Source organism: Panthera tigris, chromosome B1 (genome assembly GCF_018350195.1).
Source record: "Panthera tigris isolate Pti1 chromosome B1, P.tigris_Pti1_mat1.1, whole genome shotgun sequence".
NCBI lineage: Eukaryota > Metazoa > Chordata > Mammalia > Carnivora > Felidae > Panthera > Panthera tigris.
Genome location: NC_056663.1, coordinates 70,479,474 through 70,767,831, shown reverse-complemented (window position 1 = coordinate 70,767,831; position 288,358 = coordinate 70,479,474). Strand labels below are relative to the sequence as shown.

General features: G+C 37.9%; 1 protein-coding gene and 1 pseudogene across 3 annotated transcripts; one reads left to right on the top strand and one right to left on the bottom strand.

Moving 5' to 3' along the window:
* Positions 1-71,438: 71,438 nt before the first annotated feature.
* PDGFC (platelet derived growth factor C) lies at positions 71,439-276,585 on the bottom strand. Of its 3 annotated transcripts, XM_007084205.3 has the most exons (7): positions 275,916-276,585; positions 162,466-162,661; positions 127,219-127,399; positions 86,109-86,316; positions 81,052-81,080; positions 80,863-80,966; positions 74,147-74,259 (listed from the first exon to the last, which is right to left on the bottom strand). In XM_007084205.3, exons 1-7 carry the CDS (start codon positions 276,031-276,033, stop codon positions 74,247-74,249), a joined length of 849 nt encoding a protein of 282 aa, XP_007084267.1. In that variant the 5' UTR covers positions 276,034-276,585; the 3' UTR covers positions 74,147-74,246. The 3 variants fall into 3 exon arrangements, with proteins under 3 accessions (XP_007084266.1, XP_007084267.1, XP_015393904.1); XM_007084204.3 differs by having other exon boundaries at positions 71,439-74,259; positions 80,863-81,080; positions 275,916-276,566; XM_015538418.2 differs by lacking the exon at positions 74,147-74,259 and adding an exon at positions 77,848-77,926 and having other exon boundaries at positions 80,863-81,080; positions 275,916-276,581.
* On the top strand, positions 234,196-249,761 carry LOC122237753 (annotated as a pseudogene).
* Positions 276,586-288,358: the final 11,773 nt, after the last annotated feature.

Here is a 288,358-nt window from a genome sequence, read left to right as displayed (position 1 = left end):
TACATTTAAAGCATGCATATATATATGTACATGTTTTCTTTTTACATAAAAGTATGATAAAATGACCAGAAGACATTCAAACATAAATATGTTTTATATATTTTTACTTTTTTAAATTTTTTTGGTGTTTACTTATTTTTGAGAGAGAGAGACAGAGAGCAAGCAGGGGAGGGACAGAGAGAGAGGGAGACAGAATCCGAAGCAGGCTCCAGGCTTTAAGCTGTCAGCACAGAGCCTGACGTGGGGCTCGAACTTACAAGCCGTGAGATCATGACCTGAGCCAGCTAAGCCACTCATGTGTCCCTGTTTTATATATTTTAAAACTAGTTGATGGTTCATATCAAGTTGCTATAGTTTTTAAATTCCATAAGCCACAACTCAAAAAATGAGGTACAGTTTTAATTTAGTTATGATCATTTACCATACGTTGGAGGGTTGTTGTTTTTTTGTTTCAGTATTTATGTTTATGATGAGACCTTTAAAATGGTCAGTTAAATGTGAAGCTATCCATAGTTTCACAACGTTCCATTAGGGGTCAGTGAATAAAAGTTTGAAGTAGAATGCTCTGGTCTGAATCACAGACACCAGAAGAGATTCGATTGGGACCGATTCTAAAACCTCACATCGATCACTACAAACAAGGAGGAATAATAGTTGGGGTTTTTTTTGGTGTTGTTTTTTTTTTGTTTGTTTGTTTTGTTGTTACTGTTGTTTCATTTTGGTTTTTTTGTTTGTTTTTTTCAGTTCAGTGCCAATGTCTGGTTTCTGTCAACTCACCACACGAGATTTATGATTTTGAATGATTAATCAGCAGTGACCATGATTTGTTTTTAGAGAATTTCTCTTTGAAATGTACCTTGATCTTGATATATTACTGCAGGTTGATCTATACAGGAAAAACTGTCACCAAAAGCTGCAAGCACTTTGAGGGACGCTTTATGTGATTATTAGATTTCAAAGCCATGAAAGCTGGTGCCAATCTTCCAAATAAGAGCTCTAAACACAATTGTTTGTGAACACCTTCTTCTTCCTATAATCTTTCCTCTCTCCCACTTTCTCCAATACTGTGTAAAATATACATTGATTTTCTCTGAGTTGGAAGTTTTAGCAATCTGAAAGTCATGTATTTGAAACAACTCACCTAACTACAATGTGAAACATTGGGCTTACACAAGTGCTGAGCACCCAGGCATAGGAAAAATCAGACAGTCTGTAAAAGTCACATTGAGTCTTCAATAAATTTTTCCATAACATTTGACTATTTCTAGAGCACAGTAAGAAACATAATACTTTCCTTTATGTAGCACTGACATTTATTACTTTGTACAAATTGAGTGTTTGAAACCCAGAAAACCGCTGCAGATACAGTAGAAAAAGTCAATTGCTTTTCTGATCACTTTAATAAAAGCTGTAGAAATTCTTTATATTTAACATCTGTACAACTAAAAAGAAGTGTGTGTGTGTGTGTGTGTGTGTGTGTGTGTGTAAATGGGACCTCCAGCTGCTCTTAGATTGAAGGAATCTCCATGGCATCAGCAGACAGGAATGATATTTCATTCACCCTTTGGCCATGGTAAAGAAGTCAACAAGATCCACATGGTTGTTCTGGGTGTTAAAGTGTGTCTGCTTTGTAATCGTTGTCTGAGACCCAAGCCCTTGCTTTATAGTGCTTAAATAATTGATTTCACCCAGCCTTCAGCCAGAGTTAGAAAACCCCAAATATTTTCCCATTAATCCTTAGAGTAGGGCACTGCTTATGGTGCTCAGTAGTTTCAAATTCATGGATTCATGGGAAATCGTGGAGTTTACAAAGAAATTCATTTCGGCTGGGAACAAAAATAAAAGCCCCGTATGGATGATTTCTTAATGTGTTGAACCAGAGCTAGAGGTTGATGTGGCAAAAGAAGATTATTAAATTTGTGAAAGATGCGGGTTTATGTTGATGTGTTGCTGAGTGGATTATACTACATAGAAGTCATTGTTATTTTTTTAAATAAGTAAATTTACAAAAAAAAAAAAAAGTAGGGGCCTAGTAAAAACACAGGAAATCATCCACATGTTCTAAAACATTAGGACTGGCCTTTAAGGTCAATAACTCTCTGATGAAGAATTCACAGGTGAAAGACATTCTGAATATTTGCCCACCAAAAGAAGCAAATTTAATGGGACTATATTCCTATGCAGAAAGCATTCAGGATGTTCTGTTGACTGTTCTAACCAAGGAAATTCAAGTTTTATTCACCGTTGGAATGAAAGGTAGATGCATGTTTATTCACAACAGAAAAGGTACTCTCATTTTTGGTATTTGATTATGCGACATTCTGAAAGAATGTGAAGCAGATTACAAACTAAAGCACCGTATGAGATAAATCACTTAAGGAGAAAGATCACAAAGTTTCTTGAAGAAGTTGGAATAACCGCTCTAAGACAACTGAGTCGAGTAGATTACCATACTGAGGCAGTAAATTTGGCTATAAGACTTTCGACTGCAAACCAAAGGATGGGAACCACACTGGGTTGCATTGTTTTCAGGTTTTACCATTAGAAAGTATAGAAATTCATCTAATGTCACTATTTCCACTAGAATGACAATTGTGTGTATATATTGTAGCCAGCCAGGTGGATGTTGTGTACGTGTAGATATGTGGAGTAAGTGTGAACGTGGTGATAGATGTCAAGAGCAACAAATTCTACACAATACGGAATGGACAATACTGCAGTGCCATTCATTGGGAAACTGTATTTTAATGCTTACAACAACGGTTAGCACATCAACATAACATTACGTAGAACAAAGAATTCGCTTCATTTTTTAAAAGAAATTCTCATGCTGCTGAATTTAATAGAAAGTGGGTAGGGAAGAAGTGGCTCGCTTTTCTAAAATTAGCTTGGAGGGGCGCCTGGGGGGCTCAGTCGGTTGAGCTACTGACTTCTTCTCAGGTCCGTGAGTTCGAGCCCCATGTCGGGCTCTGTGCTGACAGCTCAGAGCCTGGAGCCCGCTTCAGATTCTGTGTCTCCTTTGCTCTCTGCCCGCCCCCCCCTTCTCAAACATAAATAAACATCAAAAGAAAATTTAACAAAATAAAATAAAATTATCTGGGAAATTTTGGCAAGTGTGTTTTAATTTTAGTGTTTCTTCTTAAGATCATTCCACAAATAGGAGGAAAGCTGCCATGTCAGATTTTGAAAAAATGTATTTGTTTTTTAATTCCATGGCAATTAACATACAATGTGGTATTGGTTTCGGGTGTACCAATAAGTTCTACTCCTTCTTTTAATTTTTTTAATTATTATTATTTTTTTTTTATTTTAGAGAGAGAGTGCATGAGTAGGGGAGAGGGGCAGAGGAAGAGGATCTTAAGCAGGCTCCACACTCAGCATGGAGCCCCATGCAAGGCTCAATCTCATGACCCTGGAATCACGATCTGAGTCAAAATCAAGAGTAAGACACTCAAATGACTGAGCCACTCAGACACCACCACAGTAAGTGTGCTCTTAATCCCCATCCCCTATTTTACCTACACACACACACACACACACACACACACCCTCAATTCCTCTCGGGTAACCACCAGTTCTCTAGAGTTAAGAGTCTGGTTTTTTTGGTTTGTCCTCTTTCTTTTTGTTCATCAAAGAAGATACTATTAACGGTATAATCTCTGGTCATAGATCTAATCTAATAAATCTTATCCATAAAACTGTCTGAAGTGATAAGTGTTAGTATGTACATTTTCAGGTTTACATATTTGTAAAGAAACGATTAGAAAGATCATCCCATATCCTACTAGAGTGCTTCTTCACCAACCCCAGGGGAGCTCTTGATGGATAGAGGTGATCCGATTACCCTTTGTAGACATGGCTGAACAGAGACCTGGTGAAAGAGTTATCCTCATATGGACTCCAAATGATAAATCTTTATGTCACTTTATGGTGTAAATTATATTATTGGTTCACTGCCTTGCCTTTTTATAATTTTTTCCTTAAGTTAGCAAGAAAAAGATCACTATCTGTTTTTAAGTTAATGGAATTCTTGCAAGGGAAGAATTATGTAATGGAAGATAAGAAATATGTGTTTATTTTTAGCAATACTTGGAGAGAAAAGACAGAAGTCAGTTACTTTATTAAAAAAAAAACAGTCTCCATGTGCAAAGAAACATACATTTTAAGCAGATGTAACAGCAGGTCCATTGATTTTTCTGGAGGGATGATTGATTCTACGAACGAAGCCCTTTTAGAGGTAAAGCCTCTATAGCAGGATTCAAGGGCACAGGTAGTGTCTCTGAAAGACCTTCCCATTTATATCTTTCTCTGACTCCTGGAAGCCACCACAGCTGCGTAGTAATGGCTTCAACGACACAATCCTTTAAAGGAAATGAGGGCACTCGAGATTCCCTGAGACCAAAATAAAAAAGGAAAATCTAGCAAGCAATACTACACCTTTAAGCTTAACACAAAACACATAACAAAACAACAAAAACCTTCATCATTGTTTTTTAAATCAGAATTTCTACTTTTTGAAAAAGTACAGGTTCCATTTTGCCTCAGATGATTGACAGAACTGCAGACATGGAATCATTCATTCAAACAATATTTTTTGGGCACTTCCTTGCAGTGTGCCAGGCACCACTGAGGGCATTTGGAAAATAGCATGGGGCCAAACAAACTCTCCTCGTGGAGCTTATGGTCTAGGAATGAGATCAACAATAAACAGGTAGGTATAATACACATTATGCTCGATTATGATGAGGGCCAACAGAAAGGATAAAGTAGGAAAGGCAGATGAGAGGAATTGGGGGTTATGTGAAGGTTGCAATTTTCCTTGGGGCGGGGGGTCATCGAGGAAGGTGCCCCTGAGAAGGCAGCTGTGGAATAAGGTGGCAACCTGCTGGCTTATTCCAAGACCATCATGGAGGCCAAGGTAGAAGTCAGTGGTGATAGAAAGATTCATATTCTTTTACTTTTTAGAGACATTAAAATTTATTTAAAGAGTAGAGGAAACTAAATTTTATTTTTACGCAATTGTTGATGAGGTGGCAACATTTTTATGGTAGGAAATAATATGTCTCTGAAAGCAACCCTTTCATCTGGAAAACTGGAACACAGGTAGCTGTTATCTCACATATTGTTCTCTCCTAACACCTCAATAGTTTTCTCAGAAGAACAGAAAGGAAATTGGTACATTTCAATACTTAGAGCGATTTTTGCTTTATTTTAAGAAACTGCAAAAGCCAATGTAAAAAATATATGTGTGTGTGTGTGTGTGTGTGTGTGTGTATTCAATTGATTCAATCTGTAAATATGGCGATAAATTTGACTCTTATTGCTAGGAATAAATGTGCTGCAGCCCAGTCTTGGCAGTTTGAACTCATTTAATGGCAGAATGTCGAGAAACTTTTCACAGTAAAGAATACAATCCAAAGATCCCTTCTTCATAAATGCACAAGCTGTTCCATCCCTAGGATGTTGGCCATCAGTATATTGTAACAAAGAAACATTTCCTTCTTTTCCTCACTCCTCCATCCTTCCCAACCTGTAAAGAACAGCCCAGTCCCTAAACGTATTCCTTATAAATACATGGGTTATTTTCTTTTCTCAAAGAGCAATACTCAGAAGCCACAAGAATAACAGAAAATAAGTAAATTTAACAATAAGCAAAAAGCATTAAACCACATGGTAAAAGGAGACAGAAATAAGCATAAAATGCATATGGAAAGAGAAGCTAGCTCATTATTATGGGTGAAATGATCCCAACTAGACACTTTCTCATGATGAATTCAGAGTTCTGAGCCATAAAAACTCACAAACAGTAAGTGTTGCAAAATGTAAAATTATGGTATCAAAAGAGTCTTCCAATTTTTATTGAAATCTCATTTACACATATAGGGTCTATACCTTCCCTTTTTTATAAAGCTTATTTTCTTTCCCTTTTGATGAGTAGCATGTATTTGTGGTGGCTTACTCTTGGGGAAGCCATCAATGTATAGGAATCTCTGTTCTAAACCAAGATTATTTTGCCAGATGTTAAGCAGCTCTGACAACATTTTTTTAAAATTCAGCTATGAACGTATCATTTTGCACCTAATTTAACAGGGCCCTAAGGAATCAGAATCTCCTATCTCCAAATATAAACACATTTTAATTGCAGTTCTTAGAGATACTTCAGGATCCATGCTGGGTACCTGCAACCCAATGCTTTCAACTCAAGCTTGCTATTTCCACAATTTTTCATGAAAGAAAATCTGGATTGTTAAAATTACACTACAGTGTTTCATTATTCCACACCATATCCAATAAGGAGACAGTCCAAACTTCAAATAAACGCTGCTCTGAGCAACCAAATCATAAACACATTTTCATTATTTTGCTGTTAGGTAACTCAAATATGCTAATATTGAATTCTTTTTAAAACTTTCCAAGTGTATTATTTTTCTAAACTACTTTTTAAGTGGTTCTGAAATACTTTCTCTGAGCTGAGACTAGCATTTAAGGATTTACCTCAGCGCAAAAAAAAAAAAAAAAAAAAAATTGTTTTGTTATTATGTTGAATGTGGTTTATAACTAATTTTGGTTCCTTTGGAGATTTGTATACCAAAAAAAATGGTAAATTGAAAGAAAATTGGCTCTATTTTGACTGTATTTTAGATGGCCTGAATGATATTCTTAGTCCAAAATCATCTATGCCCTTCTCATCAGTGCTTTCTTTTACTGCATATGATTTCCAATCTAAGTTTTGAGATACTGTTTGGGTCTGGGATTTTGCCTTTCTTATAAGCTAGTCCATCAGTCTATCCGTGTTTCATGGACTCTGGCAGAAGACACAGATCTCCCAGGTCAGAGGCAAGGAAACAGCAGAGCAGGTAGCATGAGCATCAAGTTTGCATTGATTCCTCCTATCCCCGGGTGGGACGCAGAGGGCCAGTCTTATGCTTGGTGGGTTTGCATCACAGCTGATAAACACAGCTTGGGAAATCCAAGCACGAAGTAAGTCTGCTCTTTGTCTTTAAAGGACAAACATACCACCCTAAGAAATGGCCCAGGGAAAGAGTGGTCAGGGCCTTGCACTCTTGGCAAACTCAAGCAGGTAGTGTGCACAAGGACGCTCCATATGCATGAAGGATTGACTCTAGCAGGTGATATTTGAGTGAAGTTTGATTCAAAAAATCCTGATTGAGGGGCGCCCAGCCAGGGCTCAGTCGGTTAAGCATCAGACTCCTGATTTCGGCCCAGGTTATTTCTCAAGGTTCGTGAGTTCGAGCCCCTCATCAGGTTCTGTGCTGACAACACAGAATCTGTTTGAGATTCTCTCTTCCTCTCTTTCTGTCCCACCCACCCCCACTCGTGCTCTCTCTAAATAAATGAACTTAAAACCAAACCAAAACAAAAATCCTGATTGAGATCGATTTCTATTCATCTCAAGAAAATCTATTGATATTCTTTCTGTCTCTTGCTCACACACACACACCCCTTACACTGACTTCAAGTCAACTGAAACCAAAATCTTGAATAATAACCCACATACACTGCCTATTCCCAAGTCAGCTAAAAGTAAAGGTGACTCTTTGGGCTTGTTCAGTTCTTTGCTTATAAACAAAATGTTGCAAGGACTAAGTATTTTTGCAATGCTGTCCTTTAGGACTGAACTGAGGTCCCCTCACTTTCCACAGGATACCAAACTGCAAACAGCTACAAATTTCCATCATTATGAATATAAACCATATTTAAAATGACGAAAGCTGCTAAAAGCTGAAACAAAATACTGCTTATTCTCTTTCTACTATTCTGGAAATGCCTTTGCAAATTAAAAAATAAAGTCCTGCAATACTTTACCTCAGGTAAAAGTTTTCACACTTATCAGATTATCAAATGCACGTATTTTTCCGTAAAATTTGGGCTGAAATATTGTTTAGGTCTTGACCCTATATTTCAGCTGGGGCTGTCTAATTCCTGGGTTGTACTTAAAAATTTGTTTTTAATGCTTATTTATTTTTGAAAGAAAGAGACACAGAGTGTGAGCGGGGGAGGGGCAGAGAGAGAGGGAGATCCAGAATCCGAAGCAGGCTCCAGGCTGTGAGCTGTCAGCATAGAGCCTGATGCAGGGCTTGAGCTCATGAACCATGAGATTGTGACCTAGGCCGAAGTCAGACGCTTAACCAAATGAGCCACCCAGGCGCCCCTTGGTTTGGACTTTAAAGAGTAACAAAGAAAAGAGAATGGCAGCTAGTGGAATAACACCGAAGCAAGAAACAACATTCTGTTTCAAAAGATGCCTTATGTTCAGTCTCTTCACCCATTTTTTTGTTTTACAAATATCTCTTTGCAGGACAGCTTGCCTTTTAAGTGAATTAGAAAGATGGGATTTATAAAGTGGATCAGAAATAATAAAATTATATGTAAAGTGGTTAATTTTTTTACTTTAATACATGCATAAATGTCTACTCTAGGCTTTAGAGACTGGATAATATATTTAACCAGGCATAACTGTAGCCAAGCATTTCCAGAAGTTGCAGCTGTAATAATTGTAGAAAAGGTCTGGAAAAGAGCCCAGACAAAGGTACCCCTTTAACATAAATCATCCAAAAGTGTTCTTCTAATCTTAAGAGGGAATAGATAGTTTCATTAAAGGGAGAAACAAAATCAGGGTAAAAGATACTATTATCCATAACTTTACCCTAACCAACACTTCATGCAGTATAATTTTAATTTCATTAGACCAAGAAACCGCAGCAGTAACACCATCTTTTAAAGTAGTATTGCTATTTCTTTTATTTTGCTTACTGAGAATTACTGTCTATGTATCCAGCAAGCACGAATCTGTGTCTTCAGTCTAGATAAAGAAGAAGAGACTGAAGTTAGGTCTCTACTTGCAGGAGTTCCCATTGTGGTGCGGAAATGAACTCATACACCGGTCATGACATCGCATGGGGTAAGACGCCTGTAAAGTGCACTTGGCAACCACTATGAGCAACGGGCTCTGAGGATTTGAACTCCGCACCAGTTCTAAAGCAAACACCTTTGGATGACACACTCACAGGGTCAGAGTATTCCACTCCAATTAAATTGGGGTAGTCTACATTTTTCCTTAAACTCCACACTTGCGTACCAAAAAGTCTCAGCTTTTTTTAGAAGCATATCATAACTCAACATGACTCCAAAAAAAAAAAAAAAAAAAAAAAAAAGTCAAGTTCCTTAAAGTCCCAAGAGTTTGGGCACCACTTTGATGCTTTGATGTGTGATTCCTAAAAAGATATAGTAAGAGTGATAAATGCTTATAATATAAGCTACAGTTTGTTCAATGTGTATCCTGTGTGGGTACTGTGCCAGCCCTTTTGTTGTTTTCTCCTCACTTATGCCTTAAAACACTGCTATATGACAAGACTCTTGAGATTCATATTTATAAATAATACCTAGGCTAAAAAGACATGAGGCAACGCCCCCAAATCCACATCAGTCCTGGGGGCAGCAGGATTCACACCTAGGCTTGCTTGTCTCTTAGCTGTGAGATTTGTTCACACAGTTAACTAAATGGGTATCTTTTTCTAAATGTGCCAAATGTTCTTCTTATGCATGCTTTCTTTATCAAATTTTATAATTCATAGTCTCTAGAAAAAAAGATGTTCTCCTGTGATCTTAAATAAAAGTGGCAAAAAGTTGTCCTCAATAAGAATATTCTTTCCCTCTGCATTAGTTTGCTAGGGATACCTTAACAAAGCATGGTGGTTTAAATAACAGAAACTTATTGTCTCACTATTCTGGGAGCCAGAAGTCCCAGACTGGAGTGTTGGAAGGGGCGGGGGTTCCTCCTAGGGGAGAGGGGAGGTAGGGGAAAATCTGGTCTGTGCCTTTTCGAGAGCTTCTGGCAATTTTAGGATGTTCCTTAACTTGTAGATCTCTGCCTTCATCTCCACAAAGCATTCTCTCTGTATACGTGTCTGTGTCCCAATTTCCTCTTTTATAAGGACACAGTCATATTTGATTGGGGGGCCCATCGTACTCCAACGTGACCTCATCTTCACTAAATACATCGTGACGACTCCATTTCCAAATGTCGTCCTATCCTGAGGTACCAGGGGTTGGTCCTTCAACATATGAATTTGGAGAGGATGCAGTTCAACGCATAACACTATCCAAAGTGAAGTAGGTGCTCCCAAAAAGGAAGGCTAATGGAAACAGTTCAGCCCAAAATGTCACACCACACTGCCCACTACCCGCGACGAAACTTTCTTCTGTTTAAATCCCGCAAACCATGGATCACGGACTCAAAAACATACAGGCGGATAACGACAGGCAGGGAGCTGTGGGCATGCAAGTGGATAGACGCGGATTGTGTGAGTTTCGTGGACGGCAGTGAAGCCGGAAACTGCATGCCCCACCCCCACAGGGAGCTGCTTCGCAGCGCTCACGAATTGGTGCCCTAACGAGAATTCTTGGAGACTTTTTGAGAATTTATATTTGCATGTGTAATCGCCCACATTAAACGTAGGCTCATGCTAAACACCTACTGCACACACATATACACACGCGTGCGCGGCCCACACTGCGTGAGCCACATACACCTTGGCAAATTCTAGTTCATGGTTCAATTCCAGGTCCCACGTGCACATTTCTGTGTCAAGCTTCCCCTCAGGCTGCCGTACGCTGTATGGAGATGTTCCTGGGATCCCTTCTCTCCGCACATTCTTTCTGGGCAATCTTAGGCCTCTATATCGGTTCTAAAAAATTATTATTTTTTTAAATGTTTGTTCATTTTTGAGAGAGAGTGCATTAGCAGGGGAGGGGCAGAGGAAGAAGGAGACGGAGGATCCCAAGCAGGCTCTGCACTCACTGGCACTCACTGACAGCAGTGAGCCCGATGGGGGCTCAAACTCATGAACCCTGAGATCACGACCTGAGCCAAAGTTGGATGCTCAACCAACTGAGCCACCCAGGCACCTCCTGAAAACTTAACTTTTAAATCTTCCTCCTTCTCTCTGGCTTTCGGCCTGTGCTTCAGTCTTACGTTTCCAACCACCAGCCAGTTGGAATTTCAAACCCCAAATGAACGAATTATCTTCCACCCCCTCAGTACTCCCGATGTCCAGTAAGGGCACCATCACTCCCCACATCACTTTCCACACCATGGAAAACTATGGGAACTCTTTGACTTAAGTCTTGTAACTTCTGTGTCTAACAATTGATAGAATTGTTCCAGAGCCCTTATCAAGGGTTGGGAAGGGAAATAATGCTCCCTCAGACAATCCTTCCTGTGACTGTGAATGTAAATTCATCTTACCCTCTAGAGCAGCTAGCAACCTGGAGAGAAAATTAAAAGGCCAACCAATCTTCACTGAGTGTTTCTGCAGTGTGCACGCACAATTGCAGTTGGCAATCTGGTGAAATTCTGGAAACCCACAATGTGTTCTGTAATGTACACGAAACTGGTGATTTAAGTGTTTAATCTAAACTTTAAAGTCTTTAATATTTCCAGAGAAGTCAGCCCGGCTAAATAGCACACACATGCACAAAAATACCAATGAACTAATAAACAAAACTGATGCTCGCTCATAGAGAAATGGAAAATGCTTTGAAAAAAAAAAAAAATCCTAACATTGATTTTGCCTTCTCCAGCAGAAATGGGCTGCTATGTGGATCTCTTCGTGCCTGCACTGTCTTTGAATGGAAAATTGGTTTCTTCCCGATCCCACTAACTATTGAGTAAATACTCAGAGACTATTGTTTGAATAGGAACCAAACTGTTCACATTTCAGAGCACTGACAATTCTCCCTTTAACGGTCTGTACCATTTCCCCATTCCTGCCAGCATCACATTGTCATTTGTCCTGAGTTGAAATACTTACAGTACCTTTTAAGCTGTCAGTGTGAGCATTTGGGTGGTCCTGAGGTAGCTTTTTTAGATAGAAATGATATGAAGAAATGATTTTAATTTATGATTATAATATATATATATAGTATGATTATAAAATGATTTTTAATTTTAATTAATATTATTAATATTTATTTAATGTAACAAAAATCACAAAGTCAAGAGTGAAGTTCCCCTGGAAATTTTAAATTCTGCTTGTAGATATTATTACATTTTATAAGGATTTTTAACCATTAAACAATTAAGTGCTCTAAGTCATTTCAGTACGTGTATACGAAGTTAACATATTCCATTTCCTTACAAATACTTCAGTTGTCTGTCATAATAAATAAAATCTTTCCACACACTTGAAATGTCTTGTAAATCTAATAAATGCATTGATAAATGAGACAATTCTTAAGCTCTTTTAAATGCTTCTATTAGTTGTAAACTTCTAACTTGAAATCACAAATACAAATTCGTTTTTCAAGTACATATTTTAAAACTGGTTATAAGAGGGGAGAATGATGGCTCAGTCAGTTGAACATCAGACTTGATTTTGGCTCGGGTCATGATCTCACCGTGCGTAGGATCGAGCCCCGCGTCAGGCGTAGGGGTCTCTCAGCTGGAGCATGCTTGGGTTTCTCTCTCCCTCCCTCTCTGCCCCTGCCCTGCTCCCACGCACCATCTCTCTCTTTCTCTGTCTCTGAAAAGAAATAGATAAACATTGAAAAAAAACCTGGTTATAAGATACCTAAGTATTTTGGTACTTATAATATTCAAAATATGCAGATTTTTGCTAAACAACATTCAGATAAATTTGAATGCGGCTTTGTTATGTCTCTAATTCCAAATCTCTCCTGGGTCGACTATTAAGGAAAAAAAAAAGTATCTTTGTACATTGAGGTTGCCTCCCCCAGTGGCACGGCGGTAACCTGCTCATCGTTCAGAAATTGTAGCAGCGTGAAAGATCTGTGCTTCAGACACCAAAGATATTCCATCCCTACGGCAGACCCATGCTGTTTGCAAAACTAACTCATTAGCTCTTCTTGTAGCTTTTTTTTTTTTTCCTGATACAGAAGAAAAACATTTCATTATTTTCTAATGGCCGATTTGGTCAAAAATTATATTGGAAATAAGGAATTGTTTTTGTTCAGAGATTTGGAAGGCTTTGAAGGGTTTCAAATACAGAAGTGGCTCACCTGGCTGTGGCCCCCAGAAGAGAGGTGGAAACAGGCCAGGTGTGTGTGTGTGTGAGGAAGAATGACTCTCCACATCCCAAGAAAAAGCTCACATCTAGTCAGTGGGCCCTAAGGAAATACTAAAGGTAAAATATATGTAAAAGAGAACCGTTATTTTCACCGCATTCGTTAAAAGTGCATCCAGGCCAGTATGTATGGGAAAGTATTGTAGTTTCTTCAATTAACAGTTTTAAAGTCCTGAGACACATTTATGTCAGAAAGCAAAGGTTAAAATGCCATTTCTTCACAGTCCCATTTGTGTAAAACTCTGAACACAGAGAGTAGAAATGTTAAGTATCTGTCGAGTTGTATAGAAGGGCCTAAGTTTGCTTTGAGAGCATATAAAATAGTAAAAAGATATTCAAAAACATTGGTGATTTCAAAGAAATTGTGAGTGGCTAGACTAAGGTTTTATGTAGCTTCAGACTTGTTGTTTTTGTTTTTTAAGATAACTTCATAATTTATAGAGATACTATGTTTACCATATTTTCAACTTAAAAAAGGCTACAAACAATAATGACAGTTCACAGAGGCAAATTACTTTTAAATTTATATTAAGTAGGTATTTTTCTCAAAAAAAGATATAATTAGGGAAAAATAAACACACCATCCTCTTAATTCTCAGAGGTTTTGAAATGTTTGCTCCAAGAATCAATGAAAACCCCGTATTTGGGGCACCTGGGTGTCTCAGTCGGCTAAGTATCTGACTCTTGGTTTCAGCTCAGGTCATGATCTCATGGTTTGTGAGTTCCAGCCCCACTCGGGGCTCCATGCTGACAGTGTGGAGCCTGCTGACGATTCTCTCTCTCTCTCCTTCTCTTTCTGCCCCTTCCCCACTTGTGTTCTCTCTCTCTCTCCCTCTAAATAAATAAATAAATAAATAAACTTTAAAAAATTTTAAAAAAAGAAAACCCCACATATTAGGTCTTTTGAAGCTAACTTAATAATGCAGTGGAAAATACAGGATAGTAATGATTTGCTGGGCCAGATTAAAAAAAAAAAGAAAACATATACTCTGTAGCTCTGGAATGAGAGAATGGTTTTGACTTTATCACATTAGATAAATCCAGTCACCTGTGCAATAATTTGTTGTAGAAGCAAGTAAATATAATTATTGCTTCTTTTGCTATTTAAGTATATCAGAATTCTTCAATCACAAGATAACATGTCAGATTTTATTATATTTAATTTACACAATTTTAAATCTTTTTAGCTTCTCTCAGGAAGCATATACTTGAAGCCCCTCATCAAGTTATTAAAAAAAAGTGAATTTTGCTTTACTGGCTCAGTCAGCGAGTCAGCAGACTCTGGATTTAGGCTCAGGTCATGATCTCAGGGTTCATGGGGCTGAGCCCCATGACACGTTCCACCCTGTCCGCAAGGATCCTGCTTGGGATTCTCTCTCTCCCTCTCTCTCTGCCCCTCCTCTGCTCATGAAAACACCCTCTCTCTCTTTCTAAATAAATTTCAAAAAAAAAGTAATCTCCTTCTAAATCTTTTTTTTTAAATAAGAATGATAAGAATTGTATTAGTAATACCCATAGGAATAAAAATGCCCACTGCTAGTTGTTTCTAACTTCAGAAAAAATGTATAGTCAAAGAAACATATCAAACATGACTGTAGTACACAGTTTGTTCTAAAATAGGCATATACATTCAAATTCAATGACATTTGACTATGGCAGTTCTTCAAATACTAATTATAATAGCCACATAGTTATATTTATATGCCACTTCAAACTTCTGTATATTATTTAAAGATGTTTATAACATTGTTAAAAAATGAAATTAACCTACACTGTCAAACTTTAAATCAGTCATCGTCAAATTTGCCCATTGTTTTCAGAGAAACTTCTAAACTCCGTTGCAGTATAAATGCTGTACAGCTGTCCTAACGGGACTGTCTTGGAACCAGGCAATAGGAAGCAAATTGTTTTACAGGCTGCTGATTATTTTCTGGGTTCACAGTTTTAAAATTGAGATGGAGCCAGAAGTTAAGTGGCCAGAGTTATTTGTTAGAGTTTAATTATTATTTATCTCATTGAAAATAACAGAGCTGTCCAATATTAAAGGAGACTAAGAATTAATAGAGTGGCTAAGTGTTTGTAAAGTAGGAAAGTACAATATACATGGGTTTATCCTGGTATGGGGAGCACTGATGTCTTAACTCCCATCAAAATTTCAGCCTAAAAGGCCTGGGAGCATGCAAAACTTCAGAAATGTGCCCCTCTAGCTTTTCAGACAGCAGTTTTTGAGATACATACACACATGCACACACACACACACACGCACACACACACACATGCACATATTCATTACATGCTCATTATACAAGTAAATCAAATGTAAATGCAAAGACAAGAAAATATACAATTTGAGGTTTGAAAGTCTATATAGATAAGATTTCCACTAGATATGGAGCATTAATACAAGAATGGATACAGTAGATTAAATGCGCCAAACATACACATACACATACAGACACATATACACATACACATACACATACACATACACATACACATACACATACACAGAGATGAAGTATCTCTCCCAAAAGGGAGTCACCACGGTTGTGATTGATCTACTCAGGCATAATTTCAGGAGAAAGTGGTAAGTAGAGCAGCACAGCTCCAAGCCAACAGCAGCTTGAACCCTGCATCATGTTTATGAACACCTGCAACTTATATCATATGCACTTTCATTTGAAACATTCTGCTAAATCTGTAAAATTATTATAGTATGGTCTCATGCTCTGTCACACCGTGACTACCTTTGATCTGGGTCCATGGGGAGCATTTATTCATGTGGGCAGCAGCGACAGCTGTAAATACAATGCTAATACTATCAGGGTATTGAATTTCCCTTTATTTTGCAGCTGAAATCAGGGTTTATCTGCGCTACATTTCCCATCTATCATACTTCTAAATTTCTTAAGTTTCCAGGTAATCTACCAAAGGTAGTTGCTTAAAACAAATGTGAGCATCAGGCTCCAGTAGAACAACAATACAAACAGTTTCCTTGTTTCTCCCTGGTAGAGAGAATTGACTGTTGCTAGTAAGTCTCACCCTTCATATTTTTGGACTTTTTGTCTTTGCCCCAGTAGCTGTAGTTCATAGTTGTTTACTGTTCACAATTAATGATGCATGAAGTGGAAGAAAAGGTGAACTCTGCCCCAAGCACTCTATGTCCATCCCCACTTGACAAAACAGAGATGAAAAGACAGGACAATAAAAGACAGAGTGAATGATCCACGGACTAGAGTAAGGAGATACTCCGTGAGACTCGTGTCTTCTGGTTTGGTAGTATACTTTCTCGTCAATTCCTTTTTGCACTCTGCATGCTATCCCTCCTTCATGGTCTTCCATCTTCAAAGTCAAACTAGATCAATTTTATCTTTTACCTTTCTGCTGCTACCCCTTCTGTTCAGACTCTCAGGGCCTCAAAACTAGAGTGGCATCTAACCAGACAGCTTGCCTTCATTCTTTCCTTCCTCCAGTCCACATGCCATGTTCTAAAGAAGGATTCTTGTGCCATTCCACTGTTCAAATATTTTCATTTAATGGTACCATTGCCCTCAACCACAGATCAAACATCTTTAAACTGAGTTCATGACCGTCCTGTGGGAAAGCAAGGAAATATTTTTTGAAGCCCTGATTTGATTTATGTCCAATAATCCCTTAAGGAGACTGTACCTCTTTCCCTCTTCCATCTTGTCTTGTTCCGCAAAGTGTGGCTCATGAACCAGTAGCAACGGCATCACCTGAGAGCTTCTTAGACAAGAAGAATCTTGGGCCCTGCCCTAGACAGCTGAATCAGGACCTCCATTTTTAACAAGATCCATCTATGCACCGGACAGCTTGAGAAACAAACTTTAGGGGAAAGATTGTATTAGGAAAAAGATCTCTAATTCTCTCACTAATATTGGACCATGGCTCTGCTGGCTTCTTGACCACTTTGTAGGCACTTGGCCTCAATGTCTGCACTCCGTAAGTCAGTCCTCTTCATTGAAGGACTGATTATCCACAGAGTGAGTCTCACCAAATTCAGTTTTCGTCTGTATTCCTGGCCAGAAACTACCAATTTGACATCTTGCATGCAATAGGTAAGGGCGAAAAGTATATATATGAGGCACTTCATGAGAATATTAGGGTTTTTTCAACAAAAGTAAATGAAACCTATTTTAGACAGAGAGAAAATGTGAGAAGACCACTGTGAATAAATAATGTTTGAGCAAACAAATGGTCCTCACTGCAACAGAGAAAAGGTCAAGTGGGTCATTGTCAACTAGTATTATTAATCTTCCAAGGCAACCTTTTGCCCTGTCTTCCATGTGACTCTATTACCATTATTTCAGCTTTTACCTTTTTTCCTTGACAAAAGTGCCTTGAGGAAGGGGCTCATTTCATATTTTCTTTATCCGTGTTCTGAGGATTTCCTAAAGTGACAAGCCAATACAGAGCATCCCATATTTCCTAGAATTGATATAGGTCAACCTGCTTGTGAATAGCAATGAAACTAACATCACACCCCATACCCTCTATTCCCTGACACAAACACCATCAGTTTTCCAATCCCACATCCCTCCCGTTCTGACTGAAATTCCCTTTCTGAATTTTAATTTAAATCCTTCCCATTGTTGGGCACCCGGGTGGCTCAGTCAGTTAAGTGTCCAACTTCAGCTCAGGTCATGATGTCGCAGTTTATGAGTTCAAGCCCTGCATCAGGCATTGTGCTGACAGCTCAGAGCCTGGAGCCTGTCTCCCTCTCTCTCTCTCTCTCTCTGCCCCTTCCCCACTCATGCTCTGTCTCTCTCTGTCTCTCAAAAATAAATAAACGTTAAAAAAATAATCTCCTATGTTTTGTTCCCCTCCCTCTTTTTATATTATTTTTGCTTCCCTTCCCTTACGTTCAACTGTTTTGTATATTAAATCCCACATATGAGTAAAATCATATGATATTTGTCTTTCTCTGACTAATTTCACTTAGCTTATAATACACTCTAGTTCCATCCACGTTGTTGCAAATGGCAAGATTTCATTATTTTTGATTGCCAAGTGATAGTCCATTATACCTAAATACCACATCTTCTTTATCCATTCATCTGTTGATGGACATTGGGCTCTTTCCATACTTTGGCTATTTCGATAGTGCTGCTGTAAACATTGGGGTGCATGTGCCCCTTCGAAACAGCACACTTGTATCTTTTGGATAAATACCTAGGAGAGCAATTGCTGGGTCATAGGGTAGTTCTATTTTTAATTTTTTGAGGAACCTCCACACTGTTTTCCAGAGTAGCTGCACCAGTTTTCATTCCCACCAGCAGTGCAAAAGGGTTCCTCTTTCTCCACATCCTTGCCAATATCTGGCGTTAGCTGAGTTGTTAATTTTAGTCATTCTGACTGGTGTGAGGTGGTATCTCATTGTGGTTCCAGAGCTGATTTTCAGACAGTTTTAGACATTGTAATTTGTCAGGTGTCCTTTGTGGTACGAATTATATTAATAGACTTTATAGACTTTTCTTAAGTTTCCTATTAAAAAAGATCTTTCAAGAAAAAAGCAGAAATCAACCACATCAATAAAATCTCTAAAAGGGGCATTCAGTGTATTGTTTCTACAAGTACCACGAAAATTATGCACACGTATTTAAAAACCATATATGTCAAGGCATATAGAAAGACCTCAGGCTGTTTCAGATTCTGTGTCTCCCTCTCTCTCTGCCCCTCCCCTGCTCATGCTCTGTCTCTCTCTGTCTCAAAAATAAATAAACATTTTTTTAAAAATTTAAAAAAAAAAGAAAGACCTCAGGTCCTATTATGAGAGAAAGCAAATGAAATCAAGATAGATATACACTCATTAGAAGACTTATATAGAGTAGAAAATGCAAAATGAATTGTAAGACAATTATATTCCTTCATTTCTCTGGCTATAGATAATTTATGTTGAATCACAAAGAAAGGGAAAATGACTGTCTTCTATTCTCTCACTCAAACCTAAATCTGTTTAATGTTTACACTTCCACTGATATGACTATGTATTTAACAATATTAAATTGATTTTTTATATTTCAAAAATTTTTACCTACTAAATTTTCTGAATGATACTACATCAAGAAAGGAAATGTTGTCCTTATTAACTTTTTCAAATTATCAATTTTTAACTTGCCACCAGGCTAGTAAAAATGACTGCTCATCTTCCAAGGAAAAATGGGAATCCCATTATAGACAACCTACAGAAAATATCCTAAAAGTAGTGCTTAAATCCTGTACTGAAAACCAAAGTGGAATATACAAGGTATTCTCATCTATTATAAAATTAGAGACATTCTGAATAGGATTTCATTATAGATGTCAGAGTTTTGTGGGAGTAAAACTGAAGCTAAACTTTATTTTCAGGTCATACTCTTCTTAGGTAAGATGCTCCATTCCTGCATACTAAGAGAAGAACACCCAGGCAAAGGTAGAAATAAACTTTTAGCTCAAAGAATGGCCTCCACTCCTGCAACAAATGAAGAAAAAAATGACAAATTTAAATGTTCATTTTTGTATAAACCTCAGTCTTTCATTTTTTTCCAAACAATCCATTATATAAAATTTAAAGAACAGGAAGCAAAATATATCTCAATTTTCTCAGTTCCGGGAAGGTGATGAGTTTCAGATATGAGAAATACAGAAATAAATAACCTGAAAAGTTAAGCCTCCAGAAGTAAACCATAATTGATTTCCACCTCCTCAACCCCCTTTCCCCCAGCAAACCTAGCTCTTGATTTTTCTTTTTGTTGCTGCTGGGAAAGGTATGTCCTTTGTCTTTTCAAAACTATATAACTTAGATATGAAGTTTAGTAAGACTTCCTCAGGATCACCCTTTATTCTTCAAATGAGGAAATTTTGAAATAAGGATGTGGAGTGATTTTGTTTAGATTACTCACCTCAACAGTAAAGAATGGGAACTAAATGTTTAAATTTATTCTAAAAATTCCCCGGAAGGAAGAAATTCTTGAAGTCAGAATGCCAGTATGAATAGCAGGATGTATTTCTTGATTACCTGATTCAAAGTTGACCTACATAATAAGAGACAACCATCTATGAATGTGCTGAGTCACAAAATTAGCTGTTACCGGAATTTTTGCTATTGCAAAAATCTCTTACACAGACATATTTGGGAAAACCCAAATATTATACTAAATTATTCATAAGGACATTTCATTCTGACCAAAGTGAACAATATTATCATATAGGTAATCTCAGAACCTTAGCTTCATCACCAAAATAAATGTTTTTAAACAAGTAGATAAATAGATAGATAATAGATAGATAATAGATTACAGTATTGGCATTACCAAAAATGGACATTAGATTCCTCCATATACAATTTGTGTATAAACTATTAACAGCTAATTTGTGTCATTTACCTTTCTTTTTATTTCAATTGGGTCCAAACTTGGTGTAACTTAGGATGACCCAGAGTTTTGGAGGAAAATTCATATGCCGAAAACTTATGTCACCCTACTGAATCAGAATCTCCAGAATATAAGTAATTCTCCAAGCTCTCTAAGATATTCTGAAACTATCTAATGTTTGGGAACCACAGTAATTGTGCTAACTGTTGACTAAGATGTTGTACCATGTTAGAGGTGTGTGTGTGTGTGTGTGTGTGTGTGTAGAAGATATGGGCAACAAATGTATGTTTTAATTTTAATTTGTTTTAGTTTTAATTGTGTTTTTTTTTAGAAAATAAACAAAGTTTCTCTTCAATTTGTTTAGTAACACTGATATATAGTATCTTGAAAATTGAATGTCAAACATCTTGGTGTTTTAGGACATAGAAAATGTTGGTCAATGTAAAAGAATACCTTTTATTTCAATTTGAGTCAGGCATACTCAGAATTTAAGACTTCCTGTTCACCGTTAAATTAAAAAAAAAAAAAAAAAAGAACAGTAAGACATTAAGTCGATTTAGTCAGACAAAACAGGAACTGTCGATGTTATGTGAGTAGCACAGAGGATATGGCCTCACACACTCGTTCAAGATCCCCATGCAAAAGCACGTTTATAGCACATAATTATCATTGCAGCACGGTATTACTTTGTGACATATATGATATTACCAGAAAGAATTTACTAAAATCCTGCATCAGAAATTAAATCATGGATAGGCACTTGATAATAATATTTTCTTTTTGTGTGTGGGGCTGTTAAAAGAATATATGGGTTATGCCATGCATTTTAGAGAAGTTGAATTTACATGAATCTGGGTGAAAAATTTTTAATATTTGGGTGAAATAAGAGAACATATATCTAAAAACCAGAAAATTCAAGATTTAGTTTTATATAAAGTAAGCTGATAATAGAACATGATTTTAATGCTAAATAATGTATATGCCAACCTCTAAGAGCAGAAGAAATTTAGAAAGTAGAGAAAATAATCTTTGAAATTGCCAATACAGCATCAATTTTTTTTAAGTCGCAATAATTCACGTTAGCATGGTACACAGATATACCTTATTCAAATTATCCAGAAACTTGTTAAAGAATAGATCGGGGAGTATTATCTTTCCACTATTCAAAATATGTGGCTCTTAATTTAATGCTGAACACATTCCTGAAGTTACTTGGGTTTATAAATGACCTGAATGTTCTCTCCATCTGTCTTAGATTGGGTGCCGTGGAAACAGACTATGAGATGGCGGGAGGCATGCAGAAATTTTACTAGAGAAAGCTCTGAGACATACCTCTCAAAAAAAAAGTGAGGAAGGCAGAATTAAGAGAGGGGAAAGCTGAGTACACAGCAGTTTTAAATGAGACCTCTGACAATTCTACTAGGAGCTGTGGAGCTGTAATGGTCTTTCTGAATTGTCCCAAATACAAGAAAGAGGGTCAGGCTTTGTAGGTCCACATCAGCCAGTCAGCAAGTCATTGGTAGTGTGCCCCCCTCCTTCCCCTGAAGGAAATGTGACCAGAAATGAGGCAGTTCTTTGGAGCTAGGGAAGTTCATAGGGAGAGACTCAGTTGTGAGAAACCAGCTTCTGATACCTGTAAGTACATTAGCCCTAATAATGAGTCTGAATATGTTATACTTCAATAAAGCTGAAAATAATAATAATTAGTAATAATAATAATAATGGGTCTGAGTAAAGCACTACTGTATTCCCTACAATCAATCTTGTACTACTCAAACCTAATTGTTTCTTAGAGTATGTTTGTTCCACTAGGGAAGAGCTTCCTGAGCCCCATAGAAGAAAAGGTCAGTAAAACAAAGTATAGCCCTGATGCTGCAGTTGATTTCAAGGTCATGACTGTTACTCATCAGCCCTCTATTCCAGCACACATTCTGAATTTCCCACATTGCTGGGCTGACATTTCAGGTTGTTTTGCCTGGAGGGGTGACTCAGATCCTCATTCCCAGTGAATCTTAGCCCCTACTTAGGCCATGGTTATTCTATCATCCATTTACCATCAAAGTGAACACGAAACAACAAAAGATGCCCCAATGGATTGCCTGACGCCAAACAATCTCCTGTGCCCCATTGTATTACAGTGGCCCTATTTTCTCCTGATAATCAAGTTCAATTACCAATGCCAATAAAATAATCCATTTCTTTGCCTGCTGGTCTCTTAGTATGAAAAGCCTGAATTGATCAGGCGACATATTTTGCTTAAAGGTCAATGAGAATCTTACTGTGTCCCCTGGTAAAAGTGTTCTCCTTTTGAGAACTAGGACCCCTAGACCCACAGGGTCTCAGGAATATGGGAAGTACAAAATGGGTCACTAAAGTAACGCCATCATGCATGTTTCCACTTTTGTTTCCTGGGTCCATATGTTCTAGTTCTGGGGGCTCAGCATCATATAAATGTCCATCCTCTCAAGGTGTTATCTCAGACCTGGTGAACAGGTGCATTTTTAACAGACCATTCTATTTCTCTTTCAGGCCAGTAGTTTATAGGTGGTGGAGTATGTGATAAGTTCACATGCCCACTGCTGTGCTTCTCTTGATCCAAAATAGGTTCCTTAGTATAACGCAGTGCTGTTTGGGATCTTGTATTTATGGATAAAAGAATGCACAAGCTCTCTAATAATGGCCTTGGCTCTGTGTGCAAAAGAGGCAAACTTATACCCAGAACCAGTGCCAGTTCCAATCAAGATTGGAATTATTGTCCTCTCAAGGTGAAAGCATCCAATACAGTCGTTTTTCTCCAAGTGGTTGGTTGGTCTTCGACAGTATATAGGGACTCAGTATCAGTCTCTGTTGGTGGAAAGTTAAACACTCAGCAGTGGCAATAGTTAGATCAGACTTGGTGAGTTGGAGTCCATGCTATCAGGCCCATTTACAGGCTCCATCTTGCACCTCCGTGACTGCTCTCCATACAGTCAATCATTATGCCAGCCCTTGGGTACTTAGTGACACAGCCTAACTGAGATCTACTGGCCAAGTCATTCTGTCTCCTTGTTTGTTTAATGTCTTTTCAGTGATGGATGTTTTCCAGTGGGTGTTTACATCTGATACCAGCACAAGCACCAGGACAAGAACATCTTACTGCACAGCAATGTCTATAGATCCTTTCCCATGCCTTTTCCCAAGATCCCTTCAGCCGGAACTTCCAATCTTTCTCTTTTTGGGTGCCTGCTCAATCAGCACCAATACCCAGGAGCCCCTGTATATTCTTACTTTGTTTCATTTTTCTATTCACACAAACTAGATGAGTGAGTGCACCACCCAGAACTCTGCTCTGTGGGATTTCCCTTCGCCACTTTTTTTCAGGACTGTCCTGAAAAGAGCAGCAGTTCATCTTCAGCTGTTCACTAATATACTAGGCAAACTCATTAATGAACCAAGCTAGCCTTTTCCTTCTCTATCAGATGGTCATAAGGGACCTCAACACCCACATGAAGCCAGGGGTAAGTGGTAGATCCTAAAAGGTAAGAAGGCTTGCACCACTTGCTTGTATAGCTTACTTGTGCCATCCGGTCCTATTTGTGCCTGGAACTTGTGGAATCACTTCCATTATACAGGATTACTGCTCTGCTTGCCTGGTCATATGACTTGGTGGGTCAGCAGAATCTTACTCAAGAAGGACATCTCTGACCGCATTATACCAGTCACTTGATGTTCCATGGTCAGGTCTCTGACATTCCAGTTGCTACTTTCTGAATGTTATATAGTTTGCTGCTGCTGCCTGGATATGCTGCAGACCTCTTTCCTGCTTAGGGCCCCACTCAAAGCTGGCAGCCTTTTACAGAACCAGTATATGAGTTAGAAGAATATTTCTAATGTACAATATGCTGTCTCCAGATCTCGGGAAAAATATTCGACCAAGAATTGCATTTCTTTCTTAGCGTGGGAGGTGAGATATGCTAGGATTTGCCCTTTACTTTAGAAGGGATGTCCTAGAATTCTCCAGGCCATTAGCCCCCCTAAACACTTCATTGACCCGGTAGGTCCCTGAATCTTCACAGAGTTTGCCTCCTTCCCTAGGAATATGTGTGCCTTAACACAACACACATCCTTTGTGCTCATCTGGTCCTTTTAACGTGATGTTCAGGCTCTTTTCGACTATATTATGGCACACAGTAGAAGATTTTAATGCGGACCTGGTGCAACACAGTAAATGTATAATATTATCTGTTCCAAGTAAATGAAAACAACTTCTGATCCTCTCTTCCCATATGGATTCGAAGGAAGGTATTCGTCAGCTCAATGACAACATATCGTATTATCAGAATTTTTGTTAATCTGTACTAGCAAAAATACCACATCCAGCATAACAGCTGCAATTAAGGCTACTAATTGATTAACTTTATGGCATTTCACTGTCATCCATCATGATCCATCATATTTCTGTAAAGACCAAGTTGGTTCATTTAATGGGAATATAATAGAGACCACCCTGTGTTCCGTGAGTGTGGCGGTAATCTCTGCCATTCATTCCCAAGATGCGGTATTGATTTACTCTCTTGAAAAGAAAGAGACAGTTTCACAGACTTCTAGTTAGCCTTCCCCAGTACAATAGCTGATACCCCAAAGATCAAGAACCATTTGAGGGTTTTGTCATCTATCAAGTATGTGCATTCCAATGCCTACAGGGTAGGTTTGTGGGCACCAGGGTCCCACTATAAGCAGGACCCGGAGCAGGATTCCACTTCTTCCCTGGCCATCACATCTCCCCATGCTAACAGGGCACTTTGGGTTCCTGGACAACAACATTAATTTAGACTCTGTCCAATAATCTTCTAAAAATCTGGATAATTTCCTCTCCCTCATGCACACTTACAAGAGTTAATGTTTATAATTCACTTTAGGAAAAAAAAAACTGGGGAATTGCCACTGAATACACTTGCTGCACTGTTGCAGCGTCTTTCCTCATAGGAAGGTGGCTCCTCCTTCAGTTAATGGGTTCCAACTCTGAAAACTGGCTTAGGTACAGAATTGGAGTAAGGAATCATGACTTTTTATTAGAGTAGCCACCTTCAGTCTCCTGCTTATCCATCTTTAATTTTCCTGGTTGTATAAATTAAATAGTACCCTTATCGACTGCTCTTCAACTCTTGCCTCTAGGAATACCTTCTCTATACCTCTCTGAAAGCTGAGCTTTCTTGGCCACCACTCTAAACTTGCCACTGATTGTAATAATTGTGCACACCTTGCACTACCACCTGGACTTTATTAGTTTGGAATCCTATTATCAGCACTGTTGGAAAGAAGCCCAGCTCTGTGACAGCACATCATACTATCAGCCTGGGTCTAGATAAGGACAGACATTACTGAACTTCTCAATGATGCTGATGTCATTCTGTGGAAGATTTGTGTGTGTGTATATATATATATTATATTATATATATATATAAAGTATATATAATATATATAATATATATATATATATATATATATATATATATAATTGTGGGAACTAAGAGGCAGAGCAATTGAGAATACACAACCACATTGTCTTCCAACTTTAATTATTTGAAATTCATGTATGTTTTTCATTGCTGCAACAGTATCGAATTTTATGGAGAATGATCTCCTTCCACTGAACTTTTTTTTAAGTTTGCAGATGCACTGGAGAGTTAGTAAAATCTGACAGAATCTTCATTAAGAAACAAATGAGATTTTATGTCCAGAGCTGAGGTATTCCTGAAATGAATACACATATGCAAAGAACAATAATTATATCAAGTACCATAGATTGTGGGTGAAATAAAATGTGGCATTTTTCTTGGGCACGGCAATTAGGGCATCATGGAAATTAGAAACTGATGAGGTCATTTAGTTTTGTTTTGTTTTGTTTTTTTTACCATGGAAACTACCAGATTATTCCAGGTGGGCTTTAATCCCTAGTGTTTTCCCAAATTTCAAGTACACACCATCAGCACTTTAGTGGATTGTATGATAAAGGCCACAGAACTCTGAAGTTTCATCATGGAATGCAGTGGCCTGAAATTAATCAGTAGCAACAAGCTACATAGCTGCCATTACAGATTTTCTTGATGTTAATTCTACAATTACTCAGGTAGAAGTACAGGTAGAAAAGTCATTAGAAGCGTCTTTGATATTTTCTTTTAGAATCATGTTTGCTTATTTTTCACTCAGGGTTTTAAGAATATTAAAAATATTAGACTAGGTGGATAATCTAATAAACTTCATCTTACACATGAAAAAACTGTGGCCCCGAGGTCTGTCTTAAATCATATTGAGTCTCCTGCAAACGGTTCATAATTCAAGTTTTGTTTCTTGAAAAGATGTAGAATTGACATTTTGACTAGTAAGAAAGCAAATGACTTGATTATACTATATCATGTTTTCAATTTGTCAGACTTGCCAAGGAACTATGTCACATTATCTTAAATTTTCAGAATTTCATTCAATTTCAGCTTAAAGAGGACTTACTCTTAAGTACAGAGTTAGGAAATGGTGCCTTATTTCCTGGATATTATTATCATTATTATTTTTTACCTAATAGTTCACTGACAAAAACATAAAATCAAATGTTAAAGGATAAAATATTACAGTCTATGCCACTAAATATACAACTTCAATTACATTTAAGTCTTCTATTTCCTAATAACTGTGAATAACTTTAAACTTGCAAAGAAAAAAAAGCAAAACAATTATTTTGGTTTTAGAAAAAGTAATGTGTAATATTAGTCTATGTTCCAAAATTTTCTTTTAAAACAATACTGCATGTCAATTTACCTCAAAATTTACTTCTCTGGATTATTTCTGAATGTATAATCCTTGATTTGGCTTTTAAAGTTTCTCAAGAGTATAAAAAACTGCTAAACTAATTTCATGCACTCTTTGCTTTAGATTTGGAATCATTCTGTAACTTACATGACAAAAATTCACAAAAATACTTTCAAAAGTATTCTGAACCTCTATCAAATGAAAGAACAGAAACTAAACCTCCATTTATCATCTCCAAGGGTCTTAAATCACATTGATTTTTTTATTACATAGTTTGACCTCAATTTAGATTCAAATTTTGATCAGTATTATTTTGAGAACTCAGTAACTACAGAATCTAAGGATGAGAAATAAAACTATTGTGTTGTTCTATAAATAAACACCTACATAAGTAATCTATAAATCAATCACAGTCAATGAAAGGGTGTATGTGTGTATATGTTTGTTATACACACACACATATATACACATATGTATATTAAATGAACACATGTCCACTAAGACATGAATTATCTATTCTTTTTCAGTTATTATCTCCTAAATGGACACATACACTTTTTGAGGAAAGTATACAACCAGTTTGAATTTCATTGTTTGTAACTCTAGTTTACAAGAATTCTAAATTTAATTTCTGTAATTCAATTTAATACCGTCTAAATCCCAATTCTCTCTAATGCACAAAACCTCATTTAATCATCCTTCAGGTGAACTCAGTGAAATTAGAAATTGCCCCCTAACTCCAGGTTAAAAGTCAGTTAACTCTGATTTTAAATCTGGAGAGTGCTCCATATCAAACTGCATCTGTGGACTATCATTCCTTCTGTCTGGTCTTTGAACATCAGTTCCTGTACCTTCCCTGAGGGAGGTCTGCCTATGGCATGGCTTTCTCATAACTTGTAGAACCCTCCCGATCCTCTCATGCCCGTCTAGTTACGGGAAAAACTGCTGAATTACTCTTCCGTCATCCCAAGGACCCCAGAGTCTCACAGACCTCTCCTGGGTCTCCTCTGCCTTAGACCATCCCGGCTGCCATTTCTCCAGCCAACTGGGAACAGCTCTGGTAGGGGCTTCCTTGGGAGGCTTGTAAATCCCCAGGCTGTAGGCTAGGACTGAGACCTGGATCCTCTCTGTTCTTGGATCCCCCAAAATCTATCTGGAGGATATTGCTCCTTTCCCCTACCAACCTGGCAGAGCTGACCAGTATAGCTTCATTTTTTCTGAGACCACACCAATATCTAACCCTGCAGTGATTAGTTTCCTCTTTTTTTCCCTTCCTCTCTCAGATGGTGAAATGCTATCTCCTTTTGGGAGGAAATCTACATTTTATAGAATCATGAATTCTTCCCCAAATTGTGGCTTATTGGTAAACTATATGCTCTGATTCTTTCAGGCTTTTAATTTTTTAGAACACACACACAAAAACGTTATTTTCTCAAAAGACATTCTCTTTCTAGGATATCAAAAACTGCCTTGGTAAATTTAATTCTGAGGCTAGACTGCCAGACATCAAATTCCAGCTCTGTTACTCACTAGTTTACAGTTATTTAAATACTCTGGTACTCAGTTTCTTCATATGTGTAGGTGTGTGTGTGTGTGTGTGTGTGTGTGTGTGTGTATGTAATATACATACACATATGTAGTATATAATATATACGTATATCGAGTAATATATATACCACTTAATTTATAGAAATGTGATGAGGATTAGATAAAGTAAAACACTTGGAGCACAGTAGGTACATAAAAGCATTAGCTATTATAATTATCAATGTTATTATTAGGCAAAAGTTGGTTAAATATTATTAGACTGAGAAAATTGTAGGAAAGTAAAAGCTGGCTCAGTACCTAGTAGTTTCATCCTGGCCTATTTTTTGTTGTTGTTGTTTGTTTGTTTAGTAAGAATATTTTGTGAAGAAGAAAGTTTGGTTTTTCTTAAAAATAATTAATTAATTTTACGAGATTTACTGATGTGATGTATGTCACTAATTTGGTGAAAGACAAATATTAATTCAATTTCTTTAATCTTAAAACCATTCTATTGTCAGCTAATCTCCTACCTGGCTATGAGAAGATATTTTAGAATCCATGGGAAAACAGAACCTATATTTTGTAATGCTATCTAAATTAAACCTGGTAAAATATTTAATTTTTTGACAAATATTTCCTGAGAGTCTTACTACATAGAGAGATGCTATGCTGCATACCAAGATTAAGATATAGAACACTTTTTCTCTTATTTTCTAAGAGGTAACAACATAGTGAGGTGGACAGATATGCATACTAATTATTCTTTAGGATAAAAAGCATTTTAATTAGGTCCCAAGTTGTTATGGAGGGCAGAAGGTGCATTTAATATTGATATGGGCAAAATCCACCCCCCTCAAAAAAAAAAAAAAAAAAAAAGAAAAACCTCATGGAGAATGTGACATTTGAGCAGAAAGTCAAGAGAAAGATATATGCAAAAGAATGCTGGTAATTTTTTTTAACAACTAGCTATCTGAAAAAATATATATGTATATATAGATATATATGAATAATTTTATTATAAAAATTAATGATATAAACATATATAGTACACAATTGACAAATAATAAAATATACTATACCCTTTATTGTAATTTCCATGTGGATAGAGCCTCACAGAATCCATTCATTGATTTTTTCCTAAATTCTTAAGTCTATAAGTAACTTACGTTTGCAATTAATAAATGAATATAATTTCAAATGTCCTATGCTAGAACTTCAATAGTTTGTCAATGATGTGAACAACTTGGCAGAATTGATAATAGTTTTTGAATACCAAAAATATATTTCTTCAATTTTTGTGCTATCCACTATGTAAAAACCATACATCTTCGAGTTTAATCACATGATTGGCACTTTCCTCATGATTTTTTAACTTTAAAGACAATCAACAAAACGATAAATCGAACCCTGATTTTTAGTGCCTGCTGATTTCCATGGTAGAACACTCTCACCATGTCTGAATTTCAGCTCCCGAGCTACACCATGTGTGTGAAAACAAATTTGGGAAGAAATTTGCGGTGGCACAACATTATCCTGTATACACGAGTAGCATATATACATAGAAAAATAGAAAAATGTAGTAGCATAAATAGGAACTTAAAAATTTTTAGGGTTGCTTGCCTTTGTTTCTTATACAAGCTCTTTCCTTGCAAGTTTACAGAATTTGATTTTTTTTAGATAGCCGTGGTAGCAGCTGTCTCATAAAACTCCTGAAAATGTATCACTCGATTCACCACACCCCTCCAATTCCACGACAACTCCAGCTCCCTCGTGGATATTTTGCTTATAACATATCTACATGCCTGGATCATTACCCTAATTTATAGATGAGGAAAGGGAAGATCAGAAAAGTTAAGTAACTTGTCTGAGGTCACTCAAAAACTACGTGGTGGAGCTAAGGTTTAACCCAGAGCAATATAATTTCCAAGGATTTCTGAGGTCTAGGGATTCATGGAGCACTGAACTGGGGGAGAAAAAAAGGATATGCATACTGTTTTATAAGTGTTTGTTGACCGTGTGTGTGTGTGGAGGGGCTGGTGGGTGTGGGTGACAGCACGTGGTCTGAGATTTGCATTCGTTGAAGTCTGGATGTGGGAGGTAGGGGGAGTATTAGACCCTCTCTCGCTGCAAAGTTTCCCCAGGCTACTGTGTCTACCAAAAAGAACACAGGAAGTGATTTAAACTGGTTCTCAACACAGATCTTTGGAATTTTGATCAGCAGGGAAAGAATGGAAATTTCTCAGTGAGGAAGTCAATCATGCGAGTTCAGAGGTACGTGAAGTGAACAATGAACAAGCTGGCATGACTCAGGAGAGGCTATACAGTCAACGGGAGAGAAGAGCAGGTGATGAGAGATGAGACCAGCAAAATGTTCAAGGCTATTCCTCTCAGGCCATGCCAACTGGAAATCCTGACTTGCAGTTAATTCATTTATTTTCAGTTTGTAAAAAAAAGTATTCACTCCCTTTTTTGGTGGACGGGGAATTCATAGGTATGTCTCCAAAAGAATTATTTTTTCCTCGGATTCTGACCACTGGAAGGTTACCCTAGTCTTTCTTTTTTTTTTTTTTTTTTAATTTTTTTTTAACGTTTATTTATTTTTGAGACAGAGAGACAGAGCATGAACAGGGGAGGGGCAGAGAGAGAGGGAGACACAGAATCTGAAATGGGCTCCAGGCTCTGAGCTGTCAGCACAGAGCCCGACGTGGGGCTCGAACTCACGGACCGTGAGATCGTGACCTGAGCCGAAGTCGGACGCTTAACCGATCAAGCCACCCAGGCGCCCCTAGTCTTTCTTTTCTAATTCACTTGACTGTCACAGTTACTTCCCAAAGGATGTCCCTGTCAGAGCTCTGCCATCAACCATTTCAAGCAGCTGCTTTTCTGTCTGTCCCACTGAATTTTTTAGATGTCAGAGGGACTGCTCCCTAAACCTTAAACGTGGTGTATCTTAACGGATCCCTTTGTCCAGCACTAGTTTGTGCAATACTCAGATGACCAATCCCTTCTTTCTACCCAAGGGTCAAAAAACATGTTACCACAGAGCAGTTTTAACCTTTCATCCTTCATTCAGATTTTTTTTTAATTTTAACTTTCATCAGCAAATTTATTCTTAAATGAATCAGAGTTCCTTTTTGCAGACCTGGCTGAAGAAAGAATGTGGGTAGATTGTGACTGACTTGGAACACTAAAGAGTTTAGACTTGATCCAGTGAGACCACAGAAGTCCCTCCAGGGAAGTGACATTACCAAAGCTGTATTTTAGAGAGATAATTATGATAACAGCATTCTGAGAGTATCGGAGAGATAAGAAATTAGAGACAGAGGCAGGGTCAGGGGCTATTTCAACAGTTCAGAATTAAAATGATAAGGGCCTGAACAAATAGAATAACAATGAATATGGGGGGGGTAGGAATAGGCAAATATTTCAGGTTCATTTTGAAGTAGACAATCAAGGGCTCTGTGATTGATTGGAAGTGAAATGCAGAGCAGAAGTTCGTGAGTGGGGAAGGGAGGGTCAGGGAAATGAGCTGGCATGCATCATATTGAGAGAGGAGGGTGAGCGGTACATGTATACAGAAATGGTTAGCAATATATTGAAAATGTGGGTCTAGTTAAAAACAGAGAGAAGTTGAAATGCATGGGAAGAAATTGAATTTTTTTTTCAGCGAAATAGCATAGTCTTCTTCAGTTGAGAGTAAATTGTTGGTGTTTACATAAGACTAGTCCATCTTCAATATATATTGTACAGATGAACATAAGGGAAGGGAAGCAAAAATAATATAAAAACAAGGAGGGGGACAAAACATAAAAGACTCTGGGACATAGAGAACAAAAAGAGGGTTGCTGGAGGGGTTGTATGAGGGTGATGGGCCAAATGGGTAAGGGGTATTAAGGAATCTACTCCTGAAATCATTGTTGCACTAGATGCTAACTAACTTGGATATAAATTAAAAAATAAATATATCAGTAAACCTAAAATAAAATATGTAGTGAACTAAGTGAAACACTTTTAGTTTCCAAAGGTGTAATCTAATATTGAGAAGAAATTAATCTGATCATATCAGGGCCATTTATAGAATAGGGAGTCTACTAACAATATTTAGGATCAGACTTTTTTGGATGTCATTAATTTTTAGGTATTAGAACCTTGAACAAAACTAGCCTACTATGATTATATCTTTAATTATTCTTAATTTAATCATTCTATTTCCTGGCTCAAAAAATTTTAACTGGCTCCATCACACATAGAAAAAAAGTCCAAAACTCTTCAGCACTTGATACAAGACCTTTCACAATCCAGCTTCCATCACCCACCTGATTTCTTTTCCCACAAATTCCCATTAAGGGATGCCAAGTTAACATGTACACATCCTCTCCACACAGGATTAGCCCATTAACTCGGGTATAGGTTCCTCACGGTCCAACTGAATGGTTTTGTTAGATTCAGATATAGGACATATTGGGTGAAAAAGAAATTGAGAGACTGAGGGAGAGGAGAAAGATGCATCTTAGTAAATGAGGAAAAGAAAGACAGATCATATTGCCAAGCCATAAAACAGCAAGAGGGAATTAAGTATCAGAACTTAAAAAGGGAAAAGAAAATATGGAGTTCTAACAACTAAAGACAAGCCACCACTGCTGTCATTCTCCCTTGAGGTGACATTATTTCTAGCTATCTCACCCCTTCTTGTGGACAGTGTGAGTATTTAAAAATAGAACGTTAACAGTTCTTCTTCTGAGAGAATACTTTTAGTTTGGTAAATAATTTTGAAATAAATTCATTTTATTTTTGTGAAGTTTTTGAGAGTTTACATATTAATTGGGAGAGGTAAAAAAGTTAGTGACCATAAAAAAGATTGATAAAATAGTCAGCTGTATATATATATATATATATATATATGTGTGTGTGTGTGTGTATGTGTATATATATATATATACAGTATATATATACATATATATGAATGTATATATATACATATATATGTATGTATATATATGAATGTATATGTATATATGTATATGTATGTGTGTATATATGTATGTGTATATATGTATATATATGTATATATGTATATATGTGTATATATATATGTATGTATATATATACACATTTTTATATATTATATATGTATATATATTTTTCTGCAAATGTTGTTTTCTAACCAACTATTTTGAAAGTTAATTTTTCAGTGTGGTGAAAGTCACCAGTACATTTGGCACCATTAATTAAACTCTCTACCTGTGGACTACAATTTCTTTTTGGATACGCTAACTTCACCGAAGGAGAAGAATGCTATTACCAGAAATGGAAGAATAATCTCTAAGTTAACAACAGAATACAAAATTCCTAATATTTATATTAATTGTTAATGAGGTGGGTTTACTTTTGTAATAGTCAGGAAAAATAAAAAAACAAACTCTTAGCTGCATCTAAATCAAAAGCATTAAGGTGGACTCCAATAAAAATGCCATCTCACTTAATTTTCCTCCCACGATTGGACTCATTTGTAAAAATAAGGAAACAGAGGTTCCAGGATGTTATTGTCCAAGACTGAACACCAAGTGAGTGGTGAAACCTAAGTGTGGACACTGTCAAATCTAACTCTAAAGTCCATGTTGCTTTTCTATATAACTTTGCTTCCAGAAACTGTTTTGAAAAAAGAAGGCTAGAGGAAGGTGGGTTGAGAATACAACTAATACAATAAATCTGTCTAAGAGGGAGAATTTATGATAATCTCAATAATTATTATAATTTAAGCAATTTTCACTTTTTTAACCATTGATACTTTTTTAACACAAACTTTACTACATTCATTTTTCTAAGATGATGACAGCACTTGGAATCCTTGAGGGTACACATTTTTTAATGGCACTAATTCTTTATTGTGGATACCAGGACGCTCCAGGCAGCCCCTCTACCCCAAGTGTGAAGGACCCTTCCTCCACTTCTGGTAGTAAAGCCAGTTTCTGGTCTATAGCTATCAGCTGTCTCCAGAAATTGCCTCATGATGAGGGAGGCTATGCCTACTTTCTGGGGGCAGCCTACATCCAATGACTGTTCAGTGCAGGATAATATCAGCCTGGCACCTACAGTGTCCCAATGTAGGACTACTCCTGTCAACGTCATGTCCTGTTCCCTGGCCGCAGTTCTTGAGTTGGCCAGGAAAGAATTCAAAGACAACCTGTTAAGCAAGCAAGGGTTTAATAGAAGTTTAAGCAAAATACACCCTCCAGATGGAGGAGCAAGCAGGTCCAGTGGTGGCAGCTGCACCAGAGGTCAAGGTTGTCTTTTCTTTTTATGTTTGAATAGGTTATGGGTCTTGGTTAGGGCAGTTTCTGACCAAGGTTGCAGCCAATCATCTGAAGAGTCCTTCTACAGGATGGTTGGTTCTATATGGTCTATATGGTCAGAACTGTCATGGCAGCCTTTCTCTGTTGGAGGGGTGGGACCACAGGGTAAATGTATTATAATGAAGCTATAGGTTACTGTAGGGCAATGGTCTACAGGGAAGAAGACCTGTGTATCCCCTGGAGTCCGTCCCAGCTGTTGGGAACCTGGCCTCTGCCCTTTTACCAATTGGAAAGCACTGGTTCTATCTTACATCTAGCTAACTGCCTAGTCTATCACTCTGAGGGGCCATCCCAGCTGCAGAGCTTCTCACAGAGTAGGACGACCCATTCCTTAATACTGTCTTACAGCCCATCTTCTCCCTTGGGCAGGCCATGCTTCCTTTCCTTCCCACATAGGTGTTGAACCTGAAAAACACTCCCTAATAAACTGCCCACTAATCTCCATCTCCTAATTTGCACTTCAGGGAACCAGACCTGCAATATTCTTCCAGTCCCAGAATATCTAGTAAATGGAGAAATTTGTGGATAATATTTTCCTGGCTGGAAAATTTAGTGTCATTTTCAAAAACATTCACACACACACAAAAAAGGAAGTAGTTTAATGAGAAAATCAGGCTTATTTATTTTTAATTATGTAATCAATAGAGAGCCATATATTTGGCAAGCTTAAGAAACTGCTGATCAGAGAGATAATTTAGTTTATAAGAGCCAAAATGAAAAATGAACACAGAAGTATCTTAATTATTATAGCTAACATTTCTTTCAGAAAAGAATAAACTAGGTTGATTTTTTTTTTATTTTTGGAAACAAAATCTTCATATTAACAAATTCTTTAAAAACCAGATTGCAAAAGAAAGAGGAAGATGCCAAATGAGGTGGGTTTTTTTTTTTTTTTTTTTATCTACACTTGGATTTCTGTGCTTCAGGGAGAAGCAGCATATGAAATATTGCCATCAAAATGCCAGTCTTGCCTTTGATGGTAATTGATCTGTTATCACTGAGGAATAAGATGTGTTCCATGTTTCAGTTTAAACCTGTCGCATTTGCAGGATCACAGAAGCAGTCATGACTGGTGAGTCTAGCTATGGATATGAACCAGGTGTGAGCTCATTCATCAAGTACACCATCATTACCTGGTTCTTGGTAGTGACTGTGCCAAATTCTCTGTGTTTTCACTTGTCTTAATTGCAAAACTCTGCCCTAAGATGCAGAGAAGTAAATGAATTTGTTTTTATATGATATAATAATTCACAGAATTTTCCACTTTCTAAATTGAACTCCCATGGAAGAATGCATATATATGCAATTTAGTTTTTAAATTCTGATTGAATATTCAGCCGAATATTTATTGTTTTCATTGAGATTTCTGGATACTAGGCTTCAATTCCCATGCTGTAAGTAGGGCCAAAAATAAACTTTAAGTTATTTGGGTCCAAGGAGAGCACAACTTGCACTTAAGTTCCAAACCCAATCCAAAACCTTTATTTTACATATCAAAAAAACTTCTTGAACTCACAAAGTATAACATGAATGTTCTCCAGTATTTACCATCTTACCACAAATAGGTACATGGTTATAAAATAATATATATGCGTATACCAATGAATGAATACTATAAAAAGAGCTTAGGAGCACCTGGGTGACTCATTTGGTTAAGTGTCCAACTCTTAATTTTGACTCAGGTCATGATCTCATGGTTCACGGGATCGAGATTGAGCCCCTCATCAGTCTCTATGCGGACAGCACAAAACCCGCTTGGGATTATCTCTCTCTGCTGTTCCCCAGTTCTCGTGCTTTAATAAATAAATAAATAAATAAATAAATAAACAAATAAGATATTTATAATTTTTTTATGTTTATTTATTTTTGAGAGAGAGAAACAGAGACAGAGAGAGACAGAGCATGAGTGATGGAGGGGCAGAGAGAGAGGAAGACACAGAATCCAAAGTGGGCTCCAGGGTCTGAGCTGTCAGCACAGAGCCTGACGCAGGGCTCCAAGTCGAGAACGGTGAGATCAGTACCTGAGCCAAAGTCAGACACTTAACTGACTGAGCCACCCAGGTGCCCCAATAAATAAAAATATTTAAAATGAAAAGAGCTTAAGCTCCCAACATATATACCAATTTGGCCAATATTTCTTTCTCACAAATAATCTTTGGTGTTGATTTTTACTAATTCAAAACCATAAGAGCACCAATCAAATGTATAAATCATTCTCTGATTTATCTTACTTTTTTAAAAAATATAATCTTCTGGAGAATTCTATCACCACAACATAGGTGCATTCACAAGGCAGGGTTTGAGAACACGCTCATCCGGAAATGCAAACTGAGAAAAGAAGTGACCGGTGCTCTGTTCAGTGGCCCAGTATTCCGGGAGTTTAATCCTATGTTGTAATGAAATCCGACCCGACAAGTGCTCTGTGACTTTAAGGGAATTTATAAATGATTTAAAGCTAAACATATTATTAAATATGTCTTTAGGTGAAACTAACTGGAATATTTTTCAAAAATCCTATTACAAATGTGGTACAGAGCAGGACCAGTTTATACAAACACAGGCATAAAAATGTTCATTTATAGGATGTTACTTGAGGAGCAGAAAAGCTCCTTTTCTTTTCCATCTTCTCCTCCAGGGCTTGAAGGCCTTTATTAGAATGCAAATGTTCTCTGGGTGGATTAACTTTCTGAGTAGAGCCCTGAGGGCAAAAGAAAACAAGTTGGCTGAAATAGCTAAATTATCTGTATACTATTTCAAGCAAAAAGTTTCATGAGCCCATCTCCACCTCAAAATGAACATCTGAAATAACAATATTATCATTTAGTAGGTTGCAATGTGCCAGATATTATGCTAATTATTTTATTTTTTTTATGAAAAAAAAATTTTTAATGTTTATTTATTTTTGACAGAGAAAGAGAGACAGAGCAAGAGCGGGAGAGGGGCAGAGAGAGAGGAAGACACAGAATCTGAAGCAGGCTCCAGGCTCGGAGCTGTCAGCACAGAGCACAACGCGGGGCTCAAACTCACAGACTGTGAGATCATGACCTGAGCCAAAGTCATATGCTCAACCAACTGAGCCACCCAGATGCCCCTATGCTAATGTTTTATATAACTTATCTTACTTATTCCTTACAGAACCCAACCAGATAGGTATTACTAGGTATCTCCAGCTTTGGGAAGCTCTGAAATTTAGAAAGAGAGGTCTTTTCCTAAAGTTGCAGAACTGGAAAGAAAGTGAACTCAAGTCCCAAATCTGTGACAGTTGACCATTACACAAACTGCTTCTCAAGATGTCTTCACACCCATCTTCTCTTCATTCTCTCCTATGTCGGAGGACAAGTTTATATGTGTCTTTTCCAATGGCCGTCTCTGCTCCCAATCCTATCCATTTACCTACCCCAGGATGTTGATCCTACATCTCTCGGTTTTCTCCTCTCTCATTAGCGTCTATCCCTTCGTTCAATTATTCCCATTAAACAACTCCCTTTTCTCTGCTTTATCTGCCCCCCCCCTTCACTTGACCAACACATTTACTGACCTTCACTGTCTCTTACAATCATCTTCTTTCTCTAAGTCTTTCCTTTGACAATATCTTGAATAAGTATTATACAAAGGCAACCTCCATTTTTTTTCATCAAACATTTTAAACAACGTATAAGTTGGTTTCCAACCATAACAACAAATGATGCTTAGAGTACTTGTTGACTCTTCCTGATCCCTGGCCCTTCCATCCCTCTATTCCTTCCATCTTTCCTGCCTGCATACAATTGAGAACCCAGATCTTTGCTTCCTTTCATAATTACAATTCCATTTTATTTCTAATGTGATAAATAGGCTTGATGAGTTCAAAACTTATTTTGCCATCTTAATCTTTGAATGGTGCATCTTCCACTTTCCCCATACATAGAATAACTTTTGCAGAATGTAACCTCCTAAAATAACACTTGGATCACATATATGCTTTTCATCAGAGTTTGTTAAGCTTTCTTCTGATCTCAAAAATAATGTAGAAACTCCTCCACCAAATTTCCAAAGCTTTCAAAGTATGAAATCTGACTCCAAGTCACTTTTCCCTTCCTTCCACCCCTCTATAGAACATCTCTTCTTACAGTGTTCATTCCTTCTGGTTTTCCATTATCCATTCCATAGTACCTTTCACTCTTCATGGCCCAGTGTTGGGACCTATAGTGCTTTATGCTTTATCACTTCTTCAGCGTTGCTTGCACTGCTTGTGTTGCTTTCCATTTATGCTATCACTCTAACCTCCCAATCAATTCAGTTTCCTCTGAATTTTCTATTTCATCCAGCAGGTGTTCCAGCATTTGGCTATTACAATTCATTTGACATTACAATTTTTTTCATTTATTATCATTTTCAAGAGTGTATATTTTGCCTCTTGAACCAGACTCAGCATTTTCTTTCAAGGCAGTGTAGGAAGTGTGGGTCATTTTCTGTATGTCTCTGTCCCTACCCCACATTGTACATAATAACACAATGCTTTGCCTGTTATAGGACATTGCTGTGCATTTGTTGAATAAGCGGTAGGTAATATGTAGTTAGGACTTAATACTAATTCACTAAAGAATCGGCAACCATATTTTAATGGAATCCTGTAACAAGTAAAATACATTTCTTATTAAAATGCTTTTTGAAAACAAGTCATTGGATTTTCTCCCACTTTTATTACTCCAACCAAATATGGTGTATTTCTTTCTTTTTCCATGTGCATTTTATCAGGAGATCTTCTGGGAGCTTAGTGTCTGGTAAACAGTTTACTGTAACATTAATAAAAGGAAACAGATTCAGTTTGCTAGAAAATTAAAAATCTAACTTACCTCGAAGATGACTCTACTCTGGTAGTAAAAATAAAGTGCAAATGTATAAGTTTCTTTCATAAAAGCTTACATGAATGTTAGAAACAAGGTTCTGAAAATGAATCATGAAGTCAGTTTCTCCCAAGACAAGTTAATACTATTACAAGTCGTTCCATTTGTTCCTTCTATAATTCTCATGACCCTCGTTGTCCAAGTGCTAACATCACGCTCATTATATCTGCGCCAACTTACTTTTGGCTTAGTTTTTGTAAAACTACATCTTGCACTCCCCATTTGTAAGGCTAATTTAGATGGAATTAGGGTAGTAAGCACAACTGATTATAACCAAAGAAAATTAAGAAGAAGTCTATGCACTCAAAGACTTGCAATAGACCTGTGAGCTGGATTTATTCTCAAATTGAATTAAACTGACCAACGGGTAGAATTCTGAAAGTAGCCCCATATCAAAAATTAGGAATTGTTTTCTAGATCATCATCTCATGGTTAGCTGGAATGAAGCTAGACTCTTTGTAAATCACTCTTAGGAGAATGTTAGAGAACTTAAAATAGTCAAACACTGCCTCAAATAAAATGCGTTGAGTGAGATCACAATTTTCTTTTTCAGTGAAATGCATTAAAATTAAGTATCACAGGGCAGTAAGACCCTTGGTTCTTTGACTGAATGATCTAAGTTGATTCTCCAAATTATAAGAAATATATTAGATAATTATTCAAACTCAAATAGTAATTGGCATAAAATAAGAAGAAATATTAATCATGGGCCATCTGGGTGGCTCAGTCAGTTAAGCGTCCAACTTTGGCTCAGGTCATGATCTCACGGTTTGTGGATTTGAGCCCGGTGTGGGTCTCTGTGCTGACAGCTCAGAGACTGGAGCCTGCTTGGGATTCTGTGTCTCCTTCTCTCTGTGTTTCTCCTCTGCTCACACTCTGTATCTCTTTCCTTCAAAAATAAATAAACATTAAAAGAATTTTAAAGAAGAAATAGTAATCGTAATTAAATTAAGATGTTACTAGTGTTATTAAAATTTTTTTCTGGCCTTCTGCTTCTGGAAAGATGGAGTACAGGTATTTCTCTATTCTTCTCAGTAAGTACAGGTAATAACACTTGGTATTGTTTATAAAACAAGCATAAGAATGCTCTGAAAGGCGGAAAGAAGAAGGCAGAATAGATAGAGACCTCGGGATCTGAAAAATGACACAGTGGTGCATGCCCTGGGTTTTCTTTGTGTCTAGTATACCACTGGGTAGATGAGATACTGGAGAAACAGACAACATGGAAATGCCAATAGGGTCAGACAAAGAAAGCCCGGAGAAGGTCCAAGAAAAGCCTGCTCTCCCACCAAAGGAATAGGAACGGAGCATCCTAGAAAGACAGAGAACTTTCAGAACATAGCCACTCTGCTCCAACCAAACACCACAGAAGAAATTGTGGTCCCCCACTCCTCTCAACAAAGCCTGAGTGAAGTCTTAGATTTCCACCTCACCACGCTATAACAAGACAACCTTCCCCTTGCGTGATGTAAGAGAAGGTTAAGTAGGAAGCCTGGATTTCCACCCCACCCAGTAGTAATAAAGCACATACTTCTTCATCCTCGCTAGGGTAGTATACAGGAGGCCTAGTGGAAAGTCAGGCCTTACAGCACAACTCAGCAGTAACAGAACCACCCCCCACATTGTTAGGAGAGACCATGTAAAGAGCAATATTGAAGCACTCTCTCCCTCCTAGCCAGAGTGTTATAAATGGAGGCCTACTAGGAAGCCTGAACTCCACCTCCACCAGGCAGTAGGAAGAAGCCCTTGCTTCCTTTGTCAATGGAGGCCAGATGGAGAAGCTAGACTCCCACTCTCATCTGACAGTAATGAAGCAGTGCTCGACTTCCTTTGACGAAGAGGTAACAAGAGAGCTCTGCCAAAATACATGATTTAGATAAGATCCAGAGTTTCATACCATTATACCAAAACTGTCCATATTAAAAAAAAAAAAAAAAAACACACACACACAAAAAAACTCCTCATACCAAGGAAGGTCTCAACTGAATGAGAAAAGACGATCAGCAGACACTAACACCCAGACAGAACAGATGTTGGAGTTATCAGACAAGGATTTCTAGGAGCCATCATAAAAAAATACTTCCGCAAGCAATTATGAACATGCTTAAAATGAATTGTAAAAATAGTGTATTTGAACAAAGAAATAGAAGGCATAAGGAAGAACCAAATTGAAATTTTAGAATTAAAAATGCAAAACCTGAAATAAAACCCTCGCTAGAAGATTGGAAATTACCCAATCTGAGCAAGAGATCAAGTCAATTGAAAACAAACAAACAAACAGGGACATAGGATTATATAATAAAAAGTTTAATTTTTAGGGGCTCCTGGGTGGCTCAGTCAGTTAAGCGTCCAACTCTTGATTTCAACTCAGGTCATGATCTCATGATTGGTGAGATGGAACCCCTCATTCAAGTTCTGCACTGACAGCATGGAATCTGCTGGGGACTCTCTCCCTCTCCCTCTGCCTTTCTCTCTCTCTCTCTCTCTCTCTCTCTCTCCCAAAACAAGCAAACAATCAAACAAAGTCTTATCATCTGAGTCCCAGAAGCAGAGGAGAAAGAGCGTGGAGCTAAATGTTACTCGAATACAAAATGGCTGAAAAATTTCCAATTTGGCAAAAGACATAAGCCCATAGATTCAAGAAACTGAGCAAACGCTAAACAAATAAATTCAAAGAAATCCATACCAAGACACATCATAGTCAAGCTTCTGAAAAGTTAAGAACAAAGACAGAGGTCTTAAAGGTAGTCAGAAATGATCCGTTATATACAAGGCAAAAACAACTGAGTGATAGCAGATTTCTAATGTGAGTGCATGGAAACCAGAAAAAAAGTGGCCCAGTATTTTTCAAGAGCTGAAAGAAAAGAGCTTCATGCATAATTCTATATTCAGCAAAAATATCCTTCAGAAATGAAGGAAGTCTCCTTCCTCAGATTAAGGAAAACTGAAGACTAAAACCATTCCTAACACACTTACCCAAAAATAATACCTAGAGAAAATTCTTTAACCAGAAATAAAATGATAGAAGGAACCTTGGGGGCACCTGAGTGTCTTGGTCGGTTAGGTTAAGGTCTGACTCCTGATTTTGGCTCAGGTCATGATTGCATGTTTGGGAGATGAGGCCCTGTGTCAGGCTCCCTGCTGACAGCATAGAGCCTGCTTGGGATTCTTTCTTTCCCTCTCTCTCTCTCTCTGCCCCTCCCCCACTCTCTCTCTTTCTTTCTCTCTCTCAGAACAAATAAATAACCTGAAAACAAAATCTTCAAAAAAGAAGGATTCTGGGAACAGCAGGGAAGAAAGAACAATAGAAAAAGTGAAAATACGAGTAACTATCATAAGTTGTCCTTCTTTTGAGTTTTCTAAGTTATATTTGATGGCTGAAACAAAAATTATAACACTAAAGTGGTTCTCAATGCACATAGAAAGAATACTTAAGACAATTTATTATAAGAGGGAGTAGTAAAGGGATATAAAGACAGGTAAGTTTCTACATTTCACCTGCACTGGTAAAATCTTGATACGAATAGACACTGATAAGTTGAAGAAAAAAACCCTACAGCAACCACTGAAAAAGCTATACAAAGAAATGTACTCCAACACACTATGAACCTCCAGGCCGCCTGGGTGGCTCAGTTGCTTAAGCGTCCAACTTCTGCTCCAGTCATGATCTCGCAGTTCATGAGTTCGAGCCCCGTGTCGGGCTCTGGGCTGACAGCTCGGAGCCTGGAGCCTGCTTCTGATTCTGTGTCTCCCCCTCTCTTGGCCCTTCCCTTCCTCGCACTCTGTCTCTCTCTTTCTCAAAAAGAAATAGACATAAATAAATGTTGAAAACATCACTATAAATCTCCAAATGTCAAAATTATAGAGATGGAGAACAGAATGCTGTTGCCAACAGTTAGAGAGATGACGGAGAGGGGATGCTAGCATTACCGTAAACGGGTAGCACAAGGACGATCTTGAGGTCATGGTCATGGAAATAAATAAATAAATAAATAAATAAATAAATAACTACAGCAAGCTGTCAAGGCCAAAGAAACAAAGGAACAAAAATTTGTGGCAAATGTCTAGGCCTCAAGGCAACATATACATGTCAAATTTCATAAACACAGTTTGCATGTTAATAACACTGGCAAATGTACTACAAAGCAGTAATTTTGCATTCTATAAGAACTTCATTAATTAGACTCTTCCTGGGTTAAAAGCTTTTTTGAATGTTTATTTATTAATTAATTAATTTATTTATTTTTGAGAGAGTGAGAGAACAAGAGCGCCAGGGAAGGACAGAGAGAGGGAGAGAGAGAATCCCAAGCAGGCCCCGCCCTGTCAGCGTGGAGCCCGACACTCGGCCTGAACTCTTGAACAGTGAGATGCTGACCTGAGCCGAAATCAAGAGTCAGACACTTAACTGACTGAGCCACCCAGGTGCCCCTTGCAAATAGCTTTTTGATCCCTGTTCCTCAGAAATATCATCAATCTCTGTACCTTGTATTGGTCAAGATTGGCCAGGTTATGTGGCTTTAATAAGCAATTCCAAAATCTCACGGGCTCAAAGGGACAAATACTTCTTTTTTTTTTTTTTAATTTTTTTTTTTATGTTTATTTTTGAGACAGAGAGAGACAGAGCATGAACAGGGGAGGGTCAGAGAGAGGGAGACACAGAATCTGAAACAGGCTCCAGGCTCTGAGCGGTCAGCACAGAGCCTGACGCGGGGCTTGAACTCACGGACCGCGAGATCATGACCTGAGCCGAAGTCGGCGCTCAACCGACAGAGCCACCCAGGCGCCCCCAAATACTTCTTTTTCATTTGTGTTGCAGTATATCATGGGTTGGCCGGAAACTCTTTTACATCATCCCTCTGATGCATCTTGCTGATGAAATATGCTGATGGAGAAGCAATAATCTTTACTGATACCTGTCATTGTGACCGATGGAAAGACAGGAAAAAAGTCTCAAGATAGTTCTGGCTCCAGGCACAGCTTTGTCTTAATTCAGTTTGTAAGCAATACCGCCAATGTCCATCACTAAGCTTCATTTCCTCCCTGTGTTGCCCTCATCCTCCATTTGGCTATATGCGAATAACTGTTGCCAGAGAAATAGAATCAGCAGGGTCCGTTTTTGGATCTGTGATTGATATCACTTCCAACCAAACTTGAAAACTTAGGCAGGAAAAGGAATGTTCCTGAAAATAAGTTCAAGTTACTCTTACCATAAAGAAGGGAGGATTGGTTCTGGAGAGTAAATAACAGATTTCCTCTACAACAAAATCTATGGTGAAATACCACATTATATATACATTTCTTTCAGTAGACTATGAGGCCTTTTATATCCTGGGCAATAAGTTATTTGTTTATGCGATTCCTGGCACAGACCATGCAGTCCGGTATATAGTAGGTGACCAATAAGTCTTTATTGAAGGGCTGACTGACTTAAGGAAGGAAGAAGGGAAGAAAGGAAGGAAGGAAGGAAGGAAGGAAGGAAGGAAGGAAGAAGGAAGGAAGGAAAGAAGGAAGGAGAGAGGGAAAGAAGGAAGGAAGGAAGGAAGGAAGGAAGGAAGGAAGGAAAGAAGGAAGGAAGGAAGGAAGGAAGAAAGAAAGGAAGAAAGGAAGGAAAGGAGGGAGGGGAAAGAGAAGGATTAAAGAAAGGGAGAAAATAACAATGATTCATGTTTGAAATACATAACATTTTATTTTTACTTTTCCATCTTTTTCATTTTTCTGTTTCATTTTATAAGACAAAAGAAACATTAAAATATTCATAGAAAACAGAAAATGTAACAAGAAATACATTCTGTTGAAAATATTCATTTAAAATTAATCCAGTAAGACATCTAACAATTTGGAAGTTACACAATATATTTAAGACAGCTGTTTATCTGGATACTATTCATCTGAAAAACATGTGGCAAAAATAAATAAGTAAACTAAAGCATGCTGACAGAGGGGATCCTTCAAATAGCTTGCCCTTGGATTTTGCATACAACACTTTCTCTAATATCACAAATTCAATTAAATTAAAATAAGTATCATAGGTAATAACTCAAATATAGTTTTGTTGTTGCTGCTGTTGTTCATTGGTAACACCTACTACAGACTAGCTGCAGAGAGAAAAGGTGTCAAGGAGAACAAAGAGATCATAGAACATGAATCTCTGGCCCTTGCAGGGCATTAGTGACCAACCTGATACCCTCTCCTTCCATTCTTTCTTTTTCTTTTTCTTTTTTTTTTTTAACACTAGTCAGAAAGGATTCTGTGGTTTGCAAGTAAGAACCTCAACTGACACGCAGGCTCTGTTGAGCTCTCAGAATACAGGGAGGCCCGGCCAAGTGGATGTGGAGAACGTTGGCCATGCACATGGAAGTGTTTCATATATTTGCTTCTCTCTTTTTTTCCTTCTCCCCAGGAAGGTGAATCAAGAAGGCAAGCGCATTGAAACTACTTTCCAGACATCGTGTAAGGGAATCCCCTGTGTTTATAATCATTTAAACCTCAGCTACCACATTTGAGACAGCACCCAAACTCAGGCACTATGACTGAGTATTGTTTTTGTAGCCGTGATATGTTAACGCTGGTGCCATAGAACAAAATATTTATACAGTGAGTCTCGTTCATGGCTTTTTGTGCCGGGAGGAATGCTGCCCTCACTTCTTTAAGTGCCACCTTAAAATGGTGGTAAGGGAATTATAAAATAGTTTCCACAAACACTTTGCTTTACATTTTCACAGAGGTAAATATATGCGTTAGTATGTTTTGAAGGAACAAGCATCAAAAACACTATTTTACATTAGAGATCCTTTTCTTTTTGGGTCAGTACAATATACTTTGACTTACACGGGTTTAACTCAAGTGTGTTTGTATAGTATGATGAGGGTATAAGCTGACTTTGCGCATCTTGCATGACTCTTACTTCCATCCCCTAAATTTATGGATCTCCGCTTTAAGGCTGTTGTATACATGTAATGACTTCTAAAATAGAATATACAAATAACTTGTAATTCATAAACGATTTTCTCAGTTTCCATCAGACCTATCACTAACATTATTGTCCACAGTTTCGTTCTTTCCCCACTCCAAGAGATCTCACTTAAACTGACCTTCTAAGAGATCGGTCCTGTTCACATCTCGTCCGCAGACCTTGCAACACACAAGCAATTGAGTGCTGAGTGTGTAGCGGGCCATGGCTCCAGCACGCTCAGGTTGGGCTACGGAAGGGGTATCTGATCTGAATCTGTGTTGGTGGACGCTTTAGTGTAGCACCCAGATGCACACCCCGAGGACTGAGGATGCTGGGGTTATTGCTGACTGGCTGTTTGCACAGTGTCTCCCGGCAATTGTCATTACCTGAAGGGAGAGACTCCAAGAGTACAGCCCCTCTCCGTATGCACTGTGTAATATGGGGCAGTAAAGGCTCAGGACCCTGGTTCCAGCTCAGGTCAGCAGGGAAGGGCATCCCAACTTCAGAGCTCCTGGAGGGCATGGCTGAGGCTTTTATTGTGACTGCACCACAGCCTTGCTTTTCCCTCTGTCCTGTTCTGCTTCTATCTGTCCCTCAGAGCGTTGATCCTGAGAATACATGTCAATAGGCCATGTTTGTATAAATCTCTGTCTCAGAGTTTGCTTCCTGGGAATCTGATCTGCAGCATCTAATGAATCCTTAGATGGGATGGCTTTTACATAGAGTCTAACCTCAATCAGGATTTTTGTTTGAATTTTTTGAATTTTGCTTAATTCGAAACTTGAAACAAAGCAAGAAATAGGAACTGATGATGGGTGATGGAACAGAGTTCATGAAATAGAGGCATGGTAACAGCTGCGTCAAACTGTGTTTGAGAAAAATAATCTGAAGAAGTCATTTGAGAAAATCGAATAATGGAGTAGATCCACCAAGAAAGGCAGTGATGGGAGAGGTCATATATCCCCTGGGAGATGGAAAATCTCTTTTCCACATTACGTCCTTGTGATTCCAGGCTGATATTAAATATCTTTCCAACAAATATTTATGAAATTATATAACTAGACAACTTTTCACTTGAGCTAGCTTGAATCTGTTTTTTTTTTTTTGCAAACAATATAGCTCTGAATAAAATGCCTTCCATAACATAAATATATAGAGTTTAAAATTTTTATAAAGCTCTAGGCAAAGAAAATATTACATGTTCTTTGTGAATCAGAAGTAAACCCCGAATCCTTGCAAGTAATTTATGAAGGACAGTCTCTCAGGAGAAAGCAGTCTAGGGTAGAGGGAAGCAGAATGGGGAAGAGGAAAAAGCCAAGCCAAGTGCAATTTAGATGAAGTCCCAGATTTAGCCTGATCTCAGAGGGAGTGGTGGAAAGGGAATGACACCATAGAGGCTATTCTGCCTCAGAGTAGAGTGGCTGGGCTTTGTGACCTTTATCCCAGTCAGCTCAGGTATGGAAAGACTTCATGTGGTTTCTGGTTTTCCATATGTGTGAGGCATTTCAGTGGCCAAGAGCAAACCTCTAAATATGGCAAGTGCTAACCTTCAGCAGTGAAATGGAGACTGGAGAATGGGTGCACAAAACTGGGAGAAGGGACCTGAGGCATTCTGGGTGGGACATCAAGAGTGGAATTATTTCCCTATTGAAACAAAATACCATATAAGATTCTCAAAACTGGGATAACCACTGTTGGTTTAAAAAAAAAATATGTCTACAATTCTTGATATTCCTTCTTTCAAGAAACAAAGCTTAATTCCTCTCAACTGAGTATGCGCTAGAATTGGTGACTCTGTTCTGACAAGCACAGTAAGGCAGAAGTGATGGTTTGTGACTGGGAGACTAGGTCATAAAAGGCAAGCACGACTTCCTGCATATTCTCTCTCTCTCTCTCTCTCTCTCTCTCTCTCTCTCTCTCAGATTATTTGTTCTGCTGAGGAAGCCAGCTGTCATGTCATGATCAAGAGAGGCCCACGTGGTGAGGAACTGAGGGCTTCTGCCAGCAACCATGGGAATGAGCTTGGAAATGAATCTTCCAGACCCACTTACTTCAGATGATGTGGTCCTAGCCTATATCCTGACTGAAATCTTGTGAGGAGAGCCTAAACCAGACTACCCAGCTGAGCTCCTCCTGGATTCCTGACCCCAGAAACTTATTGAAATAACAAATATCCATTGTTTTAAGATGCCAAGTGTTAGAGATAATTTGCCATTCCGGAATAAATAATGAATAGAACCACTCAGTCTCCTGTTGGTAGACCTGTTTTTTGTTTGCTTTTGTTTGTTTCTGTTTTTGTTTTTTGGGGTTTTTGTTTGTTTGTTTTGGTGGCAAGGCAATTGCGAGGTCATTTATTTTCAAACAGAACACAGCAGAACTGCAAGAATAGGATGTCACCTCAAAAATGCAAATAATTCTCATTTTCCTTGTAACTAACAGTCAGGAAATAACTCTTCCTCTGCCTAAAAAACCTAGAACAGGTAACATTAGAACTTAAATACTTTCTGGAAGAGGATAGAAAAAGCACAAGGCAGGAACACCTGGGTAGCTATGTCGGTTAAGCATCTGACTTCGGCTCAGGTCACGATCTCACTGTTCGTGGGTTCGAGCCCCGTGTCAGACTCTGTGCTGACAGCTCAGAGCCTGGAGCCTGCTTCAGATTCTGTGTCTTCCTCTCTCTCTGCCCTTGCTCTGCTTGTGTTCTCTCTCTCTCTCTGTCTCAAAGAAAATAATAATAACAAAATGAAAAAGCACAAGGCAACAGATTTATCTCACAAGCATGTGAAAATGAGAAGGAACAAGTCAGATTAAAGACTCCGAGGTATTGGCCTGTACAGGGAGGAGACAGCTGAACAAGAAGTGAGAATGTCTGTCAGGTAGAGTCCTGCTTTGAAAGTCAGGAATAACAGCCTGATAAGTTTCTCTGTTCCTCGGTGGCCTCATGTACCACGTGAGAAAAGATACATTGACTGGGTGGTCGTCAGGATGAGACGGGCCAGTGGTTCTCATGGGAGGCAGAGGGCATTTGGCAAATGTGTGGGGGCAGCTTTTGTTGTCAACATGATGAGTAGAGCGCTGCTGACATTTAGTGGGAAGAGCCGAAGGTGAGAGTTGTCTTGTGGTGTGAAGGACAGTGCAGTCCCGGGGCGTGCCAAACTGCTCAAATTCCACAACATTTCCAATACCCTGCCACTCGTCTTAGAGGGAAAGCCAGCTTGGAATTATCTGGCCTTGAGCATTTTATGTACAATTGCAAAGTTCTTTTTAGGTGATTTGAGAAACAGCAATTTTTGTAGGAAAACAGCTGTCAACAAAATTCTGTAGGTTGTACATCTAATGATACGTAGTATGTATGTGTGTGTGTGTATGTGTGTGTGGTATACATCTATACTATAATCTTCCAAGGGTTGTTTAGTATTTGGCAAGTCGTTCCCTTGGGAACACTGCTCCAGATGTGGCCGATAAACTACCTTCTCTACATTTGCAGCTGCCACAATCATAATGATTCTAACCACAGGTACAGATACTGGACTGCTTTGTTATATTTTTTTGTGGTTCAGATTCTAAACACTTACATGTTGTTACATTGTATTTTTTTATTATCCATTTCTCTTATTTCTATTTTGCATATTAGGACTTTATAACAATTTTTCTAAAACCTATTCTTTTAGCCACATTGTATTATCTCTGTGCTTTATTTCAGGAGTGTAAAGAGAATGTTATAAGTTATTTATATTCAAAGAGAAACACTGGATCTGCTCTAATTGAGACACACTAATTGTGGCAAAAGGATTTGAAAAACAAGAAAGAGCTATACAAAGAAGCTATTCTAGGTCTATAAACCCTTATCTTCAGCTCCTAAATCCAAAAATATCTGAAACCCAGAAGAATTTTTAAATTCATTTGACTGTAAAACCTGACTTGAACTTAGCTTAATAGGTAGAAACACATAACCTGAACTCACATATCCTTTATCGTATTTATTCATTTATTTATGTATTCATTTATTTACTTATACCTTTTGCTACTGAGCTCTTAACGTGCTTTTTTTCTGGGGGGCTTCCCGAGATGCTAATGGGGTTAGTATGCAATATCCAGAATATGTCCCACCATTTTGCCTTCCTAAAATCTAAAATATTCTGAATTCAAAACATACTTGGCTCATAGTATTTCCAAAAAGAGATTGCAGACTTGCACTACTATGGGCTGCTAAGCTTCTGCCAGTGGAGCCCTAGACTTGAGAGAGAAGAACAAAACTGGAGGCATCACAATCCCAGACTTCAGGTTATATTACAAAGCTGTAGTAATCAAAACAGTATGGTGCCGGCACAAAAACAGACACATAGATCGACAGAACAGAATACAGTCCAGAAATAAACCCATGTGATTTATGGTCAATTAATCTTTGGCAAAGGAGACAAGAATATACAATGAGGAAAGGACAGTCTCTTCAATAAACAGTGTTGGGAAAACTGGACAGCTACATGTAAAAAAATAAAACTGGGCCACTTTTTTTTTTGATTTAACTTTATTTTTTATTTTTTAAAATTTACATCCAAATTAGTTAGTATATAGTGAAGCAATGATTTCAGTAGATTCCTTAATGTCCCTTACCCATTTAGCCCATCCCCCCTCCCACATCCCCTCCAGCAACCCTCAGTTTGTTCTCCATATTTATGAGTCTCTTCTGTTTTGTCCCCCTCCCGGTTTTTATATTATTTTTGTTTTCCTTCCCTTATGTTCATCTGTTTTGTCTCTTAAAGTCCTCATATGAGTGAAGTCATATGATTTTTGTCTTTCTCTGACTGACTAATTTCACTTACCATAATACCCTCCATTTCCATCCACGTAGCTGCAGATGGGTAAAGGAGGCAAGAATATACAATGAGGAAAGGACAGTCTCCTCAATAAACAGTGTTGGGAAAACTGGACAACTAAATGTAAAAAAATAAAACTGGGCCACTTTCTTATACCATACACAAAAATTAACTCAAAGTTGATTAAAGTCCTAAATGTAAGACCTAACTCCATAAAATTCCTAGATGAAAGCTTAAGTAGTAAATTCTCTGACATCAGCCATAGAAACATTTTTCTAGATATGTCTTCTTTAGCAAGGTAAAGAAAAGCAAAATTAAACTTTTGGGAATACATCAAAATAAAAACGTTTTGCACAGCAAAATAAACTATCAATAAATCAAAAAGGTAACCTACTGAATGGGAAACAATATTTGCAAATGGCATATCCAATAAAGGGTTAGTATCCAAAATATATAAAGAACTTACACAACTCAACACCAAAAACCCCAAATCCAATTAAAAATTGGCAGATGACATTTTTCCAAGGAAGATATTCAGAGGCCCCACAGACACATGAAAAGATGCCCACCTGTCATTGGGGAAATGCAAATCAAAGCCACAATGAGATATCACCTGATACCTTCAAATGGCTAAAAGAAAAAAAACACAATAAGCATTGGCAAGGATGTGGAGACAAAGGAAATCTTGTACACTGTTGGAAGGAATGCAAATTGGTAAAAAAAAAAAAAAAACAAAAAAAAACTGCAAATATTGTAAAAAAAAAAACAGTATGGAGATTCCTTAAAAAAATTAAAAATAGAAATACCATGTAATCCAGTAATTCTACTACTGGGTATTTAGTCAAAGAAAATGAAAACACTAATGTGAAAAGATATACGTACCTCTATGTTTATTGCAATATTATTTACAGTAGCCAACATATGTCTATTGACAGATGAATGGATAAAGAAGATGTGGTGTGTGTGTGTGTGTGTGTATTACTCATCCAAAAAAAGAATGAAATCTTGCCATTTGCAACAACATGGATGAATCTTGAGGGTATAATGCTAAGTGAAATGAATCACTCAGAGACAGACAAATACCAAATGATTCCACTCATTTGTGGAATTTAATAAATAAAACAAAGGGAAAAAAAAAAGGAAAAAAGAGACAAAAAAACAACCAAAAAACCCAGACTCTTGAATACAGAGAACAAACTGGTTGCCAGAGGATAGGTGGGTGGGGGGATGAATGAAATAGATAGAAGGGATTAAGAGTAGACTTATGCTGACAAGCACTGAGAAATGTATAGAATTGTTGGGGGGAAAAAGAAAAAAACAAAAACAAAACAAAACAAAACACCTAAACCTCCAAGTATGATTTCAGGGTTTTTTGTTTTGTTTCAGTATTCACCAGCTGTTGTTTCAGGCCCTGGGGATCACACTAGGGGAATAAGACCTAGTAATTCTTTTTAAGAAACTTTTCATTTAATAGGGGACACATCATGAAAACAATTGATTGCCATGAAATGTGCTAAAGGGAAAATGGGGTCATTTAAATCATGTACTGTTGCATCATAGAAGAGTGAAAGGTCAGGTAAGTTAAAACACATAATTTCATCTAGAAATATTTCAACTGCTTTTTTTTCTGTCTGAACCCTTCTTATTTTTGGAAATAAGCCTTTGTGACATTCTATTTTATGTATGCTAGTTAAAGAAATTCTCTGTTCCGGGAGACATCTATATTTCAGTATCAGAAAAGTAGTAACATATAATGTTAAAAGCAGTGATTTTTCACATGGGTTCTGAGAATAGAAGGAGTCTCACAGGAAGCCAAGCATTGTGTACCTAGTAATGTTACTAATCTCTGTGTTTTGTAGCCCCTCACATTTCTCTCTTGCCCTCTGTGAGCCCACAGGCAGACCCCCTCTACTCATTCAGTAGTCTTAAAACTATTCTCCACATCTCTAGAAGGCTCACCTCCCTGTACAGTCTTCTCTCTCAACAAATACGCTCACGCCTATATCTCATAAGCCATCGGGCCTCATTTCTCCCTTCAAAGCATCCCCTTGGCTTTCTCTCTGATATGACCACAGGGCTCCATGGCCACTTGGAACATGATGGTACCCCAAGATTGGATACAATCCTCTAAAAAAATCCTGAAGCGATGGCTCAGTTATGTCAAGCTCCCACCACCCTATCAACCACGGAGAGCTGCAGAGAGAGGCAGATAGCTCATCACTTGTGATCAGAAGAAATCGCTTCCAAGAATGTGAAGAGAAGAGGCGTCAGCATTATTTATATCAGGACCCAAGAGCTCCATGAAGCTTGCACTTCACAGTGAGGAGAGCAAGTGGTCAAGTGAACAGCCACGAGAAACTACAATTTTAAGGATAATTACAAAGTCAGGTAGCAAAACAAATATAGAAATTTGAATGCAACTAATAATAAAAATACAAATAGCTCATGTTTACTGTGTGCATACATTATTCAAGGCACTAGACCAAGTAGCTTCTGTGGACTTTCTCATTTAATTCTTTTTTTTTTTATTATTGTTTTTTAGAAAGGGAGAGGAGGAGGAGGAGGAGGAGGAGAGAGAGAATCTCAAGCAGACTCCACACTCAGTGAAGAGCCTGACATGGGACTTGATCCCGTGACCCTGAGATCATGACCTGAGCCAAAATGAAGAGTCGGATGCTCAACCGACTGAGCCGCCCAGGGACCCCTCATTTAACTCTTAAAATACTTGAAAAGAGGGGCGGCTCAATAGGTTGGGCATATAACTTTGGCCAAGGTCATGATCTCATGGTTTTTGTGAGTTCGAGACCCATATGGGGCTCTGTGCTGACAGCTCAGAGCCTGGAGCCTGCTTCAGATTTCGTGTCTCTCCTCCTCTCTCTGCCCCTCCTCAGCTAATGCTCTGTGTCTCTGTCTCTCTCAAAAATAAATAAACATTAAAAATGTTTTTTTAAATCATTGAAAAGGTAGTATTGTTTCTATCCCTTTCCTTTTATGAGTTGAGGACTCCCAGACTTCTAGAGGTTAATTGCCTTCTCCAAGGTAACATGACTGATAACTGGTATGGCTGGGATTTGAACCGTGTTCTCTTTGACCTTAGAGCCCTACTTCTAAACCACCATATACTTTATTGCCTTTCACAATGGCTCTAACTACTGTTACCAGAAATATCTTCTAGGGGTGCAGAAATTACCAAAAGAAACATATTCTCCGAAATGCAGCAATGAAATAGTAGTAAAATATAGGCAGATGCTAGAAATCAGTTTTATGGAAATCACTAGCCATCAGAAAGAAGTGAGGTAGGGAACTCAATTCATTCATAAAAGTGCATTAAGGAGGTAGCTTAATATATGAAATGCAGATTTCAGAGTTGAAAACTATTTAACAGAGGCTCTTTCTGGCTTCCAAACTTTTGTCAAGGGAAATGAAGCAATCTTACTTCTCATTTAAGTACAAAGGAGTAAAGGAAATTCTCTTAGAAATACAATATTACTAATTTAACTCCCTATGGTAATGTACAATATTGAACTACTAAAATGGAAAAAAAAAGAAGCATCAATTTTTTCCTAATTAGAAAGTGTCCCTCCTTATACTATAGCACTGAGAAACAGTAATAAAAGAAGCTAATGGGCCCAAAACTTTTAAAAATCACTTTTTTAGGTTTGAGAATCACAATGTGCTTGCAGGTTTTATTTAAGCCAGGATGTAGACATATTACAGAAAGAAAGTTATTAAAGTGGGGACACAACATGAAAAAATGGCAGATAGGTAAATCTTATATGCAAAGCATATATTTCTTTAAAATTTTTTTAATGTTTGTTTATTCTTGACAGAGAGAGACAGAGCATGAGTGGAGGAGGGGCAGAGACACAGGGAAACACAGCATCCGAAGCAGGTTCCAGGCTCTGAGTTGTCAGCACAGAGCCTGACGTGGGGCTCGAACTCGTGAACCGTGAGATCATGACCTGAGCAGAAGTCGGACGCTTAACTGACTGAGCCACCCAGGCACCCCAAACTGTTCTTGTTTTTTTTTTTTTAATGTTAATTCATTGTTTTGAGAGAGAGAGAGACAGAGAGACAGAGTGCGAGTTAGGGAGGGGCAGAGAGAGAGAGGGAGACACAGAATCCGAAGCAGGCTCCAGGCTCTGAGCTGTCAGCACAGAGCCTGACGTGGGGCTCGAACTCGTGAACCATGAGATCATGACCTGAGCTAAAGTCGGTGGCTTAACTCACTGAGCCACCCAGGTGCCAGTATGCAAAGCATATCTTAAACACTGAATTTAATCTGTATGTTTGATACAAGGCAACATTGAGTTACTTGAAATAAAACCCAGATTCTACAGGGTTTGTCAAGGAAACATTAAACATGAATGTTTTAGAGCATAAATTTACTTACTTTGAGTATCTAAAATTTTATCCTGTTAACAGCATTTTTGAAATATAGTTGATACACCAAAAACTGCACATATTTAATGTATACAGTAATTTGATGGGTTTGACTATATGCATACACCCTGTGAAATAATCACCACAATTAAATAAACATATCCATCATCTCCAGAAGTTTCCTCCTGCCTATCTCCTTTAAAAAAAAAAAAGTGAGTATTTTAGAGCATTGAATTTATTTACTTTGGCATATACAATTAAAAGAATTGTTTTTACGTTTATTTATTTTTGAAAGACAGAGAGACAGCATGAGCAGGGGAGGGGCAGAGAGAGAGGGAGACACAGAATTCGAAGCAGGCTCCAGGCTCCAAGCTGTCAGCACAGAGCCTGACGCGGGGCTCAAACCCACGAACCGTGAGATCATGACCCAAGCCAAAGTCGGACGCCCAAACCACTGAGCCACCCAGGCGCCCCTAAACTCTCATAATATTCTTGTTTTATGTTAGTATTTTCATTTATTAACTCAATTATTTACTCAACGAGTCGACAACAAATACCGAGTACCCATTAAGTGTCAGACATAGCTCCAAAATTTATTCAGCACTTTCAGAAAATAATAATCTATATGGAATCCCTTTTTTCTAAACTTCACATTATGCCCATTTTGATACGGTGCATGTGCATGCTGTGTGTATGCGTGACACCGTGTGTGTATGTGGACCTGTGTGCACTTGTGTGTGTGTGTGTATGTGTGTGTGCAGGCACACGGGCTCAGATTCTATGAATGGAATGTTAGCACATCCACAAGGTCATAAAGCAGATTTTATTCCTCACTGCTGCTTGTACAAAATGCTGAGATTATCTCGGCATTAAAGAAACAAATACCTGAATGCAAAATCGCCAAGATTTTTTAAGGGAAGTTTTCACAGCCGGCACCTGTTTCTCATTGTGGTTTAAACAATCATTTTTCTCATTCCCTTTGAGGTTTTACAGTTCTCTGTTAAGCTGTGATAGCCCTTTTAAGTTTACATTGTGGGTTTTTAGTATTACTGCCTAGATTAGGTCTACCCATTGCTACAAACGCTGCAAATACACAATCAATTCCCTACTTGACATATAAGGAGAAAAAATCTGCAATAAGCTTTAGGGAAAATTCACGTAGTTTTGCTCCTGTATTAATGACAAGCATGTAACTAAAACTACACAACAAAGGTGATCCATATTGTCAGATACTTTAATTAACTTAATTATTAAAATTATAATGGAAATTATCAAGCTAAACAGACAAAAAAAACAAAAACCAAAACCAAAGCCCTGTAGTTTAATGGTCTCTATACTTAAACTGAAGTAATTTCTAAGAGATGAAAAAGAGAAAATCATTTAACTGAAGTAGCAATCTGCATACAAGAAACATGTGGATTTTCCGCTTAATTAAAAATATATTTAAAAAATTAAGTTCCAATGTTAATGGACTATTTGAACAATAAAGATTCTCAAAAGAGATCAAAGTATTTTATTACCTCCTGATACTGTCCTGATACTATGCATGATTCAAGCTGTAGACAGAAGGTTTCTGCCCGCTAGGAATATAGCAGGGGCTATGGAATGACTCAGTAAAACAAAAGACCCCTTCCGCTACAAAACCAACATGCATTATTTGTATCATTATTACTGATAAATAACACACATATGTTTCATTGTAATTTATTCATAATGGATTTAGAACAATAGCCAACCACCATCATATTTATCATAGGGATTGATTTATCTGGATATCCAAGATGTGTACTTAATAACAAAAAGAAACACATTTTTTATAGAAGGAGAAGATACAAATAAATAATGGTATATCCACACACCATAATATTACAAAATCATTCAATTAAATTATAAAACTTTATGCCATGGGGTAAGCGTTCATTATACAATATTAATAGCAAAAGGCTGGGGGAAAGGATTGACATTATGAAACCAAATTTATAAGAGATAATGGCAAACAATTAAGCCCAAAGTTAACATTAGGGAAAATATTTTATTAATAGAAATCTAGTCAACACTCTTCCGAAACTTCAGTAGTAGGCTTTATTAAAAGCTTATTCTTGCTGCTGTCACATATGCTTCATATGTTAAAAACTGAATATATCGCACGTACATCTTGTGTTTGAATGGCCTGAAGAATGTGTGTGCACTTTTTGAAACGAATATGAAACCAAATCCCAAGTGGAAGACATCACATCAGGGACATGGTTTATTAACATGTTAGAAACCTATTAGGTCATGTTCCAACCAATTATGCTTTTCCTATCTGATTCTATTCTAAACCTGGACTATGTTGTCGGAGCCACATGGTTTTTTTGTGAAGCGCATGGTGAGATTTACTTTCATAGGGAGGAGAGAGCCTCTGCCTCTGAATGCATGAAAATTAGGAGTTCGCAATGTTGGAGGTGAGTCCAAAATTGACCAGAGGTTAATGTGCTTAAGCTTTTGTTGCACTGTCTGTCATCTCTCCCATAATATCACCAAAGAGGGTTCTGTTTCCTTTCTTAGTAATTATCACTGACATATATCTGGCAACTTAATCCAGGAGACTCTTCCTGTGGTTCTGTAAGTCAAATTCACCTTGCACTGAAGCATCCCTTGAACTTTACATTTTACATATGGTGAGGCTACTACCCTGATTCCCAAGGGCTTTGATTTGTAGGGACTGTTTTCATTGGAACTAAAATACAAGTTAACAACTACAGTGCTGGTAAAAGAGACGATCTCTAAGTAAATCATCCCATCCCACTCTGTGGACTTTTGTCACAGATAAGTCTCTACATACTTTAGCACCAGATTCAGGCTTATTCCTATCTCTACTCTCCAGAAATGTAGAGAGTAGAGAACCATTACTACCTTGTTTGCCTTCTAGCTCTGTCTGTGATGGCTCATAAACTTTTTGCATCAAGTCCTTCGACAGAGTTAGAAAAATGACAATACATGTGTTTACAAAATGTCCACATACAAATCATGAAGTCCATAGGTAATTCCAAGTGTGTCCACGGACCTCAGTGTAACAGCTCTTGCTCTAAGTGCTAAAATATGAAAGCAGATTTCAGTGGTAAATTTTAGAGGAGGGTCACATTTACATTGAGAGCTATGCTGATTTTCTGAGAAAATTCCATAACTGAATCCTGTTTCCCATTAATTTACATAGCAATTGCAGAGTTGCATATCTAAGTCATTTATTTTTATGGAAAGATACAACAGAGTGATCCCCATGCACAAGGATCCCTGACAGTTACTTTTTGATTCCACATTATCAATACACAATAAATTCTGAACTTTAAAAGCTTGCTGAGATATAAGATGGGGAAATTTATCTTAATGGAAAAATTCCCCATGGATTTTAACTTATTTTTAAGAGAAAGAGAGAGAGAGAGAACAGGGGGAAAGGGACAGAGAGAGAGAGAGAGAGAGAGGGAGAATCTTAAGCAGGCTGCACGCTCAACATAGAGCCTGCCATAGGGCTTGACCCCACAACCTTGGGATCATGACATGAGCCAAAACCAAGAAAGGGTTGGATGCCCAACTGACTGAGCCACACAGGAACCTCTCTCCATAAGTTTAACCAAAATTGAGTTTGTTTATCTTCATTATGATAGTTCCAAGGAAATCTATCTCAAAATACTCGTAGATATTTACCTTTTACAGGTACAGGAAGGGGTTTCTGGTAGGTGATTTGGCCACACTGTTGAATAGCTTGCAACTTGAAACAACAGAAAATTAACAGACTACTTTGAAAAGTGTAAGTATTCCTTAGGAAGAACCTCAGAGGAGCAAATGCCCGAGGACATAGGTAAGAGTAGTCTTTCTGACTGAAATATCTGCACATAAATACAGAGTATGGTCAATAAACAAAATGAAGATTGAAACAGTAATAGGTTGAGAAACACAATTTTATGACTATGCCAAATATGAGTACAATGACACGGATAAGGTGATCACAGAGATTGCAGGATATATTCCATTTAAAGAAGAAAAAAAAAAGGAGGGGGAGGGAATATTTGGGTAAAGAAAGGAAGATTTTAAAATGTTGATGGATGATGCATATAGATGGCTGTGTCATCCAAGGGGTTTGGGAATTTATTTTTCCTTATGTGGATTATGAAATCAGTACTGAGGTGAAATGTAATATTTCAGGAGGATCTCAATTTAACAAACATACCATCTATTCTATGGTAGGCTCAGAACTAGCTGCAAACGTTAGACATCAGGTTAGACCAGGGCTTCCTGACAGTTGTCCACGATCTGCTAAGGGGAGACTAAGTCAAATCTAAATGATTGTGTTTATAAGGCACAAGTGATTACTTAACACCTACAGTGTACCAGCCACCTTGATTAATACTTTACTGACATAATCTAAGTTTTAGTAGTGGTACTCTGATCTCTGAATTACATTTGAGCAAAGTGGGAAATCAAGATGATTAATAAATGGCCAAAGATCATGTAGTTAGGACCAGAACCGACTTGACTTTAAAGCCCTTGCAGAACAACACAAGGGAACTGTTGTGTTCCGTTTGTATAATCTACAAAGCAAACACTTAATAGAAACATCATGAATCTGTGAAGGCATTTCAGGAGAAGTGACATTTGAACAAGGTCTAGAAGGACGAATAAGTTTTTGCAATAAAAGAAAATGAGAAAGGCATTTAAGTCAGAATAAATGACCTTTATGAAGGTACTAAGCTGAGGCAATGCATGGCGGAAGAAACAGCTGATAGAATAGTTTTAGTAGAGGTCAGGACTGGAATCATTGTAAAGTTGTATTAACTTTATGGTCATATTAATGCGACATAGGAGATTTTTGAGGGAGAAGGAATCTGTTTTAGATGCATTGTTACAGAAAAATTAGGAGCGCCTGGGTGGGTGGCTGAGTCAGTTAAGTGTCTGACTCTTGATTTCAGCTCAGTCATGATCTTCCCATCGTGAGTTCGAGCCCCCGTATTGGGCTCTGTGCTGAGGGTGGAATCTGCTTAAGATTCTCTATTTCCCTCTCTTTCTGTCTCTCCCAAAAGCATGCATGTGCGTACTCTTTCTCAAAATAAATACACATTAAAATTAATAAAATAAAAAGTGATTTGTGTGTTTGGCTGGAGGGGGGAGCTGGAAAAGGGGCAAAGTTAGTGCAGAGAGAGTAATAATGGGTAAGAGGAAAAACATTTTGTTAAGCAATTGATGATAAAGCTTGATAGACAATGGTGGCCTAAGCTGAAGCAGTGAGAGTGGGTACAGAAAGATTGATTCATCAACAAAGTTGATGGTGCTGGGTGGTTGATAGATGTAACAGTGTGGTTGGAGAGGGAAGGGTTTAGAATGTTTCACAAGTTAATAACTTGGTAGATACTGTTAACTAACTAACAGAAACAAAAGAAGAAAAGAAATTGGGAGAAGAGACAGTTAAGGTGGATTCCATTTAAGTGGTACCTGTAGAACATTCAGGTGGATGGTTCAGTTGAACTGAACTGGACTTCAGAAGAACAAGGCCAGAGGCATGGAATGAAAAATAAGCAGCCGATGGATGGCAGTTGAAATCATGAAAGGGCAGGGGGTGAGTCTGGAAAAAGCATATATAGAACCAAGAGTAGACAGAAATCAGCACAAAAGATACTGAAACGCAATGCTCAGATCATGGATCAGCATGCAGGTGTCCTGGGAAACAAGAAAAGGAAGAGTTTTAAGAGAGAGGGTGGCTAGGGGCATCGCCCATATTTACTGGCAACCATCAGTATAACATACATTCCTTTTTCAGAAGTCAGTTGCATCAGCTCGGGGTTTCAGAGTTCTGACTTGCTTGTGGTTTGCAGTTGACAATGAGCTCAATGTACACCAGTACTTAGATGATTCTACCATGTCAGTGCTTCCCCAAATTTAATGTGGACATAAATCATTATGAGGCTTGTTAGCATACAAATTCTAAGTCAGTAGGTCTGTCGTAGGGCTCCGATTTCTGCATATCTAACAAGTTCCAGGCGATGCTGATCCTAGAAGTACAGGAACTGCACTTTTCTTACAAGGTGCTAGACCAGCTAATGCAAACACAGGCTGCTTTGACGAGAGCACCACATCCAGATCAGTCTGCGATATGTGATGCAGTTTCAGGACAAGCAGTTGAACACAATGATCACACCATGACATACGAAGTTTAGTCAACGGGCTGGTAAGTTTTACCTGCAGAAGGTAACACGTAGGGGAAATCTGTGGGTTGTTTTCCAATATTTGAGGGAGATCATTTTAAACGTTTCACAGATCAGAACCTGGACTGATGAATGGAAGTTACAGGAAGGCAGATTTTTTGTTTGAACTGGTCATCAGAATCCTCACCCAATGGGTAGTGTCTTCCCTCTCTGTGAATGTGTTCATGCAAAGTTTTAAATGGACATGCTGGGAAAAATCTCAAAGATCATCTAGTTTAAACTACTCACTGATTTAACGGATGAAGAAAAGAGGTTGAGGTTTCTATTAACACACAGGTTAGGCTGTAAAGCCAGTTATTGCCTTGAAGACTTGACAGCCTCAAAGTCCATTTTTTTTTATTCTAATTATCTTTTACACTCATAAACTGGATCAATTCCATACAAATGTTAATTCTAGAAGCCAATTTTATAGTCAGTTGGTTAAGCAACCAAAAAGGAAATTTAGTGGATTTTTATTCTTTTTGGTGGGCAGTTCTGAGACATACCAGGAATTTGCATCTATAACATCAGGACACTATCCAGGTACCTAACCAGGGGTTACATGAGGTTAAAAAGCCGCAAATCATCTCATTGGCCAAACGGAAACTTGAGAGATCTTAGAAGAGTAATTTGGATATGGACTTCTGCATTTCTTTATTTAAACTTCACTGACAAATTATTAGATATGAGGTGGTAGGCTGGTTATTGGGGCCATTGATGAATTTATTTCCATGGGATGAGTATGGGACTGATGGTTGCCTATGAAGCTTGAGGGGGAGATGGTCTGGGCTGAAAGGTTCAAGCCATTCCTTGTTAAAGTATTTAAGCATCTCTGGACCAGAAGCTGATAAGCTATAACTGCAGGGGTGATGAGTTGGCATATTAGCGACTTTATGCATCCGTTATCATACTTGTTGGAAGCAGCAATAATATGGGGGTGGAAGGTAGAGGGTTTCATGACCTGCTTTGCTTCCAGGATTTTGCTGGGAACTTATGGTTTAGGTTTTTTGAATAGATATTGGGAAACACTTTTGATATAGTCGAAAGGAAGTTTGCTTTTAAGAAAGAACATAGGCTTTATTTGTTCATAGGTTAATTTTAAAAGCAGATTCGTATGCATGCCAAATAGTTTGCCTTTTCCATGAATGGAAACCAAACACGAACCTCATGATTTTCTTCAAATGTTTTTACATGCCTGTGTGTGATGTAGATTATTCAGTCATGTCACATTCTCACTTCCTGACTCCATCTCCAGCTGCAAAAATTAAGATGAAAAACTGTAAACACACACACACACACACACACACACACACACTTTCCACGAAAATAATCATTGCAAAGTATGTAAGTATCTTTGGATAAAAAATAGTTTAAAAACAGGGGCACCTGGATGGCTCGGTTGGTTAAGCATCTGACTTCGGCTCAGGTCATGATCTCACAGTTCATGAGTTCAAGCCCCGCATCAAGCTTTGTGTTGACAGCTCAAAGCCTGGGGCTTGCTTCAGATTCTGTGTCTACCTCTCTCTCTTTCTCCCCCACTTGCTCTCTCTCTCTCTCTCTCAAAAATGAATAAAGATTAAAAAAATTTTTTAAAAAGTTTAAAAACAAATCACTATGATTTATTACCATGCCAGTGAAGACTGCAATAAGACTTAGGTCTTGTTAACACTTTGTATGCCTTTATTTCAACAACAAAGATACGATGTATTGTCAAAACAGATAAGCCCTATGAAATACAGTAAGATTTTGAGCAAATCATTCACACTATGCTACTAAAATGTATGACGGTGATCAAAATTCCTTTATTAAATTATTATGTTTTCCGGAAAACCTCTAAAGATATTACACATAGAATTGGTCATTTGAAGCCTTTTCATTTTATACTTTTTTTTGTTTGTTTAAGGTCAGGTTCTTCTCACGTTGGAAAAGCACAGCAGCCCCTCAGACACTAGCATATTGATAAACTAAGCTGGAGGGAGCACACTCAGCTTCCTTCCTGATACTTCTGTCCAAATGCTGGCAAATCCAGTTTTCGGATCACAGCTTTTAGACTGAAAACAAAGCAAATCAACCTCTAGCCAATGAATTATTCATGTAATCCCTACTCTTCTTGTCACAGATTTCTTTCCTGATAGATATGACCCCGTAGCTGCTGGTCTATGAATACTTATTTGAAATTAAAATGTCTGGAAATTTGGAAGACAATCGCTACCGTAGGTACTATCTTTAAAAAATTAGCGTCAATGGATTAAGAGATATTAATTTTATTCCCTGTACACGTTAAATATGGAACAATAGGAATGCATCTTATTTTCCAGATTTGAAAGGATTGCTTCTCAACATTTGTCTATTGCTTATTATTACTAAATATATAGACATTTTAGCTCTGTCAGAAGCTAAGTTATTTTGTACAAAAGATATTTTATATATATTTTTGGTTGTCTATCAGTAAGTCCAGCGGAAAGTTTCTCGAAGAGCTGTATTAAAAATGATAAAATGTTTTTTTTTTTGTAAGCTCTCCTTTGATTAAACAGAAACCTCAAATAGTGTTTAGTGAGCTGTCACGTATTTGACTTACATCAGAGGTGTCAATTAAGGGCTTAATCCTAAACTCTTTGAAAAGAACTTGAATTCTGTACTTCTTAGTAAAATATTTGCTTACTAGATGGAGTTAAGACCATTGTAAAATTTATAAAAACTTGATTTTTTTTTTCTAAACAGGAGGTTAAAAAGTACTTGTACAAATTGTTTTAAAGTCAGCTTAGAGAATTATTTTACTTTCCCCCTTGAATTTTGTGGAGGACCTTATCTCACAGCAAAAGAGAATACGGTGAAATCTCTGTTTTCTCTACAAACGGGGAGAGTATCAGCAGCCCACCTAGTACTGAGCAGTGTTAATAACCTGTTAAATGAAATCTGTAACAAGGTATAAATACAAATACAAAAGCTTTTATGGGCCATATAATTTTAAGTTTACAAGTCAAAAAACTGGAAATAGCCTATTTCAGTAGCAAAGAACAAAAGTTTAAGCAAAAATTAAATTATTGCTAAAATCGTAACAATTTTCCACATAGAAATATTACGTAATATCGGGACAGTACCAGTGAAGGAGAGTTGGATTGCGGAAACACAAGTCCAACAAAGAATTCATTTGCTAACAGCATCCAGAGAGAGACATGCTTCCTGCTATAAACTTCAGAGGAGGATAGTTTAAGAACAAAAGGGTAGCTTTATGATGAGGCTTAGGCTAATTTCCATTCCAACGTCTCTTTCTGAACTACGGATCCAAGCATCCTCAGGAATCCAGCTAACTTTGAAGAGAAGCAGTCAGAGGAGGTAGTGTTATCTTTTCTCCGCTGTGAGTAGAAGGGCAAGGGAAAGTCATTTCTGAGGAGCTTCGGACGAAACATGGAAATTGAAAAGTAGAGACTGATGCCCTCAGATGAAAGGATAGCCTGAAGGTCTTCACACTGAGTTATGAGTAAGATCTGAAACCTATTTGATCTGGCCCCTTTTCTCACTCCAAGAAGAATGGATGCATGCCTCTGCCACAGTGCATCTCAGCAAATGACACTTTGAGAGCGAACTGAGCAGAATTCTTTCATCAAAGGTTGCACATTCCAAGTGCTCTCAACCTCCTTCCTCCAAAAGAAACAAAACTAAATAGAATATAATAGTTCATCTGCAAACTGTCATCCCACTGGCAAACAAGGGTTAGAAAAGTAAAAATGGAATCAAGAAATCACTCTTCCCACATCAGGGTAAACAGTAGTCTGGACACAAACTATGCCTTGTGTAAATGATCAGAAAACAGCGTAAAGACACAGAAATGATGCAAATAATCTTACGTTTAAAAAATAGAGGGAAGAGGGAAGGAAGGAGAGGAGGAGAGAAGATGAGGGAGGAAGGAGACGAAAGAGGGAGGGAGGGAAAGAGGGGAAAAAGAGGAGGGAGAGAAAGAGAGAGCAAAGTTTGGAAAGAGCAATAAACTAAAAAAACAGATGAAAATTCCCCAAAGTTCTTCATGACATAAAGGAGTTTATTAAAATATAAATATAAAACATTATTATGAAATGCTTTTAATGCTTCTATATTAAGTAAATATTTATTAAGAAACATAAAGTAAATAATATAATTTAAAAAATGAGCATGAAGAGGTGGGATAAATTGTCAGTTTATTTCTCCTTGTTTCTTAACAGTATATTAGCAGGTAATGATTGAAATAAAAGCAGGTGCTTAGCAAGTATTCCCGTGCTTTTAGTGTTTTCGGTAACATTTTTTTTTTTCACAACTTTAGTGGGACTGTATGGAAACATTTTGTGTCGATGGCACATTTTCCAAAGTGTATTTTTGTTGTTGTTCCGTTTCAAGGTCTTTGGTCCATAGTTTCAAATGAAGGTATACATGATCGTTTTACTAAAACATAGGTTGTACTATACGACCTCATTTAAATGAAATAATATGTATCTATTAGTCAACCGTTGTCACATAATGTTGCATGCCAAACACCCGCAAAATCACCGGCTTACAACAAGAATCATTTGTGAGTCCCCCAGGCACTTGTGCCTGGACTGACACGTGTCAGTCCAGGCACTGCCTGGACCCAGCAGGACTTGACTCCATGGCACTGATTGGGTCTAAGTCTGCACCAGGTGTCTTTTTGGACTAGTGAGCTCTCTGGGGCGTATTCTTGAGGATGGCAGGAGTCAAAGAGAGCAAACCCAGATGTGCAAGCACGTATGAAGCCTCAGCTTGTGTCACAGGCACTTTTATTCTATGGCTTAGAGCAAGACATATGGCGAAGACTAAATTCAAATGGGAAAGGATACTCCAACCACCGTTAAGCCAAGGCAAAGGCATAAATGTTGAATACTATAAGAGATGGAATTGAGACCAATAATTCCGTGTACTACACCACCTATTCGTTTATCTACATACCTATATGCATACAGAGAGCAGATAGAAATGATTTGCAGAAGGGTGATCGAAGTGTAGATGACCTGTTTTTTGTTTTGTTTTGTTTTGCTTTGTTTTTTTACTTATTCCTTGTTCGTTCTTTTTCCTGGGGGTGGGTATGTCTTAAGTATTGCAGTGCATACATATATCCATGATTTTTTTAAAAAACAGCTTTATTATATGTAATTCCAATGCCAAAATGTCCACCGTTTGAAGCGTATAATTCAATGGTTTTCAGACATTCACACAACTATCACCACTATCTAATTTCAGAATATTTTTATTACTACAAATAGCAATCCTATGCTCATTTGCAGTCACTGCCCATTTTTCCTTTTCCTCCAGCCCCTGACAAATATGCATATACTATCCTTCTCTAAGGACTGTCTATCCTGAACATTTCATGTAAATGGAATTGTAAAAATGTGGCCTTTTGTGAATGGCTTCTTTTACTTGGCATAATGTTATCAGGGTTCATCCATGTTCCACAGTTATCAGCACTTCATTCCCTTCTATTGCCTAATAATAATATTCAATTGTATGCATATACCACGTTTGTCCATTTATTCGTTGGTGGTTTCTATGTTTTGACTATTATGAAAAATATTTTGTGTATTTTTGTGTGTAGGATTTTCAGTTGAGTATATGCCTACGGGTAGAATTACCGATTCGTACGTTAATCCTATGTTTAACCCTTTAAAGAACTGCATAAGTGTTTTCTTGCATGGCCACATTTTGCTGTCTCCCCCCAACCCCCCAGCAATATTTTATTTTATTTTATTTTATTTTTAATTTTTTTAATGTTTATTTATTTTTGAGAGAGAGACAGTGCCAGTGAGGGAGGGCCAGAGAGAGAAGAGATACAGAATCTGAAGCAGGGTCCAGGCTCTGAGCTGTGAGCACAGAGCTCAACAGGGGCCTCGAACCCACAAACCATGAGATCGTGACCGGAGCCAGAGTCCGATGCTTAACCGACTGAGCCACCCAGGCGCCCCCCCCCCCCGCCCCCCGCCCCGGCCGCAAGAATTTATAAAGGTGTCCATTTCTGCACATCCTCATCAACACTAATTATTGTCCATCTTTTTGATTCTAAGACATCCTGGTAGCTGTAAAGTGGTTTCTCGTTGTGGTTTTGATTTGCATTTCTCTAATGACTAATGATGTTGGTCATGTTTTTGTGTCCTTATTGGCCGTTTGTATGGTTTTTTTTTGTTGTTGTTGTTGTTTTTTAGAAATGTGTATTCAAGTCCTTTGGTCATTTTTCTTTTTTTTTTTTTTAATTTTTTTTAATGTTTATTTATTGTTGAGAGAGAGAGAGAGAGAGCAGGGGAGGGGCAGAGGGAGACAGAACCTGAAGCAGACTCCAGGCTCAGAGCTGTCAGCCCAGAGCCCGACACAGGACTCGAACTCACAAACCATGAGATCATGACCTCAGCCAAAGTCAGATGCTTAACTGACTGAGTCACCCAGGCGCCCCTATCCTTTGCTCATTTTTCAATAGAGTTAGGTATCTTTTTATTGTTGAGCTTTAAGATTTCTTTACACATTCTAGATATAAGACCCTAATCAGGCAGATATATGAATTGCAAATATTCTTTCATTATGTAAGTTATCTTTTATTTTTATTGTGTCTTTTGAGGTGCAAAAGTTTTAATTTTGATGATGCTCACTTTTTCTTTTGTTGCTTGTGCTTTTGCTGTCATCTCTGAGAAACGACTGCTTAATCGAAGGTCCTCAAAGTTTTTTCCTGCAGAATCTAAGTTCCATAGTTATGTCTCTTACATTTAGACCTTTGATTCAGTTTGAGTTAACTTTTTGTATACGGTGTGAGGTAAAGGTCCAAATTCATTATTTTGCATGTGGATATCCAGTTGTCCTAGCACATATGTTGAAAAGGATACTCACTCACCATCGAATTATCTTGACATCCTTGTCAAAATCAATTGGCCATAAATGTGAAGGTCTATTTCTGGACTCTCAATTCCATTCCATTGTTCTGTAGGTCTAAACTTATTAAATTTACCACAGTATTGTGATAGCTTTGCAGTAAATTTTGAAATCAGGAAGTATGGGTCCTCCAACTATGTGGCTATTTTTCAAGATTTTTTCACTATTTTGGGTGCCTTGCATTTCTAAGTGCATTTTAGGATCAGATTTCCAATTTCTGTAAAAAAAAAAAAAACCTGGTTGGGATCCCATATGTAATTAAAAAGCGATAGTTATTAATCTTAAAATAAACTTCCACCAGAATACTAAATCTCTTCCTTAAACTTTACATAGATTTATACTGAATAAGAATGGCTTGGCAGTTATGAAATTGGATTTGGTGTAGGTGGCTGGGCAAATGCTTTCTGAGGTAGAGTACTAAAGTATGTAATTAACATTTTGACAAACAAAAGAGGAAGTTATTAAAATAGGTTAGTGTAGGAACAGTGCTTTAAGAAGAGAACCCAGCATGTGCGAGCATATGTAGGAATATTGGTGCTTACGAGAACTGAGTATTCACTGCAATTGTACATTGGGATTGACGATGCAAAATGAGTCAAGAGGTAAATGATGTAGAGATTATGAATCATCAATTGCTGATGTCCATGTTTCACATCTAAAGACTTTTAAACTCTGACTCACAAAAGTTAATCATACTATAGAATGTCTCCAAAACATGAATACATAAATGAATTATTAAATGCCCCTAAGTTGAATAGAAGTGATATCTGAAATACGGTTAGTAGAAAAACCATTAACTGGAAAACCAAACATGTAGTTTCAAAGCACTGCTAAAGAAGAAAATCATTATATCACTTAAACTAACAAGGAACATTTTCATCTGCAAGCTGTAATCGTGGTGGCAGGTGCCCCAATATAACCAGTAGACTGGATTGCTTACAAATAAAAAATACCCAGCACCCATCTATTAACTCTTTCACTTTACAGATTAAGGTGCTGATGTTCAGAGATATTTAGGGTCTCCAGGGGGCCTGATGTCAGTCATTGCTACGTTAAAAAAAATCACTTATTCATTTGTTTGTTAGACTAGGAGTCTGAGACATCAAAACGAGGGCGAGTAATTATAAATTGACAATATCTGTAATTGCAATATTCCTGGGAGCATGGGAGAAATGGCTTAATTCAAGTGGGAGTTAAGGAAGAAGAGTTTTGCTGAAGAGTGGCATTTGAGCTGAGACTTGAGAGGAAGCCACTGAGGTAAGTAAGCAAAGGAACAATGCTTCCGAGAACAGCGTGTGCCAGCACAGGGATGTGCACAAGTATCGCTATTCTCATGAAACTGTTAGGTATTCGTTGACGAGAGCTGTACGTTAGGCTTGATGGTGAAAAATGAACAATGAGACAATAATAAATTCTGAGTGTCATGCAAAGAATTAAAATTTAATCCTTCGGAGTTCAATTGTAAATTTTCCACCCCAGGGACATAATCAGATTTGTTGGAAGGACTCCTCCCCGTTAGTTGTGCGAAGGGTGGATCAGAGGGGAGTGAGACCAGGGACCAGAAAAGTGGGGAAAGGAGAGTGGGCAGCATAATGAGGGCGAGCCATGTGGCTCTAAGTCAAAGCTGCAGCTGCAGACATGGAGAGGTAGACACCAACACAAGAGAGATTTTGAAAAGGTAAAAAGCCAACGGGACTTGTTGACTGACTACATATGAAGCATGAAGGAAAAACAGGATGCCAGGCAAGTGGTCGATTATATTTTCAACTTTCTACTCCTTCTTATGCATGTAAAGGATTGTGATTATTTATAACTTTTAAATGTATTTATAATATATAGTTAAAATACATTAAAAACTCAGCATCTTTTTTTGGAGGTAAGCGCTTTGCATTATATTAAATATATGATGTTGAGGGAGACTTGTATCTTCTGCCTTTCCTTGAGTCTAGTCACAAGCTTAAGTAAATGCACCTTGAGAGAGGGATGCGCTGAGAATAGCGAAATGAAGCCAGGGTGTTTTCACAGTGTAAATTCTCATTACTCTCTCATTTGTTCCTTCCCACAGTGCGTACACTTATTGCTGGATAAGAAAGGGAATGAAATACAGAAATGAAAAATATAGACATGAAAGCCCGCCTTGTGCCAGTTAGGGATTGCTCTTTTATTTTAATAAAATCACAAGGTAGCAAAACAGTTCCTCTCAAGGGGCAAAGCACTAATCCAATATATCACATGTAAAACACTTGTGGTCAATACAGACAAGATTTTTCTGGAAATCCGAAAAATTATGGTCACAGGTGCCATGGGTGGGTTATTTTTTGTTTGTTTGTTTGTTTTTGGTCCAATGCACAAAAAGGTCTATGAGTGAGTAAGCATAAAGCAGTTGGCTTTTCCCACTCACTGGCGACAGCATGTGGGACTACCTTCATAGAGTCATTTCTTCTGGCTTTCACCATTTTGTAAGTAAACAAAAAAGAAACATTCAAAAATAAGAGGGAAAGAAGGCGTTCCATTCAACGGTGGGAAGCGCTGGATCACACACAGTTACACAGGTCATTTACTGTCAGATTCTGTTGAGTCTCTGCTATGCTAATGCCGGTTTGCAAATTGCCAAGAGGGAGACACGGGGCACTGCATTTTCCGTGAAGCACAGTGAACTACGTCTAGCAGGCCTCCGCAGGGCTGGGACCAAACCACGAGGAGGTAAGTCAATAAGGCAGCATTTGTATGGTCCTGTATTTGTTCTCCAAGTGGTCGGGCGCAGGGTAGGACCGCTGGATGGAAAAGTACCAAGAAAGGGTACTGCCCAGGCCTACAGGAGCAGTCTGAAGACAGCATGGCCCTGGGCCCTACCTGGCCTTCTGGGGCGGGTGGAAAGGCAAAGACACAAGCCCTGAATAGAAATCTGCACCTGAAGGTAGGGACCCACACCTGGAAGTGTGCTATACAAGGTATGTTTAGTCTGTATGCCAAATCAATTTATGCTCCCCCCCCCCCCTCCCGCCCTGCCGGCCAACTTAATAGCTGCCATTGAAAATGAAGACAGTGGAAAGTTACAAGATTTTTTTCTTTTTCAGTTTTACACTGCCATATGATCGATCACTAACCATTTCACAAATCACATACAACTTTCAAGTCAGGTGCAATTTAATATACCAGAAATCAGTATCAAGACCAGGGAGAAAAAGAAATGAGCTCCAAAATATTGGCGACAAGAGACAGGGAATCCTTAACACTTTTCTACCTGTCTTTTTTGAATTGACACAGGCTTTTGCATAACGGAAACCACGGTAACACAAAACTTGATCTTCACTGTCCTGGCGCCAAGACAAATCTTGCGTGCGTGCGCACACACACACACACACACACACACACACACACACCGTTTATCTCCAAAATAGCCACATTTTTTTTTTATTTGGTGATCCAATACGTTTTTAATTCAAATAGTCACCACATAACCTAGGCACAATATTAAGCATTGTACAAGCAAAGTAATTTACTGATTTTCATTTCAATTGCCAAAGAGTACAATAAGTGAATTGGTTACGGGATATACTTCTGTACATAAAAATATCCATGTATTTATACAAGGGTATGGAACAGAGTTTAAAGATAATAAAACCAGAACATCACAATAAATAGGATGTGTTCCTATAGGACAGCAGAGTGCGCTTTGTCAGTAAGCTGTCCAGTCTTTCTTCAAGGTGCTTTATATTCTTCTGAGCTAGGCTCACATTAACCAAAAGAAGGGTTAGGGGTTAGTAGTTGATTCTGAATCTGAATGCCTAACTTTCATAGGTTGCTTTTTATTTGCATTTCCAATAATAGGGGTAGAAGATATGATAATTTATTTTCCAAAAGTCTTTGCAACTTATCAAATTCTATTGATTTCCCACTTCAATATTTTAAAACGCAGATCAATCTAAGCTCTAGCACCGTATGACCATGAGATACATGTATTTCTGTCAGAGCAACAATATTTTATATCATCTTTGTTCCTCTGGCTATAACAATTCTGTTTAGAAAAATTTTACCAAGCTAAAAAATAGTTGATCTAGGTTGTCATAAAAAAGAATATTAAATACCTTTGGTAAAAATAGATATATTTAACAAGATTAGAAAAGCAAACAGTTATAGTGTCAAAAGGAGAATATAAAAATGTACACGATAAAACAAATAAACCAACTTGTAGATAAAGTGAAGATAAGGCCACTCTTCAGGTTTGTCTCTTCCAGAGTTCTCTTCTTTTAAATGGTGGAAATTTTAGTAAGAAATATGGAAAATCCAGTCTTTCCTGTCAGCATGACACAAGTTTGATTTATCGTAACACCCTTCCTTTTTAAAAACCAAGGTTGTAGGACATAGAACACTCTGGTTTATATATGTGAATGTTAAGGAAACAATTCCAGATTTCTGTGATTTTAGGCCCAGAACATGGAGCTTTAGAGTTAAGCAAGGCAACAGAATCAGGTGCTCATCGCACAGTTTTTTCCCCGTACTGACATTAGCCTAAGCCACATGGAGACAGCTGAAATACGGAACACAGCTAGCTGAGTAAGCACAAGGCAACTCTGTCACTAGCTAGTGATGCACAACATTCATTTTTTTTCCAGGACCAAAGACCTTTTCTCCTGTTATTCGGGCCTCTCCTCTCAAAAGAGCCGTTGCACAACTTCTAATTCCGTGTGGTGTCTCCTCTTTTAGAATACACTGTAAATCCTGAAGATGAAAGGTCCCTGAAGCAAACAACTGAGATTACGGATGGAGATAATGCGCAAATTGTCTAACAGATCAGCCACTGAGCTGTACTGCTCTGGGAGAGGCTGTGCATGCTGATGCGGTTATCCTCCTGTGTGCCCTCTGCACACACAGTCACACTCCTCGTGGTGCTCCAGGGCCACGTCCGTGAGAGATTTATGCAATCCCCTGACACCACTCTTTGGTCTCAACTGAAGGACCTGAAAGGGAACAATGTAAGCCATCTTTAAAATCAACCAATGTCTGTAACGTTTGATTTCATGGACAAGTAAAATTTCAGAAAAGAATCTCGGGGCCCAACAAAGACTTACAAATTTTTATTTTTTTTTCTGATGAAGGCATCGTGAACACCTACCCCCACCCTTCAAAGAAATCACAAACGATCATCATCTTTTCGTGAAAGAAAGGAGGTTTTAATAGCAGCCACTTGGAAGGATGCCGCCTCCGAATACGGAACGGTCCTGATATTGAAAGACCTACTGTGAACTCCGTTTCACTCCTCGGACAATATTACAGAGAATTTCACCTTGATTAAGTAGTTTGAAACCACTACTGCCCAGCCGTCTTTCTGTTTGTTGGTTTCTTTCACTCATTCATTTTTTTCACACATTTAACAAAAATTTATACTTGAAGCAATACAAGTACTGCGATCCTGTGAAAGGAAACACGATCACTCTACAGCTGAGTCTGCTCAATTATGCCACTCATTAATTTTCTTGGCTACGCTTCAAGTCCTCTATAAACTTGATGAGATGGATTAGATGTACTTCATAGACATCAGCCTCCGTCACAGCTAACTTTCCGCAGCTGGACCCACTGTGCAGTAAACGGAGGCTTGGTGATAATAACAATGATGCCTCTATTAAATGAACTTAATGTGCAGTTTGGCCTTTTAATAAAAATATGGCAAAACAGACACTGATACTCAAGATATTTCCTTTTAACACTGTGACAGGAAGGCACAGCTATGTGTTCTGTAAAAGATTATCTGAAGTATTTGATAAGAACTACCTACTCGGTGTGTATTTTCATTTCTTATAATAGAAACAATAAAGTTTCAAGGAATTGTGTTTGTTTGGATTATGAACAAAGACCAGAGGACATAATAATACGAAGTTGTCTAGTTTCTCTGTTCTCTGGGTAGGACAGTGGTAACTTCATAGAGCAACTTCTAAAAGATACTCTTCCGGGAAATGTACGTTAATCCAAAGAGGCACAAGTCGAGTCTTATGACCGTTTTATTTGAAGATTTAAAAGAGAAAAGTAGAGAATGTATACCTCATTTGGAGTATGTGGTCATATCAAAGGTTAATCAGCTAACATTTTTTGAATGCTTACTGGGTGCCAGGCACTGTAATAATGTTTTTACATACTTTAACTCACAAGAATTCTATGAAGTAATTTACAATTGCTACCCTTATTTTACACATGAGTGACCAGAAGCGTTAGAGAGAACAGGGACATAACCAGTATTTGTACTTTGGCCAAAGATGAATTATTAAAGTCAGACTGATAGATAATAATTTTATAAAGACTTAGAATATATTGTTAGTCATACATTCTGCTGATTTAATAACGTTCTTCCTAGAGAGCTAAACAGCAAAGTCTTGTAATAACTATGAGAAATAGGGAACTTTTAAAGCAGATTTTTCTATTAAATTCACAATTCCAAGATAAAAATTACTAAGGATATATGATTTTAACATGAAGCTTAACCCAATGACTGTCAAATATTATATGTGTCAATACTGAGTTACTGTTTTTGTACTTAAAGTGGCATCAAAACTGTTAAGATACTGGTGCTGTAACTTACCCAACTTTTGTTAAAAATTCCTTCTGGAATGAGGTTGAGTGGGTAGATAAACTGCAATATTGGCATAGCCAATGTCTTTAATTCCTAACTCCACTTGTATACATTTTCCCAGTTAGCAGGGGGAAAAAATTACTATAAAAGGTAAGAGTTAGAGAAGCTACCATATACAGCCGTAACAGGCAGCCATGCCAGGCTACAATCTTACAATCGTTCTTTCCTCCAGGAGTGCTTATGTCGAGGTGCAGTAACCGAATAATAGCACCTCCGCACCCCCATCTTCATCTACTGATATTTGTGGAGATTTACAAATAGCAGAAGAATCTTATAATGTTGTAGTGATGCAAAGTCTTAGATAAGAAATTAAAAATACATGGGAGGGGACTTAATTAGTGCTCTCCTTCATTTCTTTATGAAGTTTTGACTTTGGAGGAGAACGATAGGTTGGAAAATGACCAACAGGTCCCAGATAATATTAAAGAAGACAGCAAGACAGAGGCATGTCTCAAACAATTTTGAGAGAGAGGTTCAAACTAAAATTACAAACCAACGGAAAAAAAAATCCAGGGAAAAACTAAAATCCGAGAATATGGAAGAGATTAGATCAGGTACAAAAAGAACCATCAGGAAATAGATGATCATGTACCACTGCCCACACTGTGCAAACAAAGTGCTGTTAAATTTTGGCTGCCATGGAACAATGGGGGGTGGTATTCACTACAAAAAAAAGGCAGTTGAATTATATACTTTTTATCCAGAACAGATCTATGCAAGAAAAGCAAGACCATACCAAATAAATAAATAAATAAATAAATAAATAAATAAATAAAATATCCCAAAGATCTTTTTGCCTGGAAAAGAATACTCTACCTATCTTGGGGCAAAATTCATTAAATTTTTATTGACCGTTTGCCATAAGCAAAGAATAAGGTGAAGCAGAGAGGGTGGGGAATAAAGATGAGTGGGAGAATAGCTAATATATATTCAGGGCTTGAAATATGCCAGACCCGGTTCTAAGTGTTGTGTCAGCTCCTTTAATCCTCACAGTAAGGTATGAGCGTTAGATATTCACTTCACACATGAGGAACCTGAGGTGCAAGAGAGTAGAAGCAATTTGCCCCAAGTCACACAGCTAACAAATGTCAGCTTCAAGCTTTGGCTTCACAGATGGTTTTCTTCAGTACTGCAATGTAATGTTATCTTTGTTCTTTTTGGTTCTCAATTCGGTAAAAACAAATAAAAATAAACAATAATTCTGAATGACATAGCAAAAAAATAATCTCTAATAAACATGTCTTTAAAGTTCTACACATGCACAGAAGATGGGCTAGTTACGCTAGGACCGGCAGGAAACTCGGATGTATTTTGAGGAGGACGTAACATCTGAGCTCATATATATGTAAAGTTCCTGTCTTGTTTTCTGAAAAATCCTTTTGTGAGATAGAAAAATCTTTAAGGGAATTTTGAGGGGGGCAAAACTGGCTTCCAATAAATAGTATCTGGTACTTGATGTAAAAAGTAGTAAGAATCTTTTTAATAAGAGGATTATGCTGTAATATTGGGGCGCCTGGGTGGCTCAGTCCATCGGGTGTCAGACTTTGGCTCAGGTCACCATCTCATGGTTCACGAGTTCGAGCCCCGCATTGGGCTCTGTGCTGACAGCTCGGAGCCTGGAGCCTGCTTCAGATTCTGTGTATCCCTCTCTCTGCCTCTCCCCTGCTTGCACTCCGCCTCTCTCTCTCTCTCTCAAAAATAAATAAACATTAAAACAATTAAAAATTACGCGATGTAACAATACTATCATCTTATGTATTACAAGCCTTTTAATTTTCTAAACTTATTTTTGAAACAATGGTTGAAAAAAAAAAACACCAAAAGTGGTAAAGGAACCCAAATGGGGAATAATTGTTATATTTGTAGTAACACAAGGAACATAATTCAGCTTATTAGTTAAGGAAACTAGTATAACAGAGGTGGAAGAGAGAAGAATTAGGGTATCTAAGCTCTGTCTTTGCTTCTGTCTTCTCCATGAGGTGGAATAGTCTTCAAACTGAAAACTGGAACAATAGGAATAAGAAAGGAATCATCAAAAGGAATTAAGGCCCAAGATGGGCTTCACTGCAAATGAATTAAGTCTTTGGATCCAGATTAATGGTATTCAATGATTTAATGATTTTTAGCACTATTTGAAATTCTGTTTAAAAATAATTTCACTTCTCTAGGAGTAGTACTAAGCTCAGAACTTACTTCCAGAATATATGACTGAGAAAAATTTAGGTCTCAGAAATGATCAATTACACCAAACAAATAACCCCCCCTTTTTTTTTAATAAGGTGTTTTGTTAACAAAAACACTATCACAGAAAAAAATCAACGATTCCCACAAAGCAATATAAAAAATTAAGACATGATGGTTACTGAAGATACTTGTGAGACATGTGAAGTAGGCAACCATACAGTTATATACGTCCACACGTGCATTAGAGATGCTTTGTGGGAAGCTTGTAAGAGGTGGTCATGGAATTAGATAAACATCCATAGCTGTATATGTGTACACACAGATAATGCACATATAACCACCCCACCCAAAGACTAAAGAATAATGGAGTGATGTCATTCTGGAAGGCCAGTAAGTTTACAAGTATTTCCCATAGTCCCTTCTCACACAAGAGTTTGATCTGAGATTATAAAATAGATACCTCATACTCTGTGGCAAAAAAATTTTTTTAATGTTTATTTATTTTTGAGAGAAAGAGAGAGAGCGCGGGTGGGGGAGGTGCAAAGAGAGAGGTGGGCAGGGGATCTGAAGCGAGCTCTGCACTGTAAGCAGAGAGCCCAGTGTGGGGACTGAACTCACAAACTCGAGATCAAGACCTGAGCTGAAGTCAGAAGCTTAACCAACTGAGCCACCCAGGTGACGCCTGGGGCAACTTATCTTAATAACCCTAAAACCGATGTGATTTGAAAAGAAATTATATAAGTATAGGATGGAGGAGGATATGCCTGACCCAAGGACTGATTTAACGAAAGAAAGCATGATGTGGACCCAGCATCCGATAAACTTGTTTAAAAAAGGCTAATACGACTGGTCAGGGTTGTATAGCTCTTAGAATGGTGGCTATAAACCCAAAAGTTGTTGGCTAAATCAGGTCTGCAAATATACCGTATTTAATAAGGACTGGCTTTAGAAAGCCCCAAACTGAATGATTTTAGGTGAGAAAAGATCACTCTGGCTTAATTCCTATTCTCATCACATCCTTTCATGGTCACCGATCAATTCTGATGCCTGCCTTGCTTGTAAGGCGGTTTATTTAATCTGTTTAGAACGACTGTATTTAGTGTTTTTTCCTGGACTCCCAGATTCCCAGTTCACAGAGGAGCAATAAGGCCGACCTCTGGGCACAGCCTGGCTGGAGCTCTCTGCGCCACCAAGCTCATGATTAGCTCCTGAGACTAGAGTGGAGACGATTCCCAGCCCAAGAATCTTGAGAAGCATGGGATGTAGAAACGAAAGTAGCACTTGACTAATGGTGGTAAAGAGTCCATTTTTATCACAGACTGCCAGTTTGGGACATTACTTTCCACAGACTGCAATCTAGTAATTGTCATGGAATAACACAGCTGGGAAAAACCCGACAGGTTATTCTATTTTACATTTATTTTACAGGGGTAAGCGCCCTGCTGATGGTCACAAGTTAACGGTAGGTCTAGGATGAAAACAGTGTTCCTTGTCTATTGGAATCCAATGCTTTTGTCCCCCTTTATCAGCTGCCAACACAATACTGGTGAAGGGTAGGACAGCCATGTCATATAAAGTGCAGTTTATGACACTGGGTATATTTAGATGACTAACAGATAAATAATTTTATTAATGTCCTTATGCACATGAAAAATTATTTCATTTAGTTAGTAGGTATTTATTTTGTATTGTTCTTTTATTTAGTGTAAAAAATGAAAAGTAATGAGATGCAATGATACAGAAATGAAGTCAGAGGGCAGATTTTGACTTGATATAATTTAAATGTTTTAAAAGATTAAAGCTGACTCATCAAGAGTGTTTTGCTTCCTGATATAGGAATGCTACACAACGCTCCTGGAGAAAGGCTGGGTATAACTGGGGATATTCTAGCAATAACAACAATTTGGAGTGTGTAAGTTCTAAGGTTCCCAAAGGTCTGAAAAACAATCATTACTAACATTTAATATTTATATTTTCCTTAATTCCACAGAATAAAAAGATGAAAGGAATCCATAAAGGGTTTAACATGCTTTTCGGGGCAACATGAATAATAGGAAGATTGGTAAAATTACGAATATATCTACTTGGGATTTATGTGCCCACGTTGCCTCAAATGGAAAAAGAAATATCAAAGATCTCCTTTCTCCAACATAGACAATAATTTATTTAAGTCTGTCTTTAAAATATTTTCCCTTAGGGGCGTCGGGGGCTCAGTCAGTTAAGGGTCCGACTTCGGCTCAGGTCATGATCTCGCGGTTCGTGAGTTCCAGCCCCGCGTCGGGCTCTGTGCTGACAGCTCAGAGCCTGGAGCCTGTTTCAGATTCTATGTCTCCCTCTCGCTGCCACTCTCTGGCTCCCACTGTCTCTCAAAAACAAATGAACATTAAAAAACAAAAAAAAAATATTAAAATATTTTCCCTTTGTATTTGGAAAAGTTTAAAGTTGAAAAGTTTCACCCATTTTCTCTGCTGCAGAACACATTTTCGTTTTTGTAGGACAGATGAAACCCTCACTGACCGCCCATGTTGTATTATCAGAGGACAAGCTTTCTACAGCTTTAACACCTGGACGTTTGAGTTAAAGGTCCTAATTTTAAAAAATGAAAACATGAACTAGTTTGTGAACCTTATTTCTTCCCCACCCCGCCCCCCCCACGGATGCTGTGTCTCCTTTCCGAATAACAATCCATTGCAGATACACAGTTTTGTTATCTTCTGAGATGTGGAGGAACCCGAAAAGAAAATGACACACCTACCTCATGGTATTTTTTAGTGACTTTACTCGGGACGCACTGACACTCATTGCAGTTGTGGAGACAGCAGGCACAGTTTCCACCACAGCGTTTAACCAGGAGACAACCTGGCCAGAAAATGGTATCGGTTCTCTTTAGTTCTTCCCTTATGGACACCGAGAAGTTACGAGGTGTGCAGCTGTATAGTCTTACCTCCTCTTTTAGAAGGTTCAGATCCACCACTACATGGCATAAAAGGAAGCAAAGAAAAATACATGTTCATGCCTTGAGCCTGAATTCATCTCATCAGACTCTTTTCACAGAGAAACCGATCTTGTTTCACAAACAATACGGCCAACAATATCCCTTCTTATTTTAACTAGGTTTTAGGGCTATTGCAGCTCGCCAGTGGGACTTTCATTTTATAGTAAACAAAGCTTCATTATGACTGACTGACCAATAAAGAGATACCATTGTGCAATATTAAGACCGGAGCCAACAAAACAGTGGAGAGCTATAAATAGGAAACTTTATAGAGAAAAAGAGGGCTACACCTTTTAACCCTCGTAAAACAGTAAACAAGGAGAGCACTGGAGGAAATAATAGAATGTAAAATGATGAATGCTTTGATTAAAAAACAAATGGAATTTTTAAAAGGATTAGAAGCTCATGCAATTAATGAAGAACAACTTACAGAAACTTGCAGACAGAACTTTACATAACTTTTTTTGGCAATAAGACCCAGAAAATGTAAAAAAGGCATGAAGAGAATGAAGTTTTGAGGACAACGGAGTAGGCCATGAGTGAAAAAAAAAATGATACATTTTAAAAGGGCCGAGGTTGCTGAAAACCTCTGCTTCCGATGCATGGAGTAATTCATAAAGTCTGAAATTCAGCTTAAGGAGACTCCTTCAGAATTCTATTCTTCTCCTTCTAAAGGAGGGAAGAAGTGTCTAATTTGTAACAATTGTCTCTATTCTTTTGGTAAGTTGGTTAACTATACAGTGTTTTATCCTTCAAAAGAATACCTACTTGTGAAGACCAAACAAAATATTCTTTCATCAGATTGTTGGAGTAAATTCTGAAAGCATCATTGTTTTTAACTAGAAAATGACACTTGCCTCAGTTAAATGATATCAAAATAGCATGTCATACTTAATATGAATTTATATATAACATGAATAGTACTTAACTGTTAGCATAAGCAACTTTATAATTTTAATGTCTGCCTTATGACTTTGCCTTTTTCCCTCCCTAGAAACAGTCAAATAATAGCAGTTCCAGTAAAATTGAAGAGTTTTGGATAACACACAATTCATCAGAAATTTTTCTTCAAAAATAAAGATTTTATTAAAATTTGGAATATTACCTAAATACAATAAATCTAGTTAAATACCTTTTACTAATAAGGGAAACATTATAAAGAAGAATTGAAAAAAAAAGAAATACATTTTCTGGTTAAAGATGACTTGAAGTAATAATAATCACTATGTACTCCAGTTTTAAAGAATTAAATGCCAAAAAAAGTTGAAAAAAAATATTGGGGGTGCCTGGGTGGCTCAGTTGGTTAAGTGTCCGACTTCAGCTCAGGCCATGATCTCATGGTTCATGGGTTCAAGCCCTGCATCAGGCTCTGTGCTAAACGCTTGCTCAGAGCCAAGAGCCTGCTTCAGATTCTGTCTCCTTTGCTCTCTGCCCCTCCCCTGCTTGCACTCTGTCTCATTCTGTCTTTCAAAAACGAATAAATGTAAAAAAAAAAAAAAAAAAAAAATTAAGTGCCAGTATTTTAAAATAATTTTCAAATGACAAGGTGATTAAGAATCAAGTGCTTGTTTTCTTCTTGCCCGTTTTACAATTCTATATTGACTTGTACACATGATAAAATTTTCCTAAAATGTCAAAGGAAGCCAATGGAAGTATTTTCAATAAACATGTTGTAAATCATGCATATGCAATTGTAAATTATAAGCACATGTAAACTATACGGTTGATTAAAACCTTGGTCAAGTATAAGGAAACGTCAAGGAAATACCAATTCAAAAGGTTCATTTCAACATCCTATTTAGCTAAACAATTATTTTTTCCAACTCAATAGAAAACCGTTGTTTTGAGTATTTAAAGATTTCCCTTTCAACTGAAAATTGATCATGTGAAGGAAAGCTTTTAAATATTTAAGAGGAAATGAGTTCATTCTTTTGAGTATCATAAAAGACCAACTTATCTCTAATAAAAGTAATGAGATAATTGAGTTAAATCATGTCACACATTTCACCCGATTTCATTTCACTGAACTAACAGTATTTGTACATACTGCTCTTTCATTGTGAAAGCTGTATATGAGTTTATCTGAATCTTTTCTCTAGAAGTTAGTATCTGGGCAAGAAGGGTTTAGAAAGTCTAAAACATGCACAAACATACAAAAGCCGGTTGCCAACACTTTGAACGCTGATTTAAGATTTATACCTCTTTAGGATGTGAATGAAGCTCTTAGCCTTCAAAGGCTATTCATCTACCTCAGTGTTAAACACACTATTTCATGCAACTAGAAAATGAGACTGTATATGTTCACTTTAAAATGTTTACTTAACCACAATAAAAGGTTAGATAGATTTCCCAAGTGAACTGAGTTATGATACCTGCTGCAATGTGAAAATTTAAACACCCTTGCAACTTGGCTTCCACTCATTTATCATGTTTGACACAAAAGTCAAAGCCCTTTTTAAGTAAGCCTGACTTAGAAAATAAGGTATTTTCTTTTTCCACAGTAGCAATGTATGAATGAAAACCTTAAGCCAGAGGAAGAAAAGGGGAAAAAAATGAAAAACATTAACGCAGTCCACACCGGGCTAAAAAATACAATTAAGGATTTTCAATGTGGCATATCTTATTTGAAATTTAAGCTTCCCACTTGTAAGGCTTCAAGCTCATCTAAGCTTCATTAAAATAAGTCATGTGACTATAATTTAATGTCATGAATTCTCCATAAATTCTCCAAACATTGTGAAGAGCTTCTATGCCAAAAAAAAAAAAAAGAACAAAAAAGAGAAAGATCATGTCCAACACATACCTTTTTTTTTTTTTTTTTTTAATAACTTAGCTATAGTATTATGGAAGTTTCCCTCTGCAAAATATTTGAAAAATCAAAATCGGTGTTCGGGTTCTTTATATCCTTTTCATAACTACTCCCTAAGACAATACATGCATTAGTTTGTCTTTCTAAAGAATGAAGATTTTGAGCATAGCGCCAATTAAAGTTGTTTTTCCTAGTGCAAATTTTCTTGTTCAGATTCACCCATATTGCAAGTTTTACTAAAAAGGTAATACCCACTGAAAACAAATCATGGTTACACTTCACTTTGTTCCTTGTTCATTCTTTTAAGATATTCAGCCCAAGGATATTCTATTACTGTAATGCAATCTGAGGGTGGTCTTTCTAAGATGAATGTGGTAATACTGTGATATGTTTATTCTGTGGAAAATCAATTTTGATGTCTAATTAGAAGCTTTTAAACATTTTACTCCTTGTTCCTTTGTAGAAAGACCCTTGGGAGGGGAGTTGGTTTTGTCTATATAGATGTTATCCCACACCTGCATTTTAGTTTACGTAGAGTTCCAAAAATATACACTGCTTTTCTCACACTTACTGTATGCTTAAAAAGTTAATAGTTTTGGCAAACTGCAAAGGACATCAATTTGGAAAGTGCTAAATGAATATTTGAAAGAGCTGGTTCAGTGCTGGATGCTTTTAAATACATGCTAGCCTCTGGCCAAATCTTCACTGAAGCACCAGGTGGAGAGGTGCAGGCTTAAAGGCATGGCTAGAGGGGAGATTTTTAGGCTGGAATCCTGAGATCAGCTGTCAAAAACAAGATCTGAGCTTAGAACCTGGTTTACTCCCTTTGCCTTCTTCCAGATCAACATGATAATCTACTTCAAATTTAACAAAGGCTCTATTCACAAGTGTTTCAGCCAGCCTTGCAGATCTTCATTTTCCTGTTCCTAAGTGGGAGGGAAGGGAAGTGTTCGTAAGTTATTCATCAAGTTATTCATCAAGATCCAATCTTATAAATATGTAACAGCTTTCAGCATCTGGACAGGATTCCGCTGCCCATGTACTTTAACACCAATTTCAAATATTGCTGAAAGGAAACCACGTCTGTTGGCATAGCAAAATATCATGGTTGGGCAAGTCTGAACATGACCTGCTGAGATTAAAGCTCTTGATCCAGAAGGGCTGCAACTCTTAGCAGGAAAGGGCAGGAATCGGGTTTCTTTCTGACAAGATTTAGAAGAACAAGTCTGGTGCAATCTGCCCTTGTGAATTGCTCAAACCAACTAAACCTTGTTCCTTCTATATAAATTCTCCAAACTGTCATTCCATTCTCTAGAGTGATCCTGGATAGATTTCAATGTTTCTTTTTGAGAACCTGAAAGAGATTTTTTTTTTTTTTGAGTGCATTATAATTCGCCAGTTATTTCTGTTGTGTGTTCATTTGTGTCTGATATGGATACTTTCCAATCCCGACGTCACTAGGAAAATGAACTAACCTTAGAGAAGACTCAATTAACATTATTCCCAATTTCTTGACCATGTGGAATTAAGTTTAATCATCAGCACTTTCACTCTTGAAGGGAGATAGGCTCATACGGTCAAGTGATCATTTCAGAGGCAGACTTTCAGAGTGAAAAATTACCATGGTGGGAATTTCTTTAGGTCATTCTTTTCTTGCTCTGATTCTATCTTGGAAACTACTAGTCCCGTTTTATGCTGAGCCACTGTTATTTTCGGTATTATTTATGGAAGTTTTCAGGCTTAGGAGATGGAAATTAATATAATGCTGACCCATGAGGAGAAGGTAGATAACGATTTTGGTTTTTCTCCCTTTTCTAGGCCCAAACCTGGTTTAGCAGCTAAGGCAGTCTTTCTTGAGTCTCTAAATCAATATACCTTCCAAATTAGATTTGAATAAGCAAAAATTCTCATGAGATATAAAAGAGGACTTCATCAAAATGATATTTTTGAATTAAAAAAATGACACAATTATTCAGCAAAACGGTCCTTTTTAATTTTCCAAACCCACTGAATTACAATGACTTCTCTTTGTATGCACTCTCATTTACTATGCAAATATGCTCAAATGTTACAAAAATGGGTTAAATATATCACTGAAGAATTTTAAACTCTACTCATTAGAAGCTATGGTAGAAGAATCTGAAACATTAGCTGTTGAGAAAATCAAATGAGGTTCGAATCTGAAGACAGAACTTACCTCTGGATTTTCTTCCAAAAACAAAAGCTTTGCCAAGAAGTTGCCAAGTTGGCCTGTATAGATCTTCCAAGTCCAATTGCCATCTATCTGGTTCAAGATACCGAATAAGATCTTCCAAGGTACTAAAGGCGGTGACTGCGTTATTAAGCAGATCCAGAGGCAAAGCTGAAGGGGGTAACACTGAAGGGCTCACGGCCTCTGTGAATTGCTGAAAGCAAAATGAATCTTACGTTAACTGTTTTAAAAATGACAATGTATTTCTTTTGGACTCATGCACGAGGTTAGGCAAACTAAGGCTGAAAATGCAAGGGAGAGGAAACTATATTCAACATAGACGAGAACTGCTTTGCAAAGACTTCATGTAGATGAATTCCAATAAATTTTCTGTGCAGTCAATGAGAAGGACATTAACTTTCATCATCACAAACCATGGCGGATGTGGATATCCGTTGCTTAAATACGAAGAAAATGTCTTCATGGCTCAATTAGGGGCTTAAAATGGAAACTATAATACAGTTTACCAGATTTGTCTTTTGCTTTTCACTTTTCATTTTCCTCAAACTGGAAAAATCACCAGGGAGTTATGCAAATGAGTGTCAGATCAATTACAAACATAATATAAAATAATTAAGCCATGAAGAATTAAGAATTAGAACAAACACAGGCGAAAAGCCTTTCACACTGGAGAAGGACTTGTTAGCCAAAGTAGCCCACAAACAAGCCATAAAAAAAAAAAAAAAAACTTTGATAAATTTGCCCATACTTTTTTTTTTTTTTTTTTTAAATAAACAGGATTAAAAGACAGACACTGGGAGAACACCCTGATAAATGACATAACTGTCACAGGATTGGTGTCCAGAATATATAAAAAAACTCCAACAACTTGATAGAGAATGGGTAAATTCCAGACAAGAAGTCTGAATGGCCAATAGACATATAAAAACATGCTAAAATTCATTAGTTATCAGAGAAGTGCAAAACAACACGAGGTACTATTTCACATACAAAAAAAAGGAGATACTGCAGGCATTGAAAGGAAAGGATGGCCAAGGATGTGGGTAAATTGGAACTTCTCTGTTCCGCTTGCAGAAGTGAATGTAAATTAGGACATCTACTGCTGCTGATTTAATGGATGTACACAGGATATTAAAGATTTATATGATGTATGTCCCTGTAATTCACTTTTGTATAAAAAAAAGGGTTTATGTCCTCTTATTTGTACACATGGAAATATATGCAAAAAAATCCATCACAGTGCTGTTTGAAATAGAGAAACTTCAAAGTAATCTGAATGGCCATGGATAGAGCAATGGATTAAAATACATCATTTTTAACGGTAAACAAAAATGAGGCCACGATCTCAATAAAAGTTCAATAACAAACTTGCCCCTCCAACCACAAATTTTTAGAGTGGACTAAAGTTAGGCAGTGGTCGGTCAGAACTGAAATCGAACCAGGCAAAATAAATACGTGAACAAATGCTTAACTTAGTTATTATTCTTATTTTTAAGTTTATTTTGAGAGAGACAGAAAGAGAGCGTGGGGTGAAGGGCAGAGAGAGACAGAGAGAGAATCCCAAGTAGGCTCTGCACTGTCAGCACAGAGCTCGACGTGGGGTGCTCGAACTCATCAATCGCGAGATCATGACTGGAGCCGAAACCAAGAGTTGGACGTCTAACCAACTGAGCCGCCCAGGAGCCCCAATTATTTTTACTTACTTATTTACTTATTTATTTAAGTAATCTCTAAACCCGACATAGGACTCGAACTCACAATCCCAAGATCAAGAGTTGCACGTTCTTCCAACTGGTCCAGCCAGGCACCCTTGTTTTTATTTATTATTATTATTTTTTTTTTCAGAGGAGGAGAGATGAAGAGTATGGAATAAAACATTTGTGTTGGTTGCTGTTCATTACAGTAGTATTTACAATAACAGAAAATTGATAATAAATCTAAATTTATAGTATTGCAAATGTTAATTGCACTGCACTCAAACTGAAATAGTGTACCTTCATTAAACATTAAGTCCTCTAAGCATTTTTATTAACAAAAGAAATGCCTACTATGTAGTAAATGACAAAAAAAAACACCCAGCCTATATAAATATACCTTGATTTAATATACATTACTGTATATAATATACATGTCTATATTTTTAACATTTTTATAATAAATATGGATTCCTTTTAGAGATCCAGTAAAAATAACATTTGTTGTAATAATTAAAAAAAAAAACTATCATGTAAGTTCTTCCTTTTCATCTTTATTACTTGGATCCTGGGCTAGATACTGGAAACAATCTATTCTATTCAGCAGACTCTAATGTTGTCTCCTTGCCTTCAGTCTTTCTTTATTCCCTTTATTCTGTGCTGCATAACCTCGGGTTAATCTACCTAAAATAAGTTATCACTGATCATGTGATGAATCTGGACAAATGCCTAGAGTGATTTCTCATCTGGAGGATAAAATCCAAATTCCTCACCCTGCATTCAGGATCCTCACAATCTGACCTTGGCTCACCTTTCCCATTTAATCCTCTACTCATCAAAGACATGCACATTTTGTTCCAATCAATCCAGTCTCTTCACTAACTACTGCACATGTCATATTCATCGCAGACCTTGTACCTCCACCCATGCTAAATACTGCTCTCCGTCCCCCATATGCAAAGCTCTCTCCTGTGATCCGCATAATAAATCTTTACCATTTATAATGGCCTTTCTTGAAACATGATTCACCCATGAAAACTTCCTTAATAACAGGGCCATTGTTGGCCATATATCTCAATTGTGTCAATTTGAAAAAGATCCTCTCTCTGCGCTATTCTGTGGGCACACGGCTTGAAAAGCAGAAGCTGTTTTATAAATTAGAAAAAGGACAAAAGAAGAGAAAAGAAGAGGAGAAAGAAAGAAAGAAAGAAAGAAAGAAAGAGAAAGAAAGAGGAAGGGGAGGGGAGGGAAGGGGAGAAAAGAAAAGAAAAGAAAAGAAAAGAAAAGAAAAGAAAAGAAAAGAAAAGAAAAGAGAAAAGGACCACTGTTCTCTGCGGCAGGCATATCCCCAGATGAGGCTCATAAGCTTCATGGGTGCAGATCCTTCTCTGCCCACAGGAAGAGAGGCATTTTTATAGAGCATAATCATCAGAAATGAATGTGGCAGTCTTGGGTCAACACTGATTTCATTCTTATTTTAAAGATCTAATTTCAATAATGTCAAGAGTCTGGCTAAAGTATTAGCACGAAGATGTTTTCAATTATTCGGTCCAACTTTTGAGAGTAGAAACCAAATGTAATACATTTCTGTTTACCTCTAGTATTTTTTAGTTGTCCAAGAAGTGCAAAACTGCTCTGATAGAGAATATTATAATTGATAACTATATTATGGATATAAATAAACAATTGTATGATAAAAGCTTTCATTGTTGATATAACCAATTTGGTTAATATTGATTACGTTTGTAATGTGAAAAGGTTAATGCAAATGTTTTGCAAATTTTTAAAATATAAGCCAAATGTATGTTTATATAAAGTGAAATTAAGGGCCAGTAATACTCAAAGAATAACTGAGTTATTACTCATGATTATGACGATATGAAACAAATCAAATATGTCATGATCTGCACACAGAGAGTAAATGTAGAAAGCTAATACAAAAATATATTATTCAATAAGATGTCAGAGTGCAGATGTACATTTTAGGTATGATATAAAATTGTTATTTAAGCCATTTTCAATTAGATCATAATCCAAGAATGGCTTATTTTGCTTCCGTGTTTGAGGATCTCTGCATAGAACATTCCTTTTGAAGCAACGAAAAGTTCCAACTGAAATCAATACTGCTGAAATAAGCGCAAAGTATTTATATAAAAAAAAGCAAAACAAAAGAAACCTGTACTATTGGACAAACAAAATATGCACACCTTGGGTTCCATGAAATATCAGCATATCAAATCTCCTGAAATGACAAAAGCTGGAAGAAAACAAGTTGGCATACATTACTGCATCCATATATCGGATGGTGTTATAAACCTCCAAGTTTCTAAATATTTAAATTAAAATAAGAGAAATGTTTATTTATTTATTTATTTATTTATTTATTTATTTAATTTATTTTTTGAGAGAGAGATGGAGTGAGTGGGGAAGGGGCAGAGAGAGAGGGAGACAAAGAATCTGAAGCAGGCTCCAGGCTCTGAGCTGTCAGCACAGAGCCCGACGCGGGGCTCAAACCCACGAGCCATGATATCATGACCTGAGCTGAAGTCGGATGCTCATCCGACTGAGCCACCTAGGTGCCCCTAAGATAAATTTTTAAAAAAGGTAAGGATACACACATAGCAGTTTCCACCCCAACACAGGAGGGAATAATCACCTTGCTTCTCCTGGGTTCAAAGAATCAGTCTTTGGACAGAACAGAGGAAGCACTGCTTTTATTTAAGGGCTTTCTCATGACTCTTAACCACACCCGCTGGTTCCAGAACAACCCAGTCGTTCACTTCTGTAGTTCTGCTTTTCTAAGTGGTCTAAAGGGATTCTCAGAGAAAAGGGAGAGCAATGGAAAACAGAAGTTAGAGGGGAAAAAAATGCCCCCTGATCCTTTACATTTTAATTTTTCCTCTAATTAAAAACTATTCTTTTCAGTCTAAGCCATAGCCTTTCCTCCAACATTTAGTGTCTAAAGAATTCTAACAATATCTTCTATTTAAAAATACTAATGTTGGGCTACGTGCCTTAGATTGAATTGGATTTGCACATCCTTCATTCACTCTCTTCTGTTCACCATGAAAATAGATACTTACTACTAAGTTATGGGTCATCCTAAGAATATTTAGTGGATGATAATGGTCAGTAATGGAAAGCACAGTTTCTTGGTGTGCTATAACGTTAGCTAAATCCACACCCTTCCTTTAGTAAGCCAGAAAAAAAAGGTGTGTGTGTGTGGGGGGGGGGTAGTTTCTGCCACTCCGTGCAAGGTAGCAGTGACAACCAGGTGACTCTCTAGTCCCAGCCTAGATGTTCAGGTAAATTACTTGGAGGGGTAGATGGTGAAAGAGCAGAAAGAGATCTGAAATCTCTATGCAGTGAAGGGTCCTGTGGAACAGTGCGTTTCTAAAATGTCAGTGCCATGTACTAAGAAGTAAGAAGGATCCTAAACAAAATGAGGTCTTTTAGATTTCTTGGTGAAAGTTACTCTGAATGACAGCATGATATGAGAGAAGAGCCCTGATCAAGAGTCAGTGAGTCTAGGCTCTAATCCTGAAGCTACTCCCATTTAGGGAAGAGAGTTTGGGCAAATATTATAACCCCTCTGAGCCTCAGTTTCTTCCTCTGTGAAGTGCTAGCTACTAAACTCAGTCACCTCTAAGTTTCTTTCCGGGTTTTAAATTTAAGAATTTTATGTAATTATCAGGTACAAGAGGGCTCATTTTCTTCACATCCTCGCCAATCCCCTGATCTCTTGTGTCCCTGATGATAGCCGTTCTGACAGTGTGAGGGGGCATTTCACTGTGGCTTTGATTTGCATTTCTCTGATGTTAGTGATGTTAAGCATCTTTTCATGTACTGTTAGCCATTTGGATGTCTGCTTTGGAAAACAAAACAAAACAAAACAAAACAAAACAAAACAAAACATAACAAAACATGTCTGTTCAGATTCTCTGCCCACTTTTTAAATCAGGTTTTGTTTTGGCTATTGAGTTGTATGAGTTGCTGATATATTTTGGATATTAGCCCCTTATCTGATATGTGGTTTGCAAATTTTCTGTCCCATTCCACAGGTTGCCTTTTTATTTGGTTGACTGTTTCTTTGATATGCAGGAGCTTCCAGTTTGATATAGTCCTACTTATTGATTTTTGCTCTTGTTACTTGTGCTTTTGGTATTATTACCAAAAAATTCTTGGGCAGTGTTGGTGGGGATGTAAATTTGTTCAGACACTATGAAAAACAATATGGTGGTTCTGTACAAAACTAAAAAGAGAACTACCATACCATGTAGCAATCCCATTTGTGGATATATATCCAAAGACAGGAAAACAGGATATTGAAAAGATGTTTACCCTATGTTTACTGTAGCATTATTCACAATAGCCAACATATGGAAACAACCTAAGTATCCATCAAGGAATGAACGGATAAAGAAAGTATGATGTATATCGACAATGGAATATTATTCAGCCACGAGAAAGAAGAAAATCGTGACATTTGTGACAACATGGATGGAGCCTGAGGGCATTATACTATGTGACATAAGTCAGACAGAGAGAGACAAATACTGTATGATTTCACTTATACGTAGAATCTAAAAAAGCTGAACTTGTAGAAACAGAGAATATAATGGTGGTTACCAGGAGCTTGGGGGTGGGTGAGGTAGGGAGATGTTGATACAAACTAGCAGTTAAAAATTAATAAATACTAGAGATCTAATACACAGCATTATGATGATAGTTAACAGTATTGTAATATATGGTAAGAGATCTTAAATATTCTCACCACAAAAAAGAAGTCATTATGTGATGTGACTATGGCAGTAATCTTACTGCAGTATAGAAATGTATCAAAGTTACATACTGTGCAACTTAAATTTACACTATGTAACATGTCAATTACATCTCACTTTAAAAACGGAAGAGGAAAAAAGAAAAAAAAAGAGTTCAATAAAGCTTCAGGAAAATTTTGGAAAGCTTCAGAACAAAACATATTCCTTAGTAAGTCTGTGATGGGGTGGAACTCTATTTTTTTTTTTCCTTTAAATTCTTCCTGTTGCTTTAGATTATCAGTGAATTTTGGGAGACACTGACCTATCACTGCTACAACTAACATAATTTTACATTGTTTTTTGTTTGTTTGTTTCTTTGTTTTTACTATCCTGAGAGTGCACACAAGTTTACCTTGCCTTTTAAAGCAAATGTCCCTCGAAAGGCAAACATATCTAGCTTATGAATGGAAAGGCAAACATATCTAGCTCTAAGAATCAGAAGGAAACAGATTCATGTTCAGAGAATTGATATCAGTATGTTTTCAAATACATATAGGTACATGTTGGGTTATGAGATGAATTGTGTCCCCCCAAAATACCTATGTTAAAGTTGTCCTCTTTAGTACCTCAGAATGAGACTGTATTCAGAGACATGGCCTCTAAAGAGGTAATCCGGTTAAAATGAGGTCATTTGGGAGGGCCCTAATCCAATATGACTGGTCCTTCTAAGAAGAGGAAATGTGCTTATAGACATGCACAAAAGACACAGGGAGAACATGGCCATCTACAAGTCAAAGAGAAAGGCCTCAGAAGAAACCAATCCTGTTGATACCCTGATCTGGAACTTCTAGCCTCCAGAACGGTGAGAATATAAACTTCTGTTGTTTGAACCACCCAATCTGTGGTACTTTGTAAGAGCAGTCCTCGCGAGCTAAAGCATGATGTCATCGACTTCTTAGTATCCATCACAGCAGCAAACAAAGGTTCATTTTATACTATACCCATTAAATCACTTAACATTTATTCAAAAGCTCATGAGGTGGGCGCTGTAAACAAAACAAACCAAAATACTTGCCCTGGTGAAGTTTAACTTTTATAAGCTGAGTATTCCCTATTATAGGAAAGATTTTCCCTTTCCTATTATAAGTGTAATTTTTTCTTGCCAAAACAAAGCCAAACTGAGAATCTGCTATTGTGAATCACATAAATAACCCAACTCACATCAAACAAATCCTGGTGGGTGTGGAACATAAAAAGTGAACTAATGGGGCGCCTGGGTGGTTCAGCTAGCTGGTTAAGCGTCATGACTTCGGCTCAGGTCATGATCTCATGGTTCGTGAGTTTGAGCCCCATGTCGGGCTCTGTGCTGACTGCTCAGAGCCTGGAGCCTGCTTTGGATTCTGTGTCCCTCTCTCTCTGCCCCTCCCCCACTCATATTCTGTCTCTGTCTCTCAAAAATAAACATTAAAAAAAATGTTTAAAGTGAACTTAACATGAAAAAAATAACTGACAAATGGATATATTTCTACTTTTATTATTGAAAAATAACAGGCAGCCCTGGGTTCACATCCAGTTATGGCCATCTGAGAATCAGTGTTACGAGCTCAACACAGAAAGTTTGGCTACAAGAATGAGTCCTCTGATCGACTTCTCCATTGTTAACTTTGGAGAAATCAACATTTTTAGTGTTTTTGTATTTTACTACAGCTACTTTAAATATTTTATGCATTTATTATCATCTTTTCCTTTTTTAGAAAAAGAAAAGCCGACTTCCTGTTTGGAACAGTACTATCTGAATTGCTTATAATTTCACAATAAATAGTTACGTATCTCTAAAAAACCCATAGCCTGTCTTTTTATTAGGATTTTTGTGGCGAGTGCAATTTTAAAAATATAACATTTACAACGAACCTTCCCTGGACAAATACACACATACAAATGTTTACTCTGAGTAGCATAGCAACTACCACAAAACTTTTGGTGCCTACCAAGATTTAAGTTGCAGCTTTCTTAGCCCTTTGCATTCAGTACCTTTCAAACTGATAAGGAGCCTTTCACTTCATTCATACCTAACAGAAGGGTTAGGAAAGCCGATTAGGTTTTATTCTTGTTGCAGTCATTAAATACGAATAACAAAATAAAAATCCAGGTGTTCTAAAAGAAGGAAAAAAAAAGTTCAGTCTTGTTACATCCCTTCGTAAAGGTGACTTCAATATCATTTACAGAATGTCAAGCTGGTATAATGTATATAGGTCTGACTTTTCGAGAGTTTAGGAAGCAGACAGGGCACACAGACAAAAATGCCTGCCAGGAACAACTGACGGGAGGTTCTGTAAAGACACAAGAATGCCCTGGAACAATTCATTTAAACACGCTTCTTTGTCCTGCCCCTTGTTCTTATCTGAATTCATCCAAAAAGTTATCTTGGTTGTGTTTTTAAGTTATTCTTAAGCCAGCACAGAAAAGCAAATGCTTGCATTCCTACTCAAGAACAGATTTTTTTTTTTTTAACATTTTATTTATTTTTGAGACAGGGAGAGACAGAGCATGAACACGGGAGGGTCAGAGAGAGGGAGACACAGAATCTGAAACAGGCTCCAGGCTCCGAGCTGTCAGCATAGAGCCTGACGCGGGGCTCGAACTCACGGACCTCGAGATCATGACCTGAGCCGAAGTCGGCAGCTCAACCAACTGAGCCACCCAGGCGCCCCAAGAACAGATGTTTTAATACTGTGTGGGTAATGCAGATTATAGATTTAAGTGAGAAATCCTAGGGAAGGTGGCCGGTTGTATTCACGTCAAGTCTTAATATGAGAAGTTCTGACTGAAAGAGCATGGTAATTGAGAAAAATTTGACATATCTATGCAACCAATCGTAGTGACAGGCCAGTATGAAAAGCGAGAAATGTTTATCACCCAGAACTTTTTTAAAAGCAGTGATTTCAAGGCTCAAACCTGACCCTGACCTTTAAACGCTGAGAGCTTTGTGGTTTCGGGCAAACCCTGAGCAGCAGCAGGACTCTGCCTGGGCCCAAATATGGAAAAAGAGATGACTAGCGGTGCTGAAAATGTTGTCTTTAAAAAAGTAATGTTGATGTTCATAAGCACAGCTTCTTACTCAATCAGTGGATGAAATAATTGCTACCGGCTCCGTTTTCCTATCAGCATGAAACTAGAGAATGACCACAATCTGACTACATTGACAAATTCCGGCATGGTTATCCTCAAATCCTCCTCACCTAAAGTGTTTGCGGTCTGCAGGCACCTCAATTAAATAATTTCACCCTGATGCTAATGCCTTAGGTTGGAAGGTCTCACAGAAGCCAACCCTCTGCCAGGGAGCAGGCTGACTGCGGGCTGGGGAATCAGCATTAACACACAGTTTTTCACTTCCTAGGTAAAACTGTGGATTAGAAGTAATAATCTATACTGAAAACTAGAATCCCATGAGACAACTAAATAACATACTCCCAAGCACATTTTCCACAATGGCATCTGTGGGAAGCCAAAATTAAGGGTGTTTTTTTTTTTTCTACTAAGAGTTTAAAAATTATTCCCCTGAATCGAAAAATGTGACAGGCCATAAAAAGCTGAAACAACATGTAGCAGCTGCAAGTGTTTAACAACAAAACATCACAGGACTTTCTTTCCTAATCTTATTATACTGAGTGTTTGTAAATTTGCTTTGTTACAGTACTCGAGAAATGATCGATAGTAAGAAACTTCAACTGAAAGAGAATGTAAACTAAGAACTGTTAGAAGAAAAACACATCCTCACTGAAACACGTGCAATACTGTTCACCTTGAACCAAAATCCCTAAGACTCTCTTATAGAAATGTCTCTTCTAGTTCAACATCTATCCTAATTCAATCTATTCAATTCAACAGCCAATAAGGGAAATTTTTGGGATGCTTTGTAAAGATCTGGCTGAGAAATGATGCCTTATATTGGCAGATATTTTCGACTATATGTTCAATAAATTTAATAGTCAGATAAGACCCTCAACCTCATTTGAGTTTTGTATGGGAGGAAGACCTTCCTTGGGTAAGAAACAATGGTACAGTTATGTATTTTTAAATTGCTTGACAGTGTAAGAGTGGGAGCATGTAGCTGAAACTGGAGACAGTGACAAAAAAAAACCCTCAGGACATGGTTGTGAGGAGTAAAATGAGACTATCTAATGGAAGTAGTTCACATGTATATAAAGTAGAAAGGTCACCACCAATGACTTCCTCCTGCCCCCACACCAGCTTGAATCCAATGGTCCATTTTCTCAGTCTTTGTCCTAACTTACAAGCAGCTTTCTAAGTCTTCTTCCTATCCCAAGAGATCTCCTTAGCTCTGTCTACTGGTTCCTCTTGATCACTTTGCCTTTGTGTGCTGGAGTGTTCCAAGGTTTATTGCTTGGACCTCTTCTATTTTCTGTCTACATTCTTTCCTCTGGTGATCTCACACAGTTTCAAAGCATTGCACGTGATTTACATGCTGACCAGCATCAAATCCCTATGTCTAACCTGCACCTTTTTGCTATCACAGCAATGGCAACTCCATCATCTGGACTCATCCTCTGCACCTCTCCTTTGCTTACATTCCACATCCCACATCAAATTATCTTGCTTCTATCTTCAGATTATGTGTAGAATCTGACCACTTTTCATCACCTCCACGGCTACCATTTTATAATCCAGGCTACCATCTGCAATAATCTGACTGGCCTCCCTGTTTTTGCCTTTGCCTTTGTCGAATGAATGAAATAACAGAGCTTTACACTTTCAACCACAAATGGTAGACATATTTTTATTGTTTTAATTTTTCTAGAAATATGTAACTGTTTTTAAACATCATATTTTAAAAATCATGGCTTTTATTTTAAACATTCTATTGATTACTCACAGTAAAACCTGATGGAAGAAGTTGGTACAGATTTTACACACGTCTTTTCACCCATTATGCCTTCTGAAAGTGGCTGTTCATCCTGCCCTGGGATACATTCTATCTGCTCAGAAGGCACTCAGTAATTGTTCCACAGCCTGCAGATGATATAAATTATGTCCTCTTCAGAGTAGGACAGCCATGCCCACCAGCCAAGAAAACTGGGTGTTTCTGTAAATTACATGGTGAACATCTTAGTTATGTGTGTGTCTGTAGCGATAACTGTTCAAAGCACAGAAAAGTATCACTTCCCTTAGAAAACTGTTTTAAAGATTAAGTAAAATAGTATAATTTAAAATTTTAATAAAAATGGAGCCTTATATATATTAGGCATTATCATGCAGTTTTTATCGTGCATTGCATTAATCATATTATATCAACTTTAGTCAAGATAAAAAAAATATTTTAAGAAATTTAGTTCATGATTTATGTTGGTTTGTGCCGTATGGAATGACATTACCTATTTAGTCAATGTTCACTGATATCCCCACCCAACATTCTTATAACACAGACACGGCAAATCAGAACTTGTTCTGCCCCAGAGGGGAAATCTTTGTTCAAACTCCTTTCTCTGTTAAAGCAGATTTATATTCAGTAGTTCTTCTCAGGGGACAAACAGGAATTTCACAACAGCAAGGTAAGTGAATGCATGTCTAGGTATGTTTATGGCCATGAACAACTCTATGCTGAGGAACTTTAAAAATATATATAATAATGTCCTTAGCTCACATCTCTAATTTCAGTTTCTGGAATCTTTATTTCTTGTCTATAAAGTCTTTCTATGAAATTAAACAAATAAAACCCCGCCAAAAATGTAGGATTTCACTAGTCAGACCCCCTGTGTAACTGTTATCTTAACTACAGTGTGTGGGATTGTACTGAAACAAACTCCTTTAAAGTAACTATTCAGCAAAAAGTGAATTTCATTTCAATGATGGAGGAAAATATGGATGACAACTATGTTATCAAGTGCTAGGTCACTTCCTTCTACATTTTAAGTCACTCTGTGATATTCCTATTTTGCCATAAAGTCTTCAATGCTCATCTCCAAATCCGAACACTTCCGAAAAAGAAATGTATACGCTTATTTTATGTTCTTTCCTTATGTCCTTTCACACTGGTCACTACACTAAAATGAAGCTGTGTCACATGGTCAGAATTCTGGGCAGGTCAAGAGAAATCACCCACGGCCAAAGAGAGAGTAGAATATTCTTGTGAAAAGTTGCTGCCGCCTTTAGCCCCAAACACACCTGAGTAGTCTTTTCCTCCTGTTGCTAGAAGCAAGGTATGATTTTGAAATTGGAGGCAGATGAAAGTGAAGTCATCTCACAAAGTGTGATATGACTATTATGTGCCGGTACTGAGATGATGAAGATAAATCGCCATTGTGCTGTTCTCATCTTCAGGTGGGTACACAGGTATCCCCTGGGTAAGGACTACAACAGGGGTTAAAAACTAAGTGCTGTGAGAGCACTTCATTCCACCCGGAAGAATTAAGGGGAGCCTACAAGAAGAGGTTAAAATTCATGTTGGGATCAGAGAAGAAGAAAGCACTCACACAGATTAGAAGGCAGCACTTCTGATATTTACAAAGAACCAGAGCTGGGAGAAAGGACAGCGCTGGGGTCAAAGGCAGAGAAAGAGTGTGGCTGAAGCACGGCCACAGTGGGGTGGGCAGGGGGCAGGGGAGCAGGAGGGCAGGTGCGGGTAGGGGAGGATGCCGGCGGTGGAGAGCGGGGTTTGACTGATTAGGAAGCCTGTGTGTGCGCCAAGCTATGGAATTTGCATCTAATCCGCAAGGGGCAGGAGAATCCAAAGAGACTGAGAGAGGTGGGATATCATCAAGTTCTACTTGTCTTCTGTGTGAGGAGCTGAGGAAAGAGGTGGGAGGACTCTGGTAGCAGTCATAAAGAAGGCTTTGAACCTTTGCGTGTGCTGTTACCCTTTGTCAAGAATTACCTTTCTCCCTTCTTCATTTGGCTAAAGGTGACTGATCAGTAAAGAGTCAACTCCTCCAGGAGGGTTTCACTAACCATGCTTTTGCATCTCCAGATCACTACCGCCATGCTGGTTGCCCTTTACTTATCCTCTGCAACATCTCTACCAGTACACCGAAATGAAATTATTGTACCTCTCTCCCCCACTTGCCCATAAAGTATTTCAGAGCAGAGGTGAAGTCTTATGTCCCTCGGATAACTTTGATCCCTAGGAGCTTTTAAAATCTGACAGACAAAATAGGAATGAAGTATTTTTTTTTAAAGTATGCTTTATAATCTGATGACCACCGTTGAGGAAAAGAAATGAAGGGAAGGGTGTCAAAGTCTGTCACCATGGTAGAATCAACAGGAATTGGCAGCTGATGGAACAGGGAATAAAGAAAAGAAGAGCCCAGCAAGATATTAAATATTTCTAGAGACAATGAGCTGAGTGACAAAATAGGTAAGGATGAAAGAAGGAAAGGGCTCAGGTTGGGTCATTTTAAGCAGAGGAGTTACGGAGTATTGGCATGGAAATGTCCAATGGACAACTGCAGACATTTCCATGGCATTAAAGACCGAGGATTGGATAGGGATAGAGAGTAACAATCATTAACATATATAAGGTTAGTTCGAGCCACTGAAAACCAGAACAAATGTAATGAGTCGAGAAGATAATAATCAAAGAGAGGAAATTGGGATTTCCAATATGCAGATGCTAGGCTAAGGCACAGGAGCCAGCACAGGTGCCTGAAATAGATCAGCCAAAAGGGCTAGAAGAGAGCTGGGGTGCCCTGGATGCATTAGCAATTCTGTAGCCAAAGGAGAGGAGAATTCTGACAGGTGGAGATGGACGGCAACATCAGAGTGATGGAAAGATCAAGAAGGAAGAGGGATACAAATAAGCCACTGTAGTTCTTAAACAGGTGGTCTATACCCTTAGAAGTTTCAGCAAAGTGAGTAGAAAAGAAAAAGAGCCATTAAGAAAAAGGAGCAGGGGCACCTGGGTGGCTCTGTCAGTTGAGCGGACAACTTCGGCTCAGGTCATGATCTCACGGTTCCTGAGTTTGAGCCCCACGTCTGGCTCTGTGCTGATGGCTCAGAGCCTGGGGCCTGCTTCAGACTCTGCATCTCCCTCTCTCTCTACCGCTTGCCTACTCACACTCTGCCTCTCTGTCTCTCTGTCTCTGGCTCTTTCTCAAAAATAAATAAACATCAATTTTTTTTAAAGAAAAAGGAGGATAAATGGAGACAGTGAGTAGAAGTTACTTCATTAAGCTTGACAGTGAGAAAAAAAGGAGACAGGTTAATGGGTTTATGGGAAGGATGATTACAAAAAGGCTTACTATACATAATAGGGGGAGGTATCTCTGTATATTTGCAATCAGTAAAGAAGAGGCCTAATGAAGAAAACAAAAGGAGTTTGAAGTCTGGGGAGAGTTAGGTCCACTGCAGGTAAGGACAGGGCAAGAACACCTGCCTCATAAACTGTGTGGAAGATTAAGAGGTCACAGTGTTTCTGAGGGACAATATTTTCCACAAGCCTTAAAAATGCTCACTTTTTAAGATCTTACAATTTCTTATTTAGAATTTTACCCTAAGAAAATAATCAGAGCTAGTATCTAAGGATATTCATTGTAGCATGAAGAGTAAAATTAAATAAAAACCTAAGTGTTCATAAAAGGAAGATTGTTAAGTAAAAGCGATTATAACATACGCATGTATAGAGCATGGCCATTATGTTGCCAATGATTTTAGTGTACGTTGGAACAAGGGAGAAATGAGCCCTGACAGCTCAGTGATATAACTACGTCCAAGCTAAACTATAAAGCAAACAAGAGGATTTACGTTCTTGCATTTGCATTGTGCAAAGAGACTGAAGAAGAACCAGCTTAACATCTCATTCATTGTTCCCTAGTTTAAGGTTAATAAACATCTAAAAATAGACTCCTCAGATGTCACTCTCATATGCAGGGCTCCTACTGGCTACCGAAGTCTTGAAACGGAGCAGCCGGCATTTGTCAGGACAACTGAGACTGGGCTGTGATTCTAAAAAGTGTAACATTCACATGTTTAAAGAAAGTAAAATTCTATCAGTCAGAATCAACTAAATGGATTATTAAAATAACAACCAATTTCTGTATGTAGAATCTAATGCATGGATTGGGGAGAGCTGCAATACGTGGGAGGTGCAAAGTCATGGCGAAGTTTAATAAAGTTCAAGGTCAATTTATAGCTGTCTTCTCATATTATTTTTCTTTGTCTTGTTTTTTACCTGGCTTCTCTACTCTGTCACCTTTGCCCCAAATGTCTGATGCTCTGGAGCCATCTTTACTCTCCTCACACCATCTTGCTTTATAAAAATCCTCATTGCTTCAGCTGATTTAGATAAGACACTAATGGGGTTAAACGCGTGGAACGAGTAACTGCTACTCGATAGACAAATAGGTACATCCATAACTAATAGGCTCTTAATTATCCAAAGGTCATTCACATGATATATAAATTCATTCAATGATTCAATATACTGAGCACCTAATATGGGTTAGACACTATGCTAGATGTCGAGGATATATCAATGAACAAATTAAATGAAGTATATATCCAACTGGAGAGAAACAGGCCATAAATACAATAAATGAAACAAAGGGATCATTGGATGGTGAGATGTACTATAGGAGAAAAGTAAAGTGGGGAGGGGATAAGACAGGCAGAGATGGTCTCCGTGAGAAGGTAACATTCAAGCAAAAGTTAAAGGAGGAGAGAGTGTAAGTCATGTGGCTCCCTGAAGGAAGATAATTCTAGGTATACAGAGTGGGAGGGCAAATAATCCGAGGTAGGAAGTGCATCTGGTTTATTTGAGGAATAGCAACGAAGGGGCCCTGTAACTAGATCAGAGATAGTGGAGGGCCAGATAATATGGGATATTGTAGGTCTCTGTAAGGATTAAGAGTTTTCTCTGGGTGATCTGGAAGTAGAGTTGCCAGATAAAACACAGGATGCCCAGTTACATTTAAATTTCAGATAACCAACAAATAACTTTTTAACCTAAGTATGACCCAAAAGTTATGTAGTCATTCATTGTTTAGCTGAAATTAAAATGAACTGGGCATCCTACATTTTAATTCGCTAATTCTGGTAACCCTAGAAAGGCGTCATTGAAGAGTTTCAAGCAAAGGAATGACATTACGTGACTAATGTTTACAGAGGATCATACTGCTGTGCTGAAAAGATATTGTAGGAAGGCAAAGATGGAAATAGGAAGGCACTTACTAGGTAGTTCCAATAATCCAAATGGGAGGGCTGAGGAGGTAGCTGGACATCCAAGAGAAGATTTCAGGTTAGATGTAGGGGCCGGCTATGTAAACTTGGAAGCCAATGGCTTAAGGATAGCACCCAAGCCATGAGATGGGATGAGACCGCCAAACGAGTGGGTGTTGATGAGGAAGAGGTGGGTACCATGGTCTCCCAGTCTGGATGAAGTGGTCTTGATTCAAAAGGGAATGACCCTAGGGATATTCTCATAAAGTCAGGTCAGAGAGAGGAGTTGGAATCAGTAAAGGGAACTGAAAAGGAGTAGTCAGTGAGGCAGGAGGAAAATGGAGAGTGTGATGATCTAAGACCAAGGTGAAAAAGCGTTCAGCGGAAGGTAATGAGGATCAGCTGTGTCAAACACCGATGACAGGTCTAAGACGAGGGAGACGGAGAACTTCCCACTGGATTTGGCACTATACATTCATAGGAGACCTTACCAGGTGCAACTCTGGTAGAACAGTAGGGGTGGAAACTCGCTGAGTGGAAATTAGGAGAGAATAAAAGGAGAGCAATCAGAGACAGCAAACGTAAAGAACTATTCTGAGGAGTTGCTGACGAGGGGAGCAAACAACAGCTCTAGTAGCTGGATGGGGATACGGGATCAAGAGAATGACATATTTTTTTATAAGATGAGGGAAAGAGTAGCATGTTTGTATGCTGAAAGGAATGAACCAGTAGAGTAAAAAAATAAGATGGCTGGTGCGTGTGTGTGCACGTGTGTGTGGTGGGGGAGAGAGGCATGCAGGCGCATCCTTGAAGATTTGACAAGAAGATATGGAAGAGATGGAATTAGGCAGACACCCCAGTTCTCCAAGGTTGACCCAAGGTCATAGGGGGGCCAGGTGTTGCGATACAGATGAGAGATGGGGAAAGGGGATGGGGAGAGCTTGTGGAAGTCCTCTTCTGAGTGCCCGTATTCTTATGAAATAGGAAGCAAAATTCTCTGAGAGCGAGGATGGGAGAGATGATGCTGGAGGTTTGAAGAGAGAATAAAGGTAAAATGGCAGTTGTGGACTCTGGGAGAGAGGATGGGCAGAGAAACGGTAGGATGATTGTCCAGCATCACCATAGAACATTTGAATCTAAAACAGAAGTAGTTTCAGTTAGAATGACAACAGGAGTTCATTTGTGGACGCCATCCATGGTGTTGGGACGTAACTTTGTGGCTGGGTATTTCCAGAAGCTTCTTAAATCGGGTGCACTTGCCAAAAATCTCAGGCGAGGAGACCCACGGACAAGGGGTCACACAGGCAAATGCTGCGGCGATGGGGGCACAGAAAAGCCCAGGGCAAACACTGAGCACGAAGGAAGACAAAGAAACAGCGAGCTCAGGGCAGAATGTCACAGAGCATCACTAGAACCTCCAGTGTGTTCTGAGATTAATGAGGACTTCCAGAATGTTGTTGCTGAGGCCCTGTAAGAAGCTATGAGAGACTCAACAAGAGTCTATACCAACCTATTTTTTAGACACTTTTAAAGACAAACCGGTACAAAAAGGTTGTTCTAAGAAGGGTTAAATTTAGATTATCAGAAATGCAGCCAGGCCCCAACTCCCTATTTGAATCAAGCATTTGGCTAATTCTGTCATCACAATGAATTCAATGTTACTTCTTGTTCAATGTGGAAAAAAAATGGTCAAGTTAAAAATCTAATGTTAATCATTTTTTCCTAACTGATTAGACCAAAAGAAGAGTATTTGGTGAAAAGTAATAACTTCATGAGGAACTTGCAACTTGCTGCATAAGCAGTGTAGCTGCAGACAAATCAGCTTTAAAGACACTGTTTTAGGTCCGATAATATGAATATTCATGCAATGGATGTGATGCCACTTCTCTTTCCTGTTTTTCACAAATGGTTACTTTAAAATAATGTATCTCTCTAAATGTCTTTCCTATTTTACTGATGTGGAAATAGTTTCTGGCTTCTGATGATTTTATGCAGAATATATGGAAATAATTACAGCCGAGTACCAGCGAGACTGTGGTTTTTTGATGTACCGATCAACTGCGGTTTCAGCTTCTGCTACTGTTGCTCACAATCTAGGAAGTGGTTAGTTTTGTTCTGGGGTTTAAAGCATGGCGTTATATAATTGTTGACACTGAGCTAACCTCTTTCTGATATTTGGAGCACGGTGTAATCCTGTATCAACTGTGTAAAGCAGCTTCTTCGTGAACTTTGGAAATTCTCGTGTTTTACTGACTCCACTGCTCCGGCCTGAAAGCATTTATTTCCTGTGCTAGCCCAAGTGACCGAAGCTGGTAAGATGTGAGGTTTTCCCTTGAACCAAACACGGAGGGCAGACAGAAAAACTTATGAATCTTCAGCAGCTGCCCAGAAAATTATTGTTCTGATTTCACTAAACAGTAATGCACAAAATGAGGGTGAGGCCCCTAATTCTTCACTTGAAAACTATGCACTCTGAAATGCTAAATAACGTACGCATTTGTTTTTGAAAATATGTATATAAAATTTAACCTAAGGCAAGGGACTCAGATAAGCCAAAAGCATCTATGTGGAATGGGGGTACAATGACTGGCTATCATTGCAAAATACTTTATGTATGTCATCAGCAGGAGGCTATGAATGTCATCCAAGCTCTGCATGGGCATATATGTACAAGCATACATGCACACGCCCCATCCAGAACCGCTAAAGATGTTCTTACTGAAAATTAGGCCACTTGAGGCATGGCTGACAAAACTGAAAAACTGAAGAAACTGAGGAGTATAGTCTGAGGTAGTAAAAAGTGATGGGGCATCGCTTCAAACTGGAAGGGATATTTTGAGACAATGCTGTACCATGAAAAAAAAAAAAACAACATGGAATTTTGAATGAGAAAAATCTGGGCACGGACCCAGATCCACCATTTATTATTTGTGGGCATGATCACGGAAGACCACTTATTTTCTCTATGTTTTAGAGTATTTGTAAGACATAATAATAATAAATAAGCTACCTAATTTACTGGGTTGTTTTGAAGCTCTAATAAGATGGTGTGCATAAATATATTTTACAAGGTACCAAGTGGTTATGCATTACCAGTAATGGAAAAAGTCATTAAAATCACTGCATGCAGTTTCAAAGGGAAGATTAGGACCAGTAAGAGGAGTTAAGAGAAGAAAGGTTTTGCTAAATACAAGAAAGAAATTTCTAAAAACAGTATTGGTTAAAAATGGAGTGGCCTCAACAACTAAGAGATAATGAATTCATGAGTTTTATGCCAAAGTTATTTTTGTTTGGGGAGCAAAAGGATTGTGAATCAGATGGAAGTTATGCAAAACGAATTTAAAGGTTTCTTCCAGTCTTGAAACTCTATGAACTTGTTTGGATAGAGTCAAAATAAGATGAAAAAAACCTTCAGCCTAAATTGGCCACCAGGATCCACTGCTTTGTCTTTTGCAAATCCTCCCCACCCCAAATTTTCTAAATAAAAATATGAACTTCAAGAAGTAAACACAGGAGTTTGCATCAATTGTTTATTCAGATTTTTAAAAAAATCAATATTACCTAATCAAGTGAACATGTTAATGTATGTGAAAGTATTGTGTAATTTGAAAGGCAAAACAGAAGCTTATGTATAGATACTATGATGCTACACTGAGAAATGGGTAATTCAATTAACAAGGTTAAGGGTGGGAACTTGGACATTTTTTATTACTTTATATGAGCTGAATCTCTTTTCCTGTCTCCTTTTAGTTTTTTTTTTTTTTTTTTAAAGTTTCACTCATTTAAGTAATCTCTACACCCAACATGGGGCTCGAACTCATGACCCCGAGGAAAAAGAGTCTTATGCTCTTCCAACTGAGCCAGCCCGGTGTCCCCGGCACCCCCCGTCTCACTTTTAAATTTTAGTTCCTACGTAAGCATCAGTTTCACATCTGGATGGTGGCAGTGATTTCTCAGGCAAACCGCTAAGGGTTTTCCCAGGATGAACATCCATATTAAGCACAGGACTGCTGCTCCCCAGCTTTGGGCTCTAGGACTTTGGTTTACCACAAAAGAGTCCAGAGGCAGGCAGTTTTCCAGACAGTGCTATTTATGACTGTGCTATTGGCTATCACAGAGACATCTGCCACCACGGCACCCATGAAAGATACTATTTATCATTCATTCATTCATTCATTCACTTCAAGCTCATTAGAATTCTGGAGTGCTTACTATGTGCCAGGTCCTCTGCTAAGAAGTGAGAATACGATAGTCAATAAAACAGTTTTGCATGGCAAGGCATTTAGAGCAAATGCAAAAAGTATATTTATTAATGTTTATGATATTCAATTTATGATACATTTATTGGGAACTTAAAATTTTAAAAAAAGATCTGTCTTTAATACATCCGAGCTAAGAAGACTCAAACATGAATTTTCTTTTTCAAGTAATCTCTACCCCCAACATGGGGCTCGAACTCAAGACCCCAATATCAAGAGTCGCACATTTTGCTGACTGAGCCAGCCAGGTGCTGAGATTAACGAGGATTTTCTTTTTTTTATCAAGAATATATTAAAAACAGCTTTATGAAATCAAAAAGCAAAACACAGAAAACGTGAAAAGTGTACCAAAATGAACTAATAAAAAGCAGTTATTTAAAATAAGGCTTGAATTCTAAAGAATTGATCCACACGTCAACCGAAGAAAAATCTGTTAAACGTGAAGTCGTGTGAAGATTTTACAACAGTTAAATAAGTTTTAAAATATAAAGTGCTACATATTAATTACTTAGCTTTACTTCCCATTATGCATACCCCAACAAAATTGTTCTAAAAGCAATAAAATATGTTAGTAGCAGTAACCTTCCAAAGATGCAATACAAAGGCAAGTCTCAAAATAAATTAAAAACATGTACTCACTGCCTAATATGTATAGGTATGGTGGCAACAATATAACACCCTGTCTAAAATGGCTTAAAAACCTAATCTCCATTTGGCCATCAACTTTCAAATCTATTCTAGGAAGGCCTGGAAACTTTGATATGCCTAATGAAACCCTCCCGTTTATTATTCATAGAGATCAAAAGGGATATATGAAAAGTAGTTTCACCGTGGTTAACATCTGTAAATATTTTCTCTCAATCCCAAGGGTCAAGAAAAAAGTCTAGCGTCTTTGTCTATGCTTAAAACAAATGTAACAACAGACCGAAATTCTTTATGTCCTCAAAAGTACAGCACTGGGGACATGGGTGGGGGTGAGTAGGAAAATGGTTAATTAAGTACTAATATCTGTATGATTCACAAATGGGTAAGAAGTTTTAAAAGTACAGATTTCATTGGAGCCACAATCCGAATATATGAAGGAAAATACAATTGTATTAATAACGCTTCTTCATACGAATCAAGTGACAGTGTATTTGTGGAATGCTTGAACCAATTAGGAACTGAATTTAAACCTCAAAGTCACACTCCATGAAAAACACTTTGCATCAATCATTAAGCATCACAAATATCCCTAAGATTGTTCTAAAAGTAATGAAAACATGTTAGTAGTGATAACTTTACACAGATGCAATGCACAGGGAAAAATCACAGAGCCGATTTTGAAAAACAAAAGCAAACATGTCAAGCTCAGAAAGTTTAAGAAGAGCGGGGAAACAAGGGAGCATGCATGAGCAGAGAAAGGTTTTGAAACTACAGTATCTCCCAAGCAAAACGTCTCAATTGAGTGACAAGTTATTTTTACCAAAAATGCTCTATCTTCAGGCAGAAATGCCATTAATACACAAAGAGTAAATACCACTAAAGGCCTCATTTCATGTAGTATGCCTAGTTCAGGAAGCCTAGAGACCTGTCTAAACATTAAAAAATGGGCTTTCCAAAACCTTTAATCTGTGTTTCCAATTATACCATGGAGGGCACAGAGAACAAAGTTCACACTCCCACATTTTATAAGTACTACCACGGGACAGTTATAAGTAGCTCTAGCTTCTTTCATGGTTTCACCGCAAACATAAAGATAGCCAGAGGGCAGGAAGCAAGCAATCTCTTTCACCTGTGCTCATGGCCACTGGCAAACAGTTACTGGGCCGGGTGGACTGTTGGTTCAAAAACCATTAGTGGATCCCCCCACTAAAAGACCCATGAGTTTTTCAAAAGTAAGTGTGAGAGCAAATTAAACCAACAGGGTGTGACTGCAATCACGTTATCCATTTGGTTTCACAGAGTGTTAAGTAGGCATTCAATAAATAGTTCTTAGCATCACTAAAGTAGGAGGAACATTCTGAGAAGCGATCATCGGGGACAAGTTACTAAAAAGCAGTAAGTTTTGAATAGGTCGACATTAATGGAAGACCAGGTATATTCTTTCATTTATAAATGATACATCTTTTACAATCTAGATCGGATTTTTCAAATTCAAGCTGTAACACATTTAGTGGGTTGTGAAATCAATTGAGTACATCGTAACAAGGATTCTTAAAAAAAAAGAAACAGAAAACATCACACTGATTTCATATATTAAGGTTAACAATTATTTCACAATACATACGTATCCCTGCATATCCTATTTTAAAATGTGTGTGTGTCTGCACATATGCATGCATGATTACACTTTAAAATGTTTTCTTATGGTGGAGTCTTGGCCTAAAAGTTTAAAGAATACCCGCTTAGGGTGACAGTGGCTTGCAATCAGAAAATCTGACCTTTCAAATAAAGGTAACACATACTTGTTGATGGCATGCCAAACACTGAGCTAATAATCCTCACAGCAATGCTATAAGGCAGAAACTTTCGTCACTCACATTCTGTGGGTAGGAAAACTTTCCCAATGTTATAAAGGTAGATTAATGGAGGAGTAAGAGTTCAAGCCAGATCTGTGGCACTCAAGGTCCCAATAACACAACTCCTTTGCAGTGAGGCCTCCGTTAAGAATCTTGGTCAAGGTCAGTCCAAGGCGCTAAGGATACTTCAGTAATGCCCAAGAACTTAGAGGAGTAAACACTATTGCTAGCATAGATGATATCATTCGTATCGCAAAATACTGTGTATCCAAGCATTCCTAACTATGTGTTTATGTGGACCACGGTAGCTTGTAAGGAAAATAAACCAGCGCTCACTTTAAACCGTATTCATTCAGCTTGATCTGTTGACAGTCACGGGGAGGCTCATACGCTGTGGAAACAAGCAGCATAGACGAATAGCTCGGATTCAACCACCCCTTGTCCTTCCTGTAAGGGGATGGTCAAATCAGAGCATACCCTACATTAGAGGCACATGCCATAGATTAGAAAGTAGAATACCTGATCTGAACTGAGAAGTCAATTCAACTTAAAAATTAAAACAAAACAAAACAAAACAAAGAAGCATGGTATTTTGCTATGTAAGCACAGGGTGGTTAAGTATGGACAAAACTCTGCAACATTAACTTTGAAAACAACATAAGTCACGAAGTAGTTGAGGATAGGGGAGTCTTTGGGAAAGAAGAAAAGAGGGAGTCAGAGAGAGGAGAGAGAGGGAAGGAAGGAAGGAAGGAAGGAAGGAAGGAAGGAAGGAAGGAAGGAAAGAAGGAAGGAAGGAAGGAAGGAAGGAAGGAAGGAAGGAAGGAAGGAAGGAAGAAGGGAGGAAAGAAGGCAGGGAGGAAGGAAGGGAGGAAAGAAGGCAGGGAGGAAGGAAGGGAGGAAAGAAGGAGGAAGAGAAAGAAGAAAAGAGAACCCTCCTCCTCCATTACTTTGGTTAATACTTTCTGCAAGCCATGTTGCTTTTTTTCAATAAGATAAAAATGTTTCTCCATACATCTTTATCTGAAGTTCTATATAAAGAATATCTCACTACTTGAAAACACTCCTTCGAACTTTAAGTGACTTCCAGGTAGCCATGCTATTCCCTACAGCTTGAAAAATAATGAAGCTAAATCTCCTCAGGAAGAATTACAGAAGTGGATAAAAATGCATTCAATGTCTACACCGCACCATGGCATGTTATCAGGCATTCTGATATACATAACAAGGCACAATGACCCATCACCAAATATGGCCACACATATTTTAAAATTTATTACATATTTATATATTTATTATTTGTATATTTATGCAGTATTTGTTTATTTACAATATTACAATGATACACTATCAGGCTGTATCAATACTGAAACTGAACAAAGGAGAATGGTCGTTACTTTAACCAAGTGCTACTTAACTGCCCCGGTTTCCCTAAGGTTCCTATGCAGGCAAGCATGCTGATAGGTGATGCCCATAGCTCACTGATTACCACCAGCATCCTTTCTGCTTCCCCCAGTTGAATTTTACACTTACAAGGAGACAGTTGTATTTGTTCTCCAAGCCCTTTATATCAGTAGTACCTGTTTTGTAAATATCCCTATTTAAATACTATGTAACGCAATCAAATATGGGTTGCTGCTTCATGATGAATGAATGCTTTGGAAGGACAAAAATGAGTTACTATGAAAACAACTGCTGTTCAAGTAGGTATGAGAGAGACCAATGTAAAATGTAGGAGGCGGAACCTCATAAAATCCTAAAGGAATTCTGCACTTAGATTGCTTTGAATGGTTATCTTCAAGTTCTGGTTTTCACTTAAAGAAACCCAAACTGAAAGTCATGATTAATACATTATGGCTAAGCTTTGTGGAAGAAATACAACAGAACTCCAATCAGCACATTCCTACTTAAAACAAAGGGCTTGGCCCTAAATGAAGAGTAAGGAAATTAAAATTAAATGCTCACAAAATATGTGTATCATTTTTATGATTCTCCATCTGAACTATTCCAGTCAGCCAATATGCCAGTTATCAGCCTCCATGGGTACATGAGCTGGCTTTTATTGAATTCCAAAATTTAAAAATATCTTGAGAATATCACACACATCACTATCTTTCGCTTTTGAACTAGCTTAACTTTTACATATTATGCAATTATGTAAATCCTCCCCCAACACGCACACATACCATACCTGTTGAAGCCAAATTATATAAATTTTGCATGAGAGGAGATTTAGTAGCACTAAAATCATCAATCTAACCTGGAGAAATGAAGGGCTTTTTAAGCAATCAATTCTCAATCTTGACAACAGTTTAAAGCTATAGATTATATCTTGAGCTCTTAGCATCCTAAAACTTCATTAATCTCTGTCTCAGAGGCAGCAAAGCCTTATTCATGGATTTATTTATAGTGACTATTTATGTTTCACACATTTACTTTGAATCCCACATCAAGAAGAGTGATTTGTGGTATTATTTTTGATTTTGTAATCTTTAATCTATGATAGATGTTCTATTCTAAGCTGCGAAAATGGTTCTGCACCACACAGAATTTTAGATGAAGATTATGAGATTACCTAGTTTAAAATAAAACTTTCTCTCCTGACCTACATTGGCACGCTGAAGCCATTTTGTGATGCAAAAATGTGTTCTCTCTTATTATTTTTGATTAAGCCATTAAAAAAAATATGTACTCACCAAATATTCTTCTAATTTTTATTTATGAAAGTCTTTTCATAAAGACTTTCATGGAACACCTCCTATGGTGTTACATATTTTTATTTATTCAAAAATTTAATTTTGAAGTTTGTGGATTGTAGGTCATTTTCTAGGTAGTGATATTGTACTATATCTTGTTATGCAAGTTGTTATTACCATTGAGGAAAATGAGGTGCAGGGTATATACATGATCTTTCTTACAAATAAATACCAACTTATAATTATCTCAAAGTAAAAGGCTAAAAAAGTTCTTATTGAACAAAAGTTGATTAAGAGATATTATACGCTGTAGTTGAAATTCGTGATTAGACTACAATTTTTCCTATTGATTTCTTCTGGACCTTAAGCAAATTGCATTCTTTCTCTGAACATACCTCTTGGTAAGAGGAATCATTTCTCAGAGTTATTATACTGAATAAATGAAATGATATACATCAGGAACTCGATACAGTAGCAGATGTTCAAGAAATGATGTGTACTATTATTTATTTAGGTAGTTTTTTTTCCCCCGGCTTAATACAAACTTATAGTTAAAATACAAAATGACCTGTATCGCCAAGTCAAATGACTGAATCCTTACTTACGCTAAATTGCATCCTGCCACAGCCTTGCAACATAAAGGAGTAAAAACCAAATGCAAAGGCACCACAGCGGAAAGTCCAGCATCTTGCTGAAAGCCTATACGTCCTTTTAAAAGAGTTAAGATCCTAAAATTGCTCAGTGACATGGAATTATCCCCTGCCGTTTATGCCAAATAAAGACTGTGGCAAGCCACAGGAAACAGTGAAGCCCTTTTATGTAATTAGAAATCCTACTGGAAGAGAAAACATAAACTGAAGATAAATGAAAAGCAGGATCTCAGCATTTGGGAAAGCCCCTGAAATATGCAGTAGCGACGAACACCTTCCCATTCGGTATTGTTACATTTACAAATGTAGTCAAACGTACCCCTCTTGACATTTAGGCATCAAATATTAAGCCTTTTCTGAGTTCCAAAAGATGACTAAATAGCAGTAAGCAATGAATTCAGAGAGAATGCAGGATCGTGCAGAAGACCCAGTCTGAAAGGGATCCCCATCTTTAAAACAAAATTCTGTATGCCTGGGTAGATCTGGCGGTTCTTTTTATTGTTTTTATCAGTAATGGGACTAGAGTGCCACAAAGCATCATTCATCATATTCCAAAAAAAAAAAAAAGGGGGGGGGGATATTTGTGTCAGAATGTTTGAGATGACTTCTAAAGAATCTGATCCAAAGGATGTGTCATGTATTTTAATACCGCCTCTCTCAGGTATTGGGAGTCAAGTTTTGGCATGCAGTGTTTCTCTGTCTCTCTAACAATTCACTGTCTTTCACATGTCTTTTCCTAAAACAACTAATTACACTTAATGCTATTTCATTAACTTACACCCGGCAGGAAAGTGTTTTGCTTTTTTTTTTTTTTTTTCTTTCTCTTTTTTCACCCTATCAGAATGTTATTCCACTGGAAAAAGGCATTTCCTTTTTATAGCAGTGCTATAAAATTTAAGGGCACAATCTCAGAGGACAGAGTGGACACGACCTGAGCTGACCGGGAGCTCTCCACACCTACTTCCAACTCCTATCTTCAGATTTTATTTTGGAGTCTTAGATAATTGCCACTTCAATGCCTTTCCTATTATCCATGCAATGGTGGTGCGGGGTGGGGGGTAGTTTCTAACATAAACCTTGGCTTTCTTTAGCAAACCTGCTTTGGAAGTACTTAAGATAATTCATATAGTCCTTTAAGGCAACAGATGACAGCCTTAATCCCTCTTCTGAATAACTACTTGCAGTGGAGAAACACAGGAAAGGTACCAGGCAGGTATTTTCATAGCAGCTTTTATTCACACTTAAACAAAAGAGGACTTGACGTAACTAGAGTGGAAACACCTAGGCAGATACAAGACCTTTGCCCGGGGGCACTGACACAGAGACATCCTGGTTCCGGAATTTCCTCCCTTAGTTCAGTGGGGCCTTCGCCTAGAGGCGTCGCCCTGAAAATAGCTGTGACAGGTCATTCCCTTGTATATCAGTCCTTAAGATTTGTGTTTCCTTTTCCATTCATTTTAAAGATTATCAAAAGCCTATTATATTTCAGACTCTGTGCACAGACTGCCTCATTTAAGACTAAAAATGCCAGGGGTCTTTTGTACTCCACAGTGCTACATTTAGGATGTGCTTGATAGAAGTCTTCCAGTTAAATCTCCTTTTCCTTGTTATGCTTCTCAGTTTTAGCTTATTTTTTTTTTTTTTTGTATACATTTTAGCCTTGAAAGTCTCCTTAATGACACAATTCTGAAAAATTCTTTGGAGCTGAAAAGACTGCTAATGCACTCGCAAGTAACTATGTTAATTTTCAATGGTGATGAAATTTGACTGATAAGCGAAATATAATCAGTGAAATATTGACTCCATGTGCATTTTTACCTTCTTTAAAAGAAACTGTCTTTACTTCAGAAATACCTTAAAATTTTTTTAACGTTTATTTATTTTTGAGAGAGAGAAACAGGGCACGAGCAGGGGACGGGCAGAGAGAGAGGGAGACACAGAATCCGAAGCAGGCTCCAGGTTCTGAGCAGTCAGCACAGAGCCCGACCTGGGGCTCGAATTCATGAGCTGTGAGATCTTGCCCTGAGTAGGAGGCTTACCCAACGGAGTCACCCAGGTGCTCCTACTTCAAAAGTAACTTTTAAAGGAGCTAGAAGTCTTGTTTGCATTTTAAAGGTAACTGTGTGGAGAAAGCAAAATTGAATCCTCAATATTCATCGCGACTCTCATTTATATATAAAAAAAAGTAGGTAAATTCTCACTCAGTTCACCAACTTCTCAAAGTTTCTAAAGTATCCATGACATCATAATCAATTTTCTATTGTATTATTTCTTAATACTTAAGTGTTTTAATAAGGAAAGATGAAAATAGAAATGGGATAGAAGAATAAGAAGTAGATGAGAAAGCAAAGGTGGTGAGAGAAAATCTTACATTTGTTTTTCCTTCATCAGTGATCTTCTCAAAGTAGTCCAGAGGCAGTCTGGCTTTACCCAGAATTAGGAAAGCCCTATTTAATATCCTCACTTCTAAGTACGTGACCTTCTCTGAGTTTTAATCTATCAAATGGTGATAATACTGCATTATGGGCATCAGATGATATAAAAGCACCCATCAAGCCCATTTCTATCTTTCTATCTCATTTTTTTTTAATGTTTTTTTGTTTTTTTGTTTTTTTTGTTTTTTTTTTTGAGAGAGACAGAGACAGAATGCGAGTGGGTTAGGGGCAGAGAGAGAGGGAGATGCAGGATCCAAAGTAGGCTCCAGGCTCTAAGCTGTCAGCATCCCAGAGCCCCATCCGGGGCTTGAACCCATGAACCATGAGATCATGACCTGAGCCGAAGTCAGATGCTCAACTGACTGAGCCACCCAGGCGCCCCACCCAGTACTTCTTTCAATATATATTCATCACTCTCTTCTGCCTAATTCAACTATTTCCAAGTTGATATCATTAAGCACTTCCTTTCCAAAATATGTCTACAATAGGGGCACCTGGGTGGTTCAGTCGGTTAAGCATCCAACTTCAGCTCAGGTCACGATCTCGCGGTCCGTGAGTTTGAGCCCCGCGTCGGGCTCTGGGCTGATGGCTCAGAGCCTGGAGACTGCTTCCGATTCTGTGTCTCCCTCTCTCTCTGCCCCTCCCCCCGTTCATGCTCTGTCTCTGTCTGTCTCAAATATAAATAAACGTTAAAAAAGATATATGTTTACAATATACTTGACTTTCAAAAATTAACCTCTTCAGAAGTATATAACGTTAATTGCACTTAACTTTTACTTTTGTTCTAAGAGGAAGTAAGAATTGATGCTTATATTGTATATAAAATAAGATTCATGTGATTTCAAAATAACATTAAATAAATAGCCATTATGTCATCTTAAAGAGAGAAGTAAAATTTTTAAAGCTCTAGTTGTAACATTCAAGGCATTCAAATACATCAACAGCATTACTCAAATGGAGAAATATTTGAAAACTATGAGGATAGCATTTTCTAAAAGGTATGGATCATATGGTGAATTGGTAACAAGTAACCCATAAAATTAATGAACCATGATTGTTATTGGATACTACTGGACATAATACTAATATTACAACACAGTTCAGGATATGGTAAGTGGCTAATCAACGTCAAGTCCTACCTATGACTCCCCAGCATTAAAAAAGGGAATGTAATATTAGCACCATGATGCAAAGCAACTGCTATAAGGGATGTTTCATCTGGCATGGAAAAATAATGGAGTTGTCCCTCAAGGTCAATTACAGAGTGTGGCACCTGGCACATACCATGCCCTCAAAATACTGAACAGAATTTGAGTATCTTGTTGATCAAATGCAAACTTAGTGTTTGATAAGGACATCACTATATGAATAAAGACAAATACGATGACTTGAACTCTGTTCTCTCCTAAAATGATTGATTCTGAAGATATTTTTTAAATGCATAATTCTTCAAGGCCAAAGAAAGGAGTCAACGGTGGTAAAATTTTGGAAACTGAAAAGTAGGTAGGTGTGCAATCATTCAATTGGTGGACCAAAATTCCACAGGGGACAATCAAGAAGCAACCTGGCTTACATGAAAGAGCAACCAAAAAGCTCTGGGATGTACTGACATCAGTACTGATAGAAGTGGGAAGGACAGGAGAGCTAAAAACAGGAAGACTGGTTGAAACTCATGAAGCTGTCAGGCACTCCAAATCTATCTTCCCACTGTGGCAGAAGACTGACTCGTTCAAATTTTTTTCCCTGAACAGAATAACACTGAGGATTGATGGACTGGGGAACCCAAGCAGAGTGGGAGCTGTGATATTCTGAATATAGGGTTATGGCGGTGGTTGAGTAAATGTGTTTACACTTAATGCCGAGGCTCTCAGTCTTAATCCACTCTGCTCTCATTTCAGAGAACTGGCAGCCAGGATTATAACCCTTAGAAAAGAGATTAGGGGAATCAGGGGGCTTTCAAGAAATTGACCTGGCCAACTCACAATACAGCGAAGACTGCAGTCAGCAAGCCTATACACACACACACAGAATGTCCAGTCAGTTTTTAAGTGGCCAACTCAAATTCTAGACTTAGCCAAGTATTCATTTAGGGTTGACGGTTAAGTGAAGGAATTTTCAGTTATTCAAGCCCACAAAATTGTATCTCTGATGCTCCTTTTTCACAGTAAATTCATTTACTCTCTTCCCAAACAGGAAGCAAAGGAGAGAAGAAGACAAAAGATCCTGCAAACAAGAGATCTAAAGCAAGAAAATGACAAAGGAAATACTCAAGATAATGATGGGGGGAGTGGAGGTGGGTGGCACCCCAAGGATGACAGCTGTGTGGCAGGTCTAGAGGGAAATCAATCTAAATTGAAGTAGACTGGATTGTTTCAGCAGAGATTTCTTCTGGTCAGTGAAATTATTAGAGAACATGAATTTGAGAGGAGATTCACACAATTTGAGGAACAGTTTGGGGATGAATAGCTGATACATACGTAGAAAGCTAAGCAGCAAACCAAAAACTAACACAACTCTAAGGAAAACAAAATAAAACAAGGCAGGAAAGGAAATGCAGTCACAGTACACTTTATGGCTCAGCGGTGAAAAATGATTACATGGCCACCATAATGTACACAATGGATTTGGATCTTGATATAATCAGGATATACTAGAGAAGCCGATGACGGGATGCTTCTGCATGTGTGGTAAATGCAGGAGGGTGAAAGAAAGAAAGCCTCGTATTCCAGAGAGGGAAGTCAGTGAAGATCATAGATAGTTCTTTAAAACCAAAGAAGCAAGAAGTAGCAACAGAAGCATGTTACTACATTAGGATAGAGGTCAATCCTAAAAGAATCAGTTAAACGAAGTGGAAGTACTTGCCTCCAAAGTACAGGAAAGTAGTGTGGACAGAGGAAATTGGGGACACCTGCTTTTTTGTAACAAGTCTAAGAGAAATATTTGCCTTTTAAAAATTTGCGAGTGTAACTCGGACAAAAATTGGAATTACATGTGAAAAAATGTCTGAGGAGATTGAAAGAATATTTCTTCGTGGTTGGGACTGCCTTATTTTACTAAGAATAGTGCTTTATACCACAGGATAAATGACTATCTAGTCTAGAACCATGCCTCAGTGCTGGATCTACGCCATATGTGAATTATCAGCCAAGCTCAGTGCTGAACTAGAGAAGGCAGATTGTCATTGATTCTTGTTACATGGGTAAGAGATACTGACAGTTGACAAAGCTGATAAGCCTCACTACATAGCTTAGAAAAGTCAGTACAACAAATGCAAGCATTAAAAATTGAAACCTGGGGCACCTGGGTGGCTCAGTCAGTTAAGCGTCCAACTTCGGCTCAGGTCATGATCTCATGGTCTGTGAGTTTGAGCCCCGCACGGGACTCTGTGCTGACAGCTCAGAGCCTGGAGCCTGCCTTGGATTCTGTGTCTCCCTCACTCTCTCTCTCTCTCTGCCCCTCCTCCACTTGTGCTCTGTTTCTCTCGATCTCAAAAATAAATAAACGTAAAAAAAAATTTTTAAATTGAAATCTATCCATTTCTAATTCTATGAGAAAGTTCCACTTTTTTTGTAATCTTGAAATATAGAGAACACAGGAGTATGTTAGCAATAAAATATTCATGCAGAATTTCTCAGCTGTTCAAAAAATATTCATGTTTGCTTGAATATGAAAAGTATTTCCCCAACATCTTGTAGCAAAACTCTCTGCATCTGCTCAGTTATAGTGGAGAGAGGTTTCTCACCCACAAGCTCAATTTGAGAACATCTTGTATCAGAGTCCCCAAGCATGTTTGAAGATGCAGATAACTGAGCACCACTCCAGATAAAGAGAATCATCATCTTTGATATTTGGTAATATGATTTTTAATAAATTCTTTAGACATTTTAATTTTTTTAATGTTTATTTATTTTTGAGAGAGAGACAGAGAGACAGAGAGAGATAGAGACAGCATGAGCAGGGGAGGGGTAGAGAGAGGGAGACACAGAATCCGAAGCAGGCTCCAGGCTCTGAGCTGTCAGCACAGAGACCAACGTGGGGTTTGAACTCATGAACTGTGAGATCATGACCTGAGCTGAAGTCGGACGCTCAACCGACTGAGCCACCCAGGCGCCCTTAGAAATTTTTAATAATATATTTGACATCAAGTCTATACTAAGTAATTTCCAGGGTTTCTGTTTGTTTGATTGCTTGTTTGTTTTTTCCTTTAAGAGTCATAATATCTGTCTGTTCTGAACAATTGCCTCTCTTCTCCAAATCTTTCCAAACCATTTCTATTATACTTATTCATGTAGTATATTTATATAGGTGTGTGTGTGTGTGTGTGTGTGCATGCATGTGTGTTGTGTGTATACATTTCTTTTCCCTCAAAGCAAGGTGAGTTCTCAGAGACCAAGGGCAATGCCATAAATTTTTTAAAATTTCTCACAATGAAATATTTTGTCAAATATTCTTCAATACATGCCAGAAGACGTAACAGGAGAATGGATGGGGTATTGAAGACAAAAGTATTTATGTTATCATTTTAAATTGCAACCAACTTCTAGAGAATCATTCCATCAGGTTTAAGGTCATATTAAGTCTAAGCTTTTAAATATTTGTGGCTTGAGATATAAAATATGAATCAATCAAACTTCAAGCTTTCCTAAATTCATATTTATAACCCCTTGTACATCAACTTAAAGTGGTTTTTCTGCCTCTTACCATCCCTGCAGTGGCACCAACTGACTTTTCCTTTCTAACTACAAATCATACCATCTGTGAAGTTCTTTTTTAGATAGCTAGGAATTAACTGGAACAAAAAAGAATCAGTAGAAATGGAAGAGACCATATCTTCACATGAAAGAGAGCACTGTGCCCATGGGGTAGGAGTTGGTAGAAAAATACATTAAACAGCTCTTAGCCAAGTAAAAGCTTAGTCTTTGTGGCAATTGTATAATTTCTTTGATGTAATAAAATACTGTCATCTCTAGACTCCCTCCATAAATATACAATTACACTGTATATATTAATAAAAATCTAATCATTCAAAAAGTGTTTCAGACTATATACTATAGAAATACATTATTTGAAATAACTTCTTTTATTCTGTAAATACTACAAAAAATCTAACAATTATTTTCTCTTAATTCTCTCTTAAGGTTAATAAAAATTTATTTTAAAGGTTTAAAACCTGAATTTTTCACTCATTAAAATAAGTTTAATACAGTAATATAGGCATGCAGTGCAACTTGCTATGAAAATTCACGATTTTTTAAAATCTTGACATTTTAATACTGAATTTGTTTCCTATGGGATAAGGGTTACGGTATTGCTGTATGTATTTTTATTCCAGGTATGCTGTTCCCCCACCCCCCTACCCCACCTCCCACCCCCCCCACCCCCACCTAAGAAAATGAACTTGATACCTTATTTGAGAATTACTTGGAATTTTTCTTAACCTGAACATAAAAGCAAATTTGGCCTTCAGTTAAGACTTTCCTTTACATGATATTAAGAGTGAAATAACCTACTGGCACATGCCAGAAAGGACGGAAAAAATATCCCCCTCCTCCTTTCTCCCTCCAACTTCAATATTCACTGAGCGGCTTTGTTCTCCGTATCCCGCATAATTAATAACTACTTTGGCAATCAGTCATGCATTCCTTAATGGCACCTCAGGCATCAAGTGTCCTTCTAAGCCTTCCCCACAGAAACCATACACCCTTCTATAGTGCACACTGGCCAGGCACTGACTTAACTCTGGACAAGTCATTTAAAAAATCACTGTTAAGGAAAACCCATAGTTGGGGTTATAAAGTAGCTACATTACTTGCGTGCCACTCTTTAGTATTATTTCATCTCTGGGTATAACTTTACTAAAAAGAATAAAAACTACGTGATATCCAAACAACTGTCACTTATCAGTGGAAAAAGAAAACAGAAAATAAATAATAGAAAAACTTTAGAAGCAACTTAAAAGATGAGTTTCACAGACTGTTGTGAGTTAAAGGAGTCTTCACTTCATTCATCACCCCACACTCCTCTTTTCAGGCAATAAAGGAAAGAAGATAAAAATATATGGAGTCAATTAGCCCGGTAGCTATAACATCTATTTCTCTTAATCTAAACTGATCCATTTATTACATTAAAAAATGAGAGCAGATGAATTGTTGAAAATATTATGTTATTACTTCTGATCAGGAAGCTTAAATTAAAAAATTCTGGAAAATACAATATTCAAAAACACTGTTTTAAAAGAAATCAATAAATAGTATTTTAATCGTCCTTCAAAATGTTAGCCAGGTTTGGAAAGAGAGAAAAAAAATCCTCAAATCTCACAACTGTTTTAAAACAGATATATAAATATAACAAACAACATTATACTCAAAAGAAACAGTTTTATATGTAAAGAATGAAACCACTAAAAATATTCATATTTGGGTTTGTATATTTTATTTCAAAATAGGTATGGGTTTTTGAAGTAACTGATAAAAATATGCAATATTTTTATATTAAGGCTTACTTTCTTACAAATAAACTTTTAATAAGATCTTTTGATGCTAGAAGAAAAGATGCTATTTTTCAGCCTTTGTAGGTTTGCTAACAGTTTTAAATAATGGTGCTTATGCTACAGTACACAGAGTAAAACATACATAATCTATTATAAATTACTCCAAAATTAAACAAGAAATTTTCTTTTCTTTGTAAGAGATCCGAAATGTGCGCTGGGCTCTCAATGTGTGTGGCCTCCAAACAGAAACAAGCTTGCACTGTTTTATTTCAGTTTTGCTTCATTTCTTCCCAAACAATCTCTCACTGCTAATCTACCAGGCCTTTTTTTTTTTTTTTTTTAGCATGAAGGGGGGGAAAAAATCAAAGACATTATTAACTCCTTATGCACAATCATAAAAGCTGAATGTATATTGTTTGGCATCAATATGCATGAATTTATTTTTCATTACTTATTAATGGGGCATAAGGGGGTATATATTTCCATAAATAATTCTTGAAAATAACACTGAAATGCTAACATTTTAAATTTATGTAGTAAATTTATGTGGTTATGAACATAGTTTTTAATGGCAACATGTACGGCAACACTGTTTCTGAAAATTTTAACTAATGTATTAGAATTCTACTGCTGAGCTACATACTATCTAAAGTTGGTATAGAATCAACCAGACTTAAAGGTCAGTTAGAATCAAACGTATCCATTCATGCTCCAAAAGAAGGCTGCAGAATGGTCTCCCTTACTTGTAGACTATAAAGAATATTAAAATAAACTTTCTCCATAATTGTCCCAGAAAAAAAAAAGAACTGATTAAACTCAAAGTTTTTGTTCGTGTGTGAACAGATGCAAAATGTTAAGCTAATTATAAAAAAGCTGATGAGTATGATTATACACATTAATGGTTATAATGTCATAAGTAGGCACCAATTTCTTGAACTACTTGGGATGTTCCACTCCCACCAGAAAGAGAGAGAGAGAGAGACAGAGAAAGAGAGAGGGAGGGAGGGAGGGAGGGAGGGAGGGAGGGAGGGAGGGAGAGAGAGAGAGAGAGAGAAACTAGTTCTAATATATCAGGACCAGGAGAATACCTGGTGTCATTAGTGTGATTCTTCAGTGCTCTAGCTGTCAAAACAGCACTATTATACAACATTAACAGAGGTAACACATACTAAATGAGAAGTCAGTACAGCTCCAGGGGGGTTTAGACAACTCCCAGGGGAACTGGCTGAACTACCATGAGATACTAGTGAGCAGGTGCTTCAGGGTGTGCTAGGCACTCAGTAGCAAACCTCAGTTCGGGAATCTAATAGTCCACTAAGGACCTATGGTTCCTATCATTTTTATCATTAGAAAATTAAAGGAGACCATTGTGGCCAGTGGTCCCCAAGGTCCTATTTTGCAAGGGTGGGTTTGCAGTCAATGAGACCAATGCCTTTGAGGAGCTGGGTGTGCTAATTATGAAGTACATCCTTGACAAAAAAGAAAAAAAAAGTATTAGAGATGATCCAGGGGTTGGAGGGGCATGTGCCCTTGAGCAAATGCCACAAGAACTTTTAAGTCTGTTCTTAAAAAGGCAAACTTTCTTCCCTTAGGCTTTCATTCATTGATACACAGATAAGACTGATGGATCTTTCCAGGCTAGTAATAATATTGTGGGGAGGAGGGGCATGGAGGGAAGGATGTCATTTAGCAACACACAATGATAATTCAAAACATTCTGGAAGGCTTAACAGCAAAATCACTTGTCAACTTTTCACTAACCAAATCTCATCCTTCTGCAGGCAGTTATTGAGAACAGGAGTGTGGCTGTGTTGGGGAAGAGGCATACAAGGAACCAAGAGAAAGGCTTCTACGAAATGGTAGATAAATAGCCAAAATAGATTTAAACTCAACAGAACTGAACAATCTGGCAAAATCAAAATCACCAAGTCATATTTATTAGGCAACAAGGACCATGACATCAAATTCTCTTGTTTCTTGCAATCCAATGGCTGCTGGTTTCCTGAGCATAAGACAAATTAATAGAAGATGTCCTATGTATGTTTCTACATATTTCCATGTTCTGCAGCCCAGCACAGGTCAACTTCGGTGCCATGCAAAACATGGCTCAAGGGATGTCAGGAGAATGTCAATTCCCATATTTACAGCTTATCAAACAACTTCAATAACTATTTAAAAATGCACTGAATTTAATTTCAATGATGCACCCGGTGATACATCTTTCATCTAAAGTCTCTCAGATGCAGTTTCTGATCTTAATCACAGTAAATCTCCAATAGTAGGTCAAATTCAGGTGGCGGGGCCCTTCTGAGTCAAGAGGATGGATGGTAATTACTACAGACCCTATGAGGCTTTATCTCATTTCAAGGCTCATGAACAGGATATACTCTCACAGATAAAAATACAGCTGTCAGTGAATCTTCTGTTAGTTAAGCTGGAGTGAGTGAATGGTATCATCAACTCAGCATTCAAGTATTTATTAAGAACCTCTAATGTGCCCCAGAACTGAGCACAACACTATAAATTTCCTGTGTTTTTATCTTTACGTATTTTATTTAATCCACACAACTCTGTGAGTTATACAACTAGCTAACCCATGCAGTCATAAAATTAGAAAAATACAACCCTTGATGTTGGCATATATATATTTTAGCTTTCATGTCTTATTCTGTAGCAGGATGATTGTTAGTTATACATATTTAAAGTAATATAATGGGAAGAATAGAGTTTATTTAAAATATAAGTATCTTCTCAGTTTCAAGTTTTTTTTTAAATTTTTTTAAAGTTTATTTATTTTTGACAGAGACAGAGTGTGAACATGAGCTGGGGAGAGGCGGAGAGAAAGAGAGGGAGACACAGAATCCGAAGCAGGCTCCAGGCTCCGAGCTGTCAGCACACAGCCTGACGCGGGGCTCGAACTCACGGGCTGCAAGATCATGACCTGGGCCGAAGTCAGACGCTTAACCGACTGAGCCACCCAGGTGCACCACAGTTTCAAGTTTTATTTTGTCACAGATTGGGAATAAATAAAACCTTTGCTGTGTTATCACACCCATCATTACGTTTTTGAGTGAAACTTAATTGTTTCCTCTTTATATATTTAAGAACACTACATATGCTACACACTCTGAAGATGTGGACTGTACAACTTTGTGGAAGTATAGTCCTATCTCCCTCTGCCATCGCAGACTTAAAAAATTTTAACTTCATAAATTCTCTAAAGTAAGATGCTGTGAAAGTGTGTTAAACAGATTCTTAGCGGCTTTATTCAAACAAATCATCACAATATCAATAGTGGTTTTTGAAAATGCTCATTCTTGTCTACTATTAACATTCCTCATTTCTAGATAAAAGTCTTCAATTTTAATAAATTTAAAGAAAAACACTAAATTATTAAAGTAAGAGACGTTTTGGAAATTAACTAAAAATGGTAGAGACCCTCTACTGGCAAAAAGTATTTCATCGTGGAACAGAGGCGTGGATATCTTAAACAATCTATATAAGGTAACTGATCAAGATTCACAATTTATTTATGACATATAGTTTAGAGCTATCTCCCTTAATGTTGATTTTACACAATAAATTATTCTACTGTTACTAAATGAATAAAAGATCCTTTTCAAACTTCAGTTTGAATTCATGGTTTCTTTTAGCTATATCTACAATAATATTTAAATTTATTAATTTAATCAAATCCTTAATGTTCCACAGACTTGAATTTGGGCAACCGAAAAAAGAAAGTTCTACTTAACATCACAATAAGAATATAACATATAAAGTTTAATATTGATTCCATATTTTCTAATTGGCTTCATGAACTGTTAGCCTGCCATGAGCATTGTTCTTATATCCAGTAAGAACACAGATGTTAATGCATGTAACCCACATTATGTTATGTTCCCAGAGTGACTGCTGATTTGTTAAATCTCCTGTCAAAAGTATTGAAGATATCAATTTTTATGTTATTTTAAGTGGTGATATTATTGATTATATTTAAAACGTTTACTAGGTGACATCATCATATTTGTAAGAGTACTTCAGAATTACTATAAGTAATGTGATAAAAATAGTAAAAGGGTGTTTAATATTTCTGTTGTGCAACAAATAGATATGAATGTTTGAAATAATATGTAAAGGATACAAATCGCCAGGATATAACTAAAACTACAGTAACAATTAAAGACCAAATAGGTGTCTTAAGTTCCAGTGAAAAGTTCAGAACTTCTTTTTTGAAACATGAACAGCCACAAGTATTATTTAAGCAGGATAAATATTAGCATAAGTAGGATAATAGAGATGACTACTTTTTAAAGTATATTTTACTAAAACACTGATTTTAGAAAGAGCTAGTAAGTTTACTTCTCTCGATAAAAAGAAAAATATGATGTACAGAATGTTGTGTACATGTTCATAAACCACACACATAAAAAATAAATTTTTGGCAGGTCCAGAAGAGGAAAGATGCCACCTTAATGGGGGAGAAAAAGTAAAACATCACTGAAGAAATTGGAATTTTAGGGCAGTTACAGACATGAATTTAGCTAAAATGGTATTAATATCAAACAGTGCTGGCTTTCTAGGTCTGCAATGTATTCATAACAAATATATAAGTGAATTTGAAAATTAGAACTGTTAGAATCCCGTGTAAGCTTCAACATTTATGTCTTTAAAGAGTAACATTTAGCAAAATGCAAAAGAGTATCACATAAGAAAGTTCTACAAAAATGCTAGAAAATAAAATTGTATTTTATTACTTAATATGACTCAAACTTGAAATTCAGGAAGACTTTACATGGTCCAAACTTTGATGATTATCTAAAAGGGAAGAGTAGGGGCGCCTGGGTGGCTCAGTCGGTTAAGCGTCCGACTTCGCTCAGGTCATGATCTCACGGTCCGTGAGTTCGAGCCCCGCGTCGGGCTCTGTGCTGACAGCTCAGAGCCTGGAGCCTGCTTCAGATTCTGTGTCTCCCTCTCTGTCTGACCCTCCCCCGTTCATGCTCTGTCTCTCTCTGTCTCAAAAATAAATAAACATTTAAAAAAATGGGAAGAGTAATAAATACACAGATTTTCCTATTTTTTTTTTCCAAGAGAAAATGCTATGTACTTATGCAACTTCCCACAAACAATGAATGGTGAGTTGCAGGGGAGTTGGGTAAGGGGGTTTCTCCTCAAAGTTGTAAAAAAACATGTTTTATTTCATTACTCTGAAAAGGTATTTAACATGGCCAATGATTAATGATCTGTAGTGATGGAATTTAAGTTATTTGTGATAACTACAGTGACATTTACGGATAAAAAAATCAAGGTAGGTAAAAGGTTTTGTTTTTTGTTTTTCCTGATTCTCCCCGCCCCCCCGGCCCACCTTTTTTTTTTTTTTCTTCTTTTTTTAAGGTAAGCAAATAACTGACCCAATTAAATCAGGGGATCTGTAAGTGGTACTTACTGGCATGACAATGTTGTAGTGGATGCAGAACCCCGGTTCAGAAGGAAAATATTCATCAGATACAAATCTTATCCTGATTTGATTTCCTTTAGAAATCTGTTTTCCTGGCACTGTACCAGAACCACACCAGCGTCCTAATATAGTTCCATCACTAGGTTCTTCAACCTCTACAAAATCATACCTGCAAGAGACAAAGGCAAAAGAGACATAACATAACATGATCATAGCATGAGTTGTTATTTTAGCAATTCAAATTCCATGTTCATGGATACAAGGCAGCTATCTATGGACCAGAGCCAGGAGTCCATTCCAAATTTAACTGGGTCAATATAATCAAATACTCCAACGAAGAGGCACAATCAAAAATGCTTTCTCAATGTGGGCAAAATGACTCTTCTATTCTAAGCCCTCAAGTGCTGCTGGTGATGAACTCCAAATTCACTAAAAATAGCTATCTCAAGGCTTAAATATTTTGTAGGGAGCAACCGTATCTGACATTCAACTTATGAATTATTCAATGTAATTTCCATTTGGACATGATAGTTTTACTCCAATTTTAAGTGCTATTCTCATCGCCCATTACTTTCCGACAGTAACGCTTTCACCCTAGTCAGACTCCTTGGCTCCCTTTCCTCATCTCTGAGGCAAGCTTCTCTACAGCCGCATCATTATATACACACCCTTGAAATCTCACTTTGTACCAGTCTGCCTCTGTGAGACCTTTCTGGGTGTTCTCAGTTCACCGTCATCTTTCTCTTTTTGATAAACACATATGTTCAATATTCATTATATGTATGCAAGTGATCCAGTTTCATAGTCTGTTAAATCCCTGAAGAAAGGAATCAGTTTTTATATACTTCTAATTTGCACTGCAATGCACACAGTATCCTAAACATAAGGAATACGTAATATTTTTCCAACAAATGTTAATTTTGGTTTGAAAGGTTTAGATCAGTGGTACTCATCCAGAGCAGTGTTGCCTCTTAAGAAACATCCCAGAAATCTTCAGAGGCATTTTGGCTTATACTGAGACCAGGGGTGGGGATGGCACTGTGACACGTGGCAGGCACAGTCCAACAATGTTCAATAATGGAAAGTCCCAGAAGTGAGTATTGGCCCCGTGTTCTCCATGCCTTTCAAACAGTTCACCGGACATTTATGTGTGAAATTTTTGATGTAGTTCCTCTGAGTCTGGAAACTAATGCTGTCTCACATGTAAGCACAAATATGTTCTGCAGTTTTAGGTAAAACCAAATTTTCCAGAAATTTAACCATCAAATAAGTTGAAGAAAGTTTCTATGTTTTGGAACTTAGCAAGAATTACTATTTTGGAAAAAACATATCATGAACAGAAACACTGCTTATACAATCTGTACTGCAATTAAACCAATTAAACATATACATATTCGTCTATATCTAGAACTGTCATATTCACAATGAATCTACTTAAAAGATGCAAATATCTACTTCCTTGCATTTTCCTCGCATACTTGTGCATATGTATTTATGATTTTAAATCCATTATTTTCACAAAACTTACTTTGTTATTTTAGCTTTATATAGCACACATGCCATTATATTTATATTTCAAACAATTGTGTATATAAATAGATGATCACTTCTATGAACTTCCTTCGAGAATACTAAAGAGGACACTGCAAAAAATTTCTTAAAATGTAGGTCTGACATGGTTGAAAATCACGGGTAGGCATTTTCAAAAATATAAATTCAGTAGATACTAGACAACAAAAATAGTATGTTTTGTGCAGTACTGAATTTACAGAAGAAAAAATTATTGAAAATTATATACAGAGTATGCAATGGGCCAATTCTATTTATAAATCTTCATCCTGAAGAAGTATCCAGAACTCGCTTATGACATGTAACTTGACTTGTTTCAGCCTCATTTTGCTTGGTCTTAAATTGAGGATGATGCTACTTAGCTCTCAGGGATACTTTGGGACAGGAGACGTGTGTGTACCTAAAACACTGTTGGCTCACAGCTGCCATTCAATAAAGCTGTCCTTCATCTCCATCCTGCATCCCGTACCCCCTCCTCCACATGAACTTTTAATGTAACTGTGGGAGTCTGAAAGCAATAAATAAGAAAACTCAAATACAAAGGGGAGAACACTTGCTACATCACACGACAGGTCTCGGTCATCAATGACAAACGTGTGAACCGACCGGTAGAACTGTTCTAGGAGTTTGGTATATATGTGTGTGGTGGGACTGAAAAGTGGTGGGGTTAGGGGTTAGAGGACTTGGAAAAAACAGACCTAAGTAGGGGCGCCTGGGTGGCTCAGTTGGCTAAATGTCCGACTTCAGCTCAGGTCATGATCTCGCCGTTGGAGCTCAAGGACCACGTCGGGGGCATTGTGCTGACAGCTCAGAGCCTGGAACCTGCTTTGGATTCTGTGTCTCCCTCTCTCTGAACTTCCCCTGCTCTCTCACATACTCTCTCTCTCTCTCTCTCTCTCAAAAATAAATAAACATTAAAAAAAATTAGAAAAGAACAGACCTACGTAGTTATTTCAGATCTCCTTGGTATAAAAGTTGATAACTACCATTTTATATGAAAGGATCATTTTTATATCAAGATAGTTTACATGTGAAACAAAGCTTTTTTTTGTATCTGTTTGTTCTCTGCTTGGGAGGTTTTCCCCTAAACCTATCTAATGTAGGTTACCACCGTTGCTAGTTTGAAGAGAGCCAGATTTGAGACCTGGTCGATCATTCTGTAAGCATTTATGAAGTGCTCACTTGGTGCAAAGTGTTCTGCTAGATTCTTAGGATTCAAAGATGAAACTATAGCTTCCTTGGGCTCAGGGCCCATAAAACACTTTGGTAAGTGCTCTAATGAGAGTACGTAGGAAAAACTGTGGAAGACTGGCAGAGTAGGAGTAACTCTATACAGTGAGATTAGGGTTAGTTTGCAAAGGAACATTTGGGCTGTCAATGAGTACTGACTGAGCGGGGGTGAAAGGAGGGGAAATGGAAATGCATTGTAGCGAGAAGGACAATGTGTAAGATGCAACAGAAGAAAGAAGGGGCCCAGCACGGTGGGCTGGGAATAGAAGGTGGGGAACAAAGAAGCAGATGAAGATCAAGCTGGAAGAACAGGCGTAGGTGGGAAGGCCTTTGGGTAGAATATTTTGTAGGCATAATGTAGCAAACAGGGAAGTGCAGTTTTAGTAGGCTCTGTTTCTTTTTACAAATTTAAGTCAAGATTCTAAAGAGTGGAATGGCACAGAATATCTGGATTTCTGGCTTTTTTACATATTAAATTTGAAGATCTGGTAATACTAAGTATCATTAGCCCTAGGATGAGTCCATGAAGTTCAGATCTCTGGAACTGGTGTCGGCTCCAGAAGAGGAGGTGTCTTTAATTTCCTGCCTTATCCCTAACGCCTGTGTGTCAGGAACATAGTACATACTGTATCAGTATTTGGCGGATGAAGGAATGAACACCAGGCCTTCATGCGTTCACTGCAACTGAGACTGGGACCAAGTGGAAAGACATGTTCTTTCTGTCTTTAAAGATCCCCATCTACTTTCAGGGGCGCCTGGATGGCTCAGTGGGTTGAGCGTCTGACTTCGGCTCAGGTCATGATCTCATGGTTCGTGAGTTCAAGCCCCACATCGGGCTCTGTGCTGACAGCTCAGAGCCTGGAGCCTGCTTCGGATTCTGTGTCTCCCTCTCTCTCTGCCCCTAACCCACTCACATTCTGTCTCTGTCTCTCTCAAAATTAAATAAACATTAAAAAAAAAAAAAAAAGATCCCCATCTACTTTCTTTGTTGTTGTTTTTGTTGTTGTTGTTTAAATGCCCAGATCATCATTCGTTCACATTATTTGCCCATGTGGGCCTAAGAGGCACAGCCACGAAGATTTCAGTGAGGGAGTAACACTGGCAGGGAATAGAATCACCACTTCTCTGAGGAATGCCAGGAAATGATAACATTACAAGTGTGGGTAGAAAGAAGAGATCCTGTAACAAACACATCCTGAAAAGGAACAGTCAGGGGAACTTGGGGAAAGCCACTATGAGGGATGCCACAGAACTGAGCAAAGAGGGAAGAGAAATATCCACCAGAAACAGAAGAGATCCACAGTGCTGACGGTACCAATGCCAAAGAAAGCTCAAAGACGCTAAAAACCAAAAAGTATCCCTTGGGTTTGGCAATTACGAAGTCATTTCAATAAACTGGTTGGGCAGAACAGAAACTGTCAAAAATGTACTTCAGTCCATTTTCAAAATTATCTAATAGAAGCATTGTATGAGAAAAGATCATATGCAAGAAAACTGAAACAATTCACGTTAACTATTACTATTACACACTTTTCTTCTTATTGTTTGAAAATAAACACTAGTACGTATTGATGTGATTTGTAAGTTCTGTAGAAGTATTTAAAAGGGGTTTTTAACCACACAGAAATATCTGGATTATACATGTTAAGAACTTATTAAGGAACGATTAAAATTAAACTTGGCTTTATCTTAGATCCTGAAACAAAAATCCCTGTCCTGGAAATAAGAGAAGTACATCATGACTTTCTTCATGAAGATTTTCTACTGAATTTGATGCCATTAAAAAAAAAAATCAATCTTTATAATCTTTATAACAATTTCTGGATTTGCAGTTAGACAGCTGGCAATTAATTCTTACATGCTCATACATGCTCACCACGTAAATGTGGTGCACACATTTACCACAGTGCTTTAAAAATCTACATAGTTTTGCATTCCATGGAGGTTAAATGAAATGGACATCTAAAAAAGTACTGTTTTGTGTGTGTGTGTGTGTGTGTGTGTGTGTGTATAAAACAGCAGAATCGAACATATGCTACTAATTGTTTCACAGTAAACTTTTAAGATTTTCTTCCCAAGTGGTGTCCTATGACAATATAATTCTATTGTTCACCCAATATTCCACCCAATTATTCCACCATCAATTTTTATGGTCATACTCGACAGCTGTTTAGCTGTGTATGGAGCTGAAAAATACCAATACCATCATTATTTACCAAGGCTTAGTTTTCTCTCTTGAAACCGTAAATCCCCTTGCTAAAGGATATGGTTACAAAAATAGCATTTTTTTAAAACTTAAGTCATATTCAAGATCAGGTAAAATAGACCAAGTGAAGATCCACCTGTAAAGTATTCCCATGCCTCATTACTGTGTGTAATCTTCAAAACAGAAAAAATGAAAGCAAAAATCACTGCCACTTGATTCTACATTTCCTATAAATGTTTGAGAATATGGAGCACGATTGGAAAAAGACTAATGCATTCAATCCAGTTGTCTTCCCTAATAAGTTGAAGTTTTTCTTTTTTCTGATAAAACGATATTTGCAGATGGAGTTAATTGCGGAAGTCCATTGGTTTATATACTATAGCATCGCTCAAAACATCAAGTTAGAAAACAATGACAAAAGATGTTTCTAGGCCGTAGCCAAATGAAAGGGGAATGAAAAAACCAAGCAACATTTGACACATGAAAGTGAAATTACAAAACGTAATCTTCCTTAAACGCCGAAATCTACACATGCCCAGGTGACTGTTCTGGAGACACGGTAATCCTTATAATACGCTCTCAGGTATTAATTTCCAACATGCACAACTGCTCACATCAGTATTTAAAGGATTTACTAAACCTATTTTATGAGCCAATCAAACATCACTTTCTCACGGCAACATGATACAGAGCACACAGCGCTAAGTGGTTTATAATGATCACTCCCTTTCTCTAACATACCCCTGGGGACCCATGGAGGATTTATGTCCTTTTATGTTTAACAAACAAGTCTGGTATTGTAGACAAAATTTTCGTTCTCATGTGGGAATTCAAAAACTGTGAGGGCATGAGGACTGCTTTCCAACTCGCAAGAATCGTAAGGAGTAAACCGAAGAAATAAATTCCCTGGTAAACAGAATTGTCAGACACCCTGCTTCCTTCAACAAAAATAAACCAACCCTGCAAAATAGGCTGCTTCTCATTCAAACTCACTAAAACCCCATCAATTAAACCTACCTCATGAATTACTGAATCCGACGGTAGTATGAGACCCTGCCAACAAATACATGCGGATCTTAAAAGACCCAGCTCTGCAACTGTCACCTGGCGCCCAAGTTTGTTGGCAAAGGTAATAAAATCAGTAAGATGCCAATTATTCCACAGTGCTTACTGGATGATACTTCAGCTTAGCAGAATACTACTCATTCGCACAAGTTTGAGATCCCTACTCAGACCCCAAAATGTCTATATACACTTTAACCTACTGAAAAGAATTTTAAAATAATAATTAAATTTTATCAATTGCTTTTTATTCACAAACTCATTTGAGCCTCACCAAAAAAAAAAAAAAAAATCACAAAAAGTTGATACTGCTACTGTGTCCATTTCCTAGATTATAAAATGCAGGGCACCTAAGCTCCTAGTCAAGGTCACATAGACTAAATGCAGAGGCAAGGCTTCCTTCCACTTCGGCAGTAGAACTCTAGAACCCACGGCTAACTCCAGAACCCTTAAGTTCTAAGCCACTCTATGTACTGTATTTGAAATATGCATCCATAATTATATTTGCTTTATTTTGAGGCCTCACCGAAGAGAATTTGTGTCTTTGTTCAAATTGGCTAAATGGTTTTATTCAATGGCTAGAGAAACATTCAGAGCCATTCAAATAAAACTTGGTCATGTGGGCACATACATTTTCCAAGTATTTGTTTGAATCAATTTGGTAATACAACAGTCCCCCTCATCTGCAGGGGATATGTTCCAAGATCATCAGTGGGTGCCTGAAACCTCAAATGGTATCAAACTCCATATTTACTCTTTATTCCTACACATACATACCACCAATGACAAAGCTTAATTTATAACTTAGGCATGGTAAGAGATTTAAAACCAAAGCTAATAGTAAAATAGAATAATTATATCAATATATCATAATAAAAGTTATGTGAATGTGGTCCCTCTCTCTCTCTCTCTCTCTCTCAAAATATCTTATTGCACGGTACTCACCTGTTTTCCTCTCTGTGATGATGTGAGATGATAAAATGCCTACGTGACGAGCTGAAGTAAGATAAATGACATAGACACTATGAAGCAGTGTTAAGTACTATTGACCTTCTGACGATATAGCACAAAGAGGATCATCTGCGACCAGACCTCAAATGACAACAAGTAACTGAAACAGTGGATGAGGAAGGTACAAGCGTATTTATTTTTAGCTACTCTAAATTCTCTATGGATAGTTTTTTTTTTAATTTTTTTAACGTTTTATTTATTTTTGAGACAGAGAGAGACAGAGCATGAACGGGGGAGGGGCAGATAAAGAGGGAGACACAGAATCGGAAGCAGGCTCCAGGCTCTGAGCCGTCAGCACAGAGCTCGGCTCGACGCGGGGCTCGACGCGGGGCTCAAACTCACGGACCTCGAGATCGTGACCTGAGCTGAAGTCGGACGCTTAACCGACTGCACCACCCAGGCGCCCCTCTGTATGGATAGTTTTAAACCTACCTAGAAAATGTGTAAGTCAAACTGCCAAGCATGCTTCAGAGGGCTGAGAACACATAATGAAGTAATTTTCAGGAAAATATGATAGTTCTACCTGTGAGAAATGGTTATGTTGTACATGGTGGGGTAGTTTATGGAAGGCAATTAATAGATTCAATTTATCTTCTTACTAAATAAAAACACTGCAAAGCTAGAACCCATGAATTCAACTTACAAAGGTAGAAAAATTAAGCAAATCAAAGTATAAGGTGAAAACTAATGGAAATGGAAAGTATAAGAGATATTTTTGAAACCAAAATTAGAATTTATAGTTAAAACCAAAAACTGGTTCTCAGAAAGGAGAGATAGGCAGATACAGGGAATGAGGGAGGGAAAGGGGGAGAGGACAAGGGGGGAGAGAAGGAGATAGAGAGTATGACCAAGAATTTACATATTTAGGAGTGAGGAAGATAGTAACAATCACAGAGAAAAATGTATTTAAGGGGACTGGGTGGCTCAGTCAGTTGAGTGTCCGACTCTTGATTTCAGCTCAGGTCATGATCTCACAGTTCGAGAGTTCGAGCCCTACATCAAGCTCCATACTGATAGCACTGAGCCTGCTTGGGGTTCTGTTTCTCCCCCCCCCTCTGCCCCTCTTACACTCACATGCTCTCTCTCTCTCTCTTTCTCTCTCTCTCAAAATAAATAAACTGAAAAAAAAGTATTTAAAGTTTGTAAGTATGTTTTGTATAACTTTATGCCAATGAAATCTGAAAAGCTAAATGAAATTGATGACTTCCCAGGAAAACGTAAATTATCAAAGTTGACTGAAAAAGCAGAAGTAAACTAATAACTCTAGAAGAAACTGAAAATTCATATCAAATATTTGACAATATCTACCTACATTAATAATAAAATAAACTAGCCTAAATTTTGTGGATATAGTTTACAATATTATATATATTACTGTTGCTAAGAGATTAGGTTTTTTTTGAGAGAGAGGTATAGAAAGAGAGAGCAAGTGGGAATCTCAAGCAGGCCCCATGCTCAGTGCAGAGCCTGATGAGGGGCTTGATCTCACGACCCTGCAATCATGATCTGAGATGAAATCAAGAGTCAGATGCTTAACTGAGCCACGCAGGTGCTCTGAGATTAGATCTTAAATGTTCTTATCGCACAAAAGAAATGGAATTATGTGTCTTGATGAAGATGTTAGCTAACTCTCTGGTGGTAAGCACACTGAGATATAGAAGTGTATCAAATCAACCCATTGCACACCTTAAACTTACACAATGTTATATGCCAATTATATCTCAATAAGGTTGGAAAAAGTAAATAAAAATTAAAATCTCCAATAAGTGGGAGAAAAAAACCTTATATCAAAGTTCTTATAAATGGCAAATCAAACAGTTAAAATCAGGATCAATTTTACTTAGAAAGAGGGAAATGCAAAAATACCAAATAAAATTTCATCAAATATCACCCACCAGTGGATTAAAAGATAAAGTAATTCATGAGAGAATATGGGTGTAGTTTATGAACATAAAGGCAAAGGCAAAAATGAAGTTTTAGTATTATTAACAGGAGAAAAACTATAGGATCGTATCAGTAAATACTGAAACAACATGATAAAATCAACTACAGATAAAATGTGACTAGCACTACACTTTCAAATCATGGTAAAAAGTTATTTAATGGAAACTAACTGCAAGTTTTACACCAAGTAAAATTAAAATCGTTCTCATTAAAGTTACAATCACAACAGGGTTAGCCATTCTTACCACTACAAGTTTTTGGGGGGAGGAGGGGGAGCTCTAGCTATTTTAGAGAAAATAAAATATATGTTGTAATAAAAAGAGAAGAGAAAAACGATCCTTAATTGATAATAGATTCCCTTGAGAATAGACTACAACAGGGTCGGCACTGATATTGGAAGAAGTTGGAAATAAGTAGGTATGGGATAGGGTGGCTTAGAGCATGGTAGGGGAGGTAGAGGTTAAGAACGGTTACATGTTGTATATATTTGAGCTTTTTTTTTTAATGTTTATTTTTGAGAGAGAGAGACAGAGACAAGAGACAGAATGCAAGTGGGGGAGGGGCAGAGAGAAAGGGAGACACAGAATCACAGGTTCCAGGGTCTGAGCTGTCAGCACAGAGGCCGACTCGGAGCTTGGACCCATGAACCACAAAGTCATGACCTGAGCCAAAGTCAGCTGCCCAACTGACTGAGCCACCCAATGCCCCAATGCTGTATTTAAGGTACATCTCATATTAGTTGGTGTAGGATATGAGAAAAACAGGTGTCCAAGATAATTCCAAAGCTTTTGGCTTTTAAAAACCATTCAGGACTAGAGGAGAACTTAGTAAAGTGACTAAATATAGGATCAATATGCAAATATCAGTAACCTTTTTTTTTTTAACAACAAATGCCAGAAACTGCATAGGGGAAATGTCTTTCACGGTAGAACTATAAAAGTGCATAATAATCAGTTTAATAATAAATTATAAACACTGCATGAGTAAATTCACATAATATTACTAAATGACAAAAAAAAAACCATGACTTCACTATTATTAAGAAACAAGACTTCAGTATTATTTGTATAAAACAAAATCACCACAATAAAGCAAACATTTTGTCGTACATGCTCTGTACCAGGCACTTTATCAACTCATTCAATCTTCCAACATAGCCCTATCCATAGCTACAATTATTATAACCGTATTATAAATGGGGAAACTGAGGTACAAAGAAGTCATGCAACAAGGCAAAGTCATTACAGCTAAGAGTAACGGAATTGCAAGAGGAATCTGGCTCCAGACTTCAGAGTCTGTATTCTTAACCATTAGACCATACTGCCCCTAGTTAAACAACACAACAGAGACTTACCATCCGGCTAAATGTCAGTATTCATAATCCACTATTAAGAACTCTGACTTAAACTCTCCAGATCCTCTTCCTTAAAAATGTGGAAACTATTCATTACCTCTCAAGATTGTCGTGAGGATCAAATGAGGGAACGCATATAAAGTCTTTACGATAGTGCCTAACAAATAAGATGCTCAAAAAGTGGTCAGTGTGTGTGTGTGTGTGTGTGTGTGTGTGTGTGTGTTGTGTGTTAAATAACTGCTATCACTGCAGCCATATATATGCAAATCATGGAAGATTCTACCCCGTGGAAGAACGGACCCCAGAGCTCCTGATACACTGCTAAGTGGCATGGATCCCTACTTTGGCTCATGCCAGTCCCCAGAACCAGCTCCCTTGGCCATTCTTCCGTGTGGAAGTAACTGTCCAGACTCTAACCTGACAAAACAATATAAGCGCATCTGGTTGCTATTATTATTAACAGTTGCTCTTTACATTGTAGTAGAAGACAGATTCATCAATAGATTGTGAAGATATCAAACACTTAATTTCTGTGCCAATATTCTCTACTCTTATAAAATGAGTACAATAGCAATAGTGTATCAATGTTACAACTGTGGTGGGCATTACATGACTTAATATGTTGCAAGCACTCACCTGTTTGCTCAGAATTTTTTTTTTTTGAAGACTGATTAGCCATTGAAATATGTGGTTACTTATTCTCAATTATTACCTGTATGTATGTATGCATATTTTACAGAAACATCACCTCATATCATAGTACTATTACTGAAATAATGCAGAGATTTAGGTGGCTAAATCGATGTCAATTCAGAGGCTGCTGCCCAAGTAAGATTCATGTTCGTCTCTAAAGAACACTTCTCATACTCTTTATTACTATCTTGTGATAAATTTTACCAAAAAAGATCTCATTAACATTTAGGCCTGCCTACTGTGATGCTCTGTGGTGTGTGGCTGTTTATTACACACATACTGAGTGATTCACTATTAAATTATTAATAATTCAATAACAGTTCTTATGAATGATCAACAATTTACCTTTATTATGTGTCAACAACTGAACCACTGTAGTATTGAAATATTTTAGAGAAACTAAATTACGAAATGGAGTTAATATTCATTCTATTTAGGCTAAAGCAAACATTTTCTCTGATGGATTATCATCTTGTCATTTCCCCTTCTACTTTCAATGAATAGGGTAAGAGTAAAGGGAGAGACTGCCAGTAGAGGTAGGTAGGAATAGGAAAAAAAAAAAAGGAGGACTTCTTGAAAACATCCCAACTACTGAGCTTAGTATACCTTGGAATATTGAAATGGGAATGCACAGGGGCGCCTGGGTGGCTCAGTCGGTCAAGCGTCCGACTTCAGCTCAGGTCACGATCTCACGCTCCGTGAGTTCGAGCCCCGCGTCGGGCTCTGGGCTGATGGCTCAGAGCCTGGAGCCTGCTTCTGATTCTGTGTCTCCCTCTCTCTCTGCCCCTCCCCCGTTCATGCTCTGTCTCTCTCTGTCTCAAAAATAAAACGTTAAAAAAAAATTAAAAAAAAAAAAAAGAAAGAAATGGGAACGCACTTATAAAGAGTTACTTAAGGGGTATCAAACTTTAAGATAAGAAGGAAGGGCTAAGAATATACTCTCTCATCTACCTAACACCTAGACACTTTCAAGCATCATTTCCACAAGGAACCACCACCAAAAGGCACCCTACAGGTGGCTCCTTTTACAATTTCATTGCTTCAACATATTTATAAAAGGCCATTTCACCATTAATCAAGACATCTTTAAAGGATTTTGCTATAGGATTGGTTCTTTCAGTTTTTATCTGTGCCGTATCATTGCTACGCTTGCAAATACCAAGGTACTCGAGATATGGATTGATCTAAGCCTAAGAGAAATATTTAAGGAGTGTGATAATAAAATTTGGACAGGATTCATGTAATGCTTGTCAAAGCATTATCATGACTTCAGGCCTGGTTTTAAAAGAAAATACTTAAATGGCTGATCAGCAGCATAAGGCATTTAGGCTCATATGTTTAGATATATAAAATTACTTTTTGGTGATGATGTCTCTGAAAATGATAAAATGAGTTTGTTTTAGAATATACTAAAGGGAAATGAAAATATCTGTCCTTTTAGGGTACTAGAGAATTTCAGGTACAGTTCTTGAATAGGAGTGTTAAAAAAACTTCTAAATATTTACTTTGAACATTTATACTTGAATATATATTTGAATATTTATGATGAGATGATTTATAGTCAATGCATCTGAAAAAAATATCCTCAGAGTTTAAAAGAAATTTTAGGCATTCCAGCAAAATTCATTATTCAACATTTGACATCTAAGAACAGATCCATAGACTTGTACTTTAATAAACACAAACAGAAGAGCAGAACATTTCAATCCTGATTGATGGACATTATTTTAGGAAATAGGTGTTCAAATAAAATGGTTCTAGCCTTCAGGTTCCTCTTTGGCAAAGTAAAGGAATGAACCAGTTAGTAAAAAAGGTCATTTCAAAAAACTCATAGCTTCCCCCCACACCACCGCTTAAGAAACCAATCACATTTCCTTTTGTATGTGTAGTATGTCAAAAAATATGCAATTAATACATAGAACATATTAGAACGTTATCCACTACAACATTTTCCAGAAAATTTTATTTTTTCTAAAGTCTATACAGAACTGTTATCACCAAATATCGTAACTGTCTACAGGCAATATCCATGGAAACCAGCTTCTAAATACCAGTGTATTATGAAATGAGGGGAAAAAAAAACCCAAAAAAACCACTTACTAATAGGAGTGTTGAAAGGCCAACAAATGCACCGAGTCCTGTATTGTGAAAGGTCTACCCTCTGACCATGGGAAGCTTTAATCCCATCAAGGAAAGTGACTGCTTCCAATAGAAATGTTACAATACCTTTTCCTAATATGTCACTTTTACAAAACTCTTTCAAAGTGCCAACTGGCAAACGAGGAGGGCCTGCAGTTATCATAGACTAGAAGTGCTGCCCCACAGGGCGAATCCTTTTTTTGTTTGTTGTTTACTGTGCACCACAAATCACACCTTAAAAGGTCAGCCTTTAGAACATGAAAGCACATTTCAGAATCCATTGGACACAGGCTCCATCTGACTCTTCTGATAAAAAAATATATCCCTATCCCTTATCAGCTATAATAGCAGAGTGGTGCCAAGAAGTAATAATAGAATGGAACCTGGCATAAAGAGGATGCTTAATAAATGGAATATATTTTTATTATCTAATGTAATTTCTATTAGATTTCTAGACTTTCTAGTTTTTCCATTCACCTGTGCTAAGTGACAATGTTCCAAACAACTAACAGAAAGTTTACTGCTGTTTTGTTTGCTTTTTTTAACCTGTTCTTCAATGATCACTATATACACTATATGTATGTATGTGTGTGTATATATGTATATATTTATATATATGGGGTTATGTACACACACATATACACACACACACACATATACACACACGTACATATGTATGTGTCTAGGGTATAGATATTTACAGTAAAGTTAGAAAAGGTAAAATTCTATTTATATCACTTTCATTTTTATATTATCCCCAAGCAAGTATGTATTTACTTTAAGGATGTTCATTATCAATACCTGCAATTCATCTCTTAGAATACTTTAAAAACATAAAAATATATGTAGACTCCAGAGACAGGATTAGGTAAAGCTGGAATAAACATGTTTTGTAGAAAATTCACTTAGTAATTTTGAAGCAATCAATCTTCACTAGAGAAACAAGATTCTGTGGAGACTAAAATAAACTAATAAAAAATTAGTGACAGATAGACATTAATTACATTTTCTGAGACTTCAAATCTTGACAAAAGAAAAATAATTTAACCTCTTTTATGGGAAATTTAGGATTTCAGAAATCAGAGAAACAAGTCATTCTATTCATGCTACACATTAAAAATATGAAAACGTTTGACTTTTGTGTTTTTCTAGGATCATCACTTTCACTTGCAGTGACGAAGAATTGATGTGATATATAGAATTCTGTTTTCCACAGAACCTGACTATAGACTGAGGTAAAAAAAGAAAAAAAAAAAAAACCTCAAAAGAAGAAGAAAAAAAGACAGTCCTTTCTCCAGAAACAAAACAAAACAAGATCTTCATATGAAAGGAAACATTTCAGATTGTTAGGTGATTTGATCACTGTAATAAGTCCTGCTAAGGCGATTACTTCATATTTTGCGGCATGAAAAGGGAAATAAGAAATACTAGGCTTAGTGCCCACTTGGCTAAATCCACCTTCCCGGGCAATATCCCTAGGCAGGGTTTTTTTGGACTTAGGTTTGTTTTATTTTCCTCTTCTCACTTTTAACATTTTTCCTTGTGCTCTGTATTTATTTCTACCCTTATCCTGTTAAAATTACTCCTTCAAGGTGCTTTAATATCCAGGATTCCTACCATAGCTTTTAATAGGTTCCTGTGCTACCAGAAAATTCAGCAGTTTTTAACAGTTTCAAATGTATCACTCACTTCATTTCCTCTTTTGCTCCAGATGTTTTCTCTTAGAGTTCTCATTCGTTGACAGAAGAGGTAGGACAGCTTTTCTCTCCCTCTCTCTCTCTCTTTTAGAATTAGCTCATCACTTCTATCCATATATTCAGATATTTTTATCTACCTATTTGTTTCACTGAGCTTAAATTTCCCTCCCTGAAAATGCCAGGAATCAATCATACATTTCAATTCTTAATTTTATTAATTTTATGGACAAACAAAAAATAGTAAAAACAAAGTACAAGTGTCAAATCATTTGGCAGAGTGAGAAATCTCCCATTTAATATCATTTCAGTACTTTAATAGACTCAGATCGAAATTAAACCTTATTAGTTCAGAAATTTCTCAGAGAAGCTGTGTTCATGATCACACATATGGGCAAATTTGAGGTCCCGATTTGTGTACTTATAGCAATGCATGTACTCTGGCTTCACATTACAAAGTGCTTGTATTTTCATTTAAACGAGTTTAAAAAGTGAAAATACACATTTACGTGTCTTTAAAATATTGTACAACGTAGGACAATTCTAAAAATAAACTTAGAATATAAGCACTTTGAAGGCAGTGCGTATTTTTTTTTAAGTCATTGTGTCCCCAGACTCTACTCCATTACACTATGAATGGACACTGTCCCTTTCCATGTAGTTGATATGAGAACGCAAGTACCTCAAACTATAAGAGAAAATAAAAGAGAAAGCAATGTGCCTCTTCTCCCTGCCCCCACACCACACTCCAGGGAAACACAGACAACTTTCCATTTGACTTGTAGACCTTTGGGCAACTGAGTAATTGTGGGCTACTTAGGGCTTTAGTCATTTGTGAACCTCAACCTGGGCGAGACAGCTATTTCACCAGATGGCAAATGTGATCACAGTTTTCAGTACAGCAACTCCAGCAATAATATTCCTGTCATAGGTCAAGAACGTACTTTATATCACCAAGTTATGACTAATGGGTTCCAAGCACATACGGCGGGACATTTCATTGGATATACTTAGAAATTGCCTAATGGCAACTTTTAAAATATTGAGCATGGGATCCCTTTGCTTGAAAAAGGCTCAATATTTCAAAAGCTGATTGATTACATCTCTTACTACCAACAGTATTGCCTCCATCACGTCGCTGGCACATTTTCACTAATCCTTCAGAGCTCAGTTAAGAATGACCTCTTCAGAGAAGCTTTCTGGGAAGCCTACAATATTTTCACAGCATGGTCCATACCACCACACCCATTACCACTTTGAATTATATTTCTTGCGTGCTTGCCCCCTTGTCAATGCTTTCTGAAAGCCAGGGCCCATCTAATAATCTCTCTATTCCAAATATTTAGCACAGTATTTGGTCCATACATAGGAGAGATTAAATGACTAGTGAGGGATGGATGGATGGATGGATGGATGGATGGATGGATGGATGATGGAGTTTGCAGATACATAATATACTAACATACATATTTATATACAAATATATTCAGACACACTAGGCTACCAAATAGTCACAATTACACATGTGATGCTGAAATATTCCTATATAACTCATACTTACACTCTTGAATATATTTTTTTCCTTATTTCTCTAATTCTGGCTATTCACAAATAAGAATGACTAGTTTTCTCAAAAATAATTTTAAGTGGCTTTTAAAAAACCAGGATACTAGAGTTTATGCAGGGCAGAAATTAGACACTATGTTTATGAAATTCATTACACTGTTAATCATCCTTCATTATCTCACATGCTAGCCATTACATGGGGAACATTTTGATCTGCTGTATACCCCTGGCACACTAGCATGATAATGGTTATGCAACTTGCTGTGTTTTAACTCTATGGTTTAAGTATCTTACTGTTCCTTTTTCAAATACGTCTCCAACAAGGGTCATTTTCAGAGCTCACAGGGAGGTCAGCTAATTGAGGATACATACACCTCATCCTCACTAGTCGTTACTGTACTAAATACAGGACTGGGAAAGTAGTATTAATTACATATTCTCAAGTAAACTCAAACCTTATTTTTATCATCAAGTAGTATCTTTGACTTAACAGTATACCATTTTCAAGGAAGTAACAAGCATGACCCAAGAGGAGTTTTTCCCTCTAACTCCCCACCTGCTTTCTTGAAGAGGAGATGAATGAAATTATGAAGGGGTCTATAACCCATCTCCTTTCTCACACACAGCCCATCCCGTAAATTGTCGGCTGGAATATTTTTGTCTATTTCAAAATATTTTTGTCGATTTCCTCTCTTCCCACTGAAATCTCATTATTTCAGACCCCCATTAGCAAATCCTGATTATTCCAATAGCCTTCCCTAAAGCCTCTCTGACCCATACTCTTCCTCCTCCTTCCCCATACCATTTACCCACCCAGGGTGAGGCTTATCTACCTTAAAAGCAGGCCTTATTTTGTCAGTTCACTTTCATAAAACATACACTGGCACACAAGCTGCATAAACCACATAAACCACCACCAATGGCTACCTGTTTTCTTCTCTGTCAAACTAGAATCCTGAACATTATATTTTTCATTTAAAAGCAACACATTTAATCCTGGATTATAGGCTGGCATTTTGAGAGTGTGGCTCCTGTGAGACTGTCATTGAGAAACGGATCTTTGTTCAACGTGATCAATGTTCAGATCGGATTTTGCCATTTCAGCAACAGGCTACTTTCTAGTGGTGAGTTCAGGAAGGTAAAGAGCAAGTTTTGGTGGCTCTTGTCAGTTACCCTGCTGACCTCTACCAGGCTGTTCATTTCTGTTCAGGCTTCTACACTTAGCACATACATTCTATTCTTCGCAATTTAACATTTAATCTCACGTTACCTTGTTTCTTTCAAGCATAGGTGTCTCTGGCTAGTTTAGATGTTCCCTGAAGGCAAGGATTATGTTATCGCTCCCGCTCTGTCACTTAGGCCTCCTTATTCTTGGTGGGAATTTAGTAAGTATGTCTTAAATCTCTGGCTATAGGACAGTAAACTCACATCACCTCACCGCAGCACAGTAAACCAGAGCATAATTAAACTTGAACTTTGCACCAATTGTAAAAGACTGATGACCATAAATTCCTGTTATTAGCAAACAGTTCTGGGGTGGAATTATGTGTTGTAAACCAGTAACTACTTTGTTATCCAAATCATCGAATAGGAAATAAACTGTTCGTGTGATCATGACTGCATTACTTACCAGTTTGCATTCTTCTACAAGGTGTGATTTTTATTTAGTTTTTTGATGAACAGGTAAGGCAGATAACGATGTTTTTCTTGTCTAGTAAATAATATAACAGCTAACAGAGACAGTGATAATTCTCTTCTCATATAACAGTGTACCTTGGATCAAAGGTATGACTACTATCTCTACTATTTGCTAGCTCTGCGTATTTGGACAATTTTTATATCTTCTCTCAGCCCACACCCTCCTTCGCAAAACAGGGATTGCACGTACCGTAAACAGGAGTGAAGAGAGATTAGAGGTCGCGTGGACAACTAATTTAGTTCAGGGCTTGGCAAACAGTAGGTGCTCAATAAACAGTAGCATTTTTTCCATGGCACCTATCTGCTTGGCTTCTCTAGCTGGCTCAGTAAATGAACGCATAAGGAAAGGACCGCGGTCTGCAGACAACCTTCTGGTCTTCTTCTTCCTTCCCTTCTTTTCTCTCTTCCTTCCTTCCTCCCTTCCTCTCTTCTTTCTTTCTTCCCTCATTGTTTTCTTGCCTTTCTTTGCTCACTACACGGAAAACCTTGAATAGATCTTTGAACCTTCCCTTTTCTCTTCTCAGAAATCCCTCATATTAAAGTTCTTCAGACGTATAAACAAGTATCTGAATTTTGGGAAGCTCAGTAGAGGAGTGTCATCATTTGCAGAATGATGTCCAACTATTATAACCACTTATTTGGAAGTTCCTAATCTAGACAAATAGTAAGTAAACTGTGATTAGAGAGATTTTTTTTCCCCTCAAAATACCCTAGGATAACATACAGTGCAGGCCTCATTTCCACGGAGATTAACCTCAATGCCTCAGCAAAAACAGTGCCTACCACAATCCCATGAAATAATTTTAGAAGCAATAAATTATGACTGGTTCCATTTACACAAATATTTTGATATCATGAACTAGCTTGCTTATTCAAACTGACAGACTGAGATGGAGAGCTACAGATAGAAAGGTCAAGAAGTAGATGATGTTTTTGAAGTTAGTGTGTGGGGTTTCTGGTGAGAAAGGGGTAGGGGGGTTAAATCAGCTGCCATATGGGGAAACCATCTGTGTGTCTCAGTAGACAGGGAGCAAAGTGTACTTGGGATTTGACAATTTATTCAAACATTTTTCAAGTGCTTCAAACAGCTGTGGGGAATAATTTTTGGGGGGAAGAAAAATCTTTGGGCAATGAAGTTTTAAAAGTATTGTGTATAATGGGTAAGTCCTTTATTATATAACTATTAGTAGCATAGTGAATCAAAAATTTCTTGGTTCCCTTTTATTTAGGAATTCTTTGCGATCTTGAGTTATCCAGCTAAAAGTTTAAAATGATAAAAGAAACAACCGAGCACTTAATAGACTTCTGAGCAGTGAACCTTTTTTTTCTTTTTTTCATATTAAATTTAATTTAGAGGAAAAAAGATTTTTTCTTTTAATGTTTATTTATTTTTGAGAGAGAGAGAGAGAGAGAGAGACAGCATGTGTGGGGGAGAGGCAGAGAGAGAGGGAGACACAGAATCTGAAGCAGGCTCCAGGCTCTGAACTGTCAGCATAGAGCCCGGTGCGGGGCTCAAACTCAGGGACAGCGAGATCATGACCTGAGCTGAAGTCGGAAGCCCAACCTACTGAGCCACCCAGGCGCCCCTAGAGGAAGAAGATTCTTAAAGCTCAAAAATGGGAAGGAATGGAGCTGGGTAACACACAGGTAATCTGTTGACATTACTCAGAAGAGGGTGGGATGACAAGAGAATGGAGGGGACTAATGTGAAACAGTGGCATTTCCAGAAGATTGTTTTTTCTTCTTTTTCTTTCTTTTTGTAGAGTCGGGGAGGGGGAAAGGGAGAGAATCTCAAGCAGGATCCACAATCAGTGCGGAGCCCGATGTGGGCCTCATTCCCATGACCCTGGGAACATGACTTGGGCCAAAATCAAGAGTTGGACACTCAACCAACTGAGCCACCCAGGCACCCTGAAAATTGTTTTTTGTAAAGTGATTACAATATGGACTTTATCAGAACTTTAAGAATTTACCATAAAACCAATGTCAAATTAAAAAATGAATTTTAATTCAAAGGATCATGTATAAATGAACAGTCTGAAAACTCTGAAGTGATTCTTTTCCATTCAAAAACAGAAAAGTTATAATATTATCCTAAGTGAATATTTTCAAAAGAACTTTTTTAGAACTATTCTTGTTGGGATCAAGGCAAAATAAATGTTAGTGCCCCTGTATATTTGTGAATATTCTAGGGAGACAAATCTTTCGGTGTTGTAAGTGACTTCAACCTTCATCTGGAACCCAATCTCTCATTTTGGTTATAATTTAATAATATAATTATTAAGCAGGCTAATAAATAAGTTAACCAAAGCTAATAGCCAGTGGCCAATGTCAGAGCTGAATCTGAAACATGTAGGCATTCCAAGCTAGTGTTCTTCCTAGTAGATTAAAATCTCTCACATGAATAAGTTGCCAATTCATCCTACAGATAGAAGTAAGTGATCAGTATACTACATGGAGCAAAGCACAACTGGAATTCCTCATTTCCCAAACTGGTAGTCCTACCACTGTATGTACTGAAAAATGCATTCAGGATATCACTTTGATGGAATGAAGACAAATTTCCTTTCCTGTGGTCTCCTCTAGGATATTAATAATGGAATAGAAACATACACCTCTACATGTACCAGTAACCTGAACATATCTATTGACAGAAATTAAAGAAGGTATACCTTACTCTGGGCAAGAGCATATTTGCGTACCTACATCTCACCAGACCACCTGCTATCCTAGTCCTCTGAATGGGTGGTCACAAAGGCAAAGTTAACTCCACAGGGGCAGGAACCTCGGTCTCCTCCTTCCTCCTTTCTCACCTTTGAGTGAATGTCTGTGACTACACAGAGGTCTTGCCATTTGTTCTTAAGCCGGGAGCCAAGCATCTGTTATGACCAATACTGCATCATTCTACTAAGACTCATGATTATGCTACCTCATCTGCAGCAAACACAGAATAGGATATTATATTTGTATCATTCCTTCTACTGAAAACAGAGATACAAGTATGACCAACATTGCCAAGGAAGCTGGGGAGGTGTTCTTTAACTTTTACTCTGTACCTTCACGTGTGAATCAGATACAACAAAATCTTTTAAGCTTAACTTGGACAAGTTTTGTTAACTATGTTAATCTCACTTTTGTTAATTCCATAGCAAAACAATAATCTTTTTGTAAAATTTAGATGTTTTGGAGTCACTCTGGGGAAAGAAAAAAAAACTTCAGAGGGAAATCAAATAATAATTACAATTTCATCAAATAATTAAAAATAAATCTCAAATCAGTACCTGCCTGTATTATAAAATCCAGAGGAGACAGCCTATTTAAAGATTGGCTTCTTCAGAAGGTAGGCTGTTCCACAAAGAAAGCTGAGATCTGAACACATTCTAGTTCTCCAAGAGTCAGGGCCAGATGAAGAGGAGAAAGTGTGTGACTTGAAAGTTCATATAGCAAAATAATGTTAATAACTTAATACTGGAGAAACAACTGCATAAAACATGGAAGTGCTGAGAAAAGAAAGGCCAGTGCAGAATTACAACAGTATATTGAAGATCTGCACATATAGAGGTCCTGTATTCATGACTGGTGCTCTACGGTTCTTGCTTAGTTTTTCTCTTGGGTAAAATTGCATACATAGGTGACTGGCCAGCTGGCTAGGAGTATGGGTATTCCATTGGTCCCAGAAGTTGTCCATATGGGCGTCCCTGTACCAGATGGATAACTCCAACAAGAGGTCTCATCGTTATCCCGGTGGCAGCAAGATTGCAACTGAAAGCAAAGACATGGCACAAAGAATGGCATTTCAATCTTCCCAAATCTTCAGAGTGTGAAACTGTAAGACTCATTCTAAGTCAATGCAAGAAAGCAGTATCTGGGCAATGATCCAGCAGAGAAGGTGGAAAAGGAGGCCAAAGAACAGAGGGAGGTTTTGGGGAGCGGAAGAGGAGAGGGTAAGATGCCGAGGGAAAAAAGGTAAAGGGCCAGTGAGAGACAGACCCTGGGTGAGCCAGACACGAGTTTGGGAGTTGCAGGATACATTCTTTCTCTACTTGAAATGTTGATTTTGAACATTTCAAAACATAAAACCAAAACATCTCATTAGCCAAGGGCAGAGTCCCTTGATCTCAGACTTGGTCACATCCCCACCCTTCATTTTAAGCCCTCTTGGGAATGATTTTTTTTTTAAGTTACAAAAGTAATTGCTACAGAGGTCAAAGGATAACCAAACTATAAATTATGGCATCGAACTAACTACACTCAAAAGAGTTGCTGGAAAGGGCACTGGCAAATCTTCACTCTAAAGACAATTTTACTCTGGGGCCAGAGATGCAGGTAGGAAAAACAGTTAAGTGGAAGATTGAAAGCTGCGCTTCAACTCTTTGTGGCTTTTCACACTGATAATGGAGATTGTTATTTTTGTACCACCAGCTCCTCTTCCTCTTTCCGGTGGAAAAAAATAAACCATTTTGTTTTCAGGGACCATTTCTCCACCAGTCACAGTCCATCACTTGGCCCTGGGATGGGCATGTAATCCAAGTCTTGCCAAGAACAGTAACACATGCACCTAGATCCCTCTATATTAATTGGTCCAGGGATAGATACTTGGTTTAAACCAGGCCAATCAAAACTCTTCTAAGAGCTTGTACAGGAAAAGTTCTTGCAGCCTTTAGAGACTGCAAGTGCTAAAATCTTGGCACTTCTCTGCATTTTATGAAGACAGACAGATTGACAAAGAAGTCAACCACAGGGAGCAAGTCTTTAGAGGCAGAGAAAAAGAGACAGAAAGTTGATGGCATCATTCAGAACCTGGATAAGGCCTATCCCTGAAATGTTCAGAAACGTGATCCAAACATTTCCTTTCTAAGCTGGTTACTTATTTGTGGTTGCTTGAAACTAAAAGAGTCTTCAAGTTATATTTCCATGTATGACTCCCACGTATATAGTTGACTTATACTACTAACTACTAGGGAAACTTAAATTTTTTTATGGTGCATCTGTTGCTGAACTAGTGTTATTATTCTTAGACACTATGCGATATTGGCCTGTATCATCTGTTCTTCTCAGAGCCCAGGTAAACTTGGCCTGACCCTTGGAGAAAAAAGGAAAGACATTTATCTCTTCTCCATAATAAAATGATCATTTAACATTCTAAGTCATTTTATACGAGTATTTCCAATGTCAGCAATGTTGACATTGGTCGTTTTGTTCTTCCAAAAACTTGTGCCCTGGAGCAGAAAAGAATGTATCTTTGAAATAAAAGGCATTGGGCTATCTCTGTAGCTTTTCTTTGCACATACGTGCGTGGGCATCCACCCACCCACACAGAGCTTTAACGGTGAAGGCAGGAAGAGGAATGGTAAGAGAGGAATATATATGCTTTCTGTGACTGGATCAATGAGAAAATAATCAGGCAAAATGGAGGTCCGAGAGAATGTGTACCTGTAACGTGTTGTTGTTTGAGCAATAACAACATTCCTCCTAACGACTCCAGGTGTTAGGTAGAACTTCCTTCAAATTCTCCAATCTGTTTTGCATGCTTCTGCTAGTGCTCTCTTTCGAAAATACAGACCAATACACTACCTGGTTCTGCAACAAAACCCTTGGCTTCTGATAGCATAAGGAAGGAAGAAAGGAAGTCCAAATCTATCAGCTTCCTACCAAACATCCCTCCCAGTTCGACCCTACCCACAGTACAGCCTCCCCTTTGTCACACCTCCACCATCTCTCAAGCTCCAGAGAAACTCACCGCCTGCCAATTATTCCAGGCATTTGCCACCTGCAGGCTTCCTTTACATGGAGTGCTCACTCCTCTTTAATCCGCCTATTATTTCATTGGAACTGACTTTTACTGAGTACTTTGCAGTGTTTGTCAGCCCACTGAGGTTGTATCTATGCTCCCAGGCTCTAATTCACCCTGTATTTCCATACCTCTCTGGATGATAAGTAACCTTGCTATGCTTTCATGTTTACATCACTTTTTAGTTAGGAAAATAGCAGGACACTACTGTCTGCCTACACAGCTCACTTCCATGCACCCTCCCCTTGCTCCTTAAAAGGTAAGTGATTGGGGCGCCTGGGGGGCTCAGTCAGTTAGGCGGCTGACTTCGGCTCAGGTCATGATCTCGCGGTTCATGAGTTCAAGCCCCGCGTCGGGCTCTGTGCTGACAGCTCAGAGCCTGGAGCCTGTTTCAATTCTGTGTCTCCCTCTCTCTCTCTGCCCCTCCCTCGTTCATGCTCTGTCTCTCTCTGTCTCAAAAATAAACGTTTAAAAAAAAATTTAGAAAAAAAAAAAGGTAAGTGATTTACTTAGCTAACCAACCTGCATATGCTTCAGCATAGATGGGCCCCTAAAGGAAGTCGTGGGGATGAACAATGGATGCTCTAAGCCAATCTGGTTCCCCTTCCCCTTGGCCAATGGGTGAAGCAGGCATGTCACAGAAAGTGGTCAAACCATCATCTGACCAGGCAAACCTTATCTGCTCTTACAGAAAGGTTCCCAAGGTGTACCTCACTTCCTCTGTGATTTTTGGCTCTTTTTCTTGCCATCATGAACAGCACCGAAGCTCTGAGTTATAGTTCAACACCCAGCTACTCGTCATCGGGCCCAGTTCTGCAGGCTCAGGCTGGGGATTATGTAGGTCCGGAGCTTCATGTGACACCGTTGGAATCCGGTGCTAAAACCTAAGGTCGCTTATGGCAGTAGTAGCTAGTGGTGGTTAGTAAAATAGTAAAAGTGGTGACTTTTTCTTTCCTCGATCCTCTTAAGGAATTCATGAAAACATTTGGCTTGGCCAAAAGATTCTTATGACACACTTATGGGTCTCTAAAGTCATTCTTAGCTAAATAAATAATACTGCCTTCCTTTCATCTCATCTATATGGTCATGAAACTAAGGAATATTTTTACATACTTTTCATAAAACAGTTGTTGCCTGAAAATTTTATCACTCACGGCTTGCACTGTTATTGCAAAATTGGTATTAGGAATCCATACTGTCCTTGAAAGTTCTATCTACTAGAGTGGAACACAAAAAAAATGAGTATCCGAGTTTTCGAGGGCTGCATGGCAGGGTTAACTCCTGCATCCCGATTTCTCTGTGATAAATTAATAATATTTATTTATAGACTGTTGCTAGTAAAATACACAGTAGGGGTATGCGCTAGAAAGTGGTCAACACAGTGATCTAAACATAACCAGTTACAGTCATGACTAGACTCTCTGTTTACCATTCTGGAACTGGTGGCGTTTTATTACAATTGCCTATTTACTTGTCTGCCTCTTTCCCCGGACTGTGAGCTCCTTAGGGGCATGGGCCATCTCCTCCCACAGTGCTCAAGAAGTGCTTGTTGAACGTGAGAGTACATAAATGAGCAAATAATGATGCCACAGTAGTCCCACTATAAATGCCAGGAAGAGAGGAAAATATCCAAAAGATTGTTTTTTAATTAAAAAAACAAAACAAAACAAAACTAGGGGCACCTAGGGAGCTCAGTTGGTTAAGTGTCCGACTCTCGATTTCGGCTCAGGTCAGCCCTGCATCGGGCTCCACGTTGCACATGGAGCCTGACTGGGATTCTCTTTCTCCCTCCCTCTGCCCCTCCCCAGTGCATGCTCTCCCTCCCTCCTTCCCTCCCTCCCTCTCTCTCTCTCTCTCTCAAAACGAAACCACAAAAACAATTTTGTTCATCTTAAATTTGAAATATTAACAAAAGAACCTGTTTATTTCATTTAGCATATTTAGCATTTCTATTGTTAAAATATTTCTAATGTGATGGGGCATAATATTTCCTCCAAAAGAAACTCCGTCATTTTGGTGAAAACGAGGTAATATTTTAAATTGGACAGACTGGCTATCTTTTTTCAAATGCTATGCATTATGGTCCGTCTCTCCGTAAAATATTATATGTAATAAGCAGATTATTTGCCTTAGAAAAGCAAGCAGAAAGAATTAAAAGAAAGATGTTTTCCAGTAGAAATGAGTCCTCCTAGGTACGCCATATGTCATTAACATAATAGCCACATACACACAACACTGACATATTCAAGCATCTTTTATAGCAAACTACACCCACTCTCTCTCTCTCTTCATCTGCCCCTTCCATATTCCAGCCAGTCCCTCCACCATACCGTCTGGATATCCTGTCCGCTTGTTAAAGCAATAAAGTCTAATTTGCCTGACTTGTTTTGCTCCTTGTAATAGTACCAGTCTTAAAGAGCGTAAAGACACAGCTCACTCTGTGTTTCTCTTTATAACAGAAGATGTGAGCAGCCGGTAGGGCTATGGGGAAAGAGTCAAACATTTCACCTGAGTCTGTCCTCTTCTAAAGATACAGTTAACATAGTGATTCAGGTTTTCTAGACTCTTCTATGTTTCAGACTTGGGAAAATATTTAAAACGGGGCAGTTTAAATTCTTAAAATGCACTTGGATGGGGCCAACATATGTATTTTTGTTCTACGGCATTATAATGGAGAGAAGTTAATGTTGCCATTAAAACACAGGGTCACGGTCCTGGGATCTAGCCCTGCTTCAGCATGGAGCCCACTTAAGATTCTTTCTCTCTCTCTCCTTCTGCCATGCTCGCTGACTCGTGCTCTCTCTCTCTAAAAAAAAAAAATAATAATAAACAAAAAAACAACTTTAAACTTGAGCTTGAGAGTACCAAGCCGTGTTAAGGAAAAACTTTATTCTGCTCGACGACAGTCTACATTCCAGCCACATGGTCGACAAAATTAGGCAGAGAAACTCCTCTGGGCACATTAAAAACAAAATTGCTGAATAAATGACTGAAAGAAAAGAAGTGGTTTTAAGGTAATAGCGAGACATCAGGAAAATAAGAGAATTCTTTGGAAGACAAATAAGCATAAGAAGTGAAGATTTCAGTGAGGTAAAATATGCCCTGTAGTCCTGTCAGTATCTGCTGGGTCCTGGGGCACAAAAGCAGGAGTTGAGGGTGTAATGAGCCACAAGTGGTACAAGAGAAGAAGCCCCGAGCCAGACCCTAACCCCATCCTTTCCCTCACACCCCTGCTATGCACATGTCTCTCTCTGTAAAATGGACCACTCAGTGGCAGACTATTAGGCTATGTCCACAATCTGATGACTGTCTTCTCAGCAGCCGTAAGACAGTTGAATGGTATCTTCAAGCTACTGAGAACATAATAAACACACAACTTCAAATCCTATATCCATTCTGACTAACTTCTGAGAATGAAAGTAAAATAAAGATATTTTTAAATACCAAAGAGCTGAGCACTTATTGCCAACAGGCTTTCACTTAAGAGACTTTTAAACACTCTACTTAAGGAGGAAGTAAAATAATTCTACAAAACAAACTGTGAAATGCAAGAAAAACGCAGAAAAATTCTGAAATGCAAGCAGGATCTAACTATGAAGACATATTCGGGGCACCAAAAGCAGACATATGGGTATAGCTAAAGAAATATTGTTCACAGAAAATATGGGGCACCTGGGTGGCTCAGCTGGTTAAGCATCTGACTTAATTTCAGCTCAGGTCGTGATCTAACAGCTTATGAGATTCTCTCTCCCTCTCTCTCTGCCCTGTCCCCACTTGCGCACACATGTGCTCTCTTTCTCTCAAAATAAGTAAATAAACTTAAAAAAAAAGAAAATAATAAAATGTCTTACATACAAAGTTAAAAAATACAAAACTGAAATCCTCAGTCTCTATGACACATACCATCAGGAGTGGGGTCAAATGCAATGAGAACCAAACCAGCATGGACAATAAGAATGAGATCACCTACCGCCCCCCCGTTAACAGTTTACAGTAACAAGACATTACTATTTTAGTGTCTTCATTATTGCCCAAGCTATATGGAACTTCCCTGAAGAGTCGTTAACTCCTTCAACTAAAAGCAGCAACAGTTCACAATCCAGCACTGCTGAACCCCTCACCCCGAAAGTCCTTGCCTTGTTTCAATAGATTCCAAGCTATTATATCATGAGCCTTTCCCAATTCTAATCAAATTTCCACACTGAAGGATCCATTTTAAACCAAACTTCAAATTCTCAACAAGATCTGGTTTTGCTTCCCCCCCGCCCCAAGACACGACTAAAACCGTGGAGGCGGTGTTCTCTGTCATCATGGGAAGCCATAAACACAGCTCTGTCTTATCAACCAGGTGTGGTGGTATTTGGGGAGTGAGCATTCCACAGCAGTTAACATGTTCTCAGGTAATTTTATATTTTGAGGATGGGGATCTAAACATGGATTAGCTTTAGATATTAAGTTAAATAGGCATTTCTAAGGTAGCCACTTAAAAGTGACAATGGATGTACACTTTCTAAATTCACAGAAAAGAAAAATGGAACAAGAAGATTAATAAATGCAAGGAAGGAAACTGAAGTAACAGAAAAATGAAGTACAAACCCAAAGTTATATACATAATAAGAAACAATGCACTATATGAAATTCCTACGTTAAATATAAAGATTTTTTTACTGAATTTTATTTTATTGCTACTCACATTCCTTTCATAAGAGAAAACAAAAACACACACAGATGTACATACTAACATGCACACACACATGCACAAAGAAAGACACAGGAAAGGTGAAAGTAAATTAATGGAAAGAATGTCAGGCAAATAATGATTGCAGTTACCTGAGGTAGTTTGTTAATATTATAGGCATAATATACTTTAAAGCCAAACCAAAACATCAATGAAGACTAAACAAGGTCAGAGCTCTGAACTTCTGTGCACCAACTAACATAATTTAAAAATCTATAAAGCAAAAAATAATATAATAATATATAATAATATGATGATAAAAACATACAAAGCAAAAAAAAATTAAACATATAAAGCAAAAAACACATAAAGCAAAAAGGTAGGCCTACATGGTGAAACTAACAAGTGTATTTATCCTCTATTAGGAGAATTTAATACCTCTCTTAGTAATTGATACATCAAAAAAAATTCAGGAAAGATACTGATGCTGTGATCAGATCAACTGCACAAATTAATATAATGGACATATACAGAGTTGCACCACACAACTGAAGAATATACTCTCTTTTTAAGTACATTTGGAAAACTTAAAAATCTGAAGCAAATAAAGCCAAGTCTTACATTTTAAACAGTCATAGACAAACAAGCCATATTTTTTTACTCCAAATTAAGTGAATTTAGAAATCTCTCATTTAAAAGCCTCAAATCTGCACTTAAAACCCTCATAGTTTTATATAAAATGTGAACAATATGCTTCTATATGATAATGGCTTAAAAGAAGCAAACAATGGACATTTTAAATATCTTCAAATGGACAAAAATAAAAATGCCACATTATCAAAATTGGTAGGATACAACTAAAACAGGATTGAGAAATCAAACTCACATCACTGATAATACAATAAATTGGAATTAAGAGCAATGAGAAGTGCCCATCACCTAGAGAACGTTCTGGCCAAAATATTTAAGCAGGACCTAACTATGAAGACATATTCAAAGAAATTGACACTAAGAGATTCTGCAGAATAAATGTCCTGGACTGTTTAAAAAAAACAATGTCATAACAGCCAAGAAAAGGCAAGGAAAGAGTTATAATAACCGAATACAATATATAGTCAATGATTTGTTCAAAATCAAAACATAATAACAAAAAAGAAAATAAAAAAGTGTTAACATTTTGGGATCAGGAGACTGGAAAATCAACTATGTATTAGGTAATAATTTCATATTAATATTAAATTTCTTGCATGTGAAAACGGTATTGAAATGACATAGGAAATATCCTTGGTTTTAGGCGATTTATGGTGAAGTATAAAGTGTCATTATGTCTATAACTTCTTTTTAAATGCAGAAATTAAAAAAATTAAAAAAAATTTTCCCAAATGGGAAAAGTGTCTCTTAACAAACTAAGGAAGTACTTGACATAATAAAGAAAAAAAAAAGAATCTCCACTAATCATCATACCCTACAGAAGTGATGAATCACTAAATTCCACTCCTGAAACCATTATTACCTGATATGTTAACTGACTTGGGTTTAAATAAAATTTTAAAAAATCTTCATAATCAATATTGGTATATTAACAGCACAATTTTTACTCCCGCTGGCCAAAGATGGAACAATTTCAGTTGTAAAGTAAATAATGATACCACTGGATTATAACACAAGTAATAAAATAAATATCCATGAGTCTATACTGATATAAATGACAGAGGAAGGAAGGAAAGAAGGAAGGAAGGAAGGAAGGAAGGAAGGAAGGAAGGAAGGAAGGGAGGGAGTTAGGAAGGAGGGAAGAAGGAAAAAACACAAACTTTCTGTTCTGAAAAATTCCAAATAACCCCCTTCCAGGAGACAGAACTTAATCACTCCTCCTTGAATATGTACTGGACTTAGTTACATGCCTCCAGTTAACAGCTAATGAAAGGGAAACATACTTCCTTACCAGAGGAGCAACCCACCCTCAGTGATCAAGATTAACATCATCAGTGATAAGTAAGGGAGACAGTATGTACCTTCTGATATGATATGAGGAGAACGGAATATCATCTATTTGGAATTCTTCCCCCAAATCCATAACCTCAGTGCAATCATGAGAAAAGATCTGAAAAACCTAAACTGAGGGACCTTCTACAAAATACCTGATCAATACTCTTCAAAACTGTCAAGGTCGAGGAATAAAATGAAAGAGACGGACTGTCACAGATTGGATAAGAATGAGGACCAAATGCAATATGCTTATCCTAGAAAGAATCCTAAAACAGGAAAAGGACATAAAGAGAGAAAACCACTGACATCTGAATAAAGTCTGTAGTTAAGAGTACTGCAAGAATGTCAGGTTTTCAATGATGCAAATATAACATGGTTACGTAAGATATTAACATTGGAGGAACCCAGGTTAAGAATGTATAGAAATTCTCTGCACTATATTTGCAGCATTCCATAAATCTAAAGTTATTCCAAATTTTAAAGTTTTTTTTTTTAAAGAAACTCTAAAATCAGAAAGATGACAGGGATACCTACTAAGACAATCTACAGCTTAATAAGAGATGGAAAAGAAAGAGTAGAGAAAGTGAGAGGGAGAAAGGAATCTTTTTTTTTCACAAATCATGTGATTTTTTTTTTTTGCTTAAATCCAAAACAGTTCCCAGAATAATTACGAAATAAATAAAAGAGCTTATAGCAAGTGTGCAGGATATAAGATCAATACAAAAAAAAAAAATCAACTGCATTTCTAACTACCAGCAATATACAAATAGAATATATTTTTCAGGAAGGGGATTTTAGCAAGTCTATAAATAATATAGAAATAAATCTAAATAATTATGCATAACATCTCTAAAAGGAACATTTGAAAAATGTATAGATGATAAAGAAGATTCCAATAAGTGGAGAAACAAAAGTTCTCCAAGATAGAAAGTTATTTCTATAAAGATGTCAACTCTCATCAAAATGATTTATATATCCAATGCTATCACAATAAAAATCACAACAGGAGTTTTCAAGGAACTTGGCCACCTATTTCTAAAAATATATTAATGAAAAATAGCACGGATGTTCCAAAAGAGAAGAAACAAGAGGTGAGACTTCCCTATCACAGAGCATCTACATGCTACATGATTAAGACAGCATCATTAAGACACAACTGAGCAAAGGAACAGAGCCCCAGGTACCAGAACAAATCATATGCAGAAATCTGATTACAAATCTACTGGCTCTGCGTATCCCTGGGGGAAAGAGTGATTATTTAGTACATGATTTGGGGACACTACTGGATACCCTAATGAAAAACCTCACACCAGAGACAAAAATAATTACAGATGAATCAAAGACTTAAATAACAAAAGCAAAATTTAGGGGTGCCTGGGTGCCTCAGTCGGTTGAGCATCTGACTTTGGCTCAGGTCACGATCTCACAGTTCATGGGTTCGAGCCCCATGTCGGGCTCTGTGCTGACAGCTCAGAGCCTGGAGCCTGCTTCGGATTCTGTGTCTCCCTCTCTCTCTTTCCCTCCCCCGCTCACTCTCTCTCTCTCTCTCTCAAAAATAAAATAATCATAATTTTTTTAAAAAAGAAAAGCAAAATTTAAATAGCCAAGCAGTCTACTAAGAACCGTATAAAAGATATGAACAGACATTTCACAGAAAAGTAAATATGAGTGGGCAATAATAATATAAAAATTTATCAACCTCTTTAGTAATCAGAAAACAAAAACAAAAATTAATATTGAGGTACAATTTTATACTTTCCATACTACCAAAAATGAAAAGAATGACAACCAAAAGGTTGTTGACAATGTGGTGTAACAGAAATATTTGCATATTGTTGGTAGAAATATAAATTGGTCATTTTAAAAATCAACTTAACTCCACCTACTAACATTGAAAATGTAAATGCATTAAGACAGCAATGTGGTTCTTAGATATAGACTCAGAATTTTTTTTTCTTGCACTTTCAGACAAGGAGAACAAGCCAAACATTCATCAAGTAGAAAAGACCAAAAACGTTCACCATACACCAGAATACTATGCATCAAGGAAAACAAATGATCTAAGCTATCTGCGTCAACATGAACTGACGTTAAAATATCACATTTTTCAGTTTAAATACAGTATTATCCCACTGATCTATATTTCAAACACTGGCAAAAAAAAATAACCAACTTACTCTTTATAGGAAAGTACATAGAGAAATGGACAATCGTAAAATTATAGAGAAAATCAGTAGACGGGGGAAAAAACGCTTAGAACAATGATTATATTCGCAGGGACAAGAAGAAGGTGTAATTAGGGAGGAACAAGGGAAAGGAGGTTCAGAATTATTGAAAGTGTCACTTTTCTTAAGTTGAGCCTAATAATGAGTAAAGCTCAGTCACAAGTTAGGCGAGGCATGCTGGATGATGGTTTAATTTTTGTTACTTAACTACTAATATACATCACACACACATGCATATAATGCCTCTCCTGTAACACAACCTCCCAGACGTGCAGGTGTTAAGTGGCCCGTTTGGCGTTGACCCGTAGGAACAGGAACTAGAGAACGTGGCACAAGAAGGGCTAACATTCTGGCTACTGCTGTTGATGTCTCTGACCCAGAAGACTCCTGTCTTTGGTCAGCATGCACGAAACTGTTGTAGATTAACGTGCTAAGATTTTTCAAGGAGAGCAAAATCTTAAAGCCATCATAATTTTTAACAAGGCTATGGAATCCAGCATATGAAAAGAAGCCAGGAGGCGCAGTCTAGCATGGTGAAAAACTATCTACATGTGTGTTAGGAAAAATGGATCTTAGCATTTGTTTAGGCATAAAATATGAATGGTGTCTAGGGCTGCTACTTTCCTTCTCTGGTCTGTTTCCTTATCCATAAAATGAAGGGTTGAATAACAGTCTCTAAAGGCAGCTAGAATAGCTTCCAGTTCTCAAAGTCAAAGATTACAGATGTAAGAGGAAAAAAAAATAACATGAAATGCATAGTCACAGAAGAAATGTGAAAAAAAGTCATTACACAAATGTTAAAGATACAAACTGTGATGACAGCAAGTACAAAGTTTATTTCATCTGCATTGAAATATTTATCTGTAATATACCATAAAGTGAAAATTCTCTTTTAACTTGTATATCAAAGAGAAAACAACCCCACAAAGAAGCTCAAGTAAAATATTTTCATGATATACAAATGCCATTGAAGTGAAAAGTCTTCATAAGACCACCCAACCTTGACAAGTGTATTCACATAGGATTTAAAGAGTAATATTTGTATGACATACAGTAGGTGGTCTTTTGCGTGGGTGAAAGACTCCAGCTGACTTTGGTTCATGAATGCCTCTAGGAGAATTATGATGAATTTCTACCTGGCAGACCATAATGTTAGTCTAAACTTCTAATTCTGCTTTCAGAATTGCATTTCTTCTTTGTGACGAAATATCCAAATTTCTTTAATCCTGTGTGTGCGTGTAAGCATCCGTATGTGTATTTAGGTAGTATGAACCCATGGGCACTGCTTTTTCTTTTAAATACTTATTGTTTATTTTATTGACTTGGCTATTGGGAAGAGAAAATGTAAAATTTTCAGCACTAATCATAACTTAGGTTTTCTGGCACAACTACATTTCTTTATTTGGCTTTTCTTTCTCTACGCGTCATGTCAAATTGTTTTATTCTATATGTACTTTGTGCCATAAGTTACTTCAAACCATTTTCAGTAGATGAACCAATGAATGCATATGTACAGTATGTGTCTCCTGATTTTAAATGAAACATAGCTTAAATAAGGTAAATTTCTTGGATCATCAGAAAAACATGAGAAAAACAGAACAAAAGATGCCATTTGAAATCACATCATTACGCTGGAGAGGATGTGGAGAAACGGGAACCCTCTTGCACTGTTGGTGGGAATGCAAACTTGTGCAGCCGCTCTGGAAAACAGTGTGGAGATTCCTCAAAAAATTAAAAATAGACCTACCCTATGACCCAGCAATAGCACTGCTAGGAATTTGCCCAAGGGATACAGGAGTGCTGATGCATAGGGACACTTTTACCCCAATATTTATAATAGCACTTTCAACAATAGCCATTTTGTGGAAAAAGCCTAAATGTCCATCAACTGATGAATGGATAAAGACATTGTGGTTTATATACACAATGGAGTACTACATGGCAATGAGAAAGAACGAAATATGGCCCTTTGTAGCAACGTGGATGGAACTGGATAGTATTATGCTAAGTGAAATAAGTCATACAGAGAAAGACAGATACCATATGTTTTCACTCTTATGTGGATCCTGAGAAACTTAACAGAAACCCATGGGGGAGGGGAAGGAAAAAAAAAGACATTAGAGTGGGAGAGAGCCAAAGCATAAGAGACTCTTAAAAACTGAGAACAAACTGAGGGTTGATGGGGGGTGAGAGGGAGGGGAGAGTGGGTGATGGGTATTGAAGAGGGCATCTTTTGGGATGAGCACTGGGTGTTGTATGGAAACCAATTTGACAGTAAATTTCATATATTGAAAAAAATAAAATAAAATCACATCATTAAAATGAAGCAACTTGAAAAACTATAACAGTCGTTACACTCTGTTTGAATTTCAAGAATATGGTAACTTACTTGCATATGTCATCTTCTGGGTCTTCAAGCCCAAATCTCTCATCAAATGTAAGCTGTATCCAAACATTTTCTTCTACTGCTACTAATCTCCATACCAAGACCATATTTCTTGGATAAGTATGAGGAAACCTCGGGCTGTGAATACTTCCATTAGTAGACACAGTAATAATTCTCTCATGCTGGGGATCTTGTACTCCTAAAGCAAAAATAGAGGCATAGACACACACTTAGAACAGACATCTCGAAAACTGCAGGTTTCAAAATAAATGTTTGCTCTATCATCCATATTTTAACCCAAATATGTGTTGGGTATGTCTCACACAACAGAAACCAAGTATCACTCTTTTCAGAACTCACCCAGAAAAAAAAAGAATTATTATTATTTTTTATTTTTCTAATATTCATTTTTGAGACAGAGAGAGACAGAGCATGAGTGGGGGATGGGCAGAGAGAGAGGGGGACACAAAATCCGAAGCAGGCTCCCGGGCCTGAGCTATCAGCATGGAGCCTGACGTGGGGCTCAAACTCACAAACTGTGAGATCATGACCTGAGCCAAGATCGGACACTTAACTGACTGAGCTGCCCAGGCACCCCAAAAAGGAACTATTTTAACAATATTGAATAAAAACCTCAGTACTTTTATACTTGAAAGAACATAACACATTAGTCTTAATTATTGAAATGTCAAACTACCAACTCATGGATTCCTGAAATCATAACAAAGCCGACTTAAGGCCCTCATCCTCTAAGAACTTATCAAATATGAGTCATATTAAAAAGAAACTTGCATTTAATTCTATTTTTAAAAATACAAACAGTGGGGCACGTGGGTGGCTCAGTGGGTTGAGTGTCCGACTTCGGCTCGGGTCATGATCTCACAGCTCGTGGATTCGAGCCCCGCTTCGGACTCTGTGCTGACAGCTCAGAACCTGGATCCTGCTTTGGATTCTGTGTCTCCCTCTCTCTCTGCCCATCCCCCACTCATGCTCTGTCTCTCTCTGTCTCAAAAATAAAATTAAAAAAAAATGTTTTTAAATACAAATAGTGAATTTGCCCCCATTCTTCAGCAGTGATTGTAGCAACTGTTCATTGAGTATTTATGTTACTCAAATTACATTATTTCACATTGATAAAATGCAATTTAAGACTACTTTTCTTAGAAATTTCTTGAATTTGGGGTGCCTGGGTGGCTCAGTCGGTTAAGCGGCCGACTTCGGCTCAGGTCATGATCTCGCGGTCCGTGAGTTCGAGCCCCGCGTCGGGCCCTGTGCTGACAGCTCAGAGCCTGGAGCCTGTTTCCGATTCTGTGTCTCCCTCTCTCTGACCCTCCCCTGTTCATGCTCTGTCTCTCTCTGTCTCAAAAATAAATAAACGTTAAAAAAAAAAATTAAAAAAAAAAAAAAGAAATTTCTTGAATTTAGAAGACTGAATATCAAGGGTCATGTATTAGCTGTTAGATTTTGAGGTTAAAGAATAACCTGTCTTATTGCTAAAAAAAATAATAACTTTAGTAAGTTGAAGTTATGATTCTTCAAGCAGCTTTTTCATTCTCTTAAACTTGGCTATTTCAACAATCAGTCTGGTAAGTATTATTTTATATGGTCAGGGTTGTAAGACAGGGTTAAGACCAATATAAGTTCTTTGAATATATACCAGTGTGCATTATGAAGAAAAATCATCATATTAGTAAATATGTGTTAGTTGCCACAGAATTTTTAAATTAAATCATTTAATGTCGCCATTCTCCTCAGTAATAAGTAACCTATTCAGAAACATGCTCTCTCTTATTGGATGCTAATATTTAATACTGCTATTGGCTATATTAACTTGTATGAAATAATCAATACTTCTTTTATGCACATAATTTAGCACCAATCTATCTCCTGAGAACATAGATGGATCTATCAAGTTAGATGAATTCTTTTCTATTCTGACAAATTTTCTTTTAAAAATGATGAAAACAGGGGTGACTGGGAGGCTCAGTCGGTTGAGCATCCGACTTCAGTTCAGGTCATGATCTCGCGGTCTGTGAGTTCAAATGCCGCATCGGGCTCTGTGCTGACGGCTCAGAGCCCAGAGCTTGTTTCAGATTCTGTCTCCCTCTCTCTCTGCCTCTCCCCCACTCATGCTCTGTGTCTCTCTCTCTCGTCAAAAATAAATAAATTTTAAAAAAATTTTTCTTAAAAATATAAAAAATAAATAAAAATAATGAAAATTTAGGGGCGCCTGGGTGGCTCAGTAGGTTGAGCGTCCGACTTTGGCTCAGGTTATGATCTCATGGTTCATGAGTTCAAGCCCCGCATCAGGCTCTGTGCTGACAGCTCAGAGCCTGGAGCCTGCTTCGGATTCTGTGTCTCCCTCTCTCTCTGCCCCACCCCTGCTCATGCTCTGTCTCTGTCTCTCAAGAAGTGAATGGCTTCACTTAGATTGGCTACAATTTATTATTTGCTCCATTTTGTCTAAAAAAAATGTCTGATATAAACCGAGGCACTCATTACAAATATAGCAGTGTATGTTTTTCATATACAATCTAGAAAAACGAATAGCTACGAAAAGATCTGAATTCTATTTTGATAACCTCAGTCACAAAAGATCATTGCCAAAATGTATACACTTAAATGGTGTTTACATCTTTTTTTTTTCTTTATAATTCACATTTCCACGACACTCTAATTAAACATAATTTAAAGACCAAACATCTAGGTCTCCTCTGTGGTCAAAGAATAGTAAACTTCCTTGTAAGTTACTGCTCCCGAAAACTCATCTCTAAATGCAGTGAGGTTTGCCACCAAACACATAGGATTTACACCGGATTGTCAAACTTTCATGTGAATCTCAAACAACCAGGGCTATAATCAGGAAAAACACACACACACACACACACACACACACACACACACACATTAAGTTCTACTAAATTAGGAGTCTACATCTGTAGTTTCATTGTTTAAAAAATAATCTTTCTAAACATATAACTTTACTAGTATTTTAAGGAAAAGACAAGTATATATTCTATGACTATTTTATTGAACATGTACGATCCACTGGACAGTACACTCAAAGAAAAGTAGCAAAGAAATAAAACCAATGTTTTTAGGCAAACCACTAAAGTATTTACAACACACTCCTGGCAATGTATTCTAAAGAGGAATCAATCTTGGTTCATCTTAGATAGTGAATTTAGCATGAAAAATGAAAATATATATGAACACTAAATTTAAAAATTTATAATTATATACCCTTTCACATTATCTTGCCCAGCCCCTCTTAAGGAAAAATTATTGAAAACTAAAGCGAATCAAAAATAGAAAAAAAAAAAAGGAAGAAGGAGATAATAGTGTAAATACTAATAAAACACTAATTGGAAAAGATACCTGCTTCTCCTCATGTTCACTGCAGCATCGTTTACAATAGCTAAGACATCGAAACAACTTAAGAGTCCCCTGATGGGTGAATGGACAAAGGAAATGTGCTTTATATACACAATAGAATATTAGCCATAAAAAGGAAAAGAAACTGCAATTTGCAACAACATGGATGGACCTTGAGGGCATTATAATAAAATAAGTCAGACAGAGAAAGATACTTTACGATCTCACATGTGGAATGTTAGAAAAACAAAACAAAACAAAAAAGGATCTCATAGATACAGAGAACAGATTGGTGATCACCAGAGGTAGAGTGGAGGGTGGGTGAAATGGGTGAAGGGGGGTGGGGTCAAAAGGCACAAACGTCCAGTTACAAAATAAATCATGGGATGTAATGTACTATACAACATGGTGACTACAGGTAATAATACTATGCTGTATATTTATAATTTGCTAAGAGTGTAAATCTAGTAAGTTCTTATCTCACACACACACGCACACACACAAATTTTAACTATGTATGATAATGGATGTTACCTAGACTTATTGTGGCTATCATTTTGCAGTGTATACAGGTATCATATCATTATACTGTGCACCTGGAACTAATATAATGTTATATATCAATTATACCTCAATAAAAATAATAATGTAAATACTGTAAAATTGTTGACTACATATGTACATATATTTCAATGATATATAATCATGTATCTATATTATTCAATTATTTTAGCATTAAGTCAAAGCAATTTCATAATATTTGCCATGCATTTTGTAGTATTAGTCCCCTTAAAGACATGTTTACAATGACGGAAAGAGGGTAAGAATAAGAAAAACGTAACAAGCAATAAAAATTATAATACTTAAAAATGTTTTAAAAAGAACTGAAGAAGAGGTTTCTAGATAATATCTAAATAATGTGAAACTCATAATGGGTAACATTTTACCTAATGTAAACAACAAATGTCTCTAATCTTGGTTAGTTTTGGAGTTCTGAAGAAGTCTGTTCCTGTTCCATATAGGCAACTGTAGAGACAGGTCACCTGTAAACTGGTAGACTTCCCAGACATCCTGTGAAATTTCTGATGTGTTTACTTCCAAATGTACATTATTCTGAAATTACGTTTTTTTTTACAAAAATGTTTCTCTAATAGTTGCGTCTCTTTCCAAATCCTTACTTAATAAATACACGTATTTATTGGTCTTATTTGTGCTTTGCTCTGTTCAGTTTCTTTTCTTTCTTTTTTCTTTTTTTTTTGTCTATAATAATCCTTCTTTATCCTATTCTTGTTAATTTGTTTATATAGATATCTCTGCTTTTGCTCTCATTAACTCTCAATTAACAAACTTCAATTTTAATAATAGTCAAACTCATATGATACACATACACATGTGCACAGTTTTACTGACTCCTTTAGCTGGTGCCTTTTTGCCTAGAAAACCCAGAATAATCCCGTCCTAATCTTACCTGATTCTGTATAGAGAAGACAAGCTTGAGCACCATAATGCAAACAAATCTCTTTCCATAAGTTCCAATGTACATAGAAGTACCCTATTTTTACGTTTAATATTTAAAATTCTGACTATTCATACGAAAGTACAATGATATACTACATAGGTTCAATCTACTGTTTCCCATACCTTAAAAACAACAGCAAAATAAAACAAAGGCAATCAACAGCGCTGCCTCCCTCGACTGTTTACAGATTATAATACATTTTCACTAAGGAAAAAGAAAATAATGGTTTTAAGTAAACCATAAAACAAATATAATTATTTAAGATATGCTCCATTGAGATTCTTGAATTTATCCCAGAAGATTATCATTTTACTCCCCAAGGGAATGAATAGTCAAAAAACTTACATATTAGAAACCTCTTATGTTTCATGCTCTGTTCCAGGTGACTGGGATATCACAAACGAAACAAAGCCTTGTCCTCTTAATGTGACAACTTTTAGGACTATACATTAATGTTATTCCTAAGCTAGGTATAGTAGTGAACTAACCTTCAGCTACCAGAACATTCAGATGTTACCTCTTTCAGGATTCCATCTTTGACTTCCACTATAACATTCCTTTAGGACTGCCTATTTTAATCATAATGTATGGGTTTACCTTTCGTACCTCCCACCACACTATTCATTCCTAAAAGACAAACAAGCATGTTACTGAATCCAAAAGCTAACCACTGTCTACCTCTGTGCCTTGCCCATGGCACTACCTAACACATATTGATCGTATAAAAAAATGATATCCCAGAACACGGCAGAAAACAAATTTCCCTATTATTTCAACATTCCATTCTTCATTCTTAAGATCACAGTGACTGCACATGATAAGGATAAGAAAATTTTACAATTGACACTCCCTCTAAGTAAGGTCCTTTAATTCATATTTGATATCTTACTCAAAGTTCATCTATTATAGCTACATACGTATTTCAGCTGAAGGTGATAGGTCACAGAGATTTGCCATTTTCTTAACATGCTTATTTTAAGAAAATAGAACATGTTCTATAATTTTACCACACTCTGAGATTTCCATAATTATAATCATTAACTTAACTCTGAAATATGAATAAACTGATGATAAAATGTTATTTTAGGCAAGACACTTAATATCAGAATTTCCTTTTTTAAACTAAAGATAATCATAAACTGTTTTAAAGTTTAAATGAAATGATAACTATAAATTCATCACCTTGATAATTGTAAATCAGTATGGATGTAAAGGAGAAACCTTGTCTATCATATTCTGTCTAATTAAAATACAATGAGAGAAAATTCACTATCAGGTATCAAAGGTTTGTGATGCCAGTGAATAGATTGCTATGTAAGATAATGCAACATCAGTCATATGTACAAGGATTCTAATTTTGCAAAGATCAAGTAATTAAGCAAGAATCGGTGATGTTTAGGCAGTGATTTCAAATTTCTGATTTCCTTCTACAGATTGATTAGGAGGGGGAAAAAAGGTTTATAGAAATTTTGCCATTTCCTTGACCTGAAACTATCTTCAATAAAACATTTAAATTATTTTGCATTTAGAGACATACAAGAATTCACCCATTAGCTGCCTATCTAACTAGAATCAATGATAAGAAAGGGGGGGGGGGGTCTTTGTTCAGGAAGTTCACAGCAAATCCTCCATATGCAATAAGAAAAAAGTTAATATGGTGAGCATATCCTCAACATCCCATCACTACTGTGAAGCAGCTACTGGAAAAGAAAGGCTGGGATTGACCCTCCCCAGAATTGTGCCTGGAAAACCAACATAAGCCCATTTCCCTCACTGCATGGATCATTTTGATGGGTCAATCAGAGTGAATCCAATGGCTTTTTTTCAACAGTTGGGGTTGAGATCATTTGGGGCAGAAGAAGTGAGATCCAGACTTGTGTAGCCATTAAGCTTGTAACAGAATCCAATCTGAACAAAAAGTTAATGCAGAGAATTAGGCAGATAAATGGCAGCACAGAAAGATGGTGCTAGCCCCAGCTCAAACCACACAGTGAGTTCATGCCATCTCTTGGCTTCTCAGGTACATGTCTAAATAAATCACTTTTATTACTTAAGCCAGTTAGAATTAGAATTTTTTACACTTGCAACCAAAATCATCATATAGCGAACATGTTTGGGTTTGCCTGGGGTGGCCTTCCTTTAGGCCTCTTGTCCTGGTGTGATTATTATTAGTGTTCCCTTTTCACATTCTAAAATATCTGAATTAACATCATAAATAACAGCTAGTAATATCTATAAAATTTTTCTGGTACTGAGGCATGAGATACTGAATGATAAAGATTTGACAGTATGGTATTTTAGCCTTAAGGTAAATGGTAAAAATAATCTAATTTGATTTTATACAATGGGATACTACATTTTCAAATGAAGGCTCAGTTATGAAAGATAAATGGGCAATGACATTAGCTATTATGCCACAGGATAAATAGCCAAGTATATAAGCACAGAATCCCTGTGAAGCCTTTTACACACCAATTAATAATGAATACAATTGTATACCCACACCATTATAGTGAACCATGTTTAGGCAATAGTATTATTTTCTATCCTGTGTTAAGCTGTGCATTTTTAGCCACCCCAAAGAGGCCAAAGTAGAATAGAACTAAATTAGGAGTAATTCACATTACAAAAGAAACATTCCCTTTAAAGATTCACTATTGATTTCATTTTTCAATAGTTAATCAACTCTCCTGTTGAATTAAAACTATTATTCAATGTAGAAAGTTTACACAAAATATCAGAAGCTCTGAAATATTTTAAGCAGGATACATTTATGTGAAATAATATAATTATGACAAAAACTGGCCGATGTCACTAAGCACAAATTCATAATACATAGACAAACAAACAAGCTAACTTAAGAGAAAATATGATCACTAAAGAACCTCATCTGTTTTGAAGACTCAACATCTGTCCATTTTCTATCTACGCTGGACATATAATTTACGACATTCGGATTGGAGTTTACAAGCAATTTCAAATATGGAAGTAGCTACCTATTTCTTTGTGAACATACAATGGATATATACAGTACAGACATTCTGATGGGAAGATGTTTAAAATTCATCCATGAAAATACTAATGAAAAGGTAATCTTTACAAACTTAACTCTCTCACAGAAAAAAAAAAATGCAAGTAAGGCCATTAGTTTATGCCTTTAGTGACTGTTTAAAATATTTTTAAAATTCTTTTTTAGGGGTGCCTGAGTGGCTCAGTCGGTTGAGCGTCCGACTTCAGCTCAGGTCATGATGTCACAGTCCATGGGTTTGGCCCCGTGTGGGGCTCTGTGCTGACAGCTCACAGCCTGGGGCCTGCTTCAAATTCTGGGTCTCCCTCTCTCTCTGCCCCTCCCCCATTCATTCGTTCTCTCTCTCTCTTTGTCAAGAATAAATAAACATTAAAAAATTTTTTTTAAATTCTTTTTTAGGCTAAGTTTTCAATTAGGCACATAAATGATTCCTAAGAAACAACAAAATTGGACTATATTTATTTCAGTCTTTATAATTGCTGAAAAATAAGACTTCACTGCTTCCCACTTATGTTTAGTCTTTCCTGTTCACAGGTGAATGCATATAACGTGTAAGTAATAAGCCTACGATTCTCTTATGCATAATACGAAAGGCAGTAAAAATAATAAATCCAATCACTTCTTTACAAAACATGTCCTCCTCCCTTATGTTTTAAATGCTACTAAATGTTGTTGATAAGTGATAAAGCGTTTGCATTTCCATATACAACATCTGAGATTTACACATCATATGGGGAGCAAGATCTTGGGTTTCAGCAGTTAATTCCACACAGCGGCATCAAGAATAAATGGAGAGCAATTATACTGGGACATGATTGCCCCTCAAAGGCTAGCTAATAAGTTTAAACAAACTACGATCATAAATGTTCTAATCTTTCTGCCCTGCTGGAAAACATCATTTCCCCATCCCACACCACCCTCAACAAGTCTTGTCAATCTTCAAGTAATGTTAAGATATAAATAAAATATAAACGTTAAGGCTCTTTAAAGAAATGAAAGTCTTTTTTTTTTTATTTTTTTTTTAATTTTTTTTCAACATTTTTTATTTATTTTTGGGACAGAGAGAGACAGAGCATGAACGGGGGAGGGGCAGAGAGAGAGGGAGACACAGAATCGGAAACAGGCTCCAGGCTCCGAGCCATCAGCCCAGAGCCTGACGCGGGGCTCGAACTCACGGACCGCGAGATCGTGACCTGGCTGAAGTCGGACGCTTAACCGACTGCGCCACCCAGGCGCCCCAAGAAATGAAAGTCTTAAGTTAACGGTAGGAAAATAGGTTGCCTGAATTACTTCTCAAAGCAATGATATTTTTTTAAATTTTTTTTAACGTTTATTTATTTTTGAGACAGAGAGAGACAGAGCATGAATGGGGGAGGGGCAGAGAGAGAGGGAGACACAGAATCGGAAGCAGGCTTCAGGCTCTGAGCCATCAGCCCAGAGCCGATGCAGGGCTCGAACTCATGGACCGTGAGATGGTGACCTGAGCTGAAGTCGGATGCTTAACTGACTGAGCCACCCAGGCGCCCCAAAGCAATGATATTTTTAATTGGCTTGAATATATCCATTAACAGCATTCTTTAGCAATAGCTAGCTTTCTAGCAACAGTGTCAAAATTAAACCGAAGATCCTGAGGCAAAATGTCTAAAAAGAGAAGCTGAACCTACGTTAGAACAGATTCGAGAGACACACTTTTATTCAAAACAGGGACTGAACTGGACTCTAAGGGCTCTAGCAGAAGTTTCATTTGTGAGGAGAGATTCTTCTTCAACACCTCGTTATCATTCGTTTTTTCAACTGTATTGAAAAATACCTACTTCCCTACCATCTGATCTCAGAGAAGACTTTGAGGATATAACTGTCAGGTTGGACATTGTCAGAGGCCACAAGAAGATTTGAGAGTCCTTCTTTATGGTATTTGCACTGTTTATAAGAGTGTAATCCCCCAGCCAGCAAATGGACCAGCTGCATTCATGACCTCCCAGCCAGTAAACAGACCTGTTTGAACATAGCATTTCCTTGAAAATTCTTGTCCGTGAAACCCAGTTTTGATGTTGAAAATTCTCTACCTATGTTTCCTCTAAGTCCATCCATTCCTCTTCCAAGAGAAATGGAACACTGTCCCCCCAAATGGAAAAAAAAAAAAGATACAGAAACAAATGCCTGGGAGGTCAACGAGAGCAGGAGAAAACTAAGAGGAAAAAAGAAAACTTATACTTAAATTAACTGCAGCAAGTTTAACAGTATTAATTATCTTGACAAATGGCTATTACTTTTATTCTCACGTTGAGATAGGGCTCTTGAAGAAAGATATGCACTACATAAGCCTTAAGAAAAACTAAACTGCATGATGTAAATTTACACAGATCTATTTCTGTACATCTCCACAAACTATCAACCATTTTATAGCAGTTCTCATACTTCACAATTTGACTACAATATTGTATTCTCATTAAGTCAACCAGAATAAAACAACACAAGTCAACCGAAACAAGCAAAAAAATTCTGATGAGGCAATATACCAATAAAATAAAAACAAAACCTGATATAAGTATGTATTAAAACTTGTAGTCATTAACAAGAAACTTTTCATTCAGTACTTTCTGCCAAAAGAAAATACTTATAAATGAAGGATGAAAAACAACGTACAAAAAAAGTCTAAGAAACACCAGAATCATCCCTTACACGTGGAGAAACACAATTCTACTCTCTCTACACCACAAGAGTCAGACTAAAATGCCAGGGGAAACTATCCTTTAACATATCAGGGAACAGAGAAATGAGAATAGAGACATTTCAGTGAGCCCACTACAGTTTGAAGATCATTAGGAATATGAAAACAACACTCGGGCACTGGAATGACCGGATAAAAAATTTACAAATACAGGGGTAGAAAAGACTCCCATTATGAAAGAAAGACATTCAAATCTATACAATCTGTGTTGAAAAAAGCAGATAAGAGCAGTATACCACCTAAACAAATCCTCTTCTTTAGTATGTATGGTTCAGCATATCAACCTTAATTATGTGAGAATACGTTAGAGCGCATGATAAGAAAAGTTTCAAAATTCAGAGTAAATAAAAATATATGTTTTGCTTACCTTTTAAATGTTCTTTCTCCTCTTTTCTATGCCAGTCCAGATGCTTGGGTATAGTTCCTCCCTGCCAGTAGACGGAGATAGTAAAATTGAGTCTTTTGGTGACCTCGCATCCTAATCTAGGTGGTTCAGAATCTTCAGTTTCAGATTTTGGAAGTAAAAAAATTTGAATGATTGAAAAGACACATAAAGCTTGTAAAAATTATTATGTGAGTCAGTTAAATGAACTTTTATTCATGGTCATTCGTACCAATCTTTAAGGGAGAGGGTCTTGGCTGGCATAGAAAAAAATAAAAGAAAGAGCATTATTTTGTAGGATATATTCCCTTGACTCTTCATTCTTCCCAGAGTTTGCTCATTTACTTAACAAATATCTACTGAATATCACTCATTAGTAGGCTGCAAGTTACTAGCCAGATGCTTTCACATACATTATTTATTTAATGTTTTTAACAACCCTGTGAAGTAATTATCATCCCCGACAATCTTGTCCCAGAAACTGTATCTTTTTTAGTTCCACATGGTGAGCTGACTCTTGCTTGCCAAGTTTCTGCAGTCTTCCTGATGTTCAGTTAACGGCTTCACAGATTTAGGGAGAATGAGTTTCTTCCTCCTACTGATAAAGGAGACCTTGAAGTTGTTGAAAACTCACTTGCCATTGATAAAAACTGTTTATGATTTATTTTGTTTCAAATTAATACATGTCCTCTAAAAACTTCCAGGAAGAAATTCAAAGGATAAGTTATAGCCATTTTACAGAGGTTAAACTGATCATCTGAAACGTAATGGGGTTCACGGGAATAGCGCTGAATGAAATAGTTTTTCTTTGAGACATTGTGCATTTAAGATCAAATTCATTGGGATAAACATTAAAGTTTGTGATTACCAATAATCACTTATAAGAATAATAAAATTAGTAACATTTTCCAAAGCTAGTAGAGGGTACTGGTACCTCCTGAGGACAATAAAGGAGCAGTCTAGAAGAATATTCAAAACTGATTTGAATACTGATGACATCACAAAATAAGTGGTTCTATTTTCCTTACTCAGTTTCAGAAGCAATTCTATTTGTTAATTAAATAGAATATGTCCCTTATCCTTATCACAAATAAAGCCTGGGTTTCACTATTCCTGGTAGTCGTGGTCTGCAAGGTGATTCCAACATAATACACCTTGGGCAGATCAGGTAGTACACAGCCACTCGAACAGAAATACCAAGTTTGATCAAGAATGGCTGATTAAAATAAAACCACTCACTTTTTACACAGTTGCCTTAATCACTCTGCCCAAATGAGTAAGGCAATGATATATCTCTGTATAGTTCTTACAGAACTCTGCCCAAATGAATAAGGCAATGATATATCTCTGTATAGTTCTTACAATGATTTTCAGATTATAGAACACTTTCTTACACTATTTTTTCTATCCCACAACCTTAAAAACCAAATGCACTATGCAAGCTTTATTATTGTGAGAATAGTGTTGGTTGGCACAGTAAGTTGGTCATATAATTTCTTGTCCACACTAATACATTTTTAGGAATAAAGGAGGATGGTATTCTTAATTGTGTCCCCAATTAATGGTCCCTAGAAAATACGGACATATGACTACCCTAATGAAAAATGACAACATTAAGCTTCAATCCAGAGCTTTTGAGTCTAAATCCTATATTCTTTTCACTCTGCCAGGAAATCTTTCAACATCTATGTGATTAATTTTTAAGCATATGTTTTCCTATTAGTATCCTTGTTCAACATAGCCCACTGAGAGCTTTTTCTTTCTTTTCATAAACTTGGTAATATTATTACATTTATAGTACTTTATTTAAGGAAAGCTAAAACAAAAAAACAGAGATTCTGAAACCTTTTCCGTTTAACTGCTTTTTAATGGGTTGTGAGGTGTTTCTACTATAACCAATGAAGCAGGAGACGTTCTGACCAATTATTAGTGATTTGCTGGATTCTGGCTCCATTCCACTGTTCAGAACAATAGGTTTGACATAAATTCTATTCCTAACTGTAAACATTCTTCCAGAATTTGGTACTCCTTAAATTCTACATTAACTTAGAGATCATTTAAAACATGTTTAAGGATTAGGATTAAAAATTATGGAAAATGGGGACACCTGAGTGGCTCAGTCAGTTAAGCATCTGACTCTTGATCCTGGCTCAGATCATGATCTCATGGTTTCCTGGGTTAGAGCCCTGCCTTTGGCATTGCAAAGACAGCAGGAGTTGGCTTGGGATTCTCTCTCCCCCTCCCCCACTTGGGCACGCACTCTCTCTCTCAAAATAAATAATAAACATCAAAAAAAATTAAAAGAAATTATGAAAATGAAACTGTACTAAAACATAAAAACTGCTTATCCTTCACAATGAATGCAAGTCTCGCCTGTCTATTCATTTACTTACTTGATTATTTAGTTTTTAAGTATCTGTATGTCATTCAATTAAACTCTAAAAGATTGTGGATTTTTGCCTATATTTTGGTTTGTTTGGTTTTCATTTTTGTTTGTTTTTACTGGTATTGAATCCCTGAAAGTACAACACAGTGACTCACACATAATAAATAATAAATGTTTGTTGACTGGCTGAACTGCCTAGGAATAAAGCCCATGTTGCACCTGCAAGTCTATTTAGAACAAAATTTTGTACATGAAAAGGATGAAATATGGCTTTATTACTGGCCTGTCATTATTTTCCAACGATCGCTGGTTTGGGAAGAATTGACTAAAATCCCTCACATTATATGGAGAGAAACCAGCAGCCCATTGCATGCCATCAGATAGGTTTCTATGGAATAAAGTTATGTTAAATTCATATTTGGAATTGCTTTGCCACGATTTCTAAAATGAAACTTCCAGCAACTGCAAGATTTCACATAAAGAGCATAATATTCAAGGAAAAAAAATTGTTATTCCTTTCTGAAATCAAAAGTTAAGTATCTGTTTTGAAAAATAAGATCCCCAGTCTCCTGGCTAGACTTTGGAAACACACATATATACTAGGCAACACAAAATCTGAGATTTTTCTCTTCACAATTCCCTTTCTTACCACAATTCCAGGATCAAAATTTTAGTTAGCCTTATGCTTTAAATTTTCTGTGCCAGATGACAGGTATAAAGGGTAACGGTATGGTAGAGTAATACAGTAGCACCATTATGGTAAAGGGCATGCCAGCAGGATGATCTCGACAGAAGAATATAATAATGTAGGAAGTTCCCGAGACAAAAACAAACCTTGACATGATTTGCTAAATAATGTCTATAATCCTCTGTTCTTTTATAATTGCTCCAATTATAAAACTAGGCTTCAGAATTCCTCAAGTATGTTAAACTTCTGAACCAAGTATTTAAAAACAAGAACTAGGTTGTTTTTTTGTTTTGTTTTGTTTTTATCCTTTTAAACCAATGGGTTGAGAAAGTTTTGAGCATCTGATGAAAGATATGGGTGCTGAAACCAGAAAATTATATATCTAAAGACAAGCTATTGTACTTTTCACACGATGGCGTACAATTTCATAGATTTCATCCAGCCCCTAAAAACTACGTAGGAACCCTTTCATCTATGAAATCAAGGTTAAGAACACTGTCTCCAAAAATAACTTGTCCATTATAAAAGCAAAACAATGAGTTCTTATTCCAGACTCAGGTGGGCTAACAGTGCCACTTCGGTAAAATCAGTGCAGAACAGTAACAGATTTAGTAATCAGGCATTAAAAAATGAATGCATTATAAAGGACTAACTTGAGTTTTGGAATGAGCTGGAAAAAAATTTAGATACATGTATATATGGGTAGGTATTGTGTTTTTTTACATAAAAATAATGACAATATTTCACAAACTTCCAATGCAACTGTATAAACGTATTTAAAATATTTTCTAGAAAAAATGTACCTAAAATATGGAATTTAAAACAACAGCAGAATTCTTGACATACTGAAAAATGTATTATCTGATCTAAGGAAATTTTAAACATTTGTTATCAAGAAATTAACAGGGGCATCTGGGTGGCTCAGTAGGTTAAGTGTCCAACTCTCAATTTCAGCTCAGGTCATGATCTCACTGGTTTGTAAGATCAAGTCCCACCTAAGGGCTCTATGCTGTCATCACAGAGCCTGTTTAGGATTCTTTCTCTCTCTTTCTCTCTGCCCTTTCCCTGCATGCACACACGTGAGTTCTCTCTCTCTCTCTCTCTCTCTCTCTCTCTCTCTCTCTCAAAATAAATGAATAAACTTTAAAAAAGAGAAATGTATACATAAAAGAATATAGCAGATAATTTCATTACACTCTTACATTTACAAGAATTTATTTACTATCATACTTTTTAAGTGCGAAGGACAAGAGCAGGTGCCAATTTCGGAGCACTAATAGTGGATTAGAAACTGGTAGGCACTCACATGAACTATCTCACAGCAATGCTGTGAGACAGATTTTATCACCACTACTCTACCGAGGAGAACACTTCTAACCGGACCAAGACATCATGAACCAAGTAAAAACAACAACAAAATAACAAATGTGGGTCCCACCAGGGGAGATGCTCTGAGCTGCAGGAATGGATTGATGACAAAGCTGTTTTCTTTCAATGCTCTCATCAATACTACCCCTAGGATGAGTAGTAGGAGAAGCTCATGGACTTTAAAAAAGGTGGTGGTTGTCCTGATCCACGTAGGTGGGTCAGACAGCACAACACCTATCTCAGTTGATCCTACTTCTTTTGTGACTGAATTAATAGTGATTCATTTTCAGAAGATACTTAAGACAATATTAGAAATTTCCCTCAATTTTTTTTTAAACAGCAGAAAAGCCTGTTCACTCAGGTCGAAAAGCAGTAACACAAGAATTGCATATGCTGTTATGTTTGGATCTTAAAGAACTGTTATAACAATATAATTGAAATCTTTCACCATATTTTCTATTTCATAAAGAAGAGGAAAGAAAGTTTAAAAAAACTTGGTGTGTGTGTATGTGTGTTCATGCACACACATACACACACACACACACTTAAGTTCCACATTTGTAATTAACATTTACACTCAACACTATAAACTGAAACAGTGTTTTCTTGATAATTGTGCAGTAAGTAGGTTTCTCTTCCAGTCCTTCAGTGAGTACAGTACAAGGAATTCATGGTAAAACGGATACAGTGGAAACATTATAAATCATCATTGGGTTCAGGATCATGTAATGTAGGGATCATCATTATTTCTCTACTGTTATTGAAGAATGTAAGAGGGATGAAAAAGACACTCATTAACTGTGATCTCCTTCCTATTTTTTCATGTACCCTCTCCCCATAAAAAAGTGTAATATAACAGTACAGTATAAAAGGTCCAATATAAAAAAAAAAGTCCTAAAGAGGGGTGAAATTTTAATTTAAAAAATTTGATTACTTACAAAGTTTATCTTTTAGTGAAAAGCAAAATATTTTAGCATGTGTATTAAGCTGAAATATTTAGTAAATCACATACAGGGCACATTCTTTTTTTATTATTTTAGAGAAAGAAAGCATGCGCACACATTCAGGGGAGGGGCAGAGGGGCAGAGAGAATCTCAAGCAGGCTGCACATTCAGCATGGAGCCCAATGTGGGGCTTGAACATGGGATCATACCCTGAGATGAAATCAAGAGTCGGACACTCAACCGACTGAGCCACCCAGGGACCCCGTGTACAGAACACATTCTAAGTAGAATTAGATTTCAGAACGATGCCTAAATAACAAGGTGAGTAAGTATTCACTGACTGTCTACTGGATTAAGGGCATAAGGCATGGAGCCAGCCTGCTGCAGTGGAGTCCTGGCTCATAGTCACAGACTCAAGTGTTATTTACTTGAACTACAAAGCTCTCAGCAATATTGCTAGGTGGCCCTTCTACTTCTTGAACTAAGTGACTTTTAAAAGCATATGGTAAGTCTCCATATTCACAGTCTTTAAGATTTCTTTTTGCTTCAGGAGATGGTGGTGGTTGGTGACGATGCAGGTGGTAGAACGCTAGTATGTTAACATCATGGCCAAGGTCAAGTGTACTTCATTCAAGTGAAGTTATCTATCCAATCTCCCACACCCTGCTGTCACAAGCAGCAAGGCAATCTAGAGGAGGTTTAGAGACCTGAAAAACATTCACCGTAACCTCATGAGGTTCATATTTGAAGTGATTTGTCTCTCTTGTTGTTTATAAGCATGTGATTATAGCTACTTTTAATGCTTTCCCTATATTAGACAGAGTTCCTAAAATTGAAACCATAAAGCCAAAGGAATCAGTGAAAGTGCTAAGAATCTATGCAAGTGTAAAAAAAATGTGAACGTTAGAATTCAAGCAAAAAAGATCACATCATCTGATTCACTGATAAAGGTAATGTCATGTGAGAAGATCAAATGTTCTGTGACAAAAAAGGCAGTATATTAAATATTATGAATGGCATACATCTGCGAGTTTTAGTGACACTTATAGCTGTCACTAAAAAGAAAGGAAAGCATTTTGAAACTTCAAATGAAGTATTTTTTTTTTATCTAAAGTAAAACTAATTGTTCAGCTGGAAATTAATCCATCATGTTATCACTTTAAAGTCAAATAAAGGGGCGCCTGGGTGGCTCAGTCGGTTAAGCGTCCGACTTCGGCTCAGGTCACGATCTCACTGTCCGTGGGTTCGAGCCCCGCATCGGGCTCTGTGCTGACGGCTCAGAGCCTGGAGCCTGTTTCCGATTCTGTGTCTCCCTCTCTCTCTGACCCTCCCCTGTTCATGCTCTGTCTCTCTCTGTCTCAAAAATAAATAAATGTTAAAAAAAAATTAAAGTCAAATAAAATTTCAGCCCTGCAAAAATAAATTGTTCTGAAAATGATTCCTGTGTGCAAACATTGCTATTTGAGAATTATCTGTCACCGGCATTGAAAATGCAAAGGGCAGGTCAGTGCATCTGATAGAGGCTCAAACTAATAATGCTTTACAATGAACAAAAACATCCAAGGGGAAATAAAAAATGTAAAATAATTCTCACAAAATTAGAAGCAAACTATGTTTTCAATACACAGATAATCAATACACACGTTTTCGAGGCTGATTTTAAAATTGTTTTCTATCAGCGAGCCACCAGTTACCAATGGTAAGACATGACAGCTACTGATTAATCTTTTGACTGCCTCATTTTTATTACACTATCTGGCACTACTTCCTCGTTCCTTTCCTCCCTTACATATCTTAGCTTCTACAGCACTGGATCCTTTCATGCTTGGAGTTGGGTCTTATCCAAGATTTTATCCTCAGTCTTCTTTCTATACTCTCAAATTTTTGGTGACCTAAAATACTTCCTGAATTTAAATATATACCATTCATAAGCCTATGCCCTTTAAATCTGTAGCAATAGATCAGAATTATCTCCTAAGTCACAAAAGCACATTCCCAGATGTCTCACTGGCCCTTCACATCAATATATCCTACTCCAAACTCAGGATCATGTATGAGGGCTCATTCTCTTCTGCTTTATTTTTGCATTTCTATTAATGGAATTATCATTTCACTAGCCAGTTAGCCTCAAACTATCATCATTTTCACTTGAACTTTTGTTTATGACATTTTATGTGGTCAACTTGATATGACTGAGATGCATTTTATTTTATTTATTTATTTTTTTTTTTTATTTATTTTTGAGACAGAGAGAGACAGAGCATGAACGGGGGAGGGTCAGAGAGAGGGAGACACAGAATCCGAAACAGGCTCCAGGCTCTGAGCGGTCAGCACAAAGCCCGACGCGGGGCTCGAACTCACGGACCGCGAGATCGTGACCTGAGCCGAAGTCGGCCGCTCAACCAACTGAGCCACCCAGGCGCCCCTGAGATGCATTTTAAATAAAACATGGTCTGGTACATGGCCAGTGCCCAGTACATATTACTTAATGCAACCATCTTCCATACAGACTATTCAGTCTGCTCAAATTGCAATCTTCCCCTTTAATACTCAGTTTTCTAGCCTTCTGAGTTTTGTCATCTTCAAGCAACAGTGTCTGTGTACTACTCAGACCTATCTTGAAGTGAAACAGATATTCTGTATTAAAATGAATGCTGAAAATCTCATACTTCCTTAAGGAATAAACATAGGAAGTAAACATGTATCACTAAATATGTTATCCATGCCTGATTTTATTGGACTAAATTTTCAAGTGAACAAAACGAAAGGAAGGCTGGTTCTTTTTTTTTTTTTTTTTTTTAACTGTGGTATGGTTTTTGTCATGCACATACACGTAAAAGTTTAATTTTAATATCCAAATTGTGAGTCGTTTGTGTCTTATTTAAGAAACTATAACTTAAAATGTCAAAAAGTTATTCTTTTATATATCACCTGGAATATTTAAAAAAATATTTATGATGTGAGTCCTATTTAAATTTTTACATTTTCACATTTGGATGGGCCAATCTAAACATCACATTTTATACAGTTCGGACTTTCCCCATTCTTTGTCTAATATATTAAAATGCTATACATCTGTGAATCAATTTCTGATCTTTTTATTCTTTTTCACTGTATTCTTTACCTATTCTTGTACAAAAACACCATTTAATTATTATATCTTTATAATAAGCTTTAACGCCTTGACTACTTATGGCCTTTGCTTTTCTACGTCAGTTTTCAGATGAGCAGATCAAAGTCCATGAAATTCTTACAGAATTTCATTGAAATTATGTTTAATTTATGAAATTATTTGGGGGATATTTTACAAAACTATAATCTTACCTTCCCCACCAGTAAGCATGGTATTCCTCTGCCCATTTATTTTGTGACAACATCCCAAAGCCAAAACGAAAGGTAACAAATGCACAGCGGAAAAAGTAATCTATGCCATATTCCTCAAAACCATCAGATGTTAAAATGTTCTAAATTGTGGTTCTCTTACCTATCACCAAAAGAGACACCACCCTACTTTAAATCACATTCACAGCCTTTAAGCAATTCTTCAGCTTCAATTTCAGTAGAGTTTTATCTTTAAAAAAAAATGTTTACTTATTTTGAGAGAGGGAGACAGACCATGCGCACTCAACCCACATGGGAGGGGCAGAGAGAGAGAGACAGAGAGAAAGAGAGACAGAGAGGGAGTCCCAAACAGGCTCCCTGCCTTCAGCAGCGTGGAGCCACATCTTAGGAACTCTGAGATTATGAACTGAGCCAAATTCAAGAATCAGACACTAAACCACTGAGCTACCCAGGCACCCTGAGTTTTAATTAACCTCACAAACATCTTCCACATCTTTTATTTTTTTAAGATGAATTACAATGTAGCGATTTTGTAGTTGTTGTGAACAGGATAGTTTTTTCATTATATTTATCACCCACTCTTCATCACACCACTTTGTTTTCCCTTAGTACTTAAAACTCTCTGAAATCATCTTACCTAACATATGTTTGCTTTATTGCCCTTCTCGCCCTTCCAGAAGATAAGTTCCTTGAAAACACGGATCTCGCATGTATTTTGTTGCATTCCCAATAACTAGAACAGTACATCGCCAAAAGGAGGTACACAATGTATATTTGTTGAATTAATATATTCCTACCTATCTAATGCTATGCCTTAACTGTCACTATATAATGGACTGTTTGTCTTAACTGTTTTTTGATTCTGTAATCCTGTCTTACATTATGAGGACACAAAAAGGGCTGAAATCATAGCCAGCAGCCAGTAATAAATTGAGTCTACTAAACAAAATTGATGGACTTACTTCCCCATTTCATGCCTCTACCTATTCTTCTCTTCACTTCTTTCTACACATTTATCACACATTAACAAGTCTTTTTTTTTTTCCTCTTCCTTTACCATAATCGAATTTTCTTTTTCTTCTCCACCCTCCTATGCATTTATCTTACCCAAGGGAATCTCATTAGAACTTTAAAGTTTCAAGCATTTCAAGACAGACAGTATGTCATAGTGTTATACTATATATAACATATATACTATATATAACATATATACTATATATAACATATATACTATATATATTATACCGCAAGGCTGAAGTGAAATTAAAAAAAAAGTTTCTGTCTTAAATCTTGAATGAAAAGATGAGCACATGACATATTATTGTCTTCTACTTCTAAGAAAGTTTCCTTTTGAGTATGTGGTTCCTGTGAAATTAACTCTTCTCCATAATCTTCTTGAAGAAGGTGTTATCTTTGCTGCATTTAAATGACTTTCATCCTCGTCATCTATAAATACATTGATATTGCAAAGTTGTTTCCACGAGGCTTATTAATCCAAGATTTAGTTTTTTAATGAGATACAGAATGAATGCTTCAAAAGAATGCTCAATCCCTATGAAGTTGATACATAAACACCACGCAGATTAAGAAATCCTTTTAATACAGAGCCATTTCCTAAAGCTAAGTACGTTTTCTCACCAGCACATGTTCGCACAGTATTCCAAAGTTTAACCCAATTATATTGCCATTTACTTGTATGTTATACCTTGCTATCATTATATGACAAAAAAAAACTATGCTTTGTAAAACTGTTGGAAAATTTATTAAAGAAACTGTACAAAGGAAAAACTAGTGGGGAAAAGATAATAGAAAACACTGAATGCTGAATGATTCAAAATACCAGAAGTAAATTTGTGGAGGGAAAATCCCATAGATAAACAAAATGGCTGCTCGCAAGCAAGAGCTGTTTTGTGTATAATGTATGGTGCAAAGAACACCACAGTGGGAAGAAAAAGGCCACTATCCTTTACTATTAACTGCTTACCTTGTAGGCATCTCTTACACAGATACCAACGTAGGGGTTTTAATCAGCATATGATGGAAAGTGGTATAAGAAATGCCTTGCAAATATTAGCACTAAAAAAAAGAGACAAATGGAAGAAACTGAAAAAAATCCAGTCAATATATAGATGAACATGTCTAAAAAGGATTAGATTTAAAACTATTTTTCAGGCAAAGACTGGAAATCAGCAAAACAAGCAATCACAAGGATCCAGTGAGTGTAATCAAAACTTTAATGTGTCATTCCAAGTTTCTGACTTACAAATTTGACTGAAGATAAGGGATGATGCAGGTATAATAAAAAAATAAAATAAAAATGAATGAAGATATTTACGTTTTTAATGGACCATGGATAAGAGATCTCACCTGTAACCACCTTCAACTATTTTAAAGCTTTCAATCGTCTTTGCTCAGTATGGACATCCTAATGTTTTTGCATATGGATTAATATAAACTATGTTCACAATACTAAATTCAAATGAAAATGAGTTAAAGACAGAATCCAGGAAAATCATTTATTATGCTGCTTAGAATATACTGCTTAAGTACTTTAGACCCAAGCTTAAATAAGAACTATTTTAAACATTATTTCAAATTAAGTGAATTCTATGGATGATTTATGAAACTTATAGACTAGGCTGTAACACTTAAGTATTATTTTAAATAAACACTGAAATACTGATCATGTGTTGTATACAGAAAGATACAGGTGACATCCAAGGATACACTGATTTCACACCTAAAATTTGTACTACCGTCTATTACGTAAGTCTGAAGGCTATTTCTCAGTTTTTCTAATAAGTTTACACTCTTTCGGTTCTGAGTAATTCAATGGCACTTTAAAAATATGTAATAAACTAAAGCATAAATAACAAAAAAATGTAACCTAAGGTTACAAAAATAAACCACTTAAGAAAAACCACATATAATATACCATCACTAAAACTCTTTAATTTACCACTGTTGATTAAAAGTAATAGTTTTGCCCACTCTGGTTCTAACTGGACCACTTTAATGCAAGAGTTGCATTTACTGTGCTTGTATCATATATGATAATATAGTGAAATTTATTTGTACATACACACACACACACACACATCAGTAAACCCATATGCAAAACAATATGCCACAGGTGTGAATTTCTGGGTAACCAGAGCATGCGTCTATGGCTTAGAAGAAATTCAAACAAGACTAGATCTTCAAATCCAAAAAAACTGATGAAGGATTTGTTTTTTCTAGCACATACATTACTAAACATTATTGGTGGTATCGCTTTGATGCACTCCAATTGGAATACCCTGTTGACTCAAAGCTTCAAAGGGCTGGCCAGAGTCTGACTTCTTGCACAAAGCCCCTGGACCTATATAGCACACAATGATCTCACCCCATCTGAACTCCTGAGGCACATCTGTCAGACTCACACATTTTGCAGTTTAAGCTTAAAGGCTTGCAGGATATGTTTAGGTTTTATCTCTTAACTAGACTGAAAATCAGTTAAAGCCACAAAATATATCTTACTATGTTTTCCTTTCAACATTCCACATTAATGCCACTGAATATAAAATTTCAAATGATTTGATCTTTGATAAGAAAATACTTCTGCACACAATAAGCATTTAAGTACACATGCATTTCAGGATTGCTATGAATTACAAAAGTCATTTGTACTATTAGTCTTTTTTAAAAACTCTTACACTGAAAGCACATATACAATGCAAAATGCACAACAAGATTTACAAAAACACAAAGCATTGACTATTTATTGTGAATGCTCCCTTTCCAAAGCTGGCTTTGTCCAATGACTTTTTACTCATCAATATTAGTAACTCCCTAGGAACAGGTTGAGGACAAGCAGTTTGTCCATTGCACTCATCTCCCGACCTCCCACCCCCAAAGTGATGAGGACAGCTAGCCCCTCCAGGCTGCTCAGTTCAGAATCTTTACTCTGGTCACTGTTTCTAAAAGTGTGGTAACTAGTGGTCCTTAATATAATTTTGGCTAGTACATAAAAAGGGCATGGTCTTTCTTTATCTTAATAGTGGATAATTCACTTCAAGAGATATTGCATATATAAAAACTATATTTTGCTTCCATGGGCATTTCCTGCAGCTTCTCTTAAAACTTTATTTAAGAAAAAAAAACTTTCTCAATGTAAGAAAAAATACTTAGTGAATAGTGCCACAGGCAAATATGATTTTGTAAAAATTGTGAAAGTGTGGCCAAGTTTGAGATAAAGGCTATAGGGTCATGAAGAGGGAACAGTGGCTGATTTGTTCATTATTTTATATCAAAGTCTTCAAACACTCTTTGGACTTACTATGCTCTTAATATACATTTGCAGAAAGCATAAAATGGATAGCTCTTGTCACCTCATTAAAAAAAAATGAAACATATCTTCTTTGAGCAAAAGATAGTCCTCTATGTAAAGGAGCAATTACAAGATTCTCAAGTCCCTGTGATCCAAAGACTTTTTGTTATTTACTAAATTGTCTGCAACAGCTCATTCCTAATGAACATACTGGAGGCCCAGACTCACCCACGAATAGCAACTATAAAAAAATTTGGTGTTTATTGTTACATATGCATATATCATCATTTGCAGCAGTGGTTCTCAGGAGATTTATAGGACTGACCAGAACATAGCATGGCCTAATACCAGACATAAAGTACCTTCCATGTTAAAATATCTAGCCTAACAGCCTTTTGGGCATTAGCTTTGACATGGGGCATTGGATTACGAGATGTTGCAGCTCCTGGGTGGCTCAGTCAGTTGAGCGTCTGACTCTTGACTTCAGCTGAGGTCATGATCTCACAGTTCAAGAGTTTAAGCCCTGCGTTGGGCTCTGTGCTGACAGTACAAAGCCTACTTGAGATTCTCTCTCTCCCTCTCTCTCTGCTCCTCCCCCGTGTGCATGTGCACACTTTCTCTCTCCACCTCTCAAAAATAAATAAAACAAAAAAAGACTGTAAGATGTTCACAAAATGTGACAACGAAGTACACCATGTATTATATAGTTAATAAACTGTCTTAACTATAATTAACAAGTAAAGAAATATTAATATATACCATAAAGACTGTCATCTTCAAATAATTTAAAAAGTAAAATATTATAAGGGAGCTTGGGTAGCTCAGTTGGTTAAGCATCCGACTTCAGCTCAGGTCATGATCTCGTGGTTCGTGAGTTCAAGTTCAAGTCCTGCGTCGGGCTCTGTGCTGACAGCTCAGAGCCTGGAGCCTCCTTCAGATTCTGCATCTCCCTCTCTCTCTGCCCCTCCCCCGCAAGTTCTCTCTCTCTCTCTCTCTGTCTCCCTTCCTCCCTCCCTCAAAAATAAACATTAAAAAAATTTAAGTAAAATATTATAGAACCATAGGCTGTGTATCAATATTTATTTGAATATTTAAAATATGTATTAAATATACAGCTTTGAAAACTCAAACATAAGAATGACCTTAAAGTGGCTTCTGAGATTAATCCTGGAAAAGAAAAAAACTGAAATACAACTGAAAACTATGCCTAACAAAACAGATCTTACACAATCTGGGGAGAATTTCCACAAAATGATATGGTCAAAGCAGGTGAAATGAAAAGTAAATCAGCAGCTTAGCTATGATTTAGCTTAAGAAACAAAAAAGGGCAATCCATCTGGAATAAAAAAAGGGGAAGAAGAAAGATCCTGCCTCTTCCCCTTCACCTGTCTCTTAGCCAAAAACACTGAATTTATGCCAGACTAAATAAACATTCCTCTATTTTATAACTTATTTTTGAAATGCCCAGAAACATTTTATGTGTATACATAGCCTTTTAATATGTATGACCGTTCAGATAGTGCAATGATTAGAAAGCAAAACGAAAACAATGTATGAGTGCGAGTAGAAAGGAGAGATGGCAGGTATTCAAAATGCAGTGGAGGTGACTGTTAAGGTCAGGGTACCTTCAAGAATACCCCCGTTACCTGCACATAGCGGGATTTATAGACGTTCATAATGTCCTCCTTTTCATCAGAAAAACAGAATGTGAGCAATGAAGATCCCTCACCTCACTGGAAAGTTCTGGGTCTAAGCATATCAACCTTCCCTCTCGTTTGAGAACCGATGAGAGAATATGACCATCATTCGAGTGGATGATGAGCCATTAAAAGGAAGTCCACACATTCTATCTGTTAGTGACCCCAGGACTCACCAGATGTCTCTTCATTCAAACAAGGTAAATGGAGACTTAAAAAAAAAAAAAGTATATATATATATATATATATATATATATATATATATATATATATCACACACACACACACACACACACACACACACACACAAGCCAAGCCAAAGGTAATATCCTGACAAATCAGAAGAGAAAATGTATCTCAAAAGTGACTTAGCACAGAAAACTTTAAGAAAGAATTTGAAAACTGTTTAATATTACAAATGAAATGCCGAGGGTCCATTAACCCTGAGATGTGGGAAAAGTTAACAGAGAACACAAAGAATGGAGATTCAACCTAAGAATGACAGATGCTCCAGAGGAAGCATCTGTTGGAACAGAAACAGAATCAAACACAAATATTTTGTTGTGCTAGAAGAAAAACACAAACAAAGCAATGACCTGAATAAGTAGATGAAGTGTCCCTGTGTCCATTGCACTTAATAAAAGAAACTCTATTCCTAATCTTTTAAAATCACAAATGACTTTAAATCATAAAAATATGGGGGGGGGAATCCCAAAGTAAATGTCAGATAACTTATTCTTTCTACTCTTCTCAACACAGCTTTGAACTGGGACCATTTAATCCCCCACCTGATAGATGAGAAAACTGAATCACAGAAAATTACACAAGACTCTGAGGAGGCACGATTTACATACCACAGTAAGAGGGAAAAGGTTGAGGAGGTCTATAAAAACTTTAGTCACTGTGCATATTGCAAAGAATCTTGGTTACCAGGGTTTCTTATTCCTCTGCTTAATTCTTTTTTAAATATGAAATTATAACATCAGTCCCTTCTTCATAATATAGGATTTCTGGCAAGAATTTTATAGCAGTGAATGCTTCAAAATATAGGTTATTTTTCATATTATGCTAAAAGCATCTTTACTAAAACTGTGAAACTTTGGAGTTTTTCTCATTGTTAATACTTTCTTTTCATTTACTAAAATACCCTCAAAACAAAAAATGGCAGCATAGTTCCTAAGCACAACCCTTCCCTCTCATAAGATAGAAGCTAAGAAACAGATGTTCAATTAACAAAAATCAATATATCTATACTCTGCTTTTCAACAATCAAAAACAATATGTAATCTAAAACAGCGTAGTCCATTTATCTAAACATCTCAAATTAATAACTTCAGTATCACCTAATAATGATATAGCTTTCTAGGTAAGCAAGACATAATTTCATTTTCAACGCTGTTCTCTTTTAATCTAAAAATTACTGATGACAATTTGAAGGGGCACCTTCAAATGACCGGAACTAAATTATTCTGGGTAGATTTTGAAATTATAATGAGATAAGTGATGCATGTACAGGTTATTTTTATTTTTTTTAACGTTTATTTATTTTTGGGACAGAGAGAGACAGAGCATGAACTGGGGAGGGGCAGAGAGAGAGGGAGACACAGAATCGGAAGCAGGCTCCAGGCTCTGAGCCATCAGCCCAGAGCCCGGCGTGGGGCTCGAACTTACGGACCGCGAGATCGTGACCTGAGCTGAAGTCAGACGCTTAACCGACTGAGCCACCCAGGTGCCCCTGTACAGGTTATTTTTATAAAAATTTGTCTTCCTTCTTAATTCTGTACCACAAATTTGCAAAAACTATTCTTATATCAGGTTATCAATTGAACAAATAATATATGTAAAGCACTATTCAAGGCACTGTGGCTGTTAAAAGACAAATTCCAATATTCTAGGAATGTACACTCATGAAATAATAAGGCAAAGCACAATACACTATATTTTTATTCAATAAAATCCAAATGTCTGGTACAAACACTAAAGTGCTAAAAAATTCAGAAGAGGTAAAAGTGGAATAAAACAGAATATGTGGCTTCCTCTTCTAAGATCATCCTTTTTGGTATTTCCAACCAATCTCAATACCATAATCTATATCCTTTTTTTTTTTTTTTTGGCTTAATTCTGTTCACCCTTTATATCTCAGTACAAATGTCATTTGCTCATGATGTCTTTCTCTCACTTACCATGTTAGGAGAGGATGCCCTGTAATATTCTCTCCCAACATCCTATACATGTCTTCCATAGCACATATAATAAACGCAATTAAACTAATTCATTGTCTGCTTTTTGCCTACCCAATTAGAAGGTAAATTCCCTAGGTACAGGACTAAGTTTACCTTATTCACCATCATACTCCAGGGCTTACCACAGGACCTTGCATGTGGAAATCACTTAATAAGTATTTGTGAAGTTAGTAAGTGGATGGATGGGTAGGATAGATAAATGGCTATCTGTGAAAGGAGAGGAGGCAAAATCGAGATTCACTGAGGGGGGATATGAGCAAGGGGCTGTCAAGTCCAGCCTAATCCAATCATTTTGTGCCTAGGGGTCATGATATGATGGAGAAAAGTAAGACACAACTGGAATATGGCAAACTGAATTTTACTGCCAATAAAATTCAACACGAGAATGATTTTAAATATTGTAATTGGCAAAATTGGTTGAGATTATGTAATTCCTTTGCTCAAAAACACTTATGGCTTCCCAGTGCAGAATGAAGGAACACAAAATCACTAGTCTAGTATTCAAAGGTTTTCCTGCTCCCACTCCCGCTGAAACAGTCTTGATACAGTCTGCACTTGCCACCTGCAGCACTATTCTCTAGTAAACAAACAGAGCTACAACTTTAGAATTAGAGAACACTTCACTTTACCACTCGAAGGGATTCCTATTCAAGCATTCCTAGGTCTAATTAATCTTTGCATTTCCAAAGATTAACAAAGAACTTGACACCTTATAGGTCCTAAATGATTGAAATATGTCTGATTTTGAACCTTCCCAACCGTGTGCTAGTTATGTGATCATGACTAATTTACATTCCTGTGCCCCAGATAATTCATCCGTAAATGTGGATAATATCAGCTTCCTTATAGGGTGACCTATGTACAGTATCTGCTTAAAAACTAGTTCCCTAATTTCCCATTCTTCTTCCTTTTGGAGGCTTCCTTACTGCTCTACACCGAAAAGTCTTGACGAGCCCTGAAAGTTTTACTTTGAAAACCACAACAAAATTAAATCCTTAAATCATTCTCTCTTTGGATATCACAATAAGGAAAGGTTTGTCCTTGCTGGTTGATAAGAGTAACTAATAATTTTTGTTATCTCCACAAGGCATTTTGAAAAACTACTTTTACATCTATAAATAAACAAATGATCTACCAAGACACGAAATCAGTCCCCCAATCCTTTCTAGCAAAGCCAGGTTGGGAAAAGCAAAGTGTTTTAGATTCCAATTCCTTGTTGTCTCTGTTAAGTTGCTTACTTTCTTGAATCTCCCTAACAGTGACAAAGGTAACAAAAATGAATACTTCAAAAGCATGAAAAATAAAACAACAGGGTGTCACTAGCAAATATAGTACATTAATAAAAAAGAACACAGCTGCTTATCAGATCTCTGTTGAAGCTTTATACAAACAATGGGGGTATTTTACCAGAAATTCCAATATTCTAAAACATGACTCATGAGCATTTTCTAGCTACTAGATAGAACATGCAGATTTTCACTGTTTTGATTTTCAATAATAACACATTATTTTTCCTTTCCTGAAATAAATTTAGTTCCTTCAAAGCCTCCAGTAATGTGCAAAGTAAAAATTCTGTGCCACTTCTTAACTGGCCTTCACCCCTTGCTATAAGCATCGGACCTGAGTCCTAGCACACTCACAAGGTAAGGGTCACCTTTGGCAAATAGTACCCACTCTAATCCTGAGGGGAAGTGAAGGATCTCCATCTCCACAGACCATTTAGAATTAATCCACCCTGATTTTCAGCCGAAGATTAAAGGCATGTATTCTTCTGTGAGTCCCTAAAGATCCCTTCCCTTCTTTAAGGTCATATCCTACCTGGAGATTGCTTCTGAGAAGGAAAACTAAACAAGATCAAGAGGAAACCTGTGGGAAGGCAAACACTGCAAGGGTAGCTTTCATCTGTGAAAGGCACTTCCTATCTTCTCATCGGACTTCCTTCTTGCTCAGCTATAATGATAATCCGTAAGGCGGAGTTCATGGCTGATCCCAAGGTAAAAGAGACAAGAAACAGACCCCATATCTAGGCACTAGTCTAGGTTTGTGGGAAAGACCTTCTCTGGTTTCTAAGTCCTCATGCAGAAACTCCGTGGACTGGTAATGAAGAATGTGCCTTTTTCCTGAAGTATCCTGCTGCTAACAGATCACACAGAACCTAGCCTGGGAGGCAGTTAGATTTCACCACACTAGAGGTAAATCTGACACAGAGAAGAGTTTCCGGCCATTTCTCTTTCTAACATGTAATACTTTAAATAGTCAATAACAAAACTAACTATAACCAGTGAAAGGAGGGTCTGTATTTAAAAAAGTAAAATAACCACCAGATATATTGCCTCTTCAATACTTTCTACATAAAAGATTACAGAAATAAAAGTAATCAGAAATTTCAATTGGCTTCTCTTTTTATTTGTCCACATAAATACCTTCTCAACGTTTCCATTTAAATATCTGTTCACTGACGTGGTAATTATTTACAACCATGAAAAAAGAAATTTTAACATTTAATTAAAAACACATGAAATTCAATTTGTTAATATCCAAGTACACCCATACCACATACACATTAGGAAACTAGTTAGGTGGAAAGCATTTTATGAAATAAACAGATTAATGAATATTTGAGTCTATTCCACAATGGATCAAGTTTCAATCCTCTTTTTCAACAATGATAAACATATTGTAACATGGCATCCAGTCTATTTCAGACTTAATTTTTATTTCCATAAGATAAAGTAACTGATACAGTCAATCATTATGCTGGTAAATTCCTCACTTTTGCCCTTTAATTTCTTTTTCTAATTTTTATTTTATACAATAACTTAGAGTTATTACTTGCATAGGTAGTTGTTTAATTTTTGTGGGTTTTTTTTCATTTTTAGTCCCATTCTTTCAACTTAAAATTTTTTTTAATGTTACATTTGAGAGGGAGAGAGAGAGAGAAGACAGCATGAGTGGGGGAGGGGTGGAGAGAGGGAGAGACACAGAATTTGAAGCAGGCTCCAGGCTCTGAGCTGTCAGCACAGACCCCGACGTGGGGCTTGAACCCACGAACCATGAGATCATGACCCGAGCCGAAAGTCGGACACTCAACCGACTGAGTCACCCATTCTTGCAAGTTTTAAGTTCTTGGCTCTAGTCAATATTCAGTCTTGGCATCCATAAAGAAATACAGATCAAAACTTTTATCTCTATAAACAACCACAAATGAATTAGTCTCAGAGTTTAGTGAATAATCCCTAGTTCTCATGTTGGGTTTTTTTACATTCCAATATAGATTCCATGACAATGTCACATTTACTCACTTCATATTAATTAGATAAAATCAGCTAAAATAATGTGTCTTTAACATTTGTGAAGTTTGAAAATTTCATACTTATTTTTTCCCCTTTTCCATGTAATAAGAATAGGTCATGAAATCAAAGACCGTAATAATTATTTGAAGTTCATATATAGTTAGGAATATATAAATGCACTATGCTATTATTTTTATTGGGCCTAAATATTTGTTTCTGCAGCTGATTTAAATATATACATATATTTTTATGGATATAATTTTTCATACCAGACGTCTGTCATCTACGGAGTGTAAGTTTGTGTTTGTATTTAGAAAACAACTATGACAGATGGTTTTCTTCTGTCTAAGCAACATAATGTCTGCTTTAGATTACTTTAAAAGTTCCAATGCTCTCAAAAGATTAAAAAGAACCCACAGATTTAACTCTGAAAACCTGTGCGGAGTTTGACAAGCACTTTCATGTTAGAGGCTAAAGAGATGCTTATCTGATCCAAACCTCAAATGCAGGCATGCCAAGGCTTAGCAAAGAGGGAACCTAAATTCTCTGCAGCAAATACTTTATGTGAAAGTGATTTTACATATGTACTTGCACAAAATTATTACCTTGGTGTCATAAAACACACTAAATCACCTAACAGATTCTACAAATGTAGAATCTTATCAATGATTTCTTAGACAAGAATGATGGGATCTGTAGGCCTCAACTTGCTGGGAGTTCAGGACTGGCGAAGGCAAACCTCTCAGCAAAGAAGCTTTCCAGGGGCGCCTGGGTGGCTCAGTTAGTTGAGCATGCAACTTCGGCCCAGGTCACGATCCCGCGCTTTGTGGGTTCGAGCCCTGAGTTGGGCTCTGTGCTGACAGCTCGGAGCCTGGAGCCTGCTTCAGATTCTGTCTTTCTCTCTCTCTGCCCCTCCCCGACACATGCTGTCTCTCTGTCTCCCCCAAATATATAAACATTAAAAAAAATTTAACTCTAACAATTGAAATACGGATAGCATATAAAAATACAAACATCATCCTCTAGTGTCAAATTGCTGCCACTTCATTTTGTGTAATAAGATTTAGACCTCTATATTTCTTATGTTCAACTTCCCATATAACAAAATAATTTTGGAAATTCCTCTTAGGTAACCTAGCACACTTGAACTAACAGATTTAATCTTGCGTTACAGTTCACAACTCCTGGGTTGATAATTATCACCTAGAATGCTTGTTAAATTATTAAAATTTTGTACCGCAAAAGCCAAGCTACGGCAGGTTTGGCAGGAAATGAGACTTGGAGGTGGCGGGTGGAGAGGAAAGAGACACTTCGATGGGGATAAGAAGCAGGAGGAGGTTACATAAGATCAATCAATCAAGAGTAACTTATAGCAAAGTCTCCTACAGAAAACTATTGACAAAACTATCAATAAGATAAAACATCTACATCATAACGATAGATGCAAGAATATTTGGGGGGTACGGTTTTTTAGACACTTCACTTGTCTGTCATAAAATGCCAAACTATCTTGCAATGACTGTTCTTAGGAGACCAAAAGCTTAACTGCTATTTCATTCATCCTTAATGACTGTTCTTACAAGACTTCCGGTTTTACTCAGATCCTTTTTTTTTTTTTTTTTTTTACATTCTGTGTTAAAAAATAAGGTAGTTTTTCTTATTTAGCAATGTTATAAAATCTCGTGAATTGATATTTGGCAGATACAACTCTGTTAATAACCCAACTGCCATCCTACACTCACTATACTCTGTTAACAGAATCTTTATTTTATTCTTCCTCCCCAAAGTGACCAGGTCCTTCAGCAGAGGCTGAACACTTCCCCAGCCCAGCGGTGAAATCACAAATGAACTAATACAATTAACGGTGGTCCCATTGCTAGTTGGCTAGCCACTTTTCTAGGCAGAGTAATGAGACCCAATTCTGGCCAATGAAGTGGAAACTGCAATAAGACACAGTCGTGGAGAAGCTTCCCTTTCCTGTGTCCTGCACCCGGCTATGTGGGGAGGTGATGCTGGGACAAGCCTAAGGTCTAACTAAAGTCTACAGGCTAAGGATGATAGGCAAAAAAGATTTTAAAACCCTGGTGATGATGTCACTGAGCCCTTGAATCAAGGAAGCCTGAAGATACCCTAACTCTAGACTGCTCTTTACATGAGACAATAAATTTAATAATTAAGCCATCAATTGAGTCTTCTAGCATCGGCAGCTAGAAGTATCCTAAGTGATGATGCTCCGTAAGAATTTTTGTAGGTATATACACATAATATTCATCCTAATACAAAGCCATATGACCTACTCTTAAAAAACTTATTTCTCTATCCAAACATCCATTAGATCACATATTCATAAAATGTGAGGAAGAGGACCACCATAAACATTTAGCAGCATCATTGTTTTAGTGTAGGTGTGAAAATCTGATTTAGGCATGCCTATGTGCCAATTGTTTACTTAAAAGTCTGTTACCTTGACAGGAAGACTTCCTCTAGCTCTGCTATTTAATAACAAGTAACACAGAGAACATACTGAGCTATTCATTTCAATAATACTGGGTCATTCTCCATTTGTGAGCTTCTTATTTCTTTTTCCCAACAGGCGATGTACGTCATCCATAAACGTGAGCATTAATACTCTGTCTGAAGTCACATATTTTATTTTAACTCTTTCTTAGTAATGGGTTAACTGACAATGTCACAGAAGTAATGACATTCTTCAAAAGACAAAAAAGAATAAATCAATTGTTAAAGAAACTTTAAGAGTCCATGGTGATAACAGCGGGAGAAGAGACAAATGAGCATTCAAGATTAAACTAGCAGAGGAAAAGCAGAAACCTGACAACCCACGCCTGTAATAGCTCAATAAGCTTTCCAACAGGAACCTCTCTTCTAAACAATACTCCCTCTTAAATCTCTTTTTGGTAAATATCAACAGGAAATTCAAACATGGTTATAATGTATACGGGTATTACAGATTAATCAGCCTTAAGAGGTTACAATAGTTTAAATGCATGTCAAACCATGGAGGGACCATAGAGAGGCCCCCAGTTTGGCCAAAAGCACTACTTGTTTTCACCACGGGAGAGGTATAATGAACATACATCCCTGCTGTACCCCCGCCCCGACTTGCATATTTATTACCTCCTTCATTACAACTTTAACAGAAACTTAGTCTTCATTCTGATGTTTAGAGAATAAAAACAAACAAACAAACGAACGAACAAACACAAAAAAACAATACTGTGGTAGGTCATAAGCTTGCGATTAGACAATTGGCCGCTACACGAATACCGTTTCAGAATTCAACTCTTAGGGACACCTGGTCGGCTCATTTCATAGAGCATGCAACTCTTGATTTTGGGGTCATGAGTTCAAGCCTCACACTGGGCATGTAGTCCACTTAATTTTTTTCTTAAATAAATAAATATATAAACAAACAAACAGAACTCAGCTTTGTATACATGTTTAGACCATCTAACTATTTATACTCTAATTTAGTTCAAGAGAGCCCTTAAGGAAAGAAGATCTTTTCTCCTTATAAGTTGGGATATAAAATTAAGTTTGAAATAAAAATATTCCCTAAAGAGTACCCCCCATCACATGATGCTTTTGCTTCTTGGTCTACACCCAGAAATCTTTCCTCAGAAGTCCCTTTCCTGTTGATTCCAAGTAACTTTCTTGTTGATTTCCTTTACCTGTTCCTTCAGTTTCCTCTTAAAAACCTCAATCTTGCTTCATCTTTTTTCTTTTGTTTTGTTTGCATGCCACATCAGTCTTTCCTAGTATTTCATTCATTTTCCTCCAGTGTCATCCCCCCACAACGCCATATATTTATTACTGGACAATTATGCATCTTTTTCCAATTTATGTGCAAGCCTTCAGTGGCTACCTACATGAAGTATTCACAATAAGTTGGGAGAAAGGGGGTACATACAACTCAGATAATTAGAGAGGAAAACTGTTCACCCAAGAACTACATGCTTGAAAAAATAAACAAGTTTCTTCAAAGTCAGTCTGTTAAATGCTTTGAGGTATTCACTCTTTTGGGGGTTGTCCAATGTTGAACTACATGGTGTGTAATGATTCCTTTGTGAGCTGCCCTCAGAACTCTGGAAGAACAAACACATTGTGTGTCTACTACTGTGTGATGAACAATTCAGACACTTGTTATTGTGGATGATAGCAAACCTCTCATTTTTCATTCAAAGCTATTATCTTCAAAAATCTAGTTTGCTTGCCCAGACAGAGGGCTCCCCTCCCATCAGCCATGACTTCTTAGCTGTGTTCATGCTAATTATTTTGTCCTCACCTTTTCATCTACTCAAATACCCAGTCGTGACTACAGAATATCAAATACAGATCTGTAGTTTCCCTAAGCATCTGACCTTCACATCCAATCTAATTTATACAGCATTTTATACTTTCCAAGACACACATAGGTATATATCATCTCATGCTCATAGTGTCCCAGGGTTATCAAGAAAGAACAGGTATTATCGCCACTGAATATTCAAGAATACTTAGGCTTAGAAGAGTTAAGTAACCTACTCAGGTGTTAAAACTGGGAGGCTAACGTATATAACTTTCAAAGTCAATGCTCTTCTTAATGGCCATCCTGCCCATAACATTCATCATCACCTGTCCAGAAGACTAGTATGCCAATGTTGTACGTTGGAGTTCACATGTAAAAACCTGAATCTTTAATTCATCGGCATAAACTGAGGCCAACATAGACCCAGGTCACGCAACTCCACAGAACATAAGTGGACCCGCTGAATATGGTGAACTTCATAACTTAAAGGAGATCTGAAGCTCAGAGATATTGTTTTTCTTCACTCTTAGAGTATGCCCAACTTTCAACAACAGCCAACTGGCTTTCTCTGCATATAATTTAGCTTATATGTATATCTAAACAGTAGCCTTGCAAGCTTCATTATAAAGGTCTAATAAAGCTGTATATATATATATATATATATATATATATATATATATATATATATATACATATAAAGCTGTGTGTGTGTGTATATATATATATATATATATATATAGCTATTTTTTAAATGTTGAATGGTCCAAGTATTAGTGTATCAGGTGAAAACGTATATGGTGCGTGGGAGTAGGTGGGTAGGTTTTCTAGCTATTTGATAGATTCACTGACTATTATTTTTATTTATTTACTTATTTTTACCCAAGCAGGATGTCTGAGTTAATACATGCTGAGTGCTCTCTGTTTTGTGAGTTCCCGGGATTACAAGGATGGCCCTGAGCACTGGTCTGAAAGCTACACGTGTCACGTGAGGTGACTGAAGCATACAGGAAGGGGGGGGGGTGGTGTCCGTTACAAGTAGTGACCCATGGAGTAGCACAAACACAAGCTGCCAGGAACCTAATTACAAAGAAAGAGGAGGAGGCGTGTGCTCACCCAGAGAGTGGAAAGGCCAGGACGGCAGAGGGTTTGAACGGTGCAAAGAACGGTGTGTTCTTCCCGGAGGCCTGAGGTTCTGCTGGTCTGAAAGTGACGACCCGCCCCCTGCACCCATCACTCCAATTGAGCCAAATTACCATGTACGTCCTAATCTCAGGCAGCACTGCTTCAGCATTTGGCACGTGCTGCTGCCTCTGTTTGGAATGCCCTCTGCCACCTACCTCATTCCTCTTGACCTTCCAGGGCTGGGGAAAGTCTCAGCTTGTCTGAAAAGTCTTCCCCAAGCAGTCCCCTTGCCCCCACCACTGCATATATTCTCAACTCAACTGAGGGTTAAGGCTCGTTCCTTCTCATCCTACCAAAGCCCGTGAATCCACTTTTGTTGGTTTATTTCCCTGTCTTTGTCACTAAACTGAGATCTCTTTGAAACAGGAGCGAGATCCCCCAGCCCATGTGACGCAGGAGTCAATAGATGCTCAATACATGTGTTGACCAAAAGGCTAATGTAAAAACAACAACAAAACAAAAAACAAACAAACAAAAAACTTAATAAATTAAATAAGGCTGCATGTAAACATTGATAAAGCAACCCATTAGCAAATATAAATGTAAACTCAATGGCAGATATAAATATAATACAAATACCTTTTATAAACCTACTATTACCTAAATACATTATTTCAATGTTTAAATTTTTCTGTATCCCCATATTTATTTCGTTGTATACGTGTGTGTGTATGTATATATATATATATATATATATGTATATACATACACACACATTACATTCTCACTGAGGATTGGCAAGGCTGCAAACGTTACCCTCAGAGTCTTATGACATTAACCCTCAGAGTCACTATTCCTTTAGGAACAGTGATTTCCACCAGGCCAGTAAGCAATGACAAATTGAAATGACCTCGGATTAACCTTTTAGCAAACTTTTATAGTGTTCAGTTAAATAAGTTAAGTGCAGATAAAGGCTAACAATATAAACCTTTCGCCCCTCTTTAGCATGTGTCCTAAGACTCAGTGGTGACTAAAGGTAGCTAGCTTTGTGGTTGAATAATTCACCATTCATTTATACAAAAAAGAACACTTTAATTAATAGTGTGATTAAAATAGTGTGATTAAAAATAAATGTTCCATCAGCATCAATGTATGTTAAAGATTTTTATAATTGAAAAATTTGAACACAAACTAGTACTCTTACTCAAAACGCCACTCTCATGATGAATAGAATGTTCTATTTTACCTAGACATGCAGTACTTGCTGGTTGTCTATTAAACCGGCATTTACTTAGCTTCATTGTGTGGACTGGAAAGTAAGTCTTCCACAAGCTCTCAACACAGTCAAGGCTAGACTCAAAGGCTGGCTCTACCAGCCAGATAGCCTAGAACAATTAATTAAAATTCCTACTCTTGGAGTTCCTTATCTATAAAAAAGGGGGGAAATAATACAGCTTCACAAGACAAATGCAAAAACATATATAAAGCACCAGTAAATGTCAAGACCACTGACACATCAACAGTGGCAGAAATTATGACAAAAATGACAGTCACTCTCTTTAAGTAGGTTATACTCTAGCTGAGTCACAATTCACAAAAGTGACATGCTTCCCAACTCAGCTCTGAAGTCCTGCGAAACCAAAACACAACACATGCAATGCAGAATTAATGGTCTCCCCACAAACAGTTCTTAGACAGTGTTTATTTTTAATTTTTGTTGTTGTGGGGTTTTTTAAGTTATTTTTAAATTTTCTTTGATGGCACTATCATTTCTCTTACCACGACTCTCAAATGAAACATAAATCATAACAGAATACTGTCCTAATCCTTGATGAATGGTAAACGTGAAGTCAAGAAAAAAAAAATAAAAATCGCAGGGGACTATTATGGGGGAGGGGAAAGTTGGACAAAAACTAACTATAAATGAATTCCATAAATGAACTTTTCGGCCAAAGGACTTCATCTGAATTTATCACTTCTTGACAGATGATGACACAGATGACATAAATTGAACTGCACATGCATGGGAGACCACAGTATTGTCACTCGAGCTATGATCTTATGGTGTCAGACCTCCAGTGCAGGGCTCGGGGCTCTCACAGCTATGTGCTTGCGGGTGTGTTCAGAGGACTTGCCCTTCCCACTGAGTGCCTTGGAGTGAAACTGTACAGATGCCTGGCACATGCCTGATCAAGTCCTCACTACCCTCTCGACCACACAGGTTCTTAGGTTAACACACAATTCTTAAAAGGACCTTGTAACATCCTTTCTCAGTAGTTCGCATTTCAATATTGTCCATTTGAAAATAGAATAACAGTCTCTGTCATAGTTCTTTTAAACTGTTTTGCAAGTCAGGGGCGCCTGGGTGGCTCAGTCAGTTGAGCGTCCGACTTCGGCTCAGGTCATGGTCTTGCGATCTGTGAGTTCGAGACCCGCGTGGGGCTCTGTGCTGACAGCTCAGAGCCTGGAGCCTGCTTCAGATTCTGGGTCTCCCTCTCTCTCTCTGCCCCTCCCCCACTCATGCTCTTTCTCTCTCTCTCTGTCAAGAATAAATAAACATTTAGAAAAAATTAAAATAACATATTTTGCAAGTCTACAAAAGAGTTTCAGTAAAAACAAAAAAGGTTAAGATGAGAGTCTAGTTCTTTTAACGTGAACAGAGCTATTCTGTTCATTACCTATAGCAGTAACGGTAAATGTTTTAAAGTTTAGTCCTGTGATTTAATGGTGAGAAGGCCCCTGTGAATACAACGAATACAAGGAGCTTTACTGGATATATTTATGAAATCATTCATCACTTTTAAAAAAATATTCTTGATGAAGCAATAGTGGGACAATTACTGCTCTCAATGGTCTGTTGATTTCTACACTTGGTTAAACAGCAGTGAGGTACACTAAGAAAATCAAAGTGCAAGCAAAACAAATATAATTTAGAAACTCAAAGTGTTTTGACATCTTAGGTAGAAAATAAAAATATACATAAATACTATGTTTTAAAGTCATCCATATAAAGCATACCAACGACTACATGACTTCTTTCTCTTTGGTAATTTTTTTCTCTCATAAAACTAGACTTTGAAAAACCCCCTTAAATTGTGCATTCCCTGAAGTTCACACCTTTGTATCATTCATTTTTTATTCCTAACATCCCCTAAGGTGCCTGATATATATAGCAAGGGCTCAAAAAATAACTGGTGAACTAACTAATCATTTATTCAATTCCACTGTTCCACACCTAAAAGGACATCGTGCCCAAATTTATTACTTTATCACTATAAACATATTGGCAACGATTTCAGTGTATTAACTCCCTCAGTGTACAATTTTGATAGACTATATTTCACTTGAATAATCTTGACTTTTTAATTGGAGGCTGTTTTTAAAATCTTTAGGGAAAAAGTAGCCTAATTAGAGTCTAAATATACAACATGAAATCTCAAAACTGAGACTGCCACTCTTACTTCCTAAATGGACACCTTACGTATCTAGTTCTCCCCCCAAATTCACACGGAGGCCTAGGAGTGAAGTTTCTGTATAGCCGTGTCATGGACCACATTCCAACAGTATCTTAGCGTTCTGCCCATCACTAACCCTGTGCTCCAGCAAGGCTGGACCCATCACTATTGCAATGTACACAATGGGTGCTTCAACACACATTTAAGAAAATTAGCAACTAATCAATTAATCAAGACAAATGTATAGCGATAATTCCACCTCCAAGAGCTTGTAGTCAACACTGACGAATTCTCTAGTGCAGAGGCAGGTAGTACGCAGGAAATACGTTAAACAGAAGATAAAATGGACAGCATAAGGTTGCTGGCTAACTGGGATGCCACCAAATAGGAAATTAAAAGGCCTCTGCTTAATAACCCAGACGACAGAGGTCATGAAAGTTAACGGAAAAGTTACAAGGAACATGAACAAAAACCAAGCGATAGATTCTTCACTCATTTTAGACAGAAGGCCAGACAAGCTTGTAAGGACCCCTTAGTTCCCAAAATCTTTTTCTTAAAAAAGATGTTAACACAAAAGTGCTATAAAATATACAAGAATTTAAATGCTGTTGTATCGAATTTATGATAACAATCAACAGGAAAAAGCAAGGCTATCATACAAGTTCTACCAGTCTTCCTCAAAGATCTAAAATCTATAGGTCCACATGCCTGTGTATATACAGTACAATATGCTGTATGTGTAAAGCATCTACGTGGTTTTAAACAAAACGGTGAGACTAAAACAAGTCACACAGAAAAGCAAGAGAATAAGTAAACAAGGAAGAATAAAATATTGAAACAGAAGTTAGTAAAGTAACAGAAGAGCTGGAAATGTTGATTTACTAGGGAAAAAAACAAGACTAATATAGTAAACATTAATGTTGCTATAATAATTAATTCACGCTCATGGAGAGGGTCAAAAGAAGATAACTCAGCCAAATCTTCCCCAAAATTAAATACGATTAGAAAGGATTATGGCATTTCAACTACAGATTATAAAGAAAATGCCTAATGATGAAAATTCAATATCAGGATTTAAAAATTCTGGTTAATTAAATATTAATCAAAGCAATTAATTTATCAAACATAATGTACCTTTTAATCAAATATATAGGGCATACTTTAATCTTTGTTGGCATAATTAAAAAATACTTAATAACCCTATAAATGTCTACAGATTAGATATAAAAATTATAATTGTCTTAAGTTTTTGAGGGTCAACAACTTCTTTTTTCTTTTTTTAAATGTTTATTTTTGAGAGAGAAACACACACACACACACAGAGTGTGAGCAGGGGAGGAGAGGAGAGAGAGGGAGACAAGAATCCGAAGAAGGTTCCAGGCTCCGAGCTGTCAGCACAGAGCCAGATGCAGGTCTCGAACCCAGGAGCCACGAGATCATGACCTGAGCCAAAGTCGGATGCCCAACCGACTGAGCCACCCAGGTGCCCCAAGGGTCAACAAGTTTCAACCAACATATATGAGTATCTAATCTATGACTGTAAGAGTACTTAGGTCCCCATTGCCCCAAAACAACCCTGAGGGGTAAGTGATATCTTCCTTTTACAGATGCGAAACCCAAGGATCAAGGAGTTTTACGTGCTCCTGGCCACAGCGGTCCATAGGCTGGACTGTTCTCTTACAGGGAACAGGCTGGTTCCCTCCAGCCCTCTGTCATAGCTACTATTTATAACAAAGCCCGGCAAACTATTATCACAACTTCAAACTGGTAAATCATAATTAACAGATTGATACAACACTGAACATGAACAAATCAAAAATTTCAGTTATATAGTTACAAAAGTCATACATATAGCACATCAAATGTGCATTGAGAGGTGAAAATAAAGAGAAAACTATGCAGATTTCACTGTGCTCTCTGAACAGCAAGTTACTATAGCAACGAAAGCAGGTAGAAAGTAGAAAGTTATTCAACCATTCAGGTACATGAAGCTCAGGAAAACAAGAGCAGCCACTGAAAGACACTTCATGAGAAAACTGTGTAAGCTTTAAGTACCACCAAGCACCATATCTGGAAATAGATTTTTTCATTGGAAGACAGATATTCTATTAAGATTTGAAATTGAGCCGAGAAGATACTAACAATGTGCCTATCGACCATCTGCTAAAATGATGGCATCATTTTTGGCAGAAATGATCTCACTCACTTTATGAGAAGTATAATTTAATATCTACATTAAGAAAGCTGGCCAATACCCCTCTTCAATAATACAAAATCTTCCAATGTGCAGACCTCTATGCAGAACAGGAAGTAGGAGAGAAACTTATTTGGAGATTTAGAGGCAGTGAGATTAATTTTTTTAGGTTCTATAGAGGTAAACAGAAAGGCATTTGACTCAAAAATAAAGTGAGTCTCACTTCATGAATAAGTCTCTCAAAATCATAAGCTTCATACCATAAGGCTGTTACTCTGCCTGAGATGGAGGAGATGAAGCCTAGTGGTATCTTAACAAAGAAGTTAAATACACACTGAAAGTTATCAGAACCTATAGTCGAGGAGGATAAGATAAATGAGTTTGGTATGACAAGCCCCCCAGATCCTACTCCTTGCTCTCTCGTTTCTAGTTCTTCACCCCGACTACAGTTTCTGTTTCTCTTTCCTCTTCATTCCAGAGGAAGAGGTACGTGCTCCCCTGCTCAAGTTAAAGTTCCGCTCCTTATGCTTGGGATAATCTACCTCCCCACTCCTCTTAGTATCAATCGTAAGATCAATTCCCAGTTCTTAAGGATTTTTTTCTTTTTCTAGGAATTCCCTCTCTTCGGCATTCACACTGCTCCGGTGACACCTATCGTAATTAAAAACCAACAAAACAAACCAGCAAAATACAGTATTATTTACCGTATTTGCCTTACTGCCCTATGGCTCTAGTTCAAAGTTTCTTGAACAGGTAGTGGATTCTCATTGTCGATGTATCTTCATGAGCCATTCACTTACTAACCCAATGGCTTCCACTCCCACAGCACCATTCAAATTGTTTTCCTTATGGTGTCTATTCACATCCTAAGTGCAAAATCCAAAAGATAATTTTCAATCCTAAATTCACTTGACCTTAGTGCAGCATTTCACACAGATGACAACTCCCTTGTGCCATAACACCTCTGCTCTTCTGCTCTTACTATCTGGATACTCCCCTGCAGTCCTGATTCTCAATGTCTCTTTAAATATTGGTATTCTCTACAATTTACACGCTTTGTATTCCTTACTCGAAATGATAATCTAATCACATCACCTCACCTACCTCCAACTTGGCTGCCATCTGCCAAATAGTTCATTTCTACACCTAAGACCACGACCTTATATCTCTAAATAAATACTGGTCATCTTTATTAAAGAAATAAACAGAACATTTGAACCAAATATGTGTAAAACTACACCCTCATCCTCTGCCTCCCCCTTGGCTACTGGTCTCAGCCGTTAATCATCTCTACTTTCATCTACTGTTCTTCTTCAACCTTGATCTTCTAAGCATCTGCTTTTATAAATTCTAACTAGAATCCACTGTCTCCAGTTTTGGTCTCTTCTTCATACAGCTCTCGGGCGACCTACCTAAAATATGGGCTCAAATTTTGTAGTTGGCACCCTGTCAACTAAAGAGCAATGTCATTCATTTAACAATCTTTTTAAAAAGCCCACTGTATGCCTAGTGGTATCTTAACAAAGATAAGACCTTGTTATAGGTCATGTAAAAAAAAAATCTCCTAGCCTCACAACCAAGATTATTTAAAGGAAGGGAGGAATTGGAAAAATAGGATGGGTATAATGATAGAGATAAATATGAGGAGTTGGGGACAGTAACAGGTTAAGACTTTGAGAGGAGAGGGTACTGTATTTATTCTTAAGAAAATAAGCAAGAATGTACTAACTAAAGAAGAGATCAGGGAAGGGAATATAGAAGGCAGAGAATGAAAACAGAGGAGACTAAAGAGTGAAAAATAGGCTTTCTATATCTAGTAAAAAAGCATGTATTTCAGGGTGTACCTGGTTGGTTCAGTCAGTTAAGCGTCCGACTCTGTTTCAGCTCAGGTCATGATCTCACAACTTTGAGCACCACATTGGGCTCTGTGCTGACGTGTGGAGCCTGCTTGTAATTCTCTCTCTCCCATCTCTCGCTGCCCCTTCCCCACTTACACTGTCTCTGTCTCTCTCAAAATAAATAAGTAAACTTTAAAAAAAGAGAGTGCTTTATTAAAAAAAAAATAACTTGTATTTTATCTAACAGACTGATGTTCTCAAATTGTATTATGCACATAAATCATCCAGGATGTTTCTTATAAATACATATCTTGGACCCATCCTTAGAGATTCTGATTCATCAGTTCAGAATCTATGCCAGGGAAATGGCATTTTTAACAAGGACCACACGTGGCTTTGATATTGGGAGATGCTTGGATCATATAAAATGTTCTTAAGGATAATAGGCAGTCATAAAAGTATTCTCAGCAAGAGAATGACACATAATGGTCAGACTTGCTCTTGGTGGGTCTCTCTAGAAACTACGGAAAGGACTTATATTAAGAGAGTAAGCCCCAGAAAAGGCCAACAAAGACACTGCAGCAGGCAGGGAAAGAGGAACTGAGGGACCGCAGATGGAGTTAATGATGGCAAAGGGGAAAAGAGATCACACACTCTGCATCTATGGAAGGAAGAAACAGGTAGAAGTAAGTGAACAATAATATATTGGTGGTGAGAGAGAGATAAGAATTACAGCTAGGTATCTAGCATAAAGTAAAAGACGTCTAGTTTTGAACATGCTCTGTTCATGATACCAGAACATGCCCATGATACCAGATCAAGGGCGGTAGGATACAGAAATCTGCACAGGAGTAGGCTGGGTTTGGCTGTGCTCAATGACGTCAGAGTCATCAACAAAAAGATGAGTAACAAAGACACGCTTGCATAGGAAGAACACACATTCAGCATGCCATGCAAGACACTTCAGAATCTAACTCCTATTTCTTCAACTTCTTGTTTTTTAACTACTACCATATCTTATCATAAAATATATGTCATTTTTGACATAAAATATCTCAAACTAAAAGAATAGTTGAGAAACTACTACAGTGAAAAATTAGTATCTTCTATCCAGCTTTTTAACAAATCTTAATATTCTGCCAAATTTGCTTCAGAATTGTTAAAAGAAATTAGTTCTTGAAGACACAGTTGAAGACCCTTGCCCCCCTCGAGATAACTTTCATCATAAATTTGTTTTTCTTTTAATTTTTTAATGTTTATTTATTTTTTTGGGGGGGAGGAGGGGCAGAGAGAGGGAAACACAGAATCCGAAGCAGGCTCCAGGCTCTGAGCTGTCAGCACAGAGCCCAACGGAGGTCTCGAACTCAACAACAGTGAGATCGTGACCTGAGCTGAAGTCGGATACTTAACTGACTGAGCCATCCAGGCGCCCCTATCATAAATTTGGTTTCAATTACTTCTTGAATGCTTTATATTATCCCCAATATGTGTACATTCATAAACATATGTATAGCTTTGCATGTTTCCACACTTCACATAATTCTATCAAACTATAAAGATCGCCTACACTTTACTTTTCTCAATTCCATGTTATGTTTTTGAGGTTTATCCATGTAAAAAGGGCTCTAGTTTATTTAATTGCTGTATAGTACATCATTATGAAATAAAGTAATTTATGGAACCAATTAGACATCAACTTTCTATAATAAAATGATGCAATAAGCCACATCAAATGTGTATACGTATACATCTAAGTCTTAATAGTTGAATACATTATCAATGAAAACAAATAGAAGACCACACCAAACTAAGTTGATAGAAGAACTTCTCACAAGAATTTATATTCCAACATAGCAAAATTAAGTACTTCTTCCACATCTATACTTATTACAAATGATACCCACCAGCAAGTTAACATGACAGTTCTCACCTATGAACAACACATAAGTATATCATAAAAAATAACACATAGCAAGTGCAGAAACAGATATTAAGAATGAAAGTGACTCAAAAATAAAAGAACGGGTTCTGGCTGCTAAAACTAACAACAGACATGGTTATTCAAGGCAATATGCTCTTCAAATTATAGAAGTAGAAATAAATCCAAGGGTGCAAATAGTGTGTTCCATCAAATACCAGCAAACAGACTAGACAATCCACTTTGTAGTGCAAATAATTCAGTATAGTCTCTTGACAGGATTTCAAAATTAACTTAAAACTATAGCAAAGTACATGTAGAGAAAATATGTAATGACACAGGTTTGGCAGGAAGAAGAAGGAAAGCAAGACTCCAGAAGCCAAGATGATGCAAGTTTTTTCAGCCAGTTTAATCTCACTAGGGTGATCTAATGTTCAAAGCGATAAATACCAGCCTTCGAGAACCCTGACTCAATCATGCCTTGCTAGTAATCCAAAACCAGGTAACCTAAATACTAAAATAGCTGCAAAAAAAATGTAATAACTGAATTTGTAAATGAAAGTGAACATTATTGGTCATACTGTTGCAATGAAATGACAATATACGATTTACGGGTAAAAAGGGATTAAATCGGGATGAAAATGGAATGGTGGAGACCTAGGAGAGAATCAATCCTCTTCATTTGAACAAAGAACCGAGTTCCTTATCAGCTGACGTAGACTTTCATCCCTGAGGTGCTCTTAATTGATCACGTGATATAATGGATAAAAGTTCAGGGAAAGGCAAGAGATCAGGCCAGAAATCCTTCTTCCATCAGTCGTTAATAGTGACTTTAGGAAAATCACTTAATTTCACTGTGCTTCTATCACCTCTACAACAGGTCTAATTATGCCTTCTTAAGCCATTGTGAACAGTAAATAAAAGAACCCATTGAACGGGTCCTGTATTTATTAGTTCCTTTGCATATTAAACACTTATCCTTTCCTTAGTAAAAATGGCCACTATTTACACATCTCTCAAAACACTAGTCCCACCATGTATAAGATCCAAAAAGAATTAATTATCTGTTAAGATTTTTATGTGGCATAAAGTTTGGGGGATATGAACAAGCTTTAAGAAAGTTTCATCTGTGTTCATGTGCTTTATAGTTGCTCCAACTTGACGCTCAAATGTACCTCCTCCATGAGGTCCTCCCTGGCTCATAAAACAGGACCTGCCAACCAGTATATTTGTCTCTCTAATCTGTTGCTCTCGCTTTATTCTTCTTCCTAGCACTCCTCACCTCTTGATATATCATGTGTCTGTCCGTTGCCTATCCCCACTGGAATGTAAGCTCCATGAGAGCAGAGGCTGCATCTGGGTTGGCTACTGCAAAACTGCTGCCATAACAGGTGCTCAATAAGTAGTTGCTGAATAAAAGCATCACTTAAGAAGAAAATTATCTAGAGGCATCTCTTAAAAAGAAAATTATCTTTAGAGCAAATGGAACACTGGAAGTGGAAAATCATCCTTGCTTAGATTCCCGTATCTTAGCAACAACAGTATCTCGGAACCATGGGGCTGTCAGAACGAGATTCTGTGCCTCTTTTGGACATGTGTGAAATAGACAGGACAGAGGTGCTGGAGAGGCAAAGTCTTGGACTAGGCTGAGAACCAGAAATAAACACTAATTTCAAATGTAACCTTCAAATTTGAATGAATGAATTAATCATAATTTCTTAGTGAATAAAAGTATGATTTTGAGAGCACCTGCTGAATAATGACGACGTTATTCTGTGTGTCGACTCTACGCCAGACATTGCTTCAGATGTTTTATATTTATTATATCATTGAATCCTCACTAAAACCCTGAGTGGCTTCAGTATCATCTTTGAATTCTGCTCCTGTGCAAAACACACCTTGCTAAGGTATTTCGCTTAATCGCATGTTTGTTTCTCAAAGATAAGATAGTTGTCCCTAATTTACAGATGTGTAAACTGAGACTGTGACTCAAGAGGTTAGTAAATTTTACCCAAATAACACAGACACGTAGGTACCAGAGCCAGGATTTATACCCAAGCCTAATCTTCAAAGCTCCTTAATCTAAAATATTAAACTTCCACTTCAAATGTTTATAAAGGAGAGCTTCTAAACTATCAAGTGGTTCAACTTAGAGTAGAAAATATATCTAACTCTCCCCTCTTCATCAACCATTTAGAAAGAGTCGCATCCAGTCTCTGATTCATTCCCAGAGAAATACTATTTGCTCAGATACCAAAGTAACTCAGTTTAGAGTTTAAAGATCTAAGCTTTATTTTAATTACATTAGAAAAGGCTTCTATATTACCCAAGGGGCATTCAAGTTATATATTCTATCTCTGAGATGGAATAAAGACACAATTGTCAAATACTGTCTCACATTTAACATACTGCAGACACAACACCTCAAACATACACCTTAGCTCTGCTTACATGTCCACTATACAGGTGTGTCAGGGACCAAAGGTAACACATGAAAGCCAAGATTAAGAGGAGAAAAATGCTTGTTCCTTCGTCTGCTTGTGTGTGTGTGTGTGTGTATGTGTGTGTGTGTGTAAGTATACAGAGAGACATGTACTTATAACCCACACATATGCATTTATGTTCATGTCAATATGCATATGTTCATGTCTATACACATATATATGCATTCTCATATATATATATTTTATATATAGATATATAAATAAATAATATAATTAAATATATAAAATATTTTATATATATATATAATATATATATACACGCAAAATACACTTTTCATGCTGGCACTTCTGCAGTTATAAGATCAGAAATTTTAAAAACAAACAGAATATTTCACATGGTCATTTTACGCAAATAATAGAAATCACTTAAAAATATCGCTTGCTGGGGCGTCTGGGTGGCTCAGTCGGTTGAGTGTCCGACTTTGGCTCAGGTCATGATCTCGCAGTTAGTGAGCTCGAGCCCCACATCAGGCTCTGTGCTGACAGCTCAGAGCCTGAAGCCTGCTTCAGATTCTGTGTCTCCCTCTCTTTCTGCCCCTCCCCTGCTCATGCTTTGTCTCTGTCTCTCAAAAATAAACATTGAAAAAATATATATATACACATATATACATACATATCGCCTGCTTAGATTTCTTAGTGTCCTAAATTTGAAAATGGTAAATGTAAGCTTTTCTGCTTTCTTTTCATCAAAATTATTATCTATTGTTAAAGATGGTAATTGAAATTCCATTTCTATTTCTTTGCTTAAAATTCTACAATGATTATGGCTCCTGGTGAAGTGTGGTTTGGCCTACTCCTATGTAATGTAAAGTTGGAATAATCACTTTCTCCCTTTGATTTACTGTATTTTTTTTACAATCACTTGTAGAATATGTGATACAATGGAATGTAAAACTATAATCTTAAGAGTAGACAGATGAATAATGAGAGCTGACTTCCTGGTTTTGCACTGTGTTGTTAATTATGAATTCTTGGAAGGTAGCTTAGGGGGACAGTTTAAAACAGATTTATGACGTACTTCAAAAAAATTCTGAGCATGGACAAAAGTTTATCTTTGAAGTTTAGGGATATAATTAGAGTGGAAATAGACTTGTGATTCATAATGCTGTTATAATTTCCTCTTTGCAGACATGGGTTTCTGATGATACTTTGCATTGTTCTGAGGGAGTCTTGTTCTGAGGGAGTCTTAAGGGAAGAGAAGACATAGTAAGCTGTACTTGTATATCAATTCAATTTGGCAACTGGGATTTTTGTCCTTAATTACATGTAATTTTTAAATAAACTTTTAGGGGCACCTGGGTGGCTCAGTCGGTTAAGCGGCCGACTTCGGCTCAGGTCATGATCTCGCGGTCCATGAGTTCGAGCCCCACGTCAGGCTCTGTGCTGACAGCTCAGAGCCTGGAGCCTGCTTCAGATTCTGTGTCTCCCTCTCTCTGACCCTCCCCCATTCATGCTATATCTCTCTCTGTCTCAAAAATAAATAAACATTAAAAAAAAATTAAATAAACTTTTACTTTAGACAAGCTTTAGATTTCTAGAAAAACTGTGAAGATAGCACAGAGTACCCAGAAACCCTAAACCTTATTTCCCTATGTTTACCATCTTAACCTTCCTATGCTACATTTGTTATAATGAGGGGATTGGAGTCCTTAACAAGAGGTAGAGAGATCAGAGTTCCTTCTCACTCGGCCATGCGAGGACACAGTGAGAAGGCAGCTGCCTGCAAACCGGAGAGTTCTCACCAGAGAACCAAATCTACTTGATTTGGAACCTTGATCTTGGAATTCCCAGCCTCCAGACCTGGGGGAAATAAATTCCTGGAGTTTAAGCCACCCAGTCTATGGTACTGTATCATGGCAGCTCAGGAAGATGGGATTGTGTGATGGCATGAAGATGAAGACAGATGGGATACTGCTTCTGTCCCATTCACGACACCGTGCAACAAAAACCTGATGTGCATATAGTCAAACACGTGTCACAATAGAACTTAAGTCTGTACTGAAGGGAAAAAAAATGTACTTTCGTCCGATAAACAAACAAACAAACAAACAAATCCTATTGTTTATTAGCTGTATTTATGTTGCTCAGAGCACGTGCACGTTTGGAGCCCACCCTCTTACACCAGGAGTATTTACTACTGCAATAGACTTAAATACACATGGACCAAAAAGACATTAACAATACGTTTTTAAAGAGATTTTAAAGAGATTAAAAAGATGCATGATTTCTTAAATAGCTCTTGTCTTTATTTTCATACGTGAAAAATAAAACCATTATACCTTTTTACACATTTTGATTTTTTCACCAAATTGTCTTAAACTAACACCTTAATTCTAAACTACACATTTACTTATTTATGAGTGAAATTATATAATATTAAACGCAAGTCAAAATTGCAAACAAAAGAAACCCAAGGATGTCTAAAGCTTACTTTAGGTATCTATACCCAGAAAAACGGAACATAAAAGTTTAGAGTTCTTATACTCCAAAATGGATGAAATGAAAACTTTGTTTTCTTCTTGCTTTGCTTCATCTCAACATCTGAACACTTCATTCACTTATATTTCATTTCACAAAAAGAAAGCTTAGCTTTAAGGCAATAATAAAATATTAACAGATTAATAATAAAATACTGATATTTATAACACATTTACACTGTTTTCATCAAGATAGTATTCTAATTACCTGGAAAGTGGATGAAACATATAATATCTCATTAATGGCAATTTACTAAACAATTTAACTTTCGTAATTCTCTTCATTCATGTAAATATAATGATTTTATTTCAATCCAGAAATGCCAATTTCAAATTAAAATATTTATATGAATGATACTAGCTGTTACACAATGCAACAGAAATACTGTTTTTTTAATGTTTACTTATTTATTTTGAGAGAGAGAGAGAGTGTGAATGGGGAAGGGTGAGAAAGAGAGGGAGAGAGAGAATCCCAAGCAGGCTCTGTACTGTCAGTGCAGAGCCCAACTCGTGCTTGATCTCACCAACCACGAGATCATGACCTGAGCCAAAATCAAGAGTCAGACACTTAACCGACTGAGCCACCCAGGTACCACAGAAACACTTTTAATTAGAAGCACAAAAGTATGGCATTCTTTCTCATTTTAAAAGTCATAAAAAGCATAAAACCCAGGCACTGAGAAACTGTCAGCACAAGAACATTAAACAAAATAACAAATTTTAGTAATACTGTGATGATATCCTACTTCTGTTTTGGCAAACCCCAATCCTTTGAACAACCTCTTTCCCATCTAGTAACTTTGTGTGGACTTCTGGCTACCTGAACCTACCATATATTAAAGCCTCCTATCCATGCCAGTTATCCCTCAAAGGGATCTGTGCTTGAAATTATAATTTCAATAGCCTTAGGTAACAACCAGACAAGTGCGGTGACATTATCAATATACAAATATATTCCAATATTAAAACAGTGGTTATCTTCGGTTAATGAAATTATGGGTTATTTTCTTTTCCTTGCTCTTCGTTGTGGTGGATTAAAAAGTGTTCCCACAAAAAGAGAAGTCCAAGTCCTAAATCCATGTACCTATGAAAGTGACCTTATATGGAAATAACATCTTTATGGATTCTTTGAAGATGAATATCAAGATAAGACCATCCTGCATTTAAGATGGTCCCTAAATCCAATGATTGGTGTCTTCACGAGAGAAAAGAGAGAGATTTGATCTCATGTGGAAATAACATCTGTATGGATTCTTTGATGATGAATCTCAGAATAAGACCATCCTGCAGGTGGTCCCCAAATCCAATGATCGGTGTCCTCACAACAGAAAAGAGTAGAGACACCGGGGAAAGTCCTTTGAAGACAAAGGTAGACTGGAGTGAGGAAACTACAAGACAACACCAAACAATCACCAGAGCCATTAGAAGCTAGGAGAGAAGTATATCAGTGACTCCAAGAAGGAACCAATGCTGCTGACCTCTTGATTTCATATTTCTGGCCTTCTGAGCTGTGGGAGAAGAAGCTGTTATTTTAACCCGCTCAGTTTGTGGTAATTTGCTACCACAGCCCTAGTAAACTGATACAGTAGCTACATTTTATAATTTTTGACTTAAAAAAATTTTTTTTCATGTTTATTTATTTTTGAGGAAGAGAGTGACAGAGCACAAGTGGAAGAGGGACAGAGAGAGAGGGAGACACAGGATCCGAAGCAGGCTCCAGGCTTTAAGCTGTCAGCACAGAGCCCTACAAGGGACTCGAACTCCCAAATGATGAGATCATAACCTGAGCCGAAGTCGGATGCTTAACCAACTGAGCCACCCAGGCACCCCTGTAAGTTTTGACTTTTAAATAGTTTGAAAGAATCACAGACTCATCAAGCTGTAAAACTACTGTCCTTTCAACCTATCACCCGCTGCCCTGCCCTTAATGGGGACATCTCCTACAAGTACAGCAAAATACCAAAACCAGGTAACTGCATGGGAACAACACTGTTGACTGGACTACAACCTTCAATCAGTTCTCCACATGCACTCATCTATGTACGCATGTGTGTGTGCGAGTGTGTACCAGTGTGTGTGTGTTAAATCTGTTTAACTTGACCCCATGTACTGATTCTGCTAACCACCACTGCAGTCTGGTTTTCCAGAGCCACAAAGGAATTCCCTCATGGAACTCTGTTATTTCAGATCCTGCACCTCCAGCCTGTCCTTTGGCAACCACAAATCAGATGCTATCTCTATAGTTTGGTCATTTAGAGGAGAGTATATAAATGAAATTACACATCATGTACCCTTTTAAAACTGGCTTTTTCATTAGGCATGATATGCCCTTAGGACATCCAACTTATCCATAAAGCTGCTACGAAAATTCATCTACAGATTTTTTTTTGTGAGAACATAGCTTTCGTTTACCTGGAATCAGTGCCCAAGAGTGCAACTTCTGAGTCATATGGTCAGTACATATTCAGTTTTATAAGAAACTGCCCAACTACTTCCCGGAGTGGCTATAGCATTTGACATTCCCTCCTATACTACCACACTTCCTAGTACCTCACATTGGGAGTTAGGACCTCAACATATGAATTTGGGGGGGGGGGGGCGGGCACAAACATTCGGTCCACAACAGCTACAGAGTGACAGAGATGAGAAATCAATCCAATTTTGTCTGACTCTAGAATTAGTTCCTTGAGAATCATACAGGTGTAATTATCCTAAATGGCCATCTAAATAGTGAAGTGTAAGACATGGGATATTTGAAAATATATCTACATAGTTAATGGACTATGGATTGGTAGGTAAAAGTTAGATTTCCAATGCAGAGATATGTTTATGATTTATACATGATAGAATGATGATGGAAGAATTAACTAATTACAGTCAAGCAGCAATTACCTGTATTCTTTAGCAGACATTAAATGATTTTGGATCAAACTTTTAATATAAAAAAAGTAGACTGGATTAGAGTCTGGACTTGAGAAAGTAGAAGAGTTTTGTAAGAATTTAGACAAGAAAAATACATAAGGAGACAGAGTGAATTTAGTATTGAACTAGGAAATTGACTTTTTTCCTGGCAGTCAGGAAAAAAGGGATTCTAGTATAAGAACCGGGCTTCCAATTTTTGCAAGCTAGATGAAAATCAAATGGAACAAGGGAAATCCTAAGGATATCATCAAAATTGAAAATAGCTGGACCCATATATTCCATTTGGCTGCATTTGCCATCTGAGAAATAAACTGGTAAACTCCTTCAAGGCCAGGCATCCTATGTTTTTCAACATTAAATCTGCTACAACTGAGAGCTCAGTCCCTTATATATAGTAGACACTCAAATGTTCAAATGTTTGTTAATATTTGCCTTTTACTGTTTGGAGTGGTTACTGCAGTGGAGGCACATGTCCTTTAAAAATGACCCTCTGCCTCTCCTTAATGTCCCTTACCTCCTTCTTCTTCCCTCCTTCCCTCCTTCCTTCCTTTCTTTCTGGTAGGTAAGGAAATTGTATGGAACCCTAAGAAGTCTAGGGCAAAGCCACAGAAGTATCCCTAAATTCTGAGAATGAACCACAAGCACTCTAACGACCTACCATGACCTAAGTTGGCATCGTTTGTCTACTCCAATGAGATTACACAGGAAAAGGAATTTTAACCAAAGAAGTCAATAATAATCTTAAGAGGCAAACTCAAGAGGTATATAACTGTCAATATTACATGAATATTTAAATGTGTGTTTACATGAGAGGTATTCAGATTTTGGGTGTCCTTCACAGTAGGATGCCACATAGCCTACACATATTTTTTTTTTAACTATGAACTAAAATAAGAAGAATGCTGGCTGAAAGAGCTGGAGGAGTAAAAGAAAAACAGAAAAACAAAAAAAACAAAACTCCAAGAGGTATTTTCCCTTCACTTTTATGATTATAGTCTTTTGAGACAAAACCCACATCCATTCTTACATTTTAGATGCAGGCTTACAGCTGAGAAGTTGCCTCCCATGAAACACTAACAACAACAACAACAACAACAACAACAAAGACAATGTTGAGTTTTAAAAAATCTGCCTCTTAAAAGCTAGTCTCCTTCATACCCTTTTTTGTTCAAAGAGTAAATAAGATCCTGAAAAATTTCACAGATATCCCGGACATCAACTGGCACTTACATAGCAAACATTTCCCAATTCCAGCTCCTACTTCCATCCTTCAGCTAAGCCACAGCCCATCTAGAGCTCGTGAGTCAATGATTTATTTTTTTGGAAACGTTTTATTAAGATATAATTTGCCACCATATAATTCACCCACATGAAGTGTATAATTCAATGGTTTTCGAATATTCACAACTTCATAAACGTTAACTAATTAACTCGGCATTAGTATGGGGTTGCCATCATTTTAATTTACTAATTATTCTCATCATCATTTCAGAAACTGTTGGATATATGAACATCATCATATTCATAAACTTCAACTGCTCTTTCCAAAAAAGGTTAGCCAATGCCTATATATATCAAAAACTACCTTCTCCTAATTTTTTAAGATTTAATTTGAACCTCTGAGCTTCCTGGAGGTTGAGACTCAGTGGGCTGCATTCTGGAGAAGTTCAAGGAGGCTTGCGCTCAAGCCTCTACCCCGTGCTACTGTAACACCCAGGCACTCAGAAAGCACCCACCCCCCCGCCCGCTTCTTACACAATAAAACAATTAGAGACACAAATGAGAGTTGTCAAATTCTCCATCCATACCTAGGGTAAAACATAAGCACTGCAGAAAAGGTTCCCGTAAATACAATTTGAAAAGCACCTTTGAATCATTTTAATGCTATCACACTTGTATAACAGCAATGCTAAAACTTAAACATAAAGGGTTCTATTTTAAGCCTTGAGTCTGATCTTTCAATTACATATTATAAACACTAGATATAAAAAATCTCCTAAGTTAGGGTTTTACGATACTTCAAAATGTTTATTTTGCGAAATCTTTACCAAATTAAGTTAATCCATCTTCAACTCACTTAATTGACATGAGTTACAGTCAACGGAATATTTTGCTTGCAGATGGAGGTTTTAGTTTTTCAAAATTTCAGAATGTTAAAAGAATTCTGCATGAACTATAAATAATACTTTTTTTTTGTTTCATTGGGTTCTCAAATAGACCCGAACTTCAAAACACTTGTCTGTTCCAACATTTGGAAGAGTTTTAATTTGTTTCAAATCTAATTAAAGTCCATTAATTAGGGGAAAAAACTTCTCAAATTTTAGATGTCTGCTTCAGGGCATTTACTTTCTGATACTGATATACCTAACAAAGTTGACATTGCTAAATAAATCAAACACTTCTGCTACGTCATCCTTAAGTCATATTTTAATATATTTTATTATCTTTTGTCCTAGGGGCATTTTAAAATTGGGTTACTCTTAAAGTTATGCTTCTCCTCAGAAATAACTGGTCTTGAGGAATTTACTCTAGGAGAGTATAATTGTTTTAACACTAAAGATCTGCACTCAATAGGGAGTTAAAGAGATATAAGTTCCATTTAGGAAAAATAAAGGAGAAAACAGGAATTGAAAAAGTGATATCTGTAGATCATGTCCCCTTAGATAGTTATTATGTCCCAAGTCATTTGTTATCGTGAAGATCCTTGAAAAGTAAAATTCATAAAGTTATCAAAACAGACATTACCAAATTCCCTAAAAGAATTTTCTTTCAATGAACATTATAAAATGTTTTTTGGTACTGTACCAATTAAGTTGTACGGGAATAAAGGTACGGCCAAAAAGTAAAGTGATTTTTCAATGACTTCACAAGTATGAACATGTTTCCAATGATATTAAGTGCCCTCTTTCAGACCCACAAAAATGTTCACTTGTTTCCAAATATACATACAATCCAATATAGACAATATATGTTTTTAAAAATTTTTTAATGTTTATTTTTGACAGAGAGAGACAGAGCATGACTGGGGGAGGGGTAGAGAAAGAGGGAGACACAGAATCTGAAGCAGGCTCCAGGCTCTGAGCTGTCAGCACAGAGCCCAACACGGGCTTGAACCCACAAACCGTGAGACCATGACCTGAGCCGAAGTCAGATGCTCAACCGACTGAGCCACCCAGGTGCCCCAACAATATAAGTTTTTTAAAAGAGTGAAGTATGCGGTATATTTTTTATGTCAGGACATCTGAAAAAAGCAAAGCAAAGCATTATCTTTTAAAGCAGGTCTGCTTTACAAATCATATTTTCTCACTTATCTCCTTACAGATTAAAAAAGAAAAGCTAACAATTCAATAGAGAAAAGTACACATACCTCTTTCTACCCAGAGGTAATTGCTAACTTTCCTAAACAATTCCCAAATTTCATAATTTTACTCTGAGTAGAGAAATTGTTGGTATGGAAAATGGACCAATCCAAAGAGCTTATGTAGAAGTTTTCTGAAACCCCCAACCGAAGAGGAAGATTAATTCCAAAAAAGGAAACAACTCAAGTGATAGTCTGGTTCCATTTCCTCACATGCATTCTATTCTGTTCCTCTTTGTATTTCCTACTTCCCTGGGATCCTGCTTATCAGACTGTAAATCACCCCCAAGGAGCTGTCTGCCTAGGCCCTGTCCTTAGGAGGAAGCACAGATAATGAGGAGAGAAGCTGGGGACCAGACAGAAGGCTCCCCAGGATGTGTCATTAGCCCCTTAAAGGATAATGCAGAGAAGTCAGCATTATCAGCATTATCAGAAGTCAAAAACCCTTTACAGTCCAGTCGCGACTTCCTGTAGCCACTTGAAGAGTGAGACAGCAGTTATTAATTTGGACACGGTTACCTGCATGAAACATCATTGGAATTTCAAAATATCTTAGCTCTTTAAAAGCATAACTGTTCTTATTCATACATAAACCTACGATCCACTTCTCTGTTTTAAAATTTTAATGTATCCAAGCAATACGTTCCTTACATAGGAAAGTAGGCCTGGGTCCCATTAGTCCCATTTAGTCCCCATAACAATTTTGTGAAGTGGAGAGTACTATCACAGTTTCTACAGACGGATACACTGAGGTTATAGATCAAATAACTAAAAAAGCTAATTGGGAGTTTGAATACAGAAGAGTCTGGCTCCAAATTCTACACTCTCTTCAAACTTCTGTACTAGCTCAAGGAAAATGTCTTTAGTTTCAAGATAATTTTTAAATTAGCTTAAATCAGCAGACTTCCCCATTTAAAGGAACAATCAAGTGATCTGAGAAAGTATTTATATTTTGAGTGTATATAAATTCTGCTTTCGAAAAGATTAAAAGGAAAGGAAACACAGACATACAACGTGCACACATACACACACACACACACACACACACACACACACACACAACCACTATAGTTTGTCCCGTGAGTAGGGAACAGTTCTGCGTAAGAATCTGCTCTGGCCCGACTTAAATGAAACTGTAATTGCAAACCTTTTCCTACTTTTTTTTTCCTGGTTCTAAAAGTGTATGGTGTGGTAGATGGTTCTTTCGTTTGGGAAAACGTAACGAACAGTTGTATATGCCAAGGTATGTTGGAGTCTAGTGGTTAGAGACTGAAAGTTAAATTTCTCTCTCCATAGCAAAATAACAAAAATGTGTAACCTGGGGAGACAGAAGTGAGATGGAACATGGATTAAAATAGAGAAAGGGCCCCTCAAACACTAAGAACATAGCTGGGCCTATCGAATAAGACAACCAATAAGATAATTGCCATGTGAAGAACAGAAATTTTAAAATTCCTAAGCAATTTCAGGCTGTTTTCTTCTCTTACCATGATGAGTCTGCCTTCCTTGCTTACCCCCAAGGCTTCAATTAAAGTCTGTAATACATAACAACTTTGTGCTAGTAAAGGAGAGAGGAACTGTCCCATATGTGCAGCAAAGCTACAGAATGCATGACGGCAAGGACAGAAGGAGTAGTGATCAAGAATGCAATCAAGCTGTGGTGCCTGGGTGGCTCAGTCGGTTAAACGACTGACTTTGGCTCTGGTTATGATCTCGCGGTTTGTGAGTTCGAGCCCCGTGTTGGGCTCTGTGCTGACAGCTTGGAGCCTGGAGCCTGCTTCGGATTCTATGTCTCCCTCTCTCTCTGCCCCTCTCCTGCTCATGCTCTGCCTCTCTCTGTCTCTCAAAAATGAATTAAAAAAAAGTTAAAATAGAAAATAACACAGTGTTAAAAAGAATGCAATCAAGCTATAACCATGTATTCAGAACAACAGGTACTCAGAGAGTAAGTACTCAAACCCAGCCTCAAGAACACTAAGAACAGTGCTAAACTTCCCCTAATAAATGGGATGGGGTGTGTTTGGGTATTAAGGGAATATAATCACACAAGTCCGGAGAATTTGGTGGGTAAGCATGAATTTTCAAAAAGAAGAGGGGAAAGGGAGAAGCAGCTGGAAATAAAGGAAGAAAAAGGGGAGGAAGGAAAAAAGAAAAGAAAAGAAAAGAAAAGAAAGAAAAAAGAGCAAGAAAAGAAAAAGGGAGGGAAGGAAAGAAGGAGAGAGAGAGACAGAGACAGAGAGAGGAAAAAGAAGGAAGAGGAGAAGGAGGAGAAAAAGAAAAAAGGAAAGCAGGCAGGAAGGCAGGAAAGAAGGAAGGAAAGAAGAAAGGAAAAGAAAAAAAAAAGAGACAACCACTGTAATAGAAGCGTTTCCCTCCTCCCTTGGTGATCAAGTCAAGGGACAGAAGGATGTTTCCAGTGCAATGCTTGACTTTTGAAACTTAAAATGACAATGTAAACTAACTTGATCTTTATGATCAAAGATCAGGAACTATTAGAGCTGGAAGCTGTTCCTTTAACAGGCCAGGCTGGTCCCTATTCAGGGTCTCTATACTTCCTCTTCTTTCTGCCTAGAAACTCTTGCCTTTGGTTTGGGTATAGCTGCTTCCTTTTCATCATCCATGTCTCCAGCCAGATGTGACGCCCTTTCCTGTCCATCATGACTAACCCCATTCTCCCGCACTCACACTCCTTCCCCCATGCACTCCTATCCTCCCTGTTCCCTTCGTCTTGCTTCATTTTACTCAAAGCAGCTACTACTATCTAAAGACGTATTTTTTTCTTTCGTGTGTGTGTGTGTGTGTGTGTGTGTGTGTGTGTGGTGTGAAGTGTCTTGTTTATTGTTTCTCCTGCACTACAATGTAAACTCTAGAAGGGACTTGACCTCTGTCATTTACCTTTCCATTCCCAGCGCTGAGAACAATGCCTGGCACATAATAGACCCTCAAAATAATATTTAAGAATTAAAGATATTAAAGAATGAGCGAGAGGACCTAAGAAAGGGATAAGCCCAGAAGAGGACAACTAAATGGGAAGGCTGGTAGAAAGGTTTGCTGAAACAGTGACATACTCAGTGAGATGACAGGAGATATGAGATAAACATGAGGTAACACAGGAGTGAAAGCTCAAAGGGCAAGTGGAGTATTAGAATGCAAGAGGAAAAAAAATTAATAGCCCCAGATCGAAATTAAAGCCCATGAGGAAGCAAGGACAGTACTGATACTCTCTAGAAATGAGGAAGAGACTGTCATCCCAAGAGACTGAGACTAGGGTGGTGTACTAAACAACACAATTAGGCCATAGCTCTAGTCTAGCACTCTAGTCCTAGCAAGGACAGTGAAATCAGCCTGAGCAATGTATGAATCATCAACTGAGTAGCTGAACACATCCTTCCTGCCTAAGGGTGCCCAGTACATGACAAAAGTTCAATGAATTCCTATTAAATGGGCTAACAAACCAACAGGTCATTATGATAAGAGTTGTGGCTCAACTATCGAATCCTACAACATCAACATTAAAGGACTCTTCCTAAGCCATCTAATCATTCTTTCTTCCAATCCCCTTTCATTTTCAAACATCTATTGGACACCTACCATGAGCACAACTTTGAAGACACGGTTAATACTATATTAATACTTTACTCTCCTAGGAAATTGCTACAGAGGCTACTTCCTCTTTCCAGTCTCAGAACAAATGTTACAAGCAGCCTTCTGGAAACAGTGTCCTTTGATTTCTAATGTAGTGATGGGTCTTAATGTTAGGAATCGCACTCCTTCCAGAGGGAAAGGCATTACAGAGCAAGCCCATGGAAAAGAGATTCAGGACAAGTAGAGACTTACAGGCCTCCCCAACCATGCATCTAGGTAAATACAACATTCTGAAGTTAAGTATATAAGACAGTGAAAATATCTTATAAGAGAAACAATCTCCCATAAATGAAGAACGCTTTCTAATGACCTCTTCTAGGTGTTAAAAAGATTTTGCTACCAAGGTTAAAGTTAATAAACAAAGACAAATGCCTCAGAATATAGATAGAGATTCATTCACCTTATTTTTTTTTTTTTAAGTCAACTCTACCCCCAACTTGGGGCTCGAACTTGTGACTCTGGAATCAAGAGTCACATACTCTGCCAACTGAGCCATGCACTCCCAGTCACATTAAGTCTTAATAAAAATTCACTTCTCCTAGATGGCTTTTAAGTTTCAAAGATACCACCCCAATGTAGATTTCTCATCAGTTAGCCAGCACCATCCAAAAGAAATTTCTCGAATATAGAAATATCTGTAGGCACTAGCCATTTGTGATCATAGACTTGTAAGTACAGCAATGGAAGAAATTAATGTTTTAAATTAATTTAAATTTTATTTAATTTCAATTCATTTAAATTTACATAACCACATGTACATGGTGGCCATTGTCTTGAATAACATAATTAGGCCATAGATCTAGTCTTAGCACTCATTAATGGAAGCTGGTATAAAAGAAATAATATGATCTCCTTCTTTCTCACTAACCTAGAAGGAGAGTTAAAATAACATATAATTTCTAAAGGATCAGATAATAAACATTATTACTGAAGTCCCCTTACTCCACTCATAAATGTATTAGCTGTCTGGCCTTCAATACTTCTTTTAATTTTTCTGGACCTCAGCTACCTTAGCAGTAAAATAAATGTGCTCTAGTGAACCATTTGATACCTTAAGATCTTTTCTATCTCAAATACATATGATTTAAATCATCATATGTCACACTTTAAAAGGGTTATACTGTTTATATATAATTAATATGCCTAAGATGTCACTTGCTTTAAGACACATCACAGCTTTGAAGAAAAAACCAAGAGGACATTGAATGTATTCCAGGGACGCCTGGGTGGCTCAGTCAGTTAAGCATCCAAATCTTGATTTCAGCTCAGGTCATGATCTCACGGTTCGTGGGATCAAGCCCTGTGTTGGGCTCTATGCTGAGCTTGGAGCCTGCTTGGGATTCTTTCTCTCCCTCTCCCTCTCCCTCGGCCCCTCCTTTGTTCATTCTCTCTCTCTCTCCCTCTCCCTCAAAATAAATAGATACAAACTTAAAAATTAATTAATTTATGTATGCATTCCAACTAGAAGGCATATTACTCCTTCAGCAAATGGAAAATTATAAAAACCGAGCGTCTTAGAATCAAGGAAATACAAATGTTCACTAGAGGAATATTAAATGATTATAACACCATCAATCAGTTTGTTATATTTATTGCTATTATTAAGTTATAAACAGATCGTATGCGTAATGAAAAAGTACACAAAAATCATATTAACCCATGCCAATACTGTTTGACAAAATAACAAATAATGTGCACAATAAATATATAAAAAGTGTAACTGGAAATGTCTCCAATAGCAAGGCCTACCCATTTTATTTTTTTTAAATGTTTTTTAGTTTGAGAGAGAGAGAAAGAGAGAGAGTAAGCAGGGGAGGAGCAGAGAGAGGAGAGAGAGAACCCCAAGCAGGCTCTGTGTTGTCAGCACAGAGCCTGATGCAGGACTCAAACTCATGAACCATAAGATCATGGCCTGAGCCAAAATCAAGAGTTGGATGCTCATCTGACTGAGCCACCCAAGGGGCCCCCATTTTATTTTTTCTTAATAATGGTTTAAGTTAAAGTCAGTCCTAAAGAATAGCATTTGCTAATGATAAATGTGAAACAGAGTTTTGAATTTCCTGCATTTTTACACACAAAACTCCCTAAGAGTGGCTTACAGATTGTAGTAATATTGTACATTAGACATGAAATTCCAGAGACCATTGCTATCCGTTTTGGCTTTGTAAAATCTTTGTTTAAAATGTCCCAGGGGTGGCTGGGTGGCTCAGTGGGTTAAGTCCCAACTCTTGATTTCAGCTCAGGTCGTGATCTTGCAGTCGTGAGACTGAGCCTTGTGTCAAGATCTGCGCTGAGCATGAAGACTGCTTGGCGTTCTGTCTCCCTCTCTCTCTGTCCCACTCCCCTGCTTGTGCAAGTGCGCACTTGCTCTCTCTCTCTCCCTCTCTCTCTCAAAAGTGTTAAAAAATTAAAAAATAAAATATCCTCAAATATGCGTACTTTGTTGTTTTTTAGAAATAAGTTATGTGACTAAAAGAGTTAAGGGTAATTAATTTCTTCCTTATAAAAAGTGTTAAGTATGGGGAAAATTAACATATATTCATAAAACATATAATTATTAATTCATCATATCTATCTGTAGCTCATGTTCTCCCACAATTATAGTACACTATTAAAAATATCTCAAACTAGTTAATAGCTAGAATTCAATGAGAACTATTTTATTTTAATTTTTTTAAATGTTTTTTATTTATTTTTGAGACAGAGAGAGACAGAGCATGAGCAGGGGAGGGGCAGAGAGAGAGGGAGACACGGAATCCACAGCAGGCTCCAGGCTGTGAGCTGTCAGCACAGAGCCCGACGCGGGTCTCGAACTCACAGACTGTGAGATCATGACCTGAGCTGAAGTCGGACACCCAACCGACTGAGCCACCCAGGCGCCCCAAGAACTATTTTAAATCTATGAATCAAACTCAATGCTCTGTGAACCTTAAATAACAACAAAAATAAATAAATAAATAAACAGCTAGGAAAACTAGCTGAAAAACAATAAAAAGACAAAACCACACTATTCAATTTTATCCAATGAACAGACTTTGAAAATCAGGACTGGATGTGCTTGTCAATTATTTTTAAATACTCTTAATTACCAGCACTAAAGGAAAACGCTACAAAAAGCCATTAATTCGGAAGTAAACAAAGAAGTAGTTCTAAAGAAAACTCAAAAGTCATTTTCTCCAAGACATCTTTTTAAATGAAATATAAAAGCAGAGCTTCTTTTTCTGAATTCCATTCAATGTCATTAGAACGACAAACAATTGCCACTAATTCTTTTAAAGTAACCTACACGATTCTTGGAAAAAGGACAACGTGACATAAACCCACACTCCAACAGACATAACATCTAATCAGTCAGCAAATATTTACTCATCATTTACTAACTCATGCAAGAAACAGAGCACGAAGAGCTGAGAAAAAAATCAGTTCTTGCAATTCTGCCCCTCAAGGTCTAGAGAAAGAGTCAGGACAGAAAAGCAGCAAACATGGGTGTTGGGAGAGGGGGCGGAGAGACCAATGGGGAACACGGACAGATGGGTCGTGGGGCAGGGAAAATGAAAGAAAGATGTGCTGTGGGGAAATGCTGATGCCTATTCCTAAAAAGAAAAGTTGCAATCCCCATGGCTGCAGCAGTTGAAATATTACTCTTAAAAGGATCTGCTTAATATTCTACCCTAGCCAAGCAGCCTACCCTAAAATGCACTGAAGAGCTACTCAATAAATGTTGGCCAAATGAATAGACATTTTTTTCCCTCTCTGCAAAGCTGGTCCATGTAAAAGTTCAAAACTTCATTGCGTGCAGTCAAGTGTCTATTCATGAACAGCTGAACAGTTTTGAACTTACAATGTGCATTCCTGAAATCGAGCCCTTTCTCTCTTTCTATGTAAGAGCGGTACCCACTTCTTCACCAATCATTTATTGAGGACCTATGATACACAAGGCATCCCGTTAGTTGCTGGGTATAATGAAGTGGGTATATATACTTAGTTCTGATGTTTCTCTGATTCCAAACTTTTATACTTAATCTATCTGTAGACATCTGATAGGTACCTCAATTTTAACACAACGAAACAAACTCTTCATTGTTTTTTTTCCCACAAATCCACTTCTCCCCTGGTTTTCCTTCTTAATAAAAGGGACCACTGCCCCAACCATACACACAGTTGCTAATGGGGAAAAAAAAAAAAAAGCTGCTAGTTCTTAAAATCCAGCAGGAAGAAAAACAATTTTTAAATAAACTTTATCTAAAGTAAAAGGAAAAATACTATCAAATAGTGATATGTGCTATGCAGAGAATTAAAATGACGGGGTGAGTCTGCTGGTGGTCTCAGAAGGTGTCTGAGTTTTGATTCCTGGAGAAGTAGACCTTGGGAAAGGATTTAGGTACAAAAAGTTTAGTTGGGGCGTGGAGGAAACATCAGTGGGAAGGCGGGAACTAAGACAAGGAGAGACCAAGTGGCCATTACAGGGTTCCTTACCAGGACAGCTACACTGCCAGCAACTTTATTTAATCCCACTGGGTCAACTCTGGGACCCAGTGAACATATGCATGCTTCAGAGTTTTCCATCTGAGGGGTGGGGGGGGCTGGGATATTTATATACCAAACCCTAACGGTTCCTGGTTGAGAGCTGATGGGGGAGACAGAACCACTTCCCCAGTGCCTGTGTCCTTCTGGTCAGTAACAGGAGGCCCACATGGGGAAAGACAGCATGCGGACAATCAAAGGCAGGTGCCACCGTCGTGCTGTGAAGGAGGCAAAGCAGAGTGTACGGGCGGGCCTGCACGAAGCCTGATGGCAGGGCGACATACATATATGCTGGAATCTAAATGGACAGGAGGATCTGGGATACAAGCTTTCCGGTCACAAGAAACTGCCAGAACAAGATCAAGCTCGGTATACTTATGAAAAGGTCAGCTGGACAGAATGCATGGAGCAAAGAGGGAGGCCGGGAAAATCAGGTCGGAAAAGCAGATACAGACCAGATGACAAAGGGCTCTGAAGCCAGAATAAAATGCCTGGAGTTCATTCTAATCAAACTGGGAAGACACGGGTGGGAAGTACAGGCTTGGCGGGATCTTACCTACGTTTTGAAAAGAGGGCTCTGGTGCAAATGAATAGTCGGACCATGAGTGAAAATAAGAAATTGGGGACACTGCCACAGTGAAGTTACAGTGGTGGCAGGAGATACGAAGAAAGCGGACCTGCCAGGGAGCTGGATATGCAATAAAGGGTACGGGAGAGGCAGGCGGGGTGAAGAATCCCTCATACATCCCTCACTAGCAACTCTATGTAAGGTAGGCGCAGTGGTCCCTTTTACTAGGAAGGAAGAAGATGAGGTGAGAAGTAGATTTGTGAAAAACAGTGAAGTTTCTTTTAGTTAAGGTTAAAGACACAAGTTTGGAACCAGAGAAACATCAGGACCAGAGACCGATACAAAGGAAGCATCTACATGTGTATAGCACTGGAAGGCAAGAAATTAGATCAGGGGTAGTATCATACATAAAGAAGAAACGGGCTCCAAAGACCGACTTTTACACTGCAAATAATAAGAACACATCTGTCGATAACATTTTATTGTATCACAGTAAAATATACCTCAGTAGTCACGGCCAACCCATTCTGTCATTCATTCATTCAGTATTTATTGAGTTTAAAATAGACTCAGGGCATTATGCCGAGAACTGTAAGAAATTTAAAATCTATCATATATTAATCCTCATTTTTAAGGGCTCAGGGTCTAGACCCATACAGATTAAAGACTGACTGTGGTAATTGTTCTAAGAGAGATACAGAGAAAGAACCATGGTAACTTAGGAGAAAGAGATTATTTCCACCTGGCAAAATCATAAAAGGTTTTGAGTGGAAATCAGCATTTAAGCTGGGGCTTAAAGCCTTTTCAAATTTGTAAAACTTGCCCACTAAACACTTAGGAAGTGGATGCATTTCAAGAGTGAGAGACTTAAAGAACAAAACCACAGAGAGAAGACTTTGGAGGGAGGATAATTCTAGAGCTCATTAAACAGTTCAATTTGCTAGATGATAAAATACCTGAATGGGATAGATGGTGAACATTTCTAGGATACCACATTTATTAAATACATCTCTAACGTTTTCCATGTAAAGAAATAATTCACTTTCCATGGTGTCAAACACAAATTTGATTGGGTTTAAGAAAAAATGTTAAGCCGTAAGTTCATTTCATTTCAATTCACTGTACTAATGTACCATGAGCAATCATTCTGCGCTTAGAAATTCACTTCTCACATCTACTGTCCATTTTGGTTATATTTTTCTTCATTTAATCATTTCATAGCACCTTTTCCATCTATCCAACTTTATCTTTAAACGCTGGAAACTCATGCATTATAAGCTAGTCAGTATAAAGGAAAAGAAAAAGACGTAGGCTGGGTAAGGAGATAAAACACGGGCTCAGAGGAGTAAACAGCACCAGGGGGCACACTGGTGGGAAGAACGGAGGCACAAATGGCCAACAGAAGGGATGGGCAAATTCACAGACTGTAAAGAGGAATTTCACCCAGTTCCATGCTCTAAACTCATTCCTTTAGATAGCTTTCATTTTTCTAAGTAATATCTACACCCAACGTGGGGCTCAAATTCACGGCCCCGTGATCAAAAGTCACATTAGACAGACTTCATTTTAAACCCATAAGTTCAGTTTCTTTTTGCCATTCTTTAAAAGACTATGAGAAACATCCTTTTATGGTGGCCTTTAAAGACTTTTTCATACACAGCCCCTAAAAAACACAATTTAGCCATAAAGAGCTTTCTGCAAAACACTGCTTACAAGACAATCCTTTTTTTTTTCTCATATTGCTGGTCATAAGAATAAAGTTTATCATTAGTGAAGGACCAAGTGTTTATCTCCATGGAGGTTCTCAAGAGGACCGCCATGCTAACAATATGATTACATGCACAAGAGAGCCAAACAAAAGAAGAAGAAAACGCAACAAGTAAACGAAACATTAAACACAAAAATGTGCAGGAACTCTTTCAAAAATAGAGAACGAATAGAAACAATTCAAATAAATGAGCCCATGAGGGGGACACTCACGGATGTCAAATGGAAGCAACAGACAAGAAAGCAGTGACTCTGCTGTACAGACTGAACATTACAACATTACAGACCCTCAAAATTTGGAAAATCTTAGTTTAAAAAAAAAGCCGCCTGGGCAGCTCAGTCAATTAAGCGTCTGGCTCTTGACATCAGCTCAGGTCTTGTGAGTTCAAACTCCACGTCGGGCTCTGTGCTGACAGTGCAGAGCCTGCTTGGGATTCTCTCTCTCTCCAAGACCCTCCCCTGCTCACTCTAAATACATACATACATACATACGTACATATATAAATACATGAGTAAATATGCAAAATGCCAACCAGCAAGAAGATAAAACATGTATGTCAATCAACCCTTTGGAAAATGACTGAATAAAGGTAAAAATACTATGTAAATAATGTCCCAATCCAACATGTAAATATCTATGTACTTCCAAAGAAAATTTATCATTGTCTATTCAAAACTTAGAAATTATGAAAATATACATTCTATGTCTTAAGCTACCTTGATAATCAGTCGAGGGAGGAAAGAGAAGAAAAAGGAAATAAAGGGGAAAAAGTAAGTAATATCTTATAAAAATAATTTTACAGTACATAAAATCAATTTTTCATAGCAAAAAAAGATCAATAAAATATAAACTACTTTCCAGTTAAAAAAATAAAACTGATTTTGCCCCAGGGCACCCGCGCATACAATTCTGATTCCTCCAGCCTTCTGGAAAGCATAAAAATACAAAAGAATTATCCAAAGAGACACAATCTTTCCTCTTCCCCCTCCTCCTCCTTCAGTGAATGATTTACCATTCAATAAAGGTTAACTCAGGTCAACTTAAAAAAAAAAAAAAAAAGAAGAAGAAAAGAAAAGAAAAAGGGAGCTAGTGCTCAACCTTAATGTAAAGTAGAACAGAAAATATCTCCTGATTATTTATCCTGCAGTGACTTATTAGATATTAGGAATGGCTGATAATATTTTTAAATATTTGATTTCACAACAAGTTACCTACTTTCAAATGGCCCTTTCAAGATATCTGTGTTGACAGGCTAGAACTTGTAGTGTCCTGAGAAGTGCACAGCCGTGTTCAGAAGGCCCACACAAGTAGAAATGTTGAAAAAAATCTGGGTTCACAGATGGTAATATACCAGATGCTAGAACACCAAATAAGTTGTCATTTGATTTTGGATTTAAATTAAATGAACTGGCTTGCTAACTGAATTCATTTGTCTGTCATTAGACTGACATCTCCAACCTCCCAAAAGCACAGTTTACTTTTTACCTCACCAGTATATGCCTTTGTGTGAATACTGGGTAATCTATTATATATACTGGATGCACATGTTACTCAAAATTGCACTTTAAGAAAAAATAGCATCGAAAAAATAATCTTGTTCAACATCAGATTTAACTAAAAATATATAGTTTACTCTTATTGAAAAAAGTCTATTGACTTTTTTTCAGGCAGACAAGTGGAAAAAGAATTTCAGGCATTAGGAAGAAAGAGCATATACAAAATTGTGGAATCATCATCAAATTTGGAAAACTGAAAAGACTTCTCAGGGGCTCAACTCAAGGTATCTAAAGAGGATGAATGAAGTTGCCGTAAGACATTTGAGCTTGATCACTGAAGGATTCATAGAATAGGAAATCCTACTATTAGATTTGGGGGGTGTGGGAGGAACACAACGTACAGAGTAAAATGTTTACATTACCTTAAAAGAAATTTCATTTAAATAAGACCTGACCACAATAGTCATATAATTGTAAACAAAAACATAATCTCATTATAAAGCCCAGGCTCCTTGTAATAAAGACCACAATTAAGAATCTGGGTTTATATTTTTATTGTACATAACACTCACTTCTTTTCACTTATCACCTTTATTATTGGTTCTAATTTTCCTGCCCAGTAATCCCATAACTGTATTTTAACTTTTTTTTCCCTGCTACCTATTGGGGGTGGGAGGGAGGGGGCGGGGGAGAGGTGTGGAATGCAGCAAAGTCGTTCTGAACAGACAAAATTGACAAGAATTGTGAAAACAAAGGATGTGACAGCCCCAGAATTTTGACCTTTAGAACTTGAAACCAGATGTATGACTCAGCTCCCCAATACACATGAACTCTTTTGTATTCTGGGTACAATGGCAAATATTTCCTGTTATTAAAACATTTTGGGATTATCTTCCCAAGATGTTAACATACAGCTTCTGAAAAGATAACTGCACAGTGACAATAAAAAGATTGTTAAAGGGGGCCTCTAAGCTACAGGACAAACAGTATTGCATTTCTAGTGAGAAGAACACTCTCTGTAGGCAGAGATCCATGAAGGCTTAAGTTGCCCAGGTTCACATTAACCTCTTTGGTTAGTGCATGTGCTTTAGAAAGCCTGACAATCACAGGGTTGGCTGGCAGTGGGGGAGGAGGGTCAGTGGTGATTCTCTTCCACGGCTATTGAGGAAAAGTGTCCCAGGATAATCTTGAAGCACATTACACCTTAACTGTTTATTAGAGCTGGGACAATTAAGGGCATGACAGTGGCCGGATGTAAGGGTGTTAATATCAGAAATGAAGTTCCTGGCCCTTATGCCCTGGACTGCTCTGCTCCCATGAAATCTTGGACCACCCAGACATTCACTTTGCTAACCATCCTCTTCAACTAAAGTGGAGATATTTACTCAGAATGAGGGGTTATACTTACAGTGGAACGTATCTTCATATGTATTTTAAACATTACATTTATAGGAGGTTTTTTTTTTAATTATATCTGTTGAACAGAAAACCCTCAGGTGGTACCATGTGCTTCATTATTTTTTTAAGAACCTTCTCTCCCTTGAAAATCAGTACATACATTCTGCATAAAAAGTATATTACGGCAACATTTAAAAAGCACTTACAATACCTAGTCATGTCACTTAAAGTATATAATTTGGTTTAAAAATAGCTCCAAGTTTTAGAAAATGTATAAGTCAAAGAAGTGAGAGGGGTACATTTACTTACTAATGTAATGCTAATTTAATCTATTATTAGGAGCTTTTAATACGCCAAAGAGTCTGCTCTGAGCAGGAGTCTGACTGTGTTAAATTGAACTTCACATTTCATACAATTTACATTTCTAAGGGCAACACTGAAAAAAAATATAAATGAATGCACTCAGGTTTAGCTTTCAGATATCCGGGCAAGCATAATATTTACTTTATCTAGTTGAAGGAAGTGAACCCAGAAACGGCACACTGTATTTGTAGTCAAAGAGTGAAGAAAAAAAAAAGTGTGGAATGAGTTAATATTTGTTCATAATCATCACCTGGTGGAGTCAGACAGGCCTGCCACTTTGTACCCCACCGTTAAGACCCTGGGAAAGCTCCATAACTTCTCTGGAGTCCGAGCTGCCTCATCTTTGCTAATTCATGGGTTCGCTTACAGACCTAAGTGAAAGAAAGCTAACAAAATGTTGGCCCACAGTAGATAGCGCTAGATATTAGCTCCATCTCCTTCTATAAAATGGAATGCTGTTCATGTATTTAATAAAATATTAAAACTTACCATAGTAGATTCTCATTTTTCATGGAGTCCATATTTGCTAATTTGCCTACTGGCTAAAAGTCTTTTGCAACCCCAAAATCCACATGCAGCACTTTTGTGGTCATTCGTGGACAAGTGCATGTGCAGTTGTAAAAACTTGGAATCATCCAAGGTGCACATTCCCAGCCTATGTGGACCAAGGTAATGCTCTGCCAGCTGGTTTCAGCTCTCTCACTGACAACAAAGTGTCCCTTTCACAGTGCATGTAGTGCCTTGTTTTTCGCATTTTTCTGCTTTCTGTTGGTGATTTCACTGTTTAAAAAGGCCCCAAGCACACCTCTGAAGTGCTATCTAATGTTCCTAGGCACAGGAAGGATATACTGAGTCCTTACGGAGAAAACAGGTGTGCTAGGCAAGCTTTATTCAGGCACGAGTTATCGCGCTGTTGGCTATGAATTCAGTGTCAATGATTCAACAATATATATAACATAAGGTGTCTTTAAACAGAAGTACATACAACACAAGTTTTTCTATTTATCAGTTGATGACAATGTGACAAAGGGCTCAAAGAAACTTGATCCTCCTATATGTCCCCAAGGAGCAATGGTTCAGTATTCACTAGTTCCATGTTTTTAATGACTTTATAGAACATAACTACAATGAGTTACAAGAACCGACTGTGTATGCTGGATTTTACGTTAAACAACAGTAATACACAATTTAAAAATGTAGGTCTTTACTCACAAAGAAATTAAAATGTCAGCCACTCACTTTGTAAACTTTAGAATACAAACTCACAGCTGCTAGAATGGAAATATGATCGGCAAGGTGTAATTTACAAATCAGAACGTTTCCTTTTCCTATTGTGTGAAAACATGAACGTCACGTCATTGGAGATTAATATTAAAATATAAATTACCTCCTTGTTTTTTGGCTGCAGTAAATACCAAAAATGCCTGGCTTATTTATTAGCTATATGACTTCCTATCACAGTCTGATATATCTATTAGCTAAATCTATGCATGCCCATCATCTCTGTAGGCTGAGTTTCAAAAGTATCCGTCTTTAGCTTGTCCAGGATATGAATTGTTTCCCTTGAGTATTTGAACTTCAAGCCTTGACTGCATCTCAAGAATGAGTGAGAAGTTGTGGGTGGCGGGGTGAGAAACTTTGGAAGGCAATTTCCACCAAACTTCAGGTCCTCTTCTTCCCCACAACCTCCCTCACACACCCCCAATTCACTCCTATTCAAGAGAGGGGGAAGGAACTACCACTCTCTCCTTTTTCAAGTTTTTACTTGATTCACCCTATGCTCCTAGGAACTCATACTCCTAACTGGTCTAACAAGTGGCTTACTGTGCTTGCTGTGTCTGAAATAACAACAACGACAGCAACAGCTTCTACCCCTTCTCCTGGACTTACCCATGCCAGCACTCAGCTTTTTGTTCGTTATTTTATCCTCCGGTACAAAGAAAGGCAGAGAATGAGCTGGCTGATCCCTTCATCATTCTGCACTCTGCTCTGCCTCCTTCTGTGCCTCCTTCTGTGCCTTCAGGGAGCTGACCTTGACACGGTCCCAGACCAGGCTCCCTTGCCCTCCAGCATCTGACTGGATTTGGTCAAAGCAAAGCACTGGAAGAACTACAGAGGGCAAAAGGAAAGAAAGTCTGGGCTATCTACTTCTATATCCTGTCTCACTAAAGTCCTGGAGTGCATTTATTTTCTAGTCAGGTGACCTCTTCCTCTAAAACCCTGTCCTTAATGACTCTCAAAGTATGATTCAGGGACCCCCGGTGTTTCCAAGGCCCTTTCAAGAGGTCCACGATATCAAAATTATTTTCATGATAATCTTAACATACATTTTGCCTTTTGCATACTCATTGTCTCATGAGGGTCCAGTGACGTTTGTCAATGCCAACATGGCATGGTATCACGATGGACTGGATGCAGAAGCAGAAATGAACATCTACCTATCTTCCATGATGTCAGACATTAAGAAAATTCCAAAAATTTAAAATGATTCCATCATTATCAATAAAGCTCTTCTTTGAAAAACTGGATTATTTTTATAAAGTTATGTTAACATATAATGAGTATATTATTAAAGTTTCTTCATTATTAAGTTTCCATCTGTTTCTTGCCAGGACCCTTTCAGGCACAGTAGGGATGTTGACCAACAGAAAAATAGATCGAGGGTAAGAAGAGGTACTCACCAAAAGAGAGAAGCAAATGACCACAAATTGGTAAAGAAAAATGTGTACCTCTACTAGCACTAAAAACATGCTAACCAAAATGAGAAATGGCTTTTAAGTGCTTTAAGTTTTAGGCAAAAAGGATAATCGTTATATCATCGCTTAAAGAGACACAAAAAAAAATTTGAGTCAAAATTTACATAGTGTTCAACAGACAACTGGTTGAAGGAATTGCAGAACATGAATTGAAAAGAACAGCAGCATACGGTGAATAAAGTAATGCTCTGGACGAATTGTTTAATACCCATTGTATTTTATTATTTGTTGAAAACATCATATTATAAAGGGGATGCACCATGATTCCATGTTTGTGAAAACAGAAGTGTATACACCCACAATAAAAAAGATGGGAGGTTATACACCAAAATGTAGCCTGAGTAAACATGTGGCCAAGATCCATGAAAGGAAGGAGAAACATAGAACACAGCACAAAAGATTTAGGGAAGGCTTTGTGGACGAGGAAACCCAGAACTGAGAGCCAGAATTATAGCCTCATGGTGAGGAAGGGTGTACCAGGAAGACGGCAGGGTATATGCAGAGCTATGAGAAGGCATGAGGTTCCAATTCTGCAGTTCTGTTTTATGCGGTACGACCATGAGGTTAATGAAGGGTGGAGGGTAGAAGAGGAAAAACTAGACTGAAAGATTGAACGCCACGCTGAGAAACCCAGATTTTATCTGAAAAGGAAAGGAGAGTTGTCAGAAGTGACAGAATAGGCAGTTAGTTAGATGTAAGCAGGGAATGGTACTTTCTGACCACTAAAAAGACAGAAATCGAGCAACCGTCAACCACCCCTGGAAGACAAACAGCTAGAAAAAGCCCCAGGGAGCATTCATGTACCTTTCCCTACAACTAACTGCTGCTCTACAGTAACCTATAGCTACAGCATAATACATTTATATTGCTGATTACACACACACACACACACACACACACACACACACACACACAGTGATAACTGTCAGGACAGTTCTGGCAATCACCATACACAGCCAAAAACATCCCCTCCTCACTGGTTGGAGGAGTCTCTTAAATGAGTGGAGACAACCTCAGCAGGAGACCGCCCTAGTTATGACCCATAACCTTTGCAAACATAAAAAGAAAAGACGCTCCTAAACCCCACGGCATTTGGTACCTCTGGGCCTGCACGCTCTCCCATCTTACAAGCATACTTTCCCTTTAACTGCCATTAAACTCTTACTTACTTGAGAGTTTCTTGGTCAAACCCAAGAACTAAGGTTGGCACAGAGGTAAGGCACAGAGGCACGGAAGGGGCTTCCATCGACAGAAGAACTTTAAGAGACTGATATTTCTGACAGCAGTGTAGAAGACATATGGAATGGGCTACATGAATGGCAGGGGAATGGCAAATTGGAAGCCACTGCATAATCCAGGAGGCTATGATGTTGCCTAAAACTCAAGCTGCAACAGAGGTGATGGAAAGGAATATTTAAGACAGAGCTAGGAAGTAGAAACAATAGATCCTGGAAAACATTTAAATATAAGGATAGAGATGCGAATGAGGAATTCAGATTTCCGACTGAAACAATTTGGTGAAAAGTGTTACTATTCCCTTTGTTACAGACTGAACGTTTGTTTCCCTCGAAATTCACATATTGCAAACTAAACTCCAGTGTGATTTTATCAGGAGGTGGGACCTAAGGCATGAGAGTGGAGCCCTTATGGATAGTATCAGTGCCTTAAGAGAGTTCCCTTGCCCCTTCTACCATGTGAAGTTACAGTGAAGAGACTGCTGTCCAAGAACAAGGAAGCAGGCGCTCAGCAGATACATAATCTCTCTGGTGCTTTGATCTTGCATTTCACAGCCCCCAGAACTGTGAGAAATACATGTTTGTGTAAGCCACACAGTCCATACTACTTTTGTGATAGCAGCCCAATGGGCTAAGACATTCCTTTACAATGGAATTCTTTGGGAAGAATTAAGCATGGGAGTCAACAGCAGTTTTCAATATATTGAAATTGGGATATTAAGGGAACATCCACGTAGTTATGACCGGCAGGCATTTGGATACGTTGGGGCTGAATGACAAAAGCAAGGTGTGTGCAGAAAATACAGATCTGAAAATTATCAATAAATGTATGGTTATTGAAGCCACAGTCGTGGAAGAAATCTCCCAAGAAAAGGCTATAGTAAGAAGGCTAAGATGGGATTCTTGGAAACGTCATCATTTAAAGCTTTTGAGTCTTGTTTCTCAAGAATGAGTGTTCATAAGATTCTACGTGGAGCTGGATGACGTGCTACAGCCTTTCCGTCATGAACCCAATCTGAGTGATTTCTTCTGCATGTCGCCACAATAAAACCTAAAGTGAACAATCCAAAAAATCACTTAGATAGCTTAAAATAAGAAAGACATAATCATCTATTGGAACATGGTGGACTAAATATTTCTTAAGGTCTCTAAAAATCTCTAAATAAGTTTCTGAATGTTCTATGACCCCCACATCTCTAACATTTATCGAAAGCAAAATTTCTTTCTGTCGCAGTTTTTTTCCTGGTGGGGAAAAAAGTCACCTAAGACAAAGTTCTTAGAGAACAAGAATCCATAATGGGCTTTAATTTATAATGTCTTACTCCCTTCGGGCTGCTATAACAAAAGTACCACAGACTGGGTGGCTTACACAAACATTTATTTCTCACTGTTCTGGAGACTGTGAAATGCAGGATGAAGGCACCAGCAGGGTAATCTATCTGGAGTAGGCAGTTATGTACACGTGAGCAGGAGAGAGGAGAGGACGGTAGATGGGAAACTGCCAGGGACCACCCAGTCTCTGCCCAGAGACCACCCGACTCCTTTAGACCAATCCCTTTTGCGGTTTAGCACAGCCCAATAAGCAAAAGACACAAGCCACAGAGACGTTCTCAACATTGGAGCATGCACACTTAAGGAAAAAACTTTGTCCTCTAGTAACTCCAAGGCTGTTATGGTATCATTTGCTTTGCAGTTTTGCTCTCTCCCTCCAGCACCCTGGGTATCCCGTAGGCACTCCTGGGAAGATGGCGCTTAACATGAAGCAAAGTTGGAGGGGAGGAAACCAGGACAGATCCAGAGGGTGGTATAACAATGACAAGATGGGCAGGAGGAGGCAAAACAGACCCCCATAGAAAACACAATGCAGAACTCAGCAGGGCGGATACCTACTTCGGGCCAGCCTGCTTCTTTTACTTCTCTGCAGTGTACCTTTGCTCTACGAAATAAAACCTTTGCTGCTTTAACTGTCTATGGACTGAACTGAATTCTTTCCTTCAAGAAGACAACGACCAGGGGATTTACAATCCATTAGCTGATTAACAAAACCAGGACCTGAAAATTCTTCTAAATTTTAGTAACACACTTAATATTAATATGTTACATTTACTAATTATAAAGTAATATAATACATTTGCACATCAGGTTGACAAATATTAGAGGCATTATACCAAATAAACTAAAATGGTACTCTTACATAGTTCTTATGAAAAGACATTAGTATAACTTTTTTAAAGCAATAGGGCAATATGTATCAAACATATTGAATAAAGCAAAATTTTGATCCAATAATTCAACTTTCTGGAAGTCATTATAATGAAATAGAATATATATATATATATATATATATATATATATATATATATATATATATAATATGTTTATAACCAAAATGTTCACTGTAGAGTAGGTATGAGTCAAATTTAAAATAATCTTAGGGGACGCCTGGGTGGCTCAGTGGGTTAAACAGTGGAATCTTGATATCATCTCAGGTCATGACCTCAGCATAGTGGGATTTAGCCTTGCGTCCAGCTCTGCACTAAGCATGAAGCTTGCTTGGGATCCTCTCTCTCCCTGTCTCTCTCTCTCTCTCTCTCTCAAAATAAATAACAATTAAACATTAAAAAAAATAAATTAAATAATTTTAAAGCCCAACCATGTGTTACCACTTAAACTATATTCCACTGGTAGGAATCCTATGAGGCAATTAAGAATGATATGATCAATGTTTCTCATTCAGAGATTCATGGCCCTGAGACCCCTACAACATTATATAATATTTTCTTCTATATACATTCTTATGATGGAGAGAGATGTTCCACAGATTTATGTAGAATATCAAATGAGTTATAACACAAAGGATTTTGAGGATCACTGACATTACAAGCAACTATTTATACAGAAAGACACTGACAGTATTTTGTCAAGTGAAAAAATCAGGTTAAAAAATAACATATCCTTTCACCTATTGATGGACACTTGGGTTGCTTCCATATCTTGCCTATTGTAAATAATGCTGCAATAAACAAACATAAGGGTGTTAGAATTTAAATTAATATATTATATTTTTAAATTGGTGTTTTTATTTCTTTGGGTAAACATCCATTCTTACTGGATCATATGGTATTTCTATTTTTAATTTTTTTGAGAAATCCCCATACTGTTTTCCACAGTGGCTGCACGTTCCTACCAACAGTGCAGAGGGGTTCCTTTTTCTCCACGTCTTTGCCAACTTCTTGTCTTTTTGATTGCAGCCATTCTGACAGGTGTAAGATGATACTTCATTGTGGTTTTAATTTGCATTTCTCTGCGATTAGTGAGAATGAGCATCTTTTCATGTGTCTGTTTGCCATCTGGATGTCTTCTTTGGAAAAGTGTCTATTCAGGTCTTCTGCCCATTTTTTAACTGGAATATTTATTTTTGGTGTGTAAAGTTATGTAACTTCTTTATATATTTTGGATATTAACCCCTTCTCATAAGTGTCCATCAATAGATGAATAAAGATGTGGGAGATATATAATACACACACAATGGAGTATTACTCAGGATGAAGTCTTGCTATTTATGACAACGTAGATGGACCTAGAGGGCAAGTGAAATAAGTCAGACAGAGAAGGACAGATACCATATGATTTCACTTACATGTGTAATCGAAAAGAAAAAATGAGTGAACAAACAAAAAGCAGTAACAGACCCATAAACATAGAGAATAAACTGATGATGGCCAGAGGGTAGGGAGGTGGCAGGGGGATGGGCTATACAGGTGAAGGGGAATGGGAGATACAGGCTCCCACTTATGGAATGAATAAGTTACAGGGATAAAAGGTAAAGCACAGGGAATATAGTCAATGATATTGCAATAATGTTGTATAGTGACAGAAGGTGGCTACACTTGCAGTGAGCACAGCATGACATATAAACTTGTCAAATCACTATGTTGTACACCTGAAAGCAATGTAACATTGGGTATCAGCTATACTTCAATCAGAAAAATAACATTTTTATGAGATCTCATTTTTGTAAATGATAATTCGAAATGCATACATATTCACACATATAAAAAGTTATAAAAGCCATGTAACAAAGTATTAAGAATAGCTACTGCAAGTAGATTTTAGACATTCTTATCAAAAGAAAAAATCTGGAAATTATAAACCATCTGTATATTTAATGCTTTCTCATATAAGTAAACTATTAACTATAGTTTATTTGATGATACATGTTGCTACTTAGAGAAATATTCTAGATACTAAAATAGGTATAATAGTTTGAAGTTTTTGTAATCAAATTTGATTTGAGGTAATGATTGCATTACTATCAAATATTAGATTTTCTATTAAATAAATGTCAAAGCCAGTACAGGATACAACCCCTAAGGATCTGGGATTTGAGATTCAGTACTGCCCACAAATTAATCCAAACCACATAATGGTTTCTGTTTCAGCCTTCGGATGAATAAAATCCAGGCCTATGTAATTAATTAAAGATCATTTGATATTTAATTCATCTATCGCTATTTAGGCTCAAAGATATGCCAAGCCATACACACTACTCCAACCTCTACTGGAGTTACTACATCACCCCTTTAAAGTTACATTTGTTTTCTGGTTCCAAATATTGTCTTAAATTATATTATACAACAACATGTGTATAAACTTGTAATATCATGACATCATGAACAATGTGAATTCACTAGAAAAATAACTCAATGAGTCATACAAAGAAACAAGAAATAACAAGCAAGTTCAACCCTACATGAAAGAAAATCCTATAATCAGCAAGGTCTTATTCTCACTTACTGGATCTTCTCTCATAAACCTAAAAAATAAAATTAGGCTCATAAAAGAGGGCTTGAAAGGATGAGTCTATACAAATCTCATATATAAGAAAAGATATTTTTCATTTAAATGGCAATGAGAAATTCACCTCAGAGTTGTCTTATGAGCCAAATGAAATATATGAAAAAAAAATGTTTTATCACTGTATATTTAAATTGTGGCTTTTTAAAATAAAATACCTTTCAAAAGTAGGTTATAAAATCAACATATCTTCAAGAAGAAATGGAATTAACACATCCTTCTAAGAAATATTAATTCTAAGCACTGACTGTGTAATAATTTTGATTCCTAACTCTGATCCTTCCTCTACAAACATTACTTCTTAGATACAACCCATATGATATAACACTGTGAACACTGATACCAGTTTCCTGTTGACAGAAAACAGAATAATGATGGAACCACTACTAGGGTTTACAACATATAAAGCTGTTAGTGGCTTAGTGGAAAGAAAGTGGCTCACTGGAAACTTGTGAGCAACTGTAGTCAGTCCGCAATACTGCTTTCTAGAAGCACTGTTCCTTACTTACAATCACATGCATGGAAAAAAAAGATCGGATTTTCTCATTATGTCTAAAATAATTAACAACAATTCAGATAGCTACTTCATATACGAAAGGCCTTTATAATGACGAACAATGTAAATAACTTAAAATACACATTTAGGGGCACGTGGGTGGCTCAGTAGGTTACGCGTCCCACTCCTGGTTTCGGCTCAGGTCAAGATACCACGGTTCATGAGATGGAGCCTTGTGTCCAGCTCTGCACTGACAGCATGGAGTATGCTTGGGATTCTTTCTCTCCCTCCCTCCCTCTCTCTTTGTCTCAAAATAAATAAATAAACTTTTTAAAAAATAATTAAAAAATAAAAAATACACATTTAAAGAGTCAAATCATTGATTTGTAGTCACTAAACTGTAACGGAAACCATCCCATTATTACATCAAATCAATTATTTTCTAGTTTGAAGATAGCCATTCCTTCCTAAATAAGTACTTAAGTATATATTCCCAGGTACCCTGAAAAAGTGTAAAAGGTACACATTTAATCTGGGGAGACTTAAGCCGGTCTTCCTTAAGATTTTGGAATCACACCATGTCTATGCTAATAAAGTGAATACCCTAAATATAGGATTAGAAAACATATATTCAACATTATGAAGAGTTAATTTTACCCATTCACTCAATAAATGTTTAATAATGTAAACCAGAAAAATAGACCAATGAGTAAGAATCGAAAACAAAGAATCTCTGCCATTTTAGAAACTTCACTTTAGTAAAAGAGTTAGAAGTACAAATTAAGAAGGAAAATCGCTCAGTATTATGAGAATAAGCCTCAGGTTCACAAGGGCCAGGATTGGCATCTCTTTGTACCCTGGTCTACACCCTAGACCAGAGGTTCTCAAAGTATGTTCTAGGAACCTCTGGGAGTCTGTCCACAAGACCCTTGTGTTGGTCTATAAGATCAAAGCTATTTTCCCTAAGTGTGCAGTCAAGTTTTACTGAGATCACTTAATATGTGATATCACAGTAGAGTGAGCACAGAGGCAGATACGAGAATTTATCTGTCTTCCAGCATGCCACACACTAAAGAGATTTGCAAAAAATGTGAAACGATGCCACTCTTCTAAGTGTTTTTATTCTGGAGAATATAATTATTGTCGCCATAAGCTAGATTAATGTTAATATGTTGATCACTGCTCTTTTTAAGTGAATTTGCTATTTCTAAATGAATAAATCAATATGTTTATACTTTTTCAATCTTAATTTCTAATATGATAATAATTAATAGACATAATCCACACTAACAAAAGCTCTTTGGCATCTTCAATAGTTTTCACAAGTATAAAAAGATCTTGAGACCAAGAAGACTGAGGACAAATGGCCGAGCACATAGTTGGTTGTCAATGAGTACTGATTAGTGAATTAACAGGGAGGGTTATACTAATGTAGTGATTACTAAGCCAAGATCTGAAGGGATGGACAGAGGTCTTTGAGATGAGTGAAAGGTTAAGTTTAAAAACAGTGCTATTTAAAACGTTTTCTGTGTAGTTGAGTAACTTATAGAAAATGACTAAAAATGAAGTTATTTTCTTACAAAGGAGAAAATGGACAAGATGGGGGGCTACCAGTCATAAAAATGAATGCCTCTCCACAAACTATTCTGTAGTTCTAGAGAAAATCTTGGATTCGAAGCTGGACATCCAACCATCTTTCAAGGGAAAGAGACTGGCTTATCATTAGCTCTGTCATTTTCTAGAATTAATATGTTTTAAAATGGTATTAAGATCAACATTAATAGGGGCACCTGGGTGGCTCAGTCAGTTAAGCATCTGACTTCGGCTCAGGTCATGATCTGGCAGTTTTGAGTTCAAGTCCCACATCAGGCTCTGTGCTGACAGCTCAGAGCCTGGATCCTCCTTCAGATTCTGTGTCTCCCTCTCTTTCCCCCCCCCACCCCCACCACTTGCACTTTGTTTCTCTCTCTCTCAAAAATAAATAAATATTTAAAAAATCAACATTAACACTAACTGCTGTTAAAAATAATGTCAAATCAAAACAAAATATGAAATACATGTTTGCTCAATTATGTTTTCTAAAATTACTCACCCATTATCCTGCTTTCAACTTTCAGATTGTTAATCATTTTTTGGATATGTGAATGCATAAGACTCTTCATCAAAGACAAATTTTGAAGTTACTTAAATGATAAAATAAGGTGCTATATATATCCCTTAAAGGGACACTAGCAACTCTAAACATAAGATATAATCAAACACATAAAGTATTATCCATTTTGCAGGCAAAACCTAGTAACAAAGCTAAAAATTGAACAGAAACAGAGGTGACTTAAAAAAAAATAGGACGACCCTACAACAAGCAATTGCACTACTAGGTATTTATCCAAAGGATACAAAAATGCTGATTCGAAGAGGTACATGCACCCCAATGTTTATAGCAGTGGTATCAACAATAGCCGAATTATGGAAAAGGCCCAAATGTCCATCAACTGATGAAGGGATAAAGATGTGGTATATATGTACAATGGAATATTACTCGGCAATCAAAAAGAATGAAATCTTGCCATTTGCAACTACGTGGATGGAGCTAGAGGGTACTACGCTAAGCAGAATAAGTCAGGCAGAGAAAAACAAGTAACATACGATTTCACTCATATGTGGAATTTAAGAAACACAACAGATGAACAAAGGGGAAGGGAAGGAAAAATAAAATAAAAACACAGAGGGAGGCAAACCACAAGAGACTCTTAAACACAGAGAACAGACTGGGGGTTGCTAGACGGGAGGCTGGTTGAGGGATGTGCTAAACAGGTGATGGGCATTGAGGAGGACACTTGTTGGGATGAGCACTGGGGGTCATAAGTAAGAGATGAATCACTCACTGGGTTCCACTCCTGAAACCAATACTACTCTGTACATTAACTAACTTGAATCAATCAATCAATAAATAAATAAATAAATAAATAAATAAATTTAAAAATAAATAAATAAATAATACGACTTGGACTTTTTATATAAAACCCTTCATAAGTTCCTGAATGACTTATTAATGAGTAAAGGCAAGCATAACAAAACCATTCTAAGATTTTATAAAAGGGAGCCAGCTGTGAAACTATTCTGTATGATATCAAAAATACACTCCTGGGTGCCTAGCCCTGTGGTCTGCCTAAAGGCCAGAGGGAAAACCCCTTGTTGACCATAAAAGGGCTGCCTGCATGTTCTCAGTGGAAAGTATACAGGATCTTATTTACACAAGTATAAATACATGCCATTCCTTTGTGCTCACAGGCACTCCTGAAGGCTGGCCAGAAGAGGAGGGTCCACAGGCTCGACGCAAACAGGATTCAAAAAGTCTAAGACATTTTCCAACATCGAACGTACTTTATTTTTCTAGCTTATGTTCTTTCATGATAAAAATATCTACAAAGCCTAAGATTGCTATCATTTAACAGGTGGCAGCCCTAGAAATACTTTAAAATAAGCCTTTAAGTTTCAGGAGGAGGACAGAAAACACATTTCCATAAATAGGCACTTTTTTCTTGCAACATTACAGCTGTGCGAAAGCTGAGGAATAAGGAAGAATGTATTTGTGGTCAATAACAATGCCCTATCTCTTGACATTTCTCAGTAACTTAGAAGGCAAGAGTTTGAAACCTTCTGAGAAATAGTAAGTGAACAAATTATCATGACCGTTTCAGGTCCCCAAAAATACTGGTAGCAATACATTAAAGGAACAGCATAATGCAGGTACACAATACCTGGCAGGTGGTGTGTGTGTGTGTGTGTATGAATAATTACAATATTATGATTACAGAACAAACAAGTGAACATGACTGTGAATACAGTGAATGGTTTCCTCTTAAAACTCTTGGGAAATTCTGATATTTCTGCTTGGTAACATGGGTTAGACACACGCCATACAGATCTCAGATTATCACACTGAGATAGAGTCTGACATAAAAACTCACTACAAGGCCAAAGTGAACATTAGCAATCGTCTAATTTGATTATCTCTTCGGTGAGTGAATTCCACCTAAAACATCTGTGCTTCGTGGTCTCGCAGTCCAGAGAGACTCAGTCCCTTCCCCCAGGAACCCATCTAACCAATAATGCTTAAATGTTCTACCACCTTCTACTTAAGGTTAACTTGCCCCCGTGGATAGGTAAAAATGCAAGCCCAGCTCCGCCTCCGGATTACTGGACGTATCAATAGTACAGGTCAGCAGTGAAAGAAATATACCTGTGACACAGCTCACTTCATCTCTGAGAAGCTCGGGCAAACTGTCTCACTGATGTCAACCTCAATGTTAGCCACTTTAACTTCCCATCGTACTTCATAAATCTATTTTGATAAATCTTGCTGGTCGGGGTGTGATCCACAGACTAGCAACATCAGCATCACATGAGCATGTTAGAAATGCAGACTATCAGGCTCCACCCCAAGCCTACTGAAGCAGAATCTGTATTTTAACAAGATCCCAGAGGGTTCAAATAAACATTCGAGTCTGACAAGCACTGATCTAAGTACATGCACACCCATTATTTCTTTAATGTTCTCTTGTGGAGCCACATTGGATTATTTTGCTAGCCTCCCTACATCAAGCTTTTTCTTTTGTTCATCCTATCCAATTTATTTTTAGAAACCCCTATGTGCATTTTCAGCCTATCTGGCTGGAAAGATGGGTGAAGAAAGTAAAATTCATTAAGTAGACCGGACATTTTGCTGGGAGTTTCATTAACTCTACCTCTGTGAGGTAACTCTTTGTTTCATAATTCTACAAATTGGGAGTCTTAGGTGATCAGAAAGGTTGAGTGACTAAGTTGAGATCATGTAACTAACAGGTGGGTAAACCAGGATTTAAACTCAGTTCCAGACTTCAGTAAGTCATATTTTCACACTCTGCCTTTTCTTCCTCTATGGATTCTTTTTATCCCAAATATCCAGGCTTCCTCTACTGAAAATAAATATGTGGCATTAGCAAGACAAAAACTCCAGGGTATTTAGAGCCTTCATTGACTTCCCTACATTTAAGAAGTGACCATAAGCTGAGCAAGTCTGCTCAGCATCTAACCAAATTAGAGCTGTAGTTCTAACAAATTAAAGCAGCTATTGGAAGCTGATAATGTCATGATTAAGGGCACACAGCCTGGAACCAGACTGTCTTCGTTGGAACCCCTGCTCAGCTACTTGACCTTGGCCAAATGGCTTACATTCTTCTTAAACGTGGAATAATACTAGTAATTGTGCCCTCACAGGCTTTTTTGTGAGGTTTAAAGGAATTAATGTATGTAAAGCATATACTAATGCACGTGTGGTGTGCTGTAAGCACTTAATAAGTGTTAACTATATTTATTATTCAATGGAATTTCTGCTTGTAGTATAACCTGCCTCTATTAAAAAAAAAATCCTTCCACTTAGCTAAGCAGTTGGTAATAGTGTTCCAAATCAATACGACATTTGCTTCCTTCTCTTTCATTGATCTAAACCTCACATACATTGATTGCTTATCATTATTACAAGTGAACTATAAAATCCATCACCAACTTGTATTTTTTACAGCCTTTCCCTGCCACAGTCAATTCATGTGTCCACTGGTACCTAGTTAGAACAGTTAACAAACGGTAGCCTGAAGACTTTTAACACACAAACAACAGGCCAAAGACCAAGATGCGTGTTCAGACCTACAGGTGAGAGTTTTGGCCTTGCTCCTTACAATCCACTCACATCTCCTGATTTCCAGTCCGCCTGCAATTCTAACAGCTCCAACTACAAAATATATCCAAAATCTCACTGACCACTTACCTACTTCATGCTGGTCTAAGACACCAGAATGGCGTGTCTTCCCTTCCCCCACTCATGCCAGCAGAAATAATCATCCCTATAAAATGCATCACTCGTCTGCTCAGCTCACTCCGGCTCCCCAGCTGTGCCCCATCTTGCCAGCCACACTCTTCTCTTAGGGTCTTGCCACTCCCCACGGGCCCTGCCGGTAAGGCCTTCTCCCCCATCTATCTCCTCAGCTCCAAGGTCAAAGGCACCTCGGTGGGCTTTTCCCATTTCCAGGCGCAGTAGTGAGAGGACTACTAGGAGATATCTAGGAATTCTAGCTGCCGCCACGTCCACCCACTGCAACGGATGGTGGTGCGGAACTGCTCCCGCTTCCCGATGAGGAGGATCCAGCGGGCACGCGGCACCGAGCCCCATAACCTGAAAGCTTGCAACTTCCGCTACGACAGGCTGATTCCCCTTGAGCCCGTGAGGGTGGAGCCGCCGGCCGGCTGAAGACAAAGGCGTGGTGGTCGTGGAGCAGAGATCCGGCCAGCGAAAACCCGCCACCTCCTACGTGCAGACCACCATGGGCCACCCCCAGCAGCATCAGGCACCAGTGGGGCCCAGGTCTGCCCTTGGCTGCCATTCCCAGAGCCGGAGCCATCCTGGCAGCCACAGCCTGGAATGGTGAAGAGGAAGCAGGCCCGCCCACCAAGAGCTCCTGAGCACCTGCCCCTCACCTCCAAAGCAAGGAAGACGTCAACCACCTCAAACAAGTCACCTGAGTGGCCCCCCCCCCCCAGGGCTTACTTGAATATTCTTTGCTTGTATTACCTCACAATGTTCTCTAACCAGACACACTCCCGGTCTCCCAATACACAACACTGATCATATTCTCTTCTACTGACAGTTCACTTATGTATGCTACTTGTCATTTTCCTCTCCTCCCTCAAGTGTAAACTCAATGAGGTCACAGGTTTTGTACGTTCTGTCCACGGCTGTATCGCCCGTGTCTAGCATCCTGCTGCATACATAATAAATGCTCAATGTTCTCATTGAAAGAACAAACGAGCAGGGGCATCCTATTCACCCCTAGACAAATAAATAGTCTAGATATTTCCAGTATTTCAAGACACACATATATAGCTTCCACAGGGAAAACTTAAGACAGCAAAATGCTTTCTCCTATTAAAAAAAAAAACAAAAAAAAACTAAATCAAAACCCAAAGATTTAAAAGAAAAAAAAACTAAACTCCAATTTATAGAAGCTGAACAATTGCTATCTTTTCTCAAAGCAGGGACAAAAAAAAAAAAAAACCTTCATAAATGTATGAGTTTGTTAATTAAAGAGATTGTCCCATCTCCCTTAAGAGGCCATTCTCCCTTACTGTGACAGTCCAGCTCAAGGAGTGGATGTGATGACTTTGTACGAATGAAATTGCAGGGGCCGACTGACAGAGCAATTACTCATTTGGCCAGGAAGATGGCTAACACTCATAATCTTGCAAAAAGCACCTCGGGAATTTTAATGACCACACAGACTCAACAGTTTAGTTTCACTTCTAACCTGAAAACTATCCAGTACTGTCCTCTGTTATCATAACAGAGGTGCTCATGAGTTCAGTATGACTCTTGAAGCACCTGGGCCCTTATCAGAAGGATTCCAGCCCTCTGCTGCCACAAGCTAGCCACGTCTCACCCAAACCAACCGCTGAACACTAAGAAATCAGAATTCACATTCTGTCTTCTTCTCATACTTGGTTGCTAATATCATTCCAACGACATCATACTTTAATCTTCTTGTAAACTGTGGAGCATGCATTTTGTTTATGAAAAAAACTGGACAAAGTAGGTTATGTCCTCCCACCTATTAAAACAGCCTACAGAGGGGCGTCTGGGTGGCTCAGTCGGTTAAGCGTCCGACTTCAGCTGAGGTCATGATCTCGCGATCCATGAGTTCGAGCCCCGCGTCGGGCTCTGTGCTGACAGCTCAGAGCCTGGAGTCTGTTTTAGATTCTGTGTCTCCCCGTCTTTCTGACCCTCCCCTGTTCATGCTCTGTCTCTCTCTCTCTGTCTCAAGAAAATAAATAAACGTTAAAAAAATTTAAAAAAAAAACAGCCTACAGAATATGCAGATAGGAGTACGGTGAGTCCTGCAGAAAGTACTACTTAATATTATTCACCTCTGACAAAGAAGATACGGAGAAAATAATTTTTAAAACTCAAGAAATCTGAAGTGAAAGGCTGAAGTCTCTCCTTATCTGCCACCTAGAACACTGAACATGTTCTCGGGTTGAGGCAAAAATAATAGCTCTGGTTTCACAGCATATGGTAAACAAACTACCCGGAAATACAAGATGTATAAATCGGAAAAAGAGACCAACCCATTTGGAAGCATACGACGCAATATTTCACCCAAGATGATTTCATTTGCTTCGCAATGAAAATTATAAACTGAGTAAGCCAGAGCAAGGTTTTTACCTGTTTTGACAAAAGGCCTTGATACTATTTCTTCGTTTAGTGAGCACGGTATTTGTTAAAGGACGAATCCGTTTTCTGAGCAACAAGTGAGCTCAAAACTGCCAAAGCACTGAGGGAAGAGCTCCTGCCTTCTCTCAAGAGTTCACCTATTTATCAACAAGACAACCTGAACGGAGCATGTCGGGCCGAGCCCGACAGAGCCCAGCACAGAGAGCTACACTTGTGTTCTGTTCCTGCTTCCAAGATCTACATGACTAAGAAAATGACTTCACCTCTGGGAAAACAAGGCAAGGAGGACTTCACGAGACCATACCTACGTCGCTCCCGGGGGCACGTTCCCAATTTTTTTAAAGACTCTGCGAGCCCTGAAACTTTCCAGAACAAAAGCATTAAAAAGACATCTTCACGTTCATTTCAGAATGCTTGAAGTAATGTTTACAATTACTTTGGTGAAGAGGGTAGAGGGCCAGAGTAATGTCTGTTCCAAAGCTGAGAAGGGCTGGACGCAGGAGCGTGCGTGTGCATCACCCGGCTCCAACTCTCTCATAGCACAGTGGTCATGAGTCACCATTACGAATCTTAAACTGCATAAGGAAAGGAGGGCAGCAGAATGAAACAAAAGGAATCGCCCTTGGATCTCTTAGGATTCTTGACACCAGGAAGTAAACAGGGCAGAAGACCAATGGGGAAATAAAGGAGGAACACACACAAGGCCCTGACTAGTGATCTCCTGTTATGGATGTGTATATATACACACAGCGGTGGCCCCCCAGGCCTCTGCCGTGGATGTTCCCTACCCTCCACAGTTTACACACAGGGTTGCTTTGGCACTCCCTTCCCTACTCAAAGCTCCAAATTTACTTCCCTCCTCAAAACTCCCTTTTAATGTAGAGTTCTCCCTTGAGACGATCCTAGTCTCAGAGGTCAATGCACTTTGAGGGGTTCTGGACTCTGCAGACAGAAGTTTTCACCTGAGACATGAAACCATAATAATTAAACACCAAAATGAAGGCATGACGACGAAGGATACGAGCAATATGAGAAAAATGAGATGCAGGAAACAAAACATGTAGTTTTTCGTTACTTTGTGGGTTTTGTTTATTTGGGTTTTTTATTTGTTACTTCTTTCATTTCTTATGTGTTAGATGAACCTATCATGGGTGAAATCCCAAAATGTGAGCCTCGGTTGAGGTGTAATTTCAATCACAAGTATAAAAAAACAAAGTCTTCACCACTCGTCTTTTTTTTTTTTCCTTTCCCTTAACTGAAAGTTTAGTGTCATAAATGCAGCTATAGTATTTCTTCCAAAAATGAAATAGTATTATTCCTTAGAGGAGAATTTCCTACCTGCTTTACACCTGGGGTCTGAAATAATTTTTACTCTTGAATTTCTAAAAGGCTCACCGAACAGATGAGCTTACATACTGCAAAGCGCGTGAGCATGCAGCCCCAGGGTTAATGCAGTACAGGCAGAAGCTGCCTGATTTCCATGAGGGACCAGGTGCTGGTATGCCTGAAGGATACACCGTACTTAGAAAGTCAAGTAACGTGCGGTTTCTCAATCCACCAGGCTCGATAAATGTGATTGGTGAGCATCTGTATGGTCAATACAGACCCTGGCTCACAGTGCACTATAGAACACAGCTGCAAAGGAAGGCAGGGGTTTGATTTTGGGTTTTTATCATGGTTTATATCACACTCTTAAAGCCTGTGGTGTGCAAACAAATGGCATGTTCCAGATGTTTCCAGCAAGTGTACGGGGGAAAAAAACACCCCATAATATTTTCTTGATCTTTCAGGCTTAAGAGCAGGATGTACAGACTACACGCTAAGCTTTTTTTTTAAAAAAAGGAAAGAAACAAAAGAAAAAAGAAGAAAATCCCATATGGTGCCAAATGTTGGCAGCTATCTTCTTTCTTCCCAGACAAAACTCTCAGGTCTTATGAAAACAACATTTCCTGCAAAGTGCCAAAAACAACACAGATAATTGTTGTGATGGCTCTTCTCACCGGCTGCCGCAACAGCCTTACTGCTTTGCTTATCCACATCTAGCCTCTGGGATAAAATTAAGAGTCAACTTTAAATCTTAACCCCAAAGGGCCACCTTTCAGAATGCCATCTCCTAAGCTTCTAAAAAACAAGTCTTGCATTTTAGGTGCTTTCCTTTAGAATAGAAGAAAAGGCTATTGTTTGTATTTGCCCCCCTTCCTCACTGTTTAAATTAGGCTTAGAATCTGCACAGCCTTGTTTCTATGACAGAAATAGTATAGATTATTATGGAAAATTTAGCAAATCCTAAATGTATTTTAGGAAATAAAATATCAACACCCCCACTGCTCCCCTACAGCCCCTCTAGACAAAATTCTAATAACATTTGACTATACTTCATTTTAGTCTTTCTACTTATGTGGAAAGATGTATGTGGGCACGCATAAAAATATTTACAATGCTACTGTCACCCTGCTTCTTCACTTAGCGTAGTGTGAGCGTTTTCCCAAGAGGACACCACATTTTGATCACCACCCTAAATCCCATGAGTAACAACAACTGTGTATAATTCACAGCATTTCTCGTGGGAGGTTTATTGCTCTACTGACCAACACGGGACCAGTGTCAAATTCACCGATGGCATGTGTAGCTGAAATATGAGAAAGGTGAGAAGAGATTACAGGGTAGAAGAATGGAAGCCCAAATGCCCATCTCAAAACACGTTCAGTTCCTTGGCGATTTCTTGTTCTTGTTAAGAACCAAAAAGAGACAAATTTATTCTCTGGAATCCTGATATTAAGAAGGCTTTGAAAGATCCATGATTATTCCTTTAAATGCTCAAGCCATTGAAATGTGTGTACAATATAGAAAATGGGCCATTTAATTTGAATAATGAAGAGAAGTTAAAAAGCATTCATTACTTTCTGCCTAAGGGTGTGATCTCCTTGATTAACATGCGCACTAATGGGAAAGAAGCTAATGTTCACTTGTTTTTTCCTTCAGAGCATTAATACCATTTGAGTTGGTCATTAAGGAGTAATCACACACACACACACACTCACATACTTACACACACACACACACACACACACACATACACAGTCTGTGCTGCGATGTTTCTTTATAACAAACCAGCCTCAGGAAATTATTAATGAGGGGTTAGGAGGTTACACAGCAGTTAAACCCAAAAGAATGTGCAGAGAGAGAACTACCTATTCAGAATTGTTGGGGAGGACTGGCAGTTTGAAAAGGAATTCCTTCCTAGCCAAGAAATTTTCTATATTGTGCAAAGCCAAAATAAAGTGAGTCATAACACTTCACATTTCCTAACTGGATATTACTAGAATGACCTCGGATTTTCTACGGAAATCAAGAATGCCACAAATGAGGATGTAGACTGTTTCGCCCTGCCCCTCCTCCCTACCCTGTTTGAGGAAATATCTGAGATGGTATAGATCCAGTCCTGGCAGAAACTATTAAAAACCGGATGACATATTATTTGTAACTGTCAGCTTTACCTACAGGAGAAGAAGGAGTGGACCAGAAAATAAAAATAGCTTTGCTCAGAGGTACAAAAGCACCAGCAACCACACACCACCAGCACCCCCATGCCCCTTTTCTAGAACATACAGGTTATTAGAAAAAGCCAACTGTTATATCTGATGGTTATGAAGGGATGCCACCCCAAAATATGCCACTTTGGCAGAAGGATCATTTTGAGCCTACAGCGAGTGAGAATCAACAAATGCAGGAAAAGTTCTCTGTCTTCCCCTTATCTGCCTAAAAGCAGAGCATAAATTTCCCTTTGTGAAGGTGGCATAAATTATTTTTAACTAATCTCTACGCTCAACATGGGACTCGAATTTACAACCTGGAGATCAAGAGTCACATGCTCCACCAACTGAGGCGGCCAGGCGCCCCTTCCCCATGTGTTTTAGAGCCAATAATTCTCCCACAGTTTATAGCCCTTTGCTAAAATGGTATATAAGCCTCTGAGTCTGCTACGTTGAGCTCTTCATTCCTTTCTGTAAAGCCCTTGTCCACAGAAAACTAAAAATATTAACAAAATCTATATGCCTTTTTTTCCTGATAATTTGACTTCTGTCAGTTAAATTCAAATACAACAGAACCTAAAAGGGTAGAAAAAAGGATTTTTTTTTGCCTTTTTCCCCCGCCCCCACAATTCACTAGGAAACTTGAAGAGCAGTGCTGCAATTGGAAACATTCTACTTACTTTCACAGATATATAGATCTTTGAAATTTAGAACTGTTGAATTGCTAAACGGCTTTACAAATTCATGGAATGCAAAATTCAGTCAATGATAAAAACTGGCAAAGATTTCAGAATAAAAATGTCAACTGATATGTCATTAAGTGGGCATAAGTTAACCAGGACTCCTGAGTGGTTTCTTGTTGCGGGTCTTGATATTAACCTGTCAAATACAATTCAAATGGTAAATAATAATGAAAAGAAGGAAATCCCTGCCCCGGTACCAGAGCCAGCCTTAGTTTCGTAATACTAACCTAGCCAGAGAAAGGTCTTTCTCAATTTAGCCAAAATCTGAGCCTGGAGATCCACACTCCATCTGGTTGGAGAGATTAAAATCCTTGCTTTCTACTGAAGATTCACTGCAAGAAGGTTCAAAGCAAATCATTCCTAAATCCACCAACGTACTTAAGGCCCCTAACATGCCCCCCATTTAAAACCTCTGGGCCATTTCAAGCATAAATTTTAGGGGAAAGAGACTGCCAGTGAAGGTCTAAATTGGTAGAAAAAAAAGAAATCCTTCCCCCAGGAATATTCTTCTGCTTCAGACTTCCTTCCCCAAAAAATTGTATAATGACAACAATTGGTCACATTAGCTGACTTGCTGTGTAACCTGTTTTAATACGGCCACTGAAACGAAACAAAAAATGTCCTGTTTATAACATGAGGCATTATACATTTAGGCAAAAGCATGAATCTGTTGGCTTTTAAAATGCGGGGTTTTCAAATAATCAAAACTTCTTTTTTTCCTAGAGCATTTACTAAATATCTCATTTCACCAACATCCTCTTTGCACTTAAATAAACAAGGTATTTTCCATAAAATATAAGAGGAATCATGAAGCAGTCAGAAACAAAGAATCTCAAGTCACAATATAATGGTGGAGTTAGCCTAAATTATAGGTTAGTTAGTACACACAGACCTAGGATGACACTACCAAGTTTCTTAGGAAATGTAATATTTATTTATTGTCCGTTATCACTGAGGGAGATAGTAATTATTCATTACTATGTAGAAAATCAAATAGAAATCTTCAAGAACATTTAAGTGAAAGTGTATTTTCTGTTATTCACTAAAATTGACAGCATTGACTCAATCTAATCATGTTTTAAGACAAAAACAATTCTTCAACTTGGCATCTATTACAGTACAAAGACCTAAGTCATATACAAAACGGAAAAAATCAATTTTGGCAGCTAGACGAGAACGGAAACTGCACAGGCCAGGTTTCTCCAGCTCTTAAGACCCGTCTGATACATGAGATACCTAACACCAAACATTCAATAAATTGATCCACTAATAAACTGCAAAAGTCAGTGATCTTCCTCAAATTTCTAGTACACAACCAAGGAAATTTCCTCGGTATTTTTTTATTAATCTGCACAGGATTCAAACAGTTTTTTTTTTCCAGCACCAATATAAGACATGAAAAGATCTGTGAAAAATCTGTGATCATTGAAAAATCCGTAGGCATAAAAACAACTGAATAATTAGGTCTGAGAAAAAAATAGTAAAGGAAAGTTTGTTTTCTGTTTTGTGTATAAGACAATCGTTTGCAAAGAAAACATGCTGAATTTTGTCTTTTTAAGGAAACACCAAAGGAAACCTTAATAATAAATGTTTGGAGTACCAAAAAAGAGCCGAAGCACAATGTTTAAATTACTGAACTCAAAAAATAAAATAACTTCTTACATACCTTGGATTCTATCCCATAGTAAAAGAAAGATTTACATAGTCAAGCTTCATTTGTTCACATGAGACTTACTCTTAAGAAATGATTTTATCCTATAAATGAGAAGACCTCCCTGCCTTCACAAAAGATTGCCACTTGCAGTCATCAGTTGTGAAAAATTTCTGCTTGATAGCATGATGGTTATATGACCGTCTCTCAAAACCCTAAAGAGCCAATCTATTAAAAACATCCAGGAACTGGGTTCTTGTCCAGACTGTTTTCTAGATTAGAGTCCCTGCTACAGTGGAATCAGGAGGAATCTGGAAAAAATCTGGGACTTTCAAAAGGGTCATTAAGAAAGCATTAACACCCTAATGTCATATCCACCAGCAAAGGTGACTCACTAGCTCCTACCAAACCTACTCCCCACTGTAGTTTTTGAATTATTTTTGTCACTTACATTGCTGTACAAGTGCATCATGTGTTAGAATATACATTTCTAGATATCTTTGGTCAAAGTAGAGAAATACGATGTATTCTCAACAGGGCTTCTGAAACTTTATTGTTCTTAAAAATCTTACCAGATGGTATTACTTTAAAAGTTGCCATAAAAAGACATAAAGTATGCCCTCCTGCCAAAAGTATGTATTCTGGTGTTTTTTTTTTTCCAAATTGGTGAAACCTTGGTTTTCTAATAGCATGAGTAAGACACGAGAAATGAAAGATTGAGAATTACCCATCTATCTGTGTTCACTCTCAGTAACCAATACATCTAACTCCTCCAGCACAGGAACTGAGAATATTAGGATACAACTGCCTGAATAAACTGTATATGGAAGCACAAAGTCAGTTTTCAGCCCTGCTATCTGCCACCCCTGCTAATCCGGGATGACTGCAAAACGAATATAAGTGAAGATAATTCACTTTCCCTCACAGAGATGAATAAAATGAATATAAAAACAAACAGACTGGTCTCCGAGAGTCCTGAACAACCGTGTTGCCTTAAATCTACTGAGAAACTTGGGCATAACCCTCTGTAGTCTGGGTACCGTACTTATGTAAATCACAGAGGGTATGGTTTTAATTTGGTTGTGACACCATAAATATTGGCATACTGAACATGTGCTTACTGCCATGAATTTTGAACTCTCTCTCTCCAGGGGCTGCTTCTGTTTTGTCCACATGCCAGAACTAAGGACTACTTGCCCATAATCTCATATGATCAGAGCTGAGAAAATCGACTTTATTTCCAAGAAAAAAATAAATACATCCTTTGAATGATTTTTTGAAATAATGACTTTTCCAAGATTTTTGCTTTCCCAGGGATAAATCACAGTTGTCAGTCTCAAAAGCCGAAAACAAAAAAAGGAAAAGCAAACTGAAAATAAGCAAGCACATGAGGATAAATCTCACATTCACTAGAAAGAACAGAAGGAGGAAATACTTCAAAATAAAAATAAGCTAAAGTTTTGAAAACAGACTTTTGATAGTCATGCTTTTCTTAAACTGATTGCAATAAACGCTATCATAAAGTTCCCTGTTTAAAAATAAGTTTCCTGGAAATGATACATTTCTTCTTCTTGTTGAGGAAATAACATTCTAAACAGTCATCATTATAATTTTGCTAATAATGTTCTTTGTACATTCATTTTACTCAGTCTAAGCAGAAAGATTAGGAGTCCTTCCAGTGTGTCCCCTTTTAGTTCCTCAAAATGAAGCCAGACATCAGTTACATCCCTCAGTTGTGAAATAAAGCATATGACCTCTTTAGAGCCTATCAGTGATGACCTGGGAGACCAGATGTCAACGCTACAACAGAACCGGCTGTGTTGGGTCCAAGTGGGCTGTTTTCACTTCACTTAAAAAGATCTACCATCTAAAGAGACACTAAGCTAAAGATTATTTAACATTTTATTTTCTGACACTTGAAAATGATGGAAGAAAAGGCACATACAGAACTAGAATTTAAGGTAGAAAGTGGCAAGTTCTGCAATATCCTGGGAGTTTAGGGCAGGCACACATGTCAGACTAGTGAAACACACAGGATTTGTAGAGGCAGCAGCAATCGGGCTGGACCTTAAATACACATAGGCTTTGAACAGACAGAGTGAAAGAGGGATGATAGTTACCTGATGGTTACCCTTCCCATCTCCTCACAGGCAGTAACTGGTCCATTAGTCATTATTTGATATCTGGACTATTGCCAATGCCTTTAAACTGGTATCCTTGTCCCTCACTTCTCTGTATTTTACAATCATCCTGCTATGCTTTTTTTTCTTTTTTTGGAAGCAAAAAAAACACAAAAAACAAAAAACAAAAACAACCAAAACCAAACCTAAATCAGATCATTCAATGAATAGTTACTGATCTGTTACAGATATAAGAATATGAAAATGGGGGGAAAGACAGGCCACTACCACTAGAAGCTGGTGCAGAAAGCATGCAGCCTTCTCCCTAGGACCTCGAACATGATGTCTAAACACACTCCTTAGTATATCACACAGAGTTCTTCACAATCAATGAGTAATTTTTTCAATCTTATTTTCCAAAAAACAGAGCTGATTTTTCAAAAGACTTCATTCATGCTTTCCTACAAGTCTATGACTTTTGCTTCGAATCCTCTTACTTTCTAGGGAACCATCCTTCAAGACCCAATTAAGAAAAGGCCTCACCCGAAGCCGTTCACGACCAGGATACGGAACATCTCTGGGCTCCTTCAGCATACTAAGCCTACCCCTGTCTCTAGTGTAGGAAAAGCCACGTTTGGTTGTCACCATCAGGACTCAAAAACCTGCGTTTTGTTCTCTGTTTTCAGGATGTGCCATGGTAACTAGAACACAAGGCATGTGATATTTATTGGAATGAACTGACTTCTGGGTTAAAAGAGTTCCAAGATCAGAGGCATGGAGTCATCTCTGCGGTGAGCAGAGATCAGCTCTGTGCAATCTTTTCACTGGAAAGATTGAGGTGAGATCACAGCAGACCTTGAGAACACCCAAGCAGGCCCTCATTACTCAACGTTTGGTCCTCGGCCCAGCAACAGCAGCATCTGGAAGCTTGCTACAATGCAAATTCTCTGGCCCCACCAACCACCTACAAAATCAGAATGTGCATTTTAATAAGGTCCCCAGCTCATGTGTACACACGTTCAAGTTTGAGAAGCACAAGCGTATCTGGGTGGCCCAGTCAGTTAAGTGTCTGACTCTTGATTCCAGCTCAGGTCATGATCTCACAGTATGTATATGAGTTTGAATCCCACATCAGGCTCTATGCTGATGGCACAGAGCCTCCTTAGGATTCTGTCTCTCCCTCTATCTCTCAAAATAAATAAACTTAAAAAAAATAAAATTTCCAAAAAAAAAAAAAAAAAAGATTGAGAAGCACTGAGTAAACACAACCAGAACTCTATTACAGGATGATTATCCTATATCAGCCTCTTTTATATGATCCATCGGGGGGGGGGGGAGGGGGGATGGAAAGAGCCTCTTAAGGAAGAATAAGGACATTTATGCAACAGTTTAGGTGACCAGCACCCAACCAGGGGTGATGACAGGGAGAATGCAGAAATTACAAATACCAACATAATTACTTTACTCAAAAATAGAAATGTTTTCATTCATTAGCCTGACGATAAGTCTGTGCGTGTTTAATGGACCATATTCCACATTTTAAATGTTTGTGAAGGAATCCTATTTAAGCAGAACAGAGACTTCGTTTGAAGTGGCGTTCTCAGATTTGGAATCCTGAAAGCAAGCCCCGGACAAAGGGAGTCCTCGGAACATACGGGTACCTGAATTCTAGAATGGATGGCACTGAGGGGCCAGCAGCATGGGTACAGTTACACCACAGCGATAGTAAGACGTTCATGGGAAATGGCCAGGAGCTACTCCCTGAAGGTGGAATCCCTCAGACACATCAAAACTCCTGCCTCCTCCCGTCAGCTGCTTTCCCAGACAGAATCCACTCAGCAGCAGACCTGGGTAGGTAGTGAAGACATTTGGAGTTTTAACTGCCAAAGGCCTGGGCAATCTTATTTCTAAATCATAGGGTGTTTACATTTGAAACCACTCTCAAACTCAGCATCTCTTAAGGGTGAGTTGAAAAACCATGTCTTTTTTTTTCTTTTAATTTGTTTAATGTTTATTTATTTTTGAGAGAGAGAGAAAGAGAGCAAGGAGAGGAGGAGCGGAGAGAGAGAGAGAGGGAGACACAGAATCTGAAGCAGGCTCCAGGCTCCAAGCTGTCAGCACAGAGCCTGACACGGGGCTCGAACTCACGAACCTCGAGATCATGACCTGAGCCGAAGTCGGATGCCTAACCTCCTGAGCCACTCAGGTGCCCATGAAAAACCATGTCTTATAGAAATATCCATACTGGAACAGGGGAAGATTTTCCCTGTTCAATAAAACTCAGGAACAACAAAAATAAAGTTGCATTTTTGATCAAGACTCAATCAATGGTCATGGTTATTCAACAAACCAGTTCCACGCACACGTTGCCAATGGTTATAGGAACATAAAAGATTCCCCACGATCGAAGCACACACAATCCTCAGGACACAGCCTCTCTGGGGAGTGCGGAATACACACACCGAGGTATATTCTTCTCTTGAGCAAACAATAGGTGTACCTTGAACCCCCCCAACAATTTTCTGCAGTCTTAATAGCTGTTAAAAAAAAACAAAAACAAAAACAAAAAACCTGTGTGGTGCTTGCAACAGATGCTAGAGTTTCCGCAGCAGAGATCCCAGAGGCCTGCAGTGGCTTCCCCCGATCCTTTTATGATTTTTGACCGCACACTTTTAAGGGCATCAGCACCAGAAAGAAAAAGTAAGGGGCATTAAAGTGGCTTTTTGATTTGAATGTCCATGATTGTTTTTCACGTCTCTGCAGCTCTGTAACTGGTTAGAAGCCTTGACTCACCCTGGTTTAGCATGGGTCTTTTAAACATACGTTCTTCCACATGTCACGCCCTTCCCCGTAACTATCGTTTTCTACTACATGTGATGCTGATTCCGGCCACTGCAATCATACATCTCTACCTACCAGCCCCCCTCTCCTTCCTCCATCCCCATATCCCTAGACTTATGGATAACTAATCCGTTATCCTCCAGGTGGACTGACCAAGCCAAAACATCTATTTTTGTTATCTCGTCCCTCCTATCATTGATGCTTCTACTTTACACACCAGGCAGGACTAAAACGTCACCATAGGGATGGAATTTTCTGACACCACCTCCAGGGAAACTTCACTACAATTTCTCCTGCATCTCCTCTCACTTTCTCACTTGGTCAAAATTTGCCTCAAGGCTCGCTTCCTCCAAAATTTAGTTCCTTCTTCTCTGCCAGGTATGCTCAGTTCTTTCTGCGATAATTTGACACGCTGCCCAGTGCTCTGTGGTCATTTCCCCCATGTTCCTTCAGCAACTGCACAGGCAATTTCCAGCCCAGAAGTCTTATCTCTCGTTACACATACAACCTTTTGGGTCTCCTCCGGAGACTCTCAAACCCATCAAACAAGTTAAATCAACCTGCTTCTTTCCTCTTTCTTTCTCTCCAGAATCCGAAGCAGGTCCAGGTTCTGAGCTGTCAGCACAGAGCCCAGTGCAGGGCTCGAACCCATGAACCGTGAGATCCTTCCTGACCTGAGCCCAAGTCAGGAGCTTAAGCGACTGAGCCACGTGGGCACCCCTAGTGCTTCTTCTAGTCACTTGGCTGCTGAATCCATTTCTGAGGTCTCAGTCAGAACAAACCCCACTGGACTGACTGCATGGATTTCCCGGACTCCCTTCCTTTTCATATTTCCAGCAGGCTCCCATCACCTAAAATCCACTCCACTGTACCTCCAACCCCGCATGCACACAGCCACTCATCTTTCCAGGCACCTTTGCTCAAAATAGAAGTCTCCCCTGACAACTCTCCTAAGTGGTTTCTAATGGCTCTGCTGTAAATAAGTTTGCTTTTCCCTCAATCCCCACCCCCAATGCTGCATTTTTTTCTGTATTACAGCTGGCTCTATGTCTTATCTCCCCAATGCACTATAAACTACTTGAAGGCAGTGATTAAGTCAAAGTCAGCAGCGCATCTCTCACAACGCCTCACGGTTCCAGGCAGGTAGTGGCGTCACTTTGTGGTATTCACCTCAGTTTGATGCGTATTTATGTAGTACACAACCACACGCGACTCCATGCTACATAAAAGAGGTGAGTGCACAACTAAGGCAAAAAGATGTGAATCGTTGTTTTTAAGGTTACCCAGAACCCAATTTAAAGACAGAGCTTAGGTTTTCCATAGACTTAAGGCCATCTAGTTCTAAGTTAAGAAAGAAAGATAGAAAGAAAGAAAGAAAGAAAGCAAAAGAAAAGAAAGAAAAGAACAAAAGAAAGAACAAAAGAAAGAAAGAAAGAAAGAAAGAAAGAAAAGAACAAAAGAAAGAACAAAAGAACAAAAGAAGGAAAGAATGAAAGAAAAGAAAGAAAGAAAGAAAGAAAAGAAAGAACAAAAGAAAGAATGAAAAAAAGAAAGAAAGAAAGAAAGAAAAGAACAAAAGAAAGAACAAAAGAACAAAAGAAAGAAAGAAAGAATGAAAGAAAGAAAGAAAAGAAAGAAGAAAGGAAATAGCAAGTCACAAATTACACAGAAACTATAATATCCACCATTGTCCCTTGTTTTTTAAGGCTTATGAACCTGGAGCAGTGATTTCCGCTGCCAAACTTCCAACAGCAACACTTAAAAGTTGCCAGTATGGTATGATGCCATCAGTGTTTAAAACTTAGAAAGGCTCATTGATTTTTACTGAGGTTTCTTACACAATCTACTTCCTTTAAGGCCAAGTGAGCCAACCCTGATTGAGAGAAGCTGCGGAATGAATAAATGCTATGGTATCAACAGAGAAATGACTTCGTTTCCTTTCCTCACTTCACCTTCCAAATTTATTTCTGGCTTCCACTGCCACTAGGCATCACCACCGGAGCACAGCACCACACATTCTTGTATGCCCGCCCACCCTCCTCCCCGTGTCGGGCTGCTCTGGCACAACCCTCGTACCCATTTCAGAGAAGATAAATGAATCCCTGCTGTAATGGAATGGCTCTCTAAAGCCAGACAACTTGGGAGAGGCTTTTTTTTTTTTTAACCTATGTCTCAAGGAAGGCAAATGAATGTCACGGTAGGTGGGTTATAATAGCGGTTTTATTACAAGATTGGCAGAGTTACAGTAATTGTAAATCATAACTGTTGTTGGATTTCTACTTTACATAGTCGTAGTTATGAGTCTGCTCTTGTAAGCCAGAACAATTATTTTACAATTAGTTTAGACATGTCTGAGCCCAGGAGGAAAATTTCAATTTCAATCATCTTATTTTCCTTGAACAGAACCCAGTGCTACCAAAAATCAGGTCAATTCAACTGTTCACACGTGGGTTTCTAACCATTTTCCAAAGTTGAACAAACTTGTAAGTGAAAATGCTCAAAATCGTGAGTGTGAGTTCAAACTACAGTATAAAACAGCATGTACTATAGGATATGTAAAATAGGATTCCATGCACTAAAGAAAAACAAACAAACAAACAAAAAATAAGCTTGGAACCTTCATTTTCAGAACAGAACATGGTCACGATCCTATAAAACCTAATACACACCCCTGAATTTGGATTGCAAATCTATCACTTAAAACATCTAGTAAATGACCCAATTTGTTTACATGGCCCTGTACCTTTTTACGGCCTTTCCATAAAGAGGTTATTACATCCATTCCCTTTATTTTGTTTAAGAGTGTTTGAATGAGCCCCAGAACCACAAGCCAGTTAAACAAGCTCTTCTTGGATGGACGTGGTCTCATATAATTCACCACTACCGGGGAAATTTTCAAAACAATGTTTGTAATTTGGAAACACCACACATTCCCATACACCAAAAGTATTTCCCGTGCTTTCCGCAGTTTTAAATGTTCGGCAGATATATTAAATAAGTCCAATTTTTTTTTCCAGTTTTCCAAGTAAAAGTGTGGCATTTGCACTTCTTCCAAAAGATTTGCACCTCTGAGTGTTTTGCTCTGGTAGGCTGGTCATTCAGAAATGACTGTAAAGGAAGATTGCAAGGGAAATGTAAAATCCATACACTCTAATTGATTTCCTAGAATGTAAATGTGAGTTCTAAAAGGAAACCATTTTAAAGCAGTTAGTTTAATGGGGTACCCAACTGATGCCCATTAAAAGTTATCAGCACAGATTAAAGATAAATTTTATAGCATGAAAGAAAAGCTTTTTTGAAAAAATTCAACATAGAGATCATTTGATTCCTAATTTTACATTCTTATTCTTGCTTATAAACCTCAAGCCTGCTAATATTCACAAGAAAACAGATTAAAATGATATTTTCAGGGTTTAGCATTCATCATTTAGGTATCTAGACGGTCAACATCTCTCAATATCTGAGGCAGGTTTTTTGACCTGGGAAACACCTGCTATTTTTAGACTGTTGATTTTTCTAGAAATAGTAAAATGTTTTGACTGCAGTGACTAACACAAAGTAAAGACAGAGCCGAGCCCATCATATATATCTCCAATATACGTAAAACCGCATGTGAAATTATAAAAACACTATGAGGTCTGGTCCCTTGTTTTGTAAAAGCAATTCATTTTCATGTAGACCTCCAGAAAGACAATGTACTTCTGTTTATAAATTAAAGTCAGGAACAAAATGCATACTTACAGAGACACTGCTACTTACTGAATAGGAAGCATCCCCCAGTACTTTTTATTACCTACAACATAAACATATTTCCAGTGGAGGAAATCTGCCTCCAGCACATCCCATCTCTGGCTCTGAATGTGCAGATCAATACTTTTCATACTTAAGCTATCCCATTTTTCCTTCTTGTTTTTATAGTGTTTACATATCCAAGAATCACTACGAGAAAAACAGCTGAATCTGATCTGTCCTTTGAGTGGGTAATCCGACTGTAAATCACACTCTTGCAAGCAGGAGTCTTTAGTATATATTTCCACAAAGCAATTTGAAAACATTAGAAGCTACTGTGTTTTCCTGTGTTCTTAAACAACGTGCACATCTCAGGCTTACGTCTCAGGCTTCAAGTATGATAAATCAGAAATGATGAACACTACAGGTCCCCCTTATTTCCAGACCCAGTAAGAGATTTCCAGGAAGGAAGTGAATATTTCATTCTACTCATTTGTTCACATCTTAATCACATTTTAAGCACATGTTCCTTCTTAGCACACTGATTTTAAATATCGCCTGATGCCATAGAAAAAGAAATTATAATGTTTTAATGACTCCCAATTTGCATTTCTAATCGCCTCAGACTATGAATGAGAGTGGCAGTATGGGAAACAAGCTGTGATTTATTCCTTAGTGGGAAAAAAAGGATAAGTAATACGACTCCTTAAAAGACAGATGTCCTTATAAATACCCAGCAAAAATAACTGCCAGAAACAACATGAGATAAGTACCACGAAAGTCCAACTTCTGTTGTTAATGGTTCCTGATCTCTGTAGTGACTCAAAAGGCAGGTGCAATGGCCAGCTGGGCATATTTAAGTGCGGAAGCCTATCTCCATCTTGCAAACACTGGAAAGCCCAAAATAGTATCCACTCACAAATGAGGCTTTCCTAGAATGCAAATAGCATAGCTTCAAAAAAATGGCATGGCATCTAGAAAGCACATCCACCAAGAAAACTCATTCTCGTCAAGTCCTTAAGTCCCACAAAATATTTCTAGAACCCATGCATACACAAGAGACCAGAAGGAACCTCACTAGAGAAACGTTGCAGCTTCTCAAGGTAGAGGACACTCACGGGAATTAATTTTCCACAAAACTTGAGAGCCTTTCCCTGAAAAGCGTTAAGGCTGTTTTCTTTGCTTCCTGCAACGTAATAGCTTCATTACACTAATTCGGTGGGCTGGAAGCTGTCTACCTTTTACCACAATCTCCTGATCCCTCACCCAGCCTCATTCCGCATGCCATCCATTTTGTGAATGAAGTATGAAAATAGTTCTTTGTTTACAGAAGGAAGGCAATAGAGAGTAGTGTGGACACAGGCTTACTTTATTTGAGTGTAACGGAGGCTATACAGGCTGCCCTTCTATCCAAGTCCGAACATCCGAACGTTGTCTAATGACTGGGAGAAAGTTCCACCAAGAAGCAGTCAACTACCCACGCCAAAGTAGAACATTGCTACTCCACTGTCTGCTCAGAAAGTGACAGAAAATAACTAACGCTGAAACTGCGAGACCACTTTTTCTTTTACGTGGTTTGTTCAGTGCAAACTCTGCAGGAAGCACACTGCAAACAGCCTCAGGGCCTTTGAATGCAGCCATCCAGGACACCTTTCCACTTTTTTCTTGACTCTACTCATATTTACAACACTAGATTCTTCCTGCCTCCCGCACATGATATGCCTTCTCAGGTCTGTATTCTTTCGCGGACGCTATTCCCTCCACCTAGAACGTTTTCCTCTTTTCCTCTCTCAAACCCACTTCAAAATATGTCACGTCCCCTGTGGGAACTTCTCTCCCTGCACGTCTCTTCCAGGCACAATCAATCGCTTCATCCATCAAAGGAGGATTTTTGAAGTGAAATAAAGCATTCTGTGTTCCCATAGCACGTCGAGCACAGCGCCACAGACCGTGAGACAAAGGAAGGACCGGTCATCCTTCTTGGACAGACCTCCTCAAGGGCAGAACCGCATCTTCTTCTTTGTGGGTCCAGCACCTAGTGCAGAGCTTCGCCAAGAGCAGATGCTTATGAATACGTGCTGAATAAAAACAATGTTCTAATAAAACGTTAGACCATTTAACTCAGGAAGGAAGAAGCATGTGACTCCGTCCTGGCTTGGAGTCAGACCTAGGTCCAAACATTTACCAGCTCTGAGCCCTTGGCTAAGCTACTTAGCTAGGGAAGCCTTGGTGTTTTTCCCATTCATACCCTACGGGGAGGTTATAAAGATAAGCTGTCTACTGTCTACAGACATTCAGCCCAAGTGTGGCAACTAACAGGCACTCTTCGGGTGTCATTATTAAGCATTACAAAACCAGAGACCCACTGGGAGATCTTTACACCCATCTACCGACCCACAAAAAAACACATCCAAATACTGCGCTCCCTGTGTCTCTCCTGAGAGCTCTCACGGTGGTCTTGCCAGGACGCAGTGACCAGTAATAGTACAAATCTATATCCTTGCCTTTACCATCAATGTGCCTCATGCTGTTTGGGGATGTTGGTTTCCCTCAGAAAAACAGGCCCTCCATTCTCCACTCCCTGCAACAACCTAATACACACCTCATTTGATTGAAAAATGGCTCAACTACTATCCGATAGGGTAAAAGCCCAGTACAAAAAAAAATCATAGCTTGAAAGTAAAAGAATAATAAAGCGTAACACCAAGAAAGCAAAATTAGCGAAGCCGGCCTGGCAAAGATGGTTTGGCTTAGACAAAAGCCAAATATCCAGGGAAGAAACCATTCAGTCACCAGAGGACGGGCAGTAACTGCTTGAAGATGGCAAAGGAAACTTAACGTGAAGTCAGATAACAGGATCGGCTCAGCTCGATTTAAAATGCATTCTCGTGGTGCACCTGGGTGGCTCAGTCGGTTAAGCGTCTGACTTTGGCTCAGGTCATGATCTCACGGTCTGTGAGTTCGAGCCCCGAGTCAGGCTCTGTGCTGACAGCTCAGAGCCTGGAGCCTGTTTCAGATTCTGTGTCTCCCTCTCTCTCTGACCCTCCCCCATTCATGCTCTGTCTCTCTCTGTCTCAAAAGTAAATAAACGTTAAAAAAAAAAATTTTTAAAAAAATGCATTCTCGTGAAGTCAAAGACGAAATGAGCTAATGCTACTCCCAAAATCACTCTGAGTAACTTGACTTTAACGATAAATGTCGTTAGTATGACGCCTCTTTATCATTTGTAGCTCCTTTTGTTCTCAGATTTGGAAAATTTACAAACAGAATTTTGGTCATTTAATCCTGTTTTTGGCAGGCCATTCAAGTCCGCACCTATGAATTTATTTCCTGATGTTGCTGACATTCAAGAGAAATTTGAACCTTGGCATAGAATATCCTATATATTATAATGTAAATAAAAATGAAGGCCACTCATTAAATTCATTCGAAAGAATAACAGGTTGTGCTTTCTAGAACCCACTAAGCCATGCTTATTTAGTCATTCCCATGGAACTTGTACCAGGGAGACATCCTCCTAAACGAAATGCTCAAAATTATTGTTTAAAAAAAAAACCTCCCTGTGGAATCAAGTATTCAAATGTCAACCATCCTCTTCATCATCAATTCATAAACCAAAATACTGAAATAAACATCCATGGATCGGGTACACCTGCTTAAAATAAAGTCTCGACATGTAATATTAACAATTCTAAACATAGCATTTCAAGTTATTTGCCAAACTGTCAGATTGCTACCCCAACAGAAATACTGTAATAGATATTAGCCAGAGTATCTGTCACATGTAATCAATGTGATTACTTTCACATTGTTTTCCGTAGTGTTCTTATAAGCTGTGTTGCAGGACCACGGGCGTCCCATCTTCCTTCACAACCCACAAAGCATGCAACCCCCTAAAGTAATAAAGAATGGCTTTTACACAATGCATCAGAAGGTTAAAATGAGAATCCCATTTGCCTAGTTGGTTCTTTACACAAGCAAAAATATATCACCACATTAGCAGTTTAAAACTGTTGCACTCAACAGTGACCTTGATGATGTCATTTCAGCTCTCCAAGTCTCGCTTTACACATAGGTGAGGAGAGCCTCTCAGGATCCTTCCAGTCCTAACATTCCACACGCCATATTTATTGCTGACGTCCATCCCGCACAAGTTATCTGTGAGCCACAAGCAGATGATGGAAAGCACACTGCTTTTCTGAGGCACGTCTAGCCACCTAAAATTTACCATTATTCAGATCCTTGGTCCATATCACACAACACCCCATCTTTGGAAAACACAGAGAGAGGTATGCACACCAATGGCACTTTTAAGAAAGTTACTAGCACCAGTTCTAGGAAACTTACCCACTTGCTTGGTACATGCTCACCAGGTAACATGGTATATTTACCAAGATTATAAAGTAGTACTCTGATTGGCATATCCCATCACAACCAATAAATAAACAAGTTTACCTTCCTACAAAAAATCTAAAACAAAGTACAAGTTCCAAGACCAACAGACATCTTCAAAGATGGCCTAATATTATAGCCAACACCACAGTCTTACTCTAATAAGGCACTACATCCAGAACCATGCAACAAATATTTATTGAGCACATACTGTATACAACCCCCTGTTCCAGATGCTAAAGCTCCAAGCTCCTGAAGAGAGCAAGTCAGACAAGGTCCATACCCTCAGGGAACTCGTGTACTCTGGGGGTGGTGGTCGGGGTACGCTGACGACGACTTAACTCAATAACAAGAAGAATATCCAAACGTGACAATAAGCACTATGCAGTTAGTTAGCCTTGATGTGATTGTGAGGGCTGGCTAATTCAGATTCAGTGGTCAGGAAAAGACCTCACTGAGAAAGTGATCCATTTAATTCAGATGCCAATAAGGGGCTACCCACACACATGCACCTGACCAGTGCTGCCCACAGAAATAAGGACAACCAACTGAGGACTACAATCCCGTGCCATTGTAGGCCACATCCCTATGCCTCATCTCACTTCCCAGCCCCCAACCCTTGAGGCAGCACAACAAAAGAAGCTGCAAGAAAGAGGCTTTAAAAAGGCCATCTCCTTTCTTCACTCAAGGTCCTTCACGCCTCAGCTTGGCCTCTGCTGCCAGGCAGAGAGCAGAAGAGAGAGGTGTTGGAACTCCAATATGACTGAAATTGTGAGTAGCTAAAAGTGTGAAAATGGATAATAATCAACGGGGCAGGCACACCAACCAATCAGGAAGGAGGCCAGCGGGGTGGAAATAGTACTCTAGAATTCCTGAACTATCAAACACTAACCTTGTCGTTTCTGATTCACAGATGGTCAGTTTGTCCTAAAAGAGGAGCACTGGCTCCTTCCCAGCCCGTTAGGAATATTTCAAGATTTTAACAATCTGTGGGGTGGTGCTGGTGCATCCCAAATAAAAATCAACCACTAGAGGTGTCCTTAGGAAATGAAATAAGAGAGATTCACACACACACACACACATACACACACACACACACACACACACACACACCACAGTTGGCAGAGGTGGTAGAGAAAAATATCACAGACAGACTGTTTCATATATGAGTTACACAGACATTATACAGCATTGCATAGAGATACTCTGGCTACGTGTGGTACTTCCAAATAAAACCAGAAACATCAAAACTAGACCTAGTAAATAAAGGGACTTTTATGACTTCTACCACTTGAGCTAACACCAATAGAAACCCATGAGGAAAATTTTAGCAATTCTGGAAACATTTTTTTATGGGGGTGGGGGAGTATGGACATGATGAATGCACTGATTCAATTACTATTTACTTAACACTCATCACATTATGATTAGAATTCTATTTCTACAACAAATGTGCATGTTTGTACATACAGCAGAATTCTGGCACTATAAAGGCTGAAAAAACATGAAGTGGAAAAGAATATAAAGAAGATCTGTAAAAAAAAATAAGTGTCAGGAAGGCCGAAATAAGAATGGACAAAGCTAAGATTTTGGTGTCCAAGATGGAGCTCTCTAAAACGCCACCACTGGGGAATATTTAGGGTCAGATCCTGGTGTCTATTCACAACTATGTAAAGCCTACTACAGACTTGGTCACCTTTTAGAGGTAAATATAAAATATATCACATTAAGTGTAAAAGATAACAGTTGGTAGGAGGGAAACGTTACCCAAAAAATAGAATGGGCCTTTTTTGGTCATCTATTGTGAAAAACAATATTCATCATTACATAATGACACTTTACTTCTTCAACTTCCTCAACAATCTCAAACAGAGCAGAGAACAAGGAGGAAGTTCTTTAAAAAAAAAGCCTCTAAACAACAAAAATAAATGTCACGAAGGTCATGCACTACAACTTATAGACTAACTCACAGGAAGTCCCTTTAGCACTCAGTCAGAGACTATTTACTCTTGGACACCATTCTAGGGATGGTGATTATCTATTTTCAGTAAAATTGAGCTTTGAAGGGTACCCTTAAAAGGGTAGGGGGAATGGACACAACTTTGTTAGACACAGGCACATGGCAGGAAGAGGAGGAGCAAGTTGGCATTAAAAAAAGAGAGAGACAGAGAGAGAGACAGAGAAGCCACAAGCATAAGATACATGTACTCAGATAGGCATCACTAGATAACCACCTGTCTGCAGAGTAAATGGCCCCACAGGCCACAAAAGTTCTTGTGGAAAAGAGCACATACAATAAATGATTTTCACAGGGATAACCCTAATAGAGGCATATTCCAAATCTATACTCAAAATGGTTAAAGGAAATGAGAACAATAAGCACATTTCAGATCTATGGATGAATTAAAATCACTTACCAATGACACAAAGTGGGTGAGGCCTTACTTCATCAACAACTTTGTGATTGGTGTCTATTTGGGGCTACATGCTATAGACAAAGTAAGCTTTGGTTCTTTTCGTTTTTTGATGTATATGATCCCTTCTGCTACAACTCAGGAGAACCAGCCCAGAACTTGTCAATTTCAGAGTAGGTATTCTCTTCTAAGTGAGTGCACACAGATATTAGTAATTTTTCCTGTGGTCATTCAAGAAGTATAGGCCAGGAACCCTATATAAGTCAGTGTTCTTATCTTTTATGTCCTTTACGTTACATCTGGAGACCCTTGGTTTATATGTGAGACTTCACAGTTAGAAGTCAGGTTCAAGATGAAGGACACAAAGGTAACTCATAATATTGGAGGATAAAACTATTCTGACAGCAAAGTGGCAAGAATTGCAAATAGCATTAAGTCAAAAGCCAGGTAAGTCATAATAACAGGGTAAATGACACCAATCCCTCAAAACTAATTTTGAAGCACCCGAATATGATTCACTCTAAATCCAAATATCTAGCATTGGCTACAGCCATCAATTTCCATTTATTTACAACACCTCTTGGGACACTAAGTCAATACTGAAATGACGCAGTCCTGGGGATCTGATTGTGTCAACATTTGAGACTTTAGAATACTGAAGAAAAGATAGTATCATTGGGGAAAGGTCTTTGAAAGCAAGAATGAGTTACTATAGTCATAATAAATAGATCGATTTGGACACTGGGCACTTAGAAGACCTTTCACAAAATGATGCAATGCACACAATGGACCAATGACATTTCTATGTGGCATCTCCAGAAGGGTCTGTACTTCCAGAACTGGGCAATCATCAAAATTGAGAATAGCAAGAGGGCAATCAAAAATCAACCATAAATCACTATTAGGGCAAAAAATACCAACATAAGGGAATTGAAAATTGGAACACCCCCCCCCCATTAAAAAAGGAAAAAGAAGAAGAAGAAGAAGAAGAAGAAGAAGAAGAAGAAGAAGAAGAAGAAGAAGAAGAAGTTCCAGCAAATGTGTTCACATTCCAGGTGGAGCTTCTTTGGCACCTACCTGTTATCCTCAAATCTTGGAACCTCGAAGCATAAAATCAACCTGAGCATGTGCAGGAAAATAGCTCTATATTGCCCCCTAGTGCTGGATAGTCCCACTTCTTCTCAGGCTGAAAACTACAAGGTGAGTAGTTCCCTTACCTCTAGTTACTTCCTGCTGCCAACCCTCCCAGGAGCTAAACATAGCCCAATCCTCTACCCACAGATTAGGAAACAGCCAGGCTATTTTTAGCATCATGCAACTTAGGAATGGAAATGGCCCAGCCTCTGATGGCAACAGAATGTGTGTGGCCTGCCTGGCTTAATGAACTCACCTCTCCTGAGAGTGTGAACCTACTCAGTAAAGTGGCCAACGACCACAGGAGAGGTCTGGGGCCCATTACAAAGAGGTGATGGTAGGCGGATCACAAGAAAGAATGACAATCAGAGGCACAAGTAGCAAAGGGAATCAGGAAGATGACAGATGCCAGGCTTGATAAAAACAGAAGCAGAAGGAGAAATGATAATGGCACAGGAACAATAAAAAAATAGAAGACAGAAGCCAGGAATATTGTGCACTGTCATTTTAGAGAAGCTTGTCTAGTAAGAAACAATATTTTGAATTGGACATTTATTTTACATGAAAAAGAACAAAGGTTGGTCTGATCTGTTTCCTGCCAGGGTACAGCTGGTGCTGGGGCTCCTTTGATCACTTTCCCCCAGTCCTCTGCAGCTCCTGTGATTAGAGATAGATCCCTAGGCTGCCCTTTGATCAGCAGCTCAAGCAGCCTGCAGGTGCCATGAGCCATCACATTAGCAAGTTGTAAGAAGCAACTACATTAATAGTGACTGATAAACGTGATAATGTATATTTACTGCACATACAGCAAATACCAAACAATGTCTACAAAAATCCCAGGAATCCTTATTTAATCTATCTCTGTACTCTAAAACTTTCTGTGCTTTCTTAAAGATGAACACTTTCAGAGAGTTTAAATGCAAAGTTGAAGTTTTAAAACACCCCAATACATAAAGAAAAAGTTGCTGTGACTTAAAAACAGAGCACACACCATTCTGATTTTCTAGGTACGCTGCTTGTGTTCCTTTCGCCTGGTTAATAAAGTGACAGCATCCTTGCATTCTGAATAGATGGCATCCAAAGCAGTAAAAACATGCACATTTCTTTTCAAGTAAAGTTAAGAGCCACCACTTGTAAACAGGGTATTTAATATTCTAATTTTAGACAGCCTACATTAACATTGTGGTTTCATGGGCAGTATAAAATTTCTATTTACAAAGTATTCTCAAAAATGACTTCATAATGGTAGATCAAGAGAAAAAGAGTTTAGAAATTGAATGATGTAAATCATATGGGGTTCAGAGGCTAAGCAAATTACACACCCTGACGCTGCCCTGGCTTTATGAAAGGAGCCTTTCTCCAGCTCTGTGCAATCCCAGCCCAAGGGAACTTGCATCTGAGAGTTTTCTAAACATTTCAGGTACACTTGAAAGCTGAAAGTAATTCTCATTTCCTATGCAGGATTAAGTCGTTTCCAGCACACACAAAATAGCAGTCATTCACCGACACATATAAAAACACACACCAGAAAGGTAAGGACTTCAGAGTACAAAGGCACATTTAAAAAAAAAAAAAAAAAAAAACAGAGCGCAAGAGAAATACATTTTTAACTCTCCCAAAAACGTCCACGCAGCCTCTTGACCTGTGTATTTCCTATCTACTTACTGATTAACTGATGCCTTTCCACTTTGAGTGCTTCAGTTAATGCAGCTGATAGATTTCCTCAAACATCCCCCTCCCCATGAAAAAGAAAAGCTGAGTAAAGTCAAACATGCCAAGACTCATTCATTTTGGACTCATTTTTAGAGGCAGTTCTTGAACTTATAACTCTGGCAATGAAAGGTTCTGCAATGTGCGTTTGAACTGACGTTCACAATCGCTCCCAGAATGTCCTCTCTAACTGAGCCAGCAGTGGCACTCACGTTGCCCTGTTACAGCTTTGTGGCAGCTCCCGAAGCTGCAAACTGCACGTAACCTCCTCAAGCCCATGCCAATGAACGCAGCGCGTGTTTGCATGGAGAGACGATAATACCCTCGCAGGCTGGTGTACATCACACACTAACGCACAATGCCAACGTAACACATACAGCGAGAAACAAGAAGGGGGAGAAGGGGGGAAAAGACTCACCGTTCTGTTCCTTGTTGCTGGAGTACTGGAATTTACTACTCAGGTTGGACTCAGCCTGAGTCCCGTGTCTCTGGCCGGCCAGGGCAGATGTCAGCAGGAGAAGCCCGAAGAGGAGCATTTGGCTGACTGGGGCGAGAACTCACTCACGGCGGGCACTTTGGAAGCAGCTACTCCTGAGTCTCTTTCACCACCGCCAGGGGAAGGCTGCACTGGGGTGGAAGCGCCGAGCCTGCTCTGGCAGCAAGGAATCGCAGGGTAGTTTCCACATAATCCCATCCAAAACTTTTTCCTAGAGTCCTCTTCTGTGTCTCCAGTTTTTGAAAAGGATCAAAGCAAAACCTGGACCTGAACCAGTTTCCCAAGGTTTAAACAAATCCTGAGCTGTGCCGAAGTGGTGGGGGTGGGGGTGAAGGCGAGGGAGGAAAGAGGGGGTGGGGACGCGGGGGAGCCGGGGGAGCGGCGAGAAGTCACCAGCAAGTTGCTGGGAGCACCTGTCAGTTCGGGGGACAGGACAGAGGCGAAAACTCAAGGGTCGAGCGAAGCCAGCCCGAAGCCAAGTCGGCGGCGAGCAGTTTCTGATCAATAACAAAGCTGCCAATAGATGCGCTCTCCGGGCGCCCCTCTCCCCCGCCCCACCCCCACCCCCGAAGGGGGAGGGGGAAGAAACAAGGCTAGGGCGCCGCGGCGGGTCCCCGGGGCCGCGGAGCCGGAGCGAGGCCGGGGGGCTCCGGGCCGAGGCCGCCCCGGGCGCCGGCGGAGGGAGGCCGCTGGGCTCCCGCTCCCCAGCCCGGCGCGCAGCCTGCGCCCGGTCCCGACCGCCGCAGCAGCACGGATCCCGGCACCTGGCTGGAGTTTTCCGCGACCAAAGTTCACCTTGTTTGGGTGCGTCCCCCGCTCCTCGAAGCCAAGGGAAATTCGGCAGCTCGGGGTCACCGCGGGGCTCCAGTCGTACCCGGTCCCCTCCCCCCACGCCTCGGGCTCCGCGCAAACCTCGGGGCTCCGCGCGGCGTCTCGGCACGGGGTAGAGAGAGAAGGCCGGCGGCCCAAGGCTCCGGCTTGTCCCCTCCCCTTCTCTACCTTCCCCCAGCCGGCGGCAGTCGGGAGGAGGGGGCCGTGGGCAGAGCCCGGGCGGAGCGCGCGGCTGGCGAGCGGGGGAGGCTGAGCCGCTCTCCCGCGGGCGGCCGCAGGGGCGGGCGAGGGTCGGCGCCTCCGGGAGGGGCAGCCCCGGGCCGCGTCCGCTCGCGCCGACTCGGGCCGCCAACTGGCGGTCCAACAGGTGCTGGCACAGACAGGGGGTGCTGCGGGGCTCGCTGCAGACAGGACCTAAACGGCCCAGGCGAGGAATGCAGCCGGAGCGGCCCCTGGTTTCCTTCCCCCGGGACACCCCTAGCCCCAAATAAAGAGCAAGATGGGTGGCGAAGGGTACTGCAGACGCAAAACTGAGTGCAGAAGAACTTCCTGCAACTCTCCCTCGTCCCCCGCCCCCCGTGGTCGTGACTCGTCATTAATTTCCGAGGGGATCCCCGTAACCAAAGGCTTGGCCAGAGTTTCTGGACCGGAGGAAGAAGGGAAATTAGATTTCAAAGATTTCCCTTCAGTTGCCAGCTCTCTGAAGCGAGATGGAGAGAAGAAAAGTAAAGACAAACAGCCAGCACATTAACAGCAACATTCATTCATTTCGCAAACACTGTTATTTGTTGACCGCCTACTGTGTCAGGCACTGTTCTAGGAGCTGGGGCGGCGGTAGTGAAAACACAAGAAAGTTTCTGTTCTCCGGAAGCTTGCATACTAGTTGAACTTCATTAAATTAATATCAAGAGAGTCCCGTGGCAAGCAAATCATCACAAATGGCACCCTGCCTCTTGTTAAATTAAGTCCATGCAAACAATTTGGCCAGGTATGGTGTTCCACGGGGGGGGGCTGGAAGAAAGGATATAGCCTTAAGGTACATGCTGAAATATGCGTGGAGTCTCAAATGGCTCTTTTTCAGGAGACCCTTTCTGGCCTTGCAAGGCCATCTACTGAGGGTGGAGGAGAGCTGCCCTTTAAAAGGATCCAGGGATGCTTGAGAAAGGCACGTTCACCGATAGGACCAAACCAGGAGCTGACCTTCCTCAGTCATGCTGAAAAGGCCAAGCCCTCTCCCTGTATTTGGACACCCACTGAGACCCACCAACTTGACCTCTCTGCAATATCCTGGTCCTCTTTTTTTTTTTTTTTGCTTCTTAAAATTCAAATAAGCTCAATTCCTCTTTACTCACCTATCCCATTCATTCATTCATTCATTCATTCATTCATTCTTATTTCTTTACCACTTCTGTCTTCACAGTACAAGATATCAAGGCAAATATACAAGGCCCATTCTCTGACTTGAAAGAATTTACAGGTTAGCAGACACAAGGCTTGTTACTTTATGCACTTCAGCAGCTCCCCAACATGACAGTGAATCCATATTTGCATGACAAATATGTTCCAAAACTACTTTGTAGATTTGGGGGGTAGGGGTGTTCCCAATTTTAATAACATAATGAGACTTGTTATATAAAAGATACGCTTTATGAGTGTGTTTTCATCTATTTGTAATAAAACTAATTACTAATTTGTAATTAAGCCTTCTAACTTTGTAAGTTAATTTTCTAATCAGGATTTTTCTAAATGAGGCTGTTAAATGTCCCTATAGTTGACATTTCTTGACCACCCACATAGAGTGTGTGTGTGTGTGTGTGTGTGTGTGTGTGTGTGTGTGTGTGTCTGCAGATTTAATCCACTTGCTCTCATGAGATTATAAGGGTGATGACTACTCTTTATTTTGTATCATTTCATATTGGCTAGAACAGTGCCTGGCTCAGGGGGATAATAAATAAACACTCTTGACTGACTGACAGTTTTCTTTATTGGAGTCACTTACATTCTCCCTGGAATTTCACCATGAAGGTTGTATTTGAAAAGTTACAGATGATCTAGAATAATACTCTACCTCTGCGTTTCACCTCATCCATATTCTACAGATTGATTTGACAATCACCTTATAAATAAAGCCAGCCAGGTGCTCCTGCATGACCCCTAGACAAAATCACGTTCACATCAACTGGTTTCCTTTCAATGTACTTGCATTGTTGTTCCTTGCACTGCCCTTGCCCTTGGCATAGTTGATTCTTTTAACACTTTATCCTCTGCCTGTCTTCCTGCTCCATTTTGCTTATAAACCTTTCCTAGAAAAGTGGGGCCCTTGCATTGAAAGTCAATTTTATGTAATCCAGAGTCTGCACAATTACTGAACAATATATTTTGAATGAATATGGCTTTGTTTTGGCCTAAGGCATTTTCCTTGAGGAAAGGCATCTGTTCCGCCAACCAAGAGAAAATAATTGCAAACATTCTTTGTGGTTTTCATGTTTTCTTAAACCTTAGGAAGGAGTGCCCATTCAGGCTGAATGCATGAACACTGTTACCTACAAATTCCTATTGAAGAACATGGTAGAATGTACTTGGTTATTAACAATAATAATTTGGGGGAGGGAGAATGGGTGTCACTATTAATTTTTTTTAAGTGAAATAAGATCTAAAGCAAGTTACTCATGTAGCTAGTCATGTGACACCCAGGAGGGCAAGAACCATAAGGATATATTTTTGCCTCAGAAAATCAAATATTACAGGTTTTCTTGCTCTGTCTTCTTCTGATTTGATCCAAACACACACACACACACACACACACACACACACACACACACACACATATAGGTATATGTACAAAATTATTTTACAATTTTTCCCAGAACTCTAACTTTTCAGCATTTTAGTGGCAGATAATTGAGCGTGAGTTTCTGAAGTTCGGAAATTTCTGATCTACCTAAATGCCCACTGTGTTTCCAGAATGACAAGCAACACTTACATCTGCATTTAAATGAGGCCTGGGGCTGGAGGTATTATTAGTAAGGAAGTAAATGCCCATAGATCATAGCAGAAATAAAGATTGTCATATGACGTTTTTTTTTCCTTTTTGAGAGAGAGAGAGAGAGAGAGAGAGAGAGAGAGAGAGAGAGTGCAGCACAAGGGGAAAGGGGCAGAGAGAGAGAGAGAGAATCTTAAAAGCAGGCTCTATGCTCAGCACAAAACCCGATGCAAGGCTTGATCCCATAACCCTGGGATTATGATCTGAGCCAAAATCAAGAGTTGGACGCTCAACTGCCTGAGCCACCCAGGTGCTCCAAGAGTGTTCTAGAAAAAAATATATAGTAGTCCCTCCCAGAGTCACCCTTTTCTCTATTTTCTCCAACTATACCCATCTTGAGGAATGCATGACTTTGCTCCAGATATCTAGGATATATTAATACTCTGTTTTTCTAACCTAAAAATTGTAAAACACACTATTGATTAAATTTTACTTTTAGATCAATCACCCTTTACCTGCCCGTGTAACAACTGTTAATCTGAGAAACCTGCTCACTGTGGCAAATAGTAGAGGGTTAAGCTAAGGCCCTGCACTTTTTGATTTTTACTTTTCTGGGGAAGGGAGTTGGGAGGTAGGAAGTTAGAAGTATGTGGCCAAGGAAACAGGTGACAAGAACTGGCCTTTGGGTGACCCTCTGTGGCTTTTCCCATTGAAGTAAAGCTGCAGTTTCCTTTTTGAAATCATGGTTGAGTATGCAAAGATATTTTTCAAAATCTCAGAAGTGCTTGTCTGACACAGAATTCAGAGGGAGTACATAGCCAGAAACAGCCCCAAAGAAAGGAGAGGCCTGGTGACTTGTGAACTACCACAACAGAAGATCATTTTACCCAGAGATGGGACACCAGGGACTTAGTCTGGCTTTACCACTACCAGACGGTCCAACCTCGATCTAGAAATCCTCTTTCCCTTTTCTTTACATAAGAAATTTACACCAGATTCTGTCTCAATCCTCTTACTGTTCTAGAATTCTCTGATTCTCTGAGCTATTAGAGATAATGATAGCAAAACTTTTTTTTTTTAACTTAATTGTGCTTCTGTGGTAATACATGGCTAAAACAATGGTTTCTTAGCCTCAACTCCAAAGGTGACTTGGTGGCTGGCAAGAGATGATGAAAGGGGTTCTTCTCCCTAAACTTGGCCAATCAAGGTAGACCTCTTTCATCTGTTATGAATAGAGTTTGGAAAGACAGGTTCTACTGATAAACAAAAAGAGAAGGAGTAAAAAAGAGTTTGGAAATCAATGACTAATGCAAGTATCAGGAATTTTATTGATTTCAAGAAACCTAAATAAATTATGTATAGGTATCCGCGTTTCAATTTTTAATATTTGCTTTGTATGATGATAACAATATGAAAAGAGGCAGAGTGTGGTTTCAAAGTAAAGAAGAATAGTGATAGCACATGAGTGAGTTGTAAATAATAAGGAAATAATATTGGTATTAGCCAAGAACAGATGGCCGATCTCCTACTGTTCTGTAGAGTCAGTGAGAATGTGAAACAATCCTGAGAGCAAGGGGCATCCCCTAAACATGTGGGCAGCAAACTTAACACTGTGTTTGGTCATATCCTCCACTCAATAAGATGTCATTCTTCTCTCCCTGGAATCATGTATAGGATATGAAGGCTGCTGTGCGCATTGTGACAAATCATAGGAAAGAGGTCATGGCCCAGTTACAGATCCTCCTTTCTCGGATAGCGACCCTCTTATTTCAAAGGTCATGGGAGAAGAACCCTTTCACTTTGTGATCATTGTTTCACATAGAGACCTTTCCTTGGCTAACAGCCTTGACAGAAGAGGTGGATAGTCTCAGTGCACTACTTAATGAACATTTTAGAAATATCATTGCTTCTAAAGCTCAAGATGGTTCAAAAGAGTTTCTTACTCGTTTTGCTCTTTGCGATCTTTACAGTAAGAAAGATACTTGTCCTCTTATATCCTAAAACCTTGCAACATGTTAAGGCATCATTTTATATTCCCAAATTTTGTTTTATCAGCACATTTTGCTTTGACATTTTCCTCATCTTCCTGGACCACCTTGTCTCCTTTCTCTTCATCTGAATCTTCTTTCACCTGTCCTCCATGGAGGATAAAAAAAAAAAAAAAAAAACAGGTTTCCCTCTCACAGGCAGCTCAAAAGATTTATAGTTCAAAAAAGCCAACCAAGAAAATAAAAATGAGGAAAGAATTCTTCAGATTCAAATTTACTTTTTGAAGCACCTATCATGTCCCAGGAACTGTTTGACACCTTCAGATACATTTTCTCATTGAATCTGCCCACCAATCCTTCCAGGATGATCACAGCTTTGCCATTTTACTGTAAAGAAACTCAAGCTCTGAGGATAATGAGTTTTCCCAGGGTGACACTATCAATGACAGGTACAGTCACCATTTGATTCAGGTCTTCCCCTTTCTACTCCAGGGCTTTTCGCCCACTTAGGCCCTGGACTGGGGGCGAAAACATTCTGATTGAAGCTGTCTTACCTTTCCCCTCTAGGTTTCCTCCACAATGGCGGTCTTTGCCTATGTTTAACTTGAGGTGTACTATGGGATCTGTAGATGAATTTTCCCATGTGTTTGAGAACACTAACGTAACACTAGACAGCTATCTTTCTAGAACAGCCTAAGTAAAATATTTGAGCCAGAGTGAATACGGGTTACTTAAGCAGTGGTAGTGACTAAGGCATCTGATAGCTGGCCTTGGGGCGGAAGCCCACCCAAAGTGTGGGCTAGCATGAGTATCCTGTTTATCCAGGCAGCCCAAAGTTAGTCATCCAGCTAATGCCTTAGCCTAGACCATCTGTGGGCAGTTATTTCAGAGAATCCATCTCCTTGTCTTTGAGGACAAAGGGAATAAATTATCATTCTTCCTTTCCTACTCATGATTGCTACTGGATTAAAGCATCAGGGCTGAGAAGAAATACACTGTTTTCCCAGTGGCTCCCTTTGAAGAATCAATTTATGATTAACTAGAGATGTCAGAGACTAGGCCTCTCTTATTTACAAAATTCCTATATGTATCCCCCCATGTGTTTCTAATTTACAATTCCTGGTTCTATGGGTTTTTTTAAGTCATAAGGTGAGGCAAATTAGCATTTTCATTGATAATTTTACAAAGGTATTTTTAGATTAGTTGGAGTTATTCAGAGTAGAAAGATTGCTCCAAGAAGTAACCAGTGACTTGTTAAGCCCTCAGGCAAGCAAAAGGCTTCAATTGAAATTCTAATTCCTTAGATAAATTCCATTTGTATCTGAAAGGCTATACCTTGTGCAGGACCCCAGTTTTTATCCCACTGGATAGTAAGTGGAAAAACATTCTTTAGTTCCCTTTCTTTTATAAATGGCTTTTAAACACACATAAAAATGGAATAATGTGAGAATTAGCTAATTATTATAACTACAATTACTCATATTTATTGAAGTGAATGATAATATGATGAATCCATAAAAATGGTATTTTAAGAATCCAAAGCACTCCCTAATATATTTTTCTTTCGGCCTATCTAGATTTCTGTTTGAAGATTATTATCACAGTTTACTCCCCACTTTCAAAATTCTCAGCCCTGCCAAGGGGAAGAAAGATTCTCATTCCTGAGAATCTAGTCTGGTATAGGAAGGACTGGTCACCTATTCTGTGAACTAGAACAGCCTACATACTTTCTTTTTACGTGGTGTGGAGCTGCTGATGTCACACTATTAACTTTTTTTTGTTTAATGTTGATGTGTTTATTTTTGAGTGAGACAGAGAGAGAGAGAGGGACGGAGGGAACATGAGTGGGGGAGGGGCAGAGAGGAAGAACGAACCCCAATCCAGCTCCATGCTGTCAGGGCAGAGCCTGATGAGGTCATGACCGGAGCTGAAATCAAGAGTTGGAGGCTTAACCGACTAAGCCAACCAGAGGCCCCAATTAACTTTTCTTTTTTTAATATTCACAATGAAGTACTCCACAAGGGGATCCTCTGCTTATTAAACAACTGATAAATTAACAACTCTATGAGTAAATATTAATACAAGTGCCATTTTAAAGATGAGAAAATGGGGTGTGTGGATGGTCCAGTTGGGTAAAGCAGCCAATTCTTGATTTCAGCTCAGATCATGATCACAGGGTTGGTGGGATGGAGCCCTGTGTTGGGCTCTGCGCTGACAGTGTGGACCCTGCTTGGGATTCTCTCTCTCCCTCTCTCTCTCTCTCTGTCCCTCCCCTGCATGCTCGCTCTCTCTCTCTCTCTCTCTCTCTCTCTCAAAATAAATAAATAAACTTTTAAATAAATAAATACATACATACATAAATACATAAATACATAAATAAATAAAGATGAGAAACTGAGCCCCGGAAAGGTTTGGTAACTTGCCCAAGGTCATACCATTTACAAGTATTGAAGCCAGAATTTGAATGCAGGTAGTCAGTCCAGAACTGGCACTTTTTTTTTTTAATTTTTTAAGGTGCATTTATTTTTGAGAGACAGAAACACAGTGCAAGGGGGGTGGAGGGGAGCGGTACAGAAAGAGAGGGTGACACAGAATCCGAAGCAGGCTCCAGGCTCTGAGCTGTCAGTACAGAGCCCGCCGCAGGACTCAAACCCACAAACTGTGAGATCATGACCTGAGCCGAAGTCAGATGTTTAACCTACTGAACCACCCAGGCGCCCCAGAGAGCTGGAACTTTTAACCGTTATGTTCTCATGCTCCCCATCTCATCTAGCACAACGCTGGGTTTGTATTGTCTCAAAAAATACATTTCAAACTTATTAAATGTACATTTATATTAAGCATTCAGTGTTTATTTTATAACTCCGCACAATCCCAGTCATAAATACGTAACTTAAAATTCTATTGCCAACAACAAATAGTAAATCATTCTGATTTTGCCTGACATCAAAAGGACGGTGCTCCAAGCCTACAGGAACTAAGCACTTAGTCAATGAAAATGTCACTGTGTTTTAGACTGAATACCCCTTTTAGTGGCTATAGAAATGAGAAATGAATCTTCTGAAACTATATGAAGGAAAAAAGGATCTGTTGCCCTTATTCTTAGCAATAAAACTTTGCCATAAAATCACCATTAACGTGTTGCTGGTGCTGACAACCTATGATGAAGGAAGCGCATAATGTGTATTCAAATAAGTTTCTGAAGGACGATAGTAGGAAAAAGCAAAGTTAGTGAGATGACTTACTATTTTCTTGGTGAAGGTGAAAACTGTAAATAAGAGACACAGTTTCTGTTACCACTAACCTGGAAATGATCCCAGACTTTACAAAACAGCAATCTGTCCGGGACAACAATGCATGCTGTTGGGTCCAAGAAGTTACAAATTACAAAGTAAGTGAAAAGACATTATTGCTACACTCAAGGAGTTCGCCTCACTCTGTGTATCCTATCAAACTTCATTCGCGTTGGAGTCCACCTCAAATGTAATCCTTGTCTTATGGAATTGTCCACTCCCCTACACAAAGGCCTTCCTTCCCACTGCTCTCTGCCTAGTTAACTCTTACCTTCCTTCAAACTATCCTTCTGTGACCAGCTTGATCTATTTAACACATAAATGTGATCACCATCCCATGCTCTACTCTGAAAGTTTTATACCAGTCTGTCTGGTTTTTGGCTGCAGGTAAAATCTATACTCCCATAGGCAGGATCCGTTCTTCCCTACATGCCCAGGTCCCATGCTCTCGGAGTGTCTTGTGGTTCCTGACGACATACTTTATGTACTGGCACCTACTGTCTTTGCTTCTTATTCTCCCTCCACCATGGTACATAACCCAATATAGCATTTATTCTATTATTTTTTACTCTACTTTTTGTTCCCTTTAGCACAACACTTAACCTACTGCACTTATTAAATAATAATAGCTAACTTTTACTATATGCTAGGCACTATTTTAAGAATTTCACATACATTCATTCCTTTGTCCTCAGGATAAACATATGAGACAGATATATTTAATAGATTTTGGAGGGGAACAAAGTAAAATGCTTGGAGGCTAAGCAATTTGCCTAAGACCATACATGTGGAAAAGTGACAGAGCTGGGCTTTGAATGTGAGTAGTCCACACTTGACCATCACTTTGCCTCTAATAGAGTTCAAGCAATATTTGGAGACAGTATAGACTCCCACTCATTACCTAGGCGCTGAAGTCAGAGATTTAAGCTAACATCTTAGCCATTACATTTAAGGAAACATATGCCAGACCTAATATTCACTCTTGGTTATCACCTCATATCACCTAATAGATCACTATTACTATAAACAGATAATAATAGAATCTACCTCAGAAATCAGTGGGAAATAAATGAGACAAAGTACGTAAAGCCTTTGGTACAATGCCTTGAGTATCTTTTCCTGTAGTCAATTGTGTAACCGATTTTCTGAATTATAAAATAAACTTCTCTTCTATTTAACATTTCTGACATGTCTTATAGTCAATGTCAAAAGAAACTTGGCAACTATCCTTTTTTTCTTTCCCAAAGGTTGTTATTATTTCAATGGGAAATTTTATAATAAATGGTGTCTTAAAAATGAAGATAACACTAAGTAATTTTTGACTAAGTAAAAAGGATTTTCCCTGTCTCCCTATCTTCTCTCCCTTTTTCATCATCACTACCCACAATATAGGAATATGTCTCTCATCCTTCTAAAAACTTTCCAAGATAAATGTGGATTTCCATGTTTAGCACATCTTTGAAAACTTATTGAGTATAATTAATAAAAATGGGAAGTAGCCAAATGCAAATACTATGATAAATCTTCATAAAAGAATAATACAGGAAACAGCTACTTCTGACATAATCAGGGTGACTAGAACTGTGTGGAGTTCATTTACTTGTTTGGTTGTGGGTCAAAGTTGGGGATCTTATAAAAGGAAGTCCTAAATTATGGAAAACAGGAGTCAAACTATACTAATCTTTAAGCTCACACATAAGTTATTCATATAACTTTTTGTGTTTGATGAGCTGAAAAGAAGACCAGGTAGGCATTTTCCAAAATGGCAGAAATGGAGTATCTATCTGTCTTTTCACAAATACTGTGGTAACATTCATGCCAATATGACAAGGTTATTTCTAAGGCCTGGCAAAGAGCCCGTACTCATATTGCCTGACTGGTTTAAATAGAGTTAATTCTTTTTGATAGAGAAATTTTACATAACAGATGGTTCACAAACCTGTGTCTATTTAATAGCCAATCTGTTGTATCCAAGATGTCATCATTTTGGAAAATAACTTCTATGGAAGTATCTTCTTCATAATTTGAAAATATGACATCAAATGAAAATCTTGCTTTTTCTTTTTAGATTTAAAGTCTGTATGTGACAATTTAAAATATGTATATAGGAAAGCATGTGGTTTTGAAAAAAGTATTACTGACTACTACTGCCCAGATAGAGGAAATTTTAAGAGCCACTAACCTAAAATAGGATATGAAGTATTGCTATTTCATGAATATTCCTATGTAAAGTAAATTAATGAAATGACAATTCATTTGTTATCTCATGTATTTTGGACAATTACTTTTACTATGAAATCTGAGACTTCAGCTCTCTGTTAATATCTTAAAATATAAAGAAACTGTCATGGACTGAATCAAACATGGCACTTTATGTTTTCTTGCCCTTATCTGGCACCAATGTATTACTTTGAAAACAGTATACATTCTGAGATTCTATTTTGTGACATAACTTAATTAATTCATAGTACAGTAATAATGAACTTCCTTAATGAGCTCAGATAAGATACAATTACTTTAATGATTCTTCAAACTCATAACAATTGCTTCTATTTACTGTGATATAAAAATGCTGTTTCTGATGATATCTCTCCTTTATCCCTTGGTAGATGTCTCTGATACATGTCATATGCTTAAATGCATTTGCAGCTGACATAGTATAGAGTTTTCAACCACTGCTCCGTTTAAAGGTCCCTGGTGAAATGGATCAGACAACTAGGTTTCATAGGAGAAAGTGAGTCTTCATTAGTAATCTAATTTTGAAAGTTTTAAAAATGTTTCAAAACACAGCAAATTGTTAGTCCACACTGTAAATTTATTTAGACATCTTGGTAAAATGATAAGAGCTCACAATCAGAAATTCTAAGTTCTACCACAATTAGGTGACTTTAAATTAACTTTTTGAGTCCTCAGCTTCCATCGCTGAAAAAAATGTACGTTTACCTGACTGATATCAAGATTCTTTCCATTTTGAACATTTTCTGATTCATATCCAATTCTTTTATTTCTACTAGGAAACATATAGATTCTCATTCTTGTATTCTCATATTTACTTCTCAAAGATTCTTTTTTCTTTGGAGGAAAAACAACGTTAGTCCAGAGAGCTTCTTCTACATAGCAGGATATCCCATTAAGCAGTTATTGTTTCTTAAAGACATTTCTATCTGGGCCTTGCAGACATTTCTGACCAGAGATAGAGTATAGATGAGAGTAAAATGATTATAAAATTTTTAAAAAAACAAAAACTTACTTAGGAGGAAAGAAAAGAAG

Bases quoted from the DNA above. Each gene is read 5' to 3' on its own strand.
- PDGFC (XM_007084204.3), bottom strand. From the start codon at position 276,033: ATGCTCCTCTTCGGGCTTCTCCTGCTGACATCTGCCCTGGCCGGCCAG. The intron at 81,081-86,108 runs GTAAGTTCTGTC...TATGCCATGTAG, and splicing joins TTTTGGAAGAAAATCCAGAG to TGGTGGATCTGAACCTTCTA. The intron at 74,260-80,862 runs GTAGGTGTGTCA...GTTCCCTTTCAG, and splicing joins TCACTAAAAAATACCATGAG to GTCCTTCAGTTGAGACCAAA.